Consider the following 247,626-nt stretch of genomic DNA (forward strand, 5'->3'; position numbering starts at 1 on the left):
AAGGAACAGCAATATATTTCCAAGTTTGATGGTGTGTGGATTGGAGGGGAACTTGCAGGTGATGTTGCCATGCACCTGCTGCCCTTTTCCTTCTCGGTTGTAGGAGTCGCAGGTTTGGAAAGTGCTATCGAAGGAGCCTTGATGAATTGCTGCAGTGCATCTTGTAGATGGTACACACACTGTTACTGTGTGTCAGTGGTGAAGGGACTGAATGTTTAAGGTAATGATGGGGTGCTAATCAAGCAGGCTGCTTTGTCTTGGATAGTGTTGAGCTTCTTGAGTGTTGTGGGAGCATCACTCATCCAGGCAAGTGGAGAGAATTCTATCACACTCCTGACTTGTGCTTTGTAGATGGTGGACAGGCTTTGGGAGTCAGGAGGTGAGTTACTTGCCACAGAATTCCCAGCCTCTGGCCTGCTGTTGTAGCCACAGTATTTATATGGCTGGTCCAGTTCAGTTTCTGGACAGTGGTAATCCCCAGAATGTTGATAATAGATGTTTCAGCGATGTGTTATGGACAGGAGAGAGACAGTCAAACTGCACTGATTTCCTCTCACCACCTGTCTGTAAGCAGAAGGTGTTTTGAATTAGTCTTTTAAAATTAAGCGGTGGCATGTTTGCCCAACCCCTCGGTTTTTGTGTGATCCAATTTCACCAATATTCCACAACAAACTCGAGTTAGGATTAAGTCAGAAGGTTTTCCACATTCAAAACCTGCAAAAGGAGTGTTCACCGTGTCCCACTCCACACATTCACACAGTAAAATGGCAGGGGGGGGGGTGGGGAATAGAGAAAAGGATTTTTACAGTACAAGGACCACTGATAATGAATATTAGTTCACGAGTCCCACGTCAGAGTCCAATGAGGAATTCTTTCCCATAGGCCAGCTGGCTGAAGACTGGAGTTGTAGGGTTCGCTTTTCAGTTGGTGCTGATCCTGCAAGATGGAATAGGTACGCAGAGATTGAGTCAGTTCCATAGGTGATGGTTTGGAATCTTCCAGCAGATCCAGGCCAGATGGGCAAGTTGTTGAGCTTGGAGGAGCCTGCTTCTTGGTTCACCAGTTCAGTGTTAAAGCAGCTGACTGTGAGGCCCAAAACTGCAATGTTAAAACTGCCCAAAAGGCCAGAGGCTTCGGTCATGTGACAAAGTCTGTTAATGGTTAATTGACCTTAACAATTAGTTTGTGCTCCTGACAAGCATTCCATTATTCCTCCTTAGGATGGAGACAAATTGGTTATTAATATCACTTCCAGTATAATGGGTTTCGATCTCTCTCTTCTGTGATAGTTCAGGATGGGGGGCCGGTTTGTCTGCACTTCCTCTGCTTTCATTGATTAGAAGGGGTTTGTACAATGAAGTGTGAAATTCCAGAAGTTGAAAAAATAATTTTGTTCTTGAAAATGCTGGCGATAGATCCCAGAAGGCCAACCCTGTGATCAGGTGACTTGTAGCAGCCATCATATTTTCTTTGCTCAGCAGAAAACTCCAGTTTAAACAATTAGCCATAAGGATAAAGTTTTGAATATACAGTGTTGGGTTTCTTTTCATGTCATAGGAACCCAATAGATGCTAATGCCATTGAATGTCAAAGGGAGATGGTTAGAATCTCTCTTGGAGATGGTCATTGCCTGATACTTGTATAGCATAAATGTTACATGCCACTTATCAGACACGTATTATTCTAACCTTATGTAACAGTGATAAGTTTTCATTACCTGATCTCCAAGCTAGAATAAGATAGCCTCACTAAGCATTGCAGTTTGCACTGCAAAAATGATTTACTGGCATTCAGACAATTCATATTCCTTCCTTTATAAAGTTGAGCTCATCCAAAACTCTGTTGCCCATGTTCCAACTCAGACAAGTCCCATTTACCTTTTACTTCTGTGTTTGCTGATCTACATTGGCTCCCAGTTAAGCAATGTATTGATTTTAAACTTTTCATCCTTGTCTTCAAATCTCTCCATGGCCATCCTTCCTCTCTATTCTTTATAATCTTCTCCAGCCCTGCAACACTCCGGGAATTCCTCTAACTCTGACCTCTTTTGTATCCTCAACTACTGTTGCCCCACTAATGGCCATGCCTTCAGCTATCAAGGCCCTAAGTTCCGGATTTCTCGGTCAAACCCCTCCCCCTCGATCTCCTCCTTTGAGATGTTCCTGAAAACCTACCTCTTTGAACAAATGTGATCACCTGTCCTCACATCTATGTGGCTCAGTCAATTTTTGTCTGATTATGCTCCTGTTGAAGCACCTTATGTTTTACTACATTAAAGACACTATATAAATGCAGTTGTAGCTTTTGTTTGAAAGGAATTGGGTTTCATTAATTAGCTTTGCTGAATGTAAACTCAAATCCCAGACGCAGGGAAAATCCATCAGTTCAGTCTTTTTAACACAAAAAGTGTGTTTTGGTTTTAAATGGGGAGGATTTTCCTTTTCTGCACCTGGAGGCATAAATCTGTCAGGTGTAGCGAGAAAAAGCAGCAGATACCCATTATATCAGGTATCTGTCTTGACTCTGTTGCCCCAGGTTACCTTGGGCTTTCACATTATATCCTTGGGCCTGTGCCTGGACTAGGTGCAGACCCAGAATAGGAATGCTAATAAGGCTGGAAGGAGTCTGCCCGACCTGCCCCCTCACTTTCCTGATCAGTTGACCACTCGGCACCTCAGCGCAGGTGCCCTAAGAAACCCAGTGGTGGAGTTGGGCTAGGATCTTCACAGAGCCGAGAGTCAGTGAAATCCTGGGGGCAGCCTGGAGACTGACAAGGAGTCCAGGATCAAAGTTTTCAGATACATCAAACCCACTCCAGCAACAACCAAAAGCTCCCAGTGAAGCATCCACAGCTACAAGCATCTCTGGCATGCAGCTGCTTTCGTTTCCTGTCCTAATTTCCAGCACAAGACCCAGGCAGGGGATGGACAGTATTGTTGTGAATGCACCTGGGGCAGGCAAATGGGCCAACAGGGGAAAATCAGAGACACACACATACGTATGCTGCAAAAGTAAACAATTTTCATCAGCTTTCAACTGCTTAAAGGCCATTTTAGAATGACAAACAAAATAAAATAAAATTCTACATGGCTGTTTTGGGAGGGTTGTGAATGTGGGTTGGTTTGGTATTGCCAGTGCTTCAGTGCCTATTTTGTCACTGGTTAATGTTGCAGGAAGACTTCCTTATGTTTGTTGAGTATTGTGCTTATGCACCTGGACACCTTATGGTAACAGGTATCTTGCCTGTGCAAATGATTTCCTCTGTAATTTTCTTCTTGGCCCCTGCCCCTCCTTGCTAGGATATGGCTCTGTGGGTGTTGGGCACACTCTGGTACCTTGCTTAAAAGTCTATTATTCATGGATGATCCTGGTCCGTGATGGCAGGTTACTTGACTATAGGAGATACCACATCTGAACAGAATCCTGCCGTAAAAAAAAATTACAAACATATCTTTGCCAATTTCCATTTCTAGGTATCCCATATCCCAGCAGGAATCACTGGATAATAGTCAGGAGCAGGAATTTATGCCATTTTCCTTTCCCAAGGTACAAAGACCAACTGTCACACCATTATTAGCAGTCCAGCAGAAACCAAACTAACTAATTACGTCAAACGAGAGACCTCGTTGGTCTGTGTGGCTCAGCTACTCTCCAAGTGAACTTGCTAAGGGCTCAGGCCTCAGGCAGCTGCTCAGCAGTTAAGCAGGATTCTTGCTCTTTTACAGTGATGCAAAACTGTATTCCTGTGTAGCACCTTGAGATATTTTAGTATGTAAATGGTGCTATATAAATTCAAATCACTGTTGCAAATAGTATATTAAAATTGATAAATTATATTAACTTCAGTCAGGCTGGTTGACTATTGGCAATTTGTTCAACAACCATCTCAACTCTAACTTTGTTCTCTGACTTCATCCACTTATGCAATCACATTCCTTCCTGCCGAGGCCTCATTCTCTGCAATACCAACCCTAAGCCCCTCCACTTTCACAATAAAGGCCCTTCTTTAAAACCCACCTCTTTGACCAAGAATTTCACTATCCCTTCAAATATCTCCTTCAGCTCAGCCTCCCTGTTTAATTTAAGTCTCTGTAAAACAGCCTAGGATGTGTCTCTCCCTTAATGACACTATATAAACGTGAGTAGTAGTTGTTGATGAGGATAATGATACGCGATTCTGCAGGTGCTGGATTAAATCTTGTTCATCACATCAGAATACTACACGTGCATTGAAGCAGGTGCAAAGAATAGCAACAAAACAGGTCCCTAATGTAAAGATAAACTATGAGGAAGCTAAAGTTAAGCTCTACAGCATGGAAAGATGGTACTTAACAGAGCAAAGAGAAAATGTCATTCAGGTTTATGTCTTTAAAATGGTATGGACAAAGAAAACCTAGAATATTAAAGTAAGACAGAGGAGTGGGGCCAAAGTTTCAACCTCCGACGGCAATTCCCCTGCTGCCCGGGGCCCTCTGAAACCATTTCCAACTCTGAGTTAGAGTCGGAGGCTTCAGAGGGTTCTGATTCATTTACCTGGATGGCTACCCAGGAAATATTAAACAGAAAAAAAACGTCTAACTCCTGGGGAACTATGCGACTGACCCAGACTTCTTACTGACCCACCCCCTGCTGACCCAACCTCACCACCCTACCCACCTGCCATCCCACCCACCCTGTCACCTATGACCCTACCCCACTTACACATTCACTGACACACTGAAAAGTTATTTAAATGTCCCAAAGCTTTTCAGTGCATTAGTGAATGAAGACTTATCAAAATACGGCAGCTAGTGCTGTAAAAAGGGGGGCGTGGCTTGGCTTCCCCTGACGGTCCTGCACGGAAAAGAACTCCCAGAACAGGTACACTTCGCATTTCTGAAGAGGCCTGATTTGGAAGTCAGGGCCAGGAATGCAAAGTTCCATCTTAAGTGTAAAAAAATAGGAGCAGAGTGGCAATCCGACAGTGATTGCCATTCCTCAAAAAAATTCAGCTCACTATTTATTCGGAAGAAATTTTTGTTAAACTCAAATACAACAATTTTGGCCACCCACAGCCACAAGTCACTTAATAACCTTGGCCATGTATAATCCATTGGCACTGTAATATGGCATGTCAAGACACGCTGTACATTCATCAGCTTCATTAGTTCAAGAGACTCAAGCCCCTTCCTAGGATTTGAGTGCAATCTGGGCTTACACTCCAGTGCACTGCTGAAAGAGCTCTACATTGTCAGAGGTGCCATCGTTAGAGTAACACATTAAAGAAGTTTGGGAGTATGTTAAGATTTCTTGGCACTATTTGAACATGAGGGGTATCACCAGTGCGTGGCCAATAAAGCATATGAACTTACCATTCATTTCATTGTTGGTTTAGTGTAAGTATTGCATTTCAAAATAATTGCATGCAAATCTGTCTAAAATGCTCAAGAGACAAGATGTTGCATAATATAAACGTAGGGCTGTATTTTTGATTTGCAAAACCAAAAATCACAAACTAAATGATCAGTATTTTTGGTATAATACAGCATTGCATTTAATGAAATTTTATTTATGATCACAATTCACTCTTACTTACATAATACATTTATATAGAAAATCAAAGTATATCTTTTTACTGCACCATGTGGAAAATAGTAAAACAGGTTTACAAACTCAAAGCTGCTGCAGTTTTTTTTTCTTACTGCAGCTGAAGTTAACATTAAATAAAAAAGATTGGACCTTTTTATTGTACATGTAATACTTGTATGCTCTCCACCATAACACTAGGCACTTGGACTTGAAGCAGCACTTTTGCTTCCTGCCTCCGAGCAGCAAGACATGCAGAATTGTAGGTAAATATTTCAGCTGTGGCTTTTGGAGATGCCTGTCTATCAGGATCATCCCCGTGTCAAGGTTAACCACTCCTAAGTGGATCATTCACACATTCAATTATTCAAAGTGCATTTCCACCAATCGTCCCAATTTGGTCATAGTTTCTTTTACCAAGAGGCCTTCTCCTTGAGTTGGCTTTTGGGTGTTTTTACCAAAATGTGCATTCATATGTGAAGTATTGGGATTATTGTGCCAACATTCCCCAGATACACTGGGAAACTGAAAGTGACTCTCCCATATGGTGGCATTCTCCTCTTCCCCCAAGCCCTACTCCCAAATCTAGGAAAAGTTATGAATGCTGCTACATCTGAAATGTTGAAAGCTATAAATTCAGAAGCTTTTCAATTACTTGATGTTTTGACAACAAAAGCCACATTGCTTCAGAAGCTTTCTTCAGGAAGAAACTGGCCATTTTCTGCCAAATGGAAGCACCCGGGTTAAAAAGCTGTACTGGCCATCCTGACTGACCCCAGGAGCCTCTGCATACCATCCAATGATTCTTCCATCTGTTTGTAGGCAATTTTACCTTCTTCGCCTGTCAGGGCATCAGAAATGATTACAGTAAGTGCTTGTATTGATGACAACAAGAAGAGTGCTACACAAATCACAGTAAATACAGGTCAGACTGGTCTTATGCTTAATGTTTTCCGTTTCAACTAGGGTAGAGGCGACAAGACTTTCCAAACTTCAATACCACCAATTCTGGACATAAGTTTACCCAAGAAGATGATCATAATTTCTGTCATTACCACTACCTAGGGGGTGAGATTTAAAAAATATATCACCTTGGGACTCTGTCCCTTCAAATATATAAATGCATCATCAATTCAGTAAGATAGTTCTCTCCTTTTAACTGTTGTTGCATAGGGAAATGTAGCCAATTTGCACACAGCAAGGTCCCACAAACAATGAGGTATATGACCAGATAATCATGGCAGCATTATATCATCACTATAGCGGAAATTTGGTTTAAGGAGGGGCAAAAATGGTTGCTCAACATCCCTGGATATAGAGTTTTGCAGGCCGGATAGAGGGGAAATAAAAAAGGGGGGGGTGTAGCATTATTGTTTAAAGAAACAATTACAGCTGTGAGAAGGGATGATATACTAAATGAAGCCTCAAATGAGGCCATATGGGTTGAGTTCAGAAGTAAAAAAGGGGTAGCTACACTGCTAGGGGTGTACTATAGATCCCCAAATAGTGGAAAAGAGTTAGAATAGCAAATACGTAGGCAAATTTCTGAGTGCAAAAACCATAGGGCAGTAATAGTTGGGAGACTTCAACTACCCTAATATCAATTGGGATATGAATAGTGTGAGGGGCACAGAGGGCACAAAATCCTTGAACTGCATTCAAGAGAACTTTTTCAGCCAGCACGTAACAAACCCAATGAGAGGGGCGCAATTCTAGATTTAGTCTTAGGAAACGAAGCTGGGCAAGTGAAAGTAGCAGCAGTGCGGGACCATTTTGGAGATAGTGGGCAGAATACAGTTAGATTTAGCATATTTATGGGAAAGGACAAAGATAGAAGTGGAGTAAAAGTTCTAAATTGGGGGAAGATAAATTTTACAAAGCTGAAAGATGAACTGGATACAGCTACCAGAAGGGAAAACAGTGTCAAATCAGTAGAAGGTATTCAAAAGTGAGATTCTACGGACATAGTGTAGACATGTTCCCTCAAAGAAAAAGGGTGGTACTGCCAAAATAGACCCCCCTGATTATCCAGAAGCATACAGGGTAAGATAAAGCAGAAAAAGAGAGCTTATGATGGTCACAAAAAGCTTAATACTGTAGAAAGCCTAGAAGAGTATAGAAAATACAGGGGTGAAGTAAAAAAGGAAAATAGGAAAACAAAGAATGGATACAAAAAATATTGGCAGGTAAAATCAAAGACAACCCAAAGATGTTTTACCAGTACATTAAGAGCAAGAGGATAGCTAAGGAAAGGGTAGGGCCTATCAGAGATGTACATGGTAACTTGTGGATTAGAGGGTTTAGGAGGAAAAACATTTTCACCCAGAGGGTGGTGGGTATCTGGAATTCACTGCCTATATTGGTAGCTGAGGCTGAAACACTCAACTTACTTATTTATTTAAAAGGTACCTGGATATGCACCTGAAGTGCTTTAACCTGCAAGGCTGGAAAGTGGGACTAAAAATGAGTGGCTAGCTTCTTTTTGCTTTTTTTATGGCTGGCGCAGACACATTGGGCTGAATGACCTCTTTCTGCCCTGCAACTTTTCTATGGTTCTATGGTTTGTGTTGAGAGATAATGTATTGGCTAGGACATCAGGACAACCCTACTCGTCAAATATGACCAACTGAAGAGGCAGACATGGCTTCAGTTTAATGTTTCATCTGGCAGATAGCATTATGGACAGTATTGTCCCGCAATGTTGTGTACACATTATATGGTCTGGTCTCTAGACTGGGATTTAAATATTTGATCTTCTGACTTAAGAGGTGTTAAGTGCTATCACCAAACCAAAGTTGACATCTTGGATGATGTTCTGGAATTCCCTAATACCCTCTGCCTCTCCATCTCCCTCTTTTTGGTGGTATTGTCAGGATGACGGCCATTTTATTGGACTGATCAAAAAAAGAACCTTGCTTGAATTATTTTGGTTCTAAGTTTAAAATTGACACTAAGCAAGTTAATACAGTGCAGGAAATAGAACATGGACATTGGATTTACTAAACTTCAGTTTCAACAAAGACAATGCTTCTATAGCCAAAAGGTATAGTCCACTAACATCAAGTGAGGGTCAGGAGTGCACGAGCTTGATTTGAATGCATTTTAGGCCTGAAGCACTCTGTAGTGTGGTCCCAGCATCTTCCACTTATCTAAAGGTTGAGGGTTTTCTAGGAGTCGGACACGTTTTAAATGGTGAGGGAATGAAATCTGATTTGTTTAAATTAATCCTCTTAAAAATATCACTAGTATGTTCCATTATTCACTGTGGATCTAAGTTTGTATTATTAGAACCCGTTTAAAGAGATCCACTTAGATCAATTGATGATCAGAGTTTGGTCTGAAAACCAGGGCCCTTTTCTGTCACTATGAAGTCACCAAAAATGCTGCCATTTTCTCAAGCCTTGGAAAAAATCCCAAGGATAAATAGCAAAGGAAGGAGGAAAAAGAATGGAATCAAGAAATTTCCCTGCAGGATGCAAATTTCATATAAGTGACAATCTCTCAAGGAGACTTCCTTTCTCATTTGAAAAAGGTTATACAAAATTATCAAAAATCCTGTATAAACAAGGTAAATTCTTCGCAACAAAAACAAAAATACCTGAAAAAACTCAGCAGGTCTGGCAGTATCTGCGGAGAGGAACACAGTTAACGTTTCGAGTCCATATGACTCTTCAACAGAACTAAGTAAAAATAGAAGAGAGGTGAAATATAAGCTGGTTTAAGGGGGGTGGTGGTGGGACAGGTACAGCTGGATAGAGGGCCAGTGATAGGTGGAGATAACCAAAAGATGTCACGGACAAAAGGACAAAGAGGTGTTGAAGGTGATATTATCTAAGGAATGTGCTAATTAAGGGTAGAAAGCAGGACGAGCAAGGTACAGATAGCCCTAGTGGGGGTGGGGTGGGGTGAAGGAATCGAAATAGGCTAAAAGGCAGAGATAAAACAATGGATGGAAATACATTTAAAAATAATGGAAATAGGTGGGAAAAGAAAAATCTATATAAATTATTGGGGAAAAAAAAGGGGGTGGGGATGGAGGAGAGGGTTCATGATCTAAAATTATTGAACTCAATATTCAGTCCGGAAGGCTGTAAAAGTGCCTAGTTGGAAGATGAGGTGCTGTTCCTCCAGTTTGCGTTGAGCTTCAATGGAACAATGCAGCAGGCCAAGACGGACATGTGGGCATGAGAGCAGGGAGGAGTGTTGAAATGGCAAGCGACAGGGAGATCTGGGTCATGCTTGCGGACAGACCGAAGGTGTTCTGCAACGCGGTCACCCAGTCTGCGTTTGGTCTCTCCAATGTAGAGGAAACCGCATTGGGAGCAACAAATGCAGTAGACTAAATTGAGGGAAGTGCAAGTGAAATGCTGCTTCACTTGAAAGGAGTGTTTGGGCCCTTGGACAGTGAGGAGAGGGGAAGTGAAGGGGCAGGAATGTGCTAATTAAGGGTAGATTCTTCAGTTTTGTTTATATTTTTAAATTAGCTTAATACAATATTAAAACAAAATCATATAAGACATCAGTTCACAACTCTCCTCCAGTTATTCAGGAGGCACTAACAAAGGTGAAGTACCCAATAAGCTTTCTCATCCAGCACCGAAGACAATCAAATTCAACACCAGCAGGTAACTTGAATTAAAGGACTCACCAAAAGACAGGAGGGTCTGTTTAGCAACATCACGGACTTCTTTATCAGTCTGGCAAAGGTAGACTAGTTGATCAATACTCTCTTTGGCCTGAAGAAAACAAATGAAATTAAGGAAAAATAGTCTCAGAATTCCTGATCTTTGCTACTCCTGGAATTAAACTAATGACCATAATTTTTGCTAAAATAATTTTCCACCCACAAGTGCTTTTCTGTAATACATTTCCTGGCCCAGTTTTGGTCAGGGGGAAAAGGGAAATGCTTCTCCCAGGTTACAATCTAGAGATCTGAATATATCATGTAGATTTAAATAAGAGAGTCCCAGGTTTCAACGACACTCTCAGCCACTAAGGGGCACAAGGAACAGCCAGTGTGCTATATATAGCCATAATAATCTATATTAATGACTTGGATGTAGGGACAGTGTGCGCTGCAGCCAAATTTGTTGACAACATAAAGATTTGTGGAAAAGCAAGTTGTGAGGACGACACGAAGAGTCTGCAAAGAGATATTGACAGGTCAAGTGAGTGGGCAAAAATTTGGCAGAATATAATGTGGGAAATTGAGAGGTTATATCTTTGGTAGGAAGAATAGAAAAGCAAAATATTCTTTAAATGGAGAGAGTTCACAGAATGTTGCTGTACAAAGGAATCTGGGTGTCCTCGTAAATTAATCACAAAACATTAGCATGCAGGTATAGCAAGTAATAGGAAGGCAATGCAAATGTTGGACTTCATTGCAAGGGGGTTGGACTATAAATGTAGGGAAGTTTTTCTACAACTATACAGGGGCTGCACCTTGAGTACTGCATACACTTTTGGTCTCCTTGCTTAAGGAGGAATAATCTTGTGTTGGAGGCAAGTCAGAAAAGGTTCACTAGGTTGATTCTTGGGATGAAGGGCTTGTCTTATGAGGATAGGTTGAGCAAGGTGGGCCTATACACATTGGAGTTTAGAAGAATGAGAGGTGATCTTATTGAAAAATAAAAGACTCAGAGGGGGTTTGACAGGGCAGATGCTGAGAGGATGTTTCCCCTCCTGAGAGTCTAGAACTAGGGACTACATTTTCAAAATAAGGGATCTCCCATTCATGGCAAAATTACGAGTAATTTCTTCTCTTAGAGGTTGGCAATATACCCCGAGAGAAGCGGACGCTGGTTCATTGAATATATTCATGGGCAGTTTTTTGATTTACAAGGGAGTTAAGGGTTAGGGTGGACAGGCAGGAAAGTGCAATTAAGATCACAATCAGATCGGCCATGATCTTACTGAATGGTGGAGGAGCCTCAGGAGGTTGAATGGGCTATTCCTGCTTCTATTTCTTAGGCTATGTTCAGTGGGGGCCTGGTCTATCCTTAGTGCAAGACCATGGGAGTAAACTAGTGTCCAACTCCATAATGAAGTATGGCAGCCAACCACTCACTCTCCCAACATTATTTGAATACAAGAGTGAAAAATTCCAAATATTGGAAATACACAGCAGCTCAGTCATTGATAGGGTGAGCAAAGAAAGAAAATAGAAAGTTTTGGACGTGTCTTTTGCATCAGAACTGAAGGAAAGATAGACAAGTATTTTAAAAAGGTTTGAAAACTGAAGAGCCTAAAAGGGAAGCAAGAACCACCAAATGGCTTGCAAAATGCAATTAGTAATGAATTCACATAGAAAAGTGATGATTTTGCCATTTACCATTATACTTTTTAAAATCTCTGCACCAACACAGATAATCTGGTTATTCCAACCACACGCCTCACTTCCACCACTTGTGGGGGCCCAGGTGGTTTTGATGAAGTTTCACTTACTCTTATGAGTGACTCGGAGATAGTTTTAAGAAAAACTAAATATTATTTATTTACACTATTTACATCCAAGACCTCATGGAGAGTACATTGTTCTCTGCACACAGACTGTTCTGTGTCTTGCTCCCTTGGAGCATCTTGATCATCTGATCCTGATGTCTTGCTTACTTCATCATTAGCATCATTGTTTAATTGACATAACCATTAACCCTTTACTCTACATAATGACCTAGGAGAGGGATAACAGGGTGTCCACTAACATGCATGCAGCTAGTGGACCCTGCTGGATCCTCAGTTTGCCTCATTTAAAGTACATGAGTGGTGCCCTCCTCTGTGGGTAGGTACTTATAGAATATATTCCTTTGGTGAAGCACTGCTGATATCTTATTGGCCTATCAAAAGAGTCTCACCTACAATCTTTTATATCACTTGACCCTATTGAGCAGTTTGCAGGTATTTACCCCAGACCCCCTCTGACTGGTGCATCTGTTGATTCTTTCTTCATTCCCTCCCCACTTTTGTCCTCATCAATTTTTCAAACTTTCCAAACTTCTGGTTTACCTCTGCTTTCAGTTCTGATGAAAGGTGCTCACTCAAAACTCATAACCTGTCTTATTACAGATTCCATCTGGCCAGTGTATTTCACGTATAGCCTATTAGAATTCAAAAACATTACAGGACCCATTTCCCAAAAAACAGGAAACTGAAGAGGGGCTGAAAATAACCAGCTGAACATTCCGAGGATAAGATTCCATGGGAATTGTTAGACAAACAAAGACCAAGCTTCATCTACCTTCTACCATCCTGGTAGCTGCATGATACAATGATAATGAAGTTGCTGACTAAATCATAGCAATCAATCAATATCAATTAGTCTACAATAGACTCAGGCATGACATAAGGAAAACCCCAGTGCTGAATAGCTTTGGGAACCAAAGGTTTAAAGCCACTTTGTTTCATGTGACATTTAACATATGTCATGTCTCAAATTACTCATCATATTCCAAAATGTTCTTTAATCTAATTCAGGTATTTTAAAAGATTACTTTTACAAGATAATGCAGTATTCAATAGATATAGCATGGTTAAGTACATGCAAATATTTCAGAAAGTAGACTGAATTACACAACAGACTGCAGAAGCAGGTAGACTATATGTAAAAAAAAAATCACATTCTTGTTTTAAAATGTCATAAGCATAGATAACATTGAGAACTAGGTCAAGTATGTGGAAAGTTGTTGCTGTTGCATTTAAAGCCGCCCAGGAAACTGACATATCCATACAATAATTCACGATTTAGTGACAGCAACAAAATGGCTTTTGAGGGGCCTTCATTTATAGTCATTTCAGAGCAAGCTAAGACAGTGATCATCATGGGTTCAAGTATTGAGTGTTTTTTTTCCCCCCAATCACTGACATGAAGAGCTCACCTTTAGATGTGCCAGTGCTGTACAACCTACTTTTCTCAGCTGTCCATCCTCATCCTCAAGCAGCTCCAAGTAACAAACCAGGGCCTGAAAACATATGCAAACAATTAGCCTATCACACATAACAAATCATCTTCCAATCTTCAGATACTAGCTGCTTCTACATTACATTGCTGATATAATGTAAACACTGCTCTTTGTGACACAGCTGGGCAGTCAATGATTAAGTGCTAACAAGGACTCAGCACTGTAAACCCATGTATCACTGCACTTTGATCACGGATCTATGATATTTGTATATAAACTTTGAGGCAATGGTATCAAGCCAGCCGATTCTCTGCTTCATTCTGATGTCCGGTTGGATTCAAAAGCTGGATTTGGCTGCATTAACATTACAACTGCAGTGGAACATTAGAAACAGGAGAATGCCTTTCAATCCCTCAAGCCTGTTCCACCATTCCATTAGATTATGATTGATCTGTACAGAAATTCAAATAACCAGCCTTTGCTCCATATCCTTTGACACCTTTACCGAACAAGTAACAATTGATTTCAAGTCGTGAAAGATCCAATTGACCCAGCATCCAGTCTTTTGGGGAGAGAGTTCCAGATTTCTTCTATTCTTTGTGAGAAAAAGTGCTTCCTGATTCCAATCCTGAATGGCCGAGCTTGAACTTCAAGATTATATCCCATTGGTGGAAGAATCACGAACAGAGGAAATAGTTTCTCGTTATCTAATCAACCAAGTTCTGTTAACATTTTAAATACCTCAATCAGATCACCCCTAAATTTTCTATACTAAGTGTCAAGTGAAACCGCACTGCACCAATGCAACTGGATTGGTGCAACACTGTCAACAGCCTCACCTGCTCAGGTAGCTTTGTAGCTTTCTCACCAGCTTTGCCAACAGCCACAATTGCTCAAGTACAATACACTATCACTACTGGCTGCCTTGCCTGCTCAGGTATAATACACTAGCATTGCCAACAGGCCAACTTGCTCAGGTACAATACAGGTCCTCACAATGATTTCAAACACAGCTCCATATAGTCTATAATAAAAGATTTTATGTAAATTTAAAGGGTTCCTAATTTACAAAGACTGTCTAAGCTTTGGGTCTTTATCTCTGTTCCCTGAAGTTGCTGGAGGGATCAGCCAAGGTAGCTGAGAGAGGAACAATTGCATTTACAGACCCTTTGCTACCAACCTTTTCTCTGAATTTGGAGTCTTCTGCCAGGTTTTTCAGCATGGAGGCAGCAGTGTTGCAGATCTTAGTGTTGTCCTCCAACAGAAGCAGGCCCACAGCGTTCAGTCCATCCTTCTGGAGCTGGGTCCCTGAGAGATGTTTCAGAGTCTTCAGCACCACATCCCTATCAGAGGACTGCAGATTCTGAACCAGGAATACTGCAAAGAATGGAAAATGGAGGTGGGGAAAGGAGAAAAAAAAAATAACCTCAAAATATCCATGGACATTTCTACTCTCTCCAGACTAAACAGACAGTAAATTGCTTAAAAACAAAAAACTACTGCGGATACTGGAAATCCAAAACAAAAACAGAATTACCTGGAAAAACTCAGCAGGTCTGGCAGCATCGGCGGAGAAGGGAGAAGAAAAGAGTTGACGTTTCGAGTCCTCATGACTCTTCAACAGAACTGAGTAATATTAGGAGAGGGGTGAAATATAAGCTGGTTTAAGGTGGGGGGAGAGAAGTTTGTGGGGGGTGGGGGGGGTGGTTGTAGGGACAAGCAAGCAGTGATAGGAGCAGATAATCAAAAGATGTCACAGACAAAAGGAACAAAGAGGTGTTAAAGGTGGTGATATTATCTAAGTGAATGTGCTAATTAAGAATGGATGGCAGGACACTCAAGGTACAGCTCTAGTGGGGGTGGGGTGGAAAGACTGACAGGGCATTACAAGTATAGATTTAAAAATAATGGAAATAGGTGGGAAAAGAAAAATCTATATAAATTATTGGAAAAAACAAGGGGGGGGGGGTAAGAAACGGAAAGGGGATGGAGGAGGGAGTTCAAGATCTAAAGTTGTTGAATTGAATATTCAGTCCGGAAGGCTGTAAAGTGTCTAGTTGGAAGATGAGGTGCTGTTCCTCCAGTTTGCATTGGGCTTCACTGGAACAATGCAGCAAGCCAAGGACAGACATGTGGGCAAGAGAGCAGGTTGGAGTGTTAAAATGGCAAGCGACAGGGAGGTTTGGGTCTTTCTTGCGGACAGACCGCAGGTGTTCTGCAAAGCGGTCGCCCAGTTTACGTTTGGTCTAAATTGGTTTAAATTGCTTATCTGACTTGAGTGGCTATTCAACATTTTTGTGACAGGACCGGATTGTCAGGTGGTTATTTGACATGTGAACCTAAACTTCCCCACCCCGCCCGCCACCCCAGTATCACTACATGCATTCCAAGTAGAGGCTTGGTTTGCAATCAGGGAAGGGAGGGGAAGAAAATCCCTTATCTAACCCAGGGGTGCTGCAGTCAAATGCATGCATCAACCTACAAGTGCATCACAAGGACGGGCATGCACACATCCCACATACAAACACAGCTGTATATCCTACATTTAGAGATTCATCAAAAGCTTTCATAAAAACATCAGGGATTGTTTTATGTTTTTTGTGTTATTTTAAACATTCAGCAACCACGAAAAAAAACAACCCATACTGGAACTTTCAGCATTTGCATAAAACATGGAAATCACTCCAGGAAAAAGTCATTGTACTGAGACATGATTCCGAGCTGATGGCTTCCTGCTGGATAGAATAGTGCTTGCCTTGGTTAAAAGGACCCTGCGTGCAACAGTCTGAAGGGCTAGGGATAGCAGCTGGATGTTGGTCACATGTCAACTTCAGTCTGCACTACTGGAAAGAGTCAGTCAAAAGTGCTGTCACAGAAAGGCTTCCTATGGGCATGATGCCAATTCACAGCACGCATTATCCCTCCATTGACCTCAAGGCTGCCACCTAGTGAGCCAATCTGTCAGAGTCTTGGCTGCTGCCCAACACTGAATTGTGTGAGATACACAGAGAAATGGAGGAGCAGGAAAGGAGAGGATTGGAAACGGAAGGCTAGAGTTAGGTGTGAGGCTACAGTTTAAGATGCATTAAAGAACAATACCAAAGTACCTTCATCTGCCAACTCCATTATATAGGCAGGTAAGGAGGGCACGTTCTGTTCCTCAATGTGACTCAAGTATTGGAAGATCGTCAGCGCTTCCACTTTTCCACTTCGAGCACGTTTTGGCAAGGGTCGGTCCAAAAACCTTTCCACTAGTTTAATAAAAACTGGAGAAAAGAGATTAAATAACTGAATTATTTACTGAAGGAATGATTAAAGTCTGCATGCAGTTTAAATACTGCTGAAGCATCACCAACATTTTCCAGAGTCTAAGCTAAAAAGTTAAATAAATGTATTTCTGTGTTTTTAAAAATCACTTTACATTTAAATTCATGACAGGGGACACAACTCAATTTTTAGAGCGTAATAAATTGTCCAAATAGCACGTCCTTTTAATTTCTGAGTTCAGCAGCATGGCGCAACAGAACATGCAGGACATAAACCATCTGAATCAGTGATGCATTATATCTGCGTGTTCATGCCAATGTTCACTTAGAGGGGGCTGGATCTCAGTGTGTTTGGAGAGTGAAATTAACTCTGGGGGTGTAATGACCAGTGGGCTGGAGGAAAGGTGAGCCCATGAGATGCGCGGAGTGGCCAGATAGCTAATCCTCTTTCTATCTTCAGTACATAAAAAAACAGAGTTTTTTAAATTAGAATTCAAGTTGCATCTGTTTAGATGGGCAAAGTTCAGGACATCTTGATAAACTGTTCAGTGCTGGCCCCTCTGCAATATGGAGGAGAGAGAGATATATTTCACGCTTAAAGAGACAGGCGACAGATGGAAGTCATTGTAGAGAAATGGAAATTGTTTCAAAAAATCCAAGAAGGGACTATTATTTAATTAAGAAAAATAATGTTAATGAAAATGAGAGTGGTTTGGGTGTCATAATTGGCAATAATTTGAAATAATTGCAACAATATTCAGTGGCAGCAAGTAAAACAAATCAGATGTTGGGGTTTATTAAAAGGTCAACATTTAGCCAAAGTAACAAGATCATCCTGTAATTCATAAAACACTGGTGTCGAAGAGAGTAGAAAACTGTGTATAGTTCTGGCTGCCACAGCATATAAAGGACATTGCAGCTATTGAGGATGCTGAAGAGGGAAACCAGAATGATTGAGGGAGCAGAGAGATTGAGAGAACAGAGAGACTGGATTATGAGGTGTGATTATGTAAATTGTTCTTACTGGAGAAAAAGGGTGATTAAGAGGTGATATTATTGCTGATTCATAATTCTAAAGGGACTAGATATTGTATGTCTGTGACAAAAAGTGTCACAGAGCAGTAGAACCAAAACACATGGCCTGTACCTGAAGGGGATAAGCTTAAAACTAATCTGTGGAAACAATGTTTTTTTGGTCCAGTGGTTAATCTATGAAACAGGACCTGAGGGAGATGGTGGTAGTAGTTAATACTAGTTCATTAAAATCACTCACTCACTTTTCCAGGACTACTTCATCCAATTCATGGTCACGGGGAGTCAGAACCTATCCCGGGATGCCAGCCCATCACAGAGAACACTCTCACACGCACACACACTAAGGGGCAATTTAACGCAGCCAATTGACCTAACCAGCACATCTTTGGACAATGGGAGGAAACCGGAGAACCTGGCAGAAACCCACGTGGACACAGGGAGAATGTGCAAACTCCACACAGACAGACACCCGAGGTCAGAATTTTCCACTGCATCCACAGCCTTTTATAATAATGGAGACCAGAACTGTGCATTGTACACCAAGTGTGATCTAAATAAGATCTGACAAATTTCACATAACTTCTGCTTTTCAAATCTATCCCAAAAATGAACCCGTGCTTGGTTGGTTTTTTGAAAAAAGGCTCTTTTGAAGAACTAACCCCACGACATGGTGTACCCCACCAGCACTTCTCCCATCTCCAACCTGCACCGCTACTTCTTCTGACCCAAACGTAACATCTCACACTTATTTATATTAAAATTACTGGTAATTCACCAATTACACAATCATTTCACAAATGTATTAATATTAATGTCCTCTTGTATTTTGTTGCATTCTTCCTTTGTGTTAATCACGCCACCCAATTTAGTGTCATTACAAATTTAGAAACTGCCCTCGACTTCAAGAGTCCAAATCATTTATGTAAATAGTAAACAGTGGTGTCAGCACTGATCTCGGTCGAACAACATTACCCAACTTTTATCAATCTATCTAGCTGCTCTTAACTCCCATCGCTGTTTACTGTTTTGTAGCCAGCTTGCTATCCATTCTGCTGATTCCAAATGCTTAGTAACAAGTATTATGCGGTACTTTATTGAAGGCCTTATCAAAAGTTTATTATAGTTTCTGCTTAAAATGCATCAAAAGCTTGATCTTATTGTTATTTGTTTCTCCAGCAAAGGTATTCTCATGTAGAAGCTGTTCAGTTGAACATGGTCACTAACCTGCTTCTGCTGGGCCAGAGTAGTGCTCATTCACTCTGCTCCCAAAACTCAAGTTCAGCTTCTGCAGAACACGCTCGACTGTAGCACTGAACAGGTTCGGGCTCTCAGTGCAGTGCGTCCAGAATGAAAAGACAGTTTTATCTTTCAGCAGTGGCATGACTGAAGGAAAGCATGTTTCAAAAAAAAAGAGACAACATAAACACCAACTACCTTTAAGTTATAAGGTTTCAAAAATATAAAACAAAAAACTTGTCCCTCACATGAAGGTATGGGGTAGATTTGCAGTGAAACATTCAGCTCCTGGAGAGCGAGTTCAGTCGTAATGATTACTTTTGTTTCCAGCTAATAGGTCCATTTCCTGTGGATATTTCATAATCCCATGCAGCCATTAGTCAAACAAAGCTTGGCTGGCAAAGGATGACAGATTATCTGCGCAAACTAGGGTTGCAAGTCCTCCTAGATTGGCTGGGAGTCTACCAGAATCGACATCTATCTCCCGCTGACCATTGAAAGCAATCTGGGAGATTTAGGATATGCGAAATGTTAATGGATATAGGTAGAGTGAATGAGTGGACGGGGTTAGCAGCCAGCCAGAATTTCTGTCTTGCCGGGGATGGGGCTGATGGCTGGTGTACGTTCTCAAGGTGCCAGTTCTACTTCTCGTAAAGATGGCAGCCCCCAATGCTGGGTTTAGGCTGCCATGCTCTCTGTGGAGCCTGGGGATTGTTTTGGGTCTCCTTACCAGCCGCAAAGCTTCTGAGATGGAAGAAGTGCTGGTGGGGTACACCATGTCGTGGGGTTAGTTCTCACCAAAAGGCTGCCTGTTACCAGTGGGTGCGAGGCAGAAGCGAGGCTCAGCCTGAAATATACTGAGTGCCTGAACCTGGAGAGGCAGGTCCGGCTCCACTGCTCTCAACCTGGCTGGGATCCAATGGTAGCAGTCTAGGGGAGGGGCAGATGAAGAAGGTAGGTGGTCGTGTGACATCTCCTGGAATCTGTCCAGCCAGTGATGGCTGATTTAGAGATCAGTATAGTTACACAATTAATTGATTTTGATAAGACAGACAAAAATCAATTGATATAATGCCTTTCATGACATCAGGACATCCCAAAGCCAACTAAATACTTTTTGAAGTACAGGCACTGTTGTAGGAAAGGTGGTAGCCAATCTGAGCACAGCAAGCTCTCTCAGCCAGTGACAATAATCAGATCATCTGTTTTTGATGCATGTTAAGGGATAAATATTGGCCAGGGAACCGGGGACAATTCCCCGGCTCTTCTTCAAAACAGTTCCATGGGATGGTTTACATCCACCCAGGGACATTTTGGGCTTTGGTTTAAGATCTCATCCAAAAGATGTCACCTCTGACAGTATCGCACTCCCCCTGTATTGCAGAGTGACAGCCTGGATTTTTGTGCTCAAGTCTCTGAAGTGAGACTTGAACCCACAACTTCTTGACTCAGAAAGACAAGAATGTTATCCGTTATTACGTGTTTTCATTTCTCCCTTGTAATCGTGAAAGGGAATCAGATGGTATGGAACAGGAATAGGCTTCAAAGAGCCAGTGCATTTATGTTGGGTGATGTTTCATTTGAGACGGCCCACTCACCCTCTTCGGCAGTGCTTATGTTCCCAGACTTCTCCTCACTCAGCCTGGCGACTACCTCTAGAACGTGGGCCTCTCTCAGAAGTTTGTCCAGTGCATAGATCTCCCGACATCGCAGTGGTCCATAGATACCCAGTTGCTGCAAAATGAAATATAGGTGTTGATATACATAGAAAAGATTGGACAACTTACATGAATATAATGCAATTAAATCAGTAAAATGTTCCAAGGTGCTTAACAAGAACATTACAAATAAAAATATTTTGACAGAAGTGATGATATCGGGGGAGATGATCAAAAGCTTGATCAAAGAGGTAAGTGTTAAGAAGCATCTAAAGAGAAGTGGAGAGATTTAGGGAGGGAATCGTAAGGCAGCTGAAAGCTTTACCTATAGTGGAGCAATGAAAATCAGGGGTGTGTAGCAAGCCAGATTTGGCGGAACGCAGATATCTTTGAGGCTCTTAGAGCTGGATGAGGTTACAGAGTAGGGAGGGGTGAGGCCATGGAGGGATTTGAAAACAAGGATGAGGATTTTAAAATTAAGGTGCTATTGGGCAGGGAACCTGTGACGGTGAGCCAACAAAGGAGTGATGTGTGAATGAAACTGGGAGAAAGTTAAGATACAGCCAGCAGAGTTTTGGATGAGCATAAGTTTTTGGAAGATGGGAGGCCAGCCAGGAGACATTGGAATAAACAAGTCTAGGGTAACAAAGGCAGCGTTGAGAGTTCTCAGCAGCAGATGGACTGAGACAGGATCAGAGTCCATTGACGTAGCAGAGGTGGAAGTAGCAATTTTGGTAATCGTGTGGGATGTGTGGCCAGAAAGTCACCTCAGGGATAACAACTCCAAGCATGTCAGGAATGGAAATGGTGGGCAAAGAACCAAGTTTGTGGCAGCAACCAAAGACTTTGGCTTCAGTCTTCACAATATTTAGTTGGAGGAAATATTTGTTCATCAGCAGAGGAGGCTGAATGGGTGTCAGACAAGCAGTGAGACCAGAGACAACGGAGGGGTCCTGAGCGATGGTTTGATAGAAACGAGTGCAGTCAGTTCTTAGATGAGAAATAGAAGGACATCAGAGGTAACAGTGCAAGGGTTGAGAGAGATACCATTGCAAGTGATTCTCTGATTACAATCAAATTAGAATGGAACCAAGGTACTGCATTCCCATCCAGCTGGATGACGGAGGACAGGCATTAGAGGATGGTGTGGTTAACCACACCAGGAATTGGAGAAGGATGTTGACAGGTTGAACATAAGAACTAGGAGGAATAGGCAATTCAGCCCCTCGAGCCTGCCCAGCCATTCAATACAATGATGGCTGATCTAATTTTGGCCTCAACTCCATTTCCCGCCCTCTCCCCTTAACCTTTCAACCCATTACTAATTAAAATTCTGTATCTCCTCCTTAAATTTATTCAGCGTCCCGGCATCCACTGCACTCTGAGGTAGTGAATTCCACAGATTCACGACCCTTTGAGAAAAGTAATTCCTCCTCATCTCTGATTTAAATCTACCACCCCGTAACCTAAAACTATGGCCTCTTGTTCTAGAGAAGGATGAGAATGGAAAATTCATCATGGTCACAATAACATAGGATGTCATTTTTATGTTAACAAAGGCCATTTCAATACTATGCCTGGGCTGAAAACCTGACTGGAAGAATTCAAGCATAACATTGTGGGGAAGATGGACATGGATTTGGAAAGCAACTTGTTCAAGGGCTTTGGACAGGAAAGGGAGTTTAGAAATGGGACAGTGGATGGCAGGTCCAGAGGGATCAAGAATAGGTTCTTATTTGAGGAAAGGGATGATGACACTGAGTTGAAATGAAGGTGGGGAGGGGGGATTAGAAAACAGCAGCTGAGGATAGAGAATTGTTAACAATATCAGCTAACAGAACTTTAGAAGGGAAGTTGGGTGGTCAACAATTTGATTGGAATTGGAATTGAATGAGCAGGAGAGGGGGTCTCATGGACAAAATAGGGTTGGGAAGAACGTTGCAGGAGATGGTATAGAATCCAGAGAAAGGTGCGAATGCAAAGCTGGGGCACTGAGGAACATTCAGAGAAGTTTGTGCCAAAGGGCTAGGTGAAGGGAGGGAAACAGCGGAGGCAGCTGAATGGATAGTTTCCATCTTTGTGACAAAAAAGTCCATGACATCCTACTGGAGATGAGGGTGAAGGAGACATCACAACACTTATCCCTCCTCAGTTCAGAGTCTTTGACCAGCCAGGTACACTTCATGATCAACTTTGTGCTGCACTCTTTCACAGTGCCATCATGTTTAAATAAAGGATCAGAATGAATAGGCTTCACTTAAAATTGTGTAAAACAATGACGAGAGATGCGCATTTATGGAGCGTCTTTCACAACATCAGGAAGCCCCAAGCCACTTCACTGTCAATGAAGTATTTTTGAAGTTTAGTCACTGTTGTTAATAGCAAACCCAGCAGCTAATTTGCACACAGCAAGCTCCCACAAATAGCAACAAGGTGGTCAATGTTAATAATGCAGACGGAGGGATAAATATTGGCCAGGACATTGGGAGAACTCCCCTGCTCTTCTTCAATATAGTAACAGGAGATCTTTTATATCCACCCACGAGTGCAGGCAGGATCCGCTAAAGGATCATCTAAAAGATGGCACCTCTGGTGGTGGTGCACTCTCTCAGTACCGAACCGCAGTTTCAGCCGGGGTTATATGCTGAAGCCACTGGAGCAGATCCTGAACCCACGACCTTCTGACTCAGCAGCAAAAGCGTTACCACTGAGCAAAGGCTGACATTCCAAGTGGAGTGAGGAGTTGGGACAAAACCTGGAAGATGTCAAAGTGACAACATTTCATTCTAATTTAATCTCCATTTACATAGGATTATTGTGTGAATTTTGAACAATGGACCAGACCTGGCTGGAGCAGGGCAGCTCATTATTGACTTATTTTTGCAACCTTCAGCTCAAAGAAATTTAGTACTGCAATTTGGAGGAAGTGCAAGCTGATAATGGTATGTTGAGAACAACTGGGACCTTAGTGAATCATGGGCAAATTTGATGAGATTTAAGGATTGAGAAAGAACAGAGGAAGGACAGAGAAGGAAAGCGAATTAGAGTCAAATCAGGTAAGAAAGGGAAATATAGAGAGCAAGAAAGATTGTATTGAGAGAGACAGAAAAAGAGTAAAAAGGAAAAGTAAGACAAAAAACTAAAAAAATCTTATAAATTGACTACATACAGGAATGAGATTGAACAGTTGAAAGTTATTTCCATTCTGGGCTGGAGAGGTCAATTGCCACTGTATTAACAATTATCACATCATGAAAAGGCACTTAGACTCGTAATTACCAAACTTAACCTTCTGTGATGTGTTTAACAGGCAATTAATGTGTAAATCCAACAAGTTATTAAAAATAACAGGGTGGCAAATGCAAGAGGTTGTTTATGCAAAACAAATGGCGAGCGGATAAATCTACCAGCAAGCCCTGGAGATTCGCAACGCACGACAGATCACTGAATTGTCAAGAGCTTTCTGGTGGTATTGTCATAAAACCGTCCACATGATTAACATTCCAGTACTTTTCCAGCAAGAATCAGCCTTGTATTTCAGTTGGATTTCCTTAATTCAGATCACCCCATTTTGGTCATTCCATTTCAAAAGGAAATAATTTTGATTATAGATCAGCCATAAAAAGTTAAAAGTTACATTCTGAATTGTAAATTCAGTTTCTGCAGCACCATGTTACTCTCCACAGATGGTGGTGTTGCAAAGGGTGAAATTGATTTACAGTGAGACAGTGCCATCAGCTGACAGAAAGCAATACTACAGGACAGCTTCAGAACGGACAAAGTCAACTCCAAATTGGAACAAGCATTCGGATTCAGTTATTCAGCCCCAGCCTCCTTTTACTAATTAGCTGGGGATATCAATGAACAAACATGGTCATGTAATAAATAGTGCAAAGGAGGCTGGATCATTTGTTTACAAATGAGCCAGAGTGAATATAGACCCCATACAGCAGGCACCTGCACTCTCCTCCCCAGCCAGAGAGAATACAGACTCCATACAGCAGACACTGCACTCTCCTTCCCAGCCAGAGAGAATACAGACTCCATACAGCAGGCACCTGCACTCTCCTCCCCAGCCAGAGTGAACACAGACTACATACAGCAGACACTGCACTCTCCTCTCCAGCCAGAGAGAACACAGACTCCATACAGCAGACACTGCACTCTCCTCCCCCAGCCAGAGTGAACACAGACTCCATACAGCAGGCACTGCACTCCTCACTTCTGGAAGGCAATTGATAAACTTCTACTTGTCTAGGCAGTAGTGCTCGAGATGTCAATTCCTAGTGGGTGTTAATTTAATGGTCCAGTGCTGCATTATCTTATGTGAACTTCCACACAACGATAAAAATATGCCCTGGGCTCCTTTGACCGTAAATAATCATTGAATGAAGTGTAGTTTAGTTCCAGTCTTTCAATGGGAAGATTTAATTTGCTCTACTTATTTGCTGTCATGTTGGAATTAAACAGCCACTCACTTTATTTAGAAACAGTAAGGGGAAGATCATGTAGATCAACCCACAAGTTTCAGCAAGATTTCCAACAGGCGTTTGTCCCTTTTCACCAACCCTCCCCCAGTGCACTAAAAAGCAGGATTAAACTCTTATAACTGTGCTTTAACACCACATCTTACCTCTCAAACACAGCCTGGGCTGCTTGTCAATATAAATGAGCAAAGAGCTAGTTTAACACAGGTTTGTGGTATGCCCACAGTTTCAGTAACTACCAGCACCACAGATAATGTGAGAATCTGACTGATGTTTACCAGTAGAAGTCTGCTGCAGTTATTCAAGTGCACAATCAGAACCTGGTCTAAGTGTTCATTCCCTGTTGTCATTGGAACCGGACTCCCTTCGGAGCCACTGCCGACTCCAGTATCCTCCGTTAGTGCTTCGCTGGGTCCCGCAGCAAGTCCCTGCACTCTACTGCTGTGTCTGCTGGAAGAAGCAGAAATAAAGTCACAACAATAGCTCGAGATTGCTTCACTTGCACATTTAGGAGACACAGGCAAACTGATCTTCCCAAGTCGATGAAATCTTCAAACAAGGGCCAGGGGCAAGTAATGGTGGGAGGTGTTTCGTGGAGTGGGCGTAGGGTCTTACAGGGCTCAGCAGCTGGGCAGGGGGTGACTTTGGGCACCCAGTTCCCACCCCCGCAACTTCCTGATGCCAGGTCCCTGATCAGGCACCGAGTGCCTGAGAGCGCAGGATCCCCTCCTTGGGGGACCACAAGCAGCCGGCAAAGATTTTCATGTCGTGCTCCCAGTGTGGCAACAGGCCTGCCCACCGCTGGGTTAATACAAGCGGCAGCAGGATGAGGCATGTGAGTGGTCATTGCCTATTTATGGGCTGCAATTAGTGGTGGATTAGGAAGGCCGACCATGAGCCTTCACGCCCTGGACTTAATCTTGGCGGAGAAGGGAAAGCAGCGAGGTACTCACCTGCCACCATGTTGTCAAAAAAAAACGACTAGAACTAGGAGACACAGTTTAAACATAAGGGGTCTCCAATTTAAGACAGATGAGAAGAAATGTTTTTTCTCTCTGTGGGTTGTGAATCTTTGGAACTCTCTTCTCCGGGGAGCGGTAGAGGCAGGGTCAATAAATATTTTTAAGGCAGAGGTGGATAGATTCTTGACTAACAAGGGAGTCAAAGATTATTCAGGATAGGCGGAAGGTGGAATTGAGACCACAATCAGGTCAGCCATGATCTTATTGAATTGCAGAGCAGGCTCATTGGGCCAAATGGCCTACTCCTGCTCCTAATTAGTATGTTCATATGTAAACCTTCACAACTTGAAACAAGCATTTACGTAAAAAGGCTTACATTTATATAGTGCTTTACAGTCAATGAAATACTTTTTGAAGGATAGTCATCGTTATAATGTAGGAAATTGGCAGCTAATTTGGACACAGCAAACTTCCCACAAGTAGCAATGTGATAATGAACAGAAAACCTGTTCTTCTGTGAGGCTGACAGAGGGACAAAAATTTGCCAGGACATGTGGGTAGCTCCCCTGCTCTTCTTCAAAACCATGCCATGGGATCTTTTTACACACACATGAGCAGGCAGATGGCATCTTGGTTTAACATCTCATCCGAAAGACAGCACCTCTGACAACGCAGCACTCCTTCAGTACTGCTGAGGGAATGTCAGACAGACTATAGCTTTGGAGTGTCAGCATAAATCTTTGTGCTCAAGCTCTGAAGTGGGACTTGAACCTGGAACCTTGTGATTCAGAGGTGAGAGTGCCACCAACTGAGGCCATGGCTGACATGATAGTACCTTTAATGTAGACAAATGTCCCACAAATACTTCACAGGAGCACAGAATTTGACACTGGGCCACATAAGATGTTGTTGAAGCAGACTGGCCAAAGGCTTGCTCAAAGATTTTTAAGGATTGTCTTAGAGGAAGAGAGAGGGAGTGGACAGGTTCAAGGTAGTGGAGTGGTGGGGTGGGGAAACACGGGACTACAGAGCTTAGGACCTGACAGGTGAAGGACAGCCATCAATGGTGGATCAATTAAAATTGAGGATGCTAAAGATGCTGGAGTGCAAGAAATCAGAACTCTCAAGAGTGTTGTAGGACTCGGAGTACATTACAGAGATGGGGGGGGGGTGGGGTTCCAGCAGGTGTGGGGGATGGTGTGAGGGCCTTTCTATATAGAAAAGGACAAAATGGCACCATGCATTGCGTTGTGTTCCAGCCCAAGGTTTGGGCTAAATGAGCTATTCCGCCATGAGTCTACTTCCTGATCTTAGTATGCACCCCAACCACAGCGCCCCTTTCACACCCCACCGCCACACAATATAAATGTGTAAATGTTAAATGGCTCATCAATGATAGCTAGTTAGGGGATAGTGAAACGCTTCAGCATGACAGACAGGATGGTGAAATAGGCAAGAGCATGGCAGACGGAGTTCAGTGCAGACAAGTGAAGTGATGCACTTTGGGAGGACTAATGTGGAAAGTATAAATGGCAGGATTTTTACAAGTGTAGATGAGCAAAGACACCTTAGTGTCCATATTCATCATTATTCAAAAATGGTATGGCAAGTTTGCAAGATGGTTAGAAGAGCATATGGTTTCTACAGCAACAGAATACAAACAATAACATACTTCTAAATCACTGGTTAGGCCTCTGCTATAGTATTGTAGATAATTCTGGACACTACACTTCAGCAAAAAATGCAGTGTGATAGAAAAACTACAGAGGAGTTTACTAGGGATGGGAAACTTCAGTTATGAGGATTGGTTGGGAAAATTAGGATTGTTCTCCTTGGAGCAGATAAAGTTAAGTTGACCTAATAGAGATTTACAAGATGATGGGAGGTTTTGATTGAGGAACGCTGTTTCTTCTAGTGAGTGGATCAATCAATAACCAGAGGCCAGATTTTCAACATTGGCAAAGATCTGGAGGGGAGGTGAAGAGAAACGTTTTTGGGATCTGGAACATTCTACCTGAAAAGGTGGTGGGAGATGATTCCATAAATAATTTTAAAAGGGAGTTGGACAGCTAATTGTTGATGAGGAATTTGCAGGGTTACGGACAAAAAAGTGAGGATATACATGAAGCAGGGCTACTTTTTCAAAGGGCCAGCAGAGGCATGATGGGCTCAGTGGTCTCTTTCTATGCTGTAAGTTTTTAATGATTTCAGTTCGCAGGACTTGCCACAAGAAATGTGTCATACCTTCCTATCTTCTCTGCCTCGTCTTCCGAGAATTCCGAATCCTCCATGTCGGATGTGTTGAGGAAGTCGAAGCTCTCTAATGCATGTTCTACAGTCAGGCTGATACTCGATGCTCTGCTCCTGTTCACACCCTGCCTCTGCTGCAAAAAGACAACACTCTGTATTCAGCAAATAACTTTCTCCAATTAATGCTGCATTGCTTGTGAGCCATCATGTAAGGTATTTTAAATGGGAGTTAAAACTTCCATCAAATGTCCCCCAGCCCAAGTGTTCCACTATCATTTTAATGAAAGCTATTTAATCATTAAACAACCTAGCTCTGGGAAAGTAGCTGCCTACATCTAACCTTCCCCTTAACCTTCCTTACTCTCTCTCTCTCAGAACTGCATTGCAAGTCCAAGGACGAGGAAATCTGGTTAAGACTGTTCTATTTATTGTGACAAAGTGGGATTAAAATCTAGGACAACTAAGGATCAATTTGGTGTCTGCCCTTCACTGGCTATTACACAAATTGGGCTTCGACAGAATGGCCTTTTTAAAAAGGGGTGAAATGAATATCTTTGATCTGAACAGCTGAGAAAAGGTCAGCTTATGACTGAATTGCCATGCTCTGTATTCACGCACTGTGGCATAGTCAGTAACACAGCTGATAAGGACTCTTCAATCCTCCCAGTACACACACCCACATAACAGCTCTGCAAATTGCAGACGTCTCTCTCACTTCCACACAGTCGTCACACAAGATGCTAGCAGTAGGTGGCAATGTAGGATTGGGCTCAGCCAATTCCATGTTAATCACTACAAAACTGCTTTCAAAACTGAACTTTTGGTTTTCTTCCATTAATGATTATGGAAACCTCTCCAGCTTCCTGGGTAAAATTTACATGGTCAAAAAAAGGCTCGTTAAATGTGAAAAATACTCTAACAGACACAAGGAAAATGAAAGGCATAATAATAATAATGGATGGAAAATGTGTCAAAAAAAAGAGAACAGGGACTGGATAGTACAGGGTAGTGGGAGGGTTATAGTGGATTGCAAATTCAAACATAAATTAAAAACAGCAAGAGAGCTTGGCCACAGCTATCTCCTGAAACCCAATGCTGGTTTGATGTCCATTCCTACCAAATACTCATCAGTTAAGAGCATCCACATTCCACTAATGATGGGACAATTTCTCTCAATATTAATGAATGTACTTCAGAACAAAGTAGGACATCAATTGGATATCTGGCCCTGTGGCAGGACTCTGAAAAGTATTTGATTATTGCAGAGGAAACTCAGAATGGCAGGGTTGAGGCAGAGCCGGTACTCTACAACCACAATCTGCAACCCACCATTAGACTCATGTTACAGGAAGTAAGGCGTTTCAGGTTGATGTGTTTATTGTGTTGCAGCCAGATTGTGGGCAGCAGTCAGGGTTGATTAATTACTGGCAGCACCAACACAAACTGAGCAGCAACTGCTGCAAAACTGCAGCAGCTTCACTGAGGAATTAGATGGCCAATGATCAGGAAGTGTTACATCCAGAAGCCATCACCAAATAAAAGTTACCTCACATATGGGCACCACCCACCTCTTACCCCACTTCTCTCGCTTAACACGCAGCTTGCATGGATATTTGGTTGCCATGTGGTTTCGGTACTGGACCAGTAGCTCAAGAGTTCAAATCCCACCATGGCACCAGTTAAGGAAAGCTGTTCAATAAATCTAACCGTTTGTAGGCACCAGAAAATTAACAGCCCAGTGATCTGATAAACCCAACTGGTTCATTAGTGTCCTTCAGGAAAGGGAATCAGGCACCTGCAACTGGTTTGGTCTACAAGCGGTCTAGTCTCTCACTACATACTTGGCTCTTATTGCCTTCAGTCCCAACTAGAGACAAGCAATAAATCCAGCCTTGCCCATGTCACCCATAATTCCAAAATCAAATTAAAACTAATATTCCTCTACAGCATTGCACATTGAGGATCAGTTAGAATTTTATCGCAAATTCCAATATTTTGGGGTCCTGACAACCTGAACTGCAAAGAAATGGAGGATAACCAAAGTCTAGCTTAGAATAAGGGATTGACCCAGTCAAAAATTACTTTTTTCCAATGCACAAAAAAGCTCAAGGTGATAAGACCAGGCATAGGTTTTATTGCACTTCTAGGCACAAATCGTGGTGTGATCCCAAATAAAAATGCTTTTAAACTATCCTCTTCCAAAATCAGCTACTTGAGCTTACTCCCATTACCCACCACCAGCCTCTCAAAGGTCCATTCACACCACATCTGGTCAGCCCCATTATTTTTTAAGCATGCCAGAAGTAACATTTCTGCCTCAGTCACTAAAAAGCACATCCCAACAAGCGACACACACGCTCACACAGTTGCTAGCAATCTAGCACCAAAGTGATTTTTAGTTGCATTTAGGACTGCCTATGTGGGCAGCCTGGGTTTGAAACACTCTTCAATCCTCCTCTCGCCAACACCAAAGCTGGTAACTTCTGCCTATTTCTTGATTGAGCAGTTTCTGTAGGTGGAACATGGTCCCCTGTGGTGAGAAGGGAAATGAAGAGAAAGGCTCCTTCTCAAATTCTCCTGCTTTGTCTGGGTACACAAGGCAGACAACCACTTCCTAACAGGTTGATCTGCACAGAAAGCAGCTGAGCAAGGATGAAAAAGTTCCAATCTCAATGTTTCATGTGTCTGTCACACCCAATCCCAACAGCCACAGTTGCCGTAATTCCAGATTCCTGAAGCAACTGCTCTACTTGGAGACTCCCAGGATGACAGCGGAAACGCTTTAGGTATGTCCTCAAAGCACCCTGGAAGAGGTCAAACATTCCCGCTGACTCATGGGAGTCCCTGGCTTGCGATCAACCAAAATGGAGAAGGCTCATCTGGAAGGTACTGAAAACATCGAGACACTTCGTTGAGAACATGCAGGGACGAGGTCAAGGCATTGGAGGGAGTGCACAAATCTCCAAACAATCCATCTACCCCACCCCTTCAAGCACTACCTGCCCCACATGTAGCAGGCTCTGTAGATCATGTATTGGATTTATCCGTCATCTCGGAACCCATCAAACAAAAGTGGAAGCAAGTTATCTTTGACTCCCAGAGACTGCAGACCGAGAAAGAGAGACATTTCAGAACCCCACAGGATACCTTGGCATTGGAAAATGCCAGCTTCATTATCACTCTCCCTTCTCCATCCCTTTCCAACTGCCATCATATTGCAAAGGGATGGGAGGAAATGTAAAGAATAATTGAATAATTGCTGGAATTCCTTTGTAAAAAGCTGCTTATTGGTTACAGTCCATCAGCTGGAGTTTCAGTTGTGACTCTGCTGCTTATAATTTCAGGGCATCATTTCGTCTGAAAAGTTCACACCCACTCACTTGATCCACAGCACAAGGGCTGCAATTTCTCAAGAGGCCATGACATCTGAAGTAGTTTTTTTTATTGTCTCTGTAACCTATTCAACATATTAATTAACCACTGTCCCAATTCCTCCCACTGCTTCAGTTAAAACTTACTGAACAGCTCACAACAGACCAATGGGATCTCTTGCTCCGACTCCTAGACTCCACAACTAGTAAATTATCTGGTCTGCAATCATCGCCAGCTGACCCTGCTTAACCCTCTCACTCAAGAGCAGATGAGCTGCTAACACCGAATGGAAATCCCCTTAATGTTTTTCCAAAAGCATTCTGTGATGTTTTGGCCATACATTGGTGGGGGAATGAATTGCACAGAGCAGTGTGGAGGGTTTGGAGGAGCGTATTTTCCCTAGCATCCTCATCCCGTTTGAGATGTATGCACACAACAGGAAACACTTGCCTCTAAAGGTGAGATGAAATTGGGAATCCTGTAACCTTGCACATAACAACAGTTGCCCGATCATCTTCTGAGCTTGTGAATAATGGAGGTGAGAAGGTAATGGGGCTGGGGAAAGAGGAGGGGGTAATGTTGGCAGGGTGTTGTGGGGAAAGCAGGGCTTGTGGGAGAAAAATAGAGTCAGCAATGAAACTATGACAGCATTAAGACACCCTAACTACCATGGAGTACATTTATGGCACAGCCAATAACCTACACAAATCATGCTCTTCTCCTCAGTTGGCTGAAGACTGAGCTGCCACATTGGAGGCGATGATGAATTTCGTCATCTATGACTGCCTTTGTCAAGAGGAGGCTCCAGAAAATGGTCCACATTTTCCAAGATCTCACGACTGATTTGAATTACTGGGTGGGGGTAAGCCTTTCGCTAGCTGGTGGAAGAGGACCTTAGTTTTCCGGGTGTTTAGTGAAGGGTCCGTTTTCTCATGTTTCAGAGGAGGAATTGACAATGTACTGGAGCTCAGTTTCTGAGTGAGCACATACACAAGTCTCACCTGCGTACTAAAACTCAGTGACTGAGGTTGGAATGGTTTTGGATTGAAGACAGTGTAGGTTGAATGTTTCCTGTCTGTTCTGTAGATTATCTTAACACCTGTGGTTAACTTACTGGAGGTGAGGTACAGTATTGCAGCAAGGAAGATGGAGAAGAGGGTTGGTGAGGAATAGGGTATTTGAATAGAGTATTGGGAAAGAGTATTTAAGGACCAGGATCTCAAACCCGAGACCAAGGTCATGGTTTACCAGGCAGCAGGACTTCCTATGCTCCTGTAGGCTTCAGAGAATTAGACAACCTACAGCAGGCACCTCAAATGAAGGACCACCAGCTATGCCTTCACAAGATCCTCCAAATCCAATGGCAAGAAAGATCGTCCAACTGCAGCATCCTCTCTCAAGCCAGCATGCCCAGTATTGAGGTGCTAATCACTCAAAACCAGCTCTGCTGGGCAGGACATGTAGCTCATATGCCTGACACCAGATTCCCAAAGCAACTGCTCTACTCAGGTCTCATTCATGACAGGAGACTCCCAGGAGGACAGTGGAAACACTTCAGGGATATCCTCATAGCATATCTGAAGAGGTCAAACATCCCCACTGACTCATGGGAGACTCCGGCTTGTGACCGACCAAAATGGAAAAGGTTCATTTAAGGAAGGCACCGAGCATGTTGGGAGACTTCTTTGGAAGCATGCAGAGGTGAAGTTGAGGCATCGGAGAGAGCTCATAAACCTCCAAACACCTCAAATGTCCAACCCTTCAAGTACCACCTACCCCGCATGTAGCAGAGTCTGAAGATTGCTCATTGGGCTCATCAGCCATCTCAAAGCCCATCGAACCAGAGCGGAAGCAATTGATTCTCGATCCTGAGGGACTGCCTAAGAGGAGACACACATCATGCATTCTGATAGGTAAGGCCCAAGCAGTAGCAAACATGTGGTTGAACAAGTAAAACCTCCACTGGGTTGGGTATTTATGCCCCATAGCAAAACCATGTGGTGGCCATGCTAAATCCTGCAATTGGTGGTAACCATAATATGACCCATTTCTGGCCCCACTTCACCTTTGACACATTTCCCTCTTCTCCCCAGGGGCTACTCCACATGTTCTCTATATGATTGCTCAAATGAGCTGGAATGTTGTGCTTTTTCCTTTGATCACCATTGAAAGCAGTTAGGGGAATGCCATCAGGAGGAAGATGCCCCTATTGATATACAACTTGAGATGAGCTGCCAAAGTGAAGATTTTTACTGTCCTCCTTGTGCCTGGTCTCCAATCGGGAGATGCCCACCAGTGGTATGATATAAATCAGGTGCTCACACAGAACGCAAGGGTCAGTGGAGATTCAACCACAATGTGCGGTGTAGTGTTACAGGGGATAACTTCCACAGCCAGATGCTGGACAGTAACTGAACATGTCAACTGCCAGGTCAATAAATGAGCCTTTGCCACTCATGCAACAAAGATCAAATATGTCCTCATCTTTCGAGCACCTGCAGCAGGTTTAGGGATGATGAGTACTGCTTCTTTATCGCAGTTACATGTTTTCTGAAGAGGGAGATTGTGAAACCTCTCTCACAGAGAATAAAGGGAGGAGGAGGGGGAAGAAGGAAAAGGTGGAAAATAGAAGAAACATAACTGTTCACCACTTCACTGCTGTCCCTCTGCATGCAGAGAAAAGCTAGGCACAAACTTTTATTCTGTCAGTGCCCAGTGTGTTTATGGACTTGTGCCTTTCCATTGGAATGGTGAAATGTGAAAATGTTCCAACTTGGATTTCACGGAGTGTTGTTCAATTATCCAATGCTGCTGAGTTTAACCAATCATCCGTCCCTGGAAATATTTCCCCAAAATATTATTCCATACAGACGCTAACAACCTCACTTCCCAAATTCACAGCTTTCAAATGTTACTTTTAAAAGCAAAAACAAATTCTAGAATAACTTCAATAGATGCTGTATGCAGCAAAAATACTGCTGACCACGATAAGCAAAAGCCTCTGGAGCCATTTTGCCTGGTACTCTCGGGCACACCGCCAACTCCCTCTTCATTACAGCAGTAGTTGCTGGCTCAGAGTGAACTAGATTGGCTTCTGTCTAAAGAGAAAAATCTGTCCTGACTGGGATTTAATAAACAGACAGTTGCCAGCTGCATGACAGACACTGAATGCAAAGAGGGTTTAATTAACCTCCTCAGGTCAAGCCAGGCCACTATCTCAAAACACAGCACTCCCACCCCAACCTGCTCTGGCACATCAGCAGAAAAAGAACAGCAGGGAGGTTCCTCTTCAGTGACATTTCCCACCCACCTCCCTGTTACACCAGCTTTGGGACATTTTTACATGCTTATAACTGCCAGCTGCTGCATTCCTAGTCAGCCTCCCATCATCCACCTTTCATAAACTTGAGCTCATCTAAAACTCGGCTGCCTGTATCCTTGCTCGCACAACGCTCTATTCACCCAGCATCCCACTGCTCATTTACCTACATTAATTTCCTGGTCAAGCAATGCCTCAACTTTAAAATTCTCATCCTTGGTTTCAAAACCCTCTGTGGCTGCACCCGTTCCCTATCTCTGTAACCTCCTCCAACTCTCCAAGATATCTGTGCTCCTCCAATTCTGGCCTCTTGCACATCCCCAATTTTAATTTCTACACCATTGGCAGCTGTGCCTTCAGCATCGGCCCTAAGCTCTGGAATTCCCTCTCTAAACCTCTCTCCCCTCCAAGCTTTTAGTCATCTGTGCCAATATTTTGTGTGGCATGGTGCCAAATTTCATTTGAAAACACTCCTGTGAAGTGCCATCAAATGTTTTATTGTGTTAGAGTAGCAATATAAATACAAATTGTTGTTATTCTAGAAATTTTCCAATAAGGTGACAAATTAAATTCTTCATAGAAATACAACTGGCCATTTAAACTTTCTGTGTGGCCACAAACCTCCAGCTATGCACCTCAAACAGGAATCGCATGACCATTCCTTTGCGAATGAAACAATGATGAGGAACTGTGCCAGAGTGTGAGGTGGGGACAAGGAGGGTAGAAAATAAGAAGCTATACGGGATTCCCTACCCTAGCCAGCCTAATAGTTTGCAAGTTGAAAGAAATGTACAAGCAATTCATTCGCTTTACAGAAGAGGCACCGGAAAAGTCCAATTTTAGGGGCCTAACAAATGTGCCAAAGGTCAGGAAAACAGCCCAAGACCTTTCAGTTACAGCCAGGCACACAAAGTAGGAATGGTGGAATGGTTCCATTTCACTACCCAGCACATCACACCCCCCCACTCCAAATTTCTTTTAGTTTCCTCCTCACACTGCCCTTGACTAAAGTAAGTTTGTTAACAAGTAATTGTACAATAACTGTCCGAAGTTCCCAGTGGAACAGTGCCCTGTTTATATTGAACAGTAGTTATTAAACCCTGGAGTACAAGTACCACGCAGGTACAGAACTTCACCCCTGTAAAAAGATCTGCAGGTGTAGCTCCCTTAATGTCATATTTGACTTCCTTCAGGGTAGTGAGCCTGCAGAAAGGCCGAATAATCAGGCCTAATTCCTCAGCCTGGTGACAAATGGGGAGGGCTCAGGCCTCTGGAGCAGCCACCATCTAAGGAGGATCTTTGCCACCTGGGGTGGTTCACCTTCGTTTATTTTGCCATACTTCAGCTGAATAACATCAATATTATGGTAAAAACAAAGGGCATAAAGACACTCAGGCAGGTGACCAGAAAACTGACCTGCTGATCCAACTCTCTGTGAGGAAGTTATTGCCCCTGCCCCCCCAGTCACCCAGCAGATTCACAGGTTGAGATCGTGGACACAGCAAGTGGTAAACCAGCTAAGGAATCTCAAAATGAGACTGCACAAACCCCAGTAAACAACTAGAATATACTTGCCACCCACAAGAGCACAACTGTAGTGCCAAATCCGTGTTTTAATTTTTATCAAAAATGTAGTTATGTTCTGATTATGTTTTCTATTGATCTCAGAATACTGGTAAGCCGGTGTCATTCGTAACTCTTCTGACAATGAAGCAGTACATCCCAGCCTATAACAGGACCTGAATAACATGCAGACTTCAGCTGACAACTGGCACGTGACATTCACACCACACAAGTGCCCAATAATGATCTTCACAAACAAGAGAGCCGTGCAGCCATTTCCCCTTCAGCTTCATTGAAATACAATCACTAAGTTCCCCATCAGGGGTCACTACTGGCCAGAAGTTTAACTGGACCTGCCATATCATCACCACGGCTACAAGAGCTGGGCAGAGGCTATATACTCTGCAGTGAGTGGCTCATCACTTGAACACAAAGTTTCTCTATCATCCACACAGCTCAAGTCAGGTGGGTGATTGAATACTCGCTCAGCAATCGCCTACATCAGTGCAGCACTAACACTTCAGAAGCTTGATGCCATTCAGGACAGAGCAATTTACTTGATTGGTACTGGACTTAGCACTGTCCCCTTCACCACCAGTGCATTATGGTTGCAGCATGTATGACCTGCAGGTGCACTACAGCAACTTCAACACCACCTCCCTTCCCTGTAACTGAGAAAAGAAGAGCAGCAAATCTGTGGAAACAAAATCCAATCCAAGATTCCCTCTATGTCTCATCCCTTCCTGATTTGGGTATCCACCAAGTTTCTGGGTCAGTATCCTGGAGTGTTCTACTTCGCACCATCACTATAAGGACTGCTGCAGTTCAAAAAGGCCCACCAGCAATTTACAGGGCAACTGGGGACTGTCAATAAACGTGGCCTTGCCATCATCACTCATATCCTAAGAACAATTAATTTTTAAACAGTGCACAAACTCTGACCAGATCTGGACCCCAGCGCTTCTGTTCCACACCCTAAAAAATTTCCACAGGACTAGAACATACAAACATCTGTCAGATTTAGGTCTGCACATTTCCTTATATTTAAATAGCAACAAGCACTGAGGAATGTTTCCTAAAATTGCACTGTACAGCACTTCACCACAAGGCACTCAATACAAGAGATGACGACCTGACACAAACAATTATGAATCTCAAACTCAAAGTAATGGGGCTGCAATTATACAGTCATCAGACATTGGGCCCAAGCAGGAATGAGCGCTGTTCATGTCACTGCTGGGTGCTGCCATACTCTGAATACAAACAATCATACTACAGATGAATGTGTAGTGTGGAAGAAAAACTATTTTACCATTTTATCACAGCAGAGGCGCACAAGGGCCAGTGAACTAGGGAAGCCAATTCTGAGCACCACACTTTAGGAAGTGAAGACTTTGGAGAGGGTGCAGAACACATTTATGAGAATGGTTCCAGGGATGAACTGGAGAACCTGGGGCTTTTTTCCCTTAGAGAAGGAAAGGTTGAGAGGAGATTTGATAGAGGTGTTCAAAATCATGAGGGGTCTATACAGAGCGAGATAGGGAGAAACTGTTCCCATTATTGGAAGGGTCAAGAACCAGAGGACACCAATTTGAGGTGAATGGCAGAAGGACAAAAGACAACATGAGGAAAAAGTTTTTTTACGCAGCAAGTGGTTAGGATCTATACTGCACTGTGGTGGAGGCAGATTCAATTGTGGCTTTCAAAGAGGAATGGGATAATTATCTGAAGAGAAAACATTTGCAGGGCTACAGGGAAAGAGTGGGGGTGTAGGACTAGCTAAGTTGCTCCTGCAGAGAACTGGTATGGACATGATGGGCTGAATGGACTCCAATATATGTCAGAAACCCCCAACTCCCCCCCCCCAGGAAAAGAGAAGTTGCAACAATGTTGGCAGAAATATCTGTATCTGCTTAATCTTCTTGTCTTGCACCTTTTCTCTGCTGAATAGCAGATGTTCTTATTAATAAAAGATCTGGTGCAATCATTGGAACAGGAGTAGACCATTCAACCCCTTGATCCTTTTCCACCATTCAATTAGATCATGGCTGATCTGTATCTTAACTCTATCTACCACTTTGGTTCTGTAACCTGTTGTGATATTGTATGCATGCCAATGCAGACAATGACATGCACCTTTAAGGAGCTGCAGTGACATCGCTAGGCCATACACATAGTGATGTCATGAGGATAAAAGGTACAGCCTCCATGTTAGATGTTCATTATTGCCTGTGATCTCTACTGCAGATGTTCACTACTGTCTGTGGTTCTGTATCACTAAGACTTTATCTGTATCTTAGGAGTCAGGCACGTAGTCAAGTAACCAGCCAATGTAACTGTTAGGACCAAGGCTAGACCAAGGCCTGCGCAGAGCTGCATATACATGTTGCTGGTAACAAATTGCATGCAATTGTGTTTGACCAGAATCCTTGTCAGTCTCAATATCTTGCTTAGCATAGATAGCATTGAAACAGATCCCTTGAGGTCTACATAGAGACCCTCAACATTTTTTTGGTAGCAGCAGACTGAGAGAGACCACAACATAACCCTTAATAACTTGCCTTAAAAAAAACTACCGGATCAATCTCATTATTGACATTTTCAATTGACCCAGCCTCAACAGCTTTGAGTGTTCCAGATTTCCACTGCCATGTGAGAGAGGAAGTGCGTCTTGATATCACCCCTAAACCGCCTAGCTCTAATTTTAAGGTCATATCCCTTTTCCTGGAATCCCGATGAAATAAAGAGCTTCTTTCTATCTATCCTATCAAATTCTATACTCATCTTAAACACCTCAATTAGTTCTCTCTTTAATTTTCTACACTCAAGGGAAGCCTGGTTTTGATATATTACCAGTGAGAGCTATGCAGTGTAAAAGAATTCGGCACAAGGGAAGGATACTTTTTAGACTGACAACCTCAGCATGGTGAGATAACCATGACTGTCCTTTCTCATTATCCTAAGATTTTCTTCATCTAAAGAAATGGATCAAATAGTTGAAAGCCATTTGAAGAATGATAACATGGTTACACAATACTGGAACAGGGAATAAAGGGGAAACCACACTTCAACCTGCAGATCCACTCTATCCTCAAAATGTCACTGTACCCAGCCATGAGTGAAACAGGTTTGAAGAGTTCAGTAAAAAAAAAAATTGCAAAATTCCAATGACCAACTGGCAGTGTTCAATATAATTAAACTGTACCCACAGCATAAAGTTACTTTCTTTATAGCTCGCAAATTAGGTTTTCATACCAAACCATTCACATCAAAATAGCACAAACCCAAGCCAAAAAGACTAACCATCAGCACTTCTTCTAAATGTTTGACCTCCAATTCTAACTTCTGGAGTTCTGGGAACTGGCCACGATAATCGTCAAGAGTTGAATTTAATGTCATCAGAGCTTCCTCTATCCCTGGGTCTACAGGCTTCACCTTTTTGCTCTCTGTAGGCCCGGTTTTGGCATCATTCGACTGGGTTTTCTCCTCTGTAGAGGCAACACTCTGAACCACTGGGACAGCAGCAAAAGTTTCATCTTCTGGTGTCACCAACAGGCTACACGCGTTTTCTGGGATTTTTGACTTTTCTAGCAGTGCTTCAAATGGTAGGACCCCGTTGACAGTCTCTTCTGTCACAGGTTGATCAGCTCCTGCCTCTGAGATTTGAGACGACTCCACTAAATTTGATATGGCAATGACCTGTGGTTCTGACTCGGTGCTTGTTGACGCATTCAAGTCCATTGCAGCGTCTACACTTGCTTCACTAATATGGCTGAGAGTTCGGGAAACTGGCACATTTCCATTAAATATTGCATGCTTAAGGGTCTCCTTCTCTTCCTCCGCCTCCTCCACTTGCTGTCTGGCAGCCTCAGGACTAGCTGCCTGAGGGTCCTCAGTTTGTGCAAACGTTATAGTGATTCTAGGGACCATTCCCTGTATTTCTGGCTGCACCAGCGTTTTTTGAGAATGTCTAACACTGGTTGACAACTGTGGACTGGACGAACCATCTGAAGAATCAGAGGAGATAGACCAAGCAGCACCATTCTCCAGTTCTTCCTGTCTGCGCAGCATATTCTAGACAAAAGAAAAAAGTACAAGTTACAATCTGCTCAGTAGCCAAAGCACATGTTCAGTCAAGTACGTACCACACCACAGAGACCGCATCAAGACTACCTGGAGATGATTTGTAAACTGACTGAAGCTGCCCCGAAACAGAGCTCAAAACTCTAGAAAGAGGATCAATATATTGCCAGCACAGTCAACCTATGCCACTAATACTGCACCTTACGATGAAACGTTCAACTCATTAGTGTGAACTCAGCCACTCCAAGCCAGGCAAATCGAAGAACAATGCCTTGGGTTTGCCTTAAATTTACTTTAAAAACAGCTTCCACCTCCTGAATATTAAAAGGAAAGGGTAAGGTTGGGTGGCTTGGAGTCAGACAGACCTTACTGCAACACAGAACAAAGCAAAGCAGATGAAAGGTCCTCGACCTGAAACATTAATTGTTTCTTTCTCCACAGATATTGCCTGACCTGCTAAGTGTTTCCTGCACTTTGTGTTTTTGTTTCACTGCAACACTGGTTTTGTTGGCTTTTTATTCTGTGAAGGCCGTCTCCAAAAAGGATGTATTCACATAACAGCATCCCAATTATAGATTACATGCCAAGTGCGCATCCATATTTCATTTACTGTATTTCTCGAACCTTTATATGACAGAGATGCTCCCAGGAGTGAGGTATTCAGAGCAACTGTCTGCTCCTAACTGAAACCTAGTGAACCCTTTGCACAAGGCTCAAACAGGATGGTGCCCAGTGGAATAACCTGCAACATTCAATATCTAGGAAACAGGTTTTCAAAATGGTACCACCTCCCCCACATCATCCAATCCTTCCATGGCCTCGCCCCCTCATTATTTCTAAACCTCCTCCAGCCCTACAACACTTCACCTCCCTCCAACTCTGTCGATCCCTTCTTCCTATGCTTCTCTGTCACTGTCCATTCCTTTAAGATCCTCTCCAAAACCTATTTCTTTGTCCAAGCTTTTGGTTACCTGTCCTAATGTCTCCTCCTTCAGCTCGGTGTCAATTTTTGTCTGACTATGCTTCTGTGAAGTGTTTTGGGGCATTTTACTACATTACTGATGCCAGATAAATGCAAGTTGTTATATACATTTTTTTTCAACTAATCAACAAGAATTCACCAATGTTGTAGAGTTCAGGCACAGAGTTAACAAAGTGCAAAGAGCCGTCACCAAATCAATGGTGGAAAAGTGCCAGTTTACAACATTCAAGTTAAAATCAGGGTTTCAAACACTAACACGGATTTGATAACTTGGACTAAAATGAACAGCGCTCTGGGATTCCAGGTTTTTAAAAAAAATTACCGATCAAACAAATCTCATTTGTCTGGTAATCAGCTAATTTTTCCAGATACAAAATTAACAAGCCAGCTAATCTTCAGTAAATAATCGCTGCAATATCATAAAAAAATGACACACCAAGCTTCCACACACAGCACATTGGTCTGTCTCCAGAGACTCTCAAGGGGCACCATAGTCAGTCACGCCATCGTAATAATAACATGCATTTTGCTACAGTGCCTTTAACATTGTAAAAAGTTGCAAGGCCTTTCACAGGGCCATAATCAGAAAAAAAATGCCCATTTGCTTGCAATGCCCAGTAGGCAGTTGCTAACCACCAATTGTCTAAAGCCTTGAAACAGTTCCACATTCCAAAGACAGTGCAGGGCTTGAACAAGATAATTATCAACAGTGGGCAGCATTGTTCATTTTTAGTAGTGACTCCACCAGCCAAGGAAAGATGAACCTGGAACAGCTTTTTGGGTTTCTCTTTGAAAGGATTCCTTTTCCATTATGGAAACAGACACAGACCCACGCTCCATCCAAAAGGGAGGATGGCAACTGAGTCTGCTGTGATCTTTTCATATTACACCAGACATCCAAGGGTCAACCAAATTGTACCAGTCCAAGAACTTACCGACTAGACTCTTAACTATGCCTTTGTCAGGACTGCAACTGGCTTGCGCGGTCAACTTTGTTCTTACTTCTGCTGGACATTTGTAATTGTGAACAGGTTAGACCATTCTGAATCATTAAAAGAATTGGACCCCCTCCCCAATTCTCTCCATTGTGCATCCTTAGCAGAGCTTAATTGGTAACAGTCTCCCTGCTGAATGATTACTAATATCTGAAATGCTGCAAAAAAGGAGGAATTAAAAAATTTGAGATGCAGATTAGTGGCTACAAAGCAGCTCCATTCTAGATACTACACTGTAGGCACAGGGATGATAGGAAACAAGATTATGCCCAACCTAATGACACATCGTGACAACAATCCTATTGCAGCACTAGTCTTGGCCAGTAACTGTCAGGACTTACAAAGACTATACCTTATGATGGCAGGCCCTAGGAAGGAGACATCATTGCATTAATAATTCTGATTCTCTCTCAGCAAAAACCTCTTGAAATGAGTCTGTAAAGGACTAACTGCGCTTTCCTGTCAATGGATGCAAAGGATTCTTTAAGTGGAAACAGTAAATGAAGATGATTTATTCTACAATTAAATCATGAATGAAGCATTTCAGGTTGCAAGTCCACATGCTTTGTTAGGACCCTCTTTCCCACCTACCACAGTGTGTCTGGGCAAAAGGACAAACTGGCTCTCTGCCCTATAACTGGATGCAAGAAAGTGTACAAAAGACTGGTTCTGATAGGGAATTAGAAGAGTAACTCTGCATCCAGTGTATTGGTGCATGATCAGGACCCCTAGAGTGAAGATTTTAAATTGATATTGCTGCCATGAGTGAGTTCGTGCTGCAGTATAGTTTTGCAACAGTATTGGTGAGGCATTAACTTAGGTGAACGAATCTGTGATGCGGTGAACAAAAGCAATGGAACAGAAGCTATCAGGGGCTGAGTAATAACATATGCTGATAATCAGCCAAAAGGGGACTTTAATTGTTGCCCTGTACATTTAAGGTCACTATTTGGGAACACTGACTCCTGACACTGCTTGAAAGCCTTATTTGAGCATGTGCAAATTGTGCACATGTGCAACGAAGGCAGTGACACAATCAAAGTGGTGTCAAGAGTTAGAAGTTAATCCTTCATCTAAAAGTTTGCCTCAATATTTGTTTTATAACAAGTGTTAAGGCAAATTTGGAGACTGGAAATATATGCAGTGAACCAAAGTTATGCTCTGAAGCTTGCAGATGTTCATTATTTACTTGGTAGATAAACATATGCAAAATATGATTGGCAGGCCAGTTGAATGCCATAAGGGTTGATTTTAGGATCTTTTGCGGGATGTCACGCTCAAAGGGAATATGAGGAGAAGTTAAAAGTCTAGATTTTCCACTCAGACAAAATCCTGAATGAACATATAGAGAGGTACAGTTTTGTCTAATCCTATGTCGTCTACCTCCATAGCAGTTTCCAGGGTCAGCCGGTATGGGACGTACTCTCCCCATTGTTGCAGTGTCAACAGATGCAGCTTTCTCCCTAACATCCTTCAGAGAAGGAAATCTGCCATCCTTACCTGATCTGGCCTACATGCGACTCCAGGCCTACAGCTATATGGTTGACTCTAACTGCCCTCTGATGTGGCCTAGCAAGTCACTCAGTTGTCAAGAAGGCAGCTCAGCAGTACTTTCTCAAGAGCAGCCAGGATTGGGCAACATATGCTGTCTTTGCCAGCGATGTCCATATCCCATGAATGAATTTTAAAAATTGATTTAAAATACTGCAAATCCTAATATCTATCACAACCTAGTTACAAGAACTGAAGAGAGCTCTTTTCCCATTTAAACATGACAAGTACATTTCCAGAGGTGTTAAATGGGCTTCTGTGGTGGTTCAGCAAGTTTAACCAATGACTGACTGAGTCAGACAGCTTAGAAAAAACCTGGGTGCAATCTGGCCTGTTGGGAGCAGCTGATCAAAAGTGGGGCAGTGGAGGAGGGTGTTACCATCGGTGTCAGTGCCACCAGGCTGGGATAAGGGTTCCCAATCATCATCCAGCGATACGTTTAGGAAAGCAGGAGAAGGGCAACAAGATAATAAGCAACAACGTGTAGTCATTAAAAGCAAAAAACTGCGGATGCTGGAAATCCAAAACAAAAACAGAAATACCTGGAAAAACTCAGCTGGTCTGGCAGCATCGGCGGAGGAGAGCACAGTTGACGTTTCGAGTCCTCATGACCCTTCGACTTCTGTTGAAGTTGAAGGGTCATGAGGACTCGAAACGTCAACTGTGCTCTCCTCCGCCGATGCTGCCAGACCAGCTGAGTTTTTCCAGGTATTTCTGTTTCTGTTTTTGTAATGTGTAGTCATTTGACTGGTTTATTTGAGGACATGCTCCACCCAACAGACCCACAGACTGACCATTACCTAATCATCACATGCAAACTACCAGACTAAATGCAATATTCAGAAAGCTGAACATATCTGAACAAAGGAAGCAGACTGTTCCTTGGAGGGACCTAAACAAAACAATTACTTCACAAACTCAAATTAAAGCAAATTAACAAACTAAACATTCTCAAATGATGTCTAGAAACAAAGCAAATGGGAGGAGGAGGAGGATGGGGAAATGGATTAGGCCCTACTTTCCAATAAAAATAAGCATGCACACAGAGGCCACTGTGTCACAGCCATCAGCTTGCAGATATTTAATCACCTTGCACCTTCCAGAAAGCAGTACATGAAGGAACATTCCTGTCCATCAATAGTATCAACACATTCATAGCAAACATAGCTCCTTAGTTGCCTACTTTCTATCACTCAGGAATTTGTAAAATGGAACCAGGATGTTCAATTTCAGTCCTCCGATACTGAAGACTTTCAACAGAGGTTAATTTTCTAGCATTAACTGGTGAGAGTACAGCTTTGGTACTGAGACTAGGAAAAAAATGACAACTGTACAATTTAAATTACTCATTAAATACAGAGAATTATAATTTGTGATTGCAGTTGGGAAACACAAGGTTAACTACCTACTGAATTACACATCTTTGTGCCTTTGGCTGCACAAGTAGACCTGAGTGTTCTAATTTATTAACAGCTTCAGTCAGAATGTAGCGTTCTCTTGTGTCTCCCCTCTCCCATACTAGTTTCCCTTTGTTAGCCAGCCAGCCTGCCTTTTTTCACTCCCTCCTTGGTTCCTCTGTCACTATGACAACTTGGTGCTAAGAATGTGCAAGCCATACAGCCAGAGTGAAAGGTTCTCTGTGCCCGAGGTGCAGTGAAATTGTAAACATGTTTATAAAGGATAACCAATGATTTTACTGTGTGCAGCATACATGGGGATAGCACTCTCTCTTCCCTTCCATAAGTGTGCACACTCTCTCATTTTCAAACAGTGCAGGCAAACAGCAGGTCCATATTAATGCCAAGCTGCCCACTGGTAAATCAAACAAAGTCAAATCTGAACCAAGGCACCAATCTTCAGATTGTAAAATTAAAATAACAGAGCAACTGGGTTGTACCAAACATGACTTGCTTTACCTGCAGCTTGAATCGCAAAAGGTATGGTCAGGGAAAGCACTTCTCACATTTCAAGAAATATACCGGTCTGGGCAGTTCCACAAAGTGTCCGTACATTCAGGGCACCCATGACAGAATACACAGCAGCACCACATACAAGTAAACCCCCAGAAAGACTTACATAAAAGGCCTGTTCCCGCAGGGATGGGGTATCTGGCGGACTTTGGTTGTAGGTGGAGAATCGCTTATTCACAGTGGGCACTTTGTTGACAGTGCTTGCAGCAGTCGTTTGATCATCTTTGTCGAATGGACTGAAAGAGATTACATGAGCTAAATAAGACATGATACACAGGCACTGCTGGCACTTCAACATACAATGGAATGACTGGCTTGCCAAGATATTTTCCACACATTCTAAATTTGAGATTCAGTGCATGGTAAGCTGCTCTGAGATTAGTACAGGTATTTGACATAAACACAAATTTTTTTCACCAGTACTTATTGCTGGGTAGTGTTAAATTATATTGAAAGATGCAGAAAAATAATCCTGTAGCAATAGCATTGATGGGGGAAGGAAGGGGGTTGGAGTCAGTACATGTAGTGTAGCCTTGGAGTGGGTTCAAGTTCCACTACGATACTGAGGGAGCGCTCTGTTGTCCCAAGTGCTGCCTTTTAGACAAAGTGATAAACTGAGGCCCTGTTTGCTGTCTCCAGAGATCCGAAGAGTTTGGGAGCCCCTCCCCCAGTACCCAGGCCAATATGTATCCCTCAAACCACATCACTAAACAGTTTAATTGGTCATTTATTCCATTGCAGGTTCAAGGGTCTTACCATGCACAAACTGGCTGCCATGTTTCCCTACATTACAACAGTGAATACACTTTAAAAGTACTTCATTGGCTGTGAGGTGCTTTGGGACATTGTGAAATTGTGAAAGGTGCCACATAAATCAAAGTCTCTCTTACTTAATAATCTCTTTCAATATTTTACAGAGTGTGTAATATAAAGGAAGGCCTTGCTTCTCTTTTCTTACTTCGTCCTGAAAGCGCACACACAACCGGGTGCACACTTACCCTCTATCCTGCATGGACTGCCAATTCTGCTCCCCATCCTCCCTCACCCAGGGAAGACGTAGGCCAACTAGGACACTTTAGATACTGCTTTAGCTAAGCTCACCCTAAATTTAGCACGGACCATGGGTTGAACTGCAACTTTTCTGGTCTGAACAGCTCAGTTACATGAGGGAAAACATCTACACACTGAGGCACTGAGGAAACTAGTACATTGAAAGAAGGTGATTCTGAATGTGACATTCAAACTTGCACCTTTTGAAGGGAATTCCAGCCACTATGTTGGCTTGCAGAATAATGAATTTAATAGTGTAAACAGCATGGTGGTTAGGGAATATTACTTATTTCTTGCTACGTTCATGGTGGGACGTGCAAATTTCTAATCATATTTTAAGCAGATCTTTGTCTAGAACTTGTCAAGCTTGATTAATCAAACTCCTAAAAAAAAATGACTTGAGGGGAAGTCAGGAATTATGCATGGACAAAAATACATCAGCTGACCCCAACACAACCATAAGCAAAAAGAAAAATTAGTCACGTCCTCACAAGAGGCCCAAGAGGTTGATGACAATCACAGCATTTAAACTGCAAGGTGTTAAGTTCATGTTAAAAAGTTGAGAACTATGCTGAATATTTTGTTATTCTGCAATGTTCACTAAAGTCATATTTTCAGCACTCTGATTACTTCAGTAATCTTTGGCTAATAGAAAGCTCGAATTCAAATATGATACAAAAGTGCATGCAGAGATTGGGATTTGATTGCCTAACACTGACCTCAGTGCACTCATCAAGATTTGGAAAGTTCTTCTGAAAGTGACCTTAGCTCTCCAGCTAACAACCGTTACAAATGAATTGGTTTCTAGCATACCCCCTCGGATTGGCCATTGAACTGTGCAAAACTAGGTCAAATACAAACTCTGAATGATCTGTAACACCAGCATTACATACTTGGGAGAAAGGGATTAGACTTGTGCTGATTAAAGGATGATTTTTTTTTTTGTTTTTCAACAACAACTTATGTCACACATTGGGATCTAACTAACCACAAGATTTACACAGTCGGAAAGACAAACATAAATTTAGGCAAGCGTGGAAGTTCGTCACCTAGGTATTGATGAAACTGGGAAGCCGATCACATGGTTAGTGGTCCGGAGACCCACCCTGAATTACATCATTTGAAAGTGCCACCTTTATTAATTAATTTTACATTAACCCAACAGCATTGGCTAACATAGTTATAATTAACACCGTCTGTCTGTCCTTGGCTTGCTGCATTGTTCCAGTGAAGCCCAACGCAAACTGGAGGAACAGCACCTCATCTTCCGACTAGGCACTTTACAGCCTTCTGGGCTGAATATTGAATTCAACAACTTTAGATCTTAAACTCCCCCTCCCCCCATCCCCACCCCGTTTCTTTCCCTCCCCCACCCGCCCTTTTTTTTCAATAATTTATATAGATTCTTCTTTCCCCACCTATTTCCATTATTTTTAAATCTAAAACTAAAACCTTCAGTCTTTCCACCCCACCCCCACTAGAGCTGTACTTTGAATATCCTGTCTTGCATTCTTAATTAGCACTTTTCTCAGACAAAGACCACCACCTTCAACACCTCTTTGACCCTTTTGTCTCTGACATCTTTTGATTATCTGCTCACACCACACCCTCAATGTGTCTCTTCCCCCCCACCCACCTTAAACCAATTTATATTTCTCCCTTGTTGAAACTATGCTTCAGTTCTGCTGAAGGGCCATGAGGGCTCGAAACGTTGACTGATTTCTTCTCCGCCGATGCTGCCAGACTTGCTGAGTTTTTCCAGGTAATTCTGTTTTTATTTTGTACAAGATTTACACAACTTACCATAAGAACATAGAAACAGAAACAGGCCACTCAGCTCCTCAAGCTTGTTTTGCCACCATTCAATGAGATCATGACTGATCTTGTAACCTAACTCCACATACCCACCTTTGCCCCATTTTCCTTAATATCTTTGGCCAACAAAAATCTAATCAATTAGCTGCATTATTAATTCTAGAATCCAATTCCTGCATCAAAAATTGAAATTCCAAAGCAACAGTAGTGTGTGTGGGGAACTTACATATGGAATATTAACTCCAAACACTAAAGACTACTTCAGTTTGGTTAAAGATTCCAAATTAAAAGCTGATACAACAGATGAACATTCAAATAAACAAACGTCCTCACTGGCACCAAAATTCAGCATCAGTGCCAAGTGATCTCCTCTTTGGTTGGCAATCTAACATTCGGATTCATTCATTGATCAGCCTGTTCTCTTACTTTTTATAAGATCACCAGCAAAGTGTATAAGTATTGACCATCAGGACATGGATATTCCCCCCTCTCTGTCTTGTGGTAAAACGTCCGTCCTACTGCCTCAGCATCCTTTCCCACCCAACAGAGTGAAGGAAAGCACCACCTCACCATAAACAATTGACACAAACCCCAACAGCCTGGGGGGGGGGGGGGGGGGGGCGGAATGCAGAGTTTCATTACTCAAACAAAACACAAATCCTTACATTGACCCTGCACCTAGAGAACTGAAGGAACTGCAGCCCTGTGATGCAGACAGTATCGGACAGGGCTTGAATATAAAAACACTGAAAGAAGGTAACAAACAGCATTTAAAAAAAATTCTTACATGGGAAGTGGGTGTCGCTGGCTAGACCAGCATTCACTGCCCATCCCCAATTGCCTTTGAAAAGATCATGGTGAGCCACTTTCCTGAACTGCTGGAGTGCATGTGTCGGTACACCAACAGTGTTGTTAGGAAGGGCAAAAGTGAATAATATATATAATCTAAACTATTTGTGTAAGGGGATGGAAAGTTACTTGCAAAAGGGGGGCTTGTTTGGAGTCAAGTGTTTGCTTCAAAGCTTTTTATTTAACGATGTGAGATCGGATGAGCATCAATATAGTCATCAATGCAGGAAGAGGGAGCATTGGAGACCTTTTGAAGGAAACAAAGAGCTATCTGCTTCTGTATTGCTTAAAATCACCCAGGCAGCAGAAAGAAGCTAAAACCTGTAGTTCTTGTTCTATTCATATTACAGGGTCTTCAGGCCACAATTCCCAAATCTTAAAACACTTTAGCAACCAACCCTCATTCAAGATCCAATCTAATTGTGGATGGGGGCTAATCCAATGCTAACTAGGGAGAAGCACAATGACTGAAAAAATTAACAGCAGAGATATTCCATCTCAGGAAAGCAAGGCAATAAAACCGTGCTGTGCACAGATCCCATTTTCCACTGTACTTAGACAATTAAGTTTTAGTGAGATTAGAACTCCCCAAAGCCACACCCATGTCATTCCTAAGTGGACAACTTTATCAGCCGACTGATGTTCACCAAGTTTAACTATGTAACAGACTATTGCTTCCTTGATCACACAGCAAATTTACCTAGTTAAGAAGTGAATGGGAGAGTAAAGTCCTAGGTTCAATCCCAAGTCTGCATTTGGTGAACTGATATGAACCAGGACCAACAGGGGAAAGGCAGCAGGCCTAAGGACTCCTAGTTTAGGGGTGAGGGGCAGGATCAGCAGTCAGGCAGGGCTCCCTCTCAAAATTAATCAATATTCCTGCTGGAAAGTGTGGCAGCTTGGACGGGATTAGGGCCAGAAATGATGGGTCCTGCAGTCAAATAGTCTACCTGCACTCTGCATCAAAGTTCATAAATGGACAGCCAGTTGCTTGAGATAGAGGGTGGCAACTGGCAACCACAGAACTATATCCTGGCAAGACATGAGAAGAGAAGAATATTACATGTAAATTCATTTATTCCTGTTGTTGGCACTGGGATTTAAACAATGTCTCTGATAATCTTGACGTTTATGTATAGTAACATTTGAATAGCTCCTTACTCAAAATTACTCTGTTCTTTTTCCCTTCATGCACCGCCAGAGCCTGCTGGTGCTAGGACTTTGTGGTCAGTTGATTTAAGCCCCTTTAGAACAAAACAAAACCCACTAAAGATAACCAACATATTCTGCACCTGTGTCTGAAATTGCTTCTGAAAATGCCTGATGAACGAAAACCAGCATCCAAGAAGGGCACCAAGAAAATCTCGAGTAAAGCTCATGGGCCACCCTTGAGTAAAACCCCAATTTATTGAAGAACAATCATTAATTGGGCCCAAACAAAATATTGCAGGTGCTGGAAGCATTAAATAAAAACAGAAAATGCTGGAAACAGTAGGTTGGAGATGATCGTGGGGAGTTAAATTTTCAGTTCTGATGAAAGGTCATTAACCAGAAACATTAACTCATTCTTTCTCCATGGAGGCTGTCTGACCTGAGAGTTTTCAGCGTTTTCTGTTTTTCTTTTTAATCCTTAACTGGGATTTGATCACAGAATACTGCATAATAATCTTGACCTCAGTGAGCTGAAAGGTTTACTATTCTCTTGCTTTGACAAGTTTCAGGACTTTTAGCCCTACTCTTATTGGAACTGCTCATCATGTAGATAATAGATAAACAGTACTGTTGTGAGTGTACACATGCTGTTAGGATGCACACGGAGGACAATTAACTATAAAACTAAAAGTCCTATTCTTACCTTGTTTAGATACAGGTATGTATGGTTTTGGTCCCCTTGTATGGTGAGATAGAGGATCATACTGGAAAAGGTTCGAAGGAGGGCCGCCCAATTAATTAAAGACCCTCAGCCCCTAGTTCAAGTGCCCTTAGTTAGCAGGATAGGTTTGAAGAAATTAGTCTTTTTTTCCTTGGAAAAGTGTAGGCTTCAAAGAGTTGAGATTGAAGTACTTAAAATTATGAAGGAATTGGATTCTGTCAATGCGGATTAAGTTACTAGAGTTTGATAAGGCAGGGCAGAACTAAGGGGCATCAGTACAAGCCATAACAGTTATGCCAAATGTCAGGATGTTACTTCTTTTCCACAGAGAGTTGCCAACCTCTGGAATAAGTGGCCAGTGTGTACAGTCAATGAAAATTTAGCAGTGAATGCACAAAATATAGCAGGAAAATTTCCTTAGGGTGGAAACTCTCACGTCATAGAAGGTAGGTGGGCTGGCAAGAGTAGGGGAACCAATCACTGCAGTCTGCTGGAGCTTGCTTGATTTTCTGAGGGAAGGGGTGGTAGGGCAAGGCTTTTTATTACATCTCAAGGTGTTGTATGACTGGTGGTGGGGTGGGCGGGGGGGCATTTAATGACGTGCACAGATTGCACCGTGCAGCACAGTGTAGGTCTGGAAGTGCATCTGGATTTTTCCTTTTTTTTGTATGTTCTGCAAGATTTTTGTTGACTTGCTGATAAATATGTATAATTCTGTTGAAAACTGCATAAAACAAGGAGTGCACTCTTAATAAAAGGGCTTGAGCTAAGTGGGTCCTCTGCAATTGTGCAATAATTCTGAATGACACACTTCTTGTAAAAATCACAGCAGAACTTGTAGCAGATTGCATGTGAAAGATCCATTGTAACCAGATGAAAGTAGTCCTTTGATTATCTAATATTCTTACAAGTTCTTGCTGCGGACAAAGCATTTTCCGTACCATGAATATACTACAAAGACTAATCTCATCCGGGTTTTAGACTATGAAAGACTTACTTCCAAATGACCTCTAGGCTGAGTTTAATAGTTCCCAGGTCATTGATATCCACAGCGACAGACTGAGGCAGGGCTGCAAACAAATCTTTTGTTTCACAGGAGACGTTGCCAACTATGACGTGATTCGCCAGGCTTTTCAGCTCTGTTACCTGCAAGAATGAATTGATTGAAGTCAGCTTTCCAGAACAGTTCTTATCAAGACCAAAGATGTCATGCACTAATGCCTTCCACATTATGGATGAAGCATTCCATATTGCTGCTGCTGCTTTAAGTGCTGTTTTGTTCACTATGTTAACACATAGACAAAAGCACTGCAATGCAGAGTATTTTTGAAGCTGTAGTAGGCCAAAAGAATGACTCAACCATTGCAGAAACCCAGATTAAGATCTGCTCCTGAAATTTCTTCCCTCCCTAATCTCAAATATTCCTTCTTGCATCTTTAAAAAAAACCTTTTCTTTGTCCTCCATTGGAAAGAGGAGCAGAGTCAAAATACAGATTTATTTTTGGCTTGCCTTCTCAGGCCATTACAGACTATCAGAAAATGAGTAGCTTGACAGCCAATCCTCAGATTCTGAGGTGCTGTCTGATTTTAAAGGGTTGCTAAATTTACTAAAATCCAAGATAGCCATCATTCTGCTCCATTTTAAATCTCACTGGACCTGGCTTCACTGACAGGCCAGTGAGTTTAGCCTGTGGATATCGGAGACACAGGACAGGAAAGTTCCAGGCTCAATTCCCTGTCTGGGTCAAGCCATCTCAGATAAAGTGGCAATGCTACATTTTGCCTGTGTCCTGGGATTAATGGGGTGGGGGGGAAGGTGGGAATGATCAGCAAGAATTCCCATTCTCTTTACTACCTCGTGATGCCCCCAATTCCCTTGACCTTTCCTGGTTAAGTTAATTAGTACAGGATCAGGTTCAGCTATGATGCCTGCAATTGAACAGTCTGACAACTCTCACCATTAGGGCTCACATATGACGAATGGGCACTTGGGTGTTGCAATGACAAACAATTAGTGTATGTGGGCAGAATTTTACAGCCCCGTTTTGGCGGGGATGGGGCCGTAAAATGCAGCGAGCCATTCTAAACCCCACTGACTTCAGCGGGAACGTAAAATCCCGCTGCCGTAAAATTCTGCCCTGTGAGACCGTTACCCCAGCAAGAAGTCAAAGCCTTCAAAAAAAAAGGAGCCTACCATCATGCTGTAAGCAACTACGGTGAGATGTACAAAATACTGGGTGACTTTTTCCCCATCGAGTCTAGTGGGCATACTGTAAACTCAGAACAATTTTCATCCTGTGCAACAGTTTTTAATTATTTGCATTTACGCAGAGCCCAAGTTTGACAACGCGATTTATGAACACCACAGGTCAACAAGCACCTATATATCTTGGTACTAACCTCCCATTACTGCATCTCTCTCTATCCATATGGTCCAGACAAAAACCATCACAATCACCAAGACCATTTTAAGATCTGGAACGGAACCAAACAGTTTGGCATGGGCTAGCACAGTATTGTACAAAGAGCTGTGCATAGAATGGAAACATGCAGATTAGCAATTGCAGTTGTCCCTATGGTAAGTTCAGCTGGACAGTCAGAGGGAGCAGTGCATGAGGCCTTAGAGGGACAGGAGATGATGGACATTCTTGTGAGAAACATTGTAGCAGAGAGGAGGGCGGGAACAGAAAAGAAGAATTTTATCTTCCAGTCTTTGTTTACACTTCAGCTTTGGCTTAAAAGGATTTTATTTTTAGTACAGCCAAGATTGATGGTCAGAGGCTTGAATTTTGGCCTCAGGATTCAGCTTTTTAAGTCTGGCAGTCTGTGGCAATAAAGGCTGCAGAGTCACTTCTCACAATAGTTAATTTGAGAGAGATCTTAGCATAAACTGACCTCGTGCTGGAGAGCTTTTCTTTGTAAACAGGAACATGTTAAGTAAACAAAGTTATGTAGAGTGTCTCCTTGCATTATCTGAGAACACCAAATGTAGCCACTCTCCACAAACTGATTTTATTTAATGAATTGTATTAACTGAAAGGTGGGAAATGAACATTGCTGTTCATGAGTGACCCTGAATTCCTTACCTTGATTGAGAGGAACTCTGTAACAAGAGGCTGAAATACCATCTCCTCACCATCCCACACTTGCTTCCCATTTGCTTCAATGCGACCTTTCAACTTCCACCGCTGGCGACCATATTTCATGAATATCTGGCAAGAGATGTTAGATGGATTTATGATTCATCATGTGTATTCATCCCTCTACTCCCTTTCAGATCAAAATTTACAGCGACGCTGTGGTCAGACAGCAACATCTGGATATTTCTACTGCAGTAATATTACGACATTGGTTACTTAGAATCTTCCACTCTAAATACATTTTACAATTTTCAGCCATTTGTCTCACAGTGCACCATTACCAAACAGCTCATGTATTCACAGTTGTTCAGAATAAAAATGGAAACTCTGCTCCACTGTTCTTTCAAGCAAATTCCCCAATGGCTCTGCAGAGAGCAGGAAGTTATCAGTGGACTGGTCAAAGGAACAGTAAAGTAGCAAATGAAATTCCATCTGGAGAAGTCTGAGGTGATGCATTTGGGGAGGACAAACAAGGTGAGGGAATGCACAATAAAAGTGAGGATTCTGAGAAGTGTAGAGGAACAGAGCGACCTTGGAATGCAGGTCCATAAGATCTCCGAAGGTAGCAGGACGGGTCGATAAAGTGGTCAAGGCATGGTGAATAAGAGCAAGGTGGTTATGCTAGAATTGAATAAAACACCATTCGGGCCACAGCTGGAGTACTGCATACAGTCTGGGCACCCCTTTACAAGAAGGAGGTGACCGCACCTGAGGGTACAAAGGAGATTTATGAGGCTGTTGGCAAGAATGGAGAACTGCAGCTATGAGGAAAGATTGAATAGGTGGAGGTTGTTTTCTTTGGAAAAGGGGAAGCTGAGGGGAGATTTAATTGAAGTGCATTAAATTATGAGGGGCCTGAATGGAGTGGATAGGAAGGACCTATTTCCCTTATTAGGATGGTCAATAACCTGGGGCATAGGTTTAAAGTAATTGGGAGAAGGGTTAGAGGGGAGCTCGATGAGAAGCTTTTCAGAGGGTGGTGGTGCCTGGAACTCACTGCTTGAAAGGGTGATAGAGGCAGAAACCCTCATCACATTTAAAAAACTCAGTTATGCACTTAAGGTGCCATAACCTACAAGGCTATAAGATCAAGAGCTGGAAAGGTGGGATTAGTTTGGATAGCTCTTTTTCAGCCAGCACGAACACAATGAGATGAATGGCCTTCTTCTGTGCCATGAATTTTCCCTCATTCTATGGTTCACGATCATTGCCTGGTGATCCTCGGCTGGAAGCGAGTGCACATGTGGACATTGGTCAAGGGCAGGATCAGGCTTACACTTCCTGTCTGAATAGCCTGCTGAAAGCTCACACAAGAATAACAGCCCCTAGGGTGAGGTGTGCTACTAATGGGTGACCAGTGGAGCCATACAGCAGCAAATAGTCAGCATCTTCCGTTGAGGAGGAGGACGACAATTCTGAGAGTTAGGAAAACTGTTACCACATGGTTTTGGGAATCAGGAAGTTAAAGAACTCAATGTGAATGCCCCAAACTACAGGAGGATTGCAGGACACATTAATCTTAAAATGTAATAAAAGAAGAACTTTCACCACCCATGTAATGATATGTCAACATCTTGCAAACACTGCCTAAAAACATACCATGTCAGAATGGGTGATACTTTGCTTAATGCGGTTAAAGGAAAGTATTTAGAATCTTTGAGGTTGGTTTGAGTTAAAAAAAAATCTTCTGTTTAAAATATTTCCTCACCTCATACTGGTCTCCTGGGCAGAGGCGTGCAAACCCTGCAAGCCCTGAAACAAGACACACAAACTTTATTGGAAGAAAAAATATGCATAGAAACCAGCACACAGGAAAGAAAATAAACACTATGATTTCTACAATACTGATTACAGTCACCATAAAAACTATGTTACTATATGATCAAGATGGCTGCAGAAGATACAGATTATTAAGTGTTAAAAGGAAGACTGGATTATATTACAAGGAAAATATTCAATATCAAGATCCATTTGAGACTGTGGCTGAGTGATGCCCCTTCTATCAAAAACTCCTAGAGAATCCTCAGACAGACATTAGAGAGTGCTCTCTCTATTTAAACTTTTTGCAAACAGCAGTACAATCATTCCAATTATTTTACTTTAGACCATACCACACAAGATTTTTAAAATGGGAAATAAAATGCAATGCTCCTTTTTTTCTAGGTAAACTACACGAGAGATAAAGAGGGGCATGGTCATAGAGGCATTTAAATTGAAGGGGCAGAATTTTAATTGAATTGTTGGGGGGTCGGGGTGTTAATATATGCCAGCTAAAATGGGGCAATGGAACAGACAGTGGAACTTTGGATGAACTGAAGTTTAGAGAGCATGGAGGATGCAAGGCCAGTCAGGTGAGCATTGGTGCAATTAAGTATGGAGATAAGAAAAGCTTAAATGAAGGTTTCAATGGCAGGTGGGTTGAGGTAGGGATTGAAGGTGGGTGAGGTCACAGAGATTAAATAGGGTGGTCTTTGTGATGTTGAGGATATGGAGTAAAATCATACTTTGGGATTGGCTTGGGTATTGAAGGTGGAAACTGCCTGGTCCTTGCCAAGTGGACAGGGAGGGGATGGAACTGGTGGCAAGAGGTCTTGGTAGGACAACGACCTTAGCTTTGACCTCACTAATAGTTAGCTGGAGAAAGTTATGGCTCATCCGAGACTAGATGATGAGCAAGTAGCCTGGTAGCATACAGACAGTGGAAGGTTAGGAGGCAAGGGTCATCAGCATACACATGACAGCTGAACCCCTATCTGCAAAGATATTCCAGCACGCACGTAAGGAAGATGCAGCAGTTTGTGCTCTGAGGGGCAAAGGTTGACTGAATACATTTGAAAATGAAGTTGAGGGAAAGATGGAAACAAAAAGATGACAACATGCTCAAGGGCCTTGGAGAAGAAAGGGACATTAGAAATGGAGTGGTAGTTCGCAAGGATAGATAGGTTCAAGATAATATAGTATTTTAATTTAAAGTTTCTATTCAGATTTGGTGGTTTGATGTTCTGGGCACAGTGCTGGAGGAAGGATGTATTGGTCTTGGAGGAAGGGTAGAGTAGGCTTACCAGAATGATCCAGTAACTTCAAGGGTTAAATTTACAAACATATACAAATGGAAGACACAGACTGTCAAATCTGCCCCACATTCATGATGCCTGGAGTATCGTGACTAGACACTCCTTACTTCCCAATAGTCATGTAATCTCCTAAGAGGGACAAAAATATCCAAAAAGTGGGGAAGAAATCTGGAAAATTCCACTCCGATCCTCTCAAGTGAGTGAAACCAGACAGGAGAAGAGTGTTTATCTTAACTTCCTGACCCACACTTCACTAGTAAGTCTTTTTGCTGGAATGACCAGAATGAAGTGACCAATAGTTGCATTGATCATGGGCTTTTTTTTTCCACCTGCATAATGTTTTTGTTACCGCTCACCAATTAGTGGCAGTCAAAGGTACAACACAGGCATCCTCAGCAGTTTGAAAATCAGCCCAGCATTCCAAGCAAATGTATCAGAGCAATGGGCTGCCTTTAAAGAGGAGATGGTTTGGATACAGTCAAGGTATATTTCACAAGGGGGAAAGGTAGGGCAAACAAATCCAGAGCTCCCTGGCTAATGAAAGAGATAGAAAGTAAGATGAAGCAACAAATGGGTTCATATGACAGATGTCAGGTCGATAATACAATTGAGAACCAGGCTGAACAGAGAAAGTTCAGAGGGGAAAGTGGAAAAGCAAATAAGAGAGGCAAAGGAGGAGTATGAGAAGAGACTAGCAGTTTAACATAAAAGGGAATCCAAAAGTCTTCTACAGGCATATAAATAGTAAAAGGGTGGCAAAAGGAGTAATGGAGCCATTTAGGGACCTTAAAGGGAATTTATGCATGGAAGCTGGGGCCATGGCTGAAGTACTAAATGAGTACCTTGTATCTGCCTTTACCAAGGAAGATGATGCTGCCCAAATCATAGTGAAAGAGGTGGTAGCGGAGACACTGGGTGGGTTAAAAATCGATGAAGTGAGGGTATTAGATAGTGTTTCATGTTTAAAGACAGCAGAGCTTCTCAGTGTCTGTCTCAGTGAGAGATCTTTATCGATCCCGTCTCAAGATGACTGCTTATAGAGACTACCTCATGCAGAGGTCATCTGAATACGGAAAGCCAGATGGGGCATGTAGAATTGATTGTATTTCAAACCCAAACACCCCCCTTTTCAAAACGAAGAAAAATGCAAACATCCCCCTTTTCCTAGTGAACAAAAGACAAATTTGCATGCACGATCATGTATAAATGAGTTACACAAGTTACCCACTATACACCCACTGTTATCATGCATTAACAACTGTTTGTTCTGCTAGTCAGTCTCTGCACTTGCATTGCATACAGTCTTTAAATTGTGCAGGTCTCTTAATGGTATGTGTGTGTATTGCCATTGGCTGTTCGTCTGGATGATATTCCTTGTTCGGAGAGTGTGTCCATGGCACTTGTTGCCTTGGTAATTGTTGTTAAGAACCTACGAAATAGGAACAGCAGTAGGCCACTTGGCTCCTCGAGTCTGCTCTGTCATTCATTAAGATCATGGCTGATCTGTTTGTGTGTCGAATTCCAGATTCCCATCTAACCCTTGCCTAACAAAAATTTATCTACCTCCGCCTTAAAAATATTCAATATACCCACCTCCACTGCCTTCCAAAGTCACACAACCCTCAAAAAAATTTCTCCTCATCTCTGGCCTAAAATGACAACCCCTAATTTTGTTCCATTGCGGTTGTTGGGGACACGTGGACCTCTGAGATTGATGGTAGTTCTGCACTCCGTACAATTGGTGAGATTCCTTCTTCTTGACTGGCCAATTGCTGTGAAGGAACAGCTTTGGTAGTTGTGCATATATGCCTGCGGTTGCGCCGGTACATTGCTGGTCACCGCGATCGTACGTGGTGGAAGTGACAATTTGTCTGCATGTCCCAAGTTTTCACATAGGCTGACTCCTATTGAGAGCATTGAAGGTTTGTACCCTGACTGGCTATCCAATGCTTAGCTCTGGTAATGGTTTGGCAGTCTTATCAAACTGAAATTGGCTTTCTGCTGATTCACCTTGATTTTTTCACTAGGGACTGCCACTATTTCTGGCTTCAGTGGCTTTTTTTGTTATTGGAAGAGTAGTTTGCATGTGGCATGACATTAGTCTTTGGATTCAACTACTTTCCATGTCTTCAGTCAGTGTATTTTACCACTCAAGGATTGCTTTGTATATGTCTGTGCTAGATTTGCTCGATTTCTTGACAAGTCCTTTGGCGATTTTTACTGCCACCTCAGCCTTTCCATCTAACTGGGGATAGTGCAGAATGTTGAATTTCCCAATCCTTTGTGAAACGACTGAGTCCTTTACTTGTGAACTGAGGACTATTGTAACTCATCAATGTCTGGAATGCCACAAGACTGAAGTGTGCTTTCAGGTATTCTAGTGTTTCTGTGTTGAAGTCAGCTGGTCTGACTTCCAGTAATTTACAATGACAAGATAATCAATTCTTGCTATAGTGAAGAGGTCTACGCCCAGCTTCATCCATGGCCTGTCTGGGACGTCATCAACAGCTCTCTAGCCTGTTTAGCTTGGTACTTGTTACACGCATCACACTGGCCTATGTGGTCTTTACTTTCATTGTTCATGTTTGGCCTGTGGAATACTTCTCTTGTTTTCCTCAGACTCACTTTAGATCCTTGAAGTCTTGCATGAATGTGCTTCAGCATCTCTCCTCTCATCTCCTTAGGGATGATGACTCTATTTCCTTTGCACAAGATGCCATCTTGAGCTCTCAATTCATCTCTGTATCGTATGCTCAATATGCTAGTGCCCACAGGTGTGTCCTTGATGCTGTCAGGCCATCCTTTCATCACTACATCTTGTAGTGCTTGGAGAGTTGCATTGTGAGGTGTAATTCACTTGATTTGAGCAAGGCGCGATTCACTGTCTGCTGGGTTGGTGGCTTCCAGATCATGTCGAGCTGCTGCTTCCCGTTGAATCTGGAAGATTTCACGTTTTGTTGTTGCATCCTCAACTTTCTTCATGGGGAGCGCTGTTCTCGACACCATGTCAGTGATGTGCTTGTATGTCATGTCCAGATGATATCTTTGTAAACGAAGTAACATTCTTTGCAGACGCTTTGGAGCGGATAGTAGCAGTTTGAGAAAAATGCTTTGAAGTGGCTTATGATTGGACTCCACTGTTACTTTGTCTCCCCCAAGCAGGTATTGATGAAAATGTTCACAAACAAAAACAACAGCCAGGCACTCTTCCTCAATCTGTGCGTAGTGTCGGTCCATTTGCGTTAGTGCCCTGAATGTAAATGCGACTGGTTGTCCTTGTTGCATTAGGGTTGTTCCCAGGTTGTCTTGCTGGCATCACACTGCAAGGTGACTTCTTCATTGACACTATAGTACTTCAGCTCTGGTGTTGACGTCATTAGTTGTTTGATTTTAGTGAACGCTGCTTCTTGCTGTTCCCCAGTACCACTGCACTTCTTTGGCATTGAGCTTGCTTAATGGTTCACACTCCGGCAACAAATTAGGCAAAAATTTTGCTATACAGTTCATGAATCCAACAAATCATTGCACTGTTTTCAGATCTGTTGGTCGCTGCATCGCTGCTACAGCTCTCAACTTGTCAGGATCTGGGTGAAGACCTTTTGCTGTTAGTATATGACCTATGAACTTGACTTCACGCATCTTCAATTGCAGTTTTTTCTTGTTCAGCTTCAGGTTCATCTGGTGAGCTCTCTCTAGCAGTCATATTAAATTCTGATCATGGTTGGCTATGGCTTCGTCCATTGTGTCGCCACATCCATAGACTAGCTCATCATCCACTATAGCTTCCACTCTGGGAAGATCACTGACTATCTTCATGTTGTCTGCATTGTTACTCTTCTGGAGTTGTGGAAATGCCAAACAGCATGCTCAACCATCTGCATCTCCCGAATGGCATCCCGAATGTCATTAGAAAGCTGCTGCTTTCATCCAGCTTCACTTGCCAGTAACCATCCTTCGCATGTAGGGTAGTAAAGATCCTTGCCTTGGCAAGTTGTGGCAAAATCCCTTCGATGGTTGGCATGGGGTAGTGTGGTCTCTTCAGTGCTTTATTTAGATCTTTTGGGTCTAACAATACTCTCCAGGCTGTTTCATTCCTACCATTCTGCTAATCCAGTCTGTAGGAGTTGTCATTTTTTTTTTTAAATTACTGCCCTCTTTTCTAGCTGTTCTATCTTGTCTTTTAGGCTTAACTTGAGGGCAGCTGGGCCTCTTCGAGGCAGGTGCTGAACCGGTCTTACACGCTCATCTACTTCTAGATCATATTCTCCCGGTAGACATCCCAATCCTATAAACACATCTTTGTACTCTCTAGGATCTGTTCAGCAGTTAATGGTTTTGTGTGCTGTGACACATTGTAAACCTTTGTTGGCACATTCAGGGTTACCAGTCCAAGCTTTAGACTTGCTTCAGCTGAAATGACGTTGTGCCCCATCTGTGATCTGGAACTCCAGATCTTCCTTCTTGCCATTGCACGGGGCTCTCAGACTAATTTGTCCTCTCGGTATGAGTATCGTGCCATCATATAGCCTCAACCTTACTTTCGAGGGCTTCATTTTTGGATCCCCATGTTGAACTACTTCGCATAGGACTGTGAAGGTCATTATGTAGTATGACACACCAGTGTCTATCTGACACTTCTCTGCACTTGATACTCTCCTTCTGCAGTCATCATTATAACAGTCACAAACCATTTATCACCTAAAGACCTGACAGAACCAACCTGTTGTATGGCGTATAGTGCTTCAGACTGTACTGCTGATATCTCTCGTGTTTGGCTAGAAAGAAGCAAAGCAAGCCTTTACAGATGGCCACTGGCGCGTGAAATGATTCAGCTTCTTGCAGTTAAAACACTGCTTTCCCCACGCTTGGCAATCCTCCTTTTCCTTAGCGTGATGTCGACCACAGTAGTTGCAACCTGCCCTTTGTCTGCGATTACTCTGCACTTTCGACCTGGAATGTGTCTGAGCCTAATCTATCGCCTGGTCAGCTCTGCCACGCATATGCTCTGGCTGATGTTTTACAGCTTCTTTGTGCTGCACATGCCTATCGCTTTCTTGAGTATCAGTTTCTCATGTTTCAGTAGACTTTCTCTCACCGAGACTAATCTATCTTTAATAAGCTTCATTTTTTAGTTGTCCTAATTCACATGATTCTGCAAGCTGTATTAACGCAGTCACATACTAATCTGTGGTTCTGTTTCACTTTGAGCTCTAGTGTTGAATACATAGCGTTCATAAGTAACACTCACTCAGAGTTCAAAGCATTCATTCAAGGCTTTTAAAATCTTTGTCTGTTTTCTTTTTTCATCGAGAAGATTTAGGGTGGTATACAAATTGTAGCAGTCCCTCCCCAACAGTGTTAGAAATATGGTTACTCTTATAGGTTCCGGCTTGTTAATGAAATCTGTTGCTAGCTCGTAGTTTTGCCATTGCAAATGGAAAAACTGCCAAATGAGCCACATATCTTTCATTTCGACAGGAGCTGGGAGGGGGAAGCTTACAACAGCCATATTAACTCACTCAGTATCTTACTTGCAGCCTACGGTACCTGTTGCTTTTCCTTGGCCTTTTCCAGCAGCTCTTTGTAGATTTGAATATTTGTGTACTTTTGAGCTGTGTCTTCTCTGTAACCTTTCTAGGATTTTTAAATTTCTGTTTTATCTCCACTTCCAGACACCACATTTCATGTTTAAGGACTGCGGAGCTTCTCAGTGTTTGTCTCAGTGAGAGGTCTTTATTGAACCCATCTCAAGATGGCTGCTTACAAAGACTGCCCCATCTGCAGAGGTCACCTGACTACAAAGTCAGATGATACATAGAGAACAGATTGCATTACAAGCCCAAACAGATTGGCTGGCTGTACTAAATGATGATAAGTCACCTGCACGAGATGAGATGCATTCAAGGACACAGAGAAGTCAGGGTGGAAATTACAGTGGCATTGGTTATAATCTTCCAATCCTCCTTAGATACAGAAGTAGTACCAGAAGACTGGAGAATGACAAATGTTACAACTTTAGGTCTTAAACTCCCTCCCCCATCCCCACCCCCTTTCCGTTTCATCCCCCTCCCTTTTGTTTTTTCCAACAATTTATATAGATTTTTCTTTTCCCACCTATTTCCATTATTTTTAAATCTATAACTATAATACCCTGTCAGTCTTTCCACCCCACCCCTACTAGAGCTGTACCTTGAGTGTCCTGCCATCCATTCTTAATTAGCACATTTTCTTAGATAATATCACCACCTTTAACACCTCTTTGTTCCTGTTGTCTGTGACATGTTTTGATTATCTGCTCCTACCATTGCTTGCTTGTCCCTACAACCACCCCCACCCCCCAACAACTTCTCTCCCCCCCCCACCCGCCAACCTTAAACCAGCTTACATTTCACCCCTCTCCTAACTTCACTCAGTTCTGAAGGGTCATGAGGACTCGAAACGTCAACTCTTTTCTTCTCCGCCAATGCTGCCAGACCTGCTGAGTTTTTCCAGGTAATTCTGTTTTTGTTTTTGACAAATGTTACACACTTGTTCAAGAAAAAAAGTACAAGGATAAACCCAGGAATTACAGGCTAGTCAGTTTAACCTCGGTGGTGGGGAAGCTTTTAGAAACAATAATTTGGGGCAAAGTTAACAGGGATTTGGACAAATGTGGATTAATTAAGGAAAGTCAGCACAGATTTGTTAATGTCAATTCGTATTTAACTAACTTGCTTGAGTTTCTTGGCACAAGTCCAGAATTTAGAGATGACATAAAACTTGGAAGTATTGTGAATTGCGAGGGGGATAGTGATAAACTTCAAAAGGACCTGGACAGGCTGGTAGAATGGCAGACAAGTGGCAGATGGAAGTTGATGTAGAGGAGTGTGAAGTGATTCATTCTGGTAGGAAGAACGAAGAGAGGCAATATGAAATAAAGGATACAATTCTAAACGGGGTTCAGGAGCAGAGGGGCCTGGAGTATATGTGCATGAATCATTGAAGGTGGCAGGATAGATTGAGAAAGTGGTTAATAAAGCATATGGGAACCTGAGCTTAATAAATCAGTGCAATAGCAAGGGAGTTATGATAAATCTATATATAACATTGGTTCAGCCTCAACTGGAGTATTTTGTCCAGTTCTGAGCACCACACTTTAGGAAGGATGTGAAGGCATTAGAGACGGTCCAGAAAAGGTTCCAGGGATGAGGCACATCTGTTATATGGATAGATTAGAGTAGCTGAGCTGCTCTCCTTGGGAGAAGAGAAGATTAAAAGGAGAGCTGGTGGAGGTGTTCAAAGTCATGAGGGGTCTGGACAGAGTAAATAGGAAGTAACTGTTCTCATTGGCAGAAAAATTGAGAATCAGAGGGTACCGATTTAAGATGATTGGCAAAAGAAGCAACGGCGACATAAGGAGAAATATTTTAATGCAGCATGTGGGTAGGATCTGGAATGCATTGCCTGAGATTGATGTGGAGGCAGATTCAATTATGGCTTTCATAAGAGAACTGGAGAATTAATTGAAGAGAAAAAATTTGCAGGGCTATGGGGAAAAGGCTAGAGAGTGGGACTAGGCAAGTTGCTCTTGCAGAAAGCCAGCATGGATATGATGGGCCGAATGACCTCTATGCTGTAACCATTTTACGATACTATGAAATTATATTTCTATAATTTGTATTTAGATAAGCTCAATGGGAAATGGTTACAACTCAGTTTTCTGTTATAGTCCCAGTAGCTGTGGACATATTCTAAAAGGATCTCTCAATGCCAGCAGTTATACATTCACAGTTGATGAGGCATACAAATATATTCCTCAGTTCAATTCTTTGTGCTAACACCCACAATGGATTATTCAAATACACAGTCCTTTACAAGCCTATTTCAGCTCAAAAATAAGCCAATTGTAAATGGAGCTACACAGCAGGGTTATGACTCTTTTTACATAGATAGTCAAATTTTACTCAATAAATGCACATTCATAAAATTAGTGAAAAACCAGTGAGAGAAACCAAAGGTCACACAAGAGTTTTCTGAAAGATGAAAATATGAGGAGAGAATATGGCTCTCCCAGATACGGTTAACTGAAGGGTGCAGCATAAATAAACTGTGGCAGGAGATGAGAGATTAATCATGAACTCATTACTTAAAACCGTAACCAATATTACTCAAATACTCAATTAATGGAGTGATCACTAAACTCTTTCTATAGAAATGATTGAGTGCTCCCTGCAAATGTAATCAGGCTGCTGAAGACCAGCATTGTTGTTTGTGTCAGGAAATCCATCTCTTTTAAATTTGGTCTGTGGGTTTTTGGGGTGGAGGCCAGCTCCTGGTTTGATGGATGCTGGGGTCGGATCAGCAATGCGTTTGCATGGTGTGTGGCACTGAAAGTTGATCATGTGACCAGGTGTGCTGCTGCGAAAACCCAACCACAGGACCAGGTTTATGGGCGGTGGGGTGGGGGGGGGGGGGTGCTGTGTGTGTGTGTGTGTGTGTGTGGTGGCGCGGGGAGCGTGCAAAAGAAAGCCTACATGACATAGTCAGAAGCAGATGAAGAGGAGAGTTGGGCTCCGTGCTGCTGAAGCGCTGTCATTAATTCCACGCCCCAAGGGAGCTGGGTTCAGAGAAGCCCCAGGAGGTGCTGATAGCTCCGTGCTGCTGAGGAGTGGAGCTCAGTAAAGCCCTGATGCAGTAGTACTTTGGTGCAGCTGGAAGTTGGGGTACAGAAAATGTTTGGCAGCAGTTGGCAGAAGCACAGCTGGGAAACCAGAATGATGCCTGAGTATTGATTTTGTAGCGCAGCCTGGCAAATACCATGGGGTGCAATTTTGGGCGAAGTGATTGAGTGGATGGGAGGTTGTTGCAGCAGCCTGGAGTTCAGTTGCCTGACAACTCATTGCAGGCTGAAGCAGCAAGATGGCTTCCAGGCTGAGTTGGAGCGGTTTTTGACGGAAATCAGAGGCTATATCCTCAAAGGAGAGGAGCTGAAATCCCTCGAGGAAAACAGGGTTTAAAGGATTTAACACAAGTTATTCAAAGCGTTTGTTCCATGCGTTTTACGTTTGGAGAATATCACAAGACTGGGAGATTTTGTTGAGTACACAAAGTTAAATGCAGTAGTGTCAGAAGGAACCTTATTAAATCATGGCAATTCAAATAATCAGAGTTAGAAATTCTTATTCTCTCCAGAATTCCCTTTTCACTCACATAAATACAACATGTACCATCTGTGATCGCCCACCCAATGTAACATACTACACTCTTAATCCACTCCCCAGCTGGAACTATTGTTATGTCGCTCTCACCCTCTCCCCTTGCCCCATTACATAAACACACACACCATCCCACTTCACCCAACGTTCCCCCACACTTGACCATATGGAGTGCCAGGGCTCTTAATTTTGGATACGAATAGGTGGATAAAGGGAGCCTGGGTTGCTGCTCCTCCAAATTGCACCAACTTGTAGGGAAACACTTATAATGTGCAAGCGTCTCTTTACCCCATGCCAACCAAGCAGCCCCGCAAGTGACCATCTGGGATACTGAGTGAGAACCTAAGCACCAATAGCTCAAACATGCAGTACACTACAGTATCCGCATGCTTGTGAACAGAGATGTAGTGGTTGCTATCCATCCACCATTTATGTATCATAATAGATATGCTTTATATAGTGGACCGGGTTACATTTTAATTAAAAACAGAACTTAACAAAATGATGCAAAATAGTAGCTTGAAACATTCTGAATTGGACGTAGGCAGCATGACTTAATCTTCTCCTATTTAAATATAGGGCCTACTTCCATCCTGGTCAAGCAGATTTGCAGTCCCAAGTTAAGTGTTCCACAGTCCAAATGGCATTTATGTAGTTCACTTGGGGTCTTTCTGTTCAAATGAAAATAGATATTGCATTTCCACCCCTGCAATAGGTCAATCTACACAGGCAGGAAAGTAAACAGAAGGCAAAATTTTACGTCAACCAGATCTGTATGCCCAGGATAACTGATTGCAGAGATGGAAGTGCAATAATAGGCCTAGCTACGGCTGCCTTTCATGGGTAGAAGTACACAACGGTTTAGAAAATAATATTTCTGCAAAAATCTTGTACCGCTGAACTTAATTACAAAAACACAAAACTTGGCTAAAAGCATTGTTCCAGTTCCTGCTGTGTCAGCCTCCTCAGTAACATCGTCTCTTGTGAATCACATCTCTACAGATCTGGAGCATATGTTTTCCTGATATCACGCAAATCCCACCCCCCACAAAAAGATTGAAGATGTTCTCATGCCCTAAAGTAACTCTCTCAAGACAACATAACCTAAGTTTAGAAAATAAGTTCAAAAGTTTATTCTTCAGTAAACAAAAATGATGATTTGGGAACAATTTGAGCTCAATTAAAACAATAAACTTGGTGACTACGTAAAAATTCTGCCCAATTTGTCGACATCAATACAAAAACGTAACACGTGTTTGTAAGGTAACTACGCTGTTCATGGGAAGGAAAACCAGCCGTCATCTCAAAAACTGGACCATTGGCCACCCTTGTTGGAACTTCTACAGTTGGCTGCCGACAGCCTCTGTAACTGAAGACAGATTTCAGTCCCCTAATATGCCAGCAGTTCTATTCAAAGTCATGCCGCAACCTCGCTTTTGACTGAGCAAAAGGCAGCAGTCCTATTCACAAGACATCAATGATAACATGACGTAACTGTGGTCTATTGTACAAAGTACAATTGCCACTTTGGGCTTGGTTGGTCAGGTTTAAAATTAGAGTTGTTTGCATTAAAAAGATCTGTAAAACTGCCAGCTACTGGAATAGAAAGATAAAAGCAAAAAACTGCGGATGCTGGAAATCCAAAACAAAAGTAAAAATACCTGGAAAAACTCAGCAGGTCTGGCAGCATCTGCGGAGAGAAACACAGTTAACGTTTCGAGTCCGAATGACTCTTCAACAGAACTGTTTGGTTGGACAAATTAATACATCACAAAAACAAAATTTGTATTTCAAATCAACACTAACGTAATTGTAGAGCACTTTGATAGGCCCCACAAGTCTTTTTCCAAGATGAATTTTACAGTCACAACACTGCACTACCAAGGCATATCAGTATCAGGATTTCAAAGAAAAACTTTCACTGCGGTTACTATTCTGTGGATTTGTACAGACAAGGCTGTGACAAATACAAAGCCTACTTATACTGCAAGACGAGATGTTGTTGGGCAACTCAAATGCAAATACATCAATTTCACCATCAGGATCTCCACCTTTAGTGTAAAGCTACTCTATTCTCTACAGAAATATATACAAAGCATATCAAGAAGATGCCAGGCTGTATTTCGGGGTGGCTGAGTTTCCTTAATGCATATTGCATTCAAACCCGGGCCCGGGGTCCCCTGCGCCCCGCGGGCCCAGGGTCTCCTGCGCCCCGCGGGCCCGGACCCTCCTGCCACCACAGAGAACCAGCGTACAAGGGGTGCCCAGTTAATCAGAACATTGAATTGCAATCATTTCTAAACAAATAAGAATTTCACATCCAGTTAATTTATTAAATCAGCTGCAAATGGATACAATCTCAAAAGTAACTGTAGCTGTACTGCAATGCTGCTCTATCACTGTAGCTTTCTTTACTTCTTCACAAATAGTTGGAATTTGTATCTGAAGATCTACAGTGAAAGGCTTCACACTGCTTCTCTCTCTTCTGGTGCAAGATACATTTACTTTTACTTCAAATCCTTTGCTTTCTTCAGTTACACACCAGTAAAAGGAAGTGATTGTCAGTGTTATTCATCCTCATATGGTAATCTTTAGCCACTGACATTTTTTCTGCCCACAGCTCGAAAAGATAATGCAATTATCACTGTTGCCTAGTAACCCACATTTCAGCTGACGGAGCCAGCCTAGCACTGTTGATTCTACTTGCACAATTTACAAGATGTCTAGGTGAGGTAATCTACAGTATCTGTTCCACATTACTCCTCGGCAAGTCTCAGAGCAGGCAGTCACCACTTTGTAAAGTCAAGTTACTGGTTCAGATCCAACTGCTGTATTTCAAGAGCAAAACCATTCTCATGGGGCTACATAAAAAACAATCTTCGTGAAAAGTACTCAGCGAACTCATCATTAGAACAAAGAGCAGAGACATGAGCCATCGTTATCACTTCAAGTGCAAGGAATACAATGACCTCCTGCCATAACTGGCACCTTATTCTGTTACCAACAAGGGAACACTAGGCATTTTAAATGAAGACAATATCTCAGAGGCCTAATGTGACTCTCCTTTAAGGCATCAATGATTTCACACAAAAAAAGTACCTTCTTTCAAAAAATATTTTTTAAACGCGAAATTAATTTGAAGACGGCCCCATGAAAATATTGACAAAAGAAAGGCAGATTCAGTCTTGTCTGGATGTACATGACTTGGAGATAAGAAACTAAATCAGCCCAAATATGCACCAGTCATAATTTTTAAAAGCCACAATGCCTCTTCTATCATACAGTATTATCCTAGGCCACATGCAGAGATTTGATACTTTTACACATAAATAAAGCTTTCATTCAAAATCACAATCTCAGTGTCAAAACTAACACTGTTCAGTAAAGTCAAATCTGGAACACCATCCATGTGACTGGGGACAAGGTTGAAGATATTCTGGACATTTACTTCAGTAACGGAAGTAACATTCAGAGCCGGATTTGCGCTACTGATTTTCGGGTAGCTACTGCTACGGATTTTCGGGTAGCTTGAGCCTGGAAGTTTTCCGCCAGACAGCTTGGTAAGACGACCCCTAAATTGCACGATTTTCACTCCAGGGAGGCGGGTAGAGTCAGGCTGCCGACCCCAGAAGCAGGACATAGGCAATCATGGAGGCGGGCTAGTTAGAAGTCTCGCCTCAGTTCTCTGGGACTTTGTCCCAGTTGTTCAGAAGCCATTAGGCCCTCTAGCCCTCACCAATGCCCCATCATACCCTCCATGCCATCTCATGCCCCTCACCAATCCCATGGCCCCTCATATCCTCCATACCAAGGCAATGCCAACCCACCCCACATAGCCCTCACCCTCAATGCCAACTCATACCCTCCAGGCCAACTCAAACGCTCTCACGCCCCCATGGCCCCTCATACTCTCCATGCCAAATCAAATCACCCCCACCCACCCCTATGCACCTTCATACCCTCCATGCCACTCACATCCATAACAGGCAGACCTCAGGAGCCATTATGCAGATGAAAAAAATACTTCTAACAATCTAATGCAGCTCTTACTTATATACACTTGATAGTGAAAAAAAAACTTCCATTCATAAAATCCAATCAAAACTCTTAAAACACAAGTGGTTAAGCTCTTATAAAAACAAACGCTATTCAAGACCCACAGCAAAGGCAGCTAACCCTTTAATAGCCTCTTTTACCTGTCAATCAAACTGAACTCAACCCTCACTAAAATAACTCCAGCTTTTGAAACTCAGCCAAGCAATCATAGTGACATAATAATAGCCCCTGGGAAATGTTAACAAAGAACTCTATTGAAACTGCATGACCAGATGCTGTTTTTTTTCTAACCTGTAGCAGATAGATTTTCACTCAAAGCGGTCCAGCAGAGGATTTAAAAAAAAATCCCAGTGATACCTGCAGCATGTTTCTCTCAAGAGTTTAAAGAGTAGGGGATTTGAAAATCTTCAGATCATGGCAGTTATACGGACCTCATCTCCCCTTCAAAAACATTATACCCAGGCCATCAATGTGAGACACACTGTGGTTCAAGGTCCTTACAACAGCCAAAATGGGGTCTCTTTGAACTCAGCACTGATTTCAAATGGCTCTGCTGAGTTCCAGTTTCTCTCCTGTGTGAGTCACGCCCCACCCCCTTCCCCCACTGGCAAAAATTGGGTCTGTTGGAAATGCGGTGAGGCTTCTAGATCCAGGTCTCTCCTGCCATTTTAAAAAGTCTGCAAAGTCTTCCCTATTCCCCAAAAATCTGGCCTTTAGTCTCAGTATACACTAATCCACACGATTGCAATGAGGCCCACAAATTGGTTTATAATCCTATATTCAGCGTTGCAATTACTAATCTCATGTAATTTTGCATGCATCAGAACCAAGCCAAATAAATGCATTCTCCATGTACAAGCAACTTTAAACGTGCCCATTATGATAATTACAGTAATTCAAAAACATTTAAATTGCGACCTGCCTCATATATAATAAATTCCTCTGATGATTATTATACAAATACATGTATGAAACACCTAAAAGCACTGCACAGATCACCAATTATAAAAATATTTTCACTTTGAACAATAATTCCTTAAGGTGGGCAAGGATTGTACAGACAGCAAGGAGTTTCCAAACAAGACAGATCAACCTAAAAAGGCTCAAATCTCAGAAGCTTTTTTTAAAAAATAGGATTCAAGTTTTGTAAAGAATGTTACTCACCTTTCATTTTCACATGGAATTCTCCTAACTGGTTCTCGAGTTCACTCTCCATTGTGCACATACTCTGGGTAAAAGAAAGGGACTTTTTCATTTTGGTACAATGTAGAACATTTGGGTTTCAATGTTAACAACAAAGCCAATAAATTAGGACATCATACTCCTCAGACTTGGATTTTCAATTCAGGATTGGAAATCCAACGTCCAGATAATTTCCGGATCCCGACATCACGCTGTGTCTACGTTGCTCGTGCGATGCGATCTTTAAATGTTAATGCCTTGACTGGGCAGGAGGAGAGTTGGCGCCCAATTAGTGGGACTGAGGTCTGCAAGGAGGTGGGAGATGCTAGTTGGAGGAAGGGCATCAAAGGCAGATGGCACCAATGACAGGGCTTGCCATGCACAAGAGGCGGCAGGAATTCGGAGGGCCTGAAGCCTTAGTGCTCAGAGAATTGACCAAACAGTCAGCTAAATGGTACTGCATCCAATCCTGCAGCAAAACCACAGGTGACAAAAAACTTTCTAGTCGTAAAAATGCAGCTCTCCACATTAAACCTGACAGCTGCACACCAACATGCAGCAGACAGGTTTTGCAATTTCCAATTTGAAAATCACCTCCTGGTTCTCCCTGGGCCATTAATTGGAGTTGTGCGAGTTTGCAGTGCCATCCTCCCTTTTAAAATTGGGTTACGCTCCGGAGGCATTGGGATCCAATGACACACTACCTGCACCCATGCTCACCCCCTCTCCTGCAATTGAAAAATCAGCCCCTGATCAACAATTGTTATAGAAACCAAACCATTTCCTTCCGAGCTGCTTTGATGCCCGTTCAGGATCTGATCAGGTCAGTCAATGCTGAATGGGAATTCATCAGATGGTAGAAAACTGACCAACTGCCACTATTTTGATCATACTTATCAGGTAAGCACAATACAGGCAAACACTGTGGAGTGGTAGAATGTGGTTGCATGCTTAAGATTCAGCCATATTATTAAAAATTGAGCTGAAGATAGACATTCTGGCTTCTTCAGTCCTTCCCACAAAGCAAGGCAAAAAGTAATGGTGAATTGACCATGGACACTGTTGTGCTCATCTAGCTACTGACTGAAGAATGGGGGAGGCATGGAAGGTGGTGCCTGTCTGCCCTTACCATTAGGGAATATAGAATACAATGGTGTCACAGCCTTGATTCAGTGGTAATCCTCTAGCCTTTGAGTCAAAAGGTTGCAGGTTTGAGTCCCCACTCCAGAGATTTGAGCAGATAATCAAGACTGCCACTTCAGTGAAGTGTGAGGGAGTGCTGCAGTGTTGGAACTGCCATCTTTTGGATGAGATGTTAAACTAAGGTTACCGTCTGCCAACATACCTCTAAGCTGCTGAGGAGTGCAGTAATCTTAAAGACACCCTGCAGCGCAGCAAATTAAAATTAAGGGGAACACTGCTGCTTGCCTTCTCAGGTGGACACAAATTATGCCATAGCACTATTTTGAAAGAACAGGAGATTCTTCTGGTGTCACGGCCAATATTTATCCCTCAACCAACATGACTACAACATTAGCTGGTCATTTATTTCATTGCTGTTTTGAGACACAATTGTCTCAAATTGGCTGTGCACAATTAGCTGCCATGCTTCCTACATTACTTCATTGACTACACTTCAAAAGCATTCCTTTGGGACATCCTAGGATTGTGAAAGGACTATAGCAATGCAAGTTTATTCTTTTCTTTTACAAATCTACAGATGTTACAATGTACTAGCCAGACCACATTTCAACTACTGTGTTCGGTTTTGATTGCCAATGATGCGGGATAACAAGCCTCAGAGAAGACAAATATAGAAACAGAAAGTGCTGGAAATACTCAGAAGTTCTGGCAGCATCAATGGACAGGGAAACAAGTTAATAATGTTTTGAGTCGAATATGACCATTCTTTAGAACTGGAACTTCCGGCTATGGAGAGTCATATTTGACTCGAAACATCAACTCTATTTCTCTCTTTACATGTTGCCCAGACCTTTGACATTTTTATGTCCAATTTCCAGCATCCACAGTATTTTGATTTTCTATTAAAAACAGAGAATGGAAACAGCACGCATTGCCAGCGGAAAGGAGATGAACAATGAATATAATAACATCCTCTTGTGGCCATTTGCATATGTACTTATAGAAGCCAAAACTGGATTAAACCAGTTCAGTTGGGTACTTAAACTCCATGCGGCACAAAGTCTCTTTTTGTCCTGCAAAGATATCACAATGAAAAATGGTCACAAAATTTAGTAAGTATGTGAAAGGTGAAAATCTCATAGGAAGTAGTAAAATACTGAATGGTATAGATAAGGGAAACCTAGATAACTTCAAGAAAGTAGACTGGAGGACATAGATTTAAATTAGGAAAATGAAATTTAGAATAGCTATAAAAAGGATTTGTGTTTATATGGCACCTGATCTCAGGACATCCCAAAACACTTCATAGCCAATGACAGTTTTTAAGTGTAGTCACCATCATCAGCAAACACAGCACAGAAGCAGGGCCCTTCCTAATCCTAATATTTCAATAGCACAACGTGGAATGTCTTTCAACATCATAATATCAAGGAAATTCTATTGCATTTATACTTCAAAGGTTCAGTCCAGACTCTGGAAGGCGAGTGCACTGAGCTTAACACCATTTCCTTATTTCCCAGTTACAATCTTTCAGCTCCTGGCTTTACCTCAGTATATTCTTTGTAGCCTTTGTTGGCTTCAGCCAAGCTCTCCCTTGCTTCTTTGCTGGTTTGAGACACAGAATAGGCCCGCACCATGTTATTTGCACCATCCCGTAATCTTCGCTGGATGCAGTAAGATTCATAAAGCTCATCAATCTGCAACAAATTGCAAAGGAAATAAACCAGTCAGTCGTCTACTTTACCAGAATGATGGATGCTGTGGGTGCAGCCAGGAAGCAGACAACGTATACCATAGGCTTTCAAGTCAGGGTTAAAGGGGGTTTTTATATCTGGGAGTCTACCCACAATGTACTGCTGTACATTTATCTTTTAAAAAAATGACCCATGTACTTCAGAAATGGGAGTTTATCAAGAACCAACAGGAGGTCTATTATATTTTACACATTCCATTAATAAATGATTAAATAACATAGCTAAGAGGTCTGTTCGGACCGGAGACGCAGTGAACAGTTAACCTGGATGTCACTTCACGAGATTTATAGCCAAGGTACCCCATTGACAATGATGCTCATATAATGGGATTGAGCTTCTCCCTCCCTCCTTCTGGCCCCCCAATTCATCCCCCCATCTCTTCTGAAGACACTAATTGGTGGAGGTCCAGCTCCATCAACACCAGGCACTTGCCAATTCGTTGCCAAAAACAGGCATTCTTCATGTACAAGTCAAGACAATAAGTGACAATGGGCTATTCCTATGAGGGGACCTTACAGGCCACAGTCAATTCCTTCCTCATTCAGTGCTTATATGAGACTCAAATAGAATCAAAACAGCTGACACCATAATTCAATACTGAGAGACTGTGATATTAACCAAGATGCAGTCTTTTGGATACAACATTGAACCATAGCCCTGCTTGCCTGTTCTGGTGGATGTACAAGATCCCATTGCAATATTCAAGGGAGGGTAGAGGAGTTGACCCAGCACCCTGGCCATGATTTACCATGCACCAACACCACCAAACCAGTATAACAGGTCATTTAACTAATTGCACCATGTGAGATTTTGCTGCGCATTCACATTACATATCACTTGAAAATTAATTATTTACCTATGAAGTACTTTGGAATGGCCCAAAGCCATAAATGATAATATATAAATGCAACCACTGTCATTCATGTGTACTTTTTAGTCCTGGACATCATAAAATTGTGACAGGAGCTGAAAATTTGACCTACTTTCCCCTCTCCAACCACTTTTTTTTTTAAACTGACCAGCCACTCAACCAAATCATACAGATTGCAATAGGCTAGATTTAGACTTTTGAAGAATTTTTAATACCTATTTAGAAAGAAAAACGCTAAATGTAATAAATTTTTAATGACAGCGAGATTGCCACATTGGGTACAGCTCCCAGACAGTGTCCACAATAGGTTCTAAGTACTGGAACATATTGGCAAGGGTTGACAAACACACATCGTCCGAGCTCCCTTTGTAACACACATTGTCGTGTAGCGGTTAACTGGAACACACCTTTTAATGAGTCTTCTATGAGCTGGTATTTGTTGCCTGCTGTTATTATAGACATTAGGCACTTTGTACAACTAACACAAATACATCTTTCTACAATGTGGAACTTTAGCTATCATAGGGCAGCATCCTGACTAACTATAATTATCTGAATTTTCACATAATTCTCCTCGTTAGAAAGGGAGCTGTTTGTAAATTGACTGGCCCTCCTCAGCCTTCTCTTGTACCGAGTTTTAAAATTGTTGCTCAGGAGTAGTCAGGGAACAGACACTGTAAAGCTGCTCTTCTTTGAGACAAAAGTAATTGACGTAAAATCATATTTCAGGTAGATCATGAATTAGGGCATTAGGAGTGGCCAGCACACACCAAGTACCTGAAGCAGGCCTGCTGTGTCACTGAAGGAGCAAGGGAGTGAATCCCAGATTTAGGGCCTAGGCAACTGAAGACACTGTTTGGAGAAATGCTTTTGTGCACAGTTGCCTGCTGTGTACGGTGGCTTGCCAAAGTCATGTGACCTGCATCATGTGACTTCTGATACCATTCCTTTGTACATAAAGGGTTAAGGCAGAAGCCATTTTACCCAACAAAAGCAACATGGTGTCAGGAGTACACAGCTGAAATTGAATGGATTTTGATCGCTGGAAGAGAGTCAGCCACTAAGAAACAGCAGAGAAAATTAAAACATCAGTTTGCAACATTGTACAGGAATTAACTTCTGTGCAAGTCAATATCACTTTGAATATTCCAATACCAGCTCCTATGGAGATGAAGGCAGATTTGAGAATTAATTGGAACTTCTTCCAGTCTCACTGGCAGAATTATGAAATTGCCATAGAGTTAAATGAGAAATCTGAACAAATTCGAGTAACAACTCTGTTATCAGTGCTGGGGAAAGAGTGTTACTAGCTGTCATTGCACCCTAGACCTCACTGAGGAGCATGAAAACCAGTCTTATGAAATTTTGGAAGCCTTGAAGATCCGCTTTGAACCCTCTACTAATGTTATTTATGAATGCTACATGTTCAACACCAGTGCTCAGGAAGATGGGGAGAATATTGATCAGTATGTGACTGCATTGAAATGTTTAGCTGAATCTTGAGAGTTTGATAATATCGTCCCTCAGTTGCTCAGAGATAAGATTGTCTTAGGAACAAGACATCCTGCCATGAAAGCACGTCTGCTGAGAGAAGAGAAACATACTCTCAAGAAAGCTATGGGCATGTGCAGAAGCTCGGAAGTGATTAATCGTCAGCTGGAAGAGTATTTGCATTATGTAGAGAGGATGTTCAAGCCTTCCAAGCACAAGACAATGGAGAAAAGGAAGAACTATTTACAAAGGGCCAACAGAAAGGTCAAGGCCAGAATACTGCATGTAACTATTGCAGAGGTCACCACAAAAAATGAAGCATGTCTAGGGGGGAAAGCAGTGCTCTAGCTGAAAGAAACGGAATCATTTTGTACGCAAGTGTTTTACGGGAAAGAGGGAGAGCAACCGTATAACAATGGTTGCTGGAGAGATGTCGGATGATGATCCTGACGAATCATTGTACACCCTAGAACAGGTTGGCACCGTCAAGTCTCCAGGTAAACAATGGTTTGTGACTATTGGAATGTTAACTGCAGAACGACAGCATTGAATTAATGCAAAGTGTCAGATGGATACCAGTGCTCCGGGCAACATCATGAGCTTCGCAGACCTGCGTGAAGTTGCTCAAGATAGTGACCTGAAAATGAAGCCATCAAAGGTAAAATTGAGGTTCTATGATGGACCAATGCTCACTCCAAGAGAGCAAACTAAGCTGAGAACCCAATGCAATGGGAAGAAAGGAGATCTGCAGTTTCAGATAGTAGACAAGAAGCAAAATCCACTCATTTCAGCTTGGACTGGCAACCCTCTATGTAATAAAAGAGATTTGCAGTGTTTCACATGTCACCAAGCCATTGGCTGCTGAACAGGTCCTGATAAATTACACAGATGTTTTCATAGCTCTTGGATGTCTATCTGGTGAATATCATCTTGAAGTAGATGACAGCATGAGACCAACTCAGCATCTTCTGAAGAGAGTTCCAGCTGCCCTTAAGGTCAGTCGGAAAGACAAGGTAGAGGAGCTTGAAAAAATGGGAGTAATCAAGAAAGTGACAATTCCTATAGACTGGATTAGCAGCATGGTAGCAGTAAAAATAACCTGGAAAGCTGAGAGTGTGCACAGATCCAAAGGACCTCAATGAAGCTTTGAAGGGGTGATGGCGTAGTGGTATTGTTGCTAGACTAGTAATCCAGAGACCCAGGGTAATGCTCTGGGGACCAGGGTTCGAATCCCACCATAGCAGATGGTGGAATTTGAATTCAATAAAAAAAAAGTCTAATGATGACTCATGAAACCATTGTCGATTGTTGTAAAAACCCATCTGGTTCAGGGAAGGAAATCTGCTGTCCTTACCTGGTCTGGCCGACATGTGACTCCAGAACCACAGCAATGTGGTTGACTCTTAAATGCCCTCTGGGCAAGTAGGGATGGGCAATAAATACTGGCCCAGCCAGCGATACACACATCCCATGAATGAATAAAAAAAACTACCCCATGCCAATCACAAGAAATTTTGTTGCAGTCTTTACCACCCTAAATGCGAAGGATACTGGCAAGTGAAGGTGGATGAAAGCAGCAGTTTTCTAATTACCAGTTGGTACAGATGGTTGCACATGCTGGTTGGCATTTGTACTGCTCCAGAAGAATATCAACGCAAGCATCAATGATCATCCAGAAGTGGAAGAGATTGTGGATGATCTGCTAGTCTATGCATGTGGAGATACGCTGGAAGAAGCCATGATCAGAATCTAGTGAGGCTGCTAGACAGAGCTTGCCAGATGAACCTGAAGCTGAATAAGAAAAAATTGAAACGGAAGATGGCTGAAGTCAAGTACATAGATCATGTACTGATAGTGAAAGAACTTTGTCCTGATCCTGATAAGGTGCGAGCTGTAGCAGAAATGCAGCAACCAACAGATGTGAGGCAGTTCAACGATTTGTTAGATTTGTGAACTTCCTAGCAAAGTTTCTGCCCAATTCATCACCAGAGTATGAACCTCTATGCAAGCACACTGCAAAGGATGTTCAATGGCATTGGGGCACAGAACAAGAAGCAGATTTCACTCACATGAAACAACTAGTGATGACAACGCCAGTGCTGAGCTACTATGATGTCAACGACAGTCACCCTGCAATGTGATGTAGTGAAACAGGACTCGGAGAAACCCTCATGCAGCAAGGACAACCAGTTGCATTTGGAAAGAACAGCATTAATGCAAACTGAATGACTCTATGCACAGGTTGAGACAGTGTACCTGGATATTGTGTTTGCTTGTGAGCACTTTAATCAGTCTCTGTTTGGGAGAGAGAAAGTAACGGTGCAGCCTGACCTCAAGCCACTTCAAAGCATCCTTCTCAAACCTCATTTATCTGCTCCAAAGCATCTACAAAGGATGTTACTTTGTTTGCAGAGATGTCATTTTGAAGTGAAGTACAAGCAACAGATCAGAAGCAACACTTCCTATGACAACGATGTTCCCCAGAAAGGCAAAGTCACCCCAGGAACCAGCAGGAATCAGACAAACAACGATGACAACCCACACATGTACAATTAGAAGACCCAAACACTATAAAAATTGTGTGTGCAATGTATGTGTAGAGACAGACGAACGTGAAACAGACTAGAATGAACAGTTTTCTGTTCGCAAGCAATGACTTTCTTTATAGACTGTGTACATGGGTAACTTGCAACTGCAAGCAGTGTATTTTTTCTTTTTATGAAAAGGGAATGTTTGGAGAAATGTCTTTGTGCATGGTTGCCTGTTGTGTACTGTGGCTTGTCATAGTCATTCCTTTGACAGTGAAGAATTGAGGCAGAAGCCATTATACCCACCACATGGAACAGGCATGGCCAATGATGGAGTAATTAAAATCGAAGATGCGCAAGAGGCCCTAACTGAAGGAGCAGAGATATCTCATTGAGGTGGTAAGAACGCCAGGGGGTTACAAAGAAAGGGAAGGGTGAGGCTGTAAAGGGACTTGAAAACAGGAATGAGAAGTTTAAAGTTGAGGTGTTGCTGGATTGGGACCTAAGGTAGGTCTGCAAGCACAAGGATGTTGGGTGAAAGGAACTTGATTTGAGTTAGCATACAGGCAGCAGAATTTGAATGAGCTCATGTTTATGGAACATGGAAGATGGGAGGCCTACCGGGATAGCAGAATTTAGTCTAGAGGTTAGAAAGGCACGGGCAAGGGTTTCAAAAGCAGTTGAGCTGAGGCTGACAATGTTATGGAGGCGGAAGCAGCTGGTCTTGGTGAAAAAGCAGATATGGTGGTGTAAATCACAAGGTCAAATACAGCACCAAGGTCATGAATAGTCCTGGTTTAGTTTTAGTCAATAGCCGGGAAGAGGAAAGGAATTGGTGGCCAGAGAATGGACAAGCAAGATCAAGACGCTTAAAGTGGGAAGATGCCTACCTTTGTATGTTTTACGAACTTGGGGTGCTGTTTAGATGAAAATTGTTTTAATTGAAATTCCTCACTACAATAGCAACAAAATTGTTAAATAGCTGTAACTTTGACACATATCCTGTTAATTCCTTAAAAGTCTAATTTATATTGATTAGGCATATTGACGAAATGGTGCAAATTGGCTTAGCTAGATGAAATTCAGTTTTAGTAAGTGTGAGCATTTTTGGTATATAAGAAAATAACTGCAGCAACTATGGACAGAATGGAAGTGGGATTGGTGCTTTGGAAAATCAAAAGGATTTTCAAAAAGAACCTGGATACAGGTTCAAAAGAGATTAAAAGCAGTGCCTCGGGTTAACAGGGTGAAACCCGAGTGCTAGGTTTTCTCTCAAAAAGTATGCAATATTAAAAAAGAATTAACAATGAAGTTTTATAAAAGCTTAATAAGGCCTCGTTAATGCAATGTTGGGCTTCGCACTATCGGTAGGATATTAAGGCTGTAGAGAGGATATAACACATTCACAGATTGCACATTAGTATTTGCGTTTACTCATAGGCAAAGACTCTTAAAACTGGGTCTTTTATATAATGCAGGCTACAAGGAAATATAACAGAAGCTTTTAAATTATTTAAGGTTAGGAATGGGTAGATAAAAGGCAACTATTTCCAGTAGTTAAGGGGCAAGTAAAAGGGACCGTATATACAAGAGGCATTGTAAGAAATTTAGCAGAGCGTAAGAGAACCTTCTTTAAAAAGAGATTTAAGCGGTTAGGAATTCACTTTTAGGGTTAGTGACTGAGGCACAATTATGGGCAGGTTTCTCCACCTCACTATCAGGCTCAAATGAAAGTGTTAAAAGCCCAAGCTGTGAGGAACAATGTGATTTTCCCTAGAGTGGCCAATTAACGGCCAGAAGGCAGACTCGCTGTGTAATTATGGACGGTGGACAGGATCTTCAAGCTGGAGGCCCAGAGGCCTTCCAGCTTGCAAGCCACATTAGGATGCCATAGCAGGGAGGGAAAAGGCACTTTAAAACGAAGGCTCCAACTCTAGGTGTGTTCACAACGAATGCCCAAACTAGGCTAAAAGAAACCAGTAACAAGCAATAAGGAGGCAGGAAGGAATTAACACTTGAGTCAGCAGTTGTACTTCTGTAATGCTAATAAATCTGTAAATACAGTGCTTCAAACCTAACTCAATCATATAAATATCATTCAGCAATAACCTGTATGCCCTACACCCTTAAGACACAACACAGTACTTATTCCAGAACTACGTTTCTTTTGTGGCACTCACTTACCACAACACCGGGAGAATCAACTCCTCCGATCAGATTGAATAAACAGGGTGTTTAAATCTAAACTAAAACCTTGTTAGTCTTTCCACCCTACCCCCACTAGAGCTGTACTTTGAATATCCTGTCTTCCATTCTTAATTAGCACTTTTCTCAGACAAATATCACCACCTTCAACACCTCTTTGACCCTTTTGTCTGTGACATCTTTTGATTATCTGCTCATCTCCACAATCACCACACCCTCAATGTCTCTCTCTCTCTCTCCCCTCCCCCACCCACCTTAAACCAATTTATATTTCTCCCTTCTTCTAACTATGCTTCAGTTCTGCCGAAGGGCCACGAAGGCTCGAAACGTTAACTGATTTCTTCTCCGCCGATGCTGCCAGACCTGCTGAGTTTTTCCAGGTAATTCTGTTTTTGTTTTGGATTTCCAGCATCCGCAGTAGCTTTTAGCTTTTTGTTTTTATCAGGGTGTTTAGACAGCCTGTCAAGTCTCATGTTAAAAGCATGGTTTTAAAGCCTTCACTATAAAAGTTTCTGAGATGACTTGATAGCAGCAAGTGTTGAAAATCATGTGACACCATCTGAGGCAGAGCTGAGCTCAAGGCCCTCAGAAAAAAGTCCACAGCAGTCAAACCTGAACGTTCATTATACGCAATTAATGTATAAACACTTAACAATGAACTGGCTCAGCACTGTATTCTAGGACAGAACAGCAGCACTGATCAGTCTGTTACAACACGCACTTGACAGACAGATAGACATACACAGGCCAAAAACACCGTAGAATCACTTGAATATGTATGACTACTGTATGGACGGTGGACAGGATCTTGAAGCTGGAGGGCCAGCTGCCTTCATTGAGCAGCTAAGCATGGTCAGGTTTAAGCCGAACACACCTTTCTCTTATCTTCACCACGTTCAAATTCCCAATATCTCAGCTCAATGGCCAATTACAACCCAACTGACTGGACGGTGCAAGGAAACTGTTTCATATCTATATTTTTAAAAAACATACACAATGATCAGGCGTACCAACTTATTGAGATTGGTTCCTAGTTTATCCATGAAGTTTCTAATACAGAAACTTAAAAACTCAGCAAGGCACCAAGAACAAAGTTAGTGCATTTGCTAATTAAGGCCAACAGTGGACATCTGGCCACTTGAATTTGCTCATCAGTGTATTTTTTACAGTAACACACTAAATGAGTCTCTGAAGGCAAGCAAAGTCTAAATGAAAAGCAGACTCACTGAACAGCACTGCTAGAAAACAAGTAAGGATTTAGTGTATATGCCACCTATAATGCTGCTAAATGAAATATCTTGGATTAAGAATAAATCACCTGGAAAGTCACATAGCTGCATTTCTTGGGGGGAGAAGATTTGAATTGTGCATTGCAGCCCACGTACAAATTAATGTCTTTTTTCCAGTGGAACGGTCTCAACTTGGTAGTGTGTCGTAGCCAATTGCATAAATGAGCCAAAACCCTCTAACTACTTCCTGCTAGCAGTAAATACAGAGCTTTGGAAAACATTGCAGCAATTGTTTGTAAATTTGTACACAACACAACATAATTTCATTGAGAAAGAAGCAAAAAGCTGCGGATGCTGAAAATCCAAAACAAAAATAAAAATACCTGGAAAAACTCAGTAGGTCTGGCAGCATCTGCGGAGAGGAACACAGTTAATGTTTCGAGTCCATATGACTCTTCAACAGAATTTAACCGAGCACAAGTTTTATTACATTGCCATTCAGCTTAGGGTCAGAAGCAGCATGTACCGTGAAAAGAAGCAATGTGCAGATCACCATCAAAACAGCTTCATGATTAAAGGTTTGTACACATCTTCCCCAGCCACTGAGGAAGCCATAAGCTCTTGCAAAATGACCACTGACTACGATTTTAAAACGGCACATACACAAAGTTGGTTTACACACTTATTTTTAAAGCACATCTGGCCACTGTCGAAACATCTCACGGTTTGAATGAAGCAGCTTTTAGATCTATGAGAACTGTAGGCCATATGTAGAACCACATTAATAGCAGTTCCGCATTACAAGTGCCACAGGGGAGGTTGCAGCTGGAAAGAAAGGCTCAAAAAGAAATTAGGGTTTTTTTTAACCCCTCTGCTATGGAGATGATTGGGGAAGCTCAAATGCTGGTTTTCAAAACTGAGAGATTTTGAGAGGGAAAATACTAAGAAAGACTTGGCAGCAATGGGCCACAGACTCAAGATTATTAGTGGAAGACATTTTCTCCTCACAGAGCATTATTAGAATATGCAATGGACACCACAAATAACAGAAAGAGACTAAGTATTTGAAAGCAAGGGATTCAGGGATATGAGATGAATAGATAGCTGAAGAGGTAGCAGATGTGGTGAACCAAATAGTCTCCTTCTATGCACTAAGTTCCATGATTTATTAAGAGACTGGAATATCCACGCTAATTCGCTCAGACATTAAAGCAGCCACTACTGGATGAAGTCTCATCTTGATATCTCAAGGACTTAACAGCAACAAACAGCATGCACTCCCCTCCAAACTGGAGAGAAATGGGCTTTCATTGGTAACTTCAGAGGTAAGCCTTAAAAAGTGTTTTTACTGCTGCTTAGGAGACAGCACAGTTTGGTCATACCACTACTGCTTTCAAAATCCAATCAACAGGTATTGCACAAGAAATAGATGTTCACAAAATGGTCACGTCAATGCAAAACCTTGTGATGTACATAATGGGCAAACAACTCCTTTATTTCAGAATAGATTCATCACTGCAGTTCCGAGATATGCTAGAAACTCATTGCTATGTTTTGATTATGGGTCGCTTTGCTCGCGAACTGGTTGCACGCTTATCTGTCGGCAGGCGAGTCGATTACAGTATTACAGAGACCAATATGAAATGAAGCACATACTATTTATTTACACAAACATGATGCATGCTTCTCCAGCCAGACCCTACTCTAGACTAACACTAACCTGGTAGCCTGCGCTACACAGCTATTGGGTCTTACAGTCACGTGGTCAATCTGCTCACAGTCTCTTAAAGGTATATCACACCTCAAATTACCACATCCCTCCCCCTTTACTTGAAAGTACATTTTACAATATATTAACTATTTTCAAAAATGAACTATTTACAAATTTAGTCTCTCAGGAGGCTTTTTCAAACGTGTCGACCATCGTAGTTCTACAACTTCGGATGGTTTATCTGAGGCCTCCCTCTCAAGAGTTATCTGTCCACTAGACTCCCCAGTAGGAACCTGCAAGTTTGCCTCTTCAACTCTCAGGCTCACTGGGTTCTGCAGGTGCAATACACCTTTGGAGACTTCCGAAGCAAGTGGAGCTCTTTCTACCTGTGGTGTAGACTCCATTGGGAATGCTTTCACACTCTTTCGGGCCCCATCGCATGCACTCCTGCTGCCCTTCCCCTCCTAATTCAACAATATGAAAGGCAACCGTTAGGCAGGTTCTGAGAATTAGGATGTTGGGCAAGGTTAAATGCAACACAAAACGATTAGCCTCCTGTTGTGTAGAAGAAAAATTTTGGGGCCTTGTTAGTAATTTCGCTTTCTCTTCCTACGTGTCTTCTTTTGATGGGTTTTCTTCTTGGCAACGCTGACTTTAATCTTGGCGGCTTCTTCAATTTCCTTATTGGCCAGACTAGGCTCAGGTATGAGCTCAACTTGAGTGAACTCGGTGGTTGAGTCTTCCAGCATTTCTTCAACTGTCAGTTCCTTTGAAAACTCAGGGGTCTCTATTTTTAAGGCTTCTTGGCTTCCGCATAGCTGGTTCTTCAGTTTCTTTTTTATATTTGTTAGTCGTTTCCTGCAGAATTAAGTATTGGTGTGCTTTCTCTGCTAATTGATTCTTCATCTCAGCCAGAGACATGCAGAATTCTTTCTGTTCTTCCTCATAACTTTTTAGTGGTACAAATTGGGATCTGAGGGAATCTTGCATTATGCGAAAGTCATTCAGCAGGTTTTTTCTTCTTTTTGGAGGTTACTGACTTTAACTTGAACTCTGTCCTGAAGCATCACCTCTACAAGTCCAGTTTGTCGAGTCTTTACATGCTCCTTTTTCCAAACAGTAACATTTCCTGCTTCTGATTGAGATCTCAGTAATCTCTCAAGATTGATCTCTCCTAACCAGTTTCTTCTGAGGAGACTCGGTCCTCTGCCTGCTATCACCATGATGGGCAGGTTTGCAGACTGGCTTTTGTATTGTACTGGGACATTGCATGTACTTTTCACTTGTATGTTTTCACCAGTATGTGTCTTTAGTCTGGAATCTGAGTTTTCCAGCTTTAGTGAGTAGTCTCCTCCATTCAGATATTTAAACGTGTGTTCTCCTATGACTGTTGTGGATGCGCCTATATCCATCTCCATTCAAAGGGGTTTTCTGTTGACTTCTATTGTCACATAGATTGGCCCTGTTTTACCCATTTTTAAGTTGCGCAGAGAGTAAATGTTTGACTCCTCCATTATATAAATTTCACGACTTCTGCCTTTTTGTTTGAACTTTGGCCTTAACCTTTCTTTACAACATTGCATAATGTGCCCATTGCGATGGCAAGAGAAGCACTCGGTTCTTTTAAATTGATGTTCGTTAGTAGGCTGTCTGGTTCCAATTCTGCTACTATGAATGTGGTTTTTATCCGTTAAGCCATTGCTTTTTGCTGGTCTGTTAATGGTGGCTGTTTCCCACCTTTGAGCGCAGCCCTGCGCTTCTGCACCACTTCTAGCCGGTGCCTCCCTCCCGGCGTGAAGAACGGCGCTATTTGTGCTCTCTTGATTTCTTCTGAGTCCCTGACTGCACTTTCCATTGCGAGTGCCAACTCCAGGGCTTTGCTGAAATCCAACTTCGTCTCAGACAGTAACCTTTTTTGAACGGCATCTTCGTCAATCCCACACACTAATTGGTCCCTTAACATGTCATTAATCAATGTCCTGAACTGTCAGTGCTCTGTCAATTGTTTTAAGGCTACTATATAGCAGCGATTGTCTCTCCAGGGGTGCGACACCTCAAATTGAATTTAAAATGCTGCGTTGTTACCGAGGGTTTCGGTTGAAAATGGCCTTTCACTAGATTCACCAACTCATCAAAGCTCTTGGAATCTGGGGCATTGGGTGCCGATAGACTACGAATTAGGCCGTATGTTTTGCTGCCACATGTCGACAAAGGATTGCCTGCCTCTTCTCCTCCTCCGATGTGTCGTTGGCCAAAAAGAAAATATAATGAAACTAATGAAAATATAAGAAATGTGACGTGACCAGTCATCGGTGGTCTGATCAAACGGTTTGATACGGCCAAATTATGGCGTAATGGAGGGCAATGGCTTCGACGACCACGGTGAGGGTTTACAATTGTAATGTACTTACAATCAGCCTGCAGGCATGGGTACTTCAGTACAGGTGAGTTTTCACAGCTTTCCTTGGTGTCCACTGGTGGTTTTGCCTCATCGACAGTTATGTTTTACTATGGGGTTCGCTTTGCTTGCGAACTGGTTGCACGCTTATCTGTTGGCAGGCGAGTCGATTACAATATACTGTGGATGCAGAGGCCAATATGAAATGAAGCACCTACTATTTATTTACACAAACAACAGAGCATTAACATGATGCATGCTTCTCCAGCCAGACCCTACTCTAGACTAACACTAACTTGGTAGCCTGCGCTACACAGTTATTGGGTCTTACAGTCACGTGGTTAATTTGCTCACAGTCTCTTAAAGGTGTATTACACTTCAGATTACCACACTCATCCATATTTAGATTATGCAACAGATTGCACAGAACTAACAGCAACACAAAGTAAGCAACTGATCAGCAATTATATATTTCGATAGTCACTGTGACCCAGCACATGGCTTCAGTTGGCGCATACCGGCCAGAAGTTGGTAAACTACAATGCTGGTCTGTTTGCGGGCTTGAAGGTCAGTCCTGGTTGATCACTGGGGGCAGTGTTTATACTTAATTTGCCATTAGCACAAGACCATGCCCATTAATAGGCAATCATGTTTACATTAAAAGGAATGTGTTTTGGCTGAAAAGAGTGCAATGACAGATTCTTAATTTGATAGATTTGATGCAGAGGGCAAATTCAAAATAGTTTTACTGAAAGTACCTAAAGGTGTAATTCAGTCAACTAGGTCTCCAAATGAAACTAAACCCAACTTTCAGATGTCGTCTTTTAGCAAAGATAAACTCTTACTTGTAGCTGCATAGAAAGTGCAGCACAGGAGATATCATCTGGTCTACCATAACTGTGTCAGTGTGAGCTCAGCACCTGGAGCCACCTATTCTTAGCTAATTTCCTGAACCTTTCCTGTGTATACCTTAATTTTACCCATAAAAAGAATTGCTTTGCCATTCCCCAAACAGAAACTAGCATTTAAATTGCATCTTTATGTAAAAACATCGAGGGATTTCACAGATAGGCATATGATGATTTAAAGTTTGAAGAAATCCTGGAGATACAGGTCAGAAAATTAGCATGTGCAGTCAACCCAGATTTCAGTGACTTCCTTTTGAACTCCTAAAGCAGTTCAGTCTTCAGGAGTGGAGATGATCAGGATGGGTGACCGAAGGCTTGGTCAAAGAAATAACGTATTTATGGCCAATCAAGTACTATGAAGCATAATTACTATTGTATTGTAGGAGGTGGGCATTCTGATTTTTTTTTTGGGAAGGAGAGGTTTGGGAAGGGATTCCAGAGAGCAAGGCTCAGGGATTTATGTGAAGTTCTAAGCAAACCGATTACATTTAATTTATCTAGAAAATAAAGGGAAATCAACATTTGGATTACTGGAAAGCTTCTATTTTCCTTGTATCACTTGTCTGGCTAAGAGTAGTGCTGTTATTTTCACTTCTGGTGCTTTTCTTTCGTCGTCTAATGCAAGTTGAATTTATCTTTTCACCTCAACCCCGAACAGTCCAGCAGCTGAATGTGAAACAGGAGTCAATGCAAATTGAACAATGTAATTATTACTCTAATTATCATACGGGCAACTTTACAGAAAAAAAATTGGCATGAATGATGACTGCCTCAAATGCTGTCAATACCCTCGAATGTTAAAGAGCCTTGCCTTATATTACAGCACCAATAGGGTCACTACAATTGAACAGAGCACTTATAGGTTGGGAAAGGAGGAGAAAAAGAGATTTCATATACGCACTGTTGGTCACTTGACAGTGACCCCTATTTGAAATGCTTGTGTAAGGACAGGTTCAGCTGCACTGCGTTCCACAGTTGGTCTTTCAACAGTCATCGTGAGGGAAATGACTAATAGCCACCAAGTTTCTGGAGAAGACAATTAAACTGCATTAGAAGACTCTAGTTTCTTCTCAAGTCACTGAAACCTGGATTGACTTTGGTGCCAATTTTCTGAAATGCCAGCCCAGAATTTCCTCATAAACTCATGTAAACTACACACAGGACGGGAGCAAATCTGCTGGGCTCATCAGATCAAAGAAACATCAAAAAGTTCTGTTCACACCTGAAAGTGACTATAAAGACATAACATTCAGGACAATATTTGAGTTAAGCAATTGCAACTGCCAAGCTCCAATAATGAGGGATGACACTTGGCTGATGGGAACTGGACCCTGATCTGGAACGGTTTAGGCCACCAGCTGCAAGCTGTAAATCTGTGGCGATCAGGTGCAAAGGGCAATTGCATGTAACAATTGACTGGCAGTGGTTTTAGTGTCAGATTCACTTTCTCTCACCCTGCCTTCATCTCCCTGGCTATCCCTTTAGGAAGCTGCCACTGTAACTGAACTGTCTGAGCCCATTCCCTAGTGAAAGCTGGAGCAGGTCCAAAGTCCCAGCTGAAAAGAATTAAATCGTAAGGAATGGAAACATTTTCTCAGAATTTTCACTATTCCAGAAGAGGGGTGGGGTGGGGGGTGGTGCTAAAAGGGAAATGGTTAACTCATTGGACATCATAAACAGACTATAGCAAAATAGCTCGTGCCAATGTCTGTCCACTTATTCAGCAAGAATAAACAACTTCTCATTTTCAATTGGGATTCCACCAGGTTGCTGGCAATTACCAATGGTTACCAGTGTCAAAGTCAGCAGGCAACAGCAGGATGATGCAATTAGTCCATTTATGCTGCTGACTAGGAATGACTCACTGAAACAGGAAACAGACAGGCAGAGAGAGAGAGCGCGCGAGCGAGAGACAAGCAGAGAGAGAGAGAGAGCGCGCGAGCGAGAGACAGGCAGAGAGAGAGAGTGAGAGAGAGAGAGCGCGCGAGCGAGAGACGGGCAGAGAGAGAGAGAGGGCGCGCGCGAGCGAGAGACGGGCAGAGAGAGAGAGAGGGCGCGCGCGAGCGAGAGACGGGCAGAGAGAGAGGGAGAGAGCGCGCGCGCGAGCGAGAGACGGGCAGAGAGAGAGAGAGGGAGCGCGCGCGCGAGCGAGAGACGGGCAGAGAGAGAGAGAGGGAGCGCGCGCGCGAGCGAGAGACGGGCAGAGAGAGAGAGAGGGAGCGCGCGCGCGAGCGAGAGACGGGCAGAGAGAGAGAGAGAGAGAGAGAGAGCGCGCGCGAGCGAGAGACGGGCAGAGAGAGAGAGAGAGAGAGAGAGAGAGCGCGCGCGAGCGAGAGACGGGCAGAGAGAGAGAGAGAGAGAGAGAGAGCGCGCGCGAGCGAGAGACGGGCAGAGAGAGAGAGAGAGAGAGAGAGAGAGCGCGCGCGAGCGAGAGACGGGCAGAGAGAGAGAGAGAGAGAGAGAGAGAGCGCGCGCGAGCGAGAGACGGGCAGAGAGAGAGAGAGAGAGAGAGAGAGAGCGCGCGCGAGCGAGAGACGGGCAGAGAGAGAGAGAGAGAGAGAGAGCGCGCGCGAGCGAGAGACGGGCAGAGAGAGAGAGAGAGAGAGAGAGAGAGCGCGCGCGAGCGAGAGACGGGCAGAGAGAGAGAGAGAGAGAGAGAGAGAGCGCGCGCGAGCGAGAGACGGGCAGAGAGAGAGAGAGAGAGAGAGAGAGCGCGCGCGAGCGAGAGACGGGCAGAGAGAGAGAGAGAGAGAGAGAGAGAGCGCGCGCGAGCGAGAGACGGGCAGAGAGAGAGAGAGAGAGAGAGAGAGAGCGCGCGCGAGCCGGGCAGAGGGGGCGCGAGCGGGAGGGCCCCGAGAGAGGGAGGCGGGAGGGCCCCGAGAGAGGGAGGCGGGAGGGCCCCGAGAGAGGGAGGCGGGAGGGCCCCGAGAGAGGGAGGCGGGAGGGCCCCGAGAGAGGGAGGCGGGAGGGCCCCGAGAGAGGGAGGCGGGAGGGCCCCGAGAGAGGGAGGCGGGAGGGCCCCGAGAGAGGGAGGCGGGAGGGCCCCGAGAGAGGGAGGCGGGAGGGCCCCGAGAGAGGGAGGCGGGAGGGCCCCGAGAGAGGGAGGCGGGAGGGCCCCGAGAGAGGGAGGCGGGAGGGCCCCGAGAGAGGGAGGCGGGAGGGCCCCGAGAGAGGGAGGCGGGAGGGCCCCGAGAGAGGGAGGCGGGAGGGCCCCGAGAGAGGGAGGCGGGAGGGCCCCGAGAGAGGGAGGCGGGAGGGCCCCGAGAGAGGGAGGCGGGAGGGCCCCGAGAGAGGGAGGCGGGAGGGCCCCGAGAGAGGGAGGCGGGAGGGCCCCGAGAGAGGGAGGCGGGAGGGCCCCGAGAGAGGGAGGCGGGAGGGCCCCGAGAGAGGGAGGCGGGAGGGCCCCGAGAGAGGGAGGCGGGAGGGCCCCGAGAGAGGGAGGCGGGAGGGCCCCGAGAGAGGGAGGCGGGAGGGCCCCGAGAGAGGGAGGCGGGAGGGCCCCGAGAGAGGGAGGCGGGAGGGCCCCGAGAGAGGGAGGCGGGAGGGCCCCGAGAGAGGGAGGCGGGAGGGCCCCGAGAGAGGGAGGCGGGAGGGCCCCGAGAGAGGGAGGCGGGAGGGCCCCGAGAGAGGGAGGCGGGAGGGCCCCGAGAGAGGGAGGCGGGAGGGCCCCGAGAGAGGGAGGCGGGAGGGCCCCGAGAGAGGGAGGCGGGAGGGCCCCGAGAGAGGGAGGCGGGAGGGCCCCGAGAGAGGGAGGCGGGAGGGCCCCGAGAGAGGGAGGCGGGAGGGCCCCGAGAGAGGGAGGCGGGAGGGCCCCGAGAGAGGGAGGCGGGAGGGCCCCGAGAGAGGGAGGCGGGAGGGCCCGAGAGAGCGAGGCGGGAGGGCCCGAGAGAGCGAGGCGGGAGGGCCCGAGAGAGCGAGGCGGGGGGGGGGGGCGCAAGAGAGCGGGCCCGAGCGAGCGCGTGACCGAGAGAGCAAGCGCGTGACCGAGAGAGCAAGCGCGTGACCGAGAGAGCAAGCGCGAGCACGCGAGCGTGCGCGAGCCCGAGAGAGTGAGAGCGCGCGAGAGTGAGAGCGCGCGAGAGTGAGAGCGCGCGAGAGTGAGAGCGCGCGAGAGTGAGAGCGCGCGAGAGGCTCCTTGCATCCTCCTCGCAACTTACATTCCCACCGAGTCTCGTGTCATCAGCAAGTTGAGATATTACATTTGGTCCGCACATCCAAATCATTGATACAGATTGTGAACAGCTGTGGCCCCGGCACTGATTCTTGCGGTACCCCACTAGTAACAGCCTGCCATCCTGAGAATGATCTGTCACTGTTTTCTATCTGTTAACTAATTCTCAGTCCATACCAGTATATACCCCACATACCATGTGCTCTAATTCTGTTTGCTAACCTCCTGTATGGGGCCTTATCAAAAGCTTTTTGAAAGTCCAAATGCACCACATCCACTGGTTTTCCTTTATCTGTGCTACAGGTAACATGTTTGAAGGAGTAACGTGTGCTGTAGATAAAGGGGAGGCTATAGACATACTGCACTTGGATTTTCAGAAGACATTTGGTCAGGTGCCACATAAAAGTTATTGCAGAAGATAAAAGCTAGGTGTAGGGTGTAACATATTAGCCTGGATAGAAGATTGGCTGGTTGGCAGAAAACAGAGAGCATGCATAAATGGGTTTTTATCTGATCGGCAGGATGTGACAAGTGGAGTCCTGCAGGAGTCTGTGCTGGGGCCTCAACTGTTTACAATTTAGATCAATGACTTAGATGAGGGAAGTGAAGGCATGATAGCTAAATTTGTGGATGGCATAAAGATAGGTAGGAAGGTATGTTGTGAAGAAGACATAAGGAGTTTGCAGACGGATATAGATAGACTGAGTGAGTGGGCAAAAATTTGGCAGAGGGCGTATAACATGGGAAAATGTGAAGTTGTTCACTTTGGCAGGAAGAATAAAAATGCAGAGTATAACGTAAATGGAGAACGACTGCAGAATTCCGAGGTGCAGAGGGCTCTAGATGTTCTCGTGCATGAGTCACTAAAAGTTAGTATGCAGGTACAGCATGTAATCAAGAAGGCTAATGGAATGCTATCCTTTATTATGAGAGGAATTGAACATTAAAGTAAGGGTGTTATGCTTCAGTTATGCAGGGCATTGGTGAGACTGCATCTCAAATTCTGTGTGCAGTTTTGATCTCCTTATTTAAGGAAGGATGTAAATATGTTGGAGGCAGTTCAGAGGAGGTTTACTAGATGGATGCTTGGAATGAGTGGGCTGTCTTATGAGGAAAGGTTGGACAGACTGGGCTTGTTTCCACTGGAGTTTATTAGAGTGAGGACTGTCTTGATTGAAGGATATAAGATGCTGAAAGGTCCTGACAAGGTGGACGTGGAAAGGATGTTTCCTCTTGTGGGTAAGTCCAGAACTAGGGGACACTGTTTTAAAATTGGCAGTTGCCCTTATAGGGCAGGGATGAAGAGAAATTTTTTCTTTGAGGGTTGTGCGACCTTGGAACTCTCTGCCTCAAGAGGCAGTGGAAGCGGGGCCACTGAATATTTTTAAGGCAGAGGTAGATTGATTCCCTTGCCTAACAAGAATCTAAGGTCATAAGGGATATGTAGAACTTGAAACACAAACAGGTCAGCCATGAACTTATTGAATGGCGGAGCAAGCTCGATGGGCCAAATGGCCTACTTCTGCTCCTTTTTCATACCTTCGTATGTAACATCCTCAAAAAACTCCACAGGTTTGTGAAACTGGAATTCCCGTTCATAAAACCATGTTGACTCTGCCCAATCATATCATTATTTTCTAAGTATCCTGTTAATACATCCTTTTTAATAGATTCTAACATTTTCCCTACTACTGATATCAAACTATCAGGTCTGTAGTTCTGAGTTTTTTCTCTCCTCCCTTTTTAAATAGTGCCATTACATTTGCTACTTGCTAGTTTACAGGAATCTTTCCAGAATCTGTAGAATTTTGAAAGATAACCCCAATGCATCCACTATCTCTATAGCCGCCACCTTCAACACTCTGGGATGTAGGTCACCTGATCCTGAAGCTGAAGCTTGATACCGGAGGACAGAGTAACATTATCCCACTCAGACTGTGCCAGAAGATCTTTCCTAAAAATCTGAAAGAAAACTGTTACCCAAGGAAAGATGCTCTGAAACCAAGCAATGTCATGCTAACAGCATTCAGAGAAACTGAGATTGGGATTTGACAGCAGGAATAACCAAATTAGAGGGACACACTTAGAAGATGTTAACTGTATGTTCTATGTCACTGAAACAGATGGCCCTCTATCTGAGCAGTTCCAAGAACTGTAGCTGATCCCAGTAAACCATAAGGTGAAGGTGGCGGCACTGGGGTAGTGCACCAATTGAAATGCACCCTCGGATCAGGAGCAACAAAAACCTGGTCCAAGTGTATCCAGAATTCTTTGGCAAGATGTTTGGATGCTTTGAAGGTTTTGAATATCACATCACTATTGATCCAGCAATGAAACCAGTGATTCATGCCCCATGTCAAGTACCAATAGAATTAAAAGGAAAGCTTGAAAGAAAGCTCCAAGAAACGGAAGAAAAAAAGTGTTCGCCAGAATCACAGAGCCTACAGATTGGGCAGATTCCATCACGGTGAGAGAGAAACCAAATGGATGGCTACAAATTTGCCTGGATTCCAAAGACCTTAATCAAGCAATTAAGAAGAATCACTATCCTATTCCAACACTGGAAAAGATCACACCAGCACTGGCGGGACAAAAGTTTTCAGCAAGCTTGACGCCAGAAATAGCTACTGGAACATGGAGCTTGAAGAGGAATCTTTGCTGTTAACAACATTTCACACTCCTTTTGGATGGCATAAATGTGGTGTGGTGTGTCTGACCACAGGTCGCCTATTGGTTGACATGGGCTGTGTACTTACTGGGAACATGAGAGTATAAGATAGTTTATGTAACTTGTGTTATCTTTACAAATCTGTATATATCTGAAAGGGTATAGGTGTGGGTGGAGGAGTGTTGTAATATAGTTCATCTTTTCTTATTTAATAAATGTTGTATTCTTTTGTTAAAAGTACATCAGCTGACTCCTGTGACTCTATTCAGTAGCCGCCCTCCACGTTTCTAAATACAAGTTAGGATCTGCCAAGCCGGGTTCCACCCTGGGATCCAACTTGTCCAGTAGTAACATCAGCTGGGGTCATAGCAAGAGATATTGGCCCAGATTTTCCAGTCAGGGACTTCCTGTCCCAGCTGCAGCAGCAGTGCTTTTGCACAGCCATCCACAGAAAGGAGTGGCAAAGAGGAGCAGTGCAGAGGACTTGCCTACTTTCTAACGACATCAGCTGCCATATTCAAGTTAAGTGTTTGACGATGTTAAAGATTTTCAGTAGGTTAGTGGGTGAGTGAGTGGTTGGGTCAGCGGAGGTGCGATTAGAGGTCAGTTGGGGCAGTTATATTTTTTATATTTAATACAGTTAAATTATAACGTTTAAAATGGAGTTATACCAGAAATTAAAGAATGTAGCATTTTTACGGTAAATATCCAGCTAAGTTGTACTTTTCTAACCTATGTCTCCGACACCGAGATCAATAAGAGACATTCACGGAGGGTCCCGGGCAGTGAAAATCTGCCCAATTTAAACCTTCTGGGAAATTTACATGTGTCAGGACTTCCAACGGGTTCTAAAGCACGACAGCGGCGGATGCCTCCACATGTTTAAATTGCTTAACTGCAGACACATTGCTTCATCACAGATCTGGAAATAAGATCTACCAGCAAACAAATGATGGAAAGATAACAAACATTAACAGAAAGATGAAGGAGCAATTTTGTTTTAAATGTACCCATCATGCAGGTCAGCATACTTGGTAAATGCTAACAACATACCATCAAAGCGACAAGTTCAAATGAGGCCCAATAGCCATATCTACAGTATATCATCTGTAACTTCAGATTCAGTAGATACATAATGCATGGTTCATTGAGAAGAGGACCTATGATGAGCACCTAGACTCAGATGGGTACCTGTACCCGCATCAGATCCTTTGATGTACAGCATGTAGTCATAACAGCTTTCAAGTCAAAACAAGTATATTGAGAGAACACTACAAGACGACTTGGGTCCAATAAATATTTGGGATGCCTTTCCAATAGCCAACATCTGGGGTGATGATGAGGACATAAGGTAGTTTATTAGTCATATCAATGTCACAAGAAAAGCCTGGCAAATTATCTGAAATTTCCAACCAGAACATGCTACCTTGGTAACCCTTTACTCAAAAGAAAAACCCTAAAGTATTGATTTGATAACAAAACACATTATGAAGGAAATACATAAGTGTCACTGTTAGGTTTTGTGCCACCATATAGTTTCTTACCTTACTAACATGGAACTCCAGTCTGCGAATAAATCTTTCAATTGACTTGATTTGCTGTCAGGAGGAGGAGGAGGAGCAAAAAAAAGAGAAAAAAGTTAAACAGAATTGGCAAGTTCTTTTTATTGGAAGCACATTAAACAAATTGGAGATGCCTTTATGCTTAAATCAATCTAATGTTTTATTCATATTTTCCAGTACACAAGTACATGTAATTCACTTTGTGGTCAGGGCCAGCGATACAGCCAAATCATTAAACGCAAGAAATTTTTCACAGAGAGCTGCAGATTTGCAACAATTCTAGAAACCAATTCCAGATCTCTGCTGGATGGGAAGGGTGAGAATATTTCCATGCAAGTCTACTTAAAGGGAGTGGGAGAAAGGAGGCAAACAGGAAGGGCCAGTTCAGGCCAACACTTGCTATGCATTTAGCACAGCCCAGTTAGAAACCAGCATTGGCAATGAAACAGGGGTAAAGCTGTTTATCAACAGTAAAAATTAGATGGCTTCCTTCACTGAATTCATGGTAGTTTTTACTTAATTGTCAAGAATCCCCCAGCTAACTTGAGATTTTGGATGCTATTGAGAATTTCACACAGTAGGTGGCCTTAGCCAGGATAACAAATGAACTGTGAGCAACCGGGTGACTGGGGCAAAGGGGTGAGAATGAAAATAATAGAATCTCAAAATCACAGAACTACTCATGTTGGTCATTTATGCAAGTATTTGAACAATGCAAACAGACTTTACAAGCTTGTATCTTGGCCTTTATCAAATCAACATTTTTTGGAATAATCCAAAGCATTCAGTTCTCTGTCAACTCAAGTTACGATGTGGAACAATACTGAAAATTCTTACCTTATCAAGGTCATATAGAAATCCCTGAAACAAAAAAGAAACAAGTGTTACAATGGGCACCTTGTGTAACTAAGCATAACATCCAAAAGTGGAAACAGGCATCAAGATGCAAGAAAAACAGAAATCATCACTTCAAAGGGAGAGTCTCAATTCTCATTTCTCTATTAATTTGAACGTGAAAACGTCAAGCAAATCTCAACTTCACAACTTGTTTATAAATTATTCATCTGACCTTTAAAAATCAAAAGGGAATTGGGGACAAGTAACCATGTGCTGCAAATACTTACATTTTGCAAAATGTGAAATTTAATTTATGGCAATTGGAACTGAAAGCAAAGCCACGAACTAATCCACCTCACATTCTATTGCATCCCAAGCTTCAAATTAACAGAGAAACTATAGAATAACTGAAGAAATTACATCAAAATGATTATTTAAGTCCTTCATGTCCTACTGCAACACAAGTTTACACCAGAGCAATTAAAAACTCCAAGATTTATGAGCTACATCAAATATATAAAAGATACTGCATCCTTCCATATAATTATTGAAATCAGACAACACAATGAAAGTGTCAGAATTTCTGTACTGGGACGCCATTCAACTTGGTCTTTAACTGAGATTACCAGGTTCTACAGTACTCGCATATTAAAACTACTAACCTTTACACAACTTCAGGTGTTACTTAAACAATGTTCTTACCAGTCTGGAATTCCTTTTCATATCTTTGAGCTGAGCCGTTAAGCTGTCGAGCTCCAGCTGATGAACTTGCAAGTATGCACTGTAAGGAGAGGAGAAGCAACACTTCCTTAGAGCCATCAGAACTAATGCAGCAGACATCATTTGAGTAATATGGTAACAAATTACAGTGAGCGCATGTTTGGAAATGGTTCCTCATGTTATAAATGAGCAAAAGCCATCTCAACTTAACAGGTCAGCCAGAAATTTATGAGTACCACTTGTTGATTTAGCCTTGGTCCATCCAGATGTTTTGTTAATCTCCAACATTTGGTGTCCGCTGTAAATTTAATTTGCTTTATGAAATACCTTATTAATCCAGAAAATGTCACTTTTGCAAAATGCTAAAGAATAAGTGTGTTTAGACTGGAATTACAAATTACTTATTTACTTTCAAAGCAGTGTGGCCTTTAATTATTTTTTCCTCCACCATTACTTTTGCAGTTAGTAGAAAAAAAAACACAAGAATTAGTTTTGCACCACCATTTGTATAAACCTCTGCTGTCTAATGCAGCTGTACACCTTATGAAATGTCATTAAGTTTATCAGACAATCGAGTTCAAAAATGATACGGCACTTCGGTATTTTCGGACTACTCTATCATTTGAATAGTGACTGGTGGGCAAGTCTGCGTAGGTTGCTGTATTGTCCCCTATTCCAGCGATAGAATGTCAAGTTGGGGAGAAGAATTGGAGTGGAGATGAAGAAAGGAGCTTGGAGTCAGTTGAGCTCCTGCCTGTATTTCTATAAATTACTGAAGTCTTGCAAGCGATGCAATACAAAAGGTGAAAATGGTTCAGATACAGTAGGTGAAAGTTACAATGCCTTTAAGTACCTTGTACTGGGTTACACTGTAAATCTAATGAATATCTTTACCTCCAAAGCATTCCACAGATTTATACCTGTTGCAGCTAAGATCAGAATGCAATTTAGTTAACAGTCCCCATGTATCCCTTTCATTACACATCACTGAAAGGGGCCGAAGTGCTCAATTTGAACATCCTGCCAATTTTCATCCTGTCACAAGCATCTCAGTGAATACAGATTAACCTTTCATTGCTAAATAGAGTGACAAATCTCGGGGCAAGTCATTATTGGGCAAATTCAACGAATAATGAACTTAAGTCCTAACAACAAATTGGACGTTGAATAAAACAGAGCATCAGATAAAGTCATACTGAGGAATATCACAAATTACAGACTAACCAACATTCATCTGGAAAGTAGACTCTCCTAGCCTATATCAGAATTCACGCATTTTGATTGATAATTGGCATAAGTCCACAATAAATACAAGATCATATCCAGAAGAACTTGTTAACTTTTGAGTTTTTGTCAGAATGGAATTTTCTTGGTATTTTCAATAGATCAACTGCCTAAAGACCACCACAACTATGACCCAACTGGAAAGGCAGGCAGTAAATTGAGCCTTAGGTGGAGGACGAGGCATATGGCAATTCACACAAAATTATCTTATAAAAAATACAAAACCATGGAATACTTAATGCACCCAAATTTAAAAGAATGCAATTTTTTAAATGACGCTAAAGCAAAGAATGCATTATAAAAAATAACCTAGTAGATTTTTCTTCCGTCAACTACAACTTTCATTTCACTGGTGTAAACTCCAGCTGCTTTTATATTACACAAAGCATAGAATGGAACAAAACAGTTTTGAAGAATTCAACCTGTGCGATTTAGCATCTAAAACTACTTTGATCTAATGCTGTAGGACCAGATTTGTTTCCCCTTAGCAATCATATCCAACATTCTACAAAATAGCTGCCATTTTATTTGGACACGACTATCTGTAGTTGAACGTGCAGGGCTGGTTTAGTAAACACTGACTGGATAAATCCCAAAGTCTAACAGATATTCAGAAGTCAGTCTTTTGGATTTTTGCAACTATTGATTATATGAAAGTGAATGGCTTCAACAGTGCAAGGGCTGTTTACAGACAGTCTCTTTATGCAGGGATGGAGCAGAGCAAAAATATTTGCAAAGTGCAGCTTTCACAAAACAACCATAATTCATACCCTTGGCAAGCGTTCCAGCAAGATAAACAACAGGTGAACGTTCAGAAAGGCATTGCTCTCAGGACACAGGGAGTTGGAAGGTCTGATAAGTAGTTAAGCATTCAAATATAAACAAATTGCAGTCCAGCAATTTTTTTTTTAAACTGACCTTCACTTGGAGTCCAACTGAACTGCATTGGCAGTTTGCATTATTTGCAAACTGTCAGGAAGTTACAGAAGCAAGGGTGGGTGACGGGATTTGTTGACATGGTAACTTGGTTAATAACTGGAAACCAAGATTACTGCTGTTCTTTCCTGTGAAGGTGGGGAAACTAGCATGAGAAATAGTGAAAATCGGCTCAGGAGTTAGGTTTTCCAAGATATTGTCCTCATTTCCTTCATTGTTAATGGTTACAGCTGTTGGATTCAAGGCAAACCACTCTTTTCAGGAAAGCAAGATATGACCATCCTTCTTTAAGATCACAAAACACTACAGAAAATTACTTAGTGTGTTACAAAAAGCAACTTTACTGATCAGAAAAGGACGCATTTACAAATCCAAGCAGTTTCACTATTATAAATGTACCATAAGTAAATGTTACAATTTTTGCAATAGTCCCATTCTTTCAAGATCATTAATTCACAGAGAATAAGAGAACTCCTTACTTTAGGCCCTTTTTCAAAGCTTCATAAACCTCATCCAACCGTTCAGGCTGAGGGTTCTTGGGTGGGAGTGATTTATGGGAAATGTTAAACATTTTGCCAGCTCGAGAGGGAGTTTTCCGCTGTGTTGTTGGGGTGCTGAACACCTTTAGCTTCCTGGAAAGTAAGAATTCACAATATCAATTAAAGTGATAAAAATTAGCAAACCTTCAACAACACAACTGAGAGTCACTATCGCTAGCTGGAAGATTCATACATCTGTCACCAAAATTGTGACTGTGGTTGAAAGTGTCCCAACAAAAACAGGAAAACTCAGTTCTCTCTCCAATTGCCCAGCAATAAAACTTAGCGGTGTGCGATTTTGTTGTTAGCTGATAATTACGAGAAGACCATTTTATGGCCTGTCATTAATTCAGATCTAAAACCCCTATACAAAAACATACACACAAAATGCTGGAAATACCCAACAGGTTAGGCAGCACTTGGAGAGAAAAGTCACCTTGGACCCTTCATCAAAACAGATATGGACATTGTTAAGAGGGTTGCTGACAGTCCAATTAATAACAGGCTTGTCAACAAAGTTAGAGCCCATGGAACAAGAGGGTAGCCACATCACAGAAATTGGCTGAGAGAGAGGGGAAACAGCGTAGTAATGAACAGTTATTTTTCAGACAGGAGAAAGGGTTCCCCAGGGCTTTGGTACTAGACCACTGTTTTTCTCAATTATATATTAATGACCTAGACTTGGGTGTACAGGGCACAATTTAAGAATTTGCAGATGACACAACACTTGGAAGTATTGTGAACTGTGAGGAGGATAGTGATAAACTTCACGCGGATACAGACAGGCTGGTGGAATGGGTGAACAGATGGCAGACGGAAGTTAATGCAGAGAAGTGCGAAGTGATTCATTCTGGTAGGAAGAAAAATAAAATAAAAGATACAATTCTAAAGGAAGTGCAGGAGCAAAGGGACCTGGTAGTTTATGCGCACAAATCATTGCAGGTGGCAGAGCAGGTTGAGAAAGTGGTTAATAAAGCATATGGGATCTTGAGCTTTATAAATAGGGGCACAGAGTACAATAGCCAGGAAGCTATGAAGAACCTGTATAAAACACTGGGTTGGCCTCAACTGGAGCACTGTGTCCAATCGTGGGCACTACACTTAGGAAAGATGTGGAGACATTAGAGAGGGTGCAGAAAAGATTCATGATAATATGTGGATAGATTGGAGAAACTGGGTCTGTTCTCCTTGGAGAAGGCAAGACCAAGGGGAGATTTGATAGAGGTGTTCAAAATCATGAGTCTGGACCGAGTTGATAGGGAGAAATTGTTCTGTTGGCAGAAGGGTCGAGGGTGAGAGGGTACTGATTTAAGCTGAAAAGCAAATGAAGCAATGGTGTCATGAGGAAAACATTTTAAAGGAAAAAATGTAGCAGGTGGTCAGAATCTATAATGCAATGCCTGAGAGTGTGGCGTATGCAAATTTAATCAAGGTCTTCAAAAGAGAACTGGATAATTATCTGAAGAGAAAAAAATACGCAGGGCTATGGGGATAAAGGCAGGGGGGAGTAGGACAACGGGAGGTGCTTCTGCAGAGTGCAAGCAAGGAGGTAATGGGCTGAATGACCTCCTTCTGCGCTGTAACCTTTCTATGACTCTATGAACTGGACAGTAAGTCACCAACCGCTCTCTGCAGTATAGCTGCTGATTTCCCCCCAATCCCTTTTTTTCCAACCTCCCAAACTGACTAAAATGTCTGTCCATCACTCATTGCACATTAAGCACAGCAAGTTTAAGAAACTGCAATCAGGGGAGCTCTTCCATTTTAATGTGACTTGTACAAATGCATGAAAAGAAACAAAATACAGAGATCTCAGTGAGCATGTTTAGAACAACAGCTCAAACAAACTGCAATTAAGAGATTAGAAAAATAACTGTTTCCTATTGCAACTAAAAATAATTGGATTGCAATGTTGAGAATCCCCTGAACAAGCGCAATTAGATAATACTTGCATTAAGATGGGGCCAGTTTTGTGGATGAAGATTTAGTCGGATAGAAAATTTCATGGATGGGTAAAAGACCAAAGAGACTTTTGTGTATGGTAGTTAACTCAATTAGACACAAAGTTCTGCAATCTTTTAAACCACTTAATTGGTGTACACCCAGATTCTGGTATATCTGGACAGAAATGTACAGAAGCATGAAGTGGAAAGGAGGAAGAGATTGACAATGATGAAACATCATCACTTGATCAGGCCATTGCAGCCACAAGTTCAGAAATTGGTATTGCATGTACTTTAGAAGTTAGCTTAGAATGGAATCTGCAAGTAGTGAGTCATTGGGCACGAGTAGCCTGCAGACAAGGCAGGTGGAAAAAGGGCAGTGCATGCGGCAACTCGCTGGAAGGGGAGGTCGCACTCAAGTTCCACTGCAGGGGTTCATGAGGAGTTCGATGGGACAGCATACAGGGATAGGCTGATTGGTACACACACAGAAATGTTGGGTGCATTAGGAAGTCTGCTAGAAAGCTTGCGGTCACTCTCGATATCAGCAGAGCCTTTGAAGTGAGAACCATGTACACCCCACTCCCTGTCAACTTCACCAACTTTAAGCAGCAGTATAAACTCCACACTACACACCCAGCAACAGCCAGTAGGAATCAGTGATTAACCTGAAAGTTATCCCAATGATCCCTTTACATAGCACTGGTGAGAGATTCTTCCTGTTGCTGGATGCATGCTCAGCCGTGCGAGGTTAAGGGAGTGCGTCAGAGATCAAAAATGGCACTTCAAGAATGAAATCAGCATTACACGCTGATTGATATCACAATCTGCCCACTCTGCATGCTTCTACTGCGCACTCCTAATACCAGCAGTGACATCCTCATCAAAATGATATCCTCACCAAAATACTGTCCTGTCTGGCACAGCCCACACCAGAAGCTTGTGATGGCCATTTTGCACCCAAAACAATGGGCCAAATGTTGCGACTCAACCTTTTCGGAAACACAACTGTACTTTGGACAACATGGTAGGAAAATGTGCGCTATTTTTGAGGCCTATTACACATTCAAGACAAGAAAATGCTGGGGGGGAAAAATCCTCTTTCGTGGAAGTGCACCCTGATTAAGGCCTTGGCATAAAGTTGCTGATTGCAGTTAACAAATTTTACAGGGCCAGAAAGATCACATAGAGCTCAATAGAATTTAGACCTTGGAGGCTGCTGGAAAAATGCTAAGTCACAGGACAGGTTTCATACAGATGTAAAAAACCTGTTCCTGCATTGAACTCTCCATTTCGCATATCCAAATTAGCTTTCCAGAAAAATGGCAGCACAGTTCATCAATTAGCTTAAAGATTCTCGAGGGTAACTAGGGATGGGCAATAAATGCTGGTCTACACGTTCCATGAACAATTAAATATATTAAAACAACTGCCTGCTTAGCTTTACTTTCATTAAATGGTTAATCATATCTTTGCTCCTTTTGAACCTTTCTTTGTGGTGAATGGATGGCCATCAGCAAACATACCACATTTCATTCATCTAACTAGACAGACAGGTTTCTCCTGAACTGAGTAGACAACAGCCTTTGCATCCGAACTGCTACCAGAATCAGTGAATTTGATAAGTTCATACTTGTTACCTGGTGCAGGGTGGCCAAAAGTTTAATTTGCATTTATGATTCTAATTAACATTTGAATGACGAAGCTTCACAATGCTGTCAACCCCCTATTACTTAAACTGTGCTTTTGGTTTTCTACCACAAACAGATCAAAGAGACAACTGGAAATACCAGAAATCCCACCTGCACAAAACAAAGGCATAGCAAAGTGTTTCGAGCTCTGCTCAGAGGTGACTCTTGCTTACAGACATCATAAATCCTCTGGGATCTGATTCAATCAGCCACCTCTCAGTGGTAGCACTCTCATTCCTGAGCTACTGGCTGAGATTAAGTCTCAATCAGAGACCAGAGAACACAATGCAGACAATACTGAGGGAGTGCTGCACTGTCAGAAATGGTGCTTTTCCAATAACAATTTGAACAAAGTCTATGTCTACCCTCTTAGGTGGGCATAAAACATTTGACGGCGCTACTTCAAAGAAAAGTCAGGGAGCTCTTCCAGTATCCTAGCAAATAGATTATCAGGCCATTATCTCAGTGTTGGATGTAGGACCTTACAATGAACTAATTGTCTGCCACGGTTTCTACATTGCAACAGTGACTACACTTTCAAAAAAAGTATTGTACTTCATTGGCTGCAAAACTTTGGAAGGCTGTGAAAAATGCTATATAAATGCCTTTTTAAAATTTCATTCAAGGAATATGGGAGTCACTGGCTAGGCCAGCATTTGTTGCCCATCCCGAATTGCCCTCGAGGAGGTGGTGATGAACCACCTTCTTGAACCGCTGCAGTCCATGTGGTGTAGAGTGTAGGGTACACCCACAGCGCTGTTAGATAGGGAGGTTCTGAATCTCTCAAGATTTCAGCTCAGATGGCAGTCGTTCCTTAGGGGTTTGGTTTATTCTGTGGGTAAGGGGTTTTCACAGCTTTCAGGAAAAACAGGGGGTCTTTCATCTTGAAGGGTTTGTAGGTTAGAGAATGGCAAGAGAAACATTTAACCACTGAAGTGCTCCTGTTGCCATCCCAGCTTAAGTTATTAACATGGAGCAGACCTAGGAGCTTCCTGACCCATGCAGCTCTGAACTGTAGTGGGGCTGTGTATTAACATACTAGGTCTTCAGCAGAGTGCAGCCCTCAAATATTCATCAATTCTCTACATTATACTGAAAAAAAAAAAGCTTTGCAATTCTGGCTCAATGTGGAAAATAATCCATTAAATCACCAAGGGCCAGCTTGATTTGGAATTGTCACTGACCTGAACGCTTTGTCCTGCGGTGAATTGACTCCAGCAAAAGACTGACTCCTAGTAATTCCAGTGAACAAAATGCGGCGCACAGGCCGCATGGACAGCGACATTGTGAATAGTATCCTGGCTGGGCGCCCTGTGGTAAGAGAATGAAAAGACACCAATGAACGACTGTCCTACAAACAAAAATGTATGCTTGTAATTGACGAAAATGTGATTATAATTACAAACGCTTCAGTGCATCAAAAGTATGTGGGAAAAGGCAGTAATTTCATGCTGTTATTTTCCTCATCTGGAGATTTACAAGCATCTTGCAATCTACAAATTTCCCTCACCAACGCAACAGTTAAATTCTAACTGATCTCAGGCACTGTTTACTTACGGCAATTTGTTCAAATACATTTCTGCCTCACCAGCAGAACAGTGTGAGACATGGCAGAATAACTCTGCTTTATGATGATGAGAGCAATCATCATCCTATTTACCACATTAAACCCCACTCCAGGTCAGGGAGTAAAGTCAGTATTACTAAAGTATGGCATAGATGGAGAATCAAAAGTTAACAGTTTCAAGTGCTGGTTCAGGCTGAATGAGAATCTCTTTCTAAGTGCTGTGTTCTCACTTTGCCTATCACCAGCAGCTCTATACCAGCGTATGTTCTAATAGTTCACATTACTTCAGTGTAGTCAGAATGAGTCACATTATTTTAAACTGATACAAGTATGTTAACTAAAGTACTTAAGACCCAATACCACCTCTCCTCAAAAAAGTCAATGATTGGGTTGGATAACTATTACAGGAATTATCAAGCCACAACATTCAGACTGTCTTTTCATACATGTCTTTAAATGAAATGCTGTCAAACTGCCATCAACTGTTCACGGTACCCAATGCAAAGCCACCCAAGTAAGCATGCAGAGAGAAAGAAAGATCAATAGACTAGTCACAGACTGGGATTCTTAACCAGCAAATTATTTCACAAACTGGTCCAGTGTCAAACAACAGAGAAATTAATCCTGAGATGAGCTAATACAAATCCTATATACAAGTTACTGGAGACAACTTCTTAGTGAGAATTTTATTGCTTGGCACTAGAATCTTCATACATGCTTAGGAGGCCTTTACCAACAAGGAGCCACTCAATATCAAATTTGGTAATTTAAAATTTTTGTATTTTAAAACAAAAAAGCTTCACCACTACTGGGAGGTCTCTCGTCTAAAAAGGCCAGAGATTGTTGAATAGTCTGTCTATTGGCAACGCACATTTTGCTACAGCTGTACAGAAGTTCAAGTTAGACCATGTCTGGACAACTGCATACCGCTTGGGCATCAAATTTTAGAAAGGATATATTGACCTTGGAAAGAGGTCAGTGCAGGTTCACCAAAACATTATCAGGGCTCCAAGGGTTAAATGATGAGGTGAAATTACATAAACTAGGCCTTATTCCCAGAATATAAAAAGTTGAGAAGGGATTTGATTGAGGCTTTTAAGATTTTGAAAGGGATCGAGTAGATAGAAACTTTTGAGAGCCTAGAAGAAGGGAACAAAACTTTAAAATCAGCGCCAGGCAATCCATTCAGGGCAGTTAAGTGAGGGAGCACCAATACATGCAAAAAGTAATAGATGGTAGCTCAATTAATAATTTAAAATCTGAGACAGTTAGATTTTTGCTAGCCAAGTGTACGAAGGAATATGAAGCCAGGCAGCTAGATGGAGTTAGGACGCAGATCAGCCATGACCTCACTGAATAGCGGAACAGAATCAAAGGGGCTGAATGGCTGACTCCTGTTCCTTTTTCCCAATGTCCTGTGTCAGACTACCACTGGGGAGTTACCTCCAGTAGTATCTGATGGATAAGGTTTTAGCACTTGGTTTATGTGGTTGGAACTTTTATTTCTCACACATCAGTTGTATACTTCTCTAAAACAAATACCGGTGGGTAGTGGACTTGCATTGACTCTTTATTAGGATATGTGTCAGTGACATCAGGAAAGAGGCAAGAGAAATATAGTCAGAAAAGGAATTCACTGTTCTAAGCAGCTATTTTGTGCCTTACACTGGGTAGAACTGGAGACAGTCACAGCAACCCCTACACACAACTGGAAAGTAAAACATGAACTATTATACACAAAGCCTTGAAAACTATTCAAAGTATTCAACTGGGAATCATCAAAAGGTGACTCATAGCTCACTTAAAGAATAAATTACAGATCGCATAGTCCACCATGAGAATGCATAGTTACTGAAGAGTTCAGCAGGTTGAAAGATTCTGCTCAACCACTTCACAGTTGGAAGTTGAAGTTGCAGAAATGTTTTTAATCAGACTGTTAAAGCTTTTGTGTTAACTCCCAGGCTGGATTGGGGCAGATAGAAAACCATTCGGCACCCCCACATTGTGAGGCCGAGGAGATTTTAACCTCTGGCTCTCAGCTGCACAGCTTCTATCATCTCTCACCCAACTCCAGGTGGGAAGTGACAGCAGGCAGCAGTGGGATTTCAGGAGGCCACTGTGGGAATCCTGAAAGAATGGTCCCTGGCACTCAGCTAAGTGGGCAGAGGGTGTTGGGAAGGCATCATGGTCAGGGCAGAGGATAGGAAGCCTGGAGTAGGGGATGCCCAAGGTTTCCTTATGGATCACAAAACTTAAGGTGGTATTTAATTTTCTGGATCTTTGCTAGACTCAGTTTCTCTTGCTGCCACATCAACCTGACTGGGAAGCCACAACAGCTTCTGTGCGTACGTCTGGTGTCAGAAAGTCGTACTCCACTGGTGTCTGAGGAAGTGCTGTATTGTCAAAGGTCCAGTCCTAAAGATGAGGTGAGATATAAGTTGAATGCCACCATCCACATGTTCAAGTGAATTCTGTTCAACTAACCAAAGCTGTGCAGAGAGATCGCCCCTGGAAAATATTCCCCTCAATCACTTCACTCAAACAAACAATGTCATAGTTTGTCTACATAAAGAGGTTACAGTTCAAAAATCATTCATTAGAAACACAGGGCTTTGGGATGTCCCAAGGACACGAAGACACAACGTAAATGGAAACGTTTTATAAAATCTAGCAGTGAAAGTTTGACATTTCTCAATGTGTCAGACTGTGTAAAATGAAACTGTTTTACACACAATCAGATCTTTTCAGATTATTTACACTAATTTCCTAATCTCAGTGAAGCTTTTAAAAATCCAAAAACTGATGGGGAACTGGAACTTTGGGGCATACCAAAGTGTTGGACAGGTCCATCTAGCCTGTTCCACACTGTGTCATAATGCATCGTGCATCATGTCAAGAGACTACCTATACCCGACATGTCAACATGTAGTCTCCCAGCAGAGGTTAAAAAGACAACGAAAACCCAATGTCAATTGGGGAAAAACATTTTGCAGCGTACCTAGCCTTGTTTCTCTCCCACATTCCCTCCTGCTCTATACACTTGAATACCTCCCTACTATTCTTTAATACAAGATGTTTAAAGAGGAGCAGTTTCAGTTCACCCAGTTAAGAGATGCTAATTAAATGAGAGGCTTAGAATTTGATACTAAGTACAGCAATATTGGAAGAATCAAGTTGGAATCAGAGCTGAAGATGACAAGACTTGGCCAAGGAAGGTTTTCCAAATCTGATACTTTTGAATCACCACATTTCACACAATTTTCACATCTAAGATAAAATACATCCCTGTAAGGAGGTAACTGCAGCAGTTTCAAAACAGCAGCAGACAAGGTTTCAGCTTTGGCAGAAACACCAACTGTCTGCACTTCGGCTATCAGAATGTGCATTATCCACAGAAATGTTTATCTAATTGGAAGTATAAAAAGACCTGTGGTTTTGAAGTCATTGAACTGAAGTTAATGTGCTAGTTTATGTTACAGCTGAAGGATGACTCTTTCTATTCTTAAGCTTCACTTGCTCTCCAATGATTCTTAAACACTGGATGTCAGAAACTGATCAGAAACATTAGAAAGCTAATGACTCGCCACAGCACAGACAAGACATCTGCATTTTGTACCTTATCCACAGAAGAATTCTCAGAAAAGACACCATTATTCATTTTAACTTCAATCTGTACAAAAGTCTCACCATTAACAATACGGAGTCAGGTTCTAGAAGACAGCTATTTACAAATCAAAAGCATTTCAAAAAGCCCACACTTTATTTACTCCATCCAAGACGTTTTGTTCCGAAGATTAGATGTTGCGAGGCCAGTTTTATAGCTGACCTTTACTATTCCAAGTCAAGTAAGAATAGGCGGGCATTAAGCAAAGACACAGCCTTCTGCATTCAGTCGGTGTGTGCATGTGTGAACTTACAGCTGCTATCAGTTAACGCACATAAATGCGTCTGCCCTTTCCTTACCTCCTCTTGGGACCCCAAAACACTTTTATCACTTTTATCAGTCACAAACCAATTATACTCCAAACATCAGCGATAGTCAGTAACTGGTACGGGCAAGTTCTGGAAAACCAGTGCCAACTTGTATGTGGAGGTCATGCCCTTCTGTCAATGTTACAATGCATGTACACATGGCATTTATTTTGGTGCTTAGAGTTGTAGAAATGTGAGAAGGCAATGCCATCAGCCTGCCTAATAGAGATTTGCAAGAAACCCTCCAGCACTGAATATCCTTTGTGGTGTCCAACAAAAGCACATCTTTATTATCAGAGAAAATGTTTGTGAAGAACAGGGGAAAACTGCTCAAGGCAGAAACCAAGGGAAACAACTTCACAGCAACAACAACGTGCCCCAAGTAAACCAGACAGTGAAATTGATGCACACTGTGCAAGGTCTGATTGCATTAAAAAGCTGCAGAAAATCTTGGCATATTAATCCAATAGGTTTTTTTTTTAACTGCCCATATAATCATCCTGATGTCTTTAGAGTAATGAAAATTTACTGTGAAAGAATGCATCCCACCAGAGAGAGAGAGACTTGGATCCATCTCATTCTTGCAGTAATCCCACTGTAGTCCCTGGGGTTAACAAACAGCTTTCACCAAATTATTTCCATTAGAGGAAACATCTTGGGAGGAGGTCACAAGGGTCACATATGTGGGAACATTCTAAAGAATACTGGTACTGTCAGAAACAGAATCACTGGAGTTCAAAAGTTTTTCTACCATTTTATGTTCTGACCCAGGGCAATTTATATTTTTAAAAAGGCCTGTAAATAAATCCTATTTTTCCAACTGGGCAGGAGTAGAGTTGTTACATTTGGCTTCAGTAACTCTAGATTAGAAAGGAACAATTAAAATTGTTAAGTTAACCAAGAATGCGAACCTAGTTGACAGCCTGACACCATTCATGGTCAAGCACAAGTACAAATGTTCTGCTGCTGGAAGGTTAACATTCTCTGAGTTTCTTTTTGCAATTCCATCCCATCCAAAGACAAGCACAGGTCATTTGGCCTCATTTAGTTCATTCTCCCTACAGAAACCAATGGACTGCGTATTACAGCATCTCAATTGCCTGTTCAATGATTGCAGAATTTTTCACTCCTACCCATCTGGAAGACCTTTCCAATAGTGGTTGTTAGAGGTCAATCATCTCACTTCCTCAACATCACTGCAGGAGTTCCTCAGGGTAGTGTCCTAGGCCCAAGCATCTTCAGTGGCTTCATCAATGACCTTCCTTCCATAAGGTCAGTAGCGGAGACGTTCAGCACCATTCGTGACTCATCAGATACTGAAGTAGTCCATGTCCAAATGCAGCAAAACCTGGACAATATCTAGGCTTGGGCTGACAAGTGGCAAGTAACATTCACGTCACACAAGTGCCAGGCAATGACCATCTCCAACAAGAGAATCCAAACATTGCCCCTTGACATTCAATGGCATTGCCATTACTGAATCCCTCACTATCAACATTGGGGGGGGCGGTTACCATTGACCAGAAACTGAGCTGGTCTAGCAATATAAATACTGTGGCTACAAGAGCAGATCAGAGGCCAGGAATCCTGTGGCGAGTAACTCACCTCCTGACTCCCCAAAGCCTGTCCACCATCTACAAGGCACAAGTCAGGAGTGTGATGGAATACTCTTCACTTGCCCAGATGAGTGCAGCTCCAACAACACTCAAGAAGCTTGACAACATCCAGGACAAAGCAGCCCATTTGATTATCACCCCATCCACAAACATTCACTCCCTCCACCACCGAAGCACAGTGGCAGCAGTGTGTACCATCTATAAGGTGCACTGCAGGAACTCACAAAGCCTCCTTAGACAGCATCTTCCAAATCCATGACCACTATCATCTAGAAGGACAAGGGCAGCAGGCACATGGGAATGCCTACACCTGGAAGTCCCTCCTGCAAGCCACTCACCATCCTGACTTGGAAATATCTCCATTCCTATACTGTCACTGGGTCAAAATCCTGGAACTCCCTCCCTAGCAGCACTGCGATGTACCTACACCACACTGCCTACAGCAGTTCAAGAAGGCAGCTCACCATCACCTTCTCAAGGGCAATTAGGGGTGGGCAATAAGTGCTGGCCTAGCCAGCGACATCCACATCCCATGAACAAATAAAAAAATTTTTTTTAAATCACTCAGTGTGGAAAACACTTCCCAACATTAGCCCCAAGTTTACCCTTGGCCTGCAGCCAAAGTTCAATTTAGTACGGTGCTCCCGATTAACCTTATCTATTATGCTTGTTGTCTCTCATATCTCGTTTAAGGCTTCCTCTCATTTCAGAGTCTGTTTCCTCAGCTTATCCTCAGAATTCCTCAGCTTATCCTCAGAATTCTTTGACATCGTCATATGCAAGTGACTAGATATCCTGAGTCAGCCAAATCTAATCAAAATTCCCAGGCAAGATGAATAAGTACTCAGGATAATCAATAAAATATCAACAGCATATGAGATCTCTTTGTAAACTTTGTAAATAGTGAACTTTCTTCATGCCATTATACATATGTGTTTGTGCAGTTTTTTAAAAATGCCAATCCTCCACACAGCAACACAATATGCACAATGCAAATACTCTATTCAAGAGTAATGTTTGTTGCAGCAATTGAACCCAACAGAACCCGCAACTGGAATTGGATAAAATGGTTCTGGAAAAGTGAGCACGAGGGAGTGAGAAGAGGCCTTCATTGCACATGATAGGCAAGTAAATGATTTTAGAACTTCTTTTCACACGAGCCTGGTTTCTAACAGCATCATATGTACCTGAAGATGTGGTACAAAGCCAAGATTACAAATATCAAGCAACACAACAAATTAATTTGCAATCTTATCCCAACATCGCTTAGCATGTGGGAAGATATTCTCCACATCAAGCAGTGCCTTCTTTGATTGTGGGTGGGGGGGCGGGGGCAAGGGGTGTGTAAGATGTGGGGAGAACGTCAGAGGCAAGTTAGATTAGACTGGAGAGAAAGTCATGTTGAGCCCGCTTTTCTGTTTTCCTATTGGATCAGTCATGAATGGCAATGGCATATCTGAGGAATAAGCCACCTGCCCGTCTCTTCAGCTGCAGAATGGTACGTAGTGTTTAAATCAAAGACATGCATTTACAAATTTTGAAGGAAGACATACAATATTTCAGCGCCAGAAAGAAAGCACAACGTACATAGTGTAATAAATTATCAGCAACACTGGAGTCCCAGTTACTGGAGCATTCAATTTTGTTGGCTGCAGTAAAACACTGCCATTGTAAAATACTGCAGCTGTGCCAGTATGCACAAGCCTGAAGAAAGCACTCTGATCCCATGCAGGCTGCACAGTATTTAAATTGGCCTAAACCAATAAAGAAAGTGATTCATTGACCCTTCTATAAAGTAACTTTGGTAATTTGAAAATAAAAGCCTGTTTAGTAGATGCAGCAGTCATCATTGTGCAAGGGAATCAAGAACACATATTGCCATGTGCCCCCCACCCCATCCCCACTAAAGAAGTACAGATATATCCGACTGTCCAAATGGCTTCCTGTGATAGAAATAGTCCTAAAGCAGCACTAACACTGAACTAAAATACACAATGCAGCATAATGCCTGGGTTGGCAACAGGGCCAACCACTAGTACATTTCTGCAGTCCCCATCTACTAAATATAGTTTCTTTATCAGTTCCATTTTAATTAATTTTGTGCCTATCGGCCAACACTGTCAGCAAAAGCAGAAAATGCTGCAAAAATGCAGCAGGTCTGACAGCATCTGTGGAGATAGAAACAGAGTTGACGTTTCGAGACCGTATGACTCTTCTCCACGAAGAATCATACAGACTCGAAACATCAACTCTGTTTCTCTCTCCACAGATGCTGTCAGACCTGCTGAGTTTTTCCAGCATTTTCCGTTTTTGTTTGATTTGCAGCATCCGCAGTATTTTGCTTTTATCTTACTGCCAGCAAAAGTATAGCTAAATGAGTATAAGTTCTAACAAATTATAATTCTGATAACCCAGTGGTTAAAAACATTACTTGGTGAGGTAACGCACCAAACAGATTAGAAAAGGTCTCAGTTCTAATTCCTAGTTGTTATGGTAGCCAATCTCAGCCAATGTTGGGAGCTACAGCTTTGGACTCAGTACAGAATTCCCTGCATCACAACACTGCTTAAGTGCCAGCAGGAGGCATTTAGAAGATGGACTTTGGCTGAAAGCAGTTATTGTCAACTTTCCACAGAGGGTATCACTGGCACAGAAGTGAGATTTAAAACCTGTGTAGCTATTTATTTAAAAGGTGATGTAATAAATGCAGAGGGGTCAGAATTGTTGATTTGCACACCAAGAATCATACTTAATAGGGTCTGAAACACAAGTTCTCTTTCCACTCCTCCTTCAGTTCATAGCCCATGCAACATGTGTGGTCAAATTATTCTTAGTTCTGCACTAAAGTCATCCCCTGAACCAGTTTGTCAGAGACCCAGGGACAATTCTCCTTTCTCTTAATTTCCCTCCTCACAAAATTCTTGGAACCCCACCTGCTTCTATTGACTCATGCTGCAGTTGAAGGTGCCAAGATCAGAAACCCCACAGCATTGGGATGGGATAGGGTGACAAATTGGAGTTCCTGATTGCCATGGCACTGCATAGTGACCTAACATGCTGTGCTTTGAACTTTCAATTAAAAAGCAGAAAGAAAATGTGTTTTATCCAGTTAGGAACTTGATTGAGAGTCTTTTATTAAAAAAAGAGAAAATACTGACAGCAGGAGGCAAAATAAATCACTGCCAAAGAACTAGTTTAAGAAACATTGTGAGACAGTGAACCGTGCCAAGTTTCAAAGCAGAAATTGGACAGCAAGAATAGATCTTCAAGTGTTGTGTAACACAGAGGTTAGAGGGGTCCCTCGGCTAGGTGAGAGCACCACGATTAAAGGCAGACATTTGTTGAGATGGAGAGGCACAGCTTCAGTCCAGCAAGTTAAATTAAATAAGGTGGGTGTTCATGCAAGGGGAGATTTGGGAAGTTATAGAAAATGGACACGACAACGCCGAGTAGCGATGTGGATAATAGTAACTGCAGCGTGACAGGGAGGGACAGAGCATACAAACATTTGCACCAGCAAATGAGGGCAGAGTAGGGAAAAATAGTTTAAAAAAAAAGACAGAATAAAAAGATTCTTTATCCGAATGGATGCGGTATTTCTAACCAAGTTGGATAAATTGATAGCACATACAGAAATAAATGAGTATGATAATAGCCATTACAGAGGCATGGTTGCAAACTGACCATGGCTGGAGTCTGAATATTCAAGCATATTTAACATTTTGAAAGGACAGAAAGGAAAAGGAGGTTGGGTGGCTCTGGTAATAAAGGATGAGATCAGTACAGTAGTGAGAAGTAATCTTGGTATGGAGGATCAAAATGTATAATCAGTTTAGGTGAAGGTATGAAACAGCAAAGGGAAGAAGTCACTGGTGGGAGTGGTTTATAGGTTCTCTGACAGTAGATACACTGCAGTACAGAGTGTAAATCAAAAAATAACTGGGACTTGTAAGAAAGGTATTGCGATAATCTTCATATGCATTGGATGAATCAAATTGGTAACAGTAGCCTGGAGGATGAATTCATAGAGTGTATTCAGGACAGTTTCTTAGAATAATACATTAGAATAATAATACAACCAGAGAATGGGATATTTTCAACCTGGTAACACGTAATGAGACAGGGTTAATTACTAACCTCATGGTAAAGGATCCTCTAGGTAAGAGTGATCATAACATGATAGAATTTCACATTCAATTGAGAATGAGAAAAGTGGAGCTGAAACTAGTGTCTTAAACTTAAATAAAAACTATCACAAGGGTAAGAAAACAGAGTTGGCTAAATTGAAGTGGGAAAATAGATTAAAAGGTAAGACAGGAGAGAAGACATTTGGGAGATATTCTATTGCTCTCAAAGATACATTCCATGGAGAAAGAAAGGATGCACCAACTGTGGCTAACTAAGGAAGTTAAGGATGATATCAAATTGAAAGAAAAGGTGTACAAACGCTAAAAAGATTAGTGGTAACCCAGAAGATTGGGAAAAATTTAGAAACCAGCAAAGGATAACTAAAAAATAGAGGGAGAAATTGGAGAATGAGAGAAAACTAACAAGAAATATAAACAGACAGTAAAAGCTTCCACAAGTATACAGAAAGGAAGAGAATAACTGAAGTAAACATTGATCCCTTAGAAGGAGAGCCTGGGAAATTAATAATGGGAAACAAGAAAATGGCAAAGATTTTGAACAAGTATTTTGTATCTGTCTTCACAGCAGAAGACACTAAAAGCATCCTGAGAACAGTAGGAAATGAAGAGGCAAAAGGGAGGGAGGAATTTCAAACAATTATGATTACTAGAGAAAAAGTAATGAGAAAGCTAATGGGACTGACAAGACCCCTGGACCTGATGGCCTGCATCCTAGGGTCTTGAAAGAAGTGGCTTCTTCTGCATTGGTTGTAATTTTCCAAAATTCCATAGATTCTGGAAAAATCTAAGCAGATTGGAAAACTATAAATGTAACACTACAATTCAAGAAAGGGAGGTAGACAAAAGGCAGGAAACTATCGGCCAGTTAGTCTAACATCTGCCATTGAGAAAATGCTAGAATCCATTATTAAGGAGGCAGGAGCAGCACATTTAGAAAATCAATTCTAACAGACAAAGCCAACATTCTTTTGTGGAAGGGAAACAGAGTTTGACAAATTTATTACAATTCTTTGAGTAAGCAACAAGCATGGTAGGTAAATGGGAACCAGTAGGTGCAGTGTATTTGGATTTCCAAAAGGCATTAGATAAGGAGCCACATGGAAGATTAGTGCACAAGATAAGAGCACATGATGTTGAGGTGGGGTGGGAGGGGGAAGGTACATTAGCACAGACAGAGGATTGGCTAACTAACAGGAAACAGAATGAGATAAATAGATCATTTTCAGGTTGCCAAACTAACTACTGGAGTGTTGCAATGATCAGTGCTAGGGCCTCAACTATTTATGGTCTATATTAATGACCTGGATGAAGGGACAGAGTGTATTGTAGCCAAATTTGCTGAGAATACTAAAATAGGTAGGAAAGCAAGTCGTGAGGATATGAAGTCTGTGAATTGATACAGCTAGATTGAGCGAGTGGGAAAAAATTGACAGGTGGAATATAATGTGGGAAAATGTGAGGTTGTCCACTTTAGCAAGAAGAATAGAGAAGCAGGATATTATTTAAATGGAGAGGGACTGAAGAACACTGTAGTTCAGAGAGATCTGGGTGTCTCCGTGCACAAGGTTCACAAAAAGTTAGCATGCTGGTACGCCAAGTAATTAGGAAGGCAAATGAAATGTTGGCCTTTAATGCAGGGGGTATAGGGTATAAAAGGAGGAAAATCTTGCTACAACTGTACAAAGTATTGGTGAGACTGCACCCAGAGTAGTGTGTGCAATTTTAGTTTCCAATGTTTGCATTGGAAGCAGTTCAGATAAGGTTCTCTAGGCTGATTCCTGGGATGAAGGTGTTATCTTATCAGGAAAGGTTCAGCAGGTTGGGCCTATACCCATTATGGACAGTTGGTGAGAGGAAAGTAGTACAGTTTGCCTGTCTCTCTCCTGTCTGGAACAATGGTCACTTATTGCAATTTGGAGTTTACAAGGATGAGAGGTGTTCTTATTGAAACAAGAGATTCTGAGGGGGCTTGACAGGGTAAACGTAGGATGGTTCCCCTCAAGGGGGAATCAAGAGGAGGCATAGTTCAAAAATAAGGGGTCTCCCATTTAAGATGGAGGTGAGGGGAGATTTCCTTGCTTAGCCTTTGGAATTTTCTTCCTCAGTGAGCAGTGGAAGCTGGATTATTGAATATATTCAAGGCTGAGTTAGACAGATATTTGATCAACAAGGGAGTTAAAGGGTTAAATGGGTAGGCAGGGAAGTTGAATTAAGGCCACAAATCAGATCAACCATGATCTTATCGAATGGTGGAGCAGGCTCAATGAGCTGAATGGCCTACTCATGCCCCTATTTCTTATGAGTTTACAATATTATGACTGTATGAAGTGAAATAAGGCCCTTAGCAAAATGGGCTAATCTTCCCAAACTGAGCCGTTTTGTAAAGCTAGATTTGCATTTATATAGCACCCTTCTGGGTTTTAATAAAATACCAAATCCCCTGATAGGGGATGGTGGTGGGCCTTTGAATCCCACTGCTGTAGCCAGTTCCATTCAGCTATGTGTAGTTTAAAGTTTCCAAAAATTGTACAAATATTTATATTTTCCAAAACTCATTACTTTTCACTGACGCCAGATGCAGCAATGGGTCATCATGCCGTTGATAATATTATTATAAACTCAGCTTTTTCATTAAATAAAATAAATTTATTGGTACTATAATTCAATAACACCCACTGGCCTTGTCCCCAGTCTCTAACAGTGAGTTGCAGAAGTTCTTCATTTTATCCCACAGGCAATCTGGTGGTTTCAATTGGTCCAGAATGGTTTTGGCTACTTTCTATTGGTCCTCCTTTGGGCAGGTGTACCAATTGTACGGGTGTTTAAATGGGTGGAATGCTAACATTTGACGAGTATGCTGCTTCATTGTGTTCATTAGGAAGTATCCACAGTGGCTATGTTATTAATCTAATGCACATAAAGATGGCAAAAGTGTTGGTTTAGAAGGTGACTGTGGAGAAAGCAGAGACTCCTGCCATCTGCCTCATGCTCTTACTGAGCGTTGCATTCTCTCTCTGCTTCGGAATTACTGCATCAGGGAATGTTTCCTTTTTTTGTGGGTTGGAAAATCGTCTCCTAGTTTTGCTGCTAAACAGATGGCCACATTTTTTTTAAGTCTTTGTGTAGATCGTTTTTCAATCTTTCCTCGCTATACCTGCGAATTTATATTGAAGGGTGGTTGGTATCGCTGTGATGTGTGCCAATTTGATGGTTTGAATATATTTTAATAAACATAGTTTTTAAAAATTCATTAGCTGCCAATCTTTTGAAAAAAATCCAACTGCTCCGCTTGTAAATATTTGCATTGCCCAGTATACCACAATTTGGAAAGATTATTCTGATCTCTGGTTAGACAGCTTGAATGGTATGGCAATGATTCAGGTTTGTAAGCATTCTCATTGTGTTTGATGGCAGGAATCCTTTTGGTTTGCACAAAGATCAGCAATTTACCTACAAGGCAGTTCCTATGTTCCAAACTTAGGTCAGATTCCAAGAAGCTAATGCCCATGGTCAGCATTTATGCTATTGGATCAGTTTCCTTTATCTCAGTGGTAGAATTCTAGACTAACGAAAAGCTAGGTCTAATATATTTTGCTCCACGGCATTCGTCACCTCCATGTTCCAGACTTCTGTCCATCTCCGACTGAAACATACTGATACAGCTGTTAACTGTGGATCAGCGTTAGCAATCTTGCCTCAGTCGTAAGGTAGTGGGTTCAAGTCTCATTTCAGAGCACATAATTTAGGCTGACACAAGTGCAGCACTGAGAAATTGCTGCATAAGAGTTGACGTCTTAACATCTCATCCAAAAGACAAGACCCACGTCTGCCCTCTCAGGTGGATGTAAAAGATGCCATCCCAATAGCAGGAATGTTCTGTCTGCTGCCCTGGCCAATAGTTCATCTCCCAACCAACATCGCTAAAAAAGAGATTAGCTGGTCATTGTCAGTTGCTGTTTGTAGGAGCTTGCTGTGCAAAAACTGGTTTCCTACGCTACAACGATGACTACATTTCAGAAAGTACTTTGTTGATTATAATGCACTTTGGGATGTCCCGAGGTTATGAAAGATGCTACAGAAATGTAAGTCTTACTTTTTCTTTTAGATTCAAACTCGGATTGGTAGTATGTGAGCCAATCAGTATCCAGGTCATCACACTATGCTGCACACTCCCGTGATCCTGAGCTGTGATAAAACAAATGTGTGACAGCACAGCAGCTGAAGCACGCAAGTACCAGGCCACAAAATTCCCACCCACGGGAACATTTTCACATGTCTACAACTGTGCTTGTTGGAGTTAAATAGCTGGGAATGTAAATGTGAGGAGTCTGTGCACAGATCTCCCATGACAGAAATACAAAAATGCAGAAGTGCTACTATCAGCTGTCTTTCTTGGCTGGAGATGATAACCTGGTATAGAGGAAGTTCAAGAACAAGGGAAGCAAAACTTGAACATTACTTTTCTCCCATATCTATGAATGCTGAAAGCCACTACACAATATTAAAACCGAATGCCTTATTCAGAAGACTGCTTCAGACCAAGAAGGAGCAACAAAAAGGTCAACTCCCTCACCACAGATTGCACTCCAGAGTATTAGTCTATTAATGGCTACATCACCATTTTTAGACACTAGAATAAAATATCAAGTCTCAATTCTTCACAGATCAACCCTTTTCCTCTGGGCACCAATTATTTCCAGCTTCAGTCAAATCTTGAGCAATTGCTTTGTTTTGTTTCCACTGGGAATTTGATATTCTATTCAATGGGGTCATTGGTGGGAGGGGTGCAGGAAAGGGAAAGGGTTGGGCAACTCAAAGAATAGGTGGAAGACATCCATTTTCTCCCAGAAGCAGTTATGCAAGTCTGGTATTTATAACCTACAATTCATGGGTTATTGCAAATAAATTAATACAAGCTCACAACAGGGAGATATGCTGAGATAACTGCTCTTTGTCATACACAACATGGTGACACATTTAATTTTGAAACACCCATTTGTAATTTAATAGAAGTGTAGAAAGTTCAGATTAGAGTCAGCACTCTTTAGCACTCTAATGATATCTCAGCTCTCAGTGAAGTCAATCAGAGAACATCTTTCAACACAAGCCAGTCTTTCTGAATGGCTTATGTTGACCTTTGCCCTGCAACCAAGGGTTTACAATTGACTCAGCAGTGCAGACTATAGAGATCAGGGAGTATATGCTATCCAATCACTCACCCTCTCAAAGGGCATGACATCCAATAATAACAGCCTTGGGGGTTCAAAAGATTAAAAAGCAGCTGAATGAAAAGGAACATAGAATTCAGAAAACTTGGTGTTAAAAGTTGAGCCAATGTTAGCTCCTACAATGAACTTACGAAGATTCATGTTGAATTTCAGCTGTTCCCCAGCAGCATGTTTTGTGACTTTACTCAGAACAAGGTAGCCAATTCATTTGGTCTAAAAGACCAGGAATTGCAGCAGTATTGAATGACACTTGGGGCAAGACGGGGTTCAAGATGCTGAATGTGTTTACATGCCGAGGCATGCAACTATCCTGTAGAGCAAGTTGAATTAATGTACCAGGCCTGGAGACACATCAAGGAAAGAAAGCAAAAGCTGCAACTGCCCCGCACACTGCATCCTTTTTCTGGATTTGTATAGGAATGAGTGTCTATATGCATTATATGGATTCTTTGGGAACACATTTCACTCCACCACACTCCAGATGTCAGGCATACCTCAGTTGGTGCCCTTCTCACCTCTGGGTCAGAAGCTTTCAGGTTCGAGTCCCACCCTGGAGACTCGAGCACATTATCTAGGCTGGTACTTCAGTCAAGCACTGAGGGAATATTCCAGGGCTGAAGGTGCCATCTTTTGGAACAGACATTTAACCAGCACCTTTTTCCCCTCCCAGGTGGTTGTAAAAAAGATCCCCATGGCACTATTCAAAGAGAATTTGGTGGGAGGAGTTCAATATTTATCCCTCAACCAACATCACAAACAGATGATCTGGTCTTTATCACATTGCTGTTTGTAGGACCTTGCTATCCCTAAATTGGCAGCTGTGTTTCCTATATTGCAAAGGTGACCGCAACTTGAAAATACTTAATTGTCGATAAAGTGCTTTATGATGTTCTTGGGTCGTGAAAAGTGCTGCGTAAATACAAGCCTTTTACTCTTAGTTTCCTGGAAGACTCTCAGGAGTCCAGCCTCTTCCCATTTCAAAAAAAAAATTAACACAAAGCCAACCTAGACCATTCAAATTCCAACATTTAAAGTGATTAAGCAGGGAAATACAATTCAAATAGGGCTTCAGGCTAGGTTGGCGAGGTGGTGAGGTTGTGATATTGTCACTGGACTGGTAATCCAAAGACCCAGGGCAATGCCCTGAGCACCCAGGTTCAAATCCTACCACGGCAGATGGTGGAATTTGAATTCAATAAAAATCTGCAATTAAAAGTCTAACGATGGCCACAAAACCATTGTTGATTGTCGTAAAAACCCATCTGGTTCACTGTCATTTAGAGCAGGAAATCTGGTGTCCTCATCTGGTCTGGCCTACAGATCCATAGTAATGTGGTTGACTCTTAAATGCCATCTGAAATGGCCTAGCAAGCCACTCAGTTGTATCAAACTGTTAAAAGGAATGAAACTGGATGGACCAATTGGTATTGTTCTAGGCACCAGAAATGACAACTGCAAACCCAGCCCTGTCGACCCTGCAAAGTCCTCCTTACTAACATCTGGGGGCTAGTGCCAAAATTGGGAGAGCTGTCTCACAGACTAGTCAAGCAACAGCCTGACATAGTCATGCTCACGGAATCATACCTTACAATGTCCCAGACACCACCTACGCCATCCCTTGGTATGTCCTGTCCCACCAGCAAGACAGACCCAGCAGAGGTGGTGTCACAGCAGTATATAGTCACAGCAGTATATAGTCACAGCAGTATATAGTCAGTACAGGGTTGCTCTAGGAGTCCCCAACATCAACTTCAGCCCCCGTGAAGTCTCATGGCATCAGGAAACCTCCTGCTTAGTACCACTACTCCCCACCCCTCCCTCAGCTAATGAATCAGTACCCCTCCATGTTGCCCACTTGGAGGATGCACTGAGGGCGGCTTGGGCATAGGGTGTACTCTGGGTAGGGGACTTCAATGTCCATCACCAAGAGAGGCTTGGTGGCACCACCACAGACCCAGCCGGCTGATTGCTAAAGGACATAGCTGCTAGACTGGGTCTGTGGCAGGCGGTGAGGGAACCAAGAGAGAAGAACTTACCTGACCTCATCCTGACCAACTTGCCTGTCGCAGATATATTTGTCCATGACAGTATCGCTAGGAATGACCCTTACAGTCATTGTGGAGACGAAGTCCCATCTTCACATTGAGGATACCAGCATGCTAATGGGATAGATTTCAAACAGATCTAGCAACTCAAGACTGGGCATCGACGAGGTGCCGTGGACCATCAGCAGCAGCATTGTACTCAACCACAATCTGTAACCTCATGGCCCAGCATATCCCCCACTTTGGCACTACCACTAAATCAGGGGATCAACTCTCATTCAACGAAGAGTGCAGGAGGGCATACCAGAACCAGCACCAGGCATATCTAAAAATGAGGCGTCAACCTGGTGAAGTTACAATACAGGGCTACTTGGCCCTTAACTTCTGTGCTCCCCAGCACTGGATTTGGGGGATACCCCAAAGATGCACTGGGAAGTCCCTCTGGCAAGCTCCCAGGTAAGCGTTTGCACGGCAATTGCACAGAAGTGCACACTTCCTCTGAACAATTGCGCTGCGCTGGGAACCATCCGAAAATGTGATTTAAAATCGCAAACTTTGGATAGTTCCACCGGGTCTTTCCCAATAGTTACCCAGAAAGGTTAGAAGAATTAAAACCTCTCCTAACTTCCAAGTAACTATTGTAAAGGTCCATACCGGCCCCATGGGGCTCCACCACAACCCCCCCACCAACCACAGGACTCCCTCCAACACCCCCCACCTCTTCTCCCCGAGACAACAGACCCCACAAACAACCCACCCCCACTCAGACCCCACCAACCACCCTCCCCCCTCCCCCGCCCCGACCTCAGACGCCTCAACCTTGCACACCCCCAAACAGCCAAGACCTCGATCCAACCAACTCCCATACCTGCAATCACAACCACCCCCCCGGACCTCCGACCTAATACATCTTGGCCTCCTCTGGAGGTCCCCAGCATCAAAGATGCTAGTCTTCAGCCAATTCGATTCATTCTGTGATATCAAGAAACATCTGAAAACACTGGATACTGCAAAGGCTATGGGCCCTGACAATATTCTGGAAATAGTACTGTACACTTGTGCTCCAGAACTTGCCATACCCCTAGCCAAGCTGTTCCAGTACAGCTACAACACCAGCATCTACCTGGCAATCTGGGAAATTGGCCAAGTATGTCCTGTACACAAAAAATAGGACAAATCCAACCCGGCCAATTTTGATCATCAGTAAAGAGATGGAAGGGGTCATCAACAGTGCTATCAAGTGGCACTTGCTTAGCAATAACTTGCTCAGTGGCACTCAGATTGGGTTCCTCCAGAGTCACTTAGCTTTGACTTCATTACAGCCTTGGTTCAAACATGGACAAAGAGCTAACTCCAGAGGCAAGGCGAGAGTCGGTGCCCTTGACATCAAGGCAGCATTTGATCACGTATGGCATCAAGGAGCCCTGGCAAAACTGGAGTCAATGAGAATCAGGGGAAACTCTCTGTTAGTTGGAGTCATACCTAGCACAAAGGAAGATGGTTGTGGTTGTTGGAGGTCAATCATCTCAGTTCCAGGACATCACTGCAGGAGTTCCTCAGCGTAGTGTCCTAGGCCCAACCATCTTCAGCTGCTTCATCAATGACCTTCCTTCCATCATAAGGTCAGAAGTGGGGATGTTCACTGATGATTGCACAACATTAGCACCATTCATGACTCCTCAGATTCTGAACCAGTCCATGTCCAAATGCAGCAAGACCTGGGCAATATCCAGGCTTGGGCTGACAAGTGGCAAGTAACACTCGCATCACACGAGCCTCAGGCAATGACCATCTACAACAAGAGAATATCTAACCATCGCCCCATGACATTCAATGGCATTACCACTGCTGAATGCCCACTATCAACATCCTGGGGGTTACCATTGACCAGAAACCAAACTTGACTGGCCATATAAATACTGTGGCTACAAGAGCAGTTCAGAGGCAAGGAATCCTGCGGTGAGTAACTCACCTCCTGACTCTCCAAAGCCTGTCCACCATCTACAAGGCACAAGTCAGGAGTGTGATGGAATACTCTCCATTTGATTAGATGAGTGCAGCTCCAACAACACAAGAAACTTGATACCATTTAGGACAAAGCAGCCAACTTGATTGGCATCCCTTCCACAAACATTCACTCCCTCCACCACCAACGAACAGTGGCAGCAGTGTGCACCATCTACAAGATGCACTGCAGAAACTCACCAAAGCTCCTTAGGCAACATCTTCCAAACCCATGACCACTACCATCTAAAGGGCAGCAGATCCATGGGAACGCCACCACCTGGAAGTTCCCCTCCAAGCCACAAACCATCCTGGCTTTGAAATATATCACTGTTCCTTCACTTTGACTGGAACTCCCTCCCTAAGAGCATTGTGGGTGTATCTACACCAGGGACTGCAGCAGTTCAAGAAGGCAGCTCACCACCATCTTCCCAACGGCAATTAGGGATGGGCAATAAATGCTGGCCTAGCCAGTGATGCCCACATCTGGTAAATGAATAAAAAAGTATTGCAGAGTTTTGATTCAGCCAGTAACTATTCCCACAGAAGCATCATCTTCTATTTGTTCTATTACAATGCCTCACTTGGTCAATTAGATGAACTGTCAGTCAAAAGAACTGACAAAGACAGCAAATCATGTTGTCCTAGACTATTTAGAGCCTAACTTCAAGCAAACAGTATGTTTCTGTACAATCCCAATCCTGATTCTTCCACAGCTCTCATGGCTCTATTGACAGCATTATGCACTTCGCTGAATAAAGTGTCTCTGCACCAGGGTAGGATACAGACTTTTACTCAACATTCTGTGACACAATGTTTATGACGAAAGTATATTAACTTTCATAATATTTTTCTGGTTTATTGTGAAGTAGGTTTATGGGGGTAAGTATAGTTGGGTCCGTGTGTGATTTAATTACATTTGGGGTCAATTAGACTGCAAGCTTGAAATCATCAAAAGAAGCAAGGTGTAGAATTGTGCTCAACAGACTAATGAGTGAACATGGATGCTGCCTTAGCATGTAAGTTGTGAAGGGAATTTGCATGTTTAGATAAATTAAGGGATTATTTGGATTTCAAAGGAATCTTAGTCTATCTACGGCCAGCCAGATAAGCAAGGCTAAGGACTGTGTTTATTTTTCCCAATGGTTACTGACAATATTGGCAATTTGAAAGTTTTTATATTATGAGGAAGATACAGTTTCAAAGACATATGGAAAAATAGACTTGACATGTTAAAAAGAGAGAAACCTATATAAAGAAGACTGAAAGACTATGTGGGAGAAGGCCATTTAAGGTCTAACAAGAGTGTTGAAATAGCCTTAAGGAAGCCTTCAGCTATTTATACATAAATCTGCTATATGACAAAACTGATGTTGGGGAAAAGCCATTTGCAATTCCACTGTCAAGTGGGTATTGTGTTAGCCTGCTGGCTCTGTTTTAAATCCAAAATCTATTTTGGACTGTTACCTTAAAGGGGGTGTAACTGGGGGTCAGCTTAATTAGGAATTTTAGGAGTTATTATAGTAGTAATTGTAGTCTTACGTAGGTGCTTGAAATATTTTACTTTAAAATATTTATTAACAAATTTCAAATCTCTAAAGGTCTTGGTAGACTTACTACTTCTGAACTCAGTGCACACATCTTCTCGTAATAAATACAAATTGCAAAATCACTGTGATAATGTGACCAAGTTTTCCTTGTGGATTTGGTCCACCTGGCAAACATCATCTGCCACATTATAACATGCTAAACACAATGAACAGTGAGTCAGTACAGGAGTAACCTATAAGACATGTCCATATGTAAACATACCACAAGATGACTTCAGTGTTATAAACAGTTATATTCCTGGAATTTTACATCCAGAATTAATTAGACTGAATTGACAATCAGCCTCAGTATCGAAGCAAGATTCTTCACCAAACCACACTGTGCCACATTGAAAAGCTGAACAGCATCAAATCACCACATTTAAACACACAAAGGTAAATGGCACAATATTAATGATTTTTTTGTGAAGTTGGAGGAGAATATCAGCCAACAGGAATCAATGGAGGACAAATGTTCATAAAAGTTCATGTTTACGCAAAAGACTCAAATAATCCACACTGAGTTATCATGGAACATGGTTAAGCTTCTCACAGCAACATATCACCTGGAGCTGGCTGCAATACCACCACTGGGGCAAAAGAAAGAATCAAGGTGCAGCAGCGTAGGCGCCATCAGAGAACAGATGTACAAGGCTGGCTTTCAGCCACACATCCAAAAGAAACAGTGATTCAGTCTCCTAACATAAAAGGTAAATCAATGGGCTGTTAGAGCCAAAGGCCAAAAACATGGTTATCAGCAAGGTGAGTGGTTAAAATTCTCCCGCCTTCTTCCATAAACGCACAAGGGTTATTGCACATGACATATCTACCCAACCGAACAGATAGTAGCACCACAAACAAGTCAAGTCACAAACAATGACTTAAACAACTGCACAGGTAACCATCTCCAAACAGGAATTAGGGTAGCTTCAACAACATGACGATCAGCAGATACAATTCAGCCACTTGGAAGATGTCGTCCAATATACACCAAGATCCCGAGCCAGTTATAAACTATTTAACTTTCAGCATTCAAGAGATAGTCACTGGAAAAGTATGCTAACATCGTAAAAACATTGCCTACCACTCCCTAAACAAAGAAGATACTTAGTGGTTGCTTGGTAGTTGTGGCTATGATGATCTAATCTAGTCAGTAAAGCAGTGAGTATACAAACGTACTAAGCCTGCATCTTCATACCCAGTATTACACACACAAGAATTGTGAAAAGACTTATACTAGATGTAGAGAGAAAGAGCCTGGAAAAGTCACCATGGCCTTTTTATTTAATTAGACAGTTATGTTACATTTTCCAAGTTTTCCCACACACACATATACACAAATATCTATAAGATGTATATATAAACAACTGGCTCATTGCCAGGATGACAAAATTAGTCCATTTTCCATGCTCCAAAGTTATCTTTCAAGTCTGTGCTTACAGAATGTAAAATGTGCACTCATGACATAATACCCAACCTCTTGCCTAGCAAGATAATCAAAGATAACCAAACCTACCAGCTCTATTATTTCCTGCAGTTAATAGTTTAGGGTGAGTAAAGAGAGATGGCACAATCGTGGCAACCCAGACAGTTTTCTGTAGGGTCTGATGTACATGAACCCATGTATGGGTGCAGCTTCCCACCTAGTTAACTGCCAAAGTTGGTTTTCAGACAACTCAAAGCATAAGATATACTTTATAAATAGGCATCCCCATCATAGAACTGAATATTGTATGATGTTTGAAAAAATCTTAAAGTTGACTCCATTGCAAATGTACTGCATAACATAACTTGAGTCTTAACCTGGCAACGCCCAGAAGGTTAATTGTGAAGCTTTACAATATGTTATACAAGATCCATCAGTGATATGTTTCAGGGATTTTGGTATCTATATCCTAAAGTGTGACCATTTGCGAAGCCGCTGATAATTAAAAGAGCTGTTCGATACAAATATCTTTAGGACACTGGGGGACATAACCTCCCACTTATCAGTGGAAGCATTCTCACCTTGAAGTCAGAAAGTGTAGGTCCAAGTCACACTCCAGAGATCTGGGCATACAATCTAGGTTGACACTTGATGCAGCACTGAGAGTGTCAACTTCTGGATGAGATATCAATTAAACCAATTCCCTCTTTGTATTCTTGGGCGAATGTAAAATATCACATGGTACTATTTGAAGAGTAGAGGGAATTCTTCCAGCATCCTAGCTAACTTTTATCCCTCAACAAACATCATTAAAAACAAACTAACTGTCAATTTATCACACTGTTGATTGTGGGACCTGGGTGAAAATGGTTACCATGTTTCTCTGTATTACACCAGTGACTACACTCAAAAATACTTAATTGGCTGCAAAGAATTTGCGACATCCAGTGTAGGTGAAAGGCGTGATACAAAGTCAAGCTCTTTACCCCACACTCACTCACAATTACATGATGATACATGTTACCTGTGTTATATGATTCATTTTGTGATAATTTGTGACAGAACTCAATCAAATCTTCCAAGTTCCACAGTACATGTTTGAAAGAACAGTAAGCTTTGCTCCCCAGTATCAAGTTTGGGATCTTCCTGCAGCACCCATGTCTTTATTATCTCTAGACTTTACTATTACAATCCACTCTGGGCTGGCCTCCCACATTTTACCCTTTTACATCTTGAAGTTATCCAAACCTCAGCCGGGGTCCTAGATCACACCAAGTTTTGTTCACTTATCAGCTCTGTGCTTGCTGACCTACATTGCCATTCATTCAACAACGCCGCAATTTCAAAATTCTTATTCTTGCTTTCACATCCTCCTTTGGTTTCACCCCTCTCTAGCTTTGTAATCTGCTCCAGCTCCATATCCCTCACTGGTGCCCATGCCCCTCTAATTTTGGCACCTTGAACATTCCCTATTTTAATTGCTCCACCACTGGTAGTCATGCCTTCTAATGGGAGGAGTTGGCCATATGGCCTCTTGAGCCTGCTCCACCATTCAATAAGATCATGTTTGATCTGATCTTGGCCTCAACTCAACTTTCCTGCCCGTTCCCGACTCCCCCATAGTTCAAAAATTAGTCTGTCTCATCCTTGAATAAATTCAAATGACTCAGTCTCCACTGCTCTCTGGGGTAGAGAATTCCAAAGATTCATGGCCCTCAGAAGAAATTCCTCATTTCTATCTTAAAATGTTGACCCCTTATTCTGAAACTATGCCTCCTATTTCTAGATTCCCCCATGAGGCGAAAATCCTCTCAGCATCTACTGTGTCAAGTCCCCTCAGAATCTTATATGTTTCAATAAGATTACTTCTCATTCTAAACTCCATTGATTTTAGGCCCAATCTGCTCAACCTTTCCTTACAAGACAGCCTCTTCAACCCAGAATCAACTTAGTGAATGTTCTCCGAATTGCCTCCAATGCAAATATATCCCTCCTTAAATATGAAGGCCAAAACTGTACACATTACTCCAGGTGTGATCTCACCAATGTCCTGTACAGTTGTATCAAGACTTCCCTACTTTTATACTCCATCCCTCTTGCAATAGAGGCCAACATTCCATTTGCCTTCCTTATTACAAGCTGTACTTACATGTTAATTCTACATTTCATGTACAAGGACACACAGATTTCTTTGTACTGCAGCAGTCTCTAGTCTCTCTTCATTTAAATGATTTGCTTTTCTATTCTTCCTAGCAACATGGACATCCTTGCATTTTCCCACTTTATATTCCTTCTGCCAAATTTTTGCCCACTCGCTTAACCTACCCACATCCCTTTGCAGACTCCTTATGTCCTTTTCACAATTTGCTTTCCCACCTATTGCAAATTTTTGTAACAATACATTTGGTTTCTTCCTAATATAGATTGTAAGTAATTGAGACCCCAGCCTTGATCCCTGTGACACTCCATTTTCAGGTTGGTAAACTGTAACTAATGAAGCATTTATTCTGACCCAGTTAGCTGTTAGTCAACCTATCCTCTATCAGTGCTATTAAATCATCCCCAACACAGTGGGCTCTTATCTTTTAATTGGGTACCTTATTGAATGTCTTTTGGAAAGTCAAATACGCTACATCTTCTGGTTCCCCTTTATCCAATCTGTTCATTACATTCACAAAGGACTCTTAATAGATTCGTCAAACACCATTTCCTTCACAAAACCATCCTGACTCTGCTTGATTGTATTATAATTTACTAAATATCCTGCTACAACCTCCCTCATAATGGTTTCTTGCATTGCCCCAATGACAGATATTAAGCTAACTGGCCTATGCTCTACTTTCTGCCTCCCATCTTTTTTGAATAGGGACATGACATTTGCAGTTTTCTAACCACTGGGATTAGAATTTCTAGAATCTAGAGAATTTTGGAAGTTTACAACAAATGCATCCACGATCTCTGGAAGCACTTATTTTAAGACCCTATGATGTAGGCCATCAGGTTCAGGGTACTTGTCAGCCTTTAGCCCTGAGAGTTTGGCCACTAGCACTTTTTTCCCCCAAGTTCCTCTCTCCCTTTTTGAGATGTTTTTACTGTCTTCTACCTTGAGATCTAGAAATCACCCCCGCTCACTTGTTCAACCTATCTGCCTCTCTACCTCTTTCCTCCTTTAAAAAAAAACTCCTTAAAACCAAGCTTTTGATGATCTCATGTGGCTTGGTGTCAAATTTGATTTTTTAACAATCCTGTAAAATGTCTTGGAACATTTTATGTTAAAAGTGCTATAATCATAGAGGCTTTTTTTCCCCAAAAATATATTTTATTCATAAAATTTGTAAAAATACATGAAAAATATTTCAAATTGAATGTTACAGAAAATGCAATAAAATTGAACCGTTCTCCATGTTCTACTCTGTGATGCCTCAATACAATTTCAACGTTCTTGATATTTACAATATACATTCCATGTCAGGCATACAACCTGAGGGGTTCTACACATTTTCCTGTCCCTCAGTGTGCTATGGCTGAAAGGTCTTAGTGACCTTTCTCCATTGCGCTATAATCATAGAAATTGCTACAGCATATCTGCCATCTAGCCCAGTTCTGCTTTCATCATTCACACGCAATGGATGGTGAGGTTACCGTTGAAGCAGCTTTTGGTCACTGTGTATATTCATAGTTGACAAATTTAAGATTTTGGTGCTTGAAAAAGTCACTGAACAGGTCAAATTCAACATCCAGTCCTCATGCATCTCTCGTCTCCACAATGGGAAAAGTCACCATGAGTATAGGCAAGCTTCTCCTGATAATGGGCATGTAAGGCATTGTTGAAAGAATGCAACCACAGTACGTCACACCTGATCCATTAGATATAGACCAAGCGACACAAGAACAAAAAGACAAGTTTTCTGCAGCTCAAAAACAAACTCTTTCTGAGATACTGGAAAAAAGCACTGTGAAGAACCTACTCTATGTTTATCAGTAACAAAACAAAAACAGAATTACCTGGAAAAACTCAGCAAGTCTGGCAGCATCGGCGGAGAAGAAATCAGTCAACGTTTCGAGCCTCCATGGCCCTTCGGCAGATCTGTCGAAGGGCCATGGAGGCTCGAAACGTTGACTGATTTCTTCTCCGCCGATGCTGCCAGACTTGCTGAGTTTTTCCAGGTAATTCTGTTTTTGTTTTGTTTTGGATTTCCAGCATCCGCAGTAGCTTTTAGCTTTTTGTTTTTATCTCTATGTTTATCAGTACCTATTCAAATGCAGCCAACAGGGAGGAGAACAAAGGGATCTCTGTTTCACTGAAGGAAACAATGTGGGCTCAAGATGACAAGGAGTTAGCAAACAGTTCATTATTCTTCAGACAAAGGAACATATAAACATGCAGTGCACAGAAAGAATAAAGTAGCACTTAGTAAAACAGTAAGCTTTAGTCAAATATGCAGTGATAGTTGAATAAGAATTGAGATATCTTGCACAACTCTGATTGGGAGATGGCAGGGCAGATAGAGCAAGAGAAAAGACAGACAAGGCTGAAGGTAACTGATCCAAATACGTCCAACCCCTCTACAGCTCCATCCCCCACCGGGATGGTCTGAGGGCTCTCCGCTTCTTCCTCGAACAGAGACCCAAACAATCCCCATCCACCGCTACTCTTCTCCGTCTGGCTGAACTTGTTCTCTCACTGAACAATTTCTCCTTAAACTCCTCTCACTTCCTCCAAATAAAAGGTGTGGCTATGGGTACCTGCAAGGGCCCCAGTTATGCCTGTCTCTTTATGGGGTATGTGAAACATTCCTTGTTCCAGTCCTACTCCGGCCCCCTCCCACAACTCTTTCTCCGGTACATCGATGATTGCTTCGGTGCTGCTTCATGCTCTCATCTGGACCTGGAAAAATTTATTAATTTTGCTTCCAATTTCCACCCCTCCATCATTATCACATGGTCCATCTCTGACACTTCCCTTCCTTGACACCTCTGTCTCAATTTCTGGTGACAGACTGTCCACCAATATCCATTACAAGCCTACTGACTCCCACAGCTACCTTGACTACAGCTCCTCAGACCCGCTTCCTGTGAGGACTCCATCCCATTCTCTCAGTTCCTTCGCCTCCATCGCATCTGTTCTGATGATGCCACTTTCAAAAACAGTTCCTCTGACATGTCTTCCTTCTTCCTTAATTGAGGTTTTCCACCCACGGTGGTTAACAGGGCCCTCAACCGTGTCCGGCCCATCTCCCGCGCATCCGCCCTCACACCTTCCTCTCCATCCCAGAACCATGATAGGGTCCTTGTCCTCACTTATCACCCCACCAGCCTCCGCATTCAAAGGATCATCCTCCGCCATTTCCACCATCTCCAGCATGATGCCACCACCAAACACATCTTCCCTTCCCCCCCACCCCCCCGGCGGCATTCCGCAGGGATCGTTCCCTCCGGGACACCCTGGTCCACTCCTCCATCACCCTCTATACCTCAACCCCCTCCCGCGGCACCTTCTCATGCAACCACAGAAGGTGCAACACCTGCCCCTTTACTTCCCCTCTCCTCACCGTCCAAGGGCCCAAACACTCCTTTCAAGTGAAGCAGCATTTCACTTGCACTTCCCTCAATTTACTCTACTGCATTCGTTGCTCCCAATGCGGTTTCCTCTACATTGGAGAGACCAAACGCAGACTGGGTGACCGCTTTGGGGAACACCTTCGGTCTGTCCGCAAGCATGACCCAGACCTCCCTGTCGCTTTCCATTTCAACACTCCACCCTGCTCTCACGCCCAAATGTCCGTCCTGGGCCTGCTGCAATGTCCAGTGAAGCTCAAAGCAAACTGAAGGAACAGCACCTCATCTTCCGCCTAGGCACTTTACAGCCTTCCGGACTGAATATGGAGTTCAGCAACTTTAGATCATGAACCCTCTCCCCCATCCCCACCCCCTTTCCGATCCCCCTTTTTTCCAATAATTTATATATATTTTTCTTTTCCCACCTATTTCCATTATTTTTAAATGTATTGTTTTATCTCTACCTTTTAGCCTATTTTGATCCCTTCTCCCCACCCCGCCCCCACTAGGGCTATCTGTACCTTGCTCGTCCTGCTTTCTATCCTTAATGTCACCTATTAGCACATTTCTTAGCTAATATCACCACCGTCAACACCTCTTTGTCTTTTTGTCTATGACATCTTTTGGTTATCTCCACCTATCACTGGTCCTCTATCCAGCTCTACTTGTCCCAGCCCCCCCTTAAACCAGCTTATATTTCACCTCTCTTCTACTTTTCCTTAGTTCTGTTGAAGAGCCATTCGGACTCGAAACGTTAACTGTATTCCTCTCCACAGATGCTGTCAGACCTGAGTTTTTCCAGGTATTTTTATTTTTGTTTTTGTTTTGGATTTGGATTTCCAGCATCCGCAGTTTTTTGCTTTTGATCCAAATATCTCTTTGCCAAGGGTAATCTGTGTATCTGGGCTGCAACACAAGGGGAACACGCGCCACTGCATCTAGAACTATTCAGCATTTGGCTAATGTACAGTCAGCATTTCAGTCTATTGTTAATTTAAATACTCCATGTATATTAAACATAAATCCTTAGGGATTATGTCTTCTGGTTCCCATAGTTAGAAATAATCACACTAGACTCAAAATGCTGGAGCTTCATTGAATGCATTTCTTGCTGCTCTCCCTGTGGCTGGTTGTTATATCACAGCAGATGGGATGGTAAATGCCAAGCTGCTCAAATCCCAGAGGGAAACTTGAAACAGCTGCCACAACTGTTTTGCAATTTGCATTTTATTTCAAGATGGATGCCTTGAATTCAGTAGTAATAAGTCCAGAGTTTTTTTTAAACAAAACTAAATTAAACATTTATTAATAAAAGAAAATATTTTAAGCACATACACAGGCCTACAAATTACTACTATAATAATTCCTAAATCTCCTAATTAATCTGGCTCCCAGTTACACCTCCAATAAGGCAACAATAAAAACAAAATAAATTTAAAAAGACCCAGACAAAGTGCACAACACCCTGGACAATGATATTCAAAGTGAGTTTTCTTAACTTTGGTTCCCGTAGACTTGATGCACAGGGGCTGGAGAATTTTCACGCTTGTCTTCGATCTTAGAATGCCTTCTCCTTACACAACCTTTATACAGGTTTCTCCCTTTTAATGCAAATTCCATTGTTCCCATGAGTTTTTGCAACTTTATTTTTCTCAGCTCCCACTTCCTTGGTTACACTCAGTGCCACTGATTGGGTGCCGAGATCGCTTCCAGCCCAATTAGGGTATTGCCACACGAGCGATGCAGCGGTGACACAGGTGCAGGACTCTGCCTTGTAAATCTGCCCTTGAGCTCATCATGAGGTAGCAGAAGTAAAGAGAATTGGAGGGAGAAAGTGGACAACACTTCATGCTTCAAAACTCAGTGCACATATTTGTGCTGTAAAATGAAAGTAAGTGGATATTAGATGAAAGCAAGACTGCCTTGACTGGGATGCTCCCCATGACTGAATAGTATTCCAACACTAGATCACCTACGAAGAATGCCACTTGTGAGTTTACTGGACATTAAAAGTGTCTCTTGGCATTAAAAGTGTCTCTTGGCATCACCATTGTATATGTTGATGTAACTGTTTTCTCCCTGATCTCGAGTTATACTCATTTGAAAAAGCCAACGCTTCTGGTCCACAGAGTGAAAGTGAGGTCCCCTTGATGCCAATGACTACAATGTACAGTGTTTATGCAGGTCATTTTGCTTTGCTGACCCCTTTTGCACACCAATGCTTCTCCAATACAGCACTGGAGAGGGCCAGATACTCGTTAAATTAGTATTGACAAATTAGCACAAGTCACCAAATCAGCACAGACCAGGACTGTAGCGGAAGCCTTCTGACCTGGTTCAGCTCTATACAAGGCTGTGCATTCATTGATTCCCATTTGAAAATTACAAAGTGATTAACCACACACTTAGTGAGGGCTTTATCCTGAAGTGTTCATGATTAGGCTCAAGTTCATTTTTCCAACTTTGTACAAACAATTCTCAAAGTTATGTCCAGGAAACTAGATCATTCCAATAAACCTTCTGCTTAGAGATGGACCAAATCAAGGGAACAAGCAACTGGCTCTCAGTGATCACCAGTCTATTGGCTCAATTTCTCTTGTCTCATTGAAGTGAATTTCATTAGTTCCTTGTTGGCCACTGGACTGTTTGCTCAAAGAATGAGCATTCATAAACACAGTTCAGTGAGTCTATCCAGGCAGTAGCTGAATCATATGGACAAGACAAATTTTAGGTTCAATTCCAGGTCTGCACTGAGTTAGCAGCAGGGATATCACCAAAAGTTGCTCAAGCCAATTGTAAGGAAAAGGAGGGGGGCCAGGTTACATACTTCCTTGCTGACCAATGACAGAACCAAGCATGTGGAAAATCAGTCTTGGCCTCAGCTGTAATGGCCTGTGGCAAACAGCCTGCTGACATTCACGGGCAAATCTCACACAAAAATATTGGCCAATTTATTAACTAAATGTGCAAAGTGGTCGGCATAGTCAGAGAAATTCCCCAACTAGGAGGGGAGGAAAGAACAGAGATTTTTTAAAAAAAATATAAACTTAAGCCACTGATTTAGGTCCTCAAATCACCCACAATGAACACCCACCATTTATTTGACAAGAGACTGCTGTCTAATAGAGGTGAACCCTGCTGTAACTAAACAGACAGCACACCTTTGCTGTTGTGCTACAGTTCTGGGGTTGCACGTTTTCTCAAAGATTACACTTCTCAACCAAGTGATTTATCAAGCTAATCTTTCAACACATAATAATGATACTTTACTGAAAGTATTTAAAACCTTGTTAAAATTCCAGGCTGTTCACAGGCTCACAGATTCAACAACTTTGAAAGGCTTATTTGACTTCACAAAAGGAAATGGTATTTAGTAAGCTAATGACACAGGTGGCAATGCTTAAGTACAGATAAGAAAAGCATTTTTTTAAAAAAAAGCCCCAGAGCAGAGGAAGGGGGCACAACATAGCCAGAAGGGCAGAAGCAGCATCAGATGCATTGAAATGCTGCGGGAATGACCTAGAGCTCAACCTAGGCAGTCAAATAAGACTTTTACCTTTCGCTAACATCATATTACAAAGACTATGAACCACATTCACTCAGCCCTTGTCTATTAAGGCAATTTTAATCAGCCAGTAATGTACAGGGTACAAATTCAATGAATAGAACATTTACCTTCAACTCCACAAAAGGCTGACAGTGAACAACAGTAATGTCTAAATCAACATCACCCAGCTCCAGTTTGTGTGTTCTTGTCCACTCAGATAACACAGGAATGAAGCTCAAGCCTTGGAGCTTTTGGGATCCCTCCCACACTGACATCATGCATTTCCTGTTGCTCCCAGTAATCATCCTGAAACGTAGTCTTATTGTGTAAAACATAAACACGCACTGAGCAATACCACACCACCCCTCTCCCCTCCCCCACCCACATCTGAAGGCAGGTTTCAAGAAGGTTTAAGTGAAACGGCTACATAGGTCTGTGACTATTATCGTAGCACAAAAAAACACAAGGTCTATTAAGCTTGAAAGTCAAAGGAGTTCCTTACAAAAATATAAAAGCGTTTCTGGTAGTAATGTCTGCAGATTCTTTTTTATTGAGTTGGGAAGAGGGATGAGAATGACACTGATGAAGGGAAACAAATGAAAACCATTTTTTATATTCTCAGACTCTCCAAGGGTGATTATTGCCCATTACTCATGTGTATTATCATAATGGTCAAAAGGCATATCAGAGTTCATTAGGTTACAGTATTAATTACAGACCTCTTAGTTTCACTTGTCATTATTCATTACCCTAGCAACAATACATCACTGGAAGAAACCAGTGTTCCAGAGAGAAAGCCCTCCACTATTAAACGTCATCCTCCAGGACATCACTTCATCACTTGACAACGTAGCCATAAGACCATAAGACATAGGAGCAGAAATTAGACCATTCAGCCCATCGAGTCTGCTCCGCCATTCAATCATGGCTGATAAGTTTCTCAACCCCATTCTCCCGCCTTCTCCCCATAACCTTTGATTCCCTTACCAATCAAGAAGCTATCTATCTCGGTCTTAAATACACTCAATGACCTGGCTTCCACAGCCTTCTGTGGCAATGAATTCCATAGATTCACCACTCTCTGGCTAAAGAAGTTTCTCCTCATCCCTGTTCTAAAAGGTCTTCCCTTTACTCTGAGGCTGTGCCCTCGGGTCCTAGTCTCTCCTACTAATGGAAACATCTTCCCCACATCCACTCTATCCAGGCCTTTCAGTATTCTGTAAGTTTCAATCAAATCCCCCCTCATCCTTCTAAACTCCATCGAGTATAGACCCAGAGTCCTCAAACGTTCCTCATATGTTAAGTCTTTCATTCCTGGGATCATTCTAGTGAACCTCCTCTGGACCCTCTCCAGGGCCAGCACATCCTTCCTGAGATACGGGGCCCAAAATTGCTCACAATATTCTAAATGTGGTCTGACCAGAGCCTTATAAAGCCTCAGCAGCACATCCCTGCTTTTATATTCTAGTCCTCTCGAAATAAATGCCAACATTGCATTTGCCTTCCTGACTACCGACTCAACCTACAAGTTAACCTTAAGAGAATCCTAGACTAGGACTCCCAAGTCCCTTTGCACTCCAGGTTTCTGAATTCTCTCCCCATTTAGAAAATAGTCTATGCCTCTATTCTTCCTACCAAAGTGCATGACCTCACACTTCCCACGTTGTATTCCATCTGCCACTTCCTTGCCCATTCTCCTAACCTGTCCAAATCCTTCTGCAGCCTCTCCGTGTCCTCAATACTACCTGTCCCTCCACCTATCTTTCTATCACCTGCAAACTTAGCCAGGATGCCCTCAGTTCCTTCATCTAGATCATTAATGCATAAAGTGAAAAGTTGTGGTCCCAACACTGACCCCAGCGCAACTCCACTAGTCACCGGCTGCCATCCTGAGAAGGGCCCCCTTATCCCTACTCTCTGCCTCCTGCCAGACAGCCAATCTTCTATCCATGCTAGTACCTTGCCTCTAACACCATGGGCTCTTTTTTTTTTTTACTGAGCAGCCTCCTGTGTGGCACCTTGTCAAAGGCCTTCTGGAAGTCCAAGTAGATAACATCCATTTACTCTCCTTTGTCTAACCTACTCGTTACCTCCTCAAAGAATTCTAACAGATTTGTCAGGCATGACCTCCCCTGGATGAAACCATGTTGACTTTGCCCGATTTTACCATGCACTTCCAAGTATTCTGAAATCTCATCCTTAATAATGGACTCTGAAATTTTACCAACGACCGAGGTCAGGCTAATCGGCCTGTAGTTTCCCGTCTTTTGCCTCACTCCCTTCTTAAACAGGGGGGTTACATTCGCGATTTTCCAGTCCTCTGGGACCCTCCCTGACTCCAATGATTCCTGAAAGATCGCCACTAACGCCTCCACTATCTCTTCAGCTATCTCCTTCAGAACTCTGGGGTGTAATCCATCTGGTCCAGGTGATTTATCCACCTTCAGACCTTTCCGTTTTCCCATCACCTTCTCCTTGGTAGTGGCCACCATACTCACCTCTGCCCCCCGACTCACTTGAACTTTGGGGATGTTATTCGTGTCTTCCACCGTGAAGACTGACGCAAAGTACCTATTCAGTTCCTCCACCATTTCTTTGTTCCCCACTACTACTTCTCCAGTGTCATTTTCCAGCAGCTCAATGTCCACTTTTGCCTCTCTCTTAACCTTTATATATCTAAAAAAACTCTTGCAATCTTCTTTTATATTACTGGCTAGTTTACCCTCATATTTAATCTTCTCCCTCATTTCTTTTTTAGTTGTCCTCTGTTGATCTTTGTAGGCTTCCCAATCCCCTGGTTTCCCACTGCTCTTCGCTGCATTGTATGCTTTCTCTTTAGCTTTTATGCTGTCCCTGACTTCCCTCGTCAGCCATGGTTGCCTCGTCCTCCCTTTAGTATGCTTCTTCTTCCTAGGGATGAATTTTTGCTGTGTCTCCCAAATTACTCCCAGAAACTCCTGCCATTGCTGTTCCACTGTCTTTCCTGCTAGGCTCATCTCCCAGTCAATTCTGGCCAGCTCCTCCCTCATGCCTCTGTAGTTGCCTTTATTCAACTGTAATACCGTTACATCTGATTCCAGCTTTTTCCTCTCAAATTGCAGGGTAAATTCTATCATATTATGGTCACTTCCTCCTGAGGGTTCCTTCACCTTAAGCTCCCTTATCAAATCTGCCTCATTACACATCACTAAATCTAGAATTGCCTGTTCCTTAGTGGGCTCCACCACAAGCTGCTCCAAAAATCCATTTCACAGACATTCCACAAATTCCTTTTCTTGGGATCCACTACCAACCAACCTGATTTTCCCAGTCTACCTGCATATTGAAATCCCCCATGATCACTGTAACTTTGCCTTTCTTACACACCTTTTCTATCTCCTAGTGTATCTTGTGCCCCACATCCTGACTACTGTTTGGAGGCCTGTACATAACTCCCATTGTGGTTTTTTTACCTTTGCGGTTCCTCAACTCTACCCACACAGATTCTACATCATCTGACCCTACACCATTTCTTGCTATCGATTTAATTTCATTTCTTACTAACAAAGCAACCCCACCCCCTCTGCCAACCTGCCTATCTTTTCGATAGGATGTATATCCTTGGATATTTAGCTCCCAGTCCTGATCCCTTTGCAGCCATGTCTCCGTGATGCCCACATCATACTGCAAATTTCAATCTGCGCCACAAGCTCATTTACCTTATTTCATATACTGTGTGCATTCAGATACAACACCTTCAGTCCTATATTTCCTCTCCCCTTTCTCATTGTCATCCCTTTATCTGATGTGCTTGAAGTTAGATTCCTAGCCCTTTCCAAACACTCTGTCCTATTTTGTGTTCTGGAGACTTTAATAGCCTCTCCTGGGCTCTCCTTTCTTTTCATTTTTTCATAATTTTCCATGAAGTTGAATCCACCCCCCCCCCCCCCCCAACACGCTAACCTGCTTTGTTTCCCATTAGTTATACTTCTTGGAGTTTTACCCTTCACCCCCCCCCGCCCCCAACTTTCTAGTTTAAAGTCCTGTTGACCACCCTAGTTACCCTTTTCGCTAGAACATTGGTCCCAGATCGGTTCAGGTGGAGACCGTCCCAACGGTACAGATCCCTCCTGTTCCAATACTGATGCCAGTGCCCCACGAAATGGAACCCCTCTTTCCTGCATCACTCCTTTAGCCACGTGTTTACTTCCCTTATTCTCGCGTCCCTATGCCAATTTGCACTTGGCTCGGGTAGTAATCCGGAGATTATAACCCTTGAGGACCTGTTCTTTAATTTAGTTCCTAGTTCCTGATAATCCCCAAACTGGTCCTCTTAAATCTTACCTATGTTGTTATTCGTCCCGATGTGGACCACAAGAACTGGATCCTCCCCTTCCCTCTCCAATATCCTTTCAAGCCGGTGAGAGATGTCCCTCACCCTGGCACTGGGCAGGCAACATACCATGCGAGACTCTCGATCCAGCTTACAAAGGATGCTATCAATTCGCCTAATTATAGAATCCTCTACAACTACCACTTGTCTTTTTGCTCCCCCCACTTGAACGGCCTCCTGTGCCATGGTGCCGTGGTCAGCTGGCTCATCCTCCAGACAGCCCTCTTCCTCATCCACACAGGGAGCAGGTACCTCTTACCTGTTGGACAAGGTCAAGAGCTGAGGCTCCTCTGTTCCTGAACACAGGATCCCTCTACCTGCCTCACTTGCAGTCACACCCTGCTGACCCTGACCACTGACCGGACTTGAGGTACTTAATCTACCGGGTGTGACCGCCTCCTGAAACAAAGCGTCCAGGTAACTCTCCCCCTCCCGGATGTGCCGCAGCGTCCGGAGCTCGGACTCCACCTCATCAATTCTGAGCCGGAGTTCCTCCAGCAACTTGCTGCAGATGTGGTCACTGCGGCTCGCAATGGGATCTGCCAGCTCCCACATCATACAGCTACAGCACATCACCTGCCCAGCCATCTCTACTTAGATAATTAATTTATTATTGGGCATAAATCACTTTCTATCTCGGAATCTCAAACTCCAGACCTATGCACTTGGACATGAATGCCCTTTTACCGTGTCATGTTAAACCAGTATTCATTGGACAATTAGTCAATTGAAACTGATGAATGCCTTTACATAAATCTGCACCTACTGTACCAAGCAGGAGTTACTGAGTCATCAGGATACCCACGGAGTTAAAAAATACCTTAGACTAATATGTAACAAAAAAAAGCATATAAATGTTAAATACATGACCTGTAAACATGCACACAAACTTTTATAATGGGCCATTTTGGTTCAGAGGAACAGCAAAAGGAACAGGGCCCAATGGCAGGTACTAATACAGAGGCCAACTTACAGTGCAGGATAAGCAATGTTCTGGACACAAATTGTGCTCCTGCTACTGAACCCAAATCTTTGGCAAGTACAGAATCTGAAGCAGTCCAAAGTATCCAACACAAGTTTTGATTTCATCATGAGAAAGAAAAGCATTTCTTATGCTTCAACACTTCATTAATGTGAGACACTCTGGAAGTCCCAAAGAAGTGTACAGTGAACTCCTGTTAATTACAAAGCCACTGGCCACATGAAGAAAAAAATCAAGTTCCTCAATAATTCAAGTTATAGACTTTGAATTAAAAGGGTTTGGTCTCAATCCATGTTTATATCTAGGCAAACACAGACCAATTCGATGCACAGCAAGGTCCTACCCATAATAAATGGGAAAAATTGTTTTTTGGGGTGATGTTGATTCAAGGAGATTATGGGCCACGACACTTGGGGGAATTCCCATCTCCTTTTTCCCTGCCAAATATGGTGACCTAAGTTCCTTTGCAGCCACCTGAATGGCTGCAGCTCCATCAGACTGATTAGCAACATTTGTCAATGGAGCGAAAAGTGCAACTACTACTGCAATCAAGATGACTGATGAGTTTTAAATAAACATCAATGCCCCAAATTACATTGCGGTAATTAAGTTAGGTATCATCACTAATTGTTTGTATGATGCAATGTCAGGAATTTGTTCTCAGAATTCGCTTTTTAGAGTATTTCTACTTGACATCCAACATGGAACACTGGGAATCACAGGGTAAGCTCTTAACTCACTGCTGTGGAGCACTGTGTGCTGCAATATTAAAACACTGTCACATCTATTGCTTTCCATAATACTGTTACACTATTTATATTGTTATGTGCATGTATACCCAAGTGTCCAGGATGCCACATCACTCAACTCCATTACAGTCTCTGTAATGAACAATATATCAGTCTACAGCACATGGTGTAATTTGAGAAATATATTTGAAGTGTAATTATTATTTTGAACTTCTAGGAACCACAGGACATGATATATACTTTGGCACCTTCTGGTTGAAAAGAAAGGCTTATTGAGCCTTCACTATAGATCCCTTGGCTTTTCTTGCTTTTATGCTCTGCTGAGTAATAAGAGTCCTTGCGTTTTTTTATGGTGCATTAGGCAGTAACTCTGCTAATCCACGACCTTCAATTAAAAAGAAGGACAAGTGCAACTCTCTGTGCCACAGGATACAAGACCACACAGAGGCTGCAGTGCAAATATAAAGCAATGGAGCTTCAACTAGATCAGGCAACATTAGACAACAGGACGCCCAGAGACATATTACATCCTAAATTATGCCCATGCTCAATTTTAGTACATTTAGTTGGAGTCTGAGAGGCTATTGCAATCAGTGGACTATGGCAGACATCAAGCTCTGTAAACAATTTACAGGATGTAAACAGTGGTGATCCTAGGGTTTATGTTATTGCACATCATAGCTCGAAAGACCCACGTTACAGTCACCCTTAGAACAAAAATAATTTACGCTTAAGCTTTCATTGCACTATACCAAAAAATGTTTAATAGTAGTGCAGCAAAACCCACCTCATAGGCCTGATCACAATGTTCACCGAAACCACAAAGTCAAGCGCAGTCAAAGCTTTATACTGATCAGACTGGGCATCTCCACATGGAGTAACAATGACCAAGTTTAACTAAGAGAGAGAATAGTGAGGATAAAAGGGAGAGAAATCCCCAACCAACTTCATAAAAGTAGTGTTGAATTCTTCATTGGATACCTCAAGTATTGAAATAAAAAAAAAAGTTTGTGGTTCCTTGGAAGAGACATAAAAGAGATGGACATCAGGTTATTTTGAGTGGCTCAGAGACCCAAATCCTCACAATGGCAATGCAGAGTTTGCCAAGTCAGATAACACAAGTACTACACCTGCACTGGAAGGAAAAGAATAGAAAATCTTTCTATCATTCTACCTGTTATAGCATCATCATTATGTCTTGCCAGGTCCTTCTGATCAATGTAGAGGTCATAGTCAGTGTTGAGTTCCCAGGATTTACAATAGATCACATAAAAGTGCTCATAGGAGAAAAATTCTGTGAGCTGATTAATGTCCTCTTCCAATAAGGCTAGGTTCTGTAGAAGGTTGCTTTTCCTAATTCCTGTACAAGTTATATGCCCTGTCCATGATCTGTTTACTGTGTAAAATATCCTCTGTATGACTGTGGTAATATATCGAGTGTGAAATTCTGCAGCTTCTCTAAGAAACGTCCAGTAAACTTTAAAAGGATGGACTGGCACCAGAAAGTATGCTGCTTTCCACCTGTGTATTCACAACAGTTCCAAGTTAAAAACTTGGCATAAAAAGGAGGGGCAGTTAGCACTAATCCAGTTTTCCCCAACAGAAAGTTAGAGGCCAACATTCAAGGACCACATCTATGGTGGTGCCTCACTCACAGCCTTACTGGATTGGAGGAGGCAATGCCACACTTACATTTCCAAGAGAAGAAAAAAATAGGTTAACAGTAACATGTTCAACTTACACTCAGAGTTTTTCATCTTGGGCATATCACCCAAGGGGAGATATGCTAGGGGAAAATTCTTACAAATATTAAAGGAGATCATGACTTGTCAAACTTTGGGTCAATCGATTGACAGCACTGGTTTGGGACCAGGCTCGTTGACACCTGTACAAGGAGTGAATACAACAATGAAAGAAATAATGTTACTCTGAAAGACAGAACTGTGTTCAAACCACTTCACTAAGAACACATTCTGGGAATCCAATTCAGGAGCAGTTGAGGGCCCAGGCTCTGTGAAAGCCTGTACCATTACAATGCAGCTTTCTGACATTTCAAACAACCAGATCCCAATCTAGATGGAAATGAAATTTAACTGAATTTAATTTGATCCCATTGATCAAATCTGAATTGAATGGATCAAAAGAAAACTGCCACACTTATTGAGGTGTTGGAGGAACAGAGAAGACTACATGGACAAGCAGAACCATTATCTGGCAACAACAATCAAGTCACACATATTTGTGGCATATGTACTTCTGACATACAGCTTGCCTAGCTGCTATGATCAAATCATCAGCTCATCCTGGACGCTTAATTCAGAAATCATTGCCATTCCTAGGGACAAAGTAGACCATTCATAAATGCATACAACGCCAAGAGCTCACATAAGGCCAATAACTCTAGCTTTGTAGCATCTATACAATGAAACATCATTGGGTTTCAAACCAAAATATAGAAATACATAATCAGTTTCAGTGGCTTTTCAAGTGCTCTTTGGACAAAAATAAATCGAGACACATAGTTTCTCTTCTCTCTCCCTTAACATGAAAGTTCCCTCATACATGTGTTGATGCTGCAGAGGCTCTGAGAATAGGCCAACTTATATATCCACCTTCCAGCCAGGGGTTGAGGTATTCATCTTCACTTCCTGCAGACAACTTGAAAGGTCTGGAACTCTCCAATTCTTTGGGTGAAAATGGAGATGGAGAGAAGAGGGGGTATTTGCACTGCCGGTTTCCAACCTGTAGAACTTGAGGACCCAGTACCAACCATATTTTAAACTATCAAATCTTCCAGAATCGACATCCCGGAACACAAGTGTTTCAGGAACCAATGACCCAAACACTCCACTGACCCCAATATAAAAGCTGCTTTACAATGGCCTGGAACCTAGGTCTAGGACTGTGCTACCAGTTCAGCGACTAGGAATAAACAAATGTCAAAGCCCATTTAAGCTTTTAAGCCACATCTTTGGTCTACAATACAAACACATTAAGACCTGGCATAAAGTCCAATTCAATGCTGCTTGCAGCTCCAGTACTGCAGAGGTCCTCAGCAAGGATGTGCTACAATTGTACAGTAACAAAGCAGCTTGAGAGCACAAGAGGAAACCCACTGACCCTGTGATATACAAAGGATCTATTAAAAGTGGTGTTTGACAATCTAGAATTCCATCCGTTATTGGGCTTTAGCTTTTACAGTTACTGTCACAAACATTTCTCTATCGAGGAGCCAAGTGTTATCAGACATTCACCACATCCACTGGCTCCACTACCCCCCCCCCACCGTTCAGAGCTTTACTGAAAACTTGCCATCTGTGCATGTGCCTGGCTATGCTATGGCTTTCCTAAACAGGGGAGTGGGCTGAGCACAGGAAGAGCCAGCGATTTATTATTCAAGCAGAAACAGAGTCAGTCCCTTGTTTCAGTTCTTCTCTGGAACTCATCACTGTCAGGGTAAGGAAGGAAACTTCAGATCCCAGGAAGATAGTTCACCATTTCGCAGCACTTCTTATTTGTTTATTGTAGCAGTGCTTGGAGTTGGGGATCATTTTATAGTTTCTGCGATTATATCTAAATGTGTATTTCTCAAGTTCAAAGTACCACTGTATGGGACACCGGCCTTAACCTTTTAAGGGGCTGCAGAGTTCAGTGATCAACCCGCTATCTTAAATGAAAATAAAAATTTCACTGGCAGGGCTGCAGTCAGACTGGCCAACATCAAGACTTAGAAGGAAAAGGAAGTTAAAAACTTTTGTATCCCAATTTGCTCCTCTGAGCCCACGACAGGAGACAGGGGCTGAATATGAGATTGGGTATCGGGCCAGCATCCGTGCTGTGCAGTCAGAACTTGCAGGTTCCATATTGTGCCTCATTTCCTTTTTACAGTTCAAATGTACCTCCAACCTCCTGTTTCTGGGCCAGTGCTGAGCCAGTTAGAAACACAAATCTGCAGGCCATCCTGTCCTGGGTGGGAGAGGGCCACAGCATGGTAAGGAACTTGGAAAAATGGGTCAATTAGGAGTTTATTTAGGTGTAGGACTTGGTTCAAACCCAACTCAGGAGAGGCTAGCACTGCAAACTGGAATCAAGGAAACGCTGCATTATTGCAAGTGCTGTTGGAGGGCAGGTGTACATACAAAAATCTTTAAAAGGTGACCAGACAAATTGGGAAGCCTTTTTGAAAAAGTATATGAGGTCCTTGGTTTTATTAATAAAGGAAGGGAGAGTGCAGAAATAGTAGTCAGGGATTCTATAGTTAGGAGAGCAGGCAGGCGTTTCTGTGGCTGTAGACGTGACTCCAGGATGGCACGTTGCCACCCTGGTGCCAGCGTCAAGGACGTCACACAGCAACTGCTGGACAATTTTTTTGAGAGAGGGTGAACAGCCAGAAGTTGTGGTTCACATTGGGACCAATGATTGAGGTAGGAACAGAGATGGGGTCCTGAAAGCAGATTTAAGGGAATTAGGAAGGGAATTAAAAAGCAGGATCTCAAGGCCATAATCTCAGGATTACTCCCAGTGCTTTGTGCTAGTGAGCAAAGGAATAGGAAGACTGAACAGTTCACCACATGGCTGGAGAAATGGAATAGGAGGGAGTGCTTTAGATTTCTGAGGTATTGGAACCGGTTCTGGGGCATGTGGGATCTGTACAAGGAGGGCCGATTACACCTCAACAGGACTGGGGTTTATGTTCTCGTGGGGAGGTTTGCTAGTGCTGTTGGGGAAGGTTTCAACTAGATTGGGAGGGGGATGGGAACCTGAGGGAAATTCAGAGTGGAGAGGAGAGTACTGGCAGTGGGAAGTAGAGAAGTATCAATTGATAACGAGGATAAATCAGAAAGTAGTATCAAGATAGATAGAATACTTGGAGAGTTTGATAGAATTAGAGTAGGCAATAGCAAGTCATTAGATGGGTCAGAGAAAGGGGGAAAGTAAAAACGCCTAAATCAGGGCTGATGTGCATGTATGTGAATGCACGGAGTGTGGTTAATAAGATTGGTGACCTGCAGGCACAGGTTGACAAATGAAATTATGATATTATTGCTATAACAGAGGCCTGGCTCAAAGGAGGGCAGGACTGGGTATTAAATATTCTTAGGTACAAGGTGGTTTAGGAGAGACAGGGAGGGAAGAAAATGGAGTTTGTGGGTGGTGGTGGGGTGGGGGGCGGGTTTGCTGTGGGGTGCCAATATTGATTAAAGATGGCATTACAGTGATGGAGGGAGAGGGATTCTCAGAGGGGTCAAGGACTGAATCCCTCTGGTTAGAGGTATGGAATGAAAAATGTGCAATGACGTTGATCAGTGTAGTATATAGGCCACCAACTAATGGAAGGGATATAGAGAAACAAATTTGCGAAAAAATTAGAGGGGTGCAAAAATTATAGAGTAATCATAATGGGGGAATTCATTAACCAAACACAGAGTGGGATAAGAATAGTACAAAGGGACGAGAGAGGCGAGAGTTCCTGGAATGTGTTCAAGATAATTTTCTGCAGCAATACGTTTCGAGTCCAACAAGAGGACATGCACTTTTGGACCTGATTCTGGGGAATAAGTTGGCCTAAGTGGATCAAGTATCAGTGCGAGAGCCTCGAGAGGACAATGATCATTGTATCATTAGGTTTAGGTTGGTCATGGAAAAGGACAGGGCACAATCCAGAGCACGGATAATGAATTGGAGGAAAGCCAACTTCGATAGGATGAGAATGTATCTGAGTCAAGCAAGTTGGAATCAAATGTTGGCAGAAAGGATGGTGGCTGAACAATGGGCCACCTTCAAAGAAAAGGTATTGCAGGCAATGTCAAGGTATATTCCCTTGAAGGGGAAAGGTAGGACAAATAAATCCAGAGCACCCTGGATGGCAAAGGAGATAGAGGTGAAAATGAAAAGGAAGAAATGCGCATACGACAAGTGTTAGGTAGAAAATACAAAGGAGAATCAGGCTGAATATTGAAGGACCAGAGGGGAAGTGAAAAAAACTAATAAGAAAAGCAAGGAGAGAGCATGAAAAGAGATTGGCTGTTAACATAAAAGGGAATCCCAAGGTCTTCTACAAGCATGTAAATAATAAAAGGGTGGTAAAAGAAAGAGTAGGGCTGATTAGAGACAAAAAAGGTATTGCATGAGGAGATTGGAGAAATAGTGGAGGTATTGAGCGAGTACTTTGCATCTGTCTTTACAAAGAAAGATGATGCTACCTAGGCAGAGGTGAGAGAGGAGGTAACTGGTAAACTAGAAGAATGTACAATTGAGAAGGTGGACGTGTTAGAAAGGCTATCTTTACTTTAAATAGATAAGGTACCAGGACTGGATGAGATGCAACCAAGGGTACTGAGTGTGGAAATTGCAGAGGCACTACTGATGATCTTCCAGCCTTCCTTCGACACAGGGGTGGTTCCAGAGGGCCGGAGAATTGCGAATGTTATACCCTTGTTCAAAAAGGGGTGCAAGGATAAAGCTGGGAACTACAGATCAGTCAGTTTGACCTCATTGGCATGGAAGCTTCTGGAAACTATAGTTGGCAATAAAATCAATAGTCACTTAGAGAAGTGCAGGATAATTAAGAAAAGCCAGCATGGATTCATTAAGGGAAAATCATGTTTAACTAATTTGCTGGAGCTTTTTGAGGTGGTAACAGGGAAGGTTGATAAGGGAAACACTGTTGATGTAGTATTTATGGATTTTGAAAGGACATTTGATACAGTGCCACACATCAGATTTGTGAGCAAAATTCTAGGTCATGGAATAAAAGGGAAAGTAGGCACTTGGATAAGAAATTGGCCGAGTGACAGGAAACAGTCGGGATAAATGGTTGTTTTTCCAGATTGGAGGAAGGTTTGCAGCGGAGTTCCCCAAGAGTCAATGTTGGGACCTTTGCTCTTCCTGACATTCATTAATGACCTAGACTGTGGCGTGCAGGGCGCAATTTCAAAATTTGCAGATGATATGAAGATTGGAAATGTTGTCAACTGTGATGAGGATAGTATTGAACTTCAAAAGGATACAGACATGTTGGTTGATTGGGCAGACAAGTGGCAGATGAAGTCCAATGTAGAGAAGTGTGTGGTGATCTATTTCAGGAGGAAGGATATGGAGAGACAGTATAAAAAAGGGAGAGACTCTAATGAAAGTGCAGGAACAGAGGGACCTCAGTGTATATGTACATTAGTCATTGAAGGTGGCAGAACATGTTGAGAGGGCAGTTAACAAAGCATATAGTATCTTAGGCTTTATTAATAGGAGCATTGAGTACAACACTAAGGCGGTTATGTTGAATTTGCAAAAGACACTAGTTAGGCCTCATCTGGAGTACTGCGTCCAGTTCTGGGTGCCATACTTGAGGAAGGGCGTGAAGACATTGGAGAGAGGACAGAGGAGATTCACAAGAATGATTCCACGGATAAAGAACTGTAGCTATGAGGGTAGATTGGAGAGGTTGGTACTGTTTTCCTTGGAGAAAAGGCAGCCGAGAGGAGATCTGATAGTGGTATTCAACATCCTGAGGGGTATGGACAGGGTAAATATTGAGAAACTGTTCCCACTCAAGAACTGGAGGGCACAGATTCAAAGTAATTGGCAAAATGTGATGTGAGGAGACATTTTTTCACTCAGAGGGCGGTTGGAGCCTGGAACAAACTTCCCGAAAAGGTGGTGGAGGCAGGATCAATCGAGGTATTCAAAAGGGAATTGGATTGCTACCTGAAAAAAAAAGAATGTGCAAGGTTACGGGGATAAAGGGGAGTGGGACTAGGTGGAATGCTCTTTCAGAGATCCAATGCATGGGCTGAATAGCCTCCTTCTGCATTGTAAAGATTCTGTGATTCCTCATGTTAATGATTCTCTCCTGACTGACACCATTTCAACTTTGAAGACATTACAACCTGAGAAAAGGCCATTAAAGGATGATTGCTATTTTACAGAGACTCTTGTACTAAAATCCAACATAAACAAATTTAAGCACTTTATCATGTGGGGTATTACTATTGGACAATTAACTGTAGCTATTTGTCAACGCTATTGCACTCTCCCAGGCAAGTGATTTAAAACAAAACTGATAGGCAGGCTATGATTCACCCAGTTTCAGCATGCTAATATTTTTAGATTTTTAAAAAGAGAAACTGTACCACATCTGTAAAATGATTTGGATTACATTTACAAGAATTACAAGTCCATTCATTTGGTAGTCATCATATAGCAACTTACGTAATCAACAATGATGATTTGATATTAATCACAACTAACAATGAGTGACTAATGTTTTCCTTGCATGATTAGTATCTGTGAAGAACTTAGAAACAGTACAAGTGAACTTAGTGTGTTCATAGGGTTTACAGAAGTACACACCCATAGCTGTGTACCACACTGCATTCCAGAGCTGAAATTGTTACAGAAAGCTATTCAGCTATTTACTTTCTGGTGAAGGACATGCTCTCAGGTCACTCTCCTTGCACCACTCCATCAAGCAGATGGAATGTGCTTCTGTGGTCAGAAGCACAGTTCTGGGCCACTAGCGAGGCCATTTTGCCTGCATAACAATCTTCCAGTGAGCAGTCATCTTCCAATTCCCCTACCTCCAAGAGCAACACAAGATGCAATTGAATCTTGAGGGAGGGTTGATGGAGAGAGAACAGGGTAAGAGGAAACAAAAAAAAAATTCTTGTGTATTTCATGACAATTCATTTAAAACACAGCACCTTGTATGCTAATGATTGGTTGAGTGCTGGAAGACCATGAAAGGAATTTGTAACTTCACAATTTTAAATTCAAAATCAACATTTTTTTCTACTTATCAAAATGATAAAAGTTTTCTTCCTCCAAAATTTTCATGGAACACTATTGATCTCTTGCATGCTTTGTACAAAGCTGAAGTTTCCACTTAACTGTCTGAAGTTACTGGCCAACCACATTACGAGTCAAGAGCAACTAAAAAGGCCTGGCTGGATTGCTTAACCTTGTACATTCTAACCTATTTGATTAATTTACTGAGGGACAGTAATTAATGATTAAATCTCCAAACTAGCTAGCAAATCTCTAGAATATTGATCCAATACCACTGATGAACGCTAATCACCTCCCTCAGTATTAAACAAGAAATCTAAAAAGATTTTCTTATATGAAGCACCCAGAAGATTTTAAGTTTAAATAGTTTCTCTCTCAGCTTCTCCTCCCCCACAGTTGTTGCCAAGGGTATGGTTCAATGGTCACTGACATTCCTCTGATACCTTTTCCAGTTAACCACTCTTCAAGCATTAACCTAAGCAGGTGGCTTCTCTGGGCTATTTAATAATGAAGGGCACAGCCAGACCCAATCCTGACCTACACAGTACACACTTTATAGTGGGAGTACTCAGCCATAAATAGCAGCAAAAGCCACTGTTAAATTTTCCACTTAGTGGCAGTAAAACCAATTACAGGATAGGAAATTCTCAGTTAGACACTCCTTGTCTTTGTTAAGAAAGGGACCCAATGGTGTGAATGAATTTCAAACTCCAGGGCTTTGTAGGGTAGAATACAGTCATCAGTTACTTTTTGTCACTGAGTATGAGATCATTCACTAATCTGGCTTCTCCTGACTTGATTCAAAATCCAAATGATAGATCAGTAAATAAAAACCTTACAACAGCCAAAGGAGGAGGAAACACTCCTAAAGTCACTTCCTCTGCACTCTATTGTCTAGTCTCATTACTCTTACTTCCTGGCACGGAGGGAGAAAGTTTTGGGAATGTTATCATCAGTCTAAAAACATGCAAAATGTGAAGTTTCATATGTTAAAGTCACAGCCCAACTCCCAGCTTAGGTCACCAGGTCCCTACCTACCCAGCCACGTTTTGGAAGTTGTCTCAGTGTCAGCTACTCGATATTGAAAATGAGCTCAAATATTTTGGCATGATTCTTTCAGTAAGGAAAATATCTTAGCACCACTGTCTGTACTCCAGTCCTTCTTCATATTAATCTTCAAATAAGATCGGCTGGTTACCTCCGCCACTGAAGGTAGATAGGGGTAATGTTTTTACCCGTTATATTGTTTACAGACAAACAGATTCTCTCAAAAACTAAGAGGCGGATTTCAACAAAACGTGGTACACAGAGAGGGTATGGCCCAATGAAGAACAGCTTAAAAAATTCCAGTATCCGTATGTGAACTAAAGGATCTATTAGCATTGGGAGATAGGGCAAAAATCACTTTTTTTTTGGAAACGTAGTGGATTGTTTTATTTAGACTGTTGTTGATTACTCACATTTTGACAGCTGTGACAATTTCACCATAGCAGCTGAGGGAACCCATAACATCTAAAACAGAGTTTTTCAAGCAGGTTGTTGGATGTGGATTAGCCTGAAGCCCCTTCAGTGAGATGGAAACTCTTAATAAAAGCATATCTTTTTTTCAACTTTGCAGTTACAGAACATCAACCAGGCAGGGGGAAGCCTCAAGTAAGAGCTGTGTAATTGTAATAGTGATGAGTTAACACAGAGTGGTGGAGATAAAAGTGCTCTACTGAGTGTCCTCTCCATTTGTTATTGATTCCTTTTAAAAAAGAAAAGCCCTGCTGCATGCCTACCAAAATCAAAGAGTCATGTTGTTAGGAAAAGGCATCAGTAAAGTGGTAAAGGTTCTATTAACAATCAATTGCTGTGGAGATGAATCAGTCCTAGAAATATCAGGATGTCTAAAAGCACAAAGTCCTCCCATTCTGCACAGCAAAACAAGAATGGAAGAACATTGTGCACCGTGATAACACATATAACCCCGACTCCAACGATGTTTTTACTCTACCATACAAGATCTTACAGTTTTGTTTCAGGTGGGGCTACAAGATGCTGCTCTCAGAGAAAGAGAGAATGATTAACATTAAAAGGACTGCAGGTTGGTGCTCAACTCTTGGAACCAGCACACAGTGGGGCACTGGCAGTAAGAGCAGGTAGAATTGATGCACTCAGAACATAAAAGCTCAAATCGGAATTAAAAACATAGTAAAATTTTGAAATTGCCAATGTTAAAACCTGTATGTTTCCCACCTATATCCCATTTGAGATTTCTAAACAGTTACACCAGTTCTACCTAGCTGCAGTATATTATAAAAAGAGCTAAGAAGCCGGAAGAGAGCAAGATACAGACAGCACAGCAATGTACTGCTGCACAAAGTACGAGGCACTGAATGTTTCAGATTCATTGGCTAAATGAGATTAAACAACTGGGCAACGTACAATCATCATGGTACAGTAAGCAACCGCAGTTTGACATGATATAAGGCCATGTGAAAAAGAATCATTAAGACCTGGTGGAAAAGCAATTAATTGAAATATCAACTATTGAGTGAACACTTCAGAAGGAAGGATCACCAGGAGAAAGGAACAACCTACACAAACTAGATTCATCCTGCATGCATTAATGGAAATATAATGAAGTTACACACAATGGACGGTAATATACGTTGTGAACTATTGGGGATATTTTAAGAATGAAGCATTTTACTTCTCTCTTTCAGATGCCCTTGCACATGAGTGAAGGCAGCTAATTGATAACCCATTCCTATCCCCCGGCAGGTTTTCATTTAACCATTACAATGTCCAAGTGCACACCTCAGATCCTGTGACAGTGGGATTTGGCCACTGTTTAGCATCTGCTCCAATAAGGCTGAAGGGACTAGTTTTGTTTGGCATTAATCTGCTTTTAATGAGCATTAAGGATTGGAGAAACTCTCAGAACCAAGAGAATTTGTGGCAAAACGTCAATTAAACATTATTATTTTGTTGTAGTAACATTACTATGACCCAGAAAGGGTTAAAGGATCTCATCCATCAAACAGACAACTTAATTTCATCTTTACACACAGATTGGCAGAAGTGAGATTAGTCAAGGAGTGTAAAAGAGTCATATATTAGTGATTGAAAACTGACTAGCTGCAATTTCTGATACTGCACATGTGTGCTCAGGTACCAAAATACTCAGTTCCATCCCTTAACATGCCCATTAACTAATTAATTCAGAATAGAAACAAAATATTTGGGTTATTCAAAATGCAGTCACCTGCCATCATGCAGATATGCCAATGCAGGTGAGCAAAAGCTGACCCAAAAGCTTCAAATATCTCTGAAAATAGGCAGTGTGTTATCCTTCATCTTGGCACAAAGTGCAATAATCCACAGGCTTATTGTGAGAGGAGAGATGTGGGAAACGAGGAGGGGGAGTTATATCAAAAGTAGTTAAAATACAATAAAGCAATTCAAGTTCAAAAATGGAGGTTTAATGTCTCAAAACTGGCAACCTTGGGACCAAGGCTGTGCCGGATTTCAGATTTTGCTGGATTTCGTGTTGGGCGGTTCGGGTCAAGCTGGGTTGGGTTGTGTCAAGTGTGCTCAGGGCACAGGAACAATCCGGCACGCAAGAGGCAGGGGGATAAGCAGTCAGGTGCCACACTGTGCCAATGCAGTGAATTGCCCAGCTAAGTTTTTAAAAATTTTACCCAACTAAAATTAATGCATGTCACATCTAAAAAAGTCAGATTTTTGGACAACTCCGGTTTTTGGACAGCCAGGTCTGAGACACTGTACCTGTACTTATCAATAAAGTGAGTAATTTAATATATAGCTAATCAATTGCTTTTTCAATTAATTGGTATAATTTACATACAATCTAATTACAAGTTTAAATTTTGTATAGTATGAAGTTATCTTAAATATTTAAAACAAAATATTGCTTAAGCATAAACAACAAAGCTCTCCCTTCAATATTTTTGTTACAATTTACAGCTAATCTAATCAAATGCTGGGAAAAGATGTTAACTTGTTTGCTTGAGTGTTTCTTACCAAAACCATGGAGTGTCATTGGGAGGGACACTTCCTTCTTCCTCATGCCACCCTGTCTGCTCAGTGTCCAGGGAGGAGCTGTGCTTGGCAGGCCAAGGGATGGCTGCCTTCAGCTGGGAAGTGCTTTGGAGCCTGAGTTAGTCTCGTGGAGATGCTGCTTTTAGCTTGGAATCTCCCAGTCTCCCAGACATCCTCTCAAGTGGGTTGACCGAATGCTTTCTGGTGATCGGATGAACTGGGAACACAACATCCCGAAACCAGGCCAGTACAAAGCTGTGACTGCCACACTGCATCAGCCTGGGAAAACGTTACCAGCATCCCAGCTTTTGTCTTTGGCCCTCTGCTCCCTTCTCCCAGTGACCTAGCATTCTCTGCTCACTAGCTGGGATGCATCCCAGACATAAGAAGCTGGAGCTGGAGTCAGACATGTGACACTTTGACCCTACTCCACCATTCAATAAAATCATAGCTAATCTGCTACCTCAACTCCACCTTCCTGCATTATCCTCATATCTGTTGATTTTCAAAAATCTATCGACCTGTGCCTTGAACGACTGAGTATTGACAGCCTTCTGGGACAGAAAATTCCAAAGATTCACGACTCTTTGGGTGAAGAAATTTCTCATCTCAGTCCTGAATTTCCAACCCCTTTTTCTGACACAGTGACCCCATGTCCTAGAGGGCACATTCCTCCAACCAAAACAAGCAAAGCAATTGAGAACTCGAAAACAAAAATTACAATTAGTTCCCCTGGCAAAAAAATCCCAGTTTTGTTCTTCACTTCAATCCCAGTTACTGAAGGTGTAACTCACAGGAAGCTCTCCAGTATGCCCATTATAAATTAGCTGTGGTGACTCATATGGTGACCTCTGTAGCACACAGTTGAATCTTTCTAAACTTGCTCATGGGATGTGAGCATCGGTGGCAAGGCAAGCATTTGTTGCCCATCACCAATTGCTCTCGAGAAGGTAGCAGTGAGCTGCAGACCAGGTGGTGTAGGTACACCTAGGGTGGGAGTTCCAGGATTTTGACCCAGTGACAGTGAAGGAACAGCGACATGGTTCTAAGACAGCTTCTCAAGGGCAGTTAGGGATGGGTCACAAATGCTGGCCTTGCCAGTGATGCTCACATCCCATGAATGAATTTAAAACTGAAGATGGTGTGTGGCTTGGAGGGGAGCTTGCAGATGGTGATGATCCCATGTACCTGCTGCCCTTGTTCTTCTAGGTGGTAGGGGTTGCATTTGTGGAAGGTGCTGTCAAAGGACCCTGGAGTTGTTGCAGCGCATCTCATAGATGGTATACAGTGCAGCAATGGTGGAGAAAGTCAATATTTATGGTGGCGGACAGGCTACCAATCAAGCTGTTCAACTGTGCACTGCAGAGATCACCACATGAGCCACCACGGCTAATTTATAACAGGCATGCTGGAGAGCTTCCTGTGAGTCCCACCCTTCAGTAAGTGGGATTGAAGTGAAGAACAAAACTGGGCTGCTTTGTCCTGGATGGTATTGAGCTCGAGTGCTGTTGAGCCACACTCATCCAGCCAAGTGGGGAGTATTCCATCACACTCCTGACTTGTGCCTTGTAGATGATGGACAGGATTTGGGGAGTCAGGGGGTGAGTTACTTGGCACAGGATTCCTAGGCTTTGACCTGCTCTCGTAGCCACCTATTTATATGGCTAGTCCAGTTCAGTTTCTGGTCAATGGTAACCCCCAGGGTGTTGATTTTGGGTTATTCAGCAATGGCAATGCCATTGAATGTCAAGGGGTGATGGTTAGATTCTCTCTTGTTGGAGATGGTCATTGCCTGGCACTTGTCTGGCACTAATGTTACTTACCACTTGTTAGCCCAAGCCTAGATGTTGTCCAGGTCGTGCTGCATTTGGACATGGACTGCTTCAGTATCTGAGGAGTCATGAATGGTGCTGAACATTGTGCAACCATCAGCGAACATCCCCACTTCTGACCTTATGATGGAAGCAAGGTCATTGATGAAGCAATTGAAGATGGTTGTGCCTAGGACACTGCCCTGGGGAACTCCTGCAGTGATACCCTGTAGCTGAGATGGTTGGTCTCCAACAACCACAACCATCTTCCTTTGTACTAGGTATGACTCCAAACAGTGGAGCGTTGTCACCCCAATTCCCATTGACTTCAATTTTGTTAGGGCTCCTGTGCAGAAGTGGCCCTGGCAGAACCCAAACCGAATGCCAGTGAGCAGGTTATGGCTGAGTAAGTGGCACTTCACAGCATCATCAACAACGCTCCATCACTTTTCTGCTGATTGAGAATAGATGGATGGTGGCGGTAACTGACCAGATTGGATTTGTCCTTTTTTTTATGGACAGGACATAACTGGGCAGTTTTCTACATCGTTGGGTAGTTGCCAGTATTGTAGTTGTACTGGAGCAGCTTGGCTAAGGGCATGGCTAGTTCTGAAGCATAGGTCTTCAGCACTGCTGCTGAGATGTTGTCAGGGCTTATAGCCTTTGCTTTATCCAGTGCACTCTGCCATTTCTTGATATTGTGAAGTGAATCGAATTGGCTGAAGCTCAAAAAAAGCTGAAAACAAAGAACTTACATTTATATAGTGCCTTTCACAACCTCTGGATATCCCAAAGCACTTTACAGCCATTTAACTACTTTCTGAATTGTAGACACTGTTGTAGTGTAGGAAGAACAAGGGCACCAGATAAATAGGAAAACCACCACCTAGAAGTTTTCTCTCCAAGTCACTCACCATCCTGACTTGGAAATATATCGCTGTTCCTTCACTGTCACTGGGTCAAAATCCTGGAACTTCCTTCCTAACAGCATTGTGGGTGTAGCTACACCATATGGACCGCAGCAGTTCAAGAAGGCTGCTCACCACCACTACATTCTCAAGGGCAACTAGGGATGGGCAATAAATGCTGGCCCAGTCAGCGAAGCCCATGTCCCATGAATGAATAAAAAAAAACATGGGAACCAATTTGCACAAAGCAAGCTCCTACAAACTATCCAATGGTCAGGTTTTAGTGTTATTCATTGACGGATGAACATTTGCCAAAACACAGGGAGAACGTCTCTGCACCTCTTTGAAATAGTTTCATGGGATCGTTTATGTCCATTGGAGATGGCAGATGGGACCTCTGTTTAACATCTCATCCAGAATACAAAACCTTCAAGTTAACCCATTAAGTCTGCTCTCTCCACAGTCCATGCAAGAGTACCTGAGCCATGGACATTTCTTCCCACAACCCCACCCCGCTTCCTTAAATGATTGCAACTTATGAACAAAACAGACCAAACAATCTGTTCAAATACTGCAAGGCCTGTAGAGTATTAGAGCTTCATTACACGTCTCTTCTAAAAAAAAGAGGAAAACCTGAAGAGAAAAATATTATAATCGGTGAAAGGTGAATTCAGTGACAGCCTCAAGTTGATTAAAAGTGCAACACAGGACTTGATGGGTTGAGAATTGGAAAAAGGTGGGAGATTGTGCATTAAAACGAGCGTTTCATATAGTTCCTTGATGCTGGCGTATTCTAGGAATTTAACTGCATGCTTTCATGTGATGATGATCCTGAAGTAATTATCCAAGTTTTGCTTCTACAAAAGTAAATCTGTTTTCTTAGTGATCATCCTCCAAATACTAATTTTTAAAATGTCTCCGTCAGTGATCACAGATTAAGCATTTTAATGACTCGTGCAGCATTATATCTCAATTTTAATTCATTCCTGAACATCATAAGCAAGGTTGACATTAGATTTTGCTTTACTCAGTAAATGTCAACCATGACACACTTTTCCACAAGGTGGTACTAAAGAAGTTTTTTTCCATTTGCTAAACAAAAGTAATCCTTCAAAATGAGTTCTTATGATTAAGCAAAAATTCCAATGGTTGAGTCAGAATGAGAATATGACTGAATCATTTAGCTATATAAAGCAACAGGAATAAAAAGTGGGAGCTGCAGCTGCTCTAAGCCACTAGAAGCCATTTTCCACAGACTGCATTCACAGTCAAACTAAACTTCAGGTGAACTAGATAAGTGTTTGCCAATTCTGAACAATATTTACATTTTTTTCTAGTCTGCAGAGATCAGATATAAATCATGCAGCTGAAAAAGAATCAGTTTGCTCTTTCTTCAGGTAGTCAACTCCAATGTTGACCATTAACTGTTAAACCTTTTTGGATTATCTGGGCAATCAGCAGACAGCACTAAGTCACAACAGATGCTTCACTGAATGTCAATACTGAATTTGACAAACACTTCATGCATCTTAGAATTCTTAAGTTACACAATCTCCTTCACATTTTTGTTATACACTGTAATCATCTGGACTGCATTCACTGTGAAACATTTGATTTCACACTTCAGACTGACATCACTAGGGAAAAAGCCAGACAACAACTCAGGATACAGTTCACTATTGTGGGAGGACATTTATTTCTGACTGGGAAGTGATATGACCAATAACTAAAAATGATGCAATAGTGTGTACATAGAGTAATTAATAGAATGAAGGAAGTCGCCTGGAGCCAACTGATCTTTCACACAAAAGAACAAATGGACTTGCATTTACTTAACTCCTGCTAATTCAGTAATTTTTTTGTAGTGAAAAATGATTAAAACATTTAAACAATGTAAATATAACACCGTAAAATGGAAATTTAATGCTAAAAAAATTCAGATAATTTGAATTAAAATTTATAGTCACATATCAATTTATCCTCAGAACATCATATAACAGTTCACAACCATTGAATTACCTCTGAAGTGTAGTCACTTATGTACATAAACATAAATCAAGTAAATGAGTATGCACTCAATAATTAAAATGGCAGGAGTAAGAACATGGGAAATAAGGCAGGTACACCGTTTGGCTCTTCAAGCATGCTCTGCCATTCAATAAGATCATGGCTAATCTTCCATCTCAAGCCCTCTTTCTCGCACTATTTCCATATCACTTAGCTCCCAAAACTCCCCATATCCCTTTGCCCCCAAACATCTCCCGACCTCTGGCTTGAATATACTCAATGGCCAAGAATCCACAGCTCTCTGGGGTAGAGGATTGCAAAGATCCACAACCATTTGAGTGAAGAAATTCCCTCTCATTTAATTCTAAATAGTCAGCCCCTTATGCTGAGCTATGTGATCTTATGTTCTAGATTCCCCCACTAGGGGAAACAAATGAACATGCATACACATGAACTAGGAGCAGGAGAAGGCCACTTGGATAAGATAATAGCTGATCTGACTGTATCCGCCTATCCATCCCCATTAGCCCTTCATTCCCTTGCTTATCACGAATCTATCTACCTCTGCCTTTCATTGAAAACATTCAAAGACTCTGCTTCCACTGCCTTTTGAGGAAGGGAGTTCCAAAGACTCACAACCCTCAAGAGAAAAATTTCTTCTCATCTCTGTTTTAAATGGACGACCCCTTATTTTTAAAACAGTGACCCCTAGTTCTAGATTCCACATCGACCCGGTCAAGGCCCCCTCAGGATCTTATATGTTTCAATCAAGTCACCTCTTACTCTTCTAAATTCCAACAGATCCAAGCCTAGCCTGTCCAATCTTTCAAACTGTCCAAACATTTTCTCAGCATTTACCCTTCCAAGCTTAAGAACTTTTTATGGTTTGATTCAATCACCTCTCATTCTTCTAAGCTCCAGGGATAATAGACCTACCGAGTCTACTCAATATTTCCCCTCAGCCCTGAAACCAGTCTAGTTAACCTCTCCTGCACTCCTTCGGCAATTGTGTCCTTCCTTAGGTAAGGAGACCAAAGCTGCACACAGTACTCTAGGTGTGGCCTCACCAATGTCCTGTAGAATTGTAGAGAGATTTCTTTACATTTGTACTCCAATGCCTCTGTAACATAAGCTGATATACCATTTCCCTTCTTAATTACTTTCTGTACCTGTATATTAACTTTGTTATTCATGTACAGAATGAATGAATGCAAATATTTCACCATTCAAAAAATATTATGTTTTTTTTACTTTTCTCACCAAAGTGGATAACTTCACCCTTCACCACATAGTACTCCACCTGCCCACTCATTCAACCTATCTATATCCCTCTGCAGCTTCTTTGAGGCTTCCTCACTGCTTACTGTCCTACCTTACTTTGTACCATTAGCAAACCTGGATACATTTCACTCGGTCTCCTCTTCTAAGTCATTGATATGCACTGTAAATAGCAGAGGCCCTAGTGCTGAACCTTGTGGTACACTGTTGAGTCACAACTTGCAACCTGAAAATATTCTATTTATTCCTACTCTCCGTTTTCTGTCCATTAGCCTTCCTCCTTTCTTAAATAACAGTATTATGTTTGTTGCCTTCTAATCCCTGGGAACTGTTCTAGAACCCCAGGAGTTCTGAAAGATCAAAACCAATGCAGCCACTATCTCTCCGGTTACCCCTTTTAAAACCCTAGGGCGCGGGTCATCAGGTCTGATGGATTTGTCATAACTTAACCCCATTAATTTTGAGTACTATTTCTTTATTCATACCGATTTCAAGTTGTTCATTCTCACTAAACCCCGGTTCCCAAATATTTCCAGAACATTGTGATTTTATGTATGTCTTCATGGTAGAAGACACAATACACCACCGTAGATGGCGGTGCATAAATTCACCTTATGAAGCCTTGAAAAGTTCCTCCAAAAAGAGGGGGGGGGGTGGGGGGGAGATGGGAGGGCTGACTTAAAAGTCAAGTATAGAAGTGAACCACCAGCGTAGGTGTGGGTGGTCACCATCTTTGTCATTCGACATGCAGGGTCTGCTCTGTGGGGTGTGTCTTAAACTCCCACACATCTTCACAACACAGCCAATATTGCTTGCTGGATTTCTTGTGCCCAGTTATAAGATACCAGTAAATAAAGCCTCCATTTGTGGGGTGAAAAATTAAGGTTGACTACTAATGCGAGTATAGAATGCCGAAGCTGAAAAGGGTTGGGGGTCGACTTATACGGCAAGTTATGCAAAAACAAGATCTTTGAGGCTGAAAAAAATGGGGTTGTCTTATACACTGGGTTGACTTATACATCGTGATCCATAGTATTTGTTTAACGTCTCAGCCATTTCCTTATTCTCCATATTAATTTCATGTGTTTCTGCCTCTAATGGGCCCAAGTTTACTTTTACTAATCTCTTACTATTTACATACCTATAGAAACATTTACAATTTGTTTTCATGTCTCTTGCTAATCTATTCTCATTTTCTTTTCTTTCTTTTCTTTCTCATCACCAATTTCTTGGACCTCCTTTGCTGAATTCTAAAATCCTCCCAATCCTCAGGCTTATGACTCTTTTTGGCAACATTATAAGCCTTTTCCTTTGACCTAAAGCTAATTTTAGCTCCTCCTGTTAGCCACAGATGGCCCATTTTTTCTGTGGGGTTTTTGTGCCTTAAAGAATGTATATTTGTTGCAAATTATGTATTAATTCTTTAAATGCTAGCCATTGTTCATCTTTGGTCGTATCTTTTAACGTAGTCTCCCAATCTGCCTTAGCCAACACGCCCTTTATACCTACATAGTTTCCTTTGTTCAGATTTAGGACCCTAGTTTCGGTCTTAATTAAATCACTAAAACTCAATGTCAATTCCATCAAAAGTAGACTTCATGCCATCTGCTTCATCAAGTGTGGTCTTAGTGATATCCTTCAAAAAAAATTTCTCTCTAAGGTATAGTGCCAATTCAACTGATGACTGCCCATGAGGGGATTGATTGATTTGATGATCTACCCAGTGAGAGATTGAATTGCAAAACAACTTGATAATATCAGGTATTGCTGGACAATCACACAGCACTAGACAGCCTAGTATTTAAAGGAGCATTCAGAAAGGTTGATGAAAAAATTGGGTAATGGAAACAAATTGACATTTTACAAAAGTGATTCAGACATTCCCAATGGCCTTTTTCTGACAACTGCTTCCTTTCAAAGTAAAGAAAAACTATAATATTGTCAGGTAGTATTTTCAGGAGTCGCCCTGCCAAAACTGTAGACACCCACACCGAAACTTGTGATACTTTTTGAAAGCTGCATTTTTAGCATCCCCAGAGGCTGCTCGAAGGGGTGGGGTACTGTGGGGAGAACGTTGAATAGTTTCCTATTCAGTTTATTCCAATCTAGTTCACAGGAACAGAGGAAATATTTATTAGGAGAACCAGCCGTGCTTCCAGTGCAGGTACTGCAAATCACTTGTTCAAATTGAATTCTGCCTGTCCCAGATGCGATTGAAATGTCTGACAGCCAGGCTCAACATTTTCACAGTACATCAAACTTTTTGCCCTTGGAGATCAACTTCAACTTCTGTTGATTTCTGCAGTTCCTCCATGTTGCAAAACGAAAATCAAATAAAAATAGCAATAGGAGAGAACTGAGCCAAGCCCAGCCAAGTTAAGTTTCTGACACGTCTTAATACTGGACTACACTCAACATTGGCAAGCCCCCCCCCCCCCCCCCCCGTCCCTGCACAATATCTGAGCATTTAGTTGTGAGCCCAGAGATGGTGCATGGAGTCCTCTTAATGGTGTTATGGCTTAATGGTTTGATAACATTCTCTCAAGTGAGTTTCCAAAACTGCAAAAGGCAGCAGAATTAACATTTTACTAACCTTGGCTTCAAACATGTAATTACTTTTATTTTTGCTACAATTTCCAACAACATCTTTCATTTATATAGTGCCCTAATGTCTCTAAAAGTCCCAAGGTGTTTCTGATGATGTGTGCCCTCAGGTGACTCAGCAAGCCAATCCTGGAACCACAGGTCTTTGGGCAAAGAGGACAAGAACTGACCTGAAGAGCAGCATGGGAACATTACCTGGATTTGACACCAAGCCACGTAGGAAGATTGGGACAGATGGAGGTAGGTTTTAAAGGAGGGCGCACGCAGCGCGCGAGCAGCATGCGAGCGGTTTAGGGAAGGAATTCCAGGGTTTAGGGGATAGGCAACAGAAAGCACAGACACCAATGGTGGATTTTAAAATTAGGGATGTGACAAAGGCTAAGAGTTGGAGGAGTGTAGAGGGTTGCAGGGCTGGATAAAGCTAGAGATAGGAGGGGTGAAGTCATGGAGGGATTTGAAAACAAGGATGAAAGTTTGAAAATTGAGTCATTACTGGATTGAGCGCCAATGCAAGTCAGCAAGCCTGGGCGATGGATGGACAGGACTTAGTGTAAGTGAGGATGTAGGCGGCAGAGTTTTGGATGAACTCAAGTTTATGGAAGGTGAAAAAATGGGAGGCCGGTCATGAGGGCACTCACCCCCATAAAGAAATTATCAAAATCTAGAATGTTCCAGCAATAATATTCTATTCTAACAAAGACTCTATTTCTACAATTCAATCCCTTCTCCCTCTCAATCTTATTCCCTGACAGAAAGGCAACTCCCCAAATGCCTCAATTTCTTCTATAGCTCCTTCATACTCTCATTTTCAATATGGGAATGAAATAAATACCTTAGAATCATTGTGGAGTAGCTTGAACACAGGAGTGTTAAAGTCTACATACAGATCCAGATGCGCACACTACTCAAAGGATTGAATTCTATTTTACATCATGAACAGCTGGCTGGACCAATTCTCAGCTTTATCCTGTGTCATATACCAAAAATAATGGGAGCCAAGACCTGGACTTGCGATAAAAATCATGAAGTTATCAGCATTCCCAATAAAGTGCAAATCAGACAGCAAATTCCAGTGACCACACATGCACAATTAAAAGCAGAAATCAGAAAATTGCTGTCAGAGTTGTCTTGCTTCGCTAGAAACGTCTCGACAACAATATCTCAATGAGAGACTTTGCATTGATGCATATGAGTGCAGCTCCCACAACACAAGAAGTTTGACATTGTTCAGGACAAAGCAGTCCATTTGATTGGCACCCCATCCACGAACATTCACTCCCTCCACCACCGACGCATAGTAGCAGCAGTGTGTACCATCTACAAGAAGCACTACAGGAATTCAACAAGGCTCCTTCAGCACCTTCCAAACCCACAACCGCTACCATCTAGAAGGACAACAGCAGCAAATAGATGGGAACACCACCACCTGGAAGTTCTCCTCCAAGTCACTCACTATCCTGACTTGGAAATATATTGTCATTCCTTCACTGTCGCTGGGTCAAAATCCTGGAACTCCCTCCCTAACAGCACTGTGGGTGTACTTACACCATATGGACTGCAGCGGTTCAAGAAAGCAGCTCACCACCACCTTCTCAAGGGCAATTAGGGATGGGCAATAAATGCTGGCCCAGCCAGCGAAGCCCATATCCCGAGAAGGAATAATAAAAAATATGGGAAGGTGTGAAGATGTGGCACTTATACGATAGTTACCCAGTGAACGCCAGAAGAATCAGGGCCTGTCTATTACAATGTAAGAGGCAAGTCTTAATTACTGCCAAACAAACTCTCTGGACCTAAAAATTAGCTTTTACAGGTTTGAGGTCTCATTCCTTTGGGTTTTAATTATTGTTGGAGATTTAGTAAGTAATTCATAAAATCTCTCTTTCCATCTGTTATCCCCCTCTTAACCCCATTTTCTTTCCTGCTCTTTATTTCACTTTCTGTACATGATTTACACTTTAATTTACACTATGGCTTAAGATGGCGAGTGGCTCAGTAAGACATTCTTCAATCTGATGGTAAATACACAGTTGCTGCCCTATTCATACGGGTCCCAGATCCCATAGAGGGCACCACATTGAAAGGGATTTCTAATTACCGCAAGTGCCAACGCAGAAGCCCACAGGGAGGCTGTGGACTGTTCCGAGTGTAACAAATGTCGAGCACTACTCATTCACCACTGACCACAAAATCCAGGCCAATGGGCTGTATCGAGGGACCTAAGTACAATTCTCATTTCCAATACATACTGTCTAATCATAGAATGATACAGGAGAAGGGGACCTGTGATGGTTCTTTAGTAGACCTATCCAATTTGTCTCATTCCCCTGTTCTTTCCCCACAACCTTGCAAATTCTTTCCTTTCAAGTATTTATCCAATTCTCTCTTGAAAGTTATTATGGAATTCTATTCCTCCACTCTTTCAGGCAGCACAATCCAGATCATAACAGCATAAAAAAATGATTTAATCTCCTTTTTTTGCCATATATACCAATAAGTATGTTTTCACTGGCTCTCCAACAGAACCATTATATATTACTAAAAGGATTAGTGGAAAAGCAGCACTGTTTTCAGTCTGCATGACAAGCATATGTGTTGCCAGAACATTGCTGATCTTCCCAAGTTCTTTCATAGTGTGTGCAGCCCAACATAGTATAGGCCGGTTGGATAGTTGTTGCTATAAGTAGAAGAAAGCCCAAGGTTCAGGGAAAGGGAGGCAAACATGCAGCATTAATAAACCATATAAAAAAAATTGAAGTATGGCAAGATCCACATCTCCACCAGCTAACACGAGTGTCTCCATCTGCCTCAGTAACAAAGATAATGATATCACATTGCTGATTATAAAAGTTTTTTGTGAACAGAAGCTAAGTTTTCAATTTCTAACAATTTCAATGAATACTTGCAGCTGAAAAGAGTCTTTCTTAAGCCAGATGAAAATAGGATCTTATAACTCGTGGAAAAATACAGGAGTGTAAGACTTAAACACGATTCTAGACCCAATTGGAGCTTTGAGCATTTAGACTGAACTTCTACTTGCTTGAAAAAAAATTCTCTTTTAAGATGTTCTGTCCAAATTAAAACTAGTTTGTCATAGGAGAGACAGCATAGAGACAGAGCACTTCTGGGATTTATCATGAGGTGCTTAGGTAATGCAAATTGAAGCTTTGCTGCAAATGGAAGGATTGTCCCCATGTAATCCCGTTATTAATGCTGCCTTGACTTTTAGGGGGGTGGGGGGGGGGGGGGGGGGGGGGTGCGGGCCTGGGATACTAATCATTGCATGCTTTGTAATTTACTGCTGCCTGAATGAAGGCTGATAAATGAAACAAGCTTTTATTTACACTATACTACAATATAAATCAACTCTGCCAGAATCACAAGTCCTGAACTCAACTACACAATTACTTCTCAAAGTAGAGGTTCCTGATTTTCTATCTCCTCTTATTAATTCTCTATTCAATAGTCAGTTTGGCATTCAACTCAAGGCTGCACACTTGGTTATTAAGGATGCACAGAACATATCTGTAGATTTAATTTGGAACAGGAGGGAAAAGACTGAATGTAGCAATTATACATTATGGCCATTCCACAAAATGGTTGTGATGAAGAGTCATACGGACTCAAAATGTTAACTCTGTTTTCCTTTCCACAGGTGTCAGACCTGCTGAGTTTTTCCAGCAATTTTTGTTTTTGTTCCACAAAATGGCATCCTGGAAGTGTTCTACAAACACAACTCAAACGGAGAGGAGTGTTTCTAGACCCCGCTGAAGTGATTTAATCTAGGCTCACCCTTCCAGTACTGAGGGAGTGCTGCAATGAAAGAAATCCTGCCTCTCATATTAAAGTGAAGGCACATCTGCCATTTCAGGTGGATGTTTAAAAAAATATATATCTTGTGGCACTATTTGAAGAGCAAGGGAGTTCTCCCCAGTGTCCTGGCCAATACTTATCCCACAACCAACATTATTATAGATCGGATTATCTGGTCATTGTATTATTGTTCTTTGTGGGAGCTTGCTGTGTACTAACTGGCTGCTGCATTTACAACAGTAAAAGAGTGACATTTCAAAAGCACCAACTGGCTGTAAAGTGTTTTGGGACATCCTGGGGATGTGAAAGGTTTATAATAAATGCAGATTTTATTTTGTCTCTCTTCCTTCTAAATGTGAAAAGCAGCAATTCAATTGGTAGAACAAAAACAGAATTACCTGGAAAAACTCAGCAGGTCTGGCAGTTGATGCTGCCAGACCTGCTGAGTTTTTCCAGGTAATTCTGTTTTTGTTTTGGATTTCCAGCATCCGCAGTAGTTTTTTGTTTTTAATTCAACTGGTAGCACTGTTGCTGCAGAGTCACAAGTTCTGGTTCAAGTCCCAGTCCAAGGAACGAACACACAAATCAAAGCCGACCCCAGTGCAGTACTGAGGGGGTGCTGCACTGTTGGAGGTGCTGTCTTTTGGATGTGACGTCTGCCCTCTCTGGCTAGTGTAAAAGATCCCATTGGACCACTTCGAAGAAGAATCAGAGAGTTTCCCTCATATCCTGGCCAATATTTATGCCCCAGTCAGCACCACATAAAACAGATTATCTGGTCATTATCACATTGCTGCCTGTGGGAGTTTGCCGTGTGCAAATTTGTATCGCATTCCTACATTACAAGTGACTACGTTTCAAAACAACTTCACTGACTGTAAATGCTTTGAGACATCTGGTGGTTGTAAAAAGTGCCATATAAATGCAAGTCTTTCTTTCAGATTATAGTGAATAACTGGCTCTACAAGGGTACTTTTACAATCATCATGGGGTTCAGCACACCTGTGCAGCATCCAGTTATAGACAAATCCACAATCCTCAAAAATGCCTTTAAAACCCTCTGCAAATGTGAATATAAACTAACTGAACTAGAAACACAGCATATGGCATGTGTCTGCACTCATCCTCTTAACGTCTGGAGACAATGCAGTAAGATCTATGGACTGCTGACCAACTTACTTTAATTTCTTAATACCCATACTTACTAACAGTACACCAAGAGCTCATGTCTGATTAGAGGAGACAGCAGTTCAATTCCAAAAATACATCAGATCCCTGGGCTTATGGGCTGCCTACAAAGTGCTGTGGTGGGGGTAGGGGTGAGGGGATATCAGTATTAAACAAGCACTCTCTTCGGAGAGTGACAACGAAAGCTAAAATTAAACTAGCTGCTGTTTGTGCTGAGAAATTAAAAGCCTCCCGTTGGGACCAGCCACAGAATCACAATCTTTGGAGTGCAGAATGAGGCCATTTGGCCCATCGAGTCTGCACTGGCTCTCTGGAAGAGCATTCCGTCTAGTACCATTCCCCTGTCTTATCCCTGTAACCTTGCACATTCTCTCTTTTCAGATAGCAATCCAAATCCCTTTCGATTATCTCGGTCAAACCTGCCTCCACCACCTTCTTTGAAGTTCATTCCAGACTCTAACCATCTTTTGCCAATTATTTTGAATCTGTGCCCTCTAGGTTCTTCATGTTCACTTGAGTGGGAACAGTTTCTCACTGCCTGCAATACTTTTTCTTTGAAGGTGGCCCATTGTTCAGCCACCATCTTTTCTGCCAACATTTGATTGCAACTCACTCGACTCAGATGCACTCTCATCCTATCGAATTTGGCTTTCTCCCAATTAATTCTCCTTGCTTTGGATTGTTCCTTGTCCTTTACCATTGCCAACCTAAACCTTATGATACAATGGTCACAGTCCCCCAAATGCTCTTCCACTGATATTTGATCCACTTGGGCCAACTGATTCCCCAGAACCAGGTTCAACAGTGCCTGCCCTCTCGTTGGGCCAGAAACATACTGCTGTAGAAAATTATCTTGAACACATTCCAGGAACTCTCACCCATCTTGTCCCTTTGCACTATTCCTTTCCCAGTCTATATTCTGATAATTGAAGTCCTCCTTTATAATTACTCTATAATTCTTGCATGTCTCTGTAATTTCTTTGCAAATTTGCTTCTCTACATCCCTTCCACTAGCTGGTGATCTATATACTACACCAATCAATGTTGTGCACTTTTTTCATTCTTTACCTCTAGCCAAAGAGATTCTGGCTTGGCCCCTTTGGAGCATTCCCTCTCTACAGTACTGTAATGCCATCTTTAATTAATACTGCCACCCCCCCCCCCTTTTTTTCTGCCTCTCCCAAACACCTTGTACCCAGGAATAGTTAATGCCCAGTCCTGCCCTTCTTTGAGCCAGGTCACTGTAATAGCAATATCATAAGTCCATTTGTCAACCTGTGTCTGTAGTTCACCAACCTTATTCACTACACTCCAAGCATTCACATACATGCACATTAAAGCCTAAATTAGGGTTATTTTTTCCCTTTCTCTAATGACTTACTATTGCCCACTCTAATTCTATTAAACTCTCCAAGTATTCTATCTACCTTGATACTACTCTCTGATATATCCTCCTTATCAGTTAATACTTCTCTACTTTCCACTGCCAGTTCCTCTCCACTCTAAATTTGCACTCGGGTTTCCATCCCCTGCTAATCTAGTTTAAACCCTCCCCAACAGCATTAGCAAACCACCCCGCGAGGACATTAGTCCCAGTCCTTTTAAGGTGTGGCCCATCCTTCTTGTACAGATCCCATCTGCCCCAGAACTGGTCCCAATGCCTCAGAAATCTAAATCCCTCCCTCCTACTCCATTTCCCCAGCCATGTGTTGAACGGTTTAATCTTCCTATTCTTATGCTCACTAGCATGTGGTACTGGGAGTAATCCTGAGATTATGGTCTTGAGGTCCTGCTTTTTAATTCTCTTCCTAACTCCCTAAAATCTGCTTCCTGGACCTCATCCCTTTTCCTACCAATGTCATTGGTCCCAATGTGGACCACAATCTCTGGCTGTTCACCCTCTCCCAAAAAAATGTCCTACAGTTGCTGTGTGACATCCTTGATGCTGGCACCAGGGTGGCAACATGCCATCCTGGAGTCATGTCTAGAGCTAGAGAAAGGGCTGTCTGCTCTCCTAACTATAGGATCCCGACCACTATAGATCTTCCACTCTTCCTCCTCTACTCGTGTGCAGCTGAGCCACCCGTGGTGCCACGAACTTGGCTCTTGCTACAGTCCTCTGAGGAACCTTCTCGCTCACCAGTATCCTAAATAGAAAAGCGGTTAGAGAATGAGGTAGCCTCAGGGGATTCCTGCACTACCTGCCAGTTTCTTTTAGATACTCTGGCAGTCACCCATTCCCATCTGCCTATGTACTTAGCTGCAGTGCGACCACCTCACCAAATGTACTATCCACATAATCCTCAACCTTGAGGATGCACCACAGTGACTCCAGCTGCTGCTCAAGTTCCACAACCTGAAGGTCAAATTTCTGCAGCTGGTGACAATTCCTACAGATGTAGTTATCGAGGGCACTTTGTGTCTGCACAACTTCCCACACCCTACAGAATGCACATTCCACATAGCTGAGCTGAACTGACATACTTAAACTTTGTATAAAGTGTTTACTACAATATGGAATAATATAACTCACGTGTCACTCACCAATCATCCCCTCTGTGCTGAGTCCGGAAAGGCCTATACTTACCAACCAAACAACTTATGGAGCTCCAGCAACATCACTTTTAGATTTTATCTGTAAACTCCCAGCTCTCTCTTTCCACTGCTTTAAGCTCTCAGACCTCTCTAGTTAATTACCAGTTCCTGATTAACCTACTCCTGCTGCTGCAACAAAGTGGAAATCAAATGCTGGGGGTTGAAGAGTAGAAGGAGCAGCTCCTCCCCCTCTTCTCTGAACTCCCAACTCAGCAAACTCTACTTCTTGCAATAAACCTTACCTAAAGCACCTCTTTCCCCAATGCACCGAATTCCCACTTTGAAACAAATTCCCACGTACTCACTCAGGCATTATCTCCCTTACTGACCATATGGTTTAAAAACCCCTCTCTTATATAGGAATATTCTGATGAGTCACCAGCTGACTTAGATTTCTGCTACAGTAATTAACACCAATTGAACCAAGTGCTTTCAGCTGATTGACCGATGACTGCCAGAATCAGGCAGGTCCCTGTTCAACAAGGCAATTTAACTTATTTGAAGGTTAGTTACTTCTGCTTCTAGGCCAGGGCCTCTTAATCTGAAATTAAACTGGAGAAAGATTTACCAGTTGAATTCCCACTTTGAATCAAATTCCCAAGTGCTCACTCTGTCTCTGTCTCACTCAGGCATAGTCTGCCTTACTGACTTGTGCCCCTTACTCCAACTGCACTCATAACCACTGCAAGATATATCACATGCCACTGACACAAATGGCAGCTCATTTTTAAAATGGACTAAAATAACTCCATGGAAATTAAAAGAGATTTAATGAGATTTAAAGAACATGCAAAAATGCATTAATGCACTATCAATATACTTCCTCGCACTGTAATACCACACCCAATTCAGAATGCTTCAATGACATGAAACCACAACAAAGTCCTACTGATAGCTACTAATTTAGCTAAGTACAGGAAGCAGTTAGTGCTGCAATAATTAAATCGTGAACACAACCATTGAACACGTAACTATACAGACCCTGATACAAGTTCAAGCAAAGTAAATTTATCAAAATTAACACTTCAAACAACCTCACCAGAAAGCCAGTTTGAAACAATACTTTGAAAAGCTTACACAGCAAATTTCTGCACTTCAACAACTTTTACATTTACAAGTATATTAAAATGCTTTCACCAGCTCAGTAAACTGAGTTGCAAAGCCATGCAAACAAATTTGATACCTGATCTTAGCTGATTTAGTGGATTGCAGCAAAGACAGCACTAGTGTGCTACAACTGCCTCAGAGCAACTTGCTGCTCCTGGATCCCCAGTCAGGAATTCTGCTCTGGTATCACCCCCCAGCCTCCCTCCACATGTCTGCATGCTCCTCCCCTCCCTTCTCCCTTTCCTCATATCTGTGCATATATACTGATTGTAGATGGCTGGCTAGGACAATCTTGGGCTTGATACTGATGACGCCACAATTGAACGCATGGTCAGCACCCAGCGTGAATAACTGCCAAGTAGGTGAGGCACTGAGAGTAGCCCTCACCCATCGAATCACTTTGCAGCAAGGAACCTGTGCCTTTAGGAGGGCAGAGGTTAAAAGAAAACACATCGAAAAGAAATCAAATATAGTAAACTTATTTTTGACAGCACCCGAGAGGGCAGATGGGGCCTCAGTTTAACATCTCATCCAAAAGAAGGCACCTCTGATCGTGCAGCACTCCCTCAGTACTGCACTGGAGTCGGTTTTGATTTTTGTGTTCTTGCCCTGGACTGGGACTTGAACCTGAAACTTTTGACTCTGCAGCAACAGTACTACCAAATGAATTGCTGCTCTTCATAATTAGAAGAAATAAAAAATAAATCTGCATTTATTATAAACCTTTCACATCCCCAGGACGCCCCAAAGCACTTTACAGTCAATTGGTACTTTTGAAATGTTATCACTCTTGTAATGTTGTAAATGCAGCAGCCAATTAGCATACAGCAAGCTCGCTCCCACAAAGAGCAATAATATAATGATCAGAGAACCGGTTTATAATAATGTTGGTTGTGGGATAAATATTGGCCAGGACACTGGGGAGAACTCCCCTGCTCTTCAAATAATGCCGCAGATATCTTTTTTTAAAACATCCACCTGAAAGGGCAGATGTGCCTTCACTTTAGTATGAAAGACAGCACGTCTGACAATGCAGCACTCCATCAGTACCGGATTGAAGTGTCACTCTAGATGTGGTCAAGGAATAAGGACTTAACTGATTTCCGAGCTGAGGTCAGGAAGAACAAGTCCCGACATGCCCTGGGAGTTTCCCCACATGTGCAAATCAGGAGCGGGCTGTGTATGCGCAGTTCAGCATTTGGAGTTCTTCAGGCCAAGGACAAGAGCCCAATGAACCTGCATGGGGAACAAAAGGTGCAAAAACCCAATCACAGCACCCAGGAGTAGGCCACCATAATGAGGGGAGTCCCGGGACAGGGGACATGAAGAGATACCAGAAAATTAAAGGGAACCCAGGAAAGAGGGAATCAAAGGAAAGGGGACAGGGAGAGAGGGGGGACTGGGGAAGGAGCCACCAGGAAGAGACCAGCAGGAGGAGACCACCACTGGGAAGAGGAGCAAAGGAGGAGGCTCCAAGCAATAAAAATGCTGCGGTTGGCAGGCTTCAAGTAGTGAGGGCTCAGGGGAAGCCCTGGAGAGCTGTGGACCGTTGGAGCAAAAGTAACCCTTTGGAGAAGTGGTCTTCTGCTCAGGGTAGCTGAAGAGCTGGAGTTGGGCCTGAGAGCTGGTGCTGGAGTACAGACTCGTGAATCCAGGGAAATGTAGTCACAGGAGAGGAGATTGAAACCCTGGGAGGTGAGCAGTTTTTGAGGCAGTCCGGGTTGGAGCAGCTTTGATTGAATTCAGAGACTTGATCTTCAAAAGTGAAAAGTTTGGAATCCCTTGTGAGGCAGACGAGATTGGTTGACTCTCAGTGTTTACTGATGTCTGGGTGGGCAATTGAGAAATCAATGGGATGTGTCTTGGTCACATCTGCCATTTATAGTCCAGTGTGGTGTGTTCGGCCACAATTTGCATATTAATTAACATGCACCTCATGTTAATTCTAGACGTTAGAGTATTAGATAGTAAATAGTCTTACTTTTCTGACTTTGTATATTTAAGTTTGTTTGTTCAGAAACAGTGGAAACTTGTGACTTTATTCTCTCAGTAAGTACCTTTGATCTCAAACCTTTTCTACTTTAAACAAAACATTATTGGTCCCTAACTGGACTGTACCAAAAACTTGGGGGTCTGGTCCAGGATCATAACATTGTGTACGGAGTCTTTCCCAAATACTATGAAATGAAGTTCTACCCACAGAAACTTAATAATTATAAAATCTGAATAAATTAAATAGTTTGATCATCTTTATGGGTATCAGAAAGCACGTTTATTAAGAACCCATTAGCCATTGTGCCCTGATTGTTAACACTCATTCGTTTTCATAATACTCGTTTAATGCAGTATCGTCTCTACATCCTGCTATAGATAATCATGATTAACTACTTGTAGCAACCAATTTAAGAGATTAGACCAGTTTGTACACCCATAATTCCCCAGCTAATGCTTAATTTGAACCAGCAGTGGAATGGAATGGAACAAAGGGCAGGAGCAGGAAGTATCAACTACAGGCAAGGAAAGATATGATGAAAGCAAAATACTACAAATACTGGAAATCTGAAATAAAAACAAAGGGCTAGAAATGCTCAGAAGATCAGGGAGCATCTGTGGAGAGAGAAACAAGAGTTGACGTTTCAGGTCAATGACCTTGCATTAGAAGATGAGACAAGCTTACAAAGGAAAGTTAACATATTATAAAACCTAGCAAAGCAATTTTAATAGTGGTCAACATTTGCAACTGGCTAATTTAAGCATGTTTAAATATACATACTGCTAGAGGTGTTAATAAGTCCAAGCACTGCATTCTGTCGTTTGCACACAAAGCTGGATCAAAAAGATACACGTTTTCCTATGTATGATTAAGTGGCAGAGCAAGATTAGAAAACACCGGTGAGTCATCTGCTCTTGGCATTAACAAAGGTGTCACGCACAGCTGTGCTTTAGACCAAGTGAGTGAATTATAATCACCTGAAAGCCATCAGTAAAATAACTAATTAAAAATAGTCTTTTTTTAAAGCCCCCTTTTACTATCCACACAGAATTCCAGTTTAGGAAATGGGGGACAATTTTAGTTTAACAAATACTTTTCTCAAAAAAATAACTCTTGCTCCAGGCTGCAAACAATCTAGTTATGGTTATAGTTAACACTTCTGAACAAACACAGTGCAATGTAATCAATACTTTGGTTTGTCTCAAATGAAATATTGAAGTTAAATGAGGTATCAAAATGATGCATCATGAATTCACAGCATAGCCATGTTAAAGGGTAAAATTTTAGAAGGGGTGTAGGAGCAGAGGGACCTGGAGTTACATGTGCACAAATCATTGAAGGTGGAAGGGCATGTTGAGAAAGCGGTTATAAAGCAAACAAATCCTGGGCTTTATAAAGAGGGGCTTAGATTAGAAAAACAAGGAAGTTATGACAAACATATATAAAACATTGGTTCAGCCTCAACTGGAGTATTGCGTACAGTTCTGGGCACCACACTTTAGGAAGAGGGTGCAGAAAACATTCACAAGAATGGTTTCAAGGATGAGAAACTTCTAGTTATGTGGATAGGTTGCAGAAGCTGGGGCTGTTCTCCTTGGAGAAGAGAAAGTCAAGAGGAGATTTGGTAGGTTTTCAAAATCATGAGGGGCCTGGACAGAGTAGACAGGGAGAGACTGTTCCCATTGGAGAAGGATCAAGAACCAGAGAACACCAATTTAAGGCGATTGGCAAAAGAAGTAACTGTTATGAAAAAAAGTTTTTTAAAAAATGCAGCAGGTGGTTAAGGTCTGGAATGCACTGCTGAGAATGTGTAGTGGAGACTGCTTCAATTAAGGCCGTCAAAAGAGAATTGGATAATTATCGGAAGAGAAAAAAGTCTGGGGAGTGAGACAAGGTGAGTTGCTCTTGCAGAGAACCGGTATAAACACAATGAACCTCAATGGTGTCTTTCTGTATTGTATCCATTTTCTGATTCCCATGTTCTCACCAATTCCCAATCTCAGCTGGCAAGCCCCCAATAGTGGCTAGCAATTCTCTTACTTTCCAAGGGGAAAACGGTGATGTAGGGATGGAATTATCCCATCCACTGAGTAAAACAACTACCCAAAATTAGTCAGGTGTTATATGATTACGGGGATGGGGAATGGGAGGGGGGAGGGATTGGGGAGTGGGGAGTGGGGAGTGGGGAGTGAGTGGGGAGGGGGGAGGGAGTGGGGAGTGAGTGGGGAGGGGGGAGGGAGTGGGGAGGGAGTGGGGAGGGAGTGGGGAGGGAGTGGGGAGGGGGGAGGGAGTGGGGAGGGAGTGGGGAGGGGGGAGGGAGTGGGGAGGGAGTGGGGAGGGGGGAGGGAGTGGGGAGGGAGTGGGGAGTGGGGAGGGAGTGGGGAGGGGGGAGGGAGTGGGGAGGGGGGAGGGAGTGGGGAGGGGGGAGGGAGTGGGGAGGGGGGAGGGGGGAGGGAGTGGGGAGGGGGGAGGGAGGGGGGAGGGAGTGGGGAGGGGGGAGGGAGTGGGGAGGGGGGAGGGAGTGGGGAGGGGGGAGGGAGTGGGGAGGGGGGAGGGAGTGGGGAGGGGGGAGGGAGTGGGGAGGGGGGAGGGAGTGGGGAGGGGGGAGGGAGTGGGGAGGGGGGAGGGAGTGGGGAGGGGGGAGGGAGGGGGGAGGGGGGAGGGAGTGGGGAGGGGGGAGGGAGTGGGGAGGGGGGAGGGAGTGGGGAGGGGGGAGGGAGTGGGGAGTGGGGAGGGATTGGGGAGTGGGGAGGGAGTGGGGAGGGGGTAGTGGGGAGGGAGGGGGGAGGGATTGGGGAGGGGGGAGGGATTGGGGAGGGGGGAGGGATTGGGGAGGGGGGAGGGATTGGGGAGGGGGGAGGGATTGGGGAGTGGGGAGGGATTGGGGAGTGGGGAGGGGGGAGGGATTGGGGAGTGGGGAGGGGGGAGGGATTGGGGAGTGGGGAGGGGGGAGGGATTGGGGAGTGGGGAGGGATTGGGGAGTGGGGAGGGATTGGGGAGTGGGGAGGGATTGGGGAGTGGGGAGGGATTGGGGAGTGGGGAGGGGGGGGAGTGGGGAGGGGGGGGGGAGTGGGGAGGGGGGGGGAGTGGGGAGGGGGGGGAGTGGGGAGGGGGGGGGGAGTGGGGAGGGGGGGGGAGTGGGGAGGGGGGGGGAGTGGGGAGGGGGGAGGGAGTGGGGAGGGGGGAGGGAGTGGGGAGGGGGGGGGGAGTGGGGAGTGGGGAGGGGGGGGGAGTGGGGAGTGGGGAGTGGGGAGGGGGGGGAGGGGGGAGGGATTGGGGAGGGGGGGGGAGGGGGGAGGGATTGGGGAGTGGGGAGTGGGGAGGGGGGAGGGATTGGGGAGTGGGGAGGGGATTGGGGAGTGGGGAGGGGATTGGGGAGTGGGGAGGGGATTGGGGATTAATAGGTCTAAGGTTGCATTCAGATTTTCAGCATTGGAACAGATTTTCAAATGCCTTTCTCAATGTCTGCAATCTAATTTTCTCCATAAATTCACAGTATCTAACATACTGATGAAAAACAAACATCGGTTTTAAAGCCTATTTTCATAAAACAAAATAATAGGTTTTTTAATACAAGCCTAAACAAAGTCAGCGCTAAAATTATATTGCAGAGGGCAACCTAAATAAAAGGTACCCTCCAACCTTCAAGCTAGGCTGTAAAAGTTCAGATTTTCCCATTGTGAGAATGGATGTTCTTTAAAAATATTTTTGGGGAATAGTGTGTTATTCTATGAAGAAGGCGCTGTGTGTGTGTGTGTGTGTCTGTGTGCGCGCGCATGCGTGCGTAAATGATTTAATTAAGCTGGGGAAAGGTTACTAGACAACAGGTTGTCATGAAAGGATAGAGGTTCTAGGTTTGTGCATTTGTAATAAGATATTGTGAGGGGTTTGAGGTACTAGCGAATAGGTTGGATCTAACATTTGCATTTTAGGTAAGTTGAGAGTTCATTTGAATGTCAAAAGGAAGTCAGAGGTGACAGGAAACATGTTTGCATCTTGCAGGAGTTCCCCCTATAAGACCATAAGACATAGGAGCAGAAATTAGGCCATTCGGCCCATCAAGTCTGCTTCACCATTCAATCATGGCTGATAAGTTTCTCAACCCCATTCTCCCACCTTCTCCCCGTAACCTTTGATCCCCTTACCAATCAAGAACCTATCTATCTCAGTCTTAAATACACTCAATGACCTGGCCTCCACAGCCCTCTGTGGCAATGAGTTCCATAGATTCACCACTCTCTGGCTAAAGAAGTTTCTCCTCATCTCTGTTCTAAAAGGTTTAACTCTGAAGCTATGCCCTCGGGTCCTAGTCTCTCCTACTAATGGAAACATCATCCCCACGTCCACTCTATCCAGGCCTTTCAGTATTCTGTAAGTTTCAATCAGATCTCCCCCCATCCTTCTAAACTCCATCGAGTATAGACCCAGAGTCCTCAAACGTTCCTCATATGTTAAGCCTTTCATTCCTGGGATTGTTCTTGTGAACATCCACTGGACCCTCTCCAGGGCCAGAACATCCTTCCTGAGATATGGGACCCAAAATTGCTCACAATATTCTAAATGTGGTCTGACCAGAGCCTTATAAAGCTTCAGCAGCACAGCCCTGCTTTTATATTCTAGTCCTCTCAAAATAAATGCCAACATTGCATTTGCCTTCCCAACTACCGACTCAACCTGCAAGTTAGCCTTAAGAGAATCCTGGACTAGGACTCCCAAGTCCCTTTGCACTCCAGATTTCTGTATTCTCTCCCCATTTAGAAAATAGTCTATGCCTCTATTCTTCCTACCTAAGTGCATGACCTCACACTTCCCCATGTTGTATTCCATCTGCCATTTCTTTGCCCATTCTCCTAACCTGTCCAAATCCTTCTGCAGCCTCCCCACCTCCTCAATACTACCTGTCCCTCCACCTATCTTTGTAAATAGAAGAGGGTATATTACATTTTATTGATCCGAAAGCAGAGACAAAATAGAAACAAAGATTTTATATTTGGAAGGATTTGAGCATCAAAGTGGTGCGAGAACAATGGAACCCGAGATGAAAGGGGGAAAAGGCATTTTAGAGTTACTGTCGAAAGCTTATGGTAGCCAGAGCTGGAGCTGTTAATTGTTAGATGTAGCTCCAGGCTGGGAGAGGATGCAGTTTGAATCAGCCATCCATTCAAGCCAGAAATGTCTTGGGCTGCAAAAAGCAGTCTTGTTCTAAAATTTTGGATTTCCACAGCAGAATGGGAAAGTTTAAAAGGTCATGTGGTATGCCTTTAGTAAAGCTACTGCAGTTTGCCTTGGGTAATATTACTGGATTTTTATAGTTAAACGTCTCTAAGGGAGTGTTGGCTGGAAGGTGTTTACTTGTGGGTCTGACCAAGTAGAGTGTCTTTTGGGGGAATGTTTTACAAGACTAATTTTAACTGTGTAACTGTAATCTTGTGTGCTTATGTTTTCTTTAATCTTGTTAGTAAAACTTTTACTTTTAATTTTTAATATCCCAAAAGTGTTACTGGACTTGTTGCTGAGATCAGTACATTTTCTACTTGTTTTCAGAATACGAAAATATAGGGAATGACCCATGAGCCAAGTTTCCCTCTGGGTTTGGTTTGTGCAGCAATGTGGAACTCACTAAGGCGAATAGTATAGATGCATTTAAGGGGAAGCTAAGGGGAAGGATATGATGCAGAAGGGAACAGAGGGTTTTTCTGAGAAAAGTTAGATGAGGGAAGATAGGTGGTGGCTCCAATGGAGCACAAAAGCCGGCATGGATTGGTTGAGACAAATGACCCATTTCTGTGCTGTATTTTCAATATAACTCCATCAGCTCCATATACACAAGTTTATCAAAAGGGTTGGTTTTATGTCAACTCTTCATCAGACTACATAAAAAATAGTGTTGGTTCTATGTTTAAATAAATTTCAATTTGTATAGTGCTTTTAACTCAACAATGTTCCAAAGTGTTTCCCAACTGGAAACAGATAAGGAAATGGATGCCAAGCCATGGAGAGATTAAGAGTTGTAACCAAAAGATGACAAAAAAATAAGTAATATCACAGATAATAAGAGTTGAAAGTTAATTTGTTGGGTGTGAAACCGGGATTATTTTCTTAAAAACACTGGTCTTGTGCTTTATTCCAGAAAGGGGATTAAAGTAAGCATTGTTCTTCTTGAGCGTATTCTCAGCATTTTCCTGGAAAAAGTTTATATATGTTGGCGAGGGAAAGATACTGACGGAGGTATGACCTTAGCCTGCCCTGATGATTCGGCTTAACTGACCTCAGCCAGGATACTAGTAGCAGTGTTGTGTGTGGTCTTAGCAGCCCTAGGTTGGGCAGGGGCAAATTTGCCAAGATTTTCTCTCTTCCTTCTCCCAACCACCCTAGATATACTATAATTTGATTTTTTAAAAATTCTGTACTCTTCCCTTTTCCCTCCCAGCCCTAAACATACACAAATGCATCAATTTAGCTTCTACCCATTAGCCAGCTGTTAATTTTTGTTAGGTAAAGATGAGAATCAGTATCCTGTGGTCCAGTATTTTCTCACTTCAGGAACTAGACAGCAGGAAATGCAACTTTAGATAAAAGCTTATCTGGTGTTTACTGAAGTTCTGGTATTTGCCCCAAGAGGGACGAGGAGAAATCAGCAGCAATGACTAAGGCAACAACTACAACAACATTAAATCATGATAAGATTCAGAATGGTAGCTAGTCATTCTTTTTAAAATTTAAAAAACATTATCTTTAGTTCCTATGGTTTGAAATAAAAAAGAATTTGACAGACCCCATAATTTTTAAAAGTTAAGCTGGGTAGCTTCCACATTACTATCAGTGATGAAGTCATCATAGTAAGGTACAGTATTTATCAAGATTTTGAGAAGGTGGCATGTGTAAGTTCTTCAATTCAGCATGAAACAGAACAACTTATAGGATGATCATTTGAAAAAGCAACTATATATTCCAGACATGGATCAGAAAAACATTCCACTGCCTGCCAGTGATGTATTTTGCATTCAGGGATACTGTACGTCCACAGCCTTTTGTAGAAACAAAGGAACTGATCTTTTCCATTAATGTTAGCACGACTACATTAAATTAAGGAAAATGTGTTTAACTGAAAAAAGTGCAAAGCACAAAAAGGCACTTCCTTGTTTTATTTTTTATCAGAGGTCATCTATTTTCCCACAAAGACAGTGAGAGGCTAAAGTGACATCAAGCCACTTTGGAAATTTCTCCACAACAGAGTCAAAGGCCTCTGTAACTTTGGGATTAAGCTAACATATCGCCTATATAAAGTATTTCTGACTTGGAATAGAGCCTGTATATCACAACCATCACTACAATTTAATTATGTGGGTGTGCCAGCAGATATATTTATTTCAGACTTCACACGATAATTACAGATGATTAGGGCCATCTGGCCTAACTTAGTTCATCCCATGCAGACGACCCCCAACATACTCCCATTGTAGCATCCAATGATTCATACGTGACTCAGGGTTACTTGCAGTGAAAGAATAGAACTTCCAAAACACTTTTTCCATTTCACTGAAGCAAAATTTTAGAAAACCAACAAATTACAAGCAGGAAAACAGCATTTCGTAGATAAGCATTGTCATTTGAGTTTCCCATGAGAAAACCTTTTAAGAAACAAATTTCTGGCAGTTATATTTAGAAATCTCAAGAGACTCTGGGCTATAATGACTTTTAAACTTCATTTCACATCACGCAAGTCAGATAGAAATCTGGCTGCATATCAGACCATGGCTTATGTACTATGCAAGCCGCAGCACTAAGTGGGCAGTGATATCCAACCTGCCTACATAAAGACCAGCATTAACATTCAAAGGCAACCACTAATACATTCCAACTGCATTGAGTTCTAAGAATCTAGGACAATAAATTGATTCTGCATGTCAGTTTGAGCTCCTAAAGCTAAAATGTTAAAACTTGAAGCTAGGAACTAGAGAATTCTGCTACAGTAGAGTGTTGGAGTTCCACCCAAGTTTTGTTCAGTTCAGTTCAAATCCTAAACTTGACCACCATGTTGCCATCTCATGGGCTTTAGTAGGTCCTAGGTTGCTGGACAAAACAGAATTGACATTCTGGCTTTTGGGCAAGGGGACTGCCACTGCCATTTGAAGGACCCAATAAATTTAACCCATCAACTGGGAGGGGAAAATACAGCAACAAGGGAATCAAATGTTTAAAACCAAAGAATATGCAGTGAACAAACTTGTCAGCCATAACAAGCTGGATGGCCTTTAATATAAGCAGAGGCTGGACATTCGGCGGCCCAGCCAAAGTCTAATGGTTTCGGTGGGACCGGATGATCCCGGCGGCGGGTGGGGCCGGAAAATCCCACATTAATCAAATTACGGAATAACTGAGGAACACAAAAAGAGGGAGGCCTCACTCTAAATGCTAACTACTGTAAATATACTCCAAAGTTGGGTTGGATAAGCACTCTACTGAGTTGAGGCACAGGCTTCTAAACTTTTTTACATAATATATGCATGCAGTTTGACACAATGAGACTATATATTCTCCTAAAAACTTTGATTTATGATAACAACTTGCACTTATACAGCAAAAAACAAGAAAATGCTGGAAATACTCAGCAGGTCAGACAGCATCTGTGGAAAGAAAGAGTTAATGTTTCAGGTCTTTTTTTGCATTTATATAGTGTGTTTGATGGAGCAAAATGTTCCAAGGTGCTTCACAGGAGTGATTAGCAAACAAAATTTGACACTAAGCCACTTAAGGAGTTACCAAGACAGGGTACCAAAAGCTTTGTCAATTAGGTAGGTTTTAAAGAAGCATTTAAAAGAAAAAAAAGAGAAGTTGGAGGTACAGAGACACTTGGGGAGAACTTCAGGCCGAGGTAGCTGAAGGCAAGACCACCAATGGTGGCGCAAAGAAAATAAAAGCACAACTTGCTTTCTCTCAAAGATCACAGACCAGCTTAACCCATAGAAACCTAGCTGACTCGTACTTTAAAACCTTTTTCTACTGACTGCAGCAAAAATACCAGAGAACTCTGACAGAAAGACTGACTGACCTTCTGAACTGCGAAGTCAGTGAGATGATGGATCTATCCTGTCAATCACAAAGGGCTAATGTTAACAATTGGCCTGCCACTCTCAAACAGCTGTCAATGTTATGATCTAGAGATGAGAGCCCAGAAGCAAAATACACTTGCATTTATATGGTGCCTTTCATGATGACTGGACATCTCAAAATGCCTCACAGCCATGAAATACTTTTGAAATGTAGTCACTGTTGTAACACAGGAAATGTGGCAACTAATTTTCACAAAAACAGTAAGTGACAACGACCAGATAAATCTGTTTTATTGTGAATGTTGATCGAGAGATAAATATCGAACAGGACACTATGGGATCTTTTATGCCAACCTTAGAGGGCAGATGGGGCCTTGCTCATCTCATCCAAAAGACTACACCTTTGACAGTGCAGCACCCCCTCAGTACTGCACTGGACTGTCAGCATTGATTTTTGTGTTCAAGTCTTGGGGTGGAGCAAGGCGCCTGTTGGACAAAATGAATAGAATCAACACCCTGGTCCATCACTGCTCACCATGGCCAGAGAGGTTTGAGATGGTACATAATTTCCCTCTAAGTTAATAAATCACCATTGCAAGAGTTTAAATAAACTTGTATCTCGAGAGGAATCCAGAGGACAACCAGAATGGTTTCAGGCAGCTGACTTATGAGTTTTAACAAAAAATGTAGTCTTATGAATTAACCCCTTAGATGCAGGATCTAGCATTAGAGAAACATTGGGATAGTTTCCATTTTAAAGCTAATCAACAACCCGGAAGCTACTTACGCTAATTTTCACAAGTGATTTTCTTTTTGCTCAATTCCTGCTCAAACTCATTTGCAATTAACCAACATAAAATCTTCCATGAATCATGACAATCAAGCAGCATTTTAGAACTAATGCCTGCTTGCATTAATAATATGCGTTGATGTATTTAAGAGTGTGTGGTAACTATGGTTTCATCTAATGTGTGGTATATCTTTAAGAAGGAAGTTATAATGGAAGGTCAAATTATCTTGTGTAATCAATAGCAGAATACTGTGGTAGCTAGTTAGTAATCAGTAATCTGTAGTGAGTAGGCCCTTAAAATGAATGTATGCACTGAATTCTAATTGTATTCTAATTGTATTGAAGCACCTCAGAGTGCAACATGATGTATGTTGATAACTCCAATACCATTGTCTGATTGACCATATTGAAATGATTGTAATATTCATTGATTGTATTGATGCACCTCGTGATCCATGTGTAAAAGTTGAATCTGATCGTACTTCCGTGATGGTGATTTTGAAATGTTTTGTAATGTTTTTCCAGCTATTTTATGAATAAAGTATATTTTTCAAAAAAATAATCTGTAGTGAGTAGAAGTATGGGCATAGGGTTTGATGTGAAAGCACACGTTATTTACAAGGTACTCAGCAGCTACTAAACAGAATGTGTTCCACCTAAGAAGTGTCTGATTAACTACTCTACCTATATATCAACTCAGCCACCCTGCAACAAGCCAGCAATTGGGACTCAAGTCTCAACAAACTGGTGATGAAGATAAAGCGAGAGGAAAAAGCGAGGATAAAACGAGGATAAAGCAATAATAAAAGTGAAGATACAACAAACTGACGTCGAGAGTAAAATTACTTATCGGAAGAAATCAAAAGAGCTGAAATCGGGCTGTACCTCGTACAGTGATCGTAAGTAGAAGTTTCCATTCAAATCGTAGAAGCAATCCCCTCACAGAATGCCACAATCCCCTCACAGAATGCCACAATTCGGGAGAATTGATCCTTTCGATCCAGCCACGGACGATTGGTCTCATTATATTGAACGCCTCACGTTCTATTTCCAAGCGAACAAGATTATGAGGGAAGAGAAGAGGTGGGCAATCCTCTTATCTACATGTGGGAATAAAGCCTATGGCTTGATTCGAACTTTGATGGCACCCAGTGCCCCAGATTCAAAACATTTTGATGAATTGGTGGACCTCGTGAAGGGTCATTACTACCCAAAACCCTCGGTAATGATGTAACGTTTCAAGTTTAATTCAAGGAATAGAGACCCGGGGGAGACAGTTGCTTGTTATGTGGCAAGTTTGAAACAGTTAACAGAATATTGAGAGTCTGGTACATCTTTAAACGATATGCTCAGAGATCATTTAGTGTGCGGTGTGAATGAGGACACTATTCAGAAGAGATTACTGTCCGAAACAAATGTGGATTTTAAGAAGGCGCTAGAGATAACACTGGCCATGGAAAGTGCAGCAAGGGATTCGAAAGCCATACAGGGAGGGCAAAATGGCGCCATCCTCCACAATGGGCAGGAAGCCCCAGCTGAAGAGGGTGCAAAAAATGCAAGGCTCTGCCAAGAAACGAGAAACAGCCACTACTAGCAGAAAAATAAAAAGAAATGACTTAGCATCAAAAATAAGCAGTTAAAGCAACAGAGGTGGAAACATGCAGTCTTTTAACAATTGGCAGTTTAAAAAAATTGAAAGTTTTTATTGTCATCAAAATGGGCACAATGATGCTGTGCAAGGAAACACTCAGGCAGACTTTTAAACAAAAAGAGAAAGCTCAGTGAGATCTACAACGTAGAAGAGCCTGAAGCAACAAATTCAGATATTTATTCTTTATTTAATTTGAAGGTAGGAGAAACAGAACCAATATATGTGACTGTAAAAGTGAATGGCAGACCTGTTCGGATGAAGTGGACACAGAAGCTTCCACTACAAGTGATTGGCGAGCTTACCTTCCGATATCTGAATAATGGAGAACATTAACTAAATTTAGAAGAAACTGATGCCAAATTAAGAACATACATAGGAGAAGACATCCAAATCAGAGGCTTAGCAGAAGCCAATCAGCAAAGTTACCCTTGCTGGTGATAGCAGGTAAAAGGCCAAGCCTCCTGGGACAAAACTGGCTAAAGGAGATTAAGTTAGAATGGACTGAATTATTTCCAGCTGAGAGCAAGTGGGTTACTTGAGCTACTAAAAAAAATGCCATAGTCTCCAAGGACAAACTTGGGAAGATCCAGGGGCTGCAAGCAAGAATTCAGGTGGATCCAGAGGCAATCACCCGATTCATGAAGGCCGTACCGTACGTCGTGCGGGAAAAGGTCAACTCCAAACTGGACAGATTAGAGAAACTGGATGTTATACAACCTGTACAGCCAATAGTCACCGTCCTTAAACCCGACCAAAGTGTCTGAATTTGTGGAGACTACAAGTTGACGGCTAATAAAGTGGGCAAACCAGACAGACACTCGATACCAAAAATCCAAGACCTGTATGCCAAGCTGGCAGGTGGAGCCATATACCCGAAGCTTGATAAGTGTCATGCTTATCAACAATTACGAGTTAAAGAAGGCCTTTAGGGAATTTGTCACAATTAATATCCACACAAAGGGTTGCACTAATATACTCGATTGCCTTTTGGCGTCTCCTCAGCTTGCACCATCTTCCAGAGAACAATGGAAAGTTTACTGCAGGGACCGCACCGCGTTGTAGTTCATTTAGACGATGTCCTGGTGACAGGGCTCACTGAAAAGGAGCATTTGGTGAACTTAGAAAAAGTCTTAAAATATTTTTTGCAGGCTGGAGTGCATTTATTAAAAAAGTGCACGTTCCGAGTGAGGGAGGTAATCTATTTGGGTCACCAGGTAGATTCACAGGGCCTTCACCTAGTTGAGGAGAAAATGAGAGCCATAAGAGAGGCACCTGCACCAAAGAATGCCTCAGAGCTCAAATTATTCCTAGGAATGATCAACTATAATGGGAGGTTCTTACCCAATTTGTCTACAGAACTGGCACCCCTGCATTATCTACTCAAGAAGAACGAACATTGGTCTTGGGAGGAGCCCCAGAAAGAAGCTTTCACAAAGGTGAAAAAATTGTTGCATTCGTTCAACCTATTGGTTACATTATGACCAGAGGAAAGAATTGGTCTTGACATGTGACACATCCCCCTATGGAGTGGGAGCAGTGCTCTCCCATCGAATGGACGATGGCACGGAATGGCCTATAGGATATGTATCAAGAACGCTCGCCACAGCGGAAAAGGGATACTCCAAGATAGAAAAAAAAGAGGGCCCGTCAATCATCTTTGGCATAAAGAAATTTCACCAGTACATACATGGCTGTCATTTTACTATCATTTCAGACCACAAGCCATTGCTAGGATTATTCAGTGAAGACAAAGCTATACCACCCATAGCCTCCAAAAGAATACAACGTTGGGCATTGATCCTGGCAGCACACAGGTAAACGTTTGTGCATTGGCTTGGAAATCAAATTGCAAACGCTGATGCACTGAGTCATTTGCCCTTACAAGAAAATGACGAGAATGTCCCTGTTCCACAGGAACTCGTTTTATTGCTAAATTTTTTAGGTTCCTCACCGGTATGTGCTAGACAGATCAGAGACTGGACAAGTCGAGACCCAGTCTTATCCAAAGTACGAGAATAAGTGCTTTATGGTTGGTCATAAGAGCCTGTACTTGATGAAATGAAACCGTACTTCAACAGAAGACACCAAATAACGAGCCAGGATGGTATTTTATTATGGGGAGCACGAGTGATAGTTCCTCCAAAGGGAAGAAAGTAATTGTCAATTAAACTAGACAGTGCACATCCAGGAATTTCCTGAACGAAGACCATAGCACGCAGCTATCTATGGTGGCCTGGAATGGATGGAGAAATAGAGTGAAGAATTGTGTATAGTGTCAGCAATTGCAAAAGTTACCTTCAACAGCTCCATTACACCATTGGGAGTGGCCAGGAAGTCCATGGGCAGAATTTTGCCCTTGATGGGCAGGCAGCCTATCACCGCCAAAGCGGGCCCCGCCACCATTTTGAGTGGGCAGGCCAATTAAGGCCCGCCCAGCAGGCTGCCCGACAGGAAGTGCTATACACTTACTGTGCCCGGGGGGGGGGGGGGGGGGGGGGGGGGGGGGGTTCCCCAACTGTCACAGACTAAGTGCTGTCTCAGTGAGAGTGCTGAAAGTTTTATAAACATCAAAATTAGAAAAATAAAAAAATTATTAACATCCCCCTCATGTGACAATGTCACACGAGGTGGGACATGTTAATAAATATCACAGAAACTTTATTAAACTTTTTTAAAAACAGACATAAAGCCTCATCCCGCCAGTGGATGAGGTTTCATGTTTTTTCAGAAGCCTGCTGGGACTCCTGGCCTGCCTACCAGCCTTAAGGTTGGACGGACAGGGCCTTTAATTGGGTTAACTACCCTGTCAATGGCCTCAATTGGCCGTTGACAGGTCGGCGGGCAGACAGCTGATTTCGCTGTCCACCCGCCTTCCTGAATATTTAAATGGGGCGAGATGACATCAGGGGTTCCTCCCGACGTCATCCCATGTCAGCGAGTGGGCCCCACCCCCAGCTCGCCAAAGGAAAAATTCTAGCCCATGGGTACGGTTACACATTGACTATACGGGACCTTTCATGGGAACAATGTTTCTGCTCATTGTTGATGCCCACTCAGAATGGATGGACATATATGAAGTGAAGTCACCAAGGTCTTCTGCTACAACAGAGAAGCTACGTCAAAGTTTTGCCATTAACAGACTACCAGAAGTGGTCATATCGGATAATGGCACAGCATTTACGAGTGCTGAGCTTCAACGGTTTATCAGCCTCAACCGTATCACTCACGTAAAAACTTCACTGTACCACGGTTCTTCAAACGGACTGGCCGAAAGAGTGGTTCAAGTCAGGCATGAAAAAGTTAACTGGAGATTCCTTAGCAACCAAGCTAGCACGCTTTCTTTTTCATTATAGGACCATCTCTCATACAACAACAGGTGTCACACCAGCTGAATTATTCATGAAACACCACCTCAGGACAAGATTGAGCTTAATAATGCTGAACTTAGGGGGGGGGCGGGTGGAAAGGAGTCAGGGAAGTCAGAAAACTGGACACTACTGGCATAGTCGTGAGAGGAAATTTACTGTGGGAGAGGCGGAAAACATGAAGAACTTTGGAGAAGGATCAAAGCGGTTACCGGGTGAAATAAGTGCAGTGACTGGACCTCTATCTTACCATGTGAAAGTGGAAGGCCGAGTCATACGGAGACATGTGGATCATTTAAGAGAGACAGAGAGACAAATCACCAAGAAATCATTGGAATCAATGATTTGATTCCACCAGTGTTCATGACCGGGTCAATGTTTCTTGTTGAGAGAACTCAACCTAGTACAAATGTGTCTGAAGTGCCTGTTATACCTGTAAGAGTTGAGAAAACAGACTTCTAAGTGCCCAAAGAACCTGATGTGCAGACAACTCCAGAGGAGGAAGGATGTTCCTGACAAAGCATCTGAAGTTGTAGAGCTGAGACGTTCTACACACCTAAGGAAACCCCCAGAAAGACTGAATTTGTAAATTATTTATCAGTGTAAATAATTTGCTATTTTGAGAAAATTGTAATTAAACATGTAAAATCTATGTTCTGAGTAAAGGGAGGATGCGGTAACTATGGTTTTAAGTAATGTGTAGTATACCTTTAAGAAGGATGTTATAATGGAATGATCTTGTGTAACCAATAGAAGAGTAGCGCAGGCCAACTCTGTGGTTAGTTAGTAGTCAGTAGAAGTATGGAGATAGGGTTTGATGTGAAAGCACACATTAGTAGCTGCTACTTGTAAATAAACAGAATGTGTTCCACCTAAGAAGTGTCTGAAGAACTACTCTATCTTAAGTACCACCTCGGTCATCCCACAACAAGTGTGCAATTGGGACTCAAGTCTCAGAGTGGTAACCTGGTGCAATGTTATTCATAGAGCTGAAATTAGTTTATCACAGAAAAAATAAGCATTTTTAGTCAGTGGCAAGCCCAGCACCTGAGAGTAACTGAAAATAACTTAAAACAATATAGAGCCATTTACTAGTTACGCTGTTGGACAGTGGTCTCTTTTAGTAAATAGTATTTTAAAAGCTGCCTATTGGTGAAGTTGCATCTAAGAAATAACTTAATTTTAAGAGCCTCCTTGAAAAGCCTGCAAATGGATGCAATTAGCAGAAAGTCATCATGGTGATTAATGTGATCTGGAGGTGTGGCTAGTTTTGTGGGCAGGGTCTGCTGCCAGTACGATATTTTGTAAACTAGTAGAAAAGTCAATTTGCGCTGAACATAACTTGCACCTGAAACTCGCACCTGAAATTCACAATCTTTTGCACTAATTTTGACCAAATTACACCTGTGCAACCCGAAATGGTCCAATACTGACCAAACATATTCGGCCACAGATCTACATCCAAAAATCCATCACATTAAAGCAGGAAAGTTAATTGTATTAGATGATGTAAAACCTTTGCAAACAGGTGGAAATTACCTGGCTAAATTCCAATGCAACTGCCAGTTATCCATAATTAGCAAAGACTACATGCATGCAGTTTGCCAAGGTACATTTGAATTGCAAATGGGTGCAAATGTTTTTGTGAAGGAGTAAACCCTATGTATGGTTTTGTACTGGCCCATTCCAGAAGGCATAGACACAGTAAGTGGAGTGGCGGGGGTGTGTGTGTGTGTGTGTGTGTGTGTGTTTAAAATAGCATCCCCTCTCCCCGTTGTGAATCCGAGAATTGTCCAGTTTCCCCCCACTGCCCAGAACATGCAGTTAACAACTGACTGCAAACATGTTTCTTTTTGAAAGAGTAATCTATTTAAATACATGGTTGCACCTCTTTCTGAAGTATTTTTGTCACAGTGAAAACAGACCAACTCTGCTGGAGAGGTTATTTCAGAGTCTTGTGCAAGACCAAACATCTGCAAATTGGAACAATTGGTTTAAAGTTACAATCAGCTTTTCTCCTCCATCACATAGTTCCATGTCAAAATACACCATAATGTATTCTTCTCTCCTTCCTGTATCATTCTAGTGCTGCTTGCTCTTAAATTCTGTCGAAAACAAACTTGGCAGTTACAAGGGGGAGAACAAGCAGAAGCTCCTCTTCAGACTGGTGGTTTCAACATATTCACAGTGTCAGAAGCATCAGACGGATATGGACGGAGACACCTTCAATGCATACAACAACTTGCATTTATATAGCATCTTCAGAGCAAAAACACCTCAAAGGGCTTCACAGGAGAGTTATCTGACAAAATTGGACACAAAGCCATATAAAGGAGATTTATGGACAGGCGACCAAAAGCTTGTCCTACAGGTAAATTTGAAGTAGAAACTTAAAGGACAGAAGAGGGAGAGAGGCAGAAAGATCCTAAAGGGAATTCCAGAGCTTAGGCAGCTGAGAGCATGGCCTCCAATGGTAGAGTGGTAAAAATGGAAGATGTACAAAAGGGGAGAACTGCAGGAGCTCAGGCTGGAGGAGGTGACAGAAGTGTGAGGCCATGGAGTGGTTTGAAAACAAGGATGAAAATTCCTGTTTATTTTTAAAAAGGTGTTGCTGGACAGAACCATGTCCATCAGTGAGCAGGGGGCTGAGAGGTGAATGACTTTTGGAACAATTTAGGAAACAGGTAGCAAAGCTTTGGACGAGCTCATGAGATAGATTCACTCAACACATATACAGAGGCAAGTTCTTTCAAGACAAAGACAGCTGCATTTCAACAGCAAAGTATAAAGACTCAATATGAGAATGTTATTCTCGTTTAAAGTGGTCAGTAACCAGTATAGCCTCACAGCAAGGAACTAACTTCAACCACCTAATGATCTAGGTGTTCTCGTGCATGGTCACAAAAAGTTAGTATGCGGGTACAGAATATAATCAAGGAGGTTAATGGAATGCTATCCTAGATTACAAGAGGAACTGAATGTAAAAGTAAGGCCTACCGACTCCCACAGCTACTTCGACTACAGCTCCTCACACCCCACTTCCTGTAAGGACTCCATCCCATTCTCTCAATTTATTTGCCTCCGTCGCATCGGTTCTGATGTTGCCACTTTCAAAAACAGTTCCTCTGACATGTCTTCCTTCTTCCTTAACTGAGGTTTTCCACCCACGGTGGTTGACAGGGCCCTCAACCGTGTCCGGACCATCACCCAAGCATCTGCCCTCACACCTTCCTCTCCCTCCCAGAACCATGATAGGGTCCCCCTTGTCCTCGCTTATCACCCCACCAGCCTCCGCATTCAAAGGATCATCCTCCGCCATTTCTGCCAACTCCAGCATGATGCCACCATCAAACACATCTTCCCTTCACCCCCCCGGCGGCATTCCGCAGGGATCATTCCCTCCAGGACACCCTGGTCCACTCCTCCATCACCCCCTACACCTCAACCCCCTCCCACGGCACCTTCCCATGCAACCGCAGAAGGTGTAACACCTGCCCCTTTACTTCCCCTCTCCTCACCGTCCAAGGGCCCAAACACTCCTTTCAAGTGAAGCAGCATTTCACTTGCACTTCCCTCAATTTAGTCTACTGCATTCGCTGCTCCCAATGCAGTTTCCTCTACATTGGAGAGACCAAACGCAGACAGCGTGACCGCTTTGCGGAACACCTTCGGTCTGTCCGCAAGCATGACCCAGACCTCCCTGTCGCTTGCCATTTCAACTGCTCACATACCCACATGTTCGTCCTTGGCCTGCTGCATTGTTCCAGTGAAGCTCAACGCAAACTGGAGGAACAGCACCTCATCTTCCGACTAGGCACTTTACAGCCTTCCGGACTGAATATCGAGTTCAACAATTTTAGATCATGAACTCTCTCCTCCATCCCCACCCCCTTTCCAATCCCCCTTTTCCCCAATAATTTATATAGATTTTTCTTTTCCCACGTATTTCCATTATTTTTAAATGTATTTCCATCCATTGTTTTATCTTTTCCTTTTAGCCTATTTTGATCCCTTCCCCCCCACCCCACCCCTACTAGGGCTATCTGTACCTTTATTATCACATTCCTTAGATAATATCACCAGCTTCAACACCTCTTTGTCCTTTTGTCTATGACATCTTTTGGTTATCTCCACCTATCACTGGCCCTCTATCCAGCTCTACTTGTCCCACCCCCCTTAAACCAGCTTATATTTCACCTCTTTTCTATTTTTCCTTAGTTCTGTTGAAGAGTCATACGGACTCGAAACGTTAACTGTGTTCCTCTCCGCAGATGCTGTCAGACCTGCTGAGTTTTCCCAGGTATTTTTGTTTTTGTTTTGGATTTCCAGCATCCGCAGTTTTTTGCTTTTATGTAAAAGTAAGGATGTTATGCTTCAGTTATACAGGGCCTTGGTGAGGCCACATCTTGAATACTGTATGCAGTTTTGGTCTCCTTATTTAAGCAAGGTTGTAAATGCATCAGAGGCGATTCAGAGGAGGTTTACTAGATTGATACCTGGAATGAGTGGGTTGTTTTATGAGAATAGGCTGGACAAGCTGGGCTTGTTTCCACTGGAGCTTAGGAGGGGTGACTTGATTGAAGTATATAAGACCCTGAATGGTCTTGACAAGGACACGGAAAGGATGTTTCCTCTTGTGGGTGAGTCCAGAATGAGAGGGGCACTGTGTTGAAATTATGGGCTGCCCTTATAGGATGGAGATTTTCTCTCAGAGGATTGTGCGACTTTGGAACTCTCTGCCTCAAAAGGCGTTGGAGGCAGGGTCATTGAATATTATTAAGGCAGAGGTAGATAGCTTCTTGTTAAGCAAGGGAATCAAAGGTTATCGGGGTAGATGGGAATGTAGAACTCGAAACACAAACAGATCAGCCATGATCTTATTGAATGGCAGAACAGGCTTAAGGGGCCGAATGGCCTACTTCTGCTCCTACTTCGGATGTAAAAGTGGGGTTGCAAGGGGGCAGGTGACTCCTCAAATAATGCCCCTCTTCACTGGCCACCTATGGCAGTGAAAGTAATAGTTGTCCATGAAAAGAAATTGCAATCAAAATTAAAAGGACAGATTCAGCAAGGTTGCACTCGTAGAGCAGAACCTTGTTGAACAGGAGCATGGATTGGATAACTAAACGGTACTATGGTGTTAAAACACAAACTCCAATTCACTCATGTCCAATAGAGCTCCACTTCTGCAGCACAACCATGCTGAATAAGTCCTTAAATGTGAGTGATCTTCAAAGGTTTAAGGGAGTGAGCCATTCACTGTTTGCCTGGCATAGCACAAGGAAACAAAGAAATTAGAACTGCGAGCTTCATCAATTAGCAATTGTAAACACTATTTCAAAGACCCTTAGATAAAAACAAAAAACTACTGCGGATGCTGGAAATCCAAAACAAAAATCGAATTACCTGGAAAAACTCAGCAGGTCTGGCAGCATCGGTGGAGAAGAAAAGAGTTGACATTTCGGGTCCACACGACCCTTCAACAGAACTGAAGTATAGTTAGGAGAGGGGTGAAATATAAGCTGGTTTAAGGTGGGGGGGCGGGTGGTGAGAAGTTGAGGGTGGGGTGGTTGTAGGGACAAGCAAGCAGTGATAGGAGCAGATAATCAAAAGATGTCACAGACAAAAGGATCAAAGAGGTGTTGAAGGTGGTGATATTATCTAAGAAAAGTGCTAATTAAGAATGGATGGCAGGACACTCAAGGTACAGCTCTAGTGGGGGTGGGGTGGAAAGATTGACAAGGTATTAGTTGTAGATTTAAAAATAATGGAAATAGGTGGGAAAAGAAAAATCTATATAAATTATTGAAAACAAAAAAAAACAAAAGGGAGGGGGAGGAAACGGGGTGGGGATGGGGGGAGGGGGAGTTTAAGATCTAAAGTTGTTGAATTCAGTATTCAGCCCGGAAGGCTGTAAAGTGCCTAATTGGAAGATGAGGTGCTGTTCCTCCAGTTTGCGTTGGGCATCACTGGAACAATGCAGCAAGCCAAGGACAGACATGTGGGCAAGAGAGCAGGGTGGAGTGTTAAAATGGGAAGCGACAGGGAGGTTTGGGTCTTTCCTGCGGACAGACCGCAGGTGTTCTGCAAAGCGGTCGCCCAGTTTGCGTTTGGTCTCTCCAATGTAGAGGAGACTGCATTGGGAGCAACGAATGCAGTAGACTAAGTTAGGGGAAATGCAAGTGAAATGCTGCTTCACTTGAAAGGAGTGTTTGGGCCCTTGGACGGTGAGGAGAGAGGAAGTGAAGGGGCAGGTGTTGCATCTTCTGCATGGGCATGGGGAGGTGCCATAGGTGGGGGTTGAGGAGTAGGGGGTGATGGAGGAATGGACCAGGGCGTCCCGGAGGGAACGATCCCTATGGAATGCCATCAGGGGGGGTGAAGGGAAGATGTGTTTGGTGCTGGCATCATGCTGGAGTTGGCGGAAATGGCGGAGGATGATCCTTTGAATGCGGAGGCTGGTGGGGTGATAAGTGAGGACAAGGGGGACCCTATCATGTTTCTGGGAGGGAGGAGAGGGCGTGAGGGCGGATGCGCGGGATATGGGCCAGACACGGTTGAGGGCCCTGTTAACCACCGTGGGTGGAAAACCTCGGTTAAGGAAGAAGGAGGACATGTCAGAGGAACTGTTTTTGAAGGTAGCGTCATCAGAACAGATGCAACGGAGGCGAAGGAAGTGAGAGAATGGGATGGAGTCCTTACAGGAAGCGGGGTGTGAGGAGCTGTAGTCGAGGTAGCTGTGGGAGTCGGTAGGCTTGTAATGGATATTGGTGGACAGTCTATCATCAGAAATTGAGACAGAGAGGTCAAGGAAGGGAAGAGAAGTGTCAGAGACGGACCATGTGAAAATGATGGAGGGGTGGAAATTGGAAGCAAAATTAATAAATTTTTCCAGGTCCTGACGAGAGCATGAAGCAGCACCGAAGTAATCATCGATGTACCGGAGAAAGAGTTGTGGGAGGGGGCCGGAGTAGGACTGGAACAAGGAATGTTCCACATACCCCATAAAGAGACAGGCATAGCTGGGGCCCATGCGGGTATCCATAGCCACACCTTTTATTTGGAGGAAGTGAGAGGAGTTAAAGGAGAAATTGTTCAGTGTGAGAACAAGTTCAGCCAGACGGAGGAGAGCAGTGTTGGATGGGGATTGTTCGGGCCTCTGTTCAAGGAAGAAGCTAAGGGCCCTCAGACCATCCTGGTGGGGGATGGAGGTGTAGAGGGATTGGACATCCATGGTGAAGAGGAAGCGGTTGGGGCCAGGGAACTGGAAATTGTTGATGTGACGCAAGGTGTCAGAGGAATCACGGATGTAGGTGGGAAGGGACTGGACAAGGGGAGAGAGAAGGGAGTCAAGATAACGAGACATGAGTTCCGTGGGGCAGGAACAGGCTGACACGATTGGTCTGCCAGGACAGTTCCGTTTGTGGATTTTGGGTAGGAGGTAGAAGCGGGCCGTCCGAGGTTGGGCGACTATCAGGTTGGAAGCTGTGGGAGGAAGATCTCCAGAGGAGATGAGGTCAGTGACAGTCCTGGAAACAATGGCTTGATGTTCCGTGGTGGGGTCATGGTCCAGGGAGAGGTAGGAGGAAGTGACTGCGAGTTGACGCTCAGCCTCCGCGAGGTAGAGGTCAGTGCGCCAGACAACAACAGCACCACCCTTGTCAGCGGGTTTGATGACAATGTTGGGGTTGGACCTGAGAGAACGGAGTGCAGTAAGTTCAGAGAGACACAGATTAGAATGGGTGAGAGGAGCAGAGAAATTGAGACGGCTAATGTCACGCCGACAGTTCTCAATGAAAAGATCAAGAGAAGGTAAGAATCTAGAGGGAGGGGTCCAGGTGGAGGGAGAATATTGGAGGTGGGTAAAAGGATCCGTTGAGCGGGGAGAGGACTCCTGCCCAAAGAAGTGAGCACGGAGACGAAGACGGCGGAAGAAGAGTTCAGCATCGTGCCGAGCCTGAAATTCATTGAGATGAGGGCGTAAGGGTATGAAACTAAGTCCTTTGCTGAGCACTGAACGTTCAGCATCGGAGAGGGGAAGGTCAGGGGGTATAGTGAATACGCGGCTGGGGCTGGGATTGGAAGATTGGTCTGTCCACAAGAAAGACCCAAACCTCCCTGTCGCTTCCCATTTTAACACTCCACCCTGCTCTCTTGCTCACATGTCTGTCCTTGGCTTGCTGCATTGTTCCAGTGAAGCCCAACGCAAACTGGAGGAACAGCACCTCATCTTCCAACTAGGCACTTTACAGCCTTCCGGGCTGAATATTGAATTCAACAACTTTAGATCTTAAACTCCCCCTCCCCCCATCCCCACCCCGTTTCCTCCCCCTCCCTTTTGTTTTTTTTTGTTTTCAATAATTTATATAGATTTTTCTTTTCCCACCTATTTCCATTATTTTTACATCTACAACTAATACCTTGTCAATCTTTCCACCCCACCCCCACTAGAGCTGTACCTTGAGTGTCCTGCCATCCATTCTTAATTAGCACTTTTCTTAGATAATATCACCACCTTCAACACCTCTTTGATCCTTTTGTCTGTGACATCTTTTGATTCTCTGCTCCTATCACTGCTTGCTTGTCCCTACAACCACCCCACCCTCAACTTCTCACCCCCCGCCCCCCACCTTAAACTAGCTTATATTTCACCCCTCTCCTAACTATACTTCAGTTCTGTTGAAGGGTCGTGTGGACCCGAAACGTCGACTCTTTTCTTCTCCACCGATGCTGCCAGACCTGCTGAGTTTTTCCAGGTAATTCGATTTTTGTTTCAAAGACCTTTGGTTTCTGTGATCACCAGAAATAGTGAAGAATTATCACAAAGCCAAGTCAGATCTTTTTTTCGATTAATATCCATGGATTAGTGTGCTAACATCATAAGCAAATTTGGAATCCAACATCTGCATACAAGAGAAATTGAGCAGCTTCATAAGAAGTGAAGTGCAGAGAACCTTCTGCACAGAGATACCACACAGCAAAGTGAAATCAAAAACTAAGTTAGTTGTTTCAAAATCAGTTGGTTGCAACTATAGATTTAAAATAGTCCTAGCACAGATTTAGGTACAAAAATACACCTGTACCACTTATAAAAAGGTGCATTTTGTACAAATCCCTGGTCAGTTTGCCTCCTTTCCCATTTTTCAAAGGAACCCAAGGCATCACGCAAGAAGCACAGCTTGCTCAGTTCAGTGGCCTCAAAGTCATTGAACAGATTCCCTTGCTGCATATGGAGATTTCCAAGTCTCGCCACTTTTAAGAGTTTTTTGAGGAGGCCACATGAAACATTGTTACAGTGCAGTGACGTGTTTAAAATTATGGACAATTTAGATTTGCCAAATATGTTACAGGGAGAAGGTGAGAACATGGCACTAGGTGAATTGCTCATTCGGAGAGCCAGTGCAGACACAAATGGGCCAAATGGCCTCCTTCTGTGCTATAACAATTGTGATTCTATGTAATTGTATATGGATAACAAATTTCATTACACACGCAAAAGACCATCTTGATTTTGTTATAAATTGCCCAATTATCTATCCATCTAGCGTAAAAAGTAAATCACCACCATTAAATGGACGTTGTGCCATTAATGTAACCCTGTGCTTTTCCAATTCACCATTTAGCAAGAGTCATTGTATACATGGCCAGAAATCCTCTACGTGTGTATAGATTGCAAAGTTATTTGCATTCACACATTAATCATCAGTTTATTTTCTGAAGCGCTTTTGTTTTCATTTTAATCTGGTGTCCTGCACAAATCATATCAAAAAGAAGTGAGACAGCAAACAATGCGCAAGTGACAATTTTCTATGCAATTTACCACTTTCAGCACAGACAAAAATGTAAAAAATGTTCCCATCTCTAAATTCGACTACTTTGCAGCACACAATTGCACTTTGTGGGAATGGGGTGGGAATCATGAAAACACTGTAAATTAGTTTTTATTATTTTATTATCCTACAAGTGTCACTAATACCGAAACCAAACAAAGTGAAACGGCCATCATTAGATCCACAACCAAGCCTTCCAATATCTACTTTGTTTGTTTAAATGTTCTAACACTCAACATGAGTCACCTCTGCAGGCACACAATGATACATTGCCCAACCTCCTGATTAGATAAGTGTTTGAGTGAAGAGAGGAAGAATTTTTTTTCAATTGTTTCATGGACTTTGGGCATCGCTGGCTAGGCCAGCATTTATTAGTCATCCCTAATTTCCTTAAGAGCAATTAGGGATGGGCAATAGGGATGGCCAAGCCAGCGATGCCCACGTCCCATGAAAGAATATTTTAAAATCAGTGTTTCCTGCAGGCTGGCCTCTCTCATTGGCACAAAAAGGCACATATTTGGGCAACTCCCCTTTCCGCAATGGGGGAGGGGAAATGAGGAGGAGATCACAACAGGGAGTACTGAAATGATCCAAAAAGACATGCATTTATATCATGCCTTTCATGATCACAGGATGTCCCAAAGCACTTTACAGCCATTAAAGTACTTTTGAAGTGTAGTTGCTGTTATAATGTAGAAACTGCGGCAGCTAATTTATGCACAGCAAGCTCCCACAAACAGCGATGTGATAATAACCAGATAATCCGTTTTCCTAATTCTGATTGAGGGATAAATATTGGCCATGATACTGGGAATAACTCACCCACTCTTCTTCAAAATAGTGCTGTGGGATCTTTTACATCCACCTGAGAGGCTAGAAGAGTTTTTGTTTGAACCACTGTTGACACAGTATGGCACACAAGACACTTAGGAATATAGGAGCAGGAGTGGGCCATTCAGTCCCTTAAGCCTATTATCATTCATTTAGGACATGGTTGATCTGTATTTTAACACCATGTACCAACCTCGGTTGCAAATCCCTTAATAACTTTGCCGAACAAGAATCCATCAATCTCAGTTTTGAAATTTTCAATTGATCCAAGCCTCAACAGCTTTTTGTGGGATAGAGTACCAGATTTCCAATTCCCCTCATCGGTGGACAACAACAACATATATTTATATAGTGCCTTTAATGTAATGAAACATCCCAAAGTGCTTCACAGGAGTATTATAAAACATGACACGAAGCCACATAAGGAGATATTAGGTCAGATGACCAGAAGCCTGGTCAAAGCGGTAGGTTTTAAGGAATGTTTTAAAGAAGGAAAGCAAGGTGAAGAGGTGTAGGGAAGGAATTCCAGAGTTCCTAGACAACTGATGGCACAGCCATCAACAGTAGAACAATTGTAACTGGAGATGCACAAGAGAGCAGAATTAGAGGAGCACAGATATCTCAGAGGGTTGTGGGGCTGGAGGAGATTAGAAATGAAGGGCAAGGTCCTGGAGGAATTTGAAAATGAGGATGAGAATTTTAAAATCAAGATATTACTTGACTGAGTGCCAATGTAGGTCAGCAAGCACAGAGGTGATGGGGGAAACAGGGCTTGCTGCAAGTTAAGACAGGAAGCAAAGGTTTAGAATGACTTCGAGTTTACAGAGGGTAGAATGTGGGAGACCAGCCAAGAGTGTATTGGAATAATCAAGTCTAGGGGAAACAAAGGCATGTATGAGGATTTCAGTAGATGTAGTGGAAATAGGCTTAGTGATAGCAGGAATGAGGTCAGACGCTCAACACAGGATCAAACGTGGCACTGAGGTTGTAAACAGAATGGCTTAATCTCAGACTGTTACCAAGGACAGTGATGGAGTTGTTAACTAGGAAAGAGTTTGGAGTGGGTACTAAAAAAACACTGGCTTCGGTCTGGCAAGCCCTAAATCTTTAAAGTTATGATCCTTTGTTCTAGACTCCCCTACCAAAATTATCTACCCCATCAAATCCTTATCTTCTTAAACCCCTCAATTAGATCACCCTTTATTCCTGTTTCTTTAAAAAATATTGATTGACATTTTCAATATACTGGCAGTTCGGCTCCTATAATATACATCTTAACCAGTCTCTCTCAGTCAATTCCACACTTCAAAAACTGTACCATTCAAAACATTTAAAGATAGTCTTCTAACATGGTAAACCTATACCCATAGGCAATTTACCCTTATTATTTCAAGGCACATTTCGTAGATATGTACACAAGATGTTCAATTTGATCGCTGAACATTGCAAGCAGCAATTCCATCCACTCGAAATCATGCGTGGTGGAAAAACATGGTAAAGCAATTTTTTTTAAAAATTGAGGTGTAGAACACTTAAAAACATAGTACATGGGGAAAAGGATGCTTTTGTTTAGCTTAATAACTGTCACAGCACTTCAACCATTGAGTGGGATAAAGAGCTATCTAAATATGATTGTTCTACTACATTTTGCTGCAGTTAAAACAAAAAGGACCATCTTAAATATTTTGTCACTTTCTCTCCCCAAAATACAATTTGTAGGACGTGGGGTAATCCAACATCAATCAGCACACAAACTTGAGTTAATCAGAGCTTGGAGTAAAATACTTGAGAAACTGCATCGAGTGCCACAGAATCCAATGTGAATGCGGCTTTCTATTGTGTACATATGGTACTCATCAATTAGGGTAGATCTGAGAAGAAAGCTATGAGTGTGGAAAGAGTTCAAAAAAATCCTTTTATCGCCTCATCACCAAACACCCACCTAAAAATCAGAAGTTTGCAAAGCTGATGTTGAAGATTAATCGCTGCAATTCAGTCAGCTTGGCCCACCCACGTGACAGCTTGTGACATGGCGGGGATAGAAATATTTCTTACAATTCTACACTATTCAAATGTCAGCTGTAGCTCCGTGGTAGCACTCTCACCTCAGAGTCAGAACCTGTGGGCTCAAGTTCCATTCTAGAAACCCGAGCACAACATCTAGCCCGAAACCCCAGTACAGCTTTTTAGGTGAGGCTTTAAACTCAGGCCCCGTATGCCCGTTTAGGTGGATATAAAATAAATATCCCATGGCTTTATTTCAAATAATAGCAGGTTTCTCCAATATTTATCCCTCAGCCAACATGACCAAAACAGATTTTCTGATCATTATCCCATTGTGTGCACAGGAAGGTCCCACAAACAGCATTGTTATAATGTGGGAACATGGCAGCCAGTGAATGCAGCTCAAATAGTACTTAGGGATCTTAGGGATGTTGAGGTAGTCAAAGGCTCTAAATGCAAGTCATTCATTTTGTCCTCTATAGGTACACCACCCCCCACCCCCTCCCCCCCATTACTGAGGCCCAGCTCAGGCTAGCAGGAGGTAACCAAAGCAATCAAAATGACCTCATGTGAACAAAAACACATGGCAAGCAGTTAACAAAAACAATACTGTTTAAGCAACACGTGCACACCTGCAATTTACTTTATGATAACCTACACACTGAATGGTAAATGCTGGCTACATCGAATGAGAAGTGTTAAACTTGACACACAGGGCACGAGCAACACCATCCTATAACTACACCCAATTTTCAACATACCACAAGTCTCAAAGCAAAATCTGTAATTATCTCTGACATCATTAAAAGGGGCATGGTGCAAATTGCAATTTTGGCATGTTCAGAACAGCTTCCCCATAAAGCAATGCAAACAATACGATCCTCTGATCCATTTCAAAATTGCCAGTGAAAAAACATTAAGCAGAACACTGATTTCCTGTCACTAGGTGCAGCAGACTGTGCCTACCAGTAACTTTACAATGCAAGCCAGAGATATCCAATGGTAGCAAAAGGGAGCTCAACTCTTTTTTTCAACCAGCCTAATGAATTCCTCTCTGCCTGCAAAATTAAAACACACTTAAAACACATTTAACGGCAGTGCTCAGTGCTGAGTATTTCCTTGAAGATTTACATGCACACAGATCTATGACTCTAAGGTTAGAATTTGCTCTCATTTTAAAAATGGGATTTTGTTTGTCGATTTTATACAATTGTGCACAACACTAGTGAAGTCTGTGGTCTGGGAGCACTGCTCTGAAATAACACCCAAAAATGGTAGCAGAGAGGCAACGGTGGGAGCCCACATCAATGAGATACAACCCAGTCCTTCTTTTATATACTGCCATAGCTTAATGTCTGCAGTGATGTCATCAAATGGTCACAGCAAATCTTTCATGCCTAACTCCAGAGTGCAAACCTCAATAAAAGTCTTCAGAAGTCTAAAGGGGGTGCTCAAGCCTGATGTGGTTCTTTGCATGGGCCTTATTTGTTGATGCATTATTACCATTAAATTCTTTACCCCTTTCTGTCCCACTCTGTTTGTCTTTACCCAAATTGTTACACCGCTGTATTGTCTTGACTTTCTTCTCTAAACCTCCCTTCATCAACTCCTCCCCCTATCACCGCCCTACTCATACAATTCACCAGGACGCTGATCCCAGCCTGGTTTAAGTGGAGCCCATCCCAAGAGAACTTCTTCGTTTTTTTCCCCTCTATGCTGGTGCTAGTGCCCCATGAGTTGAAATCCATTCTTCTCATACCACTCTTTGAGCCAAAGGTTTAATTTTCTAATTTGCTTGACCCTATGCCAATTGGCATGTGGCCCAGGTAACAATCCTGTCAGAATCAGTCTTCATTAAAAAGGGGGTTTTCTTTTCACTTGCACATACTGACTGGAATTCACCAGTACTACAACCACTACTGGTCTACCATTTTCAAATGGATCACATTAGCCACTAACCAACCACTCCTTTAACAAGAACACACACACAATTTAACAGCTCTCAGGAAAATTATAGATCATAGACCAAAAGTTATGTTATGATAAAATGAAATGTTATAATTTCTTGGTCTCCAATTTCACTGCACTATTTTGGCAATACCACTCCTGAGCTGCTTTGACAACACTATTTCTGATAATGCAGGCCAAATTTCATAATGCATAACCAGAGGTCTAAATGCCCATCAGCAAATCCATAATAGATGGGTTTAAAAGTGCATGTCAACCTTACTGTTAAACATCTATTGAAAATAGTGAAGCATCAAAAAGTAATAACAGTACTATTTACACCCACCAGTTCAATTTACAGGGGTCTCCCCTAGCAGTATTGTATCACCATCTTTTCATAGTATATGCTGTGCAGACCGTCTCACCACTACTACAAGCTGTAACTTACTCTCAGAATTAAACTGCAGGTGAAAATATTTATCAGTTTTTCAATTATTTAGGTCTGTTGGAATGCACCACAAAGCTTAGAGTTCATTATTCTGAAAAATGATCTGCAATCTGAAATGGTCTCAGAACAAACTGTTGCAACTTAATGTTTTCAATTGAAGATGTTAAATTGCATCCAAACAATAAGATTAGAATACACCTCAGCCCAAGCATTCTTAAATTGTGGCTGTGGCTCTCTCATCATTGGCCATCAGTTACTGTATTGTTGGATAATATCAGAAGTACTTTAATGAAACATGTTTTAGAAGAGGGTACACCAATAAATAGATAAAGCAAAATACTGCGGATGCTGGAAATATGAAACAAAAACAAAAAGTGCTGGAAAAACTCAGCAGGTCTGACAGCATCTGTGGAGAGAAGGGCAACAGTTAACATTTCAAGTCCATATGACTCTTCTTCAGAACTAAAGTGAAATAAAAATATGGTGAAATATAATACTGTTTAAGGGGGTTGATAGGCGAAGCTGAATAGAAGGCCAGTGATAGGTGGAGGCAAAGGAGAGATTGCGAAAGATGTCATAAACAAAAGGTCGATGGTGGTGATACTGGCTAAAGAAGGTGCTAATGGTGACATTAAGAGTAGAAAGCAGAATGAGCAGGAGACAGATGGCCTTAGTGGGGGTGGGGTTGGGGAGGGGACGGTGTGGGAAAAAAGATTGAAATAGGCTAAAAGGTGGGGATAAACAATGAATAAAAATGGAAATAAATTATTAATAATAATAATAATAGGTTGGGAAAAAAATATATATAAAAATTTATAAATATTTGGAAAAAAAAGGGGGATCAAAACGGGGTGAGGATGGAGGAGAGAGTTCATGGTCTGAAGTTGTTGAACTCAATGTTAAGTCCGGAAGGCTGTAAAGTGCCTAATTGGAAGATGAGGTGCTGTTCCTCCAGTTTACGTTGAGCTTCACTGGAACATTGCAGGAGGCCAAGGATGGACATGTGGACACGAGAGCTGGGTGGTGTGTTGAAATGGCAAGCGACAGGAAGGTCTGGGTCATGCTTGTGGACAGACCAAACGTGTTCTGCAAAGTGGTCGCCCAGTCTGCGTTTGGTCTCTCCAATGTAGAGGAGACCGCATTGGGAGCAGTGAATTCAGTGGACTAAATTGAGGGAAGTGCAAGTGAAGCAGCGATGTTTGGGCCCTTGGACAGTGAGGAGGGGGGAAGTAAAGGGGCAGGTGATGCACCTTCTGCAATTGCATGGGAAGGTGCCGTGGGAGGGGGTTGAGGTGTTGGGGGTGATGGAGGAGTGGACCAGAATGTCCAAGAGGGAATGGTCCCGACAGAATGCTGACAGTTGGGGGGTGAAGGGAAGATGTGTTTAGTGGAGGCATCATGCTGCAGTTGGCGGAAATGGCGGAGGACCAATAAATAGTATTGACCAGCAAAAGATTTACTGCAAGCTTTTGATAGGCTTAGTGGAAAAGTATCCTAACTGCAGACAACAGACTGTGCGACAGCCAGCTATCTGACTTGCGCAGTCCTTTTAGCTAATACTCCAGAAACATGTCAGAAAATCAAGCAGTATTTAAATGACACAACATAATTTCTAAATCTCCCAATTTTCCTGCAATATTTTGACAACAGCAACTCCAGATAAGATGCAAGTCAGAGATAAAAACAAAAAGCTAAAAGCTACTGCGGATGCTGGAAATCCAAAACAAAAACAGAATTACCTGGAAAAACTCAGCAGGTCTGGCAGCATCGGTGGAGAAGAAATCAGTTAACGTTTCGAGCCTTCACGGCCCTTCGGCAGAACTGAAACATAGTATGCTTCAGTTCTGCCGAAGGGCAGTGAAGGCTCGAAACGTTTACTGATTTCTTCTCCACCGATGCTGCCGAAGATGCAAGTCAGACTGCATGGAATGAAACCAGAGACCCGAAACATGATTTGGCTATTTGGTTTATAGCTAAGGTTGTAGGGGAGGTGGGGTTTATCTACTACTTAACCTGTAAGATAGATACTGTCAACACAGAACTAAAGTATTCTCCTAATCACCAAAAAGGAAGGCTAAACAAATGTACTACGGTGTTGGTAAATTAAACCGGCTTCACAGCTGGCTCCAAAATGCGTCAATAAATTTTGGATAGCCAGCTCAGACATGCCAACTATTCATCATTTACACCAGCGTTTGGATTCCATGTCCGCTTTGGCACTTCAAAAGCCTGCACAAAGCTGGATTCAAGCTACCTGCATTAAACTGCAAGATCTGCACTCCACATCCAAATTACTCACTGCAGCTCATGGATCACACACTGCAAGACTGAACTTGTGTCCCTTTAAAAAAATAGTTGCCTTTTTCTCTTTCTCACCTGGTGATAGTGCCAGGTGGACAACTGTGGGTCGGCAAGTGAGCAAAGAGGTTACTGACATTTTTTAAAAACTGGTTACGGAAACCAAGGAGCTGACAGGCAGTGTATTTCGAGGTGTAGCTGACAAAGATACAAACCCTATCTAGACAAATTTTCCTAATTCATGTTAAAAAATAATTCATTTACACATTTTTAGGGTTGCTTTGGGTTTACAATCTTGTCCTTAAACTGGTTAATATGGCAACTTTACCAAGTCAAGCAGTACTGATTACTTAGCTAATTTTAAAAAATGCTTTAAAATTAAAATGTCAAGTTCTGAGAGCGCCTCAGGCTTTATTAGACCAATCAGAACTTTCTCAGAATAATATGTAGAATAGTTGGTTGTTTCCTCTATATAGAATAGTTGGTTGATTCCTCCATATCCTCTATAATTCTAATTAGAGTAATGTTGGACACCAGTAAAATCAGTATGAGAAGGGGCTAGCAAATAATTGGTCCCTTAGAAATAAGCTTCCTGTTGATCGATCACTAGGTCACATTGATAGAAGCCAAAGGTTGTCAACATTGTGCACATCTCAACCACCAACGTTTTACCAAGAATAATCTTTGCTAGAGTATAGCTGTGATGTCTGCCCTGATCTAAATCAACACATTCTTATTCAAAATTCCTGTATTATTTACAGCCATTCCATCCGAGGTAAATTTAAGCGGTTTACACATACAGTTCTAAAATACATTCACAATTGAACTAATTATGTCAACGTTCTGTCCTTGGCATAGGCACAGTCGAAAGAAAAGATGGATAGCATAATACATTCACCTCCACCGAACTGATATCAGAACACTTTAGGTCAAAATTCATACAGCAATGGGGGGGAGAAGAGATGGGAGTGGGGAAAACACGTTTGCCAGGTCAAAATTCATACAGCAATAGGGGGAGGGATGGGAGAAAACACATTTGCCATGTAGTATTAATGCTTTTAATGATTGCTGCCACCTTGTAGGAAGGTAGCAAGGAAATCATGTCTCATTAATATTGCAATTCATTGCCATTTTGAGTCACTCTACAAAGTGTTAGGCACCTTAAACTGATCGATTTATTGTGTGTTGTAAATGATTTAATTTCAAAAGGCAGCTTATTTTAAGGGTTAAACTCCCATCTTGGATTGGGGAGCTCGGTACTGAACTTTATAAAATCGCACCAAATCTGTACACTTAGTATCATTTTAACCATCCGGTGATAAAAATGCATTTTTGACAGGATAAGCAAAATTACAGTAGCATCTAAAAGTATCTGTGCCAAAAATCAATTTGTCCCTCTTGCCCAGAAAATAAAGTAGGTCTATTCATCATTGCCAAGCTCCCCTGTATTTCTAAAATTGCAATAAATGGCACTTTGGTATGTGATGTTGGTCCTGCAATACAAGTGCTGGAATCTTAGCCATATCTTGAATTCCACTAATCTTGCTTTATGGTGTAACAAATTAACTTGTCTTCAGTGACATTCCAAATGTAAATTCACAGCTAATTGGTTGCCAACTTGTTTGAGGGCTACATCAGCATTTTTGTTCACTATCAACTTTTACTAGTTTCCTAGGTTATCAAACATCTTCTCAGTACTGTAACATTAGCTGTAAAGTAATAAGCTGTAGGCATTTATAATTTAATTAGAAAATGTTACTCTTTGTCTGTACGAGTACTTTTCATGAAGTTGCATAAAGTAGGAAAATCAATTGAATGACGACAGGGCATGCAAAACAAACCAGCAACACAGCCAGTTCATCAATTTGAGTCTCCAGTGTTCAGACACGAAGAGGAAAAACAGTTACAGCCGGTCCCCAACATGTAGCTCAGCATTGTGTAGTCCGCGCAGCCGCTGCCACTTTACAGAGAATGATGTGCTTGATTACAAATCCCCAAAGGCTTTAATTCATGGCAAGTGCACCGGCCTCCCAGCACCCACATTCACATGTGAGGAATGAAGAAACAGGAGAGGGAGGGGGAGGGAAGAGGAAAAGCTACACAAGGGGGAACGTTAAATCGGACTTTCAGAGGTGCCCATGATTTCTAGGTACTGCAGTGGGTGTGGTCTGATAATGTGTGGTAACTCAGGGCAGGGCAACAGGCAGCGGAAAGAATTATGCCCAGTAACAGGCACCATCCCAGGGCTACAGTCTACTGAACAACAATCTGTTTCTTCAGCTGCACTGGACCCAACTTCAGCTCAATTTCCCTCCCAGAAATATACCTCGTTCAGAAAATTTGTAAAGGTACATTCAATTCAAGAGTGGCAGTTCATATGGCGCAAATTAGGGTGCCATGATCCACCTACAATGCAGATTGCATCTACACTTACATTAAATATTTCCTGATAAATACAGCCCGTGAAGTTCGACAGGGGTCCAGCCCCTCGGTATGCTATAATGTTAGGACCTTAAACAATTACCTTTTTCCCACTGAGCCCGTGAAACGGCAGCCCCATGCTTTTAGTGTGCCCCTCAGCACACCATCCTGGATTCTGGAATTTGCCAGTTTGTAACACTTCGTCATGGACAGACCTTTGCATTGAAAGACCAGCAAAAGTTTCAGACAGTCCAAAAAGCACCTTCCCTGAACTGATGGTCTTCCACCTGCAGTTAATGTTTGCCGCTGTGTGCGTCCATGGGAATAGAGCGTAGAGCAGAATCTAGTGTGATGGAGCTATTCGGGATGAACCAGATCCACTGCATTTCTCTTTAGACATTTGGGGCAACTATATACTCCAGAAGGATATGGGTGAGAGTTTCCTCCCAACCATAACGACTTTGAGTACAACGTGAAGTGGTCCCGAGATGTAGGAGTGCAAGAAGGGTCTGGGGGCAGGGGAAGGGGAAACGCGTGATGAGAGGATGAGGGTGGGGAGAGGGGAGCAAGAGGATGAGGGTGGGGAGGGGAGAGCGAGAGGATGAGGGTGGGGAGGGGAGAGCGAGAGGATGAGGGTGGGGAGGGGAGAGCGAGAGGATGAGGGTGGGGAGGGGAGAGCGAGAGGATGAGGGTGGGGAGGGGAGAGCGAGAGGATGAGGGTGGGGAGGGGAGAGCGAGAGGATGAGGGTGGGGAGGGGAGAGCGAGAGGATGAGGGTGGGGTGAGGAGAGCGAGAGGAGAGGGTGGGGTGAGGAAAACGAGAGGCGGGGAGAGGAAAGCGAGAGGAGGGGTGGGGAGGGGCGAGCGGGAGGAAAGGGTGGGGTGAGGAAAGCGAGAGGAGAGGGCGGGGAGAGGAAAGCGAGAGGAGGGGTGAGGAGGGGCGAGCGGGAGGAAAGGGTGGGGAGGGGCGAGCGGGAGGAAAGGGTGGGGAGGGGAGAGCGGGAGGAGAGGGCGGGGTGAGGAAAGCGAGAGGAGAGGGCGGGGAGAGGAAAGCGAGAGGAGGGGTGAGGAGGGGCGAGCGGGAGGAGGGGCTGGGGAAAACGAGAGGCGGGGAGAGGAAAGCGAGAGGAGGGGTGGGGAGGGGCGAGCGGGAGGAGAGGGTGGGGAGGGGCGAGCGGGAGGAAAGGGCGGGGAGGAGAGGGCGGGGTGAGGAAAGCGAGAGGAGAGGGCGGGGAGAGGAAAGCGAGAGGAGAGGGCGGGGAGAGGAAAGCGAGAGGAGAGGGCGGGGAGAGGAAAGCGAGAGGAGGGGCTGAGGAGGGGCGAGCGGGAGGAGGGGCTGGGGAGGGGCGAGCGGGAGGAGAGGGTGGGGAGGGGCGAGCGGGAGGAGAGGGTGGGGAGGGGCGAGCGGGAGGAGAGGGTGGGGAGGGGCGAGCGGGAGGAGAGGGTGGGGAGGGGCGAGCGGGAGGAGAGGGTGGGGAGGGGCGAGCGGGAGGAGAGGGTGGGGAGGGGCGAGCGGGAGGAGAGGGTGGGGAGGGGCGAGCGGGAGGAGAGGGTGGGGAGGGGCGAGCGGGAGGAGAGGGTGGGGAGGGGCGAGCGGGAGGAGAGGGTGGGGAGGGGCGAGCGGGAGGAGAGGGTGGGGAGGGGCGAGCGGGAGGAGAGGGTGGGGAGGGGCGAGCGGGAGGAGAGGGTGGGGAGGGGCGAGCGGGAGGAGAGGGTGGGGAGTGGAAAGCGAGAGGAGGGGAGAGGAAAGCGAGAGGAGGGGTGGGGAGGTGTGACAGTGTTTATGTAGGAAGGGGGTGTGGGTCAGGTTTGTAGCCTCCTGCCACTTGGTGCTTTCCCTCTATGGGCAGCCGAGCACATAAACAATCAGTTTCCCCTCAGCTCAGACTGGGGACAATCTGAGGGCGAAAAGCCACAATCCACTGACAACATCTCATTCCCAGCAATTCGCCTCCATCTTTCCCACATTCAGAACCTGCCCACCCCTCCTGAAAAAAACAAATCAAAAAAAAAAGTTTTCAATCTAAACAATGCAACACTGGCTGTTATTCGTGGCAACACCGTTTCCCCCGCTTAATGCATTTAATCTGCTGGAACCAGATTCCAGTCAAACCCCGGGATCACTTCAAAAGACCAGGAATTATTTTAACCTCTTTCCTCTGACCCGATACCTTTCCACACATTTTTACACATTTCTGCTTGGAAAATGGAAAAAGAAGTCCTCAGGGCCGAAGGGTACCACGTTCCGCTACAGCAGAATTTCCACCCATTTTACAAATGCACCCTCGGGGGAACTTGATGCCAAGAAAAGAAATCTTCAACGCAATGAGAGAGAGAGAGGGGTGGGTGAAAAAAAAAATGAAGTGGGAATGCAGAAACAGTTCTTACATGGCTGCAATGTAGCTTCAGGGAGTCCAGCTGCCACCAGTCAGTCCGTTAAATCCAAAGCTTTCCTGCGGTCAGACAGCAGCGTGAAGCGGAAAGGACTCGCCTCGGTAGCGTGGCCCGGTTCACAGAGAGAGAGAGACAGAGGCTACCGACCCACTCCCCTCAGGTCTGCTTCCTCTCCTTTCCTTTCCTCCCCTCTCCCACTTGCTGCTCCCTTTCTTTCCCTCTCTTCAGCGCTGGCGAGCCGCAGCCACCAGTTGTGCACAGAGCTGACAGAGGGGGAGGGGCATCAGGCGGTTCAAAAGCACCAAGCCTCTCACTGCAGCTTGTGCCTCATTGTGGGATTTCCACTTCGACCAGAGGCTGAGACTTGTATCTGCTCCGCCAGAGAGGCAAGCCCAGGCTCCACTCGTTCAAAGCGCCGTTTGGAGTAAATGTAAACACCAAGCCCGGCCACAGATTGCATCTAGTGAACAATAAACAACACTGCGAAAACTGCCGCACCGAAAGATTGCTCGCCTGTGTTTTTCAGAGCGAACGGGGGAAAAGCAAATATTCTCCACCCCAGACATAACTTATTTACTCTGAACACTGACAGCTTGCAAAATTTATGGCTTTTCTTTAAAAGTTAAAACATTGATTTGCTTATGGGAACGTTGACCTTTATCTCAGAGGGATTGGATGGAAGTTATGTTACAGTCGTATAAAAGCTCTGGTTAGACCCCATTTTGAGTACTGGGTTCAATTCTGGGCACGACCCCTCGGCAAGGATATAGATTAATGGGCATGATACTGGGGCTGAAAGGATTAGATTATCAGAACAGCATAGGCTCGATTTGTATTCCTTTGAGAATAGCAGCTTAAGGGGTGATCTAATTGAGGTTTTTAAGGTGATTAAAGGATTTAATAGGATAGATGGAGGGAAACTATTTCCTGTGGTGAGAATCAAGAACAGGGCCGCATAACCTTAAAATTAGATCTTGGCGGTTCAGGTTGTTGTCAAGAAGCACTTTCTCATACAAATGGTAGTGAAAATCTGGAACTCTCCCAAAAAACTGTTGAGGCTGGGTTAATTGAAAATTTCCACTGAAATTGATAGATTTTTGTTGGGCAAGGGTATTAATGATAACACAACACAGCTTGTATTCATATAGAACCTTCAATGTAACAAAACATCCTAAGGTTCTCCATGGGAACATTATCAAACAAAACTTAAGAGTGAGTGATATAAGGAGCTATTAGAGCATATGACCAAAAATTTGGGCATGGAGGCAGGTGTTGAAGAATGTCTTAAAGGATGAAATAGAGGCAGAGAGATTTATTGAGAGGATTCCAGAGTTTCTGGCTTTGACAGGTTGGCACAATGAACTCGGGAATGCTCAAGAGACCAGAATTGGAGAAATGCAGATATCTTTTTATTCTTTCATGGGGTGTGGGGCTTGTAAACAATGCCAGCTATTGGTGCCCATCCCAAACTTCCCTTGAGAAAGTGGTGTTGAGCCACCTTCTTGAACCACTACATTCCACCTGGTTTGATTTTTTCTGTAGCAGTTTGGTGCAACTGCGTGGCTTGCTAGGCCATTTCAGAGTCAGCCACATTGCTGTGGGTTTGAAGTCACACATAAACCAGAATATCAGATTTTCTTCTCAAGTAGGTGAGTTTTTACAACAATAGATGATTGTTTCATTACCGAGTCTAGCTTTCAATTCCAGATTTATGAACACCTTCAGTCTGTAAGCAAGACCCAGTCCTCCCTGTTGCTTGCCATTTCAACACACCACCCTGCCCTCATGTCCGTCCTTGGCCTGCTGCAATGTTCCAGTGAAGCTCAACGCAAACTGGAGGAACAGCACCTCATCTTCCGACTAGGCACTTTACAGCCTTCCAGACTGAATATTGAGTTCAACAACTTTAGATCATGAATTCTCTCCCCCAACCCCACCCCCCTTTCCGATCCCCCTTTTTCTAATAATTTATATATATTTTTCTTTTCCCACCTATTTCCATTATTTTTAAATGTATTTCCATCCATTGTTTTATCTCTACCTTTTAGCCTATTTTGATCCCTTCCCCCCACCCCACCCCCACTAGGGTTATCTGTACCTTGCTCGTTCTGCTTTCTACCCTTAATGTCACCATTAGCACATAGCTAATATCATCACCGTCAACACCTCTTTGTCCCTTTGTCTATGACATCTTTTGGCAATCTCCACCTATCACTGGTCCTCTATCCAGCTCTACCTGTCCCATCCCCCCTTAAACCAGTTTATATTTCACCTCTTTTCTATTTTTCCTTAGTTCTGATGAAGAGTCATTCGGACTCGAAACATTAACTGTATTCCTCTCCGCAGATGCTGTCAGACCTGCTGAGTTTTTCCAGGTATTTTTGTTTTTGTTTTGGAATTCCAGCATCCGCAGTTTTGTGCTTTTACCAGATTTGTGTTAGTTGGATCTACATTCCACCAGCTGCCATGGTGGGATTTGCTTGGACCTCTGGATAATTAATCCAATGACATCACCACTACACCACCATCTCCCATCTCTTGGAGGGTTGTGAGGCTGGAGGGGATAACTGTAAGGAGAAAAGGAGGGGGGTGGGGAAACCATGGATGGATTTGAAAACATGGATGAGAAATTTAAAATCAAGGCACTGCATGTCTCGGAACCAATATAAGTCAAGTGAGGGTGATGGGTAAGCAGGACTTGGTGCGGGACATAGGAGCAGAGTTTTGGATGACCTCAAGTTTACGGAGGGTAGAAGGTGGGGGGCCAGCCAGGAGCGTGTTAGAATAGTCAAACCTAGAGGTAACAAAGGCATGAGTGAGGGTTTCAGCAGCAGGTGAGATGAGGCAACCAGGATGGGTAGATGGAATTAAGGTACAGATCAGCCATATCATCACTGAATGCAGGAATAAGCTTGAGGGGTTAAATAGCCTCCCATTTATTTGTTATACAAAGTAACAAGCCTTCCAGAATAAAATGTAACAAGGTTTGAAGTACAAGTCTCTCTCAAAAACTTATATAGCACTTAATCACCTTCTCAGAAATTTCCCGAGACATTTCAGTTACTAGTTTCTTTGGGTTCAGTGCCTTGGCCATTCCAATAAGTAAACCTCATTCCCTTCTGTCTGGAGTGTGTCTTTGCCTGTCTAATTTCCAGGTAAATTTAGCAAGCCCAAGCTTGAAACAAAACCCACAAACACTATTCTGGTTCAAGTGATTTCCTCAACAGGGGTAAATGGAAGAATAAATTCTCCAACAGATAGAGGGTGAGACTGAAATGAACAATAAATAATTAAATGAAGACCAGTAAACAAAAGCAATAGATTTATAGTCTTCACAAACTTTACTCAGAATATCAAGAAACCACAAGCCTGCACTAATGTAAAATTGACTCTTAAAACATGATCCCTTGTCTGTTGCGACACTACCATGGAGTCTCTGGTCTGCATTATCAGTGTATGCTTCAGCATTACTGTTAGCTAGGTGCAATATAGCCCAAGATATAGTTCCAAACTAATTACAAGCTATTTTGAAACAAAAGGAATTAAGTCATGCATTTTTCCAACTCAGGCAGAGTTGATGATCAAACATTTTTAAAAATCATTCATGGGATGTGGGCATTTGCTGGCTAGGCCAGCATTTATTGCCCATCCCTAACTGCCTTTGAGAAGGTGGTGGTGAGCTGCCTTCTTGAACCGCTTCAGTCAATGTGGTGTAGGAACACCCACATTGCTGTTAGGTAGGGAGTTCCAGAATTTTGACCCAGCCATAGTAAAGGAACAGTGATATTTTTCCAAGTCAGGATAGTGTGTGACTTGGAGGGGAACTTGCAGGTGGTGGCGTTCCCATGCATCTATTGACCTTGTCCATCTAGGTGGTAGAGGTCAGGGGTTTGGAAGGTACTGTCGAAGGAGCCTTAGTGAGTTGCTGCAGTTCGTCTTGTAGATGTTGCACACTGCTGCTACTGTGCTTTAGCGATGGAGGGAGTGAATGTTTAAGGTGTGGATAGAGTGCTAATCAAACAGCTTGCTCTGCCCTGGATGGTGTTGAACTTCTTGAGTATTATTAAAGCTGCAATTATCCAGGCAAGTGGAGAATATTCCATCACACTTCTGAATTGTGCCTTGTAGCTGGTGGACAGGCTTTGGGGAGTCAGAAGGTGAGCTACTCTCTGCAGAATTCCCAGCCTCTGGCTGCAAGAGTATTTATAAAACAAAAACAGAATTACCTGGAAAAACTCAGCAGGTCTGGCAGCATCGGCAGAGAAGAAAAGAGTTGACGTTTCGAGTCCTCATGACCCTTCAACAGAACTGGGCAGAGCAGTACTTCTTCAAGGTAGGCATTTCTTGAAGAGGAGTGGCAGTCAATTAAACACAGAGATAAAAACGAAAAACTACTGCGGATGCTGGAAATCCAAAGCAAAAACAGAATTACCTGGAAAAACTCAGCAGGTCTGGCAGTATCGGCAGAGAAGAAAAAGAGTTGACGTTTCGAGTCCTCATGACCCTTCAACTGGATTTCCAGCATCCACAGTATTTATATGGCTGGTCTAGTTCAGTCTCTGGTCAATAACCCCCGGGATGTTGTTAGTGCGGGATTCAGCGATGGTAATTCCATTGAATGTTAAGGGAATATGGTTAGATTCTCTCTTGTTGAAGATGGTCTAGCATCAGAATCCTGTAAAGCCCAAGATTTTTATTCACAGGACATTCATACTTATCTATGCCTACTTTATTGTGGTCCTCAGATGGCTAGCTACTTTCTCTGGCTTACTCCATTGCCAAATTCCCATCCCTCTTCAAGAAATATCAACCAAATCAATTTTATTAAAGGCTATTTCAAAAATAAACATTTGTCAATAAAGTATTTTCTTGTAGCTTTTTACTCCTTTTCTTTTAAAATTCACTTTAACTTTAACAGGTTCTTCAGTAAATTTCTCAAATAAGTGTAATAACACATCTGAGTTAACTGCTTTTCTATTCTTTTTAATTAAAATCCTTAAGATTTGCCCCAGTGTCATCAACCAAATCTCAGAAAAAGTGCCCTTTTTTCAGAGAGGCACAGCTAATAAAAACCCAAAATATACAAAAGATAAAGGAAGCAAATTAAATCATAATATTATTTCCACGAACGACGAGTCCATGCAGTGCCCCCTGGACACAGAAGGCCTCAGGCACGCCAGCAGACACCAAGGCCCCTCCTCCAAGACCACCCAGGCATGTACAAGACTGCAAAAGAAAGGCTTGCAGCCTTATTATCATATTTAAAGTTCCAACATGTCTCCTTGAGTGTTGGTCTCCCGCATACCTTCCAGCCTCAGTTAAAGTCAGAAACATGTGGGTTGGAGATGGGTTTGGACTGGGATATGGATTTTTCAGACTTTAAACCCCGCTGGATTGGCTGGACTGCTGGTGCAGATCCGATTGGTGTCAACGGCATTGGGTACAATCCCCATTCCAGCTATAGTGAATTAGATTAAAATTCAGCCCTAACAGTTAGCTGGTTCAATTTCCAGTAAGCTCTAAAGTAGCTAATTTTACCCTGAAAAATTGTACTTTTGGCAACACTCTGCCTTGTACTCACTTCCCATGAAAAGAGAAATCCTGCCTAAATACGAACATAAAAACATATCAAAAGGAAAATAGGCCATTCGGCCTCTCAAGCCTGCTCGGCCATTCAATAAGATCATGGCTGATCTATTTGTGTTTCGAATTCCACATTCCCATCTATCCACCGCTCCCCACCCCCCGAAATTTGATTCCCTTGCCTAACAAGAATCTATCTACTCTGCCTTAAAAATATTCAGTGACCCGCCTCCACCACCTTCTGAGGCAGAGAGTTCCAAAGTCTCACAACCTTCAGAAAAAATTTATTATTTCTGTCCTTAAAGCTACACGTACAATACACAAGAACAGGCAGCTGCACCTTCACATTACATTCTTCTGATGACACCTCATGCAGTCTGTTCATATCTCAGAGAACCATATCCCAATAGAGATAAAGATCAATGTTTTGTTTGCAACATTTAAGCCTGGTCTGCTCATTTAAAGGTAGGATACATTAAGTATTAACTTGTGGCATTGGCATAGGAATGCATCCATTACAAAGCTTGATATCGTCAGAGATCATAAATGGTCAAAAGTCAAGACTGATTCCCATTATAAAGCAGTGAGTGAAGCTTCCCTGATGACTCAAAGTTTATCCCTGTAAGGAAAGTTTCAGATTCTATTGCCAATCTGTACATAACTCATCTGAAATTAACCTCAACATGTGTGTAAAAACAAAAAGCTAAAAGAAAAACAGAATTACCTGGAAAAAAGAAAAGTCAGTCAAGAGTGCCAGCTTTTGATTACTAGCCACTGACCCCTGTTGGAGGTATGCGTGTGTGCAAATGAAAATAGGATTGGGCTCAACTGCAATTCTGTTGTGATCACATAGGCTGACACATTATTAGTACGAGATACCAGAAAGTGACTGGTGCCCATGAAACTGTACCTCTACAAGGAGTCAACAGTCAACAGTTTTAAGAGAGGAAGAAGAGTGATGTGAATTTAGGAGAATGAGAAACAGGCTACAGGTGCGCAAATATACTGATTCCCTCAACTGCTAGCTCTGTATTTTTCCTGTGCATGTCCTCTAATGGTTACTCTGAAAACAATTGTAAGCAAATCTGCCCTGGATTTTACATTATTGTATTTTTATTCAAATACTTTACATTGTTAATATGTCCCTTCTGTTACAATCCCCATAGAAACCAATAACTTTCAAAAGTAAATTAATTTCCCAAATGACCAATAGAAATAACAGGACAAAATTTCACATTTTAAGAATTTGACTATAACAAACTAAAAGCAACATAGATGAAACATTAATTACCAGGCAACTAATACACTGAACTAAAGAAAAGATACATTCGCATTAGCTAACGTGACCGAGATACATCTTACAACCCCTTTTGCTGTGCACCGCTCCTCTGGCAGATGTGTAACACCACGAGAACAAGTCTAATATTACTGTCAGCTCTCCAGCAGGCTCGGTCACAACTTCCACTGTCCTTTGAAAATCTTTCCACTCAGCCTGAGTCTCCCAGATCTGACTTCCACCAGCAAGCCCTACCTCGCTCACTTCTTTTACCTTAAATCTCCAAAAGTCCGATCTGTTCTGTTCCCTTCCTTTTGAATAGAAAATTAATTCTTATGAGCAGCCTCCTTCTCCACTGCAGTTTCTGCCTTGTCTCTCTCTACCTGTGTCTCCCTTTATTGTGAGTTACTGTAGAAAGGTGTGAAAACTGCCACTAAATTTCGAAGGTTTCTGTTTGAGTTTGACCTCCTTGGCAACCAGGCCTGTCTCTGAGCTAGGGTGCTTCTAGAATTCCCAATTTTACCTTAAGTGAATGGAGACACTTCAAAACATAACCATCTTGTAAAGTCCAGTGTTCGTAACACTTGCCAATTAAATTTTCAAATATTTGACTTTGAACCACTCTTTTATGCTTCCATGTTCTTTTCTTGCTGCATGGACAATTTTCTGTGATTTTCCTTTGTTTTCAAATCCTTTCCATTGCTCCCTGCTGTGTTGTAATTTCATAGGTGCCAGGCAGTCTTCACCACCTCTTCCAAGCAGTAACATTCTTCATTGAGAGCCTAAATGGCATTGGCAGACCAATTCCATTCTGGGAATGGAAATCTCAAGCTGAATTTCTCCTCACTGACCCAAGGATCACTGAGGTCAATGACGACCCTCCCTGCCACCCCGGCTGAAATCAGCTAACTCAATACACACCATGAATCAAACTTGTGACCTTGCAGTCTACCTGGTTCATTTATTATTAGCTGAGGCAGCGGGTACATTTTTGACTTTCATTTGTATCTTCAGAGAATAAGTTTTCTTTATCCACCTGAATGACAGCTTCACAATCAGAACAGAAACTCACTGAATGAAGAATATAATGCAGATACACCTGTTTGTTAGGATTTTAATATTTTGATAATCACACCAGCACTTTGTTTCGATACAGCACAAACTGAAACTTATACATCAGATAAAGTGAAAATGAGTAGAAGATTTAGTGTTTAAATAAGAGCGCCATAAAATGAATAGAAACACATCATTTTCGATCAAAGGCTGCTAGTGTGAAGACATCCCAACAGACCACAAGCTCGTTCTTGATGCATTGTTTTAGACAGGATTGGGTCCATATGCTTTATTAACATACCCATCCTGTTACCTTAGATTGATCTGGCGAAAGACAAAGAATTCCAGAAAGATGAATAGTTCACTGATATTGTTAAAACATATTTTTTTGTCTTCTTGTGACTTGTATTTACTGATAAATATTCTTGCAAATGCATATTAGAAAGTGGTTTTAATTCACACTATTTTCGGCTCTCCCTTCCCCTATTCATTTACAGGGATAGACAATTTGTTACCACGCCTCTGCCAACAGGAACTGGCTAAGATGAAGGCCATGACAACAGCTTGGGTGTCTTGTCTACCATTTTCTCTCCCATCTACTTCCCATCAGAAAATGCCAGGTTCCATTTCCTTCAGCAGTACTGAAATGAATCCGTGAAAGGAATTGCACACCAATAGTAGATGACCTAGGACAACATTATGAGCTGCAGATAATCGGGTTTGAAGTGAAAGGGGATGGCAGCCCATGTTGACTTCTAAAAACTGAAGCATTGTTATGAACAGCAATTCTTGCATAAGGGAGTTTCTGATGGTGCAATACCAATAACGACATTATCACCATTCCTGGATGTACACGCCAATGAGCATCATTCACAACATTCTGATTCTTATCCCTCTTTATGATATGCCAGGCACAGGGTACAACAATTCGTTAAAATAAATATAGCACAGTATCACTTAATCAAAATTACAGCATATTGACTGGTTACTCTATAGTTTTCAATGGGCAATGGCAACAAAAGAGATAATATTTGTTTTGCAGTCAATACAAGTGGAAAATTAAAACATCAAACTAGAATTTAAGTACAGCAAAAGAAAATAACAAAAAAGATATGGTTACTTCTATTTAGCAGCGTGTCAGGTGTTTCAATGTGCTGTGCCATGGGATGATCAGATGTTAGGTGAGAATCTGGGACTCTCCACATGGTGAGCACATGCTCCTTGCTTCACCACTAAGGCAGACATGAGGCAAACCTCATCAAAACATCAAAAGCAGAGAGAATCAGGTTTCCTTCTCAATGCACAGAAGCACCAGCAGCAGATCAGCTGTGTAATCTCTCTGCAATCTCTCAGTGTGTAATCATTTTAGTCAGAACTGGGCCCCATGCATGGTTCCATTGGGCTCTCAGTACTGCCATTTTCTCTTTGAGTCAAAATCCTTTCAGGGAACTGGTCCACTCCTGGTACTAGTGCTGGTGGTGGGGCAGTTTAAATGGAGCTCTGAAATGACGAGCAATTGAAACCATCAATGATTACAATTTGTTCGAAAGGCTATTGTAAATCCTCATTGTCAAAACTCTACATATAATCTATCAATATCTGCAATATTGACACTAAAACTGCACACAAAATCAATAACAATCTAAAACGTGACAAAAATAATAAAGATGTCGCAGAATGAGCTCAATTTTGTGCTGAAAATGCCCCCAGTTTCAGTGAAATTAGTAGCAAAAATAGACAACTTTCTTATAAAAATTTCAGTGGAATAAAGCTGCTTAGCAATTTAAATTCTCCCAGTGGAACTACTTTGATATTGATTTCCACAGAGAAAATCATTACTCTGGCAGCAAGTTAAATTACAATTCAAAGGTATTGCCTTGAACACCACATTCGTGGAGAATTACCAAACAGCTTAAAGGAAGCAGGTCTCTTTTCCCAATACCATCAGTTACTATGGCAACCAGTTCTAGGCGATGCATGCTGACAGTGATGTAATTCAATAATAATCATCCTGACCCATTTTATCCTGACATACATTTAGAGATTATCTTACCAAACAGCAGTGGGTCAGTAGACACTGACTGCCATACTAAACTCTCCCCTTTGAAACCAATTAGTCAAGAGGTGGAAGGGGTGGGATTAAAATGAATTAATCCTAAATCTAGACTGTGTTGATGGTATGGATTTTCAATTGGTTGTAATCAAATCATCTTGTTCTTTTCATGCACACTTGGGGCAGAAACCAATTCAAATCAACTATTGTGTGAAATACAACGGACAATATAGCTTTACATTCACATGACAAATTCCTTTGTGGGGGGTAGTATATGGGGCAGGAAGGAAGTATCCCTAAGAGAAAGGGACAGGCAATATAAGTATCTTACCCTACTGATGTAATCTATTGCTCGCAAAATATACAATTTACACATATAATGAAGAAACAAAAAAAGGATCAACATACTTAGTAATGACGACTGAGTTGGATTCTTTAACATAATCAATCAGATATTTTTTAATCCCAAAGGGAACTATTAAAGATACAGTAATCCATTTAGCCAATGACAACACACAAATGCATCTGATAATGTTTCTGCTAATATAATTGTACAATTTGTTATAGACCATGGTTTCCCTTGCTCCCAACCAGTTCAAGAGGAGCAGTTCATGATAACATTGTGTGCATAAGACACAATTTTAGGTAGATCACAAACTGCAACAATAGAGTTTGCCACTTGTGGTCCTTAGAAGGTGATTGTGCTGGTCAGAGGGTATCAACAGGGTGTAGCCATGAAAGGGCCGGTGGTATTTAATAAATGATTAATAGCTATTCATATTTTAGTTTACAACATTTTGTATGGTGACTAAAAGGGGATAATTTATTGACTTCAAATATTTTAAAATCACAAATATTTCATTTATAAAACAAAAGAAACAAATGATAGAACACAGGAGGGCTAAGTAATATCAAAAAAAAAGAGCAAAAAATTGCGGATGCTGGAAATCCAAAACAAAAACAAAAATACCTGGAAAAACTCAGCAGGTCTGGCAGCATCAAGTTCTGTTGAAGGGTCATTCGAACTCCAAACGTTAACTGGGCTCCTATCCGCAGATGCTGCCAGACCTGCTGAGTTTTTCCAGGTATTTTTGTTTTTGTTTAGGGCTAGGTAGTATAGTTGATTGCCCACTTGTCTTTCATTATTGGGAATTGGATTCAAAGTCATTTTGGTCTGCTGGCTGTAAAGTTCTTATATTAATTGAGTTTAGGTCATCTCAATCCATTTCGTAGGTGGGCAAAATTGACAATGTTACTAAGGCAGGCTACAAGGTGAGTAGTGTGGGAAACCGATAGAACACCATATTGTGGCATTGAGTCCCAGGAAATGGAAATCCTTGCGTTTGAGGTTACCCTCAAATTAAAGTTATTTGATCCTATCCTTAGTTTAGGAAGTGTGATTCTGATTCTGGGGTCATGAAATGAGAAGCTTCTTCTCCCCAGTCATATTTTCTTTCAGTCAGCTGGGTGTCTGTCACATGCAGCAACCAAACCTAAATCAAGCGGAGAAATCCACCATCTATTAGTCCAATCTGGAATGTACACTCTCTCCTTGTAGGGATATATGACACCTTCCCAGGTCCAGAACTCTTGGTGCAGAGTCAGGATTTAAGGACTCCCAAATGTGTGAAAGGATATTGTTGGTGTTTACGTAGCTAATACAATGCAGCTTGACATAGCTGCTTCCAAATGCTTGTTTACCAAGATATGTGCTACCCTATGGGGCAGTGGATAGAATCTGGGGTCCCTGTCAAATCAAACCTTTAGGTTTTATTCGTGTGCCAGGTTGGTGAGTCAATTATTAACAGTGCCCTTGTGTAGTGTGGACTTGCCCAGCTCAGATATCAGATTACAGAACAAAAATAAAAATAAAAATACCTGGAAAAACTCAGCAGGTCTGGCAGCATCTGCGGAGAGGAATACAGTTAACATTTCGAGTCCGTATGACTCTTCAACAGAACTAAGGAAAAATAGAAGAGAGGTGAAATATAAGCTGGTTTAAGGGGGTGTGGGACAAGTAGAGCTGGATAGAGGGCCAGTGATAGGTGGAGATAACCAAAAGATGCCATAGACAAAAGGACAAAGAGGTGTTGAAGGTGGTGATATTATCTAAAGAATGTGCTAATTAAGGGTAGAAAGCAGAACAAGCAAGGTACAGATGGCCCTAGTGGGGGTGGGGTGGGGTGAAGGGATCGAAATAGGCTAAAAGATAGAGATAAAACAATGGATGGAAATACATTTAAAAATAATGGAAATAGGTGGGAAAAGAAAAATCTATATAACTTATTGGGGAAAAAAAAGAGGTGGGGGTGGAGATGGAGGAGAGAGTTCATGATCTAAAATTGTTGAACTCAATATTCAGTCCGGAAGGCTGTAAAGTGCCTAGTCGGAAGATGAGGTGCTGTTCCTCCAGTTTGCGTTGAGCTTCACTGGAACAATGCAGCAGGCCAAGGACGGACATGTGGGCATGAGAGCAGGGTAGAGTGTTCAAATGGCAAGCGACAGGGAGATCTGGGTCATGCTTGCGGACAGACCGAAGGTGTTCAGCAAAGCGGTCACCCAGTCTGCGTTTGGTCTCTCCAATGTAGAGGAAACCGCATTGGGAGCAACAAATGCAGTAGACTAAATTGAGAGAAGTGCAAGTGAAATGCTGCTTCACTTGAAAGGAGTGTTTTGGGCCCATGGACGGTGAGGAGAGGAGAAGTAAAGGGGCAGGTGTTGCACCTTCTGCGGTTGCATCGGAAGGTGCCGTGGGAGGGGGTTGAGGTGGAGGGGGTGATGGAGGAGTGGATCAGGGTGTTCCGGAGGGAACGATCCCTGCGGAATGCCGCCAGGGGGCGTGAAGGGAAGATGTGTTTGGTGGTGGCATCATGCTGGAGATGGCGGAAATGGTGGAGGATGATCCTTTGAATGCGGAGGCTGGTGGGGTGATAAGTGAGGACAAGGGGGACCCTATCATGTTTCTGGGAGGGAGCGGAAGGTGTGAGGGCGGATGCGCGGGAGATGGGCCGGACACGGTTGAGGGCCCTGTCAACCACCGTGGGTGGAAAACCTCGGTTAAGGAAGAAGGAGGACGTGTCAGAGGAACTGTTTTTGAAAGTGGCATCATCAGAACAGATGTGACGGAGGCGAAGGAAGTGAGAGAATGGGATGGAGTCCTTACAGGAAGCGGGGTGTGAGGAGCTGTAGTCGAGATAGCTGTGGGAGTCGGTAGGCTTGTAATGGATATTGGTGGACAGTCTGTCACCAGAAATTGAGACAGACAGGTCAAGGAAGGGAAGGGAAGTGTCAGAAATGGACCATGTGAGAATGATGGAGGGGTGGAAATTGGAAGCAAAATTAATAAATTTTTCCAGGTCCAGACGAGGGCATGAAGCAGCACTCATCGATGTACCGGAGAAAGAGTTGTGGGAGTGGGCCGGAGTAGGACAGGAACAAGGAATGTTCCACATATCCCATAAAGAGTCTCTCAGAAGGTGTAACCAGTAACAAAGGTAATAACAACTTGTTGAAATGTCCATATGGCAAAGGCTGAACTTTTCAAGTCCCAGCAGTTTAAACATTTGAACAGATAATTAAGTACTTTGTGTTTATTCTAATGATGAAATATTCCCTCTTTCAGGGGTAAACTATCAGATGATAAATGATAGTTTTACCTAGTAATGCAGCTTTTCAAATCCTTGCTGCACATAATGGATCTCCTCAATTAAGATATTGAGAGACAGAGCTCAAAAATATGTAGAACGAAGGAAGAAAAGTTCCTCCAATAATACTGTAACCAACAACAACAAAAACCATCACAAGGGCACTTCACAGGAGCATTATAGAGCAAAATTTGATGCCAAGCCATGTAAGGAAATATTAGGCAGATGACCAAAAGCTTAGTCAAAGAGGTAGGTTTTAAAGAGTGCCTTCAAGGAGGAAAGAGATGTAGAGAGGCAGAGAGGTTTAGGAAGGAAATTCCAGAGCTTAGGGTCTCAGCAATTGAAGGCACACCCACAATGAAGGAGCAATGAAAATTGGGATGTTCTTGAGGCCAGAATTAGAGAAATGCAGGCCTCTCAGAAGGTTGGAGGAGATTCCAGAGATAGGAAGCAACAAGGCCACAGAGGGAGTTGAAAACATGGATGAGAATTTTAAAATTGAGTGGGTAAATGTTCCACATGGTGAGGCATTCACCAATAAAGCCACTGCAACTGACACAAACTCTCCTGGCTGGAATAGACACAAATAAATGATTAGACTTGGTTCTTGATCAATAATCAGTGATCTTGCCAGAAAGTATATGTGTATGGACATCAATTAGAGAAGGTAGGCTGTGATGCCTAACATAACCAAATAGATGATTGATGTTCACTGTCTAAGATCAAAGATTATGAATGGCCCCTTGGTTTATGTGCTGGAGGACTGCTAATATCCACTCAGCCATATCCCTACATGAATCAGCTCTTCTAACAGACAAAGGGAGATAACAAAAAACATAAATTTATGCCAATTGGGAATATGTGACAATTTAAAACGAAAGTCAAATCACCATTATTGAATGTAGGGAACAGGTTTTAATAGGGCTCGCAGGAGATAAACACTACTGCTCATATTCTGCTTGTTTACAATCAAAAATTAAGAATCTTTGGCTTTTAAAAAAAATGCTTTAATCCCTGGGTTGTTTTTTTGGTTTCTCCTGCCACACATGAACATAAGCAAGCAGCTGATATTCTGTATTTTATATGGGCGGAGGAGGAACTTGAGTTACTGAACATCATTCTCTAGTGCAACATGAAGTTTGGCAATATAGGGGTTGTTGCAGCATCAAGATCTTTAAATGTAAAGATGAAATAACAGGTTAGAAAGAATAGAAACATGGCAACTTGGCAGTGTGGCACAGTGGAGTACAAGAGAAACTTGTGCCTTTTTACCACACAAGTTTAAAATAGTTATAGCACCATTGGGGTCAAGTTGCTAGGCGAGACTGGGTGCTTAATAGGAAAAAGTATTGAGATACAAATAAAGGATGGGAGATAAATGGACAGGAGCCGTCATGTCAGTTGACATGATCGCTCCTGTCCACTTCCTTAAGCTAATTTAATTGGGGAACTGTTAGAAACTTGGAAGCAGGTTGACTGTTCCTGCACAACCAGAGAATGATGTGTTGTGTGTGACCTCAAAACAAGGGAGAAACAAAACACACCCTTAACAAACACTGAAATATTTTGCATTTTTATGCTCCGTAAGTGACTAGTTCAATTGTTGAAAATGTTCTTTTGCTGATGAAACGTTAAACTGAGGCCCTACTTGCCTGATCCAATGGTTAAGGCAATATCCTTACTCTGGGCATTCAGGTACAACTGGAGAAACAATTATATGCAATTTTTATCAATAATCATGTCGAGTTAGTTCAAAGCCTCCCCAATAGCACCAGCAAATCACCCTTGGTCCAGGCTCTATTTAGGTGAAACCCGTTGGGCCAGTACAGGTCTCATTTCCCCCAGAACTGGTCCCAATTTCCCAGGAATCTAAAGCCCTCCCTCCCACACCATTTCTCCAGCTACACATTCTTTTGCTTTACCCTTCTATTTCTACGCTCGCTTATGCTTGCTACCAGGAGTAATCTGGAGATTACTACATTTGAGGTCCTGCTTGCTAAGGTTCTACCTAGCTTCCTAAATTCTGACTGCAGGATCACATCCCTCTTTCTACCTAGGTCATTGGTACTGATGTGGACCACAACTGCTGGCTGTTCACCCTCCGTTCTGTATGCTCTGCATCTGTTCTGCAGATGGAGATGGCGGATCCTGTCAGATAATTCCCCGAGAGGGGTTTAGAGAATAAGAAAGAGAAAAATTACTTGTTAATCATTTGAGCATATTTCCATCAGCACTCTGAACACAAATTGTTCTGTATATTTCATAGTGAACTATTTTTTCAGGCACTGGGCTATAATATGGGAAGTCAATGACATTCCTTCCCACACTAACATTTACTAATGCAAAATCCTGGTGTTTGTATTGGAAGTGCTGTGTTTTAGTTAAACAAGGTAACTTAGTTCCGAAGAAGTCATATTGGACTTGAAACATTAACTCTGTTTGTCTTTCCACAGATGCTACCAGACCTGCTGAGGTTTTCCAGCACTTTCAGTTTTTATTTCAGATCTCCAGCATCTGCAGTATTTTGCTCTTAAGCTAACTCAGTCATTATTTAAGAACATATCCTTGCACTGGGCCAATTAACAGTCATCACAATAACAGAGGAATCTCCAGGAGGATCAGTTCTCCAGTCTCTTTTACACTGGGTAACAGTTTACTGTTGACTCTCTCTCTTTCCTGTTCAATACCTCAACCTCCTGTGCCAGGTGACATGAAGTTTGTCTCCTGCAACTGTATCAGGAAGGGTCAGAGATCAGCTCAGATTTGAATAAACTATATAAGATCTGGATTTACATTTTACTGTGAAGCTGCAAACTGTGATGAGGGTAGAACTTAAACTCTTCCAAAACTAGAATCAATTTACACCATCAGCACTTTGCAATTTTGATTGAAAACATCTCTCAATTCCACTATTGAAGTTGTAGGATTTCTCTTTCTTCCCCACTTCTCCTTTCCAACATATATACCCTTGCGACCCCTTTTGGTGACGCTGATGGAAGATCCTCTGGCTCACACCTCCAATGTTGATGTCATTGCTCCTTTCTAATTTTAATGTCAAGGGTTTTTACCTCCCCTTCAAAAAAAAAGTAGAGTTGAACAAAACCAGTATAATTGTGTCCCATTCCGTTTGTCAGGGCAGTTAAAAGGGGCAAAAGGAATTCACCCAACAAAGCTAGAGTGACAGGGATTCCTTTGGGCCTGAACTTGCAAGTCTTTGGTTGGCAGTAAAGAGTTGAAGGGAAAAATTACAGCTGTAGAGATTTAAACAGCTTACACTATAATGACAAATGACATGCCAACATGGGGACCAGTTACAAGTTCATGATGTCTCATGCATGTAGCAATTCATGGAGTGTAAAGCATCTGATAAGGGGGCAGAGAGCCATAATGCTTGGTCTCCATCCCCTTTTGTACTTGTGCATTCCTGATGGTACAGATAGGAACTTAAGTACAATCTTAAATTGTGGATGGGTACATCCTCATTCCTTATCCAACTGTGTGCAGAACGTCATGCTCAACAATTTGGTGATCAGGGTCATCAGAAGCTAAAGGCAATCATTATGCAAAGATAAGGATTTTTAGGCCACTTCTGGTCTGTTTTACTTTTCTTTTTCCTGCTGGCATTGAGATTGTCAGAAGTCTTTGTAGCAATTGTTCCAATTTTTTTTTGTCCTCAGCCCATCGCTAGTCCCTGTGGTGACCCCATATCTGAAATGTTTAGAAAACGCAGACTAGCTACAAAGGGAGTGCAGTCAAATCAGGTTGCACATGAGGTGCTCAATGCCCACTCTCCAGTATCTGCGTGCATGCATCTGCAGACAGGGGTGCACAGACTTCCCATTGGCAGATGGTTGGTGCATGCAGTTGGGCTTTCATTCCCAAAGGATTGGCCAAGATGTGGATGTCAATTGCAATGTGTAATTCTCTGTCCTAGAATATTATGCTTGCTGAGCTAAAAATCTATTAACTGATGGAGAGGCTGATACCAATTTGGGAATGCAGAGTTCCCAATGATCAGCATCACCTCACACATTTAAACTGGAGCTCACATGATCAGAAAAGTAAAGCTTATAAAAATTGAAACTTTCCTCTCTGAGGGTACAGAGTGTGGGTTAAGGATGTTTTGAAGCTCAGATGGCTGTTCTGTGTTTTGTTGAAATCCTTCAAGGAAGTGTCTGGCTGTAGGGAAGCTGGGGGCTGAGTGGCATCATTTTAATGTAGCGTGTTCAGCAGATGGGATGGATCAGTCATCCTATAAACCCCTGCCCCCCCACCCCCAATCATCCATTCATTGGAAAATACGATTGGGTGGAGTGTAAAACAGGAGCTCGCTATGATCCAGTCAGTTGCCCACCAGCTTGGGATTAGGTTAGATTTAACCACCATTTCTCCACTTTGCTGCCTTTTAAGATATTGAACTCCCTACTCATTCTTCACGGCATAAATATGTCTTTATGTGGCAAACGGAGTGAATTTTAAGTGGCGGTCTATCCCTCACCACCCCCCAAAATCGAGAAGTCGGTCAGCGCCTCGTCAACTTTAAACCCGGCTGCCACGCAACGATATAACGCTGGGGGCCACCTTAGTAAAGTGAGAGTGGGACTGCCGCCCCTTAGGAACAAAGTCCCGCCTTCAAGAGCTGCTGGCCAATCTGATTGGCTGGCACTTGTATAGTCCCAGCAGTGTCAGATGCAAGCAATGGTCACACTCCCCAGGAAGAAAGAACACGGATACCGAACTTGAAGATAAGTCCAGGCATTTTGGTTGAGTAATGGATTAGAGACCCCAGCGAGGAAGGGTGGGAAGAACAAGGGAGGGGGGATGGGGGGCATGCCAGGAGGGCACAGGGGATCCCCAAGAGATACCCTACCCTTCCTTTCCATCTTTAGCCTATGCAGTGAAACCTGCTGGGTTGGTCGCCTACCTCTCACCATCCCCAGCTGCATGTATTATAGCGGTAGAGGTGGAATGAAGTCCCTAAGTGAGGTGGCCATTAATTGGCCACATAAGGGCCTCAAATAGGCCTAAGGGCAGGTGAGTGGGCTGTCTATGTCTTACCTGCCACCTGTAATATGGAGGACAGGTTGAGGGTGGGTATGAAGGCAGTTGGCTGGCCACCCGCTTTATTTTTTGCGCCCCTCGCCCCACATATAAATACACCCGCGGTGGGGTGCATAAAATTCACCCCACTGTCTTGATTTCAGTGGCACGCGATACAACAGCAATACAGAAAAAATATCAGCTCAGTTGCTGCAATGAAAAAAGGAGCAGAAACCCACAAACAACTTTTTCCTACTTCTAGAAATTAAAACTTTTGGGAGGTGGCACATTTCACAGTAAGAGAACAAACGTTTGTAGTGAGGTCCAACAATTAACATTCGGGAACTGTTTAAATAATTTCAGGGAAGAATGCAGGACTCCTGCACGCTGGACTATTAGGAAACAGGACTGTTCAGCCAAGATCATGTTCTGTGTAAGAAGTTAATTTAAAACTCTAGTAACATCATTTTTCCCTTACTACATCATTCCACAGTATGAAGTAGATTTTCCCAACCCTATAAATTAATATCAGACAGCTTTATACCTTCCCAGTACATGCTTACTAAAGCTCAAGAACTTATAATTTTATTCTTTCATTATTCTACACATTCCTCCCCTCTCACAAGCACCGCTTCACACCAGAGATGGTTCGACTGATGGTGATAGTTCTTCAGTAGCTCACCTACATATGATTCTGGAACAGGAAGTGCTGGCAGGTCATCACATCCATATACATTCACTTGCAGTAAGAGTAAGAATCCCAACTGATTTTTTTTTTAGTCTCTTGACTCTGCGACATTGAGGCCACAAACATTGCCCTGGGAGGGAGAGGAATTTACTGATTCAGCACAGGTCAGATTCTTTGGCTGGAGTTTCATGCCCTCTGCTTGGCAAGTGTGGTGACGCTGAGGCATTTAATCAGGTGGGAGGGGAACAGGTGAGGACCCTGCCATCTTCCTGCTTCCACCCCAATTAAGTCTGTGATGGGAAGGCCATTAATGCCCACTTAAGGGCTTCATCCTGTTGCTGCTATTAACCCAGCAGTGGGCAGACCCTCACCATGCCAGCAACACAAAAGCAAACCCATGCAGGGTTGCCTGCAGACTTTTTCGGGGGTCCCTCGTTCGAAGGCACTCACTGCCTGATCAAGGAACCTGGCATCGGGAAGGGTGGAGCCTGCGGAGAGCCACCCCTTTCCCACTCCCGTGACCCCCATCCTAAGGCCTCTCTCCCCTCATCACTCACCTCTAGCCTGTGTTCCTCGGGTGGGAGTCGTACCTCCCTAGTGGCGCTGCTGTTCATGAGAGCTACTGGCCTCTGATTGGCCAGCAGCTCTCGCCATGTGGGACTTGTGCACCTTATCCCAGGGAAGGCCCGCTTCTGTCCAGTTAAGTGCCCGATAGGCATTGAATATGGTGGGCCTTCCTGAAAAGAGGCAGCACAGGGCTCTCACCGGTTGTGCAATTTAGTATGAAGGTTAAAGTTTTGAGCTGAAGGAAAGACAAATTAATTTAAGAACTTGCCTTCTCATATGGAGTTGAAATTTGAAGGTGAAAAGGAAGAAAAACAGATTTAAAAATTATTCACAAGGAGTTAACTGATAGAATGTGAATTCTAAAAGAATAAAATACCTGGCTCTGCTGAACCATACAATGGAGGATGATAAATATCTTGTGGATTGATAAAATGGAACAGAAAGATAATCCACAGAACTGTAGACCCATGAGCTTGGCATTGGAGGGGAGTATAGCAAGTGAAAAAGAGTAGTGAGGCATCAGGAGAAACATAATATGGTAGGAAGCAAATATGGCTTAATACAGCTCTCACTTGACCTATTTCATCAAAGAATCACATATCCATAACCATAAAATCATACAGAACAGAAGGCGGCTATTTGGCTCATCATGCTGGATCTTTGAAATAGCTGTCCAATTGGTCCCATTCCCCTGTTCTTTCACCATAGTCCTGTAAATTTAGCCTTATGAAGATATGATGGATTTAGTTGACAAGGGGAACTCAACACTTTTCAAATACCTAGACCTCAACAAAACCTTTGACACACGTAGGAGATTACAAGGAAGATAGTGTGGAATAGAAGGGAGGCTTTTGAAGTGGATAACTAGCTGACTGAGCTAAAAGAATGCAAGACAGTTTTTAAAGGAAAAGCATCAATGCGATGAGGCGAGTGGGCACCACAAGGAGCTGCTCCAGGGCAATTGGTTGTTTCATGCATATTAATAATTTGGAAGAAGAGATGGAAACAAAGCTCTCCAATCTTGCTTTGATCAAATTGTGGTGGGCGGGGTGAGCAAGGGTAAGCAGCACACAAAAACCGGTCTAATTTCTGGGAGATCTGCTTAAATTGGGAAATTCGGCCAAGAAGAAAATGTTGTTTAAAGTAGTTAAATGTGAAAAAAAACAATGAAGCTGAGGCAGGGAAACTAACTGTGGGATTATAACACAAATTACAGAAACCTGCGTAGGAGAGGGAGTGGAGTAAATAAGAAGACAAGGAAAATAATTTCCAATGGCAGGAAGATCAGTAAACATAAGGCACAGATTTAAGAAAATTGACAAGAGATCCAGAGATGAGAAGAATGATGTAGTAAGTTGCTGCTATAATTCATTACCTAAAATGGCTGTGGCAGCTGATCGAACAGTGACTTTCAAAAGGATATACATTTGAAGGGAAGGTAATTGCAGGGCTGTGGAACATGGGACTAATTGAATAGTTAAAGAGCTAACACAGGTACGATGGACTGAGATGCCTCTTCCTGTGCTGTAAGATTCTATGAAATTATAATTAGTTTATATAAAACACAGGTCTGCCCTCACTCGGAGAATATCCTGGAACTACATAGCCAATTACATCCTGACCTTGGAGGGAGTACAAAGAAACTAATTTGATAAATGTGATTGCTCATCTGAGCTATAAAGGAAAATTATATATATTAAAGAAATTTACATTGGTTAAAAAAGTAACAGGTGATCTATTGAGCTTTTTAGAGTATTATAGGGAATAGCTAAACTGAATCCCAGTGGTATTCATTATTAGCACAAGCTCTGGGATAAGTTCCAAGATAAGGAGATGCAGATTCAAGCTTAGACAGCAAAAGGTGAATGCACAGCTGAGATATATCTTCGCACAGGCACTGATGATTGTGTGTGGAAGTGACTACCAAGAAAGGCAATAGAACTAGAGGGTGCTATAAATATCAAGGCTTGCTGACTATCAACAGGATCCTTGAAGTAACAGCAAGAAACTTTTTTTTTTATTAACAATATTAATTCCATGAAACCTTTTTCATATCGTGTGGCACCATCAGATCATACTGCAAATGTTATTCCTTTGAAAGTTTGCTTGAAGAGGACTTCAAACGCTGGGGACTTTCTGCAAGAGGTGTTCCTACAGCTGAAGGAATGTGTCCTTATAATAATGATTTAAAATATTAAAATAAAAATTCAGGAGTTTACTAGCTCAATCATACAGTTTTAAGTACATTAATAAGGTCTGCAATCTACTGTCACCACAAAACTTTACAAATTTCTGCATATTCTCTAATTTTTTTTGAATATTTTCTCATGCTGTCACAAAGTTCTGCATACCTGTTCACTTTCATCTATTCATATTCATGCACACTTATGACACATAGTCCTGTGTATACTTCTCTTTTACACATTCTCATTCACACACTTGCAATTTTCTCATAAACTCAGGCCATTCATTCCAACAAAAATTCTCCCAATCATTCTTGGTAACTTTGGTGGAAGATCCATGGAAATGCTGTGGAAATAATGTCTATCCTAGAGTGTGTGAGAATGATTGAGAAAGAAGAGGCGGGCATGCCGGAGAGGGTGGGGGGGGAGAGGGGGAGAGAGAAAGGGAGCACGCGAGAGGGGGAGAGAGAGAGAGGGAGCACGTGAGAGGGAGAGAGACAGAGAGCACGCGCGAGAGAGAGAGGGAGCACACGAGGGAGAGAGAGAGGGAGCACGCAAGAGAGAGAGAGATAGATAGATAGATAGAGAGAGAGAGAGAGGGAGAGAGAGAGAGAGAGAGAGAGGGAGCACGCGAGAGGGAGAGAGAGAGAGAAAGAGAGGGAGCACGCGAGAGGGAGAGAGAGAGCAAAAGAGAGGGAGCACGCGAGAGGGAGAGAGAGAGTGAGAGGGAGCACGCGAGAGGGAGAGAGAGAGAGAGAGTGAGAGGGAGCACGCGAGAGGGAGAGAGTGAGAGGGAGCACGCGAGAGGGGGAGAGAGAGAGAGTGAGAGGGAGGACACGAGAGGGAGAGAGAGAGAGAGTGAGAGGGAGGACACGAGAGGGAGAGAGAGAGAGAGAGAGAGAGAGTGAGAGGGAGGACACGAGAGGGAGAGAGAGAGAGAGTGAGAGGGAGGACACGAGAGGGAGAGAGAGAGAGAGAGAGAGAGAGTGAGAGGGAGGACACGAGAGGGAGAGAGAGAGAGAGAGAGAGAGAGTGAGAGGGAGGACACGAGAGGGAGAGAGAGAGAGAGAGAGAGAGAGTGAGAGGGAGGACACGAGAGGGAGAGAGAGAGAGAGCGTGAGAGGGAGCACGCGAGAGGGAGAGAGCATGGACGCGAGAGGGGGAGAACGCGAGAGGACGCGAGAGGGGGAGAGGACGCGAGAGGGGGAGAGGACGCGAGAGGGGGAGAGGACGCGAGAGGGGGAGAGGACGCGAGAAGGAGCACGTGAGAGGGAGAGAGAGAAACAGACAGAGGAGAGAGATAGACAGAGAGCACGCGCGAGAGAGAGGGAGCACACGAGGGAGAGAGAGGGAGCATGCGAGAGAGAGAGAGAGAGAGAGAGAGAGAGAGAGAGAGAGAGAGAGAGAGGGGGAGCACGCAAGAGGGAGAGAGAGAGAGAGTGAGAGGGAGCACGCGAGAGGGAGAGAGTGAGAGGGAGCACGCGAGAGGGAGAGATAGAGAAAGAGAGGGAGCACGCGAGAGGGAGAGAGAGCGAAAGAGAGGGAGCACGCGAGAGGGAGAGAGAGAGAGAGGGAGCACGCGAGAGGGAGAGAGAGAGAGGGAGCACGCGAGAGGGAGAGAGAGAAAGAGAGGGAGCACGCGAGAGGGAGAGAGAGAGTGAGAGAGAGCACACGAGAGAGAGAGAGTGAGAGGGAGCACGTGAGAGGGAGAGAGTGAGAGGGAGAGAGAGAGAGAGAGAGTGAGAGGGAGCACGTGAGAGGGGGAGAGAGTGAGAGGGAGCACGCGAGAGGGGGAGAGAGAGAGAGAGAGTGAGAGGGAGCACGCGAGAGGGGGAGAGAGAGAGAGTGTGAGGGAGCACGTGAGAGGGAGAGAGTGAGAGGGAGCATGTGAGAGGGAGCATGTGAGAGGGAGAGAGTGAGAGGGAGCACGCGAGAGGGAGAGAGAGAGAGAGCGAGAGAGTGAGAGGGAGCACGCGAGAGGGGGAGAGAGAGAGAGTGAGAGGGAGCACGCGAGAGGGGGAGAGAGAGAGAGAGAGAGAGAGAGAGTGAGAGGGAGCACGCGAGAGGGAGAGAGAGAGAGAGAGTGAGAGGGAGCACGCGAGAGGGAGAGAGAGAGAGTGAGAGGGAGCACGTGAGAGGGGGAGAGAGAGAGAGTGAGAGGGAGCACGCAAGAGGGGGAGAGAGAGAGAGAGAGAGAGAGGGAGTACGCGAGAGGGAGAGAGAGGGAGGGAGAGAGAGAGGGAGCACGCGAGAGGGAGGGAGAGAGAGAGGGAGCACGCGAGAGGGAGAGAGAGAGAGAGAGAGGGAGCACGCGAGAGGGAGAGAGAGAAAGAGAGGGAGCACGCGAGAGGGAGAGAGAGAGAGTGAGAGGGAGCACACGAGAGGGAGAGAGAGAGAGAGAGTGAGAGGGAGCACGCGAGAGGGAGAGAGAGAGAGAGTGAGAGGGAGCACGTGAGAGGAAGAGAGTGAGAGGGAGCACGTGAGAGGGAGAGAGTGAGAGGGAGCACGCGAGAGGGAGAGAGAGAGAGAGAGAGAGTGAGAGGAAGCACGCGAGAGGGGGAGAGAGAGAGAGAGAGTGAGAGGGAGCACGCGAGAGGGAGAGAGAGAGAGAGAGTGAGAGGGAGCACGTGAGAGGGAGAGAGTGAGAGGGAGCACGCGAGAGGGGGAGAGAGAGAGAGAGAGAGAGAGAGAGTGAGAGGGAGCACGTGAGAGGGGGAGAGAGAGAGAGTGAGAGGGAGCACGCGAGGGGGGAGAAAGAGGGAGAGAGAGTGAGAGGGAGCACGCGAGAGGGGGAGAGAGAGAGAGAGAGTGAGAGGGAGCACGCGAGAGGGAGAGAGAGAGAGAGTGAGAGGGAGCACGCGAGAGGGAGAGAGAGAGAGAGTGAGAGGGAGCACGCGAGAGGGGGAGAGAGAGGGAGGGAGAGAGTGAGAGGGAGCACGCGAGAGGGAGAGAGAGAGAGTGAGAGGGAGCACGCGAGAGGGAGAGAGAGAGAGAGAGTGAGAGGGAGCACGCAAGAGGGGGAGAGAGAGAGAGAGGGAGCACGCGAGAGGGAGAGAGAGAGAGAGAGCACGCGAGAGGGAGAGAGAGGGAGTACGCGAGAGGGAGAGAGAGGGAGGGAGAGAGAGAGGGAGCACATGAGAGGGAGAGAGAGGGAGAGAGAGAGGGAGAGAGGGACAACGCGAGAGAGAGAAAGATGATGTGTTTACTAGATTGATATCTGGAATGAGTGGGCTCTCTTACGAAGATAGGTTGGACAGACTGGGCTTGTTTCCACTGGAGTTTAAAAGTGTGAGGGGGTGACCTGTTTGAAGGATATAAGAGCCTGAACGGTCTTCACAAGGTGGATGTGGAAATGATGGTTCATCTTGTGGGTGAGTCCAGAACTAGGGGGCCCCCTTTTAGGGCAGAAATGAAGAGAAATGTTTTCTCTGAGGGTTGTGTGACTTTGGAACACTGCCTCAGAAGGTGGGGTCCTTGAATATCTTACTGACGGAGGTAGATTGATTCCCTTGCCTAACAAGAATGCAAGGTTATTGGGGGTAGGTGGGAATGTGGAAATTAGTAATAAGAACAGATCAGCCATGATCTTATTGAATGGCAGAGTAGGCTCGACAGGCCTACTTCTGCTCCTATTTTGTATGTTCGTCGAATAAGAGAGACTGTGTGTGTGAGAGAGAGTGAGAGTGAGTGAGTGAGTGAGTGAGAGAGAGAGAGAGAGTGAGAGAGAAAGAGAGAGAGTGAGAGGCTCGCTACTTCAGAGGGCAGTTAAGAGTCAATCACGTTGATGTGGGACTGGAATCACAGACTAGACCGGGTACAGACAGCTGGATTCCTTCCCTGAAGAACATTAGTGAACCAATCTAGTTTTTACAACTGCCTGACAACTTAGTAATAACTTTTACCGTTAGACTTTTTATTTATTTCCAGGTGCTTAAAAACTGAATTCAAATTCACCATGCCTATGGATCACTCAGATAACCACTGCACTACCATAATCAATACATAATATAAAGTTTCATTATTACGTGTTCCAGCACTGAGCGGCAATGTATTTAAATGTTTTGGAACTATAACTACTCTCTGCTCTGTGAGATCTTCTTCTTGCCATACCAACCCATAGGTCTGAATAGTCAGAAACTCAATAATATTTGCCTTTAGCCTCCCAAACATTTCTCCTGGAGTTTCTGGCAACCTGCCTTAATAAGGCTACAGCAAAATAATTGAAAGAAATTTTAAAAGATGTAGGTTGACTTTTGTAAAAGCACATTGGCACTGGAGTGGGATCTGGCAGGGTTAAAGACTTTCTACGGCTCTTGCTGCACTGTTCACTCACACTAGCCAGCAAACTCAGCTTAGGTGTTCCCAGAGCAATACACAAGAGGAAATCCTGCACCTCCATCTTGGGAACTTCCGACTGCTAAAATCAACAGTTGGAAAAACATGGGCAGGGGGTCCAGGATATCCTGCCATGTGCTTGGAGTGTACTCCTGGAGTGCTGAAGTGAAAATTCCCAGCCGTTTACTATTACCATTATATTTTACAGACAGAAGAAAACATGGACCACTGTTGGTTCAAAGTTGTTTCTTTGGATATCAAGCAATCTGATTGTATTAAAGCATTAGCTGGGATAAAATTTACAATTCAAGTTGTGAGCAAGGCCTTTACCCTAAGCTTTCATAGGATACTTTTACTCGCTGTGCATCTTTAAACGTTCAGCCTTTCAACAACTCCCCTTGACACCTCGAAGTCCAAGGGCTAAAGAGACCACGGGGGTCACCACTTGGGAAGCTTCAACTGAAATGGAGTTAAAAAAAAGCCAAAAATCTGTCAAAGCAATTAACACAAACGCAAAAGCTTTCAGTGTGGATGTAACCGAAGAGAAATGTCGTTTCTAAGAACAGAATTTGGATTGCATTCTGGTACCTGGTGCATTGTTATTAATGGTCATGGCACAGATTTTTTTAAAAATCCTTGCAAAAAGCACCCCATAAATAAATATATGCTCCTGCTGAAATCTGCAGCTACCACATTATATTTACTGACCAATCTGAGATTGAATATCTGTGGTTCTTCCATTCCCTTCTGGAGTAATTCCAGCAGGATTGCAGTGGCTTCCAGCCTTCCTGGAAGATGCCTTCATTTGCGCCTTACAAGGAGGCACCTTCATCCACCCAAAGGTAGGAAATCAGGATTGGGGTGTGGTGGGAGATGGGAATTCCTGATTCCAAAGCCAGGAGTTCCTATATCCTGGCTTGGTGCAGCATTGGTGGAGCTGGTACAGCACAACAGCAAGCATAAAGGTGGAAGTGGGACCCAAATACGGGATGGGGCTGAACTCCCAATAATTGCATGCAATTTAAAAAAATAAAACTTGGGAAGAGCGGCTTGTAGAATTCACCCCAGCTACACAAGTATTCGTATTGGGTGACCCCTTCCTGAAATGGTAAATTTTGAAGAGGGCAGTAACAGAAGTCTAAGCAGCTGTGCACTTATGCTTGGAGGATGGGGCCATGTATTTTTGGCCTGTTATGGTACAACAGTCTAGTTCAGGGAATGCCCAAGTCACAAAAAAAGTAGTTTTTTTTTGGGTGCCATTTCTGTAAATTAATCTTTTGCAGTCAACCAAACGGAGGGGTTTTCCAGCTGAACAGTCCTGGAAACACAAACTGAAATTACAGAGATCTGAAACCTGAAGCAAAGCTAAAGTGCTGATGTGTAATGCTGAAGCAACATCCCCTGAAGAATGTGAATCCTCAATCGCTTAGAGACGTGTGCTGAGTAATGAAGTGCTTGCAAACCTTTGACACAATTTGATGTGTAGCCGCCACCTTTCTCCCACCCCCATTACCACCAGCTTAACATCTCTAGTACTCAAGTGCACACACTAACCCTCATTGTAGATGCCAGTGTCAACATTCTGCACAATAAACAAAATGGCAACAAAATCCAAAAAAGCTGATATAAAAGCAAAATACTGTGGATGCCGGAAATCTGAAACAAAAACAGAAAATGCTGGAAAAACTCAGCAGGTTTAGCAGCATCTGTGGAGAGAGAAACAGAGTTAACGTTTCGAGTCCATATGACAGCTGAACTGTCGATCGTGAGTCGCTGCGGGAGGCCGAGCTGCGGCTCCAGGCGACCGACGGGGGCTCCCCACTGCTCAGCAGCTCGGCCACTGTTAGCCTGAGGATCGTCCATCTGCAGATGAGCAAGAGACATTGTCACTGACGCCTCAACATGTCCAGGGATTTGGTGATTCAAATTTGCCACATTCTCCAGGAATTGCTGCCACAGGGATTTGGAGAGAATCCATCGTCAGTGGCTGTGAAAGTAATGGCTGCTCTGAACTTCTACATGAGTGGCTTGTTTGAGGGCTCTACTGGAGACCTTCATGGGATCTCTCAAACATCCACTCGCAAATGCATACAGCAGGTGACAGATGCCCTTTTTGCCAAGGCCCTCAATTACGTCAACTTCAACAGAGATCGAGCAAGCCAGGATGTCAGTGCAGTGGGCTTTGCAGCGATTTCCAATTCCCACCGGTGCAGGGTGCCATCGACTGCATTTGAGGCAATAAAATCTCCCTGGCAACATGCACTCCAGCACAAACAGGAAAGGCTTCCGCTCGCTCAGTATACAGCTGGTCTGCAACCGTAAGAAACTTATCATGCACATTTGCGCCAGATACCCAGGAAGCATCCACAACTCGTATGCCTCGAGTAGATCGCAGATCTCGGACATCCTTGAGGGGCAACACAGGATCCAGGGTTGGCTCCTTGGTGACAAGGGGTACCCGCAAAGGAGATGGCTGATGGTGCCCATGCGGCAGCCACAGAATACTACAGAGAGAAGGTACAACAATGCTCATGCTGCCACCCAAGCATTGGTGGAGCAGACTATTGGCATCTTGAAGATGCGATTCTGATACTTGGGACAGATCTGGCAGGGTACGCCAGTACAGTCCCCAGAGAGTCTCATCCGTCATCGTGGCTTTCTGCACGCTACACAACCTGGCACTGAAAAGAGGGAAGGACTTGCCAGATGCCGACACGGAGGATCAGTACATCTCCTCCGATGAGAACATAGAAGGGGGAATGAGGGCGTTGAGTTCGAGGAAGCCGAGGCTGCAGGAGAAGAGGCCATAGCATGGGCCAGATGGGTGCATGAGGCCCTCAAAGCCACCAGATTTCACAAAGATGATGAAGTGTTGCAGTGATTACCCTCTTGGACAAGTGCCCTTCATCCTGGGCCAACATTAACACCAGCAGTGCTATTCCTCTCATTTCAACCATGCACTTCAATATGAGTGAATAGTTACACATGAAGCTCACGTTGTCCTGATCCTTTGAAGGATGATCAAGCCTCAGCAGCATGTGTTCTTGCAGAGATGAGTTGCTAACTGGAGGGGGGAGTCCCGGCATCAAACCGTCAGAAGGTGTTGCCTCTTCAAGCACCTCTCCAGCATCCCAGTCACAGCAGCAGCCTAGAAGAGCCAGGAGCTGTTCCACTATCCTGTGAGCTGTATGCCTTCAATGTGACAAAGCTCCTCAAGGAGATCCATCTCCAGCAACAGGACAACACATCCTGTGTAACCTCGATGCTGAAGCTGATTGGTGACACTTGATTCAAGGCAGCTGGGGATGTTCTGCAGGAATCATCTAATCAGAGATGGTTCAATCCTCAGTATCACCTTCTTCTCTATCACATTAACATCTGGCACTGTCAGTTGGGAATGCTTGCCCACTTTTATCCTCACCTTACCAAGCATGTGGACCACCCGAAGGTGACGACATACAACCACTTGTGTGCCAGACATTAAAATGCCTCCTCTTTAAGACACATTGTGCCCTCATGGCCAGCCCTAACCCATATGAACTTCAAAATGCTCAGACACCATGGAGCCCTCAAGGTGACGAGTCGTTGTGAATAAAGAGCAGAAGTCAGCTTCAGTACACCCTCTCTCCAATCCCATTGCTCCCCTCAGCTTTGCCTAAAGCTGCGATGTGCTTCCAGAGCATGCTCAAAGGTTCTACTGACCGCCAAAAATCACCATTTGCAATTAGCATCATATGTCTCTATAAGTGTTTAAGTGATGGGATGCATGGCGCTGCATCCCAACATTGTGACGAGAGTCTGTGGCCGTAACACAAGTAGAGAAACAATCAAGGTTGTAGGCTTGAGTACCTGGGCAATATAATGTGGCTCAGAGGGGCAGAGCTTTGGTACCTTGAAGTGGAAAGGTTCCCATTTATTGGTTGGCTTAACGGATGTATACTCGGAAAGTCGGAAACGCAGTTTGCAGACAGGAGTGCACACAAGCTCCGAGTATGGGCTCATAGCATGAAAACCCTGTCGGATAACAGAGAGCACATGGAGCACATGCTGGCTGCCTCCTTGAGGAGATGAGGCAGCTGGAGCAAGATCAAGGTGCCCCATTTCCCTCTCGCATGGCCACTGATGGATGCCACCAATGGCTACAGCAATGGAGTGCAGCTCCTGCACCAGTGCAGGACCGATGTCCTGGACCAAGGACTCCATCCTGCCAGTGTTGACCTCAGTGTCATGCCGGCACTATCACCTCAGACTGAACGTGAACGGACTACTCCATCGTCTTTTGCAATCTGAGGATTGAAGCTGACATCCCTTCCTGATGTTCGCTTGACTGTCACTGAAGCTCCAGCAACTGATTGAAGACGGTGTCCAGAGTCTCGTCATTTGACTCGGACTCAGCAAATTCCTGACCTCTAGCTGTCCTCTGAGTTCTTGCAGCCTCAGATGTCCCTGCCTCCGCCTTCTGTGAACCAGATTGTGTGCTATGCTCACTATATTGTGACCCCGAGCCTGCTCTAGAACTAGGTCCCACCAAGGTGTCTCTGTGCTGGTGGAGGGTGTGGGCGAGAGCTGTGACGACCTCAGGATCCTCATCCAAGCCGGGTTGTTGGGGCCCGAGCTTCAGAGCTAAGGAGAAGTAGAAATGTGATGAAATTTATACTGTTTAGCAGGGGTGGGGCAGGTGAAGCTGGATTGAAGGCCTGCAATAGGTGGGAACTATGGAGAGATTGACGAAGATGTCATGGACAAAAAGCAAAGGGATTAAGTGGTAAGGGCTAAAAATGGTGCTGATAGTGGCAGAATGTGTTAATAGCAGAACAAGGGTGAGCACACTGTGAAAGAACAACATGGAACAAGTAACAGATGGCCCTTTTGGGAATGGAGGGGGAGGGGGCAGTGGTTGGGGAAAAAAGGATAGAAAAAAGGGATAAAGGAGGGATAAAAAAGGGGATAAAACAATGAATAAAAATAAAAATGAATAGGAATAAAAAATAATTTATTTTTATTCATTTATTCTTTGTTTTATTCCCTTTTTATCCCTTTTCTATCCTTTTTTCCCCCCGATCACCCCCACCCCAGCCCCAAAAGGGCCATCTGTTACTTGTTCCATGTTGTTCTTTCATAGTGTGCTCACCCTTTGTTCAGCTATTAACACATTCTGCCACTATCAGCACCTTCTTAAGCCCTTATCTCTACCCTTAATTGATAGTTGCTTAATTTGAAATGTCAAAAAAATGTTGATTATTAAGTTTTCACTTTGCTGTGTTATTTGCACTGTTGAATTCAAATGACTAGATAATACAAATTTTCTAAAAGAATATATACAACTTCAAATGACCAGCAATAGATGACTAACCCCTAATCTTTCAAGTGTGCAAGTTTGAAAAAGTCAGCATGAAATTTAGGATTGATTTGGATCCAAGACTGGACTATAGGCTACAGTTCAGACATTGCACTTAGAAAGCTGGCCTGGAGCCCGTTGGTTACAAAGTCTAACTCTGCGTGTTGCATTTAGCCTTTCTTTCTGTAATTCTATTTGCAGGCCAATGCTCAGTTTGTTGTGCCTACAATTTCAATCACATTCCACTGCTACAATCCTGTTGGGTTCCAAACAAAACTGGGCTTCTCACATATAAATCAGACCACTAACACGCACACATTCAATTATCCCAATTACATCAGGAGGCCTGGCAGCTGTTGCTCCCAATATTACACTTGTTCTTTATTACCTAAAGCTTAAATTTTCACAAAATATACAGAACATAACCAAACTGCCAATATCAATATGAAAATTTCATTACATATTGTCTCCACTTGTCACATTGAATAATAATCTCAAGAAATTAGTCTTTTGCTTTCTTTTTCTCCTTTCTCCAACTCTTTCTTTCTCCACATTATATTCTTGATAGTGAAGGAAGAAAACAAAGATATTCCTTACTTGTGTCACGTATAAAATTTATGTTTCTTTTTTATTGCCGTGATCAATGCATGTGTATGTAAAAGGTGCATGTTTTCTTACCCTCAGAGTGAATCCCAGCAGCAGTCTTGTTTTTTTTTTAAAAAGTGATTTGTTACACACTTGCCCCAAAGGTTTAAAACTCAACATCTCACTCACTAGACTTACACAGAATCAAACACACAAAGATTAGATACAGATAAAGGTAAAACAATATAATTACAATTTATGATTGTGTCAGTCTCTTTCGTGGCAGGCCTGTATTTTCTTAGATGAGTTGATGCTTTATTTGACGTATAGGTCTTGTAAAGCAGAGGATTCTCAATAAGCTGTAAGGCTTCTTGCACTCGAATGACAGGAGGTTGGTTTTCAGGTGAACTTGAAATTGCAACAGGTTGGGGGAGTCCTTCCTCCACTCTCAAGGTATTGCTATTTATTACCCTGGCTGCTTGTATGAATTACAGCTAGCTTGATGTTTTTTTATTAAATGGAACTCTGTCTCTTCAGGACAGCTTCTTGCTGTTATTTTAAAAGCAGGCAACAAGGTGGCTTCCTCACCATGTGACCTATACAAGTTCAAAGTCCTTTTTCTGAAAAAGGGTGGTGGGTTGATTATGTATCCTGTCTGGGACTTTCACACCTTGAGAGTTTCTTGGCTCAGAGCCCAGAAACCCATTAGCCTGTTGAAGCACCTGAGCCCAATGGAAAACACTGCTTGATTGACAGCTCTGGTTCTTTGATCTATGCTGTCAATTTCACAATCTTTATTTACACAAGATGAAGAGGGTTCAAGGGTCTGGATGATGCACACTTTTATTGGGCTGTAGTAAAAAGGAGTTTTATTTAAAAGAAAGTGGAAAGTTATCAATGCATGACTTTTTATAAAAGCTTTTTTAAAAAACACATCCTACTGTCACTATAGAGTTCATTGCTTCCATTCCATGTAGTAGGTGAATGGGCATGTAAGTATCATAGCTCAGCATGAAAGACATGAGGGGCAATGGGGGTGGGTCAAGGGCATGAGATGGCATGGATCGTACATGGGGAGTGAGAGGGGTGAGGGCTCAAGGGCCTGTTTTTATTTTAACTGAAGCCCACCTCCATACCCAACAGCCTCTGTGATTCACTTCGAACTTTTTCCCAGATTGGCTGGCCTGACTGCAACTGCGCCATCCACAATGAAAGTTCCATCCTTGCGGGCACTTTCTCCCGAAGTGGGCGGGCTGAGGCAGGAATTTTCCCGCTACCCTCCTCAAGGATGAAAATCCAGCCTAATGAATCAATCCTAGGGCTTCTTATTTCAAAGTTTCAGCTAATCACAGACTTCAGCAACTCAACCATTGGGAAGCCCTAGTTTTATTTGTTTAATTACAATGTTTATACAGCAGAAACACTAGGCCAATTCAACATCTATTGAAGAAATTTCAAGAGTAAATGAGGGGCCTTATATCCTGTGAAGCAGCTTTATACAATATAGCTGTGAGTGCCATGACTGGGATTTTCCATGCCCGATCAGGACGGGCATGTTCGGAGGCAAAATCGGAAAATCTTCCGAGAAGGCCCTTTTATGACCAATGCAGTTGGTAAAGCGGAGTTATTTAAAAATCCCAGAGGGAAACTTTAAACAACTGTCATAATCAATAATTTTAAGTGTTATGTTTGAGATGCGACTCTAAACTCAGGAATCAGACCACTGGTTTGAGGTTTTACTTTAAACTAAATGAAACATTTTATTAATTTACACAGGTTAAAATATATGTACGCATGGCTACAAATTACTACTATCATATCTTATAACAAATTCCCAAACGAACCTCCATTAAGGCAACAGCAACCCATAGACTTAACCAAACACCAGGCAAAGCATTTTCACCTTACGAATTCGAAATGAGATTCCTTTCACTGTGGAGCCAGTTGGAGGCCTGCAGTTGCCTTCTGATCTCACATTGCCTCTGCCTGCACACCCGAAAACTACTGAAGTTATACCTACCACCACTAATTGAATTCAAATGCTCATTGTCTCACCAGCCTCTTTGAACTTTACCTTTTAACAATGAAACCCCTTTCATAATACCAATTTTATTAGTAATATAAACATATAGCTTGGTAGCTGTTAGAAAGACGTCAAGTTTTCACCCCACTTCTTGAATGCTCTATTCCAAAAAAATGCAAATGCACATGATCTCAGTTTACATCTCAAACTAGCACATATCAAAGCGCCAGACTAACTGACTTTAATCCAATTAAGACATACCCACAAGCTAAACCTC

The 247,626-nt window shown here is 42.9% G+C and overlaps 1 protein-coding gene across 3 annotated transcripts; it reads right to left on the bottom strand.

Moving 5' to 3' along the window:
* Positions 1–5,508: 5,508 nt before the first annotated feature.
* Positions 5,509–213,266, bottom strand: ripor1 (RHO family interacting cell polarization regulator 1). Of its 3 annotated transcripts, none has more exons than XM_078544186.1 (22): positions 212,976–213,266; positions 106,196–106,322; positions 101,318–101,470; positions 98,601–98,679; positions 97,899–97,922; positions 97,044–97,097; positions 75,113–75,262; positions 72,405–72,468; positions 56,625–56,668; positions 54,863–54,988; positions 52,774–52,922; positions 46,296–46,425; positions 39,912–40,682; positions 28,349–28,488; positions 25,421–25,589; positions 20,596–20,731; positions 18,986–19,144; positions 16,568–16,726; positions 14,641–14,837; positions 13,437–13,520; positions 10,214–10,301; positions 5,509–6,406 (listed from the first exon to the last, which is right to left on the bottom strand). In XM_078544186.1, the coding sequence occupies exons 2-22, from the start codon at positions 106,294–106,296 to the stop codon at positions 6,309–6,311; spliced, it is 3,075 nt and encodes a 1,024-aa protein (XP_078400312.1). In that variant the 5' UTR covers positions 106,297–106,322; positions 212,976–213,266; the 3' UTR covers positions 5,509–6,308. The 3 variants fall into 3 exon arrangements, with proteins under 3 accessions (XP_078400312.1, XP_078400310.1, XP_078400311.1); XM_078544184.1 differs by having other exon boundaries at positions 25,421–25,592; positions 212,976–213,265; XM_078544185.1 differs by lacking the exon at positions 212,976–213,266 and adding an exon at positions 137,841–137,958 and having other exon boundaries at positions 25,421–25,592.
* Positions 213,267–247,626: the final 34,360 nt, after the last annotated feature.

This window comes from Cetorhinus maximus, chromosome 6 (assembly GCF_964194155.1).
Source record: "Cetorhinus maximus chromosome 6, sCetMax3.hap1.1, whole genome shotgun sequence".
NCBI lineage: Eukaryota > Metazoa > Chordata > Chondrichthyes > Lamniformes > Cetorhinidae > Cetorhinus > Cetorhinus maximus.

Excerpts from the sequence above, each read along its gene's own strand:
- ripor1 (XM_078544184.1), bottom strand. The coding sequence starts at position 106,296 with ATGTCGCTGTCCATGCGGCCTGTGCGCCGCATTTTGTTCACTGGAATT. Across the intron at positions 97,098-97,898 it reads TTCTATATGACCTTGATAAG|CAAATCAAGTCAATTGAAAG; the intron begins GTAAGAATTTTC and ends TCCTCCTGACAG. Across the intron at positions 20,732-25,420 it reads ACTGCAGCAGACTTCTACTG|CAACTGGGTATCTATGGACC; the intron begins GTAAACATCAGT and ends TTCATTTTGCAG.